General features: G+C 44.2%; 3 protein-coding genes, 1 long non-coding RNA gene and 1 other non-coding gene across 9 annotated transcripts; 1 reads left to right on the top strand and 4 right to left on the bottom strand.

Moving 5' to 3' along the window:
* Positions 1 to 12,656: 12,656 nt before the first annotated feature.
* Positions 12,657 to 22,416, bottom strand: ZNF706 (zinc finger protein 706). The gene is made up of 4 exons (XM_028736372.2): positions 22,236 to 22,416; positions 15,184 to 15,320; positions 13,353 to 13,458; positions 12,657 to 12,952 (listed from the first exon to the last, which is right to left on the bottom strand). Exons 2-3 carry the CDS (start codon positions 15,316 to 15,318, stop codon positions 13,363 to 13,365), a joined length of 231 nt encoding a protein of 76 aa, XP_028592205.1. The 5' UTR covers positions 15,319 to 15,320; positions 22,236 to 22,416; the 3' UTR covers positions 12,657 to 12,952; positions 13,353 to 13,362.
* A 43,640-nt stretch (positions 22,417 to 66,056) lies between these two features.
* LOC144328674 (uncharacterized) lies at positions 66,057 to 84,483 on the bottom strand. The gene is made up of 2 exons (XR_013393867.1): positions 84,387 to 84,483; positions 66,057 to 70,971 (listed from the first exon to the last, which is right to left on the bottom strand). It is a non-coding gene; the product is annotated as an uncharacterized LOC144328674 (long non-coding RNA).
* Positions 84,484 to 84,644: 161 nt separating this feature from the next.
* On the top strand, positions 84,645 to 157,352 carry GRHL2 (grainyhead like transcription factor 2). 2 transcript variants are annotated; one of them, XM_028736371.2, is made up of 16 exons: positions 84,645 to 84,886; positions 99,524 to 99,713; positions 101,488 to 101,555; positions 102,414 to 102,810; positions 104,340 to 104,395; positions 107,905 to 108,058; positions 109,948 to 110,059; positions 112,010 to 112,104; positions 128,584 to 128,742; positions 139,825 to 139,912; positions 140,118 to 140,254; positions 143,493 to 143,524; positions 144,662 to 144,753; positions 146,864 to 146,949; positions 151,514 to 151,578; positions 152,473 to 157,352. In XM_028736371.2, the coding sequence occupies exons 1-16, from the start codon at positions 84,867 to 84,869 to the stop codon at positions 152,585 to 152,587; spliced, it is 1,866 nt and encodes a 621-aa protein (XP_028592204.2). In that variant the 5' UTR covers positions 84,645 to 84,866; the 3' UTR covers positions 152,588 to 157,352. The 2 variants fall into 2 exon arrangements, with proteins under 2 accessions (XP_028592204.2, XP_028592203.2); XM_028736370.2 differs by having other exon boundaries at positions 107,902 to 108,058.
* A 13,030-nt stretch (positions 157,353 to 170,382) lies between these two features.
* Positions 170,383 to 229,159, bottom strand: NCALD (neurocalcin delta). Of its 4 annotated transcripts, none has more exons than XM_077932811.1 (4): positions 228,984 to 229,159; positions 179,082 to 179,478; positions 172,833 to 172,938; positions 170,383 to 171,692 (listed from the first exon to the last, which is right to left on the bottom strand). In XM_077932811.1, exons 2-4 carry the CDS (start codon positions 179,457 to 179,459, stop codon positions 171,595 to 171,597), a joined length of 582 nt encoding a protein of 193 aa, XP_077788937.1. In that variant the 5' UTR covers positions 179,460 to 179,478; positions 228,984 to 229,159; the 3' UTR covers positions 170,383 to 171,594. The 4 variants fall into 4 exon arrangements, with proteins under 4 accessions (XP_077788937.1, XP_028592199.1, XP_028592201.1 ...); XM_028736366.2 differs by having other exon boundaries at positions 228,979 to 229,157; XM_028736368.2 differs by lacking the exon at positions 228,984 to 229,159 and adding an exon at positions 228,322 to 228,665.
* An 18,146-nt stretch (positions 229,160 to 247,305) lies between these two features.
* LOC114601441 (U6 spliceosomal RNA) lies at positions 247,306 to 247,412 on the bottom strand. Its single transcript, XR_003707763.2, has one exon. It is a non-coding gene; the product is annotated as a U6 spliceosomal RNA (small nuclear RNA).
* Between the last annotated feature and the right edge of the window lie 40,946 nt (positions 247,413 to 288,358).

Genomic DNA, 288,358 nt, shown 5'->3' with positions numbered 1-288,358 from the left:
CCCCGCGGGTTTTTTTCGCTCCCCCCCCCCTTTTCCTAAGGCACTAAGCCACTTATCAGCTGTTCCGCTGATAAGCCGCTTAACAGCTGATCGCGAAAAGCCGCTAGACCGCTGTAGCGCTAATCCGCTAAGCTGTCAATGGGCTTGCTTCGCAAGTCGAAAAAACCGCTAGACGAAGAGAATCGCGGAACGGATTCTTTTCGTCTTGCGAGGCACCACTGTATTAGGCTCCATCTTGGTTGTCTTTTCAGCCCCTGCTGAAGACCTTTCTCTTTCAGCAAGTCTTGTAAGTTGGGCTCTTTCCCGGCCTGCATCTGTACGTATTAGATGATGATGATGATGATTTGCAATTTTTTATTCCTTGTTTTTTGCTGCCCTGAGCTCCATTGGGAGGAAGGGGAGAGGAATATAATTTTTTATAGATGGACCAGTGATCTGATTCGGGATATGGCAGCTTTCCTTGGAGCAATGCCCCTTACTGAAGCAAATGAACTCAGGAACACAGCCTTAGAAGTACCTCTCTTCCCCCCTTCAAAATCATACCATGCCATAATCAGAAAGCTGCTCTATTAATAGCCTTTCCAAATGATTATTGGGGTATGGTAACTTTGCACAGGCTCTCTTGCCGGTTAGTCAAAAGAACAGTCCCTGGCAACCAGAGACTGGAAGTTTGTTGCTCTTCATCTTTGCGCAGCCAAGTCAGAAGCAAACTCAATGACCTTATGCCTCTTCAGAGCCGTAACAGTATGGGAAAGGTAAGCTCATTAGCACTATCAATTCAAAGATAAAATAATTCTCACAATGCAACACAACTATTTTGAGCCATTTCTTTTGAAGCCTTAATTAAACAATAAAACAGGGTGTGTGTTCACAGGCTCGCTGAGCAACGCTGTTATGGCAACGTGTGTGTGTGTGTGTGTCATACCAGGTCCAGGAAGCCGCCAGCTGTTGCATTGCCTGGCAGCATCCTGTTGGCTGTTGTTGTTTAAAAAAAGTCTCAGTGTAGGCTTATGCTGTTGCGCACCATCAACGGTGGCGAAGGGGAAGGAAACCTGCCAAGCGACTTTTGCAGCCTCATAAAAGGGTGTGGTTTAACGAAGCCTTCGCACAGGGGAAGCCAGCTGTAAGATGGAAAGTCCTGAATGAATCATTCGCTTGCAATAACTTCATTAGCTGGGGCAAGTTTCTGCAGGTGTAGCAGGGTGGACTTGCAACAGTAACAATAAAAAAAATACAGGCCTTGCAGTTTTCCGAATGCTCGTTCTGTTGCAAAATCTGTCATTCATATTGTTCTGTCAAATGGCTGGGGTGGCTGGGTTAGGAACCGCCCCACTGTCTGGATCCTGTTTTCCAGCCCTGGTCTAGTACGTATGTATTATCCCCCATAGTTTTTAGTCAAAATAGATTTCACTGGTCAATTCTAGTCAATGGACTTGCTTATTCTGCTGTCGCTGGGCAATGGTTCTAGCCAACCTTATTCCTCTGGAAGTACAGAAGCTTGCTGTTGGTGTGGGAGATTCTCACAGGTCAGCCCTCACCCTTGAAGAGTTTTCAGTTCAGGCAGGCAAAGAGGTCAGAACTTAGGTGCGAAATAAGAGGGGCAGAAATCACAGGTGATGAGTAAAAATTGTTTGAGAGGCACCGGGAAGGGGGAAATATATCTTAGGTGCACGGTGGTTGGATTTCTGGTGGACAACTTTTGAAAGTACCAAAGAACCTTCAGGGAAAAAGAGAGAGAGAAGTAATGAGATTTCGTGGGCAATTATTTATTTATTTATTCATTGAATATATATATATATATATAGACACACACACACACACACACACACACACACACACACACACAGACACACACACACACACACACACCACCCTATACCTGGAGGTCTCAGGGCGGTTCACAAAATAAAATCAAAATACAGTGGTACCTCGGCTTAAGTATTTAATTCGTTCCAGAGGTCCGTTCTTAACCTGAAACTGTTCTTAACCTGAAGCACCACTTTAGCTAATGGGGCCTCCTGCTGCCGCCGCGCTGCCAAAGCACGATTTCTGTTCTCATCCTGAAGTAAAGTTCTTAACCCGAGGTACTATTTCTGGGTAAGCGGAGTCTGTAACCTGAAGCGCATGTAACCTGAAGCGTATGTAACCTGAGGTACCACTGTATAAAACCACATAATCAAAATAAAAACAACAATTCCATATGTTCTAGATTCAGGTTGGTAGCCGTGTAGGTCTGACTCAGTCAAAATAAATATAAAAATTTAAAAAATGTCCAGTAGCACCTTAGAGACCAACTAAGTTTGTTCTGGGTATAGCTTATCCCCAGAACAAACTTAGTTGGTCTCTAAGGTGCTACTGGACAATTTTTTAATTTTATTTATTTATTTCAATTCCATATGCGTTATCTGCTGTTTTCCATTGCAACCTTTAAAGGCTAGATTTGCTAATTAACCTGAACGCCCCATTCCAGCTGGGGGCCTTCAGCTGGCTTGCGCTTTCGCCAATGACACAATGTGTAGAAATCACAATGTGTACATTATGGGAATCAACATGACTCTGTGTTAATGTCACCTAATGAGCAATTTGTTATAGGCAGAGAAGCAGCAGCAAGCAGTAAATGTTGTCAACCCCATTAAAGATGCACAAGAGCCTGGTTAGGAAAATAAGTTGCAGCGCTTCTTTGGTTTAATAAATTAGGCACATAATAGGCATAAGGTATGTTGCACATGAATTCTTACCCTTCAAAATAGAGTGTGCTTTCTTAATAAGGAGGATATTCCTTCCTTCCTTTTTCCCACTGAGTTTCCTATTTCCAACTTCAAGTTTGCCTGATTAGAGAGTTGGAGGTATCGCCGTCTCAAAACATAAACCTTTTGGTTTAACAGGCAAGTCTGGGATTTAGGTCTACCAGACAGCTCCAAGATAGTGGTGAAGCTGGAACGAACCACAGGATAAGACACCATACTTGGTATCAACTGGTTGGGCAGGAAAGACTTCGGTCTGAAACTCTGAAGAGATGCATTTGGTCACTCTAGAAATTTGGTCACGGGGTCTCCCAAGCTTGGGTCTCCAGCTGTTTTTGGACTATAGTTCCTATCATCCCTGATTACCGGTCCTGCTAGCTAGGGATGATAGGAGTTGTAGCCCAAAAACAGCTGGAGACCCAAGTCTGGGAGACCCTGGTCTAGACAACAAGGTAGATGGACCAATGGCCTGAGTTGGTGTAAAACAATTTCTCACGTTCCTGCTTATTCTCGCAGATCAGAGCCATTCCACTAAACATTGCTTCACCACAATTCAAGTCTAACACAATGGAATAAGTCCTTAAAGCCCTAGATCACAGGTATGGGTTGCAGCACATAGACGAGGTTTGGTGGACACATAAATGAGAGCTGAAATATGATACCTTTTCCATTCGTTTTCAGATATCCCCCTGTATTCCATTAGCACAATATTTTGCCTCCCTGAAGACTGTAATTTGAAGTTAAGGAATGAAAATAACATACCAACAGCAAGCAATTGAAAGGAACATAATACATCTGGAAGGAAATATTTTGAAAACTGCATCTCAGGATGCCACTGAGTAGCACTGAGGGTTCCAATCAGCTGTAAGCAACAGGATAGAAATAAGGATAGGTATAAGTATAGGTATAAGTACAGATGCTGGCAGCCAATGTTTTATTTTAGTTAGAGCAGAGGAATGAATTGTTACATGCAGCTTGAAAGAAGAGCCTTGCTGGATTTTGCTAGTTCAACATCCCTTTATTTTCAGTGGCCAGTAGCCAGGTGTCTCAAGGAAGCCTGAAGGCAGGATAAGACTCTGTTCCCGAGACATGTCGCCTCAGCTTCTGAAGGTAGCATGTAGCCATCATGGTGGAGTCTGGGCAGAGGTGCCAACTTGAATAAAAGTCCTGGCAGAGGTGCCAACTTGAATAAAATATTGGGGGGGGGGGAGGTAAGCCCTGCCACTCTAATCAGTCACATGATGTGGCACATTTACACCACTGAATGGCAATGCCCATCAAATTTGGAGGGGCCTGGCCTCCTCAAATATTTTATTGAGAGGGCCAAATGGATCTTGGTCCCTAGGAATTGGTGCCTATGGCTGCTGGACTTATTCCTAACCAAGATGACTTCTCTTTGGCACTGTTTTCAACCATTCTCCCTATCCACACTTCTGATCGGGGCAGAACCTTGTGCCCAAACATCAGTTCAGGACTGTTCTGGGCAAAGAGATCAAACTGTGGTTGAACCGTACTACTTCAGACTTCAAGGGAATGGGGTAGGCGGGTTATGAACAACAACATTCAACGATCTGGAAAACCAGCATGTCAGGGAGGTCAAAAGACAACAACACTTTTCCCTAACCTTCTGAAGAGTTTTGTTGCTGTTGCTTCATCAAGAGCTTCAGTCTAGTAATATTTCACCATGTGCTGTTTGTCTAGACCAACTTGTGGCCTGTGCTGGGCTGCAGCTAACAGGAGCTGACGTCCAAAATACCTTGAGGGCACCAAGTTGCGAAAGGTCGGTCTAGAACAGTGTTTCCCAAACTTGTGTCTCCACCTGTTTTTGGACTACAACTCCCATCATCCCTAGCTAGCAGAACCAATGGCCAAGGATGATGGGAATTGTAATCCCAAAACAGCTGGAGACCCAAGTTTGGAAGACCCTGGTCTAGGCCTAGCTTAAGCTCCATACATAAGCAAGCCCTGTGACGTTTCCTGTACCTTCTCGTCTTGTATATTTACACCCAGGTATGCCATGTGGCAGGGACGCAGGTGGCACTGTGGGTTAAACCACAGAGCCTAGGACTTGCTGATCAGAAGGTCGGTGGTTCAAATCCCCACGACGGGGTGAGCTCCCGTTGCTTGGTCCCAGCTCCTGCCAACCTAGCAGTTAAATAGGTAGATAAATAGGTACCGCTCCGGCAGGAAGGTAAACGGTGTTTCCGTGCGCTGCTCTGGTTTGCCAGAAGCGGCTTAGTCATGCTGGCCACATGACCCGGAAGCTGTACGCCGGCTCCCTCGGCCAATAAAGAGAGATGAGCGCCGCAACCCCAGAGTCGGTCACGACTAGACCTAATGGTCAGGGGTCCCTTTACCTTTACCTTTTTATGCCATGTGGCAATTCATTTATTAGCAATTTGACAATAGCAGATGGCCCAGTGGGGCTGTGCCCTTCCTAACCTCCTGTTGGCCAAGTTGCTGCTGCATACAGGATGAGGCAGTGAGGTGAGGCTGGCTTGGTGCAAACACTCCAGTGGAGCCAATCCCCTTCCCTCCATGACTCAAGAGGCTGTCTGGGTGGAGCGAGGAGCCTTCTGTATTCATGGAAGCTTCCTGTGCATTTGGGAATCCTGACGCTCCAGCTACTGCACAGGAGCTCCCAGAAATACAGGACGCTTCTTGCTTCAGATAGTAGGCCTCTAACTCAGTCAGGATGTCTGAAGGGGACTTAAATGGAATTTCCACGTTCAGGGGTGCAATACCTCTGAGTACAGGGTGGTTTTAGGAAAGGACTCTTGGCTTTTCAGACCTGCTAGTGAGCGCTCAAAAGCATCTGGGGGCTAGTTCTGGAGGGGGCTGGTCTCTCTTTAATCACCCATCTGATGGCTGGAGCCCAAGGCTCACTCTGCCTTAGACTGCACAGCGGCAAGACTGCTGAAGAAAAGGTGGTGATGAGCAATGTGTTTATTGGGCGAGAGGCCCGAGATCTCAGAATGACTCAAAGTCAAATCTCCCATTAACGAAGGAATCTAGGGCCACCTGCTGCAATGCTGGCATAGGAAGGCAGAGCCTGAGAGGCAAAAGGATTAAGACACGGGTTTCTACCTGTCCAAGCCACACACCCAAGCAGTCATCCTTCAGAAAACAGCAAATGACTATTACCACCCTTGACAAAGCATAGGGGAGAATTCCCATTCCCAGGCAAGTTGAAGTTTAATCCAGATTTGATATAAATCAAAGTTAAAACCAGAGTTTTGAATCCTCTGTCAACAGGTACAACTTTCATTGTCATTAAATATTCTGGAATATTTGGCACAGGAGGTTTTTTGTTTTTGTATCCTTTTTATTCAACATTCAACATGATATTTAGAGCATGCAGTAAGATTTGTTTTAAAACTAGAAGAAATAGATTTATTTATTTTTGACAGATCATATGAATTCTTCCAAGCATGTGAGGTGTTAGCAGAACAATGGCATTAGACAGATTTATGATCCCACTTCCTGGCAAGGATAAGGTGGGAAAGTGATGTAAGAAGATGCTATTAGGAATCCGCACTGGCTCTTTGAACTACGGATCGGAATGTACTTTCATGACTACAGTTTGTTTCATTAAACTTTGGTTCCCTACCTGTTCACTGCAGGGTGTTTCATTCCATCTCACTGAAAAGGGTACAGTCTGGCTGAGGCTATTCCCTTTCCTTTAATTCAAATATGTACCTCCATCGCAACCAGGATGGGTAAAGAAAAGCAATTCTAATTCCGAAATCTTAAGGTCACTTTCTGTGTTAAAAATACTTTGTATACTGATTTAGCACTTCGAGATTAACAAAAGAATCAACAGTAGGTAGGAAGGCGACCGGGAGCTTTATGGCAATAAGGAGGAAGATTTATAGCTCTACCTTGAGAGATATCGTAGAGCTGTACAAAAAGAAAAGAGAAAGGATGCGGGAACAGACAAGCAAAATGATCACAGGACTGGAGCATCTTAAGTAAGAGGAAAGGTTATATTTGGGGCTTTGTAGGCAAGGTGGGACAAGTTAGAGGGATACAGAATTATGCACGATGTGGAGAAAATAAGACTTTCCTCCTTTCATAATACCAGAATCTGGAGTCATCCCATGAAACTGTTTAGAACAGACAAAAGATAGCACTTCTTCACACAAGTGCATAAGGAAGCGATGGCATCCCCTTGCAAAAGCTTAAACACCTTGGAAAGGGGATTAGATAAATGAATGAAGGGCACGGCTGCTAGTCCTCATGATGGCTGAATAGGGTATCTCTAAGGTCAGAGGCAATGACAAACCTAGACAGCATCTTAAAAAGCAGAGACATCACCTTGCCAACAAAGGTCCGTATAGTTAAGGCTATGGTTTTCCCAGTAGTGATGTATGGAAGTGAGAGCTGGACCATAAAGAAGGCTGATCGCCGAAGAATTGATGCTTTTGAATTGTGGTGCTGGAGGACTCTTGAGAGTCCCGTGGACTGCAAGAAGATCAAACCTCTCCATTCTTAAGGAAATCAGCCCTGAGTGCTCACTGGAAGGACAGATTGTGAAGCTGAGGCTCCAATACTTTGGCCACCTCATGAGAAGAGAAGACTCCCTGGAAAAGACCCTGGTGTTGGGAAAGATGGAGGGCACAAGGAGAAGGGGACGACAGAGGATGAGATGGTTGGACAGTGTTCTCGAAGCTACCAGCATGAGTTTGACCAAGCTGTGGGAGGCAGTGGAAGACAGGAGTGCCTGGCGTGCTCTGGTCCATGAGGTCACCAAGAGTCGTACACGACTAAACGACTAAACAACAAAAAGGTCAGAGGCACTATATGCCTCAGAATGCCAGTTTATTTGTATTTATTTCATAAAATTTACATACAGCAGCAGCAGTGGAGAACCTCCACCAGGGGTCCTAATTGGGACTGCTAGGGCTGTTTTTCCCAAGCCACCCGCACCTGACCTCATATGCCAACCTGGCATCAGGTTTGGCACAGGCAAAGATGCAGCTGCAGAGGAACAACCACGAACCTTAAAAGGCACTCTTGGTTGTTCCTTGGCAAGCGGGGCTTGCATTCAGCTCCATGGTGAGAGGACCTGATCTCTGCTGAATGCAGTGCTAGAATGATAGTGGCGCTCGGTGCCCTTTAAGTACCTGGCAACACACCTGCAGGAGAGGAAGCAGCTGACTGAATGAGGGAAGGGTCTCATGTAGGAGTGTTAGCATTGTCAGACTCTACATGCATTTATATTAAACAATACAAAAGGAACTCTGGGTGAGGCATGGGGGAAATGTTTGCACCCAACAGGGGACAGTGACAGTATTATATGCTGACCCCCTTCTCGAAATGACTATTTCAGGCTATCTAATGGGAAATTTCCTTACATTGTACCATTAACGTGCTCTGAAAGCAAGCAAGCAGATTATTTTTTATAACTCCAATACAGAACATTAAGAAAACAACCAAATACAATCCAATTTAGTTAGGATGCACAGAATACAGCAACACAGAAATCTTCAAACTGCAGCTATGCTTACATCAGCAAAATCTTAAGTCTTGGGTGTGCAATTATCATAATCACAAAAAATTGGTTACATATTGCAGAGTGGTCAGATGACACTTGGAACAGCAGTTCTGTTTATTCGTGGCATACATTATTGGACGCACTATTCACTCCTGGAGAACAGAACACTAATCTGAGTGCTATCCCTTATTGCGCCAATATGGTCAGCTGCTTTATGAAATTACTGTGACCCCCAATTATGTTTGCCAGAATTTCCTGTGTATTATGCATACATACTCCAATCATACAGTAAGTTACAAATACAAACCCTGTGAAGCAGTCTTAGAAAAACATCTTTATCGAGCTAAAGGAAGATCTTCAAGGTCAGAACCAGTCTATCACGTGCTCTTGGGCAGGGAGAGCTGCCTTCATAAGCTGTTTATGTGCTTGCTGAAGACATCTTCTTTAAATATAATCCTGGACTAGATGGACTCTCAAACTGATGCTGCAGGGTTTAAACCACAGTTTAAACAGTGAAGGTTTTACATAGAATTCCAAGGAACCTCAAAGTCTGCCCAGTCCAGTGATTCCCACTTTCCCCTCCTGATTTTTCTGGCTGTTGTAGCAACTGTAATGTGCAGTGCAATATGCTGTCTGATCTTTGTATTGCTTTTTTCCCTTACTGTCTTATAGGTTTTATTTCATTTCATAGAATTCAAGTTGCATTGCAATACAAAGACAATATAAGAAATGAAAAAAAAAGTTTTGAAAAAATCTTTATGAATATTTAACACTGACGTGCTGCAGACTATCTGAATAAAACTCATGGGCCACAAGAAGTCCAGAGACCATTTGGGGAACACCTGATCCTTCCAACCACATACACTCCACTCCTATAGCAGCCCCAAGAGGTGGCATCCCCAAAAAGGATGTCAGCATTCTGCTTAGAGGCCAATCAGATGCCTGTGGGAATCCTGCAAGCGGAATGCGAACACAAGAACCCTCTGCCCATCTTGTGGCTTCCAGCAACTGGTATTCAAGAGCATTACTCCCTCCAGTAGCAGAGGTGCAGCAGAGCCATCATGGCTAGTTGGCCTTGATAATCCTCTATTCATTTATTGAATCCCCTTTTAAAGCCATCTAGGTTGGTGGTCATCACTGCTTCCTCTAGTTAAACCCAGCCTCTTCGCTTAAGGACCTGTAATGGAGAAGAGCCCACCATCTCCCAAAGCAGTCTGTTCCACTGTTTTAACCGTCTGTACCATCAGGAGGCTCTTCCTAATATTTATCGTGATGGTGTACTTGTGCAACATACAGCCCTCAAGGCAGCCAGTCCCCATCCACTGATTTAATCCAGACTCGATTCCTCGTAATCTGAAGTCGTTGGTTCAAATTCTCCCCTCCAGAGCAACAGAAAACAATGAGCTCTATCAACTTTGTAATAGTCCTCCCAAATAGATTCCAACACCTGGCAGCTTTCAGCCCTTTTGAAGAATATAAATGTTAGATTTTACCTTTGCAAATGTTATAAACTGCCGTGCATTAAGGAAGTCATAACCTGGTTGATGTGCAAATCGCTACCAGAATAACTCGAGCCACCCAATGAATGAGTGCATTAAGTCTGTATCTTCCAAGCTTGCTGTGTAGTCAACCCCTGAAGATCTCTGCAGCGAGACATGCAATTTCATCTGAGTACTGCAGCTGTACTGTTCTCCTAGCAAGGCAAAAAAGAACCTAGATAGCACGTAGCTGGAGTCGAGAAAGAACCCAGTACTTGATATGACCTATAAAGCTCAGCTGGCCTGTTAAGAGACAAAACCTGCCTGACAGTGCAGTATTTGACACTATACATGTAAGTTTCACAAGGGTTCTTGCTAATGCCCAGAGTTCAAGGTTAGGCAGCATTCCAGAGACTAGGTATTCACACTCTTTCACAAGAGAATGCTGTTTCAGCAAATCTACATGCAAATAGTCCTAGAATCTTTGGTATGACTATGAGCAATTTTGTATGATGTGACTGAGTGACGGCAATAGCACATTTCCCCCAAGATTATGGGTTTGCCTCAAGTGCTACATGCGTAGAGTGACCTTGTGCAATGGAACCTGCTCTTCTCCTCTCTACGCACCCCGCAAATCTGTACCATAAGGTCCCCAAAACTTCTAGAACAGATTTTGGGGGTGTGCAGGGGATTGTATGGCAGGGGAGAGGGAAGTTCCATAGTGCGTGCAGTAGTCTACTGCATAAGCATAATGGCAGTGCTGGATACAACCCTGTATCCTGTTTATTTCAAGTGTGACTTAACCAATAGACAAACATCTGTTCATCACAGCCAAGCACTTTTGGCAATTCACCAGGACCTTTGCTGAGATGTTTCTTTACCTTATCTTGGTGTTTCCAAACCCAAGTTACTCGTGCTTAGAGAGTTGAGTGAAGTGCTTGCTGTCCTTTCCATTCCCTGTACTAAACAAATTGCTAAAGCTGCCCAGCTAGCATCAAAGCTTTAATAAAATGACACTTGCTTTAAGTAGGCAGGAAATATCACATTTTACACTTTTGCTTTTTAAAAGATTTTAATCAGACACATTACACTGCACAATTGTGTCTTTATCCAGGATTAACAGGGTACCATCCACAAGATTTGGAAAGAATATTTTTTTCCACATTTATCCCCATCTCTTTAACTCAGCACAGAGAATTCAAGGTTCCTACCACCTCAGTTTTCTCTCCCCCCACCCCGCATGTTAGCTCCCATGTGTGTTGACCTTCCAAGATTCTGTGGTGGCTTTTAACTGATTAGAAAACAAATTATCTGCTGGTAACAGCATTAGTATAGTGTACAAAATCAAGATCTAACTTACTCAGTGCATAAACACAATGCTACTGATGACAACCATTTTTTTAAAAAAAATGCAAATTCTGCATATAAATGGGTCAGTTGTCCTACAGCTAGTAGGAAACTTATGCTTAATTGTTCCCAAATAATTTAGAAGAAAACCCTCTTTTATTTACTGCTCTGAGGTCTGAAATAATACATGACAAGTATCAGCTTTAGGAATGAACTTATTTAAAGGTGGTGTTTTTTTTTTAATTCCCCCCAAAAACAGACTACTAAAAGTAAAAATTAGTGAACAAGTGTCTTTCAGTTTAAAAAGCACTCAGTTTCAACATTTAAGCATACCACAGCAGTTTGGAAGGCAGATTTCTTGCCTAGTGGGACCTAGCTATCATATGATGAACAGGCTGTAATTATCAAGTGAGGAAACAAAACGAACCAAAAGGCTACATTCTAATGTCAGGGGTACAATGCAATGACAGCTACAAAACTGTGAAGATTCATTGCAGAATGACTATAGTAAAGGCAGATGAACTTAAATGGCATAGATCAGACGGGTTAACAAATGCACAAACTGCTATTTACCTTTCCGTATCAAATGTGCAACCTGCATGGGCATGCTTAAGTAAAGAATTAACTGTTTAAAACATTAAATGACCCAGGCACAAAGCAAAGAGAAGCTGGTCAATATTTCCTTCCAAATATCCAATCAATGGGAAAGCAATAATGCCCAAGTCAGTCATCTGCTACCAACATAAAATGGATTTGCAGTTCTTTTCAGTAAAAAGCAAGTAAGACAGAGCTCCAAAACATGGGCACTCTGCATCTGACATTAGAATCTAGTTCAAAATGAAATTTGGGTAGTCCAGACATAAACCAATGCTGCAAGATAGGAAAAAGGTAACACCTATCCTGCTACCATTCATCGGTTCCAACTAATCAAAGCTCAGCTAGTTTTTCTTTCCATTTCGTTAGTTATTATCTCCATTTTGTGTGCCATCCTGTTCTTTGAAACAGATTTATTTAACATTTGCTTTCATACAAGGAAACCATTACAGTAGTCATTTTTTACACACTAATGTAGCCAGTGTGGCTGACTTCTCATAGGTGCATTTAGGAGTTTCCACAGTGGAACTTCACAACAGAGATAAATTATTTTAACTTGCTATAGCAAATATGATCATTCAGATCACACCAAAACAAAACTTCAGTTCTACTTTACTTCCACCAGCCTGCCACCTAGCATGAGGATTCACTGGTACTGCACTTGTCTCCAGTGCATAAATGTAAGGTAAAAGCTCATTTATATACAAGAATGAAATTTCATAAGGGTCAGTAGAGCAGGCACTCCAAACTAAACAGAGTTGAAAGAAAACACTACTTCGGTCAAAGACATTAAGTGTTTTAGAAAATAACCAGGCTCAAAGCAATATCGAATGGAGAAAGAATTTTCTAGTTAATGTGGACTCAACAGTAATAAGTGTTAAAGAGCAAGTGACACCATTTAGTTTTTGGCTGTGGGAGAAGTCCACTTGTTAGGATTTCGTAAGGCAAATAAAACAGGTATTGAAAACAGAACTTCTACAAGTATTTTACCTGCGATATTGTAAAATCAAAGTACTATTTTATTAAATGAGTTATTTTACACAATATGAACATCAATATAATTACAACTGTAAAAAATTTAAGAATGAACCAATTTTCAGATTTCCAAGTAGGGCACAACTGTACAGTTACATAGATTCATCTTTACATGACGCCCAAGAGGAACAGCATAAAAATATGAATGTTTCTATAGCCCCTTCATTTTTGCTGATCAACAGTTTGTTAGAAAAGCAGCTGCAGGTTTGTTATGCAATGTCTGACAGTAGAAGAGTCAATAGGTTCCATGAATTCACCTGCAACACAAGAGTAATATTGTTAAATACAATCTTATTGTCTCATTTAGTAACTAGCATCTAATGATTCAATGTAATGTCATTTCATAATTAAATGAACCAAACCTCCCTGAACCCTTGCAACAGATAAACACAACAAAATTAGAAGATTACACACATTTATCTTCTCACAAACTTGTTGCCAATTTTGGCAACTCTCCAAGTTGCTATGTAATGCCCTGGCTATATCAAAATAAAGTTCTAAATATTACAAGCAACAAAACCAAAATCCTCGTTTATGCTTCAGGTTAGCTCCCAATTTTCATAAAACCTATATTGTAAATGAAATCCATTTGATGCAGTTTTACTTATGATATATACTAAATTTCTTTAACTCAAAACTTAAATGCTAAGTATTCACCTGTGAACTTTTACGCCTGAACATCTGCCAGTTCTGGAGGGAGCGGAGTCTTCGGATGCTTGCTCTCAAAGTGCTGTTTGAAGGTCTTGGGATCTGGCATCTGTGTCTGATTAAGGAGAGAATGGAGCTTTATGCAAGGCAAAATCCCAAACAGATTCAAATACAGCTTCTTCTCCCTGAATCCTAAAGGACTGCGTTAGGGTTTTTGGCTCAAGAACAGCCAAATTTTGGAGGCACTGTTCCTCGTTCTTTGCCACCTCCTAACTTCCCTGCTTTGTTCTACCTACTCATTCCTACTCAATTCTTACCCTTTTCACAAATTGTACATAAAATTGTGCTCCCTCCCTCCCTATTTGGCTAGTATTTCATGGGTACTCCTTCCTGAAACCAGTGAATTCAGTTTTAACTTTAGTTTTTTGCCTGTTGGGAAGTACAAAATTATTATTTATTAAATTTATATACTGCCCTTCATCTGTCCTGATCACAGGACAGTTTACAATATAAAAACACAACATGCATAATATAATAATAAAAAATAATCCTCCCTCAACACATTTCAAAGGCCATAGACTGTTTAACAGCAAAGAGCCTGGTTGAAGAGAAATGTTTTCCCTTTGTGCCTAAAAATCTGTAATAAATGTGCCAGGAGAGCCTCCCTGGGGAGAGCATTCCACAAACGGGGAGCCATCATTTTAAAAATAGCCGGTTGGGTATTAAAGGGAAGAGGTATCAAGAACCGACTTTTGGTGATGGGCATACAGAAGGAGGCTCACCTTCTCTAACAGCTCACCTGGGTTTTACAGTAGGTGCAGATGAGGGAGAATTCATACCACCCCTGCCAGCCCACTCCCATATCAGCATGCAATTCCTGGTCACCAAAGGTTACTAGACTAGTGCTTAAATATAAGGCTAAACTTACAAGCAAGACACTCACCAAATGCTGGCAATGTATAGAAACATAGGCAGGTCCCTATGTAACAAGCAGTCTCCCCCCAGTATTTGACCAAAATCCCTGCTTCACCAAGTCCTGCACTGTTATTCAGTTGTGTATCCAAACTGTGCCTGTTCCATTTTTTACTCCTCGTTGCACACATCTGTCTGTCCATCCTGCCCATTTTTATCATATCCTGTTCTGCAGGATATTTTATTGCTATTGTTTATCAATTATGTTATTATATCTGCTTTCAACTGTATGCTGCCTTGAGTCTCTCACACTAAAGGGAAGCCTGTTGTTAAACTGCCCAAGGACACACTGTTATTTGGGTAGCATATAAATAAATAAAAATCAGAAATCTCTTGCCCAGGAACCCACAAAGTGAGGATGTTCCCATTTCCTTCTCCCTCACCTCTTAACCTACTGATTTACTACACTGCATGTGCATGCTGTCACACCCTCCAACTCTTCAAAGCAAAGCGCATGCAATTCCCAAAGTGTGGCAGAAATGACAGGCACTACCGATAACATACACCTTCATCTCATACAAGATCCAAGTGTTTGCCATGTAACCTTTTTGACTTGCTAGCACAGGATACCCAACAACTGAAATCAGTAGCAGGAGACTGAACTCATACAAAGAGGCACAAGTGGATATAATAGCCGGTGACAATGCAAAGGGTGTGTTAAAACTTTATGTAGGTTCTTCTGTACTGCCTATGGAGAAGAGAAAAAGAGCATAGGGAATCCAGAGTCAAATCAATTCCCCACCTTGAGTGCGTATGTAGCACACAACACACATAGATGTTATTTGTCTGTTCCATAGCTTCATTCCCTACAAGTCAAACTTGGGGCCTGGAAAGATTGCCACAATGCTTCATTTTCAAAGCCTCTTACCCTACAGACAGTGCAGGTGTATATTAGAGCAGCTTTAGCTGCAGCCTTCTGATCATGGCCTTGTTTCTTCTTTGCCCCAGCTTGCTTTTTGGCATTCTTCTGCTGTGACTGGATCTTCTGTTGTCCACGAGCCATATCTAAAAATAAGTGCAAAAGGCATTATAGCAGATTGAACTGTATGAGCAATCTAAGGCATATTTGCTCAGAAATAAATGGCTTCAAGTTAAAAGAATTTGCTCACTACTGTGTTTAGGATTGCAGCCATAGCATTTAAGCACTTCTTAAGAGCCAGCCTCCATCTAGAAAAAGCACAAGCTGCTTTCAGATATGGACCAACTATCCTCCCCAAACAAATTATTTTTGTAATTACTTGCCCAGGTACTTTCCTCACAACTAGCATAGGTGCCCCATCATTTATTCCCATAAATGAGACAAGAGTGGTTCCACAGATTACAACTAAGGGAATATTTATTCTGTTACAAGGAGGAGGAATTTGGAGGAAAGAATTCAGGCTCAAACCCCTCCATTTAGTTAGAGCAATTGAAGGTGGTGCTATATTTGAGAAGAAACACATGGCTGCTACTGAAACTGGTAGTCTTGGGTCAAATTACAAAACTATCCTGTGTCCTGACATAATTACTGCTGTGCGTTTCCCTGCTCCTGACAGCCAATGATTTGGTGACAGCCCAATTACAGCCCTATACTGTTTCAAGGTACTCTTAGATTAAGTACACATTGTTCCATTCACACGGATATAAATCAGTCACAGAACACAAGGAATTCAACACCTTTATTACTCCAACCAGACTTGGGAGAACTCTAGCCTCTATGAAGTTATTTGTCAGCTATGCTAGGATAATAGTATTTCAGAACTCACTACCGTAGTTGAAAATAAAGGGACAAGAACTGACCAGCCACAAAAAGCCACACACACAAAAAAGGGGGGGTGCTTATTAAGAAAAATGTCTTACACCATCAATCCCCCCAGATGCTACTGGAAACAATGGGTTAAAATGGTCTGGAATATTTAAAAAAAAACTCCAATTCTCCCTTACAAATACATGCCTCTGCACCCACATTCATATCACAAGGCAAACAGAGAAGGGAACACATTTACCAAGGACACTTTGCTTACAAAGCAGGGAAACTTTCTTTTTTATATTTTACACCAAGAGATATTCTTGATTTGTACCCTACCCTTTCTTCAAGTACTCATAGATAGCAGGTACGATGTTATCCCTTCTTATTCATCAAACAACTCTATGGGGTAGGTTATGTTGAGCGTATCATTATGGTCCTGTATTATCGAGGGAGCTTTATGATTGAGCAAGATGTACATTAATGTCTAAGTTTGCCATCAAAAGTGACCTAGTAATTCTTTCCCACACTATAGCCAGTGCTCATTCCCCAGGTAACATATGAACTCAGAATAATTTCCACCCAGTTCTGGTTTACTTCTGATTGCTCCTTGTATCATTGTGCAAGTGTGTAACATGAAGCTAGAGTCTGTCACAATATGCTGTTTCAGAGCATTTACAGTGTTTTGTTGCAAGAGACCAAGAAGACTGAAGAGTGACAGACAACCAGAGCCTGCCTACACTTCTCCAAGACATCTAGGTTATCCCTGTGTACTCTTGAAGGTGTGTGTAGGTGTGTGTGTGTGTGTGTGTGTGTGTGTGTGTGTGTGTGTGTAAATGTATGTATATGTATATAGTCCTAGCAGCTTGATAATTTTAACTATTCCCCTGTAAATCAGCTGCAAGCCTCATCAAGTTGTGATACTAACACAAAACAAACCCCCCCAAATGGAAAGCTGCATATAACTGCTTAATTTTTAAAAGATATGCATCCTACTGAGGCTCACGTGACTGCTTAGTATACATAGCATCCAATTTTTTAAAAAAAGTCAACTTCTCATATGAATTTTAGCTGATTAGTTAATAGTTTGCAGTCAAGTACAAATAGTTCTGAAGCAAAATACACACTTTGTGATCGTATGGCACAGACATGAGAGAAAATCCTGTGTGTGTGTATACACACACACACACACACACACACACACAGAGAGAGAGAGAGAGAGAGAGAGAGAGAGAGAGAGAGAGAGAGAGATATGAGGGATATTCTTAAGATTGTGTTTGTCACTGTACTTTTCAAATACAGCTGTATTAAAAATGCTTTTAAAATCGGGTATCCTTTTTAGTCACTGAAAATATTTTATCATTGATTAACTACGTAAGAGATTTTCTTATAAACCACTTAAGAGGTTTTCTTACAATCAAGCAGTATATAAATTCTGGCATTAAAAGAAGCTGGTATGGCCACTGCTAAAGAAGTCCACACTGGTCTCCATGGTTTGTGATAGTTACCAACAAGTTGTAAATGAAGATGGCATGGGTAGTGGCAGAACAGGAGACATTCTTGGAAGACATTAATTATCTAGAACCACTGCAGTCTGAATTCAGGCATGGTTTTGGGACGAATTGGCCTGTTACCCTGATAGATTAATTGAGAGAGACAAGGAGAGTGAGACCTTGCCTATTTTCAATCTCTCTGCAGGTTTCTGTACCACTGACCATGGCATCCTCCAGGATAGGCTATGTCTGGCTTTAGTGTGGTGGCACCTGCCCTTTGGCTTGTGTTTCCAGTGATTATCAGGCAGCCCCCTAGAGTACCGGCATTTTGGCGCCTGCTTACAGCTCACCTGTTCACTCTGGCTTCCCCCAAGTAGTGATTCAGTAAAGTTGATATATTCATTTTATTTGATTTGTGATGTTTTGTATTTCTTTTATGACTATAATTTTATTCTATGCTGTTCACAGCCATGATATTTTTCTTAAAGTCAGCGGCGTAGTACCTGCATTTCTCCTGATATTGTTGCACTCCCAACAGCCCCAGTCGGCAATGCCAGTGTTCAGGGGCGATGAGAGTTGTAGTTCAACAAGATCTGGAGAGCTACAGATTCCCTATTCCTGATATAGAATTAGATATGCAATGGAATGACAGCCTGTACTTTTTTGGGCTTGCTCCTAGGTTTATTATTTATTCCAAAAACAGTGGTACCTCGGGATGCAAACAGGATCCGTTCCAGAGCCCCATTCGCATCCTGAGCAGAACGTAAGATGCAACAGCATGTCCGTGGGTCACGTTTCATCGCTTCTGCGCATGACATCATTTTGACCGTCTGCACATGCGCGAGCGGCGCAACCCGGAAGTAACACACTCTGTTACTTCCAGGTCGCCGCGGAGCGCAACCTGAAAATACTTATCCTGAAGCGTATTTATCCCGAGGTATGACTGTATAACCTGGCCATTATCAAAATATGCACCTCAAGAGGTTGAACGCCTGTTTTGCATGCAAAAAATCCCAAACTCAACTTGTGATGTCTCCACAAACTCTGGAGAGCTGCTGCTGCCAAACAGTGCTGACAATACCAAGCTAAATAGACTGATTTTTAGAAGGCTGCTCCGAATAAAGGGATGTTCATGCAAACAGGAAAATGGTACAATAATGCCATTATTAACTTTTGATAAAAGGAGCAGTAGCAAGTAACAATGGCCAGTTTCAAAATAACCCGAAAGCCCAGGTGAATAAGCATGTATTGAGTTACTGACAAAAACTCCACACCAGGCATGTCCAAAATCCGTTTTGGGGGTATAACCCGGCCTGGCGGTTGACTTAACCCAGTCCCTGTGTCAGTTTATTTTCTGGGATAAAATCCTAAAAAAACCTCAACAACTTCAATCCTAAAAAAAGGTCAAAAACTTTGGTTGGCCCTCACGGCCTTCACTTCGTCAAATCTGGCCCTCTTTGAAAAAAGTTTGAACACCACTGCTCCACACTGAAGATGGCTTGAATTCAGAACAAGACAGAACTCTCCTGCAAATTTCAGTGACTGGGTCAGCAGAAAAAGGGAGACATACTCCTTCCAAGTCTGAGTTCCTCAAACAGTTTATCTTCCTGTATCATTTTCCTCAGAGCATTCCATCCACATGCCAGCAAAGTGATTCACGAGGAAAAGGCAGAGAGACCTATATTCATGTGGGTCATACCTTCAACCGAAGTATTAGGCAATGATCCTCTAAGCTGTTGTTGGACTCCAACTCCTATGAACCATCCCCAGCATGGCCAACCATCAGAGATTATAGGAGTTGTCATCCAGCAATTGGAGGGCCACAGGTTAGCTACCTCTGCTGTACAATGTGTGTGTTCTGACCACAAAGCAGCTCTATAGAAAAGGTCACATATTCTCAGACTACAGATGGGTAACTTTATTGTTATTTATTCAATTTATATCCCTCCCTTCCTCCCAAAGCAGCCCAGTGAGAACAGTGACAGGGAAGTGAGAATGACCTCACATATGCTGAACCCACATACACTGAATCCATAAAACCAGTGTGACCAGATAAAAGCTTAGAGTTTTGCTATAATTGAAAAGCAAAGTTCTCTCATTTTATTAGCATTGGGGATTATTTTTAAGGCTGCAAATATGGTTCTGAATCTTCTGCCTTGCATATTCACATTTCCTATGTTTTAATACAGTTGTACCTCGGCTCCCAAACAATCAAAAACCAGAAGTAAGTGTTCCGGTTTTTGAACATTCTTTCAGAAGCCGAAATCATAAGCGATGCTTTGGAGGTCAAACGTTTCGAAGTTGAACAGACTTCCGGAATGAATTCTGTTCCGACTTCTGATGTACCACTGTACTGTACATGGGTTCCTCCCCCATCTGCTATCTACATGATCAAAAGTATTTTTGGGTGAGATCTCTAGATCTTCTAATTCCAAACAAAAAACCCAACTTCTTCTGCATCAAGCCTTGTCTGCACTGTTGCTGTGGCTGGTTATTATTGTTTTTAATACTGAACTGCTGCTAGTGAAGGATAGTTGTGTATGTGTGTGTATTATATTGCTACTTCACAGGGCAAACGACAAGATAAAATAGAGAGAACCATCTATACCACCTTGAGTTCCTTGGAAGATATAAATGCAATGTAATTAATAATATGAGAGAAGAACAGTTTCTATTCACTTTCTCCACACCATATGTAATTCTACTTACAGTGCATGCATAATAATAAGTTATTACCCTGGCAAGATTAATAAAGTAGGGATCAACTGGTTTGCATACTTGTTGCCGATTTCCCAAGATGGTTTCCTCCCCAAATAAAACTCATGCAACTGTTTTGTCATGCCTTGGTGGGTATACTTATGGGTATCTTGGTTGGGACAGCTGAGAATTTAAAAAGGAGGCTGGCCAGGATGTTCATTGTAAAGGCACGTCCATGAGACTTCAACCATATCCAATCTGCTAAGTCCTAAAAGAATTTCACTGTCATAACAGCAGGCAGCAATTTCTCCTCTGGAACTGCACACAGCCAACATATGTTATCAGATCCTTCCTTGTTTTCAACCAGATTCCGATTTCCAGAACAAAACATGTGCATCTAATCTTGCTGTGGTAACCTTCTAACTGTGTATGTCAGGAATATCAGTATTAAATACCTTCTTCATCAATATTCCTATATTTGGGGTACGGGGCATACAACATGCAGTTTCCCCAAACTCATGAGACTGCAAACTAGTTTCCACTTCTTAACTTAATCAGACAAACAAGGGTAGAAAATGAACAGGCCTTTGCAGCTGAATGTACAAAAAGGTAAAGAAACAAAAATAGAGTAGTAAGATTCTGATTAAGCTGTCAAGCATATCACTTGCATAAGAACTTGCTTTCTAGAAGGAAATGTCCAAGTCGGAAAACAACCAGTGCATGTGACCAAGTAACAAATGGTAATGAGGTTTCATATCTCAGGTCTGACACTAGCAGCTGCCTTTTACACACGTAGCACAACACAGGTTAATTTACCATTCAGCTTCAATCAAACTCTCATGATATATAATTTTTAATCCTTACTGTACCAAGGAACACACGCAGAGACAGCATTCCAACCTGATTTTAAGCTGTTTCAAGTGTTGATGTGAACAGCAGACTCAGTTCCAACACGTGATGGCAAGGAAAGAAATGAAACAACAAAGAGTAAAGTGTGCCAAGAATGGTGTTTGGCATGAAAGCGTATGAGGCCAAGAGTGGCCAACGCAATACAAATCCTCTTGTTTTGCACAGTCAAGTGCAAGAAGAACCCTAACTGGAGGAAGGAAGGGGGAGCTCACCACCTTCATGCCTGGTATCCCACTCTGTCCAGCTATCCTTGATACAGCTGGCTAGAAACTTATTTCCAAGAGAGATCATCATGATTTCAATGAAGGCGAACATCATATCATTTACCAACTTCACCCTTTCAAGGTGAATTTGGTGCTGCCAGTAAACCTGTTACATGGATAACTAGGGGAAGCCGGGGATAATCTAAAGAGAGGAAACACTGCAAAACTGGTCAGGGCTTTTTTTAAGGTGGAAAAGCCCATTTCAAAAACCTCACAGCACCATGTAAGAAAGTGCAACTTTCTAACAGGCAAACCCAGACAGCCAACCCCCATAGCCATTATTCTACTTGATTTATATGTGCAGTGTTCCATCATGCTACTATTATTTATAAGCCGCTTTGGGATTCATTTGAAAGAAAAGCGGCATAGAAATATAATAAACCAACCCAATCCCATCATACCCAGCACCTTCCGGCGGGGGCCTAACAGTAACCCCCCCCCCAGACCCTTCCCTCACCCTAAACGTGTTTGGGGTTTTTTAAGGCGAGGGAAACAAATAAATGGGAAATGCCACCACAGGGCAAAACCATAAGGAAACCACCATGTTCCCGAATCCCTCCCCCCCCCAAAAAAAACTTCCTGTCCGTGAAAGAAGCGGCCATGTGTCCAGCCCCGCAAGAAACACGAGGGGTCTCTTCTACCTTTCTCAGCCCCCCACCCGGGACGGGGAAACTTGTCCACGAGAGGGAGTGAAAAATAAAGCCCTCCAGCCGCCGCCCGGCTCGGGTGGAAGAGACTTAACCCGCCCCGAGCAGGCTGCCGGCCTCTCTCTCCTTCGCCCCCGAGGCCTGGCGGCGGCGCCCAAGCCCCTGCCCTCGCCCCCCGCGTTTACCCGGGCTGTGGGGGTCCCGCCTGCCAGGCGTCCGTCGACAGCTACGGAAGGCTCCGCGCGGCCCAGCAGCAGCAGCTGCCGCCGCCTGCCCGTGAGGATGGAGGAGCCCGTGTGTGTGTGTGTGTGTGTGCGAGGGACGGAGTCTCTCTCGCCGTCCGTCTCCCTGCCCGTCCGTCGGCGGCGGCGGCGGCGGCGAAGTGCGCACGCGCCGCCCCTCCCCGCCGCCGCCGCCGAGAGCCGAGAGTCAGGCCAAGCCAGGCCAGGCCGCTCCCGCCAACGCCTCATCCGGCGGCAGCGGCGGTTGCTGCTGCTGTTGCGCCCGGACCGGGCCAATGGCGGCGCCTCCCTATTACATAACGCGGAGGAAAGGCCTCTCGCTTGGCCTGAGCAGGAAGCCGAGGTGGCGGCGGGGCCTGTCGGAGTTCCCTCCAAAGCACCATTTCCCTCCGCTTTCCTGTCTGTCAGGGTCACAGCGACGGTTTTCCCGCCCGTTGGGGCATCATGGCGGGTTGAAGGGAAGCCGCCCGGCAAGGGAGGGGAAGTCGGTTCCTCACAACAAGCCGTGGCATAAGAAGAAGAAGGCCGGCAGAAGGGACTCGAAATGCCGGTCTTTTATAATGCATTCATTCTTTGTGAAGCTTTAGTCAGCCGCAATAATAAACGAAGTTCTGCTGCTTTTAATATCTCTCTTTCGCCTCCCCCCTCCCCCATCGCGCAAGTGTAAAGATCCTTCTCTTGGTTTTTATGGTGTTGGCTTTTGTGTTCAGTTTTCCTTGATGTTTATCATCAGGTCAGCATGACTCTTCCCCTGACAATAGCTGCTGCTGCGTGCGGCACATAGTGTGCGGGAATCAAAGAAAGCCAAACTCTTCGGTTCATAGAATTGCAGAGTTGGAAGGGACCCCAAGGGTTCATCTAGTCCAACCTCCTGCAATACAGGGATCTCCACTAGATCGTGGCAGGTGGCTCTCCCGCCTCTGGTTAGAAACCGCCAAGGAAGGAGAGTCCACCTCCTCCAGAGGGGATCTGTTCCTCTGTTAAACAGATCTTACTGTCCAAGCTCTTACGGGTCAAGTAAGGAAATGTCTGACAAATTTATGTCACACAATGAAAAGCCCTGGTGAATCAGACCAGTGATCTGCCCAGCATCCTTTTCCTCATGGGGGTCAACTAGATGCCTCTGGGAAGCCCACAAGCGCAATAATGCCTCATCCCTGTAGCCCCACAACATTATAGAAGCATTGGGCCTGGAGGAAATAAATAAGTCATCGTGAATTTGCCTATTCCCCTTCCCAAACTTAAAAGTTTGTAGCCATCAAGAGGAAGTAAATGCTACAGTATAACTGTGCTGTGTGAAGAAGTAGTAAAATAAGTACAGTACTAAAAACAGTTAAACATTTAAAAAACAAAGCAGTCAACTAAAAAGAAATCAAAATGTGTCAACATATACATTTCAGGATAGACATGCCTAAACAAAATTGTTTGCAATCCATTTTTGTTTTTACCACGCGGAATAATTGGGTGTTTTCCACTTGGCCATGGCTCACCTTTGTCTCCAGACCATTAATAAACAAGTTAAAAAGCACTGATCCTAGTGCGGCTCTTCAGGTAGACCCCGCTTCTTTCTTCCATTATGAACACTGCCTCTTTATTCCTCCTTTCTGCTTCCTGTTATTCAGCCAGTTACCAATCCATAAGATTAACAAATCCTCAGTTGCTCTTTTCCTATTGCTGTCCTTGTTTACAGAGGTAAAAAAGAAAGGACAATTTCTTCCTCATGTAACCATTGCCTATAATATATAGGGATAAGAGCTGACTTTAGGATGGGCATAAGGACACAACCACATTACCATGGCCTATTTGGACAGTTCCAGGTCACTCAGTGAAGATACCAAATGGGTAGTTCTCTTCAAAGGCAGGGCCTCACAGGACTGAATATGATAAACTCTCTCAGTGCGAAGAGTTTTAGGATTTTATTCAAAGTTCCGCTCAGAGAAGACCCACTGAAATTAATTGACATAGTTAACCATGGATAACAGTTGGATTTCTCCAAACTCTTGACGTCAGAAAATTGCCACTTTGGGGTAATGCCATCATTTATCTCAGTCCTTCATGCATTTTAGCATGACATAGTTCCGTCTAATGTCCCATTTGAAATAACAATTAATTATGATGCCAGAGGAAGAATATTATTAATAAGTGGATATCCTTAAAAATCTTAAGATTTCTCCCCCTGGCCTCCATTCATGACAATTGAAGCAAAATAACAGATTACAAGCAGCTAATTGTGGCATAGGCCATATCATAAATTCCACAGAAATATGACCAAATAAAAATGCATTTGGCAAGCTATATAACAGAGAAGGAACATTTCCAATACCCCTTTCATGTGATTTTTGAGGAGAGATTAAAATGACAGACAATATGCTTAGATATTGGAAGCAAATTTTCTAGTCAGAAATAATTGGAAGAAGCAAATGATACAGCTGCAAGTATTAAAATCTAACCCCACTTACTTGGGAGAAAGCCCAGTTGAATTTAATAGGACTTCTCAGTAGACGTGGTTAGGATTGTGCTGCTGCACAAGAGCACTATGAAGGCACGCCTATGACAAAATTTGCTGGGATAGGCAGCTTAGGGTACAGCAGTTCAGCTGGCTGATTCCCAGTTCAGCTGGCATTAAGTCCCCAACCCCAGCTCAGCCAAAGATACATCGGCGTAACTTGCTCATCCCAGTTCAGCTGAATGAGCTGAGACTGGTGAAAGGCATTCCTGGGCTATGGTGGGACTAGGACTAGAAAGGTAGGACTTAGGCTGGATCCGAAGCCTATTCAGCTTGGTCACATAATCTGGCACCCAACACTGTTTTTTTAAAGGCTTGCTTTCCTTCTGCCAGGTAGCAGCAGCCCCACTGATGAACCGAGTCTGCTGTAACATTAAGCTGGCTTAATTTATGATTCACACTAGCTTCCATAGGAACGCTCCCTAGACTAGCTACTATAGCCCAGTTTAACATAGGCAGTAGAATTATGAATGCTTACTATGGGACAGATGGCAGTGCATTCCAGCATGTTCTTGGGTACCATGGTTAGCTTTTGTAAACGTGCTGTCTGTGGCCATTCCTGAAATAGCTTTTGCTTCCTTGCGTCCGATAGCTGTGACACAATCGTGCCATTGTATCTAATTACGCAAGAGCTTTGTTTATCATAGTGTAAAATTTAACATTCCATTTGACTCTTCTGAAAAGAGAGGGAACTTAACAGACTTCTAGCAGCAGTGAAGAGAGTAGCTGCCCAAAATGGACAACAATGGGAATAAGAGAGTGTGGTTAGCTAGGATAAGTGCTCAAAGTAGTAAACTGAGGAACCGACAAAGGCCATAATTTATGGAATTCAAGTACAGTGGTACCTCGAGTTATAAACACCTTGGGTTGCAAACACTTCGGGTTACAGACTCCGCTAACCCAGAAGTAGTACCTCAGGTTAAGAACTTTACCTCAGGATGAGAACAGAAATTGCATTGCGACGGCAGCGGAAGGCCCCATTAGCTAAAGTGGTACCTCAGGTTAAGAACAGTTTGAGGTTAAGAATGGACCTCCAGAACGAATTAAATTTGTAACCAGAGGTACCACTGTATAGCAGAGAAGCGAAACAACTGAGGGCAGATACCAATTTTATGGCCTAGAGAAGAAGGAAAGAAGAGTTTTAAAACTGGCTCCAAGGTTGCACGGCTAGAAGACAGGTGAGACAACTCTTTCCCTAACATTAAGAAAGTAATGTGGGAAGCTTTGGAAGGAAAGACTGTCGATTGTGTGGGTCAAATGTTGGCATGCAGATAAACCACATCCTTTGTTTGGTTTGCTTCAAGGACGCGCACATACTTCTTCCCTGCCTAACCATTGCATTAGCAACTTGTCCCACTTGGCAACTGTCTCACACATTCCTTCGTTCACGTTTTCAGCATTACACGGTCAGGGATGGTTCCAGTTTTTCACTTCATCCAATCTCATTCTCTGCACACATGTCACACAAACACATATAGGAGACATGCACACTTTTTCATGCCTGTGCATGGCACAAAAAGCTTGCAGAGACAAACTCACATTCACACAAAGGACAAGTTCTCCCTGCCCCCTGGCAGACACACACGAGAATGGGACTTAATATCTGGCACTAGGCCAAATAAACTAATAGATGAAAATGCTGATTCTAGAGGATGAGCAGGCAGGTGCAGAAATTGCAGAGGTCAGGGAAGCCTGACGGAGCCTGCTCTGCCTGCCATGACCCACATTACCAGAGAGCATGGCGGCTGTGGTTGGGAAGGCGGGCTCAGAGCTTAGACCTTCACAGCAGCACCTAGGCCAAGTTAAGCCTCAATGCTGTGGCCTGGCTGGGCTCCATGGCTGGCTTACTTAATGGGATGTAGGGGAGCAAGCAAACTAAGTGTGACCAGCAAGCAAATTAAGTGGCCAAGTGGCTGGCTGTTCAAATAACAGGACTGAAGCCTGAGTTGTAGCAGTGAACATGTCTTGCTTGCCTATGTGTGTGCACTCCTAAAATATTTAATTATAAATTGGGGTGCTGCAATTGTTGAGTAAGGCCACTTGTCAGGTGAAGGCCTCCAGTGACAGGCCTACATCCTGTTCCTACTGAACCACTGCTTCTTCCGACATGCTTATTCGTATCTGTGTTTATAGCTAAAACTGTTGTCTGTACTGCAGCCATTTCTCCTTTAAGCTGCTGCAGTGCCTTCTTTGTAAGTCTTCTCCTGCTGGCTCTCTCCGCCATTCGGAGTTGTCTCATTATTGAGATCCTCATGGCAGCGGATATTGGAGGAAGTGTAAAATAACAATTTTAGTTTTGATTATCTGTTATAACAACACATGAGAATAATAATGGACTCAAAAACGTGAGCAGGTTTGCTCTTCTTGCAGACCTACAAATTAAAATTGGCTCACACAGATTAATCAATTACATATTTGGTTGATTGATCTTCCAAGTAAAGCTTCCAGCTCTCTTTTATTAGATCTCCATCTGGCTTCTCCCTGACTTGCAATCAAGCATATAGTGTATAAAGCGTATCAGGTAGGGGTTGCCAACTTTTTCAGGGCTTCAGATGCATGCAGATTTTTTAGTGAGTGTTCTGGCCGCTTCTCTCCCCTCTCCTGCTGATCAACCTCCCCACCACCAAGAGACAGAAAGAGAGAAAGCACAGAGCCAGTAGAATTAATCTGAGTCTTGAAAAGAAATAAGAGCTGAAAGAGGAAGTGGGAAAGAGCTTCACTCTTCCAACTTCCTGCTTCAGGTCTATCTAGTTTTCAAGGAGGAAAAAGGTAATCACTGACCCTACTTCATCAGTGAGTTGGGGATCTGAGTGTCTTCATGGGTTATAGAACAGAATGCAAGTACCAAATGCAGTGAGATGCTTCAACTTTTTTTGTATTGTTGCTGTATTGTTTTTAACGCTCGATTGGAAGCTGCCCAGAGTGGCTGGGGAAACTCAGCCAGATGGGCGGGGTATAAATAATAAATTATTGTTGTTGTTGTTGTTCTTTACTTTGGTGTACTTAGTCATCATTGACTGAAGGAAATTATTTACAGGAGAAAACTGCAGCTTAGTTCTTAAACTGGTTAGTACAGTTTTAAGAGGAGGGCCATCGTTCTCAGTAATCTACCCACATACCTTTCTGTGTAATCACGTAATTATTAATTGGCTTTAATTGAGGAAGGCATGTATTTCCTGTTCACACTTCTCATTGTTTGTGAAATATTGCAGCTGCCTTTCTGGTGACTGTTGTGTTCAACCCAAATCAAGGATGAAATGAATATACTCGTACTAACAAGAGGCTTATTTTTTTACTTAGGCTTGGGATTGCTTGATTAAAATTTCAAAAGGGGTCATTTTTAAGTGGTGGTGTCTGAAGAAACAGAACATCCCACCTATATATTAATAGGAAACTCATTTTTGGCATGAATATACGGTACTTGAATCAGGACGTGGTTGGCGCTGTGGGTTAAACCACAGAGCCTAGGACTTGCTGATCAGAAGGTCGGTGGTTCGAATCCCTGCGACGGGGTGAGCTCCCGTTGCTCGGTCCCTGCTCCTGCCAACCTAGCAGTTCGAAAGCACGTCAAAGTGCAAGTAGATAAATAGGTACCGCTCCGGCGGGAAGGTAAACGGCATTTCTGTGCGCTGTTCTGGTTTGCCAGAAGCGGCTTAGTCATGCTGGCCACATGACTTGGAAGCTGTACGCCGGCTCCCTCAGCGAATAAAGCGAGATGAGCGCCGCAACCCCAGAGTCGGCCACGACTGGACCAAAAGGTCAGGGGTCCCTTGACCTTTTATACTTGAATCAGAAATGGCACCCTCATTGTACAAGGGGGAGTTATCAGCAGGCTTGGGAAAACACCAAGATTTGTAAAAGTGGTGGTAAGGGGAGCCTGAAAAGCACTTTCCCAGTACTACTGTCTGCAACCCCATCCCTCTGAGCCAGTCCAGAAGGACATCATGGTCAATGGTATCAAGAGCCACAAAGAGATCAAGGAGAAGGAGCAAGGTAGCCCTTCCCTCTCCTGTACTTGACTATGGTAATTCATCAGAGTCATCAAGTCCAATTCATGTCTATGGCCAGGCCTGAACCCTGATAGGGATGGATTCAGATATAATCTGTATCATCCAATAATGCCTGCAGTTAGTAATTAGTTCAAACCAATGAGTCCAGGGCTGGCTTGTTTACAGTAGGTGTGGCCATACCCCTGCTTCTTTCAAGGCAACTGGGCCCATTCACTTGCATACTGAAGCATTAACCACACTCCAGACCCATCCAGTCAAACCTCCTCTGCTAGATTTAATAAACTTGCATTACGTCGCAGAGCAACGGACACTTGCTTTGGAGCATTTCCCATCAAAACCCATATGGCTTACTTGAGTAAACCTACTTATGACTGGGCTGTTTCTTATTCCTTTCCTTTTCAATGTTTATTTCCTTCTCCTTCTTTTGGGAAAAAAAATTGAAGGAAAACAATGTCAGGTGTGAAAGCAACAATTGCATCATGTGCGAGAATGCCTGAGGGCACGTACACTGTTTAGGGTGTGCACCCCACTTGCCTGTGGAACATTATGTGCACAGGTGGTGTGAACGTCACTCTTAATGGTGGCTGCATTTTGCTGATGACTGTCAGACATGGAGATTGGCTCCAGTCCCATTCCTTGGCATTCCTCCCCTCCTAACAAGTTTTTTGAACTAATGAGAATGTCATCAGCAAGGAAGCTAATTATGAAACATATTTGAAACCAAGTGCTGTCCTGGTAGGGACGCGGGTGGCGCTGTGGGTAAAACCTCAGCGCCTAGGGCTTGCCGATCGCATGGTCGGCAGTTCGAATCCCCACGGCGGGGTGAGCTCCCGTCTTTCGGTCCCAGCTCCTGCCCACCTAGCAGTTTGAAAGCACCCCTAAGTGCAAGTAGATAAATAGGTACCGCTTACTAGCGGGAAGGTAAACGATGTTTCCGTGTGCTGCGCTGGTGCTGGCTCGCCAGCTGCAGCTGCATCACGCTGGCCACGTGACCCGGAAGTGTCTCCGGACAGCGCTGGCCCCCGGCCTCTTAAGTGAGATGGGCGCACAACCCTAGAGTCGACACGACTGGCCCGAAAGGGCAGGGGTACCTTTACCTTTACTTGCAGTCCTGATGCCAGTTGCCTGAATCTTTAACACAATTGCTTCTATTTAACAGTTACAATATTTTATTTAAAAAAATATAAAAATAAAGATTTACTGCCCTGTCCTAAACTTTGTGGAGTTTAAAGTAAACAGGAACAGAAGATGGGTGGAGTGCCAGAAAACCATGTCAGGGACATCTAGGGCTGGGTGTGAAAGAGGAAGCAGGTAATACCTGCAAGGCCCATGAGGTGGACTGAAGCAGCTTCCCTGCCTGCCTCTGCCACTGCAATGGCTTCTGGCAAGATCATGGCAGGCACCTTCCTATTTTACCTCAGGCAGCAAAATGAGACCAGCCACCTCTGAATACTTGGGTCACATTCACACTGTACATTCAGGGCACTGTTATGAACAGTCATTGCTTCCCCCCAAGAATCCTGGTAATTGTCATTTGTTAGGGATACTGAGGGTTGTTAGGAGACCCCTATTCCCCTCACAGAGGTACGATTCCCAGAGTGGTTTAAAAAATCAAGCCTTCTTTCCAGGCAACTCTGGGAACTGCAGTTCTATGAGGCGGACAGGGGTCTCCTGACAACAGCATTTCCCAGAATTCTTTGGGGGAAGCCATGACTGACCAAGTGATATAATAATAATTTAAATGTATGTTGTGAGTGTAACATTCCTGAAATTCCTTCTTCTTTGCAACTGTGAAAAGTTCAGGGGCCTTGTCCTCTTTTTCATCTGGCTGCCCTCGGTATGATTCTCATTCCTGCCCCAAGCTTTTTTTTTTTTATAAAAAAAAATTTATTAAAGTTTCAAACAAAATTACAATAATACAAGAAAAAGAAAAAAAAGAAAAAAGAAAATACAAAAAACAGAAAAAATAAAATAACAATTAAAAACAAATCAGTCTTTCCATATCTTGTCTTTCATTCACTTGTTTCCCTGACCTCCTCACACCTCCCTTTTTTGCATTCCAGTTCAGTTAATTAATTCAGCAAATCCTTTCCCTCTTTGTTCTTATCTTAATCCTTTATCTTAGTATATTATTACTTCAAATTCCCATCTATTAACAATCCATTTTACATAAACCTTAATAACATTGCTGCTAAAACCACTTAACTTCATTCCAACATCATTCTAACATTCATTAATTTTGCAGTATTTCTGTAAATAGTCTTTAAATTTCTTCCAATCTTCTTCCACCGACTCTTCTCCCTGGTCTCGGATTCTGCCGGTCATCTCCGCCAGTTCCATATAGTCCATCACCTTCATCTGCCATTCTTCCAGTGTGGGTAGATCTTGTGTCTTCCAATACTTTGCAATAAGTATTCTCGCTGCTGTTGTAGCATACATAAAGAAAGTTCTATCCTTCTTTGGCACCAATTGGCCGACAATGCCCAGGAGAAAGGCCTCTGGTTTCTTCAGGAAGGTATATTTAAATACCTTTTTCATTTCATTATATATCATCTCCCAGAAAGCCTTAATCCTTGGGCACGTCCACCAAAGGTGAAAGAATGTACCTTCAGTTTCTTTACATTTCCAACACTTATTATCGGGCAAATGATAGATTTTTGCAAGCTTGACTGGTGTCATGTACCACTTGTATATCATTTTCATAATATTCTCTCTTAAGGCATTACATGACGTAAACTTCATACCTGTGATCCATAACTGTTCCCAGTCAGCCATCATAATGTTATGTCCAACATCTTGTGCCCATTTAATCATAGCAGATTTCACCGTTTCATCCTGAGTATTCCATTTCAACAGCAAGTTATACATTCTTGACAAAGTCTTAGTTTTGGGATCTAACAGTTCTGTTTCCAATTTTGATTTTTCCACCTGGAAGCCAATTTTATTATCCGCATTGTATGCCTCCATTATTTGATAATAATGAAGCCAATCTCGCACTTTATCCCAAGCTTATCTAGGGTTACCATATTTGACATTACCCAGACGTCAACCTTCGAAATCCTGGTAATGTCCAGGAAAATCCGGATGTCTGGCAGCCCCAGCTTTTCCTCACAACTCTGTGTTTGGTAGGTAGCCAAGTTCACCTAGTATAGCTCATGAGTGAGGAGTAGGCTTTACCACACCCCTATTTCTGGCAGAGGGAGGTGGGCCTGGTTCTCTCAATAAGAGCCAATATCATACCTCTTCCTGCCACTTTTCCTTGCCGTCCACCCTGAGAAGGGATGCAAGATCCTTTCCATCGGCTACATCCCTGCTCTGCTGCCTGAGGTGCAGAAATGTACCCTGCCTCATGCAAGATACTAAAATCACTTAACTGCGCCATTGAAACAGTGGGCTCTGCACTCTTGCGAATCAGTAGGCTGCCAGTTGCTAAAGCTCTGAGCTTTGTCAGACATTTATCAGCCACATGCTATGAATCCATTCGTCACCCCAAAGCTTTGACACTGGGCAAGACATCTTCATGGAGTGGGATCACCTTGAAACTCAGCAGCTGCGAGCATGAATATAATAACAAACCACCTACACTATGCTGTGTTTAGTGTTTCGCTGTGGGTTTTGTAGGCAGCACTCAGCAGCTTTTGCTCCCTGATTAATTTGTCTGTTGGGATCAAAGATGCCATTATTCACTGGGTTTGCAACTATACAGTTTGAGAGCTCCTCAGCCTCTCTGAACCTGCCCCATCCTATTCGGGATTTGAACAATTAAATAGCACTCAGCAGAACGGGAGACATTTTCTTCAAGCTCACGTCCTTATGCCATCTGGTGGGCTCAACAATAAATGCAGCAACAGCGGTCCATGATCTCTGCAGTTGCATGATGTCTGGTGGTTTTTTTGTCTTTTTCCTGTATCACATGCTTTGCTGAGAGATTTCGCGACCATGAGCAAAATAACAGGGTAGCATGGAGGCAAAGGGTGGGCTGGAGGTGGAAGATAGAGAAATTTATCTTTCCTTAACAGAGCACATATTTTTAACGGTATCCCATTCTTCCTGGTGTGAGTCAGGACCTCCTCTGCAAAAAGAAAAAGGGGGGGAGGAGGGGGAGGCACAATATTTTTTAAAAGCCCATTGCAGTCAATCATGCACAGTTTAACATCATTACCCTAAAAATCCGATGTGATTTTGGCCTGTGTCGTCCGATGCGCTGATTAAAAACAAAAACCTTCCCACCCCCGGACGAATCACATTCAGGTTTGAAGCTTTATTGGTGCTGTAAGGGCAAAAAGAGTGGGGAGCTGCAGCTGAAAACAGCCTGAGAGCTTTATTGTCCAAATTAATGATAAAATGCAGTGTACATCAAGCTGTCAGAGCCAATATGCACATTATACGCAACAAGAAGGTAGAATATTGCAATGTTCCACCTCAGTGTGTGTGTGTGTGAAATATCATATTTTTAAATGCCACCCACACACTCACACACCCTTGAATGTAGTAAATTAACATAACAGAGAGAAGGATGGGGTTGTTTTCTACATACAGAAAGCTGTTTGCATGGGGAGCATTCAAAAATACGAACCACATACTAGAGCGAACCCAGCTGTTTAGTTTTCTCTCAGTTTCTCAATGTCCAATTTTAAATTCAGTTCTCTACATTTCTGCATCAGTTCGTGATTTATTTATTTTTTTATAAAAAGCTTCTCATTGAAAAATTTCACTGCCTGAGTGCAAATTTCTCCTAACAGAAACATTTTGGTATGCAGTTTTGCCTAATATAATGCATTTTAATGCTGTTTTCACTAATATATTCATTTTTGTGCACACTTCCCCCTAATGAACAAATCACTGCACATGTTAGATAGCTGCAATGCAAAATTTGAAAAAATATATGCAAATTTCAAAAGCAAGCTGCAAATATTTCATTCCACATATTTTTTGGGGAACTGCCAAACAGGTAGGTTCACATTAAAATGCAAACTGATTGGAATTCCTTCCCCACTACCTCCATAAACACTTGCTCCCTGAAGCGGTGCCATCAGGAATTCCATCACTTCAGTCTACTGCTGCTCCTGAGCAATGTGTCCATTGGCTTTGTGTCCCCTTTGCCATGTCACCCTGTCATGGCAATCTCTTGATCCCAGTTCCCCATGACAGTGTTGCCCTTCATGGAAACCATGCATGGGCACGGGAGGAACTGTGACTCTCTTGCCATATGGATTCTCTCCAATGTTGTGGGGTGACAGGAACGGGTGACAGGTCAACAATAACTCACACAGATCCAGTGAAGTTAACTCTTTCTTCAAAGAAACAAGACAGCTCAGGACGCCAGGCCTAGTGAACACAGCAACTCTTCCTGGTAGAACTTGACTGTGGGACTTCCCACAGCTCCCCTGCCCCAGTTCCTTCCCAAGCTATCAGAGGCTCCTTTGTCTTGCCTGTCTTTAATCCGCCCTCTTCATACCTTTTTGGATTCTGGGAGACCAGTTTGCAGTGTTCCATTTCCAAGTTGTTCATAAACTAAGCTGTTCTAAAACCAAGGTGCCACTGCATCTCCATGCCAGGTAAAAAAATCCACAGCCAAATTTATTTTTGCTGTACAGCTAGGTTCTCCCACTTCCTAGGTTCTCCCACTTCCTCTCTCTCTCTCCCAGGCAAGTCCTATTGTAGGGCCTTGTAAAGGAGGCAGCTCACCCCTCCCCTTTCCAGCTGCAATTAAGGGAGGGGTGAAAGGTCTGCTTAGGTAAGGGCAAGCCCAGAAGCACACTTTCTCTTGTCTGAGAGCTGACAGTGCCGCAGGAGTAGCCCAGGATGCGTGGTCGTGAAATAGACTCGGAGTCAAGTGGAGCCGTGCTAGGAGGGAAATTCAGTCCTAAGTGTAAAACCTGTTCATGGAACTTTCAGAATCTTGGGATTTGAGCTTGTAGAAGCTAAGCAAAACTACTTAGAAGTAACTTCCACTGAAGTGAATGGTGCTTACTTCCAAATGTGTGCACAGAATTACAGCCTTGAGGCTGGATATTCAGCTCTGCTTACTTGCTCCATTGGCCACAGTCTGAAAAAGCCATAGCATCCATTTGTGCTTTGAGAGGGTCGGAGCCTTACGCTGCAGCTGTTTGCACATCTGCTCAGATGTAAGTCCCCCATCACTTACTTCTGAGTAAGGATGCATAGGACCGAGCTGTTCATTTGCTAGTGCTCTAGCATAAAATGTGGTTCAATGGCACCTCAAGCATGAGAGCAGGTTAAGACTTGTTCAGCGGGGGTGTGAGAAGAATGGGCACGGATGCATTGTTGGCTGAATGCATCCCTCAGCAATTGCCTTAATTAATTGGCTTTGCTTCAGGATTACCACATTATGATGGCTGGAAAGGATGGCCCCAAATATCTAGAGTGGAGATCTTGTGCATAAGTGGATATACAGAACCAAGGAAGAAGACAGAATCTTCTTCCCAACACCTCTGCTTTCCCTCCAGCAGCTGATGCCAGCTTCTTTCTGTAGCCTTCTCTAGAGAGCCGCCTTTCAGAAGACACTTTACCTTTCAATCATTGAGGGCAGAAGAATAGGAAGCAAGCCATACATATTCATGAGGCATAATCATCAACATTCCAAAAGCGTCTCGAGACACTGGCTTAAAGGAACAAGACCCACTCCAGAAGGGTGAGCGTTGCTCAGAGAGGATGCTTTTAACACCGGGATTAAAATAACCACACGGAAACATCTTTTGCTACATGCCTTGTAAGGTGGTAGGGTTTCCCCATGTCCTTTTATTAAGATGAACCCCACCCCGCAAAAAAATAAAAAGCCGGGCATCCTATCCTTGCACGCCACATATGCTGAAGCAAACCAAAATATAGCTATCCCTAAAAATTCACACTGGCCCCAATGCTGTGATGCAGTTCTCCAGCAAAACAATGCACACATTAGTGAAAATGATCCATATATATACATGGGCTGGAAGGAGCTCTGGCGCAGCCCTGCAGATGAGCACCAGAAGAATGGACCAAAACAAACGGGGTACTGTATTCTGGGATCCAAACAGAAGCCTGGATTCTCAGTATCCCTAATACTGAGTCAGACCAGTTGGTCCCTGTAGCTCAGTGTTGTCTATACTGACAGAGTTTCGGAACAGAGACTCTCCTAGCCCTGCCAGGAAAGCCATTGCTCCTGAAACTTGAGATGAAAGAAAGGAAGGGCCATTGGCCCTGGTCCAACAGGCTCCTCTTATGTTCGAATAATAATAATAATAATAATAATAATAATAATAATAATAATAATATATTTATATCCCACCCTCCCCAGCTGAAGCCGGGCTCAGAGCGGCTAACAACAGTTTACATAAAATCACAATCAATTAATTGTAATACATTCTAAAATCAATTCATTCTAAAATCAATTCAGAGTCAAATTAATGGCAACCATTGGGCTAGAGTTCTATGAGGATTACAGAAGGAGGAGGTCAGACTGTGCCTTGGCCGAAGGCCTGGTGGAACAGCTCTGTCTTGCAGGCCCTGCGGAAAGATGTCAAGTCCCGCATATGTGGAAGAGGTGACCTTTATAGTCCTCTTCTCAGCCTACCAAGTGTTTCGCTATCACTGATTTTGCTGCTGCTGCTCCTCTGAGCAGATGGTGTCTAGAACTTTCTGGGACAGTGGTTTTTGGTGGCACTGAGGAGAGAATACTGTTGCTGGCCCTCTCCCTATAACTCTTGTTGCCGGTGCAAGAAATGGCATAAGGGAGGTCCTGGGGAGCATCTGTTCCTTAGGATCATTATCAAATCACTTACCCATTACACTCTTGGCATTTCCTGCATATAAAGTAAAGGTAAAGGGACCCCTGACCACTAGGTCCAGTCGTGGCCGACTCTGGGGTTGCGGCGCTCATCTCGCTTTATTGGCCGAGGGAGCCGGCGTACAGCCTCCAGGTCATGTGGCCAGCATGACTAAGCCGCTTCTGGCAAACCAGAGCAGCACATGGAAACACCGTTTACCTTCCCTCCGGAGTGGTACCTATTTATCTACTTGCACTTTGACGTGCTTCCGAACTGTTAGGTTGGCAAGAGCAGGGACCAAGCAACGGGAGCTCACCCCGTCGTGGGGATTCAAACCGCCGACCTTCTGATCGGCAAGTCCTAGGCTCTGTGGTTTAACCCACAGCGCAGATAGCTGTATGTTATATATCACTAATGATAAGCAGGCAAGAGAAAGCTATCCCATGTAACCTTGCTGGTAATCTGATGTTAGTGCAGGGCTATGGAATTTTGTGGTTCAGACTGCTGCTAAAATATGCTTTCTATTATTACTCTTCTATTAAGTTTTAAGAAGCATAGCTGCACTATCTGTTATTTGTTACGAAACATTGCATCTGCTATCTGAAGTCCTGGGATCCGGGAAAGGACACTGAGAGCTCCAAGTATCTTTGAAATTTAGCATCTGTACTCAGATTTCGACAAGGAGATTAAAGACCAGGATCTTGTCAGAATTGCTCATGTTGACAAAAAGCATGCGGAGAACTTGAAACAGCTTTTGCAGGGCTGTTTTGGGCTTAGGGACCCACCAAATCCCTAAGCATGTATGCCTAGTCAGAAATGTCTTACTGCTCAAGCTTTTCCCTCTTAACTCAGTCTAGCTTTTTCCCAGGGTGGTTTCGAAATAAAAACTTTGTTCTGACTTTGTACGTGCAAACAGAGTAGTCCTAAACCTGTTTACTTGGAAGTAAGGCCGTCTGATTTCAATGGGACTGACCCACTTGTAGTTATACAGGGAACTGAAGCTTGAGTTATACAAAGTGTTAAGTGAATCAGGCTCTAGGAACTGTCTTCTATGCTTTTGAGTCTTTTTCTTACTAGTTAAGATGCAAGAAGTTGCTGACCTGGAGAGAAAACGTGGAAATTGCAATGATAGGTTAATAGCTACTTTCAGAAGAATTATAATATCTAATTTGTTTGGCTTCTGATTGTTTAAATAAAGATTAACCACCAGAAAATATACTGAGGTAGATTTTTTACAAACATGGTTATGCAAGTCCCATGAATTCATCTTGATGTGGTTGCACAAAGCTTACACCAAGATTAGACTATGCCTGATCTTTATTCAATATCCATTCTCATTTGGTTGGGGTAAGGTCATACAGCAATCAGCATTTAACTTGCATTTATCCTGATTTGTTTACAAGGTATTTTTATGCCTCCCCTGTGAATTGTTCATTTGTTCTACTCTTTTCAATACATTTCCCCCTCACTTTCCTAAACGCAAAAAGTCAATTTCTTGTTTGAAGATCGCCAAAACAATCCCAGAAGGTATCCTGGCTCGTGCCAGGGTGCCAGTCTTTAAAGAGGACGTTCTGGGATCCAAACAGAAGCTGGGATTGGCTTCTATGATCTGGGGTGTCCCGCTTAAAATGGGACAGTCAGGGGTGTGTGGAATCCCCTCTTCTGCACAATTATTGAAGAAGCCCCATCTTCATTTTTCTCCCGATCACCTACACTTCCTGTTACATAATTTGCTGTTGCTGTAGCAGAAGTGTTCTTTGCAAGATCTTCTTTCACCGGCTCTGTGACTTCTTGGAAATGAGTCCAGATTGTCCACTGCCTCTAAATGTCGCAGATGGCAAATCTAACACTTCTGAGAAAACGACAGCATGATCTCATGTTGAGACGAGGTACTTGGATATTCTTCTTCTTCCAAGGGTCAAATGTGAAATTCAAATCTTACATTTTGTGCTTGGGGAGCCATATTGGTGAGAATTAGATATTAATAGGGCAAGAAATGCATCTTCTTAAACCAGCTTTTGAAAGAAAAACCACCGAACTAACAGCTTCGTAAGCTCCTATGAAAGCTTACTTGGCAATGAGTTCGTTGGACGCAGTGGGGCTTACTCTCCTGTAAAGCACAGGATTGCGCTTCTGTTTTCTGCACTGGGTGCCAAAGGTGATCTCTCCCAAGCTCTGCTACTGTTTCTAGTCAGGAGTGTGAAATTGAAGAATTAATTGAATACCGTTCCTGCATGCATAAAACAGAAGTTTAAATATCAGCATACTTGCTGGAATTTCATGCATAACTGATCCAGATTATACACTCCAACATTTATGAGACTGAAATGGGTGCACTCGTATTAAATTAGCAACTCCCAACATCTGGGATTTGATATATATCCCCCTACCTACCCCATGACTGTTAATTTCAAAACATGCAGCTTACAGGAATCAACATCTTTGCCATATTTAGACTGCAATTCTAAACAGAGTTATTAGGTTGTAAGTCCCACTTGACATAGCGGAGCTCACCTCTAAGTCAGGGGCGGGGGACCTTGGCTTCTGCACCTCTCTATCCAATTTCCCCCTTGATGCTCCCATGGACTGAAATTCCACTTTCTTACCATCTGCAACACCCCTAGCCACCTGAGATGCTTTCCCCCTTCCCTCTGTCTCCTCCTCCCCTGTCCTTGATTAAGATCAGCAAACATATAGGCACTTTCTAACTTCACTCAGCAGTCCATAGGGTCCTTCCTCAGACTGAGGCATTGGGGCAAACCGACCTCAGAGAGCCACCGGCTGCTTCATTTAAGCAGTCTTTGCGGCAGTAGCACTGCAGGCCCTCTCCCACAACCCTTCACCCTGAAGAAAGGCCTTTCCCCAGAGTAAGGCATTGGGGGGCAAGAACAGACAGGCTGGGGGAGGCAAAGCTGTGCATGGCTGTGTAGTAGGTCAGGAGGTTGGCTCTGAGGTAGGCTGAGAGCCAGTCCACTCCTCCTGAGACAAACGTCTCCATTTGCCTAATGGGAGCACTGGCCCTGCTCATCTGCCGTGGCGGCATCGAAGCAGAGTAGGCAAAGCAGCCCCCTTCTCTGGTGACATGGAGAGCAAGGGTCCTGGATCGTGGACCTCTTTTGAGACCTGCCCTTGACAGGTGCCAAATGTTTCTGGTGAGAACAGCAGCCCTGCTGCTTCAAATCTGTATATATTTCGTGCCTCTCCTAGCCTTAGTCATAGAACACTATAACCAAGCAGCCCTCTTTTCTTGTAGCCCCGACACTAAAGCTCTTTGCCAGCAGCTTCCCTGGAGCTCGGTGCATTGTGTGGGCACAATAGATGAGAGATGAAAGTCCGCAGGAATCCTCTTGAGAGGGAAACATTAAGGATATGACTTTTACAAACATCAAGGTGGTTTAGGCTGTTTGACAAGGATGATATTTCTATATTGCTTTTCAGCACTGGCACCTAGAAGACACCAAGCTTAAATTTTTATCATTTTGGTGTCCTTTCCCACAGAAAAAACGTTGTGTCTGATAAATCTGAATCTGCAGAACTAGTTCTCCTGCACAATAAGGGTATCCAATTATTATTATTTCCCCCTATAGCCAACTTCCATTTCTTGAAAGATTATGCTATTCTCCAGACAGAGGTTTTGGGGACAAGATTGAATTTCCCCTTCAACACCTTTACACGTATCCCTTACAACAGGCACAGGGGATATTTGGCCCTCCAGATGTTGGTGAACTACAACTCCCATAAGCCCCAGCAAGCATGGCCAATGACAAAAGGTTGAAGGAGTTGGGTTAGAGAATTAAGAGGCAATAAGAGAGCTGTCTTCAAATATTTTAAGGGCTTTCACATAGGTCAAGGACAGCCATCATGGTAGCTCTAGATGTTGTTAGACTATAATTCCCAGGAGCTTCAGCCAATGGCCAGAGAAGGTTGTGTAAGCAGGGCATGAAGGACAGACAGCATTTTTCATTCCTGCTTTGCCACCTGAGTATATATGGGAAGCCAGTCAAATGGTTGCCAACAAAATGCACATCCTGGTGTTGGGCTAATATGGCTGCCTGGATCAGATGTTTTCAATGTTTTCAGACCCAGGACCCACTTTTAATCCAAACATGCATTTGCATTTCTTAAAGGTGGTGGTGGGGCTGTTGTTGTGACCCACTTTGGATCAGGTGATGGCTATGAATATGTGGGACAGGCAGAAGGTGAAGAGAGGACACCAATCACCTCTTTTATGAACAGTTATCTTGCTGCGAGCATCTGTAAATATACAACCGTTTGATCTGTCTATAATTTGTCTGCAGATTACGTTGGCGAAAGGAGCTACTCTAAGGATTACCGTTTGATAACTTAATTAGCCGTTCTTCCAAGTCAAGTACAGGGGCTTGAAAACCCCTTTTTCTCATCAGGCAACATGGATATATCCTTAGAAGCGTTGGCACGGGGCTGGAATAAAGCTAATGCGTAAAAGTTGCTTTTATTCCATTCTCATGTGTATGCAGTGCCTTTTTCCCTAGGAAAAATAGGTGCCCGTACTCACCGTGGAGTTGTTACAGTAAGTAAAAAGACGTAGGGCTACTGGTACTGCGGATCCTTGAGTACCCTCTGGAAAAAAGCACCGTGCCTATGCAAATGCAGAGATGCCCAAGGGACTTAATTAGGGCAGGGGGAAGGATTTGCTTTCTCACCTTACACAGCAGGTGGGTGACCAGTATATCTGTAAGAGGTGCCAGCTGCAGAAGGTTGTATTTTTCTGGGTGGCTTTTAATCTTAGCTGGCCTTGAAAGGCTGGCCTAACTGTGCTGCATAACAAACAGACAGGGTTTTTTTTTTCTTTTTCCTAAACCAAGAGACTTCTCCTCAGTGCTTAAAAAGGGAAGTCATGTTCAGGGATGATCTTGCCACTAGGTATGAATGAGCTGTTACACAACTCCCTGGCAGCATGAATAGAGGAATTGTGTGGTTTTCCTGTACTGTGAAGCCAAGCTTGTTAAAACTGTTTGGAGAATGGACCCTTCTTCCTACTGTTTCCATGCTTCTGTTTAACACTCACATTAAGTTATTTCTGTTTTTCTGACTCCGATTAATTTTGATACTGGCAAACTCTTATTAATAATATCAGCTCACTACTGTTTTGCTTCATCAAAGCTGTTTCCCTCTTATTACCTCCCACCTTGGTTCAACCACACCAGCAGTTTTTGGGGTGTGTTTTATACCACAATGATATTCCCAGTGTATGGTGTGATAGAATGTAGACTTCAGATAATATTTGTGGCTCTGGCATCAGGTGAAGTGTGCTTGACAACATCCAAACACCCAGAGTCAGAAAACAGTAATTCAGAGAAGGTAAAAAAATTCTCTGCAAGAAATATATGCCCTTGCATGTTGAGTAAACAACACAAGTTATGTCCCTTGAATAAATTATGATTTTTATTTTCAATTGCAAACCATGAGAAACTTATAGTTTAAAGTAAAAATGTCCAGAAAATACTGCAAACTCTCTAGAATAAAACTGAGAACCAACACGGACAGTTTTGCAAGGTGTTTTTCCATTAAGAAACCCAACTTTGGTTCATGCCCCCAAAGGACGCTATATGGGTTGTGCCAACCTACACACTTCTGACACCCCACAAACTTCTTGACAGGTTTCACTTATAATTTTTTTCCATGGGAAAAAAATGGGATATTTTTACAACCCCAATCTGCTTACAATGGCTGGGGTAAATAACTATACCCCAATGGCAAAGCTCAGTGCATTTCTGGGACATTTTACGATATAGGTGGGTGTTTTTTTGTTTGCAGAAGAAAAACAGTAAATGGTAACGGGCTGAAACCTGGGGATGTTGTACAGGTGACAAATTTGTAACAGTGCCCTAGAAAGACTACCCTGTAGCTCTACTTATGCATACACGCCACAATTAAAAGTGCATCTGGGGTACGTTTCTTGCCCACAAAATTGGACGAAGGTTAAACTTCTACCCCTTCACCCTGGCAGCCTCAATCCATCCTGAGTGTCTCTACAGGTTTCTCTTTCTTTCTTAAATGGCAGGAGCCATTCTGATCACGAGCCTCTCACGGTGTCATGTCCAGTTGCACCCTTAACCGGTGCCTAGAAGAACCCATATTTGGGGGAGTTAATGGGAGCCAGTTTGTCTTGGCAAAAGGAGTGAAAAGTCCCTGCGAGCCTCTTCGGTTTGGTCCGTTGGCTCCAGCGTTGGGCAGATCAGTAAGCAGCAACGTCTCGGTACTGCGATTTGCCTCGAGACAAGGAAAGGACAGATTTCCAGATAATTAAGCCAAGAGTCCACGCCAGACTGTTCTTTCCGAGCCATTTGCTTCCTCTTCGCCACCAGACTGCCTTTCAAGGCGCTTTCTTTCTTCTGTAAACATCCACTGCTGGGACAAACCCAGCACCCTTCAGAGATAGCCCTGAAGGAGGGCTGTGTGTGGTCTAGCGGAGCTCCCTGCAAGTTTAACAGGAGCTGCTGCTGCTGCTGCTGCTTCGGATATGGAGTTCCCCTGACACTGCTGTTATTATCCCTCTGCAGAAGACAGATCCTGTGCAGGACCAGCAACTGGAGCTGTAGGACAGATCTGGGGGACCTGAAGCACCAAGGCCAAATGCGGCCTCCAGACCTCTCTGCCTGGCCCTCGGAACCCTCTCCAGACCACCCACTCCATCTCCCCTGGTCACACCAGCCTGGCATTGCAATCTCCTTGCATGCTGTTTGCCAAGCTGGAATGTGTGCTTGAACTCTGATCGTGCTTCTTGCTTGCCTGGACAGAGGATAGAGAGGGAAGAGTGAGCATGTAGGAGCTAGTCTGCAAAGATAAAATTCACATTTGTTGCCCTGCCCAAGCTTGCCACTTGCCACTCAACTGCCACTGGCATGCGGTCCCTGGAAGGTTACCCAGAGGAGAATGTGGCCCTCAAGCTGAAAAGGGCTCCCTGCCAGGAGGGAGCCAGCAGTAAATCACACTAAGAGAGGCGGAGTTAACTCTTTATTAGCAAAACAGGAGTCTCAGGCCTGATGAGCACAGCAACTCCCAGCAGGTCTTGCTCCCCCATGAAGCAGTTGCTGAGACTGAAGGACACCGCCTTCCCACAGTTATCTAATCCCCTCCTCTCCAGGGTTGCCCCCAAGCAATCTGAGACTGCACCTCTGCCCTTTTCATGCCTCTTCTGGTTCTGGGAGAGCAGGGGAAAGATAAGCTTGTCACAGCAGGAGGGGGAGGCACCATGACTTCTTCACCAGACTAATTCATCTGTGCCTCTTGGCCTCCTTCCTCTCCTGCTTCTGATTCTGGACTTCCATCTGCCACAGACTCCCCCAGCTCACTAAGCCCTGTTACCTCTTCAGCTGCGGACACCTCCTCCTCCCAGTCTTCTCCATCTGACCACTCACAATCATCTCACCACCACTTCCCTGGCTCTGAGCCTTTTTCCCTTGGTGCCTTCCACCACTCCTCTGCATCTAGCCAGTCCATGACACTCCCCTTCCCTGCTGTAGGGCAAACTGTTCAAGCAGAATAGCAGATGGTGAGGAATTCTTCCTGGTGCCCCTGCATTTGAACACCCAGTTCATTGTTTGCTCTGGGTGGAGGCCTCTCAACTCCCATTGCCCCTCGACAGAGAGTGACTCAGCGCAGAATACTTCTGCCTTTGATTTCCAGGACAATGGATCTTGTCGCCTTTTATGCGTTTCAGGGATGATGTTCCAGGCAGAGGTTTCCCCTCCTCTTGGCTTTGCTTATTCAGTCTGTCAGACTGCAAAAGAGGATTGATTTCTGTGTTCCTCACTGCTTGGCCAAAGAGGGGGAAAACAAGGCGCTGGAAGGAATAGGGCAGTTGATTCCATTCAGACAGACAGCCATTGCACAAAGTCCCCTCCTGGACCAGGCAACTTCGTACCCCCATTTTCTGGGATGTTATCCTACTTTAATGTTGCATGAGGAAGTCTGCTGCTACCTGGAGCAGACAGGAGAGGACAGGTTGGCGACATGCAGCCCTGCCCAGTTTTGAAAGCCCTCTGATGGTGATCGGTTCAAATTTCTATCACGAGATATTTGGGCACCTGAGGCGAACCACACACACCCTGCAGGGGAAGGAGGAGGAAACACAGATCTACTTTGGGAACAAGGCGGGGAATCAATTCATCTTACCTGATGGTTGAAATGGGAATCAAAGGCTGTCATTCCCCCCCCCCCTCTGAATCTCGCTGGGTGTGGGCAGAACCCAGAAGACCCCAGAGGGCACTTTCTCCATGGGGAGATAGGAAACCTGCGGCTGAGAGGCTGCTGTAGAGGCAGCATTGGAAGGAAGATGCTGAGGAGGCGGCAGATCTGGAATGTGTGGCAGTGGCAGCAGGCGATGCATTCTTTGGCAGCCTCTTTTGATCCTGCCGCCCAAGGCAGTCGGCTCACCTTGCCTCATTGGAGGCCCAGCTCTGAAAAGCAGTATGTCCTTCTTTCAGCATTCTGCTGGGCAGGCAGGAAGAAGAGGCAGGGTGGAGACACTTACAAGTGTTCTATGTGCTTTACCTCACTTGTTGTTGTTTAGTTGTTCAGTCGTGTCTGACTCTTCGTGACCCCCTGGACCAGAGCACGCCAGGCACTCCTGTCTTCCACCGCCTCCCGCAGTTTGGTCAGACTCATGCTGGTAGCTTCGAGAACACTGTCCTACCATCTCGTCCTCTGTCGTCCCCTTCTCCTTGTGCCCTCAATCTTTCCCAACCTCAGGGTCTTTTCCAGGGAGTCTTCTCTTCTCATGAGGTGGCCAAAGTACTGGAGCCTCAGCTTCAGGATCTGTCCTTCCAGTGAGCACTCAGGGCTGATTTCCTTAAGAATGGAAAGGTTTAATCTTCTTGCAGTCTCAAGAGTCTCCTCCAGCACCATAATTCAAAAGCATCAATTCTTCGGTGATCAGCGCATTCCAAATCCATTAAAATCTTTGCTCTCCAGTGAATCCTGAGTTTACTTGTCATTCTGGCACGATATTAACCCAAACAATACTCCGGCTGAGGCCTTGTCTGATCTGGGTAGAGCCCAATACATAGTGCAGTATTATCTTAGTGCAACCTAAAAATTGCTGGAAAAAAGTGAAGAATTTCTGCTCCAGGAATGTAGGCGTCAATCACTGCTGGATGGAAAATTGTGGATTAGCCTTTTGCTCAACCGTCCCAATGCAGCAGCCGAAGTGTGTTTTATCCCTCTATCCAGAAGATGGCGCCATTGTGCCACCAGGAACCATCGGCTCCATTGTTTTCACTGTCTGCCGGAGGTAAAAGGATTTGTTTCCATAACAATGCCTCTGTTTGTGGACATATTACTGCTGGAAAAGACATCGTCTTGGACTGCGATAGTCTACAAAGTACTGAACTGCAAAGGCCAACAGCCCTGAGGTGATAAATCAGAATCATTGTTGAGGAAACAGTCGTCGTGCTTTTCCCCACCCTTATAATTAATCGATCTAGCGCTATTTGCATGGTTCTGGAGGATGTTGGTGCATCATAGAACAAGATGCAGAAAGCAAGTGGGGCAGTCTCTTTAATGGGGGCCAGTTCGAGTTTACGATGCAAATAGCAAGCTGCCGAATCACACAGAACTCTTCTTCAAGGGCACAACTCCCATCAGCCCTGACCATTGCCCATGCTGGCACCTCTGGTTAATAGAGAGGGGAGGGTAGTCACCTCCTTGGTGTTTATTCATTAGCCGTCCCTCTGTCCAGCTAATTAGTTTTACACACCGGCTATTACAATATAAACATCAGTATGGGGTTATGTGTAATACTTATGTATGCCAATGGAAGGAAACCCTTTACATGCAAAGTGTATGTGTGTTTAAGAGAGAGAGAGACAGAGAGCACTCTAAGGTAATGCACATTATTCTGTCCTCATTTTTCCACATCAGCCCTGTGAGGTAGGTTAGGCTGAGAGAGTAGTGACTAGACTAAGGTTTCCCACTGAACTCCCTGGCTGAGTGGGAATTTGAACTTGGGTCTTCCCCTGGTTTTAGTCTAACAGCTTAAAACAGGGGTGGGAAGACTCCAACTTCTGTCTGCAATAGCCAGTCCAGACAATGGTCAGGTCTTTATTTATTTATTTGATTTATTTGTTAGAGCCCTTCATCACAAGAGCACAAGTTAAAAATACACAGTAAAAGCACAAATAAATAGTTAAAACAAAAGCAACAAAACAGTACCCCGCTTTGCAAAGACACATTTAAAAGGCTGTAGAATATTAATTAGCCCAAGGCCTGGTTGAAGAGGAACGTTTTCGCCTGATGCCTAAAAATCTATACTGAAGGCTCCAGGGAACCTCCCTGGGGAGAGCATTCTACAAATGGGGAGCCACTGCAGAGAAGGCCCCGTTCTTGTGTTGCCACTCTCCAGACTTCTCGTGGAGGAGACACATGAAGAAGGGCCTCAGAGGATGATCTCAGGTCTAGGTTAGTTTATATGGGGAGAGGCGGGCCTAAGCCATTTAAGGTTTTCTAGGTCAAAACCAGCACTTTGAATTGAGCCCAGAATAGCTAATTGGCAGCCAGTGCAGTCAGACCAGGATCAGTGTAATAGGCTCAAACTGTCTTGCCCTTGCCGCCAAATTCTGCACCGGCTCAAACTCCCAAACCATCTTAAGAGGCAGCCCTGTGCATAACATATGTAGAGAGTTTTAGTCCAGCAACATCTGGTGCTCCTGCTCAATTTCCCTGTGGGGTGGTGAGCTAGAAAAGGCCATTGGCTGGCCTGCTCCTGAGCACCCTCTCTGGCCATGGGGAGTCTTGGTCCAAGCAATGAAGCAGGTCGGACGTCTGCAGTTGGAAAAAGTCCCAGTGCAAAACTGCAGAAGCAGAGGCACAAGTGTGGAGCTGCTCCTACCATATGGAAGGTGGTAGCAAAGAGAGCATATCTCTCTGCCTCTGCTACCTTGTCTGCTCAGAAGGAAGTTATGCTGAGTTCAGAGGAGCCTTGATCCCAGACAAGGCAGAATAAGATTGCAGACGTTGTTCTTGCAGGACTGAGCCGTGTGTTTCTGAGCAGAAAGGGAAATGATGGAAGAAGAAAGGAAGCTGGAGCGTGGCCATCCTCTTCTGCAAATCTAAAGGGCAATCACCGTATAATCCAGGAGGGAGCTGGAGCCAGCTGCTCTTGAAATCTCCACAGTTCCCTGCAAATAGGGTGTGTTGTGTCTTGTGTGTTTTTGCTCATGAAAAGGGAAGAATCAGAGTTGTGGTTTCCAGCTTCATTATAACAGGACAAAGAGATTTGTTTTGAGCCCACCTGTGGCATGAGATACTGCAAGCGTGATCAGGTTGTTGGTGGTGTTTTTCTTTTGTGTGTGTGTGTTTTTGGTTGATTCTCCCCCACATTGTTGTTGAAAAATCTTCACATTTGCTTTCATGAGCTTATAGCTAATAGATTCCTTTCTTGGGCTTGGACAGCTTGTTCCCAACCTAGTGCCCCCTGGATGTTCTTGGACTCAAACTCCTATCAGCCCCAGCCAGCATGGGTAATGTTTAGGGGTGTCTGGGAGTCAGTCTAGCAATTTCTGGGGGAACCACATTAGCTACTTCAGTTCTATCAAATGGTCCCTTTCCACAGAAAAGCGACTTACCCATTTTAGAAACAACCAAATACGCTCACCGCAAATGGCCGTGATCCCTCCCACTGCTGCTTCCATTAGCTGGCGCAATTAAACACCTCTCCAGATGACCTGCTCCTTAATAATAATGCCCAGGCAGCGGAGGGAATGAGGAGAAAGAAGCCTGACTCATTCATCAAGCAGAGAGCGAGGAGCAAAAGGGAGAGTTGGGAACCGGGAGCCCCAGAGAGGCATGAAGGAAGAATGAAAAGGAGTGGGAAGATAAACATGTACTGGAGACGCCGGGATGCTTTTTCCAATATACTAATTATTTTCTCAGACAAAACTCGCTTGGAACAGAGCCATCTTTAGCCTGTAGGGGAAAGAGGTGCAAATTTAAACACAGACCCATAGCAGAGAAGGAAAGCAACAACGTCAGAGGCACCATGAAGGATGAATTTCTCCCACAGTTTTCATCCTGGGAGCACCCTGCTTTTGCTCCCTGCCTATTACTACCCTAACAGAGCACTGAACGTTTCACTTTCTCAGCAGGCAGCATCCTGCGGGCCAAGGAACCATATCCAGCCCTATAGCCCTCTCTGTCTGGCCCCTGAGACTCTCCCCAGGCAGGCCACATCACCTCCCTGCAGGCCACATCTCTCAACAACCTTCCCTCACCCCCTGAGGGGTTTTTTGGGGGGGAGGGCCTGACTGCAATATGTGACTGGACTCTGATGGTGTCCAGATACTTTCCTGGATGGTAATTAGAGGGATGTGTGTGTGGAAACTTGCCTATTGTATACAAATGCACTGTTGACATTCATTGCTCTGCCCACTTTTGACCTCTGAATCCACTTGTTACTGGTGTGTGGCCCACAGAAATTTCCCAGAAGGAAGTGCAGCCCTCAGAACTAAAATAATCGCCTATCTCTTATATAGGGCTTCATGGGTCTATGAGGTTTCCAAGTGTGCGGAGATGACATGTGATGGAGATGTGGGACTGTACTTCCCAGCCATATGTGGTGGTTGTTTAAGCCCTGTTTCCACACCTGTCATGGACTGGTAGGAGAGGAGGGAGGCCAAGAGGCAGAGATGAGTCAGGCTGGTGAAGAAGCCAAGGTATCTCCCCCTCCTGCTGAGATAAGCTGCCCTCTTCTCTTGTCTTTCAGGACCAGGAGAGGTATGAAGTGGGGGGAGCAAAGGAAGGCACCCTGGGGCAGTCTCAGATTTCTTGGGGAAACCCTGGTCAGGAGGACACTTAGACAGCTGAGGAAAGGCAGGAACCTTCAGTCTCCACAACTGCCGCATAGGGACGAGACCTATCGGAGCCGAGTCGCTGTGCTCCTTAGGCCTGACACTCTTGTGCATATCCTGGTTGTTTCTAATAAAGAGTTAACTTCACCTACTCTGTGTGATTTACTGCTGGCTCACTTCTGACACCAGATACCCCTGTGCTGGGCATCCTGTTTGCAGAGTTGTTATGTGCATTGGAACTAACACACATAGGCCCAAAGTGCATAGCCACTTCTTATATAGGACTGGCCTTAGCCTCTACACACTGAGAAAGAGGTAAGGCTTGCTGATCTGTGACAGAGGGAGTGTAAACCATTTTTTTGTCCAGATCTTAGGTCCTGTCTCTAGCATCTACAGGTAGAGCTGGAAAAGACTCTCATAAGAACGCAGTAAGAACCTGCCAACAATCACGCTGCAGCATTCTACACTAATAGAAGCTGGCAACAGTACCTCCAATTACTCTGTACTACAAGGCAGCGTTCTTATGAAGCATCTGGTTCTTAGCCAATACATGGCGAAATATCTGTCGGTTGCAGTCAGGGCCTGCTGGGGCTAGAGCTGGAAGCTGCTAAATTTGGGTCATTGTGCGGTTGCAGGTTGGAGCACCTCCTTGGGCAGCAAATGGATCCCAGGTACAGGAATGCTCTGCCCACTCAGGTTGGCTACTCCCCAGGAAGGGTTAAAAAGGTTTCCCTGCTCAGGCTGAAACTTGGCCTGCGAATGGATAAATTCCATTGGCTCTGACTCTTGCCTTGTTTTGCCTTCCCAGTTCTTACTCCTCGCTTGGTCCCAGGAGGCAAATAGCAGCTGGGCAGGGGGTGGGTATTTTTATTTTAGCATGAATATTCTCTTGTAGGGACACGGGTGGCACTGTGTGTTAAACCACAGAGCCTAGGGCTTGCCGATCAGAAGGTCGGTGGTTCGAATCCCCACGACGGGGTGAGCTCCCATTGCTTGTTCCCTGCTCCTGCCAACCTAGCAGTTCAAAAGCATGTCAAAGTGCAAGTAGATAAATAGATACCGCTCCAGCGGGAAGGTAAACAGCGTTTCCATGTGCTGCTCTGGTTCACCAGAAGCGGCTTAGTCATGCTGGCCACATGACCCGGAAGCTGTACGCCGGCTCCCTCGGCCAGTAAAGCGAGATGAGCGCTGCAACCCCAGAGTCGGCCACGACTGGACCTAATGGTCAGGGGTCCCTTTACCTTTACCTATTCTCTTGTAATCCTGAATGGGCCAGAGGGAGAGACCCCATACGGTTGGCCTGTATTTTATTCCTATGTTACAGACAGTTGATGTGAGGTTGAGGCAGTATGAAAGCAGCTTCCTGAACTCCTGGCTATAAGAAGATGCAAATGGGGGACTTTCTGGTTCATAGGTGCTGCTTTATACCACCTCTCACAGCCCTTTTGTTGATCAGTGGGGATCAGGTTGGGGATGGAAGTAATACACATGCTTGTTTATATTTGCACTATCAATATTCTGATATGTTAATGGAATTGGAAAATAATGAAGATGGCCACAATTAAATATGGCCTTCACTAGTAGCTTTTGTTTGATACTTCCTGTAATATCTCAACCAGTTAGTCATTAGACTCTTTGGACCTTAGGCAGCCTTTTATTATGGCTGAAAATACACACACACACCCCTTCTGCATGCATTGATCTCAGCACCATGCAAGTGCACATCCATCCTTCAATGTGTCACAAGCGAAGGGATGGCACCCTGCCCTTTGGAGAGGGAGCTGTACTGTAACAGCTTCCGAGGACCCTTGATGAGCATTAAGTGGGCCTTAATTTGCCCCTGGGCTCTCTGGGACTCTGTTCTGAAGGTCTGAAATATGGGAAGTCATAAATAAACCTGAAGGCTTTGGAAAATGGTGCGGAGCAGACAGAGGAGAGGCTTGGGGGTGCATCAACCAACAGGCAAGGCTATTTGTGCTATATATTCCAACTGTCCTAAAAAATCCCTATTATCTGTTTCTGTCCTGAGTAAATCATTGTCCCTGGTTTTGCCTTTTGGAGAGAAGTAAATAAAATGCTTTCAGTGGGATTGAATTCTGCAGCAAGCTCAGTTGTGTGTGGCCTGAATAAATTGTGCAAATTTAAATATGATTTCTTATTTTGCATAATTTATCCTGTTTTGCGACTGATGGGGAAGGACTCAGACACTGAAACTCCACACCCAGCCACCAGACTATCTTGATTAGCCATCATCTGGCCTCTGAGATGTCAGCAAACATTGCCCAGCGTCTTTCTAGTATATCCAGAGCCTACAGTGGAATACTCTACCAACTGCCACACATGAAGCAGCCATCATCAGTTGCTTCAGACATACCTTGTGTGCGTAAGACTTATTTTTCATCCAGATTCTTGTGTGAAGGTTTAAGTGCTGGAAGAATATGAGTTATTCCTAGGGCAATGCCATTCTGGCTCGTTCAGTTGCACTTGCAACATCCTCTCCAGAAATTCGGAGTCTCTAAGAAGGGCAATGTGTGTTATACTTCCTTTGTTCCAGCATTTCAGAGGCATTTGGGTCTCATGCATCCCATTGTTGCTGAACTGACTCCGTTGCTGCCCCATGGCAGATTGCGGTCTGTTTGCCACACCTTGCTTGGTGTATCTTTGGGGCCAGTTGTTATGAAATGAAGGACAGGGAGGGGAAACTGAATGCAAACAAGACATTTGCTTCAGGATATTGGCTCAGGTTGAATAGAGGGTGTTTGCAATCTCTCAGTCCTGCTCAGCTTACGATACTTAACCACTGTACATATTAAACTAGAGGCCTAAACACAACTGTTTGCTTAGTGCCACTATTTATATTGCATTTAAGGATCATGGCCTTTATTGGTCACAAAAGAACCATCTTTTCTCAGTGGTAAGTAAGCTTATATCACCATCACTGAGTCTGTGTAGAGCTGGTTCTGTAGACAACTTGCTCAATATCTGTGTTTGCTTCCGACACGTAAGACTATGGATGAACCCTCCGATCAGAAGGTTGGGAGTTCAAATCCCCGCAACGGAGTGAGCTCCCGTTGCTCAGTCCTAGCTTCTGCCAACCTAGCAGTTCGAAAGCACGTCAAAGTGCAAGTAGATAAATAGGTACCACTGCAGCAGGAAGGCAAATGGCATTTCCATGCACTCTGATTTCCGTCATGGTGTTCCGTTGCGCCAGAAGCAGTTTAGTCATGCTGGCCACATGACCTGGAAAGCTGTCTGTGGACAAACGCCGGCTCCCTTGGCCTGAAAGTGAGATGAGCGCCGCAACCCCATAGTTGCCTTTGACTGGACTTAACCATCCAGGGGTCCTTTACCTTTACCTTTTTTTTTATGATACTAGGATTTGGGAACACACAATGAAGGTGAACATTGGAAGATTCAGGAAAGACTAAAAGAAGTCCTTTTTGCCCAGTGCATAGGTAAACAATGGAATTTGCTCCTGGAAGATGTAGTGATGGCCGCCAACTTGGTTGACTTTAAAAGGAGATTATACAATTTAATGGAGGATAAGGATAACCACAGAGCCTAGGGTTTGTTGATCAGAAGGTCAGTAGTTCGAATCCCTGCGATGGGGTGAGCTCCCATTGCTCGGTCCCTGCTCCTGCCAACCTAGCAGTTCAAAAGCACATCAGGGCAAGTAGATAAATAGGTACCGCTCCAGCAGGAAGGTAAATGGTGTTTCTGTGCACTGCTCTGGTTCACCAGAAGTGGCTTAATCATGCTGTACACCGGCTCCCTTGGCCAGTAAAGCGAGATGACCTAATGGTCAGGGGTCCCTTTACCTTTACCTAAGGGTAGCCATGATGGCTAAGCACTACCTCCAGTATCAAGAGGCTATATGCCTCTTAATCCCAGTCTCTGTGAATCACCTTTGGGGAGAGCACTGTGATACTCATGTCCTGCTTTTGGCCCACAGTCCTAAGGCTCTCCACCCCCACCGTAACCCAAGGGAACCATCTGCCTTCAGATCCAGTGGAAGAGGCTGCCTCATTGCCAGTGTTTAAGATTCAGCTGAATTTTCAGTACATGGGACAGAAGGGAAAGGTGTCACCCTGCCTTTTACCTCAGGCAGCAAAAAGTCTTGGGCTGGCCCTGAGTATGGTGTCCATGTGCTGTAAAACTCCAGTGAGAGGCAGCCCAATTGTTCCTGTTAGTGGAGAAAAAACCCAACAGTGGCTGAGGAGCAGTGGGAGAGTCCATGTCATGGAATTCCTCTGCATCACTTTCATCCTGCAGCTCGTTTGTTGTCAGTAAAACAGTTGTGACACATGGGATACCTGAGTTGTTTACATGAAACCTGTGCTGTTTACTGATGCTACAAGTGGCTAATCAGAGCCAAGGCTAGGAATGACCCACTGTAATCTTCTTGTGGCTAGTTACTTAAACAAACCTCACTGAACATAGATTGGGCACGACAGAATCTCAAGGTAAGTGTTAAATGAGATGATGGAGAGCCAAAGAAGCAGCTAAAAAGTAGTTGTTGATGATCCTTTCTATAAATGGGACTCCTTTATACCTCAGGGCAATTCTCCATCTTACAGAAGTTCACCATTTTCACTAGTGGCTCATTCCTATCCCAACCGATTGAACTGTCTGTCTCCATGGTTATCACTAATAAAGCTTTTATTCATGGATGGAGGAATATAAGAAGAACATTGCTGGATCAGGCCAAATACTCGAAAATAATAATACTGTATTAATAATTTTAAAACCAGATGGGAAATTTAGGTAGCACATTCAGTGCCTGAAATTACTCTCATTTTATCTTAATTGAAGATGGAAAGATATTTAGCTAAAGAATTCAAGCACACTCTTTTACCTCAGAATCGTGTGGAATAAAAGGAGGCCTTGACCTCCAGGTGACCATCCGGTTACCCATTACACCTTGTAATGTATGACATCGATATCTGTGAAGGACACGGGCCATAGAAACTCTTTATTGTGACTCTGTCTCAGCAGAATAACGGCTGGCAGAAACAAATGTCGCTCAGCTGAAGGTCAGTCCATCCATGGAGCTTAAGAAGTTAATCGCCAGTGGTGTAAAACGCACCCACCAATGTGAAACTCAAACAACCCTTTTGTGGTCCAGAGTTTCCTCCAGGCCCAACACACCTGGAACAGAAACTGCCTTCCAATCAGGCAAGAAGAGTCCCGGTTCTTGTCAGTTTCCCCTTCAACAGTCCTGGTTAGAATGGTGTGTAAAAGAGAAGTCAAATATCAGAAAGGGTGGTGGTGGCGGCGATGGCTGAAGTTAGCTGTATCTTAAATGTACAAATTAATCCACAATGCCTCAGCTCCTCCATTAAATATAAATTCTGTGTAAGCTGTTTTCGAATGACAAAGCTTTCTTTCTCCCTAAAACAATAGGGAGGCAGCTGCATTTGGCAGTGCCTGGTAGCTGCCAGCTGGGCCTCTCAGCATCGAGGAATCTGAAGTAGAGCTTCCAATGGCAAACAGATAATGTAGGACGATACATATGGGTGTTGGGCAGAGTGTTGGACTGAGACCTGGGAGACTGGGGTTCAAATCCCCGCTCAGCCTTGGAGCTCCCTGGGTGGCCTTGGGCCAGTCACTGTTTCTCAGCTTAACCAGCCTCACAGGGTTGCTGTGAGGCTAAAATGGGGAGCAGGTGAACCATGTACGCCACCTTGACTTCCTTGGAAGAACAGGTGGGATATAAGTGTACTAAATCAATAATAAATGTTAAAAAGGCCATCTTACTTTGGGTTGATGGTATGACTTTTTATAAGGGGCTGTCTAGATTGTGGTCACACCCACACCATCCATTTAAAATACACTTAAAGCACATGGCTTCCTGCAAAGAACCATGGGGACTGTAGTTTACCCCTCACTGAGCTACAGTTCCCAGCATTCTTAGCAAACTACGGCTCCCAGGATTCTTTGGGGGGAAGCCATGTGCTTTAAATGCACAGTTTGGGTGTGACAGTGTCTTGCTTAGCAGGGGCTTCAAAAATCTGCGTCATGGCAGACAATGCACACATTCTTTCAGTGACATGAAGCCAAACAACGATATATTCCAAGTATTTTAATTGACATTTGTTTCTGTGAAAGTTAGGGCTGGCTCAAGATATTTTGCTGCCTGAGGCAGAGCAGCTGTTGCCCCCTCTTGCAAGTCAAGGGGCACAGAACCCTAGGCAGGGAAAGCTATTTTGGCACCTGGGGTTAAAAATCCCACATGTGCCTCCCTGGCAGGATAAATGCATGAGATAACTAACCATTCATGACCCTGGTAAGCAAGGCTTTGGTGGGGGGAGGTGGTGACACCTTCCAGTTTTGGAATAATAATAATTTTATTAATTATATGTCACCCATCTGATTGGGTTTCCCCAACTACTCTGAACGGCTCCCAACAAAATATTAAAAACACAATAAAGCACCAAACATTAAAAACTTCCCTATACAGGGGCGGCCTTCAGATGTCTTCTAAAAGTCAAAGCCACCCCTGCTCATGAAGGACAGAAGATGAGTCTGCTAGATCTGGCCAATGACCCACCTAGTCCCATGTCCTGTTCTCACTGTGGTCCACTACAAGCCTGACATGAGCACATTCCCAGCAGCTGGTATTCAGAAGCATCATGGCTCTGGCCGTGGAGGAAGAAAAGAGAACCCAGGACCTCCAAGATAAGGGAGTGGGGCTTAGCAGCTGAAACATACTCAGTCCATGACAGAGGCAAGCCTTCCTAAATTTACACAGGGAATTTCAAGAGAGTCTCTGGCTGCAATATGATGCACATTCAATCGGATGTAAGCCTTGTTGAATTGACTTACCTGTCAGACAACAGACACGAGTTGTATGGGCATTTTGGCAAATAATTATGCTCCTGGGTTATGGTGAATCAGGAGCAGATAATAAAGTAATATAGTTTATTTGCCTATCTCCATATGCATTGCTGGGTTCTCAGTGAAACGAAATGGTTGCTCTGGTTACGCTGAGACTCATGATTCTCAAGTTAGTTTGCACTGGAACTGCTGCTGCTGTTGGAACTGCGATAGCACATTTGGGTCCGTGTGAGCTTGTGGCTACTCTGCAGGACGTGTGTGTGCTTGAACAAAATGACTCTTACTTGGTGATTTGCATAGTAATAGTCTTGGAAAGCTGTTTGGTTCAGGATTGGGCAATCTGTTGTCCCTGACTCATTTGAGATTCTCTTTCAGTGCTTCAGTTGTTTGAACAGTCAACTCTGCACATTAAAAACTCTGACATGTTGATGATTACCAGAACCTATACAATTTTCATTAGCACTACAAAGCACCCGAAAAATGCATTGGAGGCATGAGTACCTACTTGCATTTTCTTTCCAGGGCCTGACGTAACTTTCCTTTGGATCTACCCTTCTCAATTCTAGAGGGTATGCAGGTCATTCAAATCTTTCTTCCCTTCTTCCTTTTTTGATTAGATTTCAGGCTGCTTTTTGGTGATGGGGGCCCTGAAAGACTTCTAAAATAATATAGCATCACAATAATATTCTTTTGCAACATACACTATGTACAAAAGGCACGAATGCCACCAGTTGATAATTTCATGTTACTATTTCAATCTTAGTTCTCCCAAAGCCTGGTGGAATAAAAACATACTCAGATCTCCTAATGATTGCGGTACCGCAGGTCCAGTTAATCTTCACAGGAGGGCAATATCTGTTTTATGTGTAAAATGTATGCCCTTGCTGGACTACAATTCCCAGTATCCTTGACCATTGGCCATTTGGGCCAGGACTGATAGCAGTTGGAGTCCAGCAGTCTGGAAGGCGACAGATTCCCCCATCCCTGTGATACAACAGCCACAAATGTAACCAACCGGATCTCATTTTGACCTAAACAGCCTGGACTGAGCTGCTTAAGGAACTGCCTTAAATGTTGTGAAAGAAATGAGAAACCGATGTGCTTCCCACACATACAATGTATTAATCTATTCTCAGTAAAGGCCCACAGAAGTGTAGTGTACATGCACAAATTTCTACCTTCTCCATTCTGAACAGGTTTCAGCAGCAAAATGTATGAGGAAGATCCTGGGTTTTCCTTCAACGATTTCATGCTTAAGTAAAGAATGTGATTTTTGAGTTCATCTGGAAAAGAACTCACAGAAATACAGCAAAAATGGGCTTAGCCATCATGATACGACATGCACAGTTCAGGTATGCATAATGAGAGGCGAGGGAAATTGGCAAAGCAGGATGGGGCACAAGTTAAAAATGCCTCTGGGAGTTAAAACAACTTTTGGAAGCATTGTGCAATCACCAAATATTTACTATGGAAGATTCTACAGGTCTTGATATTTACCAGAGCGGCTGAGAATTCGCTTCCAAACCATAGTGAGTCACCTGTCCTGTAATTCTCTACCCCGGCTTCTTTTCTCATGGACAAATTTTGGAAGGAACATTTCTTGGCAAAGTAATTGTGCAACAGAAATTGAGGGTCCTGTTTGTGTATCCATCCCTGTTTGTGTATCCATCCAGGAAACGTTAAATGAATTCCCATGTATATGATTGGGGGGAAAGTCTATCAGTCTAAGAAAACATTATGTTGAAAGGAGATCTAAGACAGGGGTATTCAACATGATGTTTTGGACCTCAACTCCCATAATCCCTGACCGTTGGCCAAGCTGGTTGGAGCTGATGGGAGTTGGAGTTCAAGAATATCTGGGCCATAGCAAGACTGTTTAGGAATCAATTTGGCTGAGTGGTGCAGGGAGCTGATTGGCCAGAAAATGGGGGAGTGAGTTTAAGTATGTTTGGGGCAGGGAATACTTTGGAGAATACTTTTTTTTAATTTAAAAAAACTGCTTGAAATTTCATTTGGCAGGGCAATACCCCAGTAGACTACATTGATCAGCCTCCAGTGGTATAGCAAGAGGAACCTACGAAAACAGTGCCGAAATAAATCTCCAAAAATTCTCCCCTAAAACTAAGAAATAATCTTATCTCCTAAAACTAAGATAACTTGATTGTAATTTTCTTTCAAGATCAAATCAGTATTATTTTGATCCATTGTCGCTGGGCCCCTAAAAGGCGTGGACGTCGGGACCAGGGACAAGATGGCGGGGTGGGAGCAGGAACGAAATAGGCCAGTGCCTGCTCTGCCTATTTGGCAACCCAGCACTGTACAATAAACTGTTGCAGTTTGGAGCTCTCTGTTCAGGAACCCAGCCATTCTATGCCACACCTGCTCTCTCTTGGTTTTCCACCTACCCCACAATCAGCATTTCATGCCACTGAACATGCACAGCCCTCTCTGGTCTATTTGAGGGTTTGCTTTGTAACCACTGAAGTTTTCTTTTTCTAAATGTTTTCATAATTCTGCAAACCTTGGGGTTATTCCAAGCCTGCTGATACCTCCCTCTTATGCCTGGGGTTTGTGTGTGTTTGCATGTGCGATGCCTTTTCCGACTGCATAAGGACTGACACTCAGAATGGGCATCGCTGTTAGCATAAGCGCAATGCAAGGGTGGGGAATCTCAGGCTCACGGACTGCAGGAAGACCTCTCAGGCCACAACCTTCCTACCCTGGCCACATCCCTCACCAGACCTGCTCCGTGCCCTCCTCAAATGTTTTTGCCTGGATGAAATATGCCTCTGAACTGTAATAATACCTCTTGCTGATTTGGATGAAAGATGGAGAGTCAAGTGGATATGTAGAAACCTTTGGCTTTTGCGTGGCTAGAATGTAGCCTACTTCTAATGTTAAGAGTGACATGCATTACTCCTCCCCTGGTGTAAACTAATATGCCCTGGCTGAATGGGTATTGCGCTTTTTGTATTATCACTTATTCCATATTATTGGCTGCTCTGCAGATATAAGTCCATGTGAAGGATACAATCCTTGGACATGGTTTTCTCGTTTTTCCTCGTTAGCAGAGAATCCACCCTCTGACAATGAATGGGATGTGGCAATGAAACACCAGTGAATCATAGTCGTCTCACCTGGATTTTACAAGTCTCAAAGGAGGCTTATGCACATACTTTCAGCTTAGTTTGGCAGTTTTCCCTAATGTGTGTGTAACTGAATTTAATTCAAGATGGTAACCACATTGGATTGGAATAATAATAATAATAATAATAATAATAATAATAATAACCCACCCATCTGACTGAGTTGCTCCAGCCACTCCAGGCGGCTTCCAGCATATTTCAAAACATACAACATTAAACATTAAAAAAATTCCCTATATAATATCACAACCTAGGAAGCAAACCATTTCACCCCCACCTCTGCATAAAGCAGGTGTGAACAAAGTTTTTGTTTCACCCTGATACTCACCCCACCCTGCCCGCTTGCTCTGGTTTTTGTGTGTAAGAGTGTATTTACTTACACTATCAATAACTGTTTTACATGAAAAAGCCATTATCCTGGATCTTCTAGGCTGATGCCAGATCAAAGTGATATACATAAACTTTTCCAGAATACCTGAAGCTGCCTTTGTTGTAACTCACCCCCAAGGAATACGGACTTGGTTATCTGACCTTTACTTCTGCTGCTCTAGGCATAAGAAAGGAAGCGACGAGGGAGTCACCATCCCCAACTATCTATGGCCTAATTGCATCACGGAGTCTAATCTCCGAAGATCTTTTGTTTTAGTGCCTTTGTTAGCAAGGATGATGAGACTGAAACCAGTGGGATCTTCATTTGCAAAATAAAAGGAAAACCAACTAAATGAAACCAGGTGCCTGTGGCTCTGGTGTCCACAGTAAAGTTGATGATTTCATCAGCGAAAAAGGTGGCAAAACGGGTCAAGATTTTCAGCGGCTATCAAACAAGCCAACTGTAATAGTAAGCATCTAGACAGACTGAGGAATATTATTTTTTAATTTAAGCACTTTATCCTAAGCAGTAGACATTAAAAGTATGTGCTCCTAAGGAATGAAACCAGTAAAACACAATTTTCCCTGCACTGGATCACATTTGCCATTGTGATGCCCATTTACCCAGTTTGCAGGGATCCTTTGGGAATGCCTCACAATCCCTTTTCTGCTTGCCAGAATTATGGAACTGGAAGGGACAAGGGTCATCTAATCCAACCCCCTGCAGGTATCTTTTTGCCAAAGTGGGGCTCAAACATACAACCCTGAGATTAAGAGTCTCATGCTCAGTACAGCCTGAGCTATCCCAGTTTCAGGCAAAACTCATTTAATATTCCCAGGCCTTTTAGGGACTCTAGAACTTAGTCTGCTATTCTCAAATAGTGTCTTGTTCCATTTGATTTTAGGCCATTGTAGGTTTTTTGACACACTTATGCAAACTGCTTAGAGATCTTTTGTGATGAAAGCCGGTCTCTAAATAAAATAAATATTTTTTTGTGGGGAATTCAATTTTTTAATATTAAAAATTACGTTAGTAAATTACTAAGTTTTCCTTGTTGCACATGAGACCATGGTCCACCGTTTGGTAGCTGTGCTTAACAGACTGCCTCATTTTCCAAATCAAAGCCTTGCCACCCTTTTACCTTAAGCTACTGAGTCATTTCAAAGGACTCTGCTAATAAAATCTGCTGCCAGAAGGGCTGGCTCCTCTCCTCCTCCTCCTCCTCCTCCCTCGTAGCAACGAACATGTTCTAGCTGCTAGCCTAACCTTTGCATTCCTCTGGAACGAGATGAATGATTAAATGGAATCAGTTTTTATTTTCTATTTTTACTTCCAGTCTATTTTGAGGCACTAGCCTTTCTTTTAAGGAATAAAGGCACATCCTAAGAGTTCTAATGAGGCGACAGCAGGCATTTGAGAATTAAGATGTTTAACAGAAGATTCCGTTCTGGACAGAGTGTCTGACTTCTTTTTGCAACTTGAGGAATATTAGATGCATGATTTTCCTTTGCATCTGGGGAAGATATAATAATAATAATAATAATAATAATAATAATAATAATAATAATAATAATTTATTATTTGTACCCCGCCCACCTGGCTGGGTTTCCCCAGCCACTCTGGGCGGCTTCCATAGAAACCAAAAAACACTAAAATATCACACATTAAAAACTTCCCTAACAGGGCTGCCTTAAGATGTCTTCTGAATGTCAGGTAGTTGTTTATCTCTGACATCTGATGGGAGGGCGTTCCACAGGGCGGGCGCCACTACTGAGAAGACCCTCTGCCTGGTTCCCTGTAGCTTTGCTTCTCGCAATGAGGGAACCGCCAGAAGGCCCTTGGCACTGGACCTCAGTCGAAGGCAATAATGCTCCTGAATATCAGTTGCTGGAAACTGCAGGAAGGGACACTGCTGCTGTGCTCAGGTTCAGCTTGTGAGCTACCTATGGGCATTTGGTTGTCCACTGTGAGAACAGGATGCTGGACTTTTTGGCCCACTGGCCTGATGCAGCAGGACTATTTTGATGTTCTTATAGGTACATAAATTTGTAAATCTTACTTGTGTTGTGGAAAGCCTTTCGCTGCGTCCAAGGTAGCCACCATATTGCCCTCCAGAAGTTGGACTACAGCTCCCATAATCTCCGATGATTGTTTAGATTACAGTCCAACAACATTCCCACCCTTGTCTTTTGATCTTACCTTCCCAATCCTGCTCCTGCCAATTTGATTTTACTTACAGCAAACGTTCAAAACATTAAAACAGAGAATATATATATATATAACACAGAACATGTCAGTAAATTCCAAACAACCAAAAATCAACAGCAAACACAAAATAAATTCAATATTACCAAAGAAAAAAACAACAATCTAAGCTTGAGTACATAAATATAAAGCAATAAAGTTTCTGGTATGGGTCTTGCTGCCCTTCAAGGAACCTGGCTTTAATACAGTTCAGAGCAGAGAAGTAGACAATATACAGCTGTCTCCCACATCTCTCCTCCAGATGCTGACAGCATCAAAATGCAAATGTTGGGGAGAGCAATGATGGGAAGTCTCTTCCCCAGCCTCCTAGAAGTACCAACTGCTGGTGCAGGTCTTAGTGCACTCCATCATTTCTTTAATAAGGCTTCTACAGATGTTTCACTGGGCTGGTTATACCTTAGATCATAAGAATAAAATTAAAGGAGCTGCAAGAACTTTTCATTGACCCAACCATAATTTTTTGCATTGTTTATGGTTTTCCTTCCAGCTGCTACAACTATGGTGCCCAACATAAATCAACCATAAGGATTATCATTGTTCATTGCAGATAGCTCTAGACATCCGACTAGGTCAAGGATGGGGAAGTTGTGACTCTTCAGGTACAGTTGGACTCCCAACTCCTACCAGCCCCAGTCAGCATCACCTAGGGGCAGGGAGGATGGGAGTGGTAGTCCAACAACATCTGGTCGCCTATCCCTGGATAAGGTGAAGCAACTTAACACTGCTCCATGTCTAGAACATGTGCCCTGAAGAAGCATATTCCAGATAGGTCCAAGGGACATTTAGTACAGTATTCCATTTCCCACACTGGCCAAGTAAATGCCTTTGGGAAGTCTATAAGCAGGACATGAAGGTGACAGGGCCATAGTTTACATGTATGTGCATGTACGTGGTTCCAGGTTCAGTTAAATTCCTGACATCTCCAGGTAGAGCAGAGAATGTCCTAAATGAAAGTGCAGAGCTGTTGCTAGTCAATGTAGGTAATAGGATGGACCAACCGTGTGACTCGGTCTCTCCCAGTAACTGATATTTGGAGGTACAGTTTCTAACTATGGAAGATCCATTTAGCTATCATGACAAAAAGCTAATGCTAATAGACCTGTCCTCTGTGAATTTGTCCAAAGCAGGGATATGGAACTGGTGGCTCTCCAGATATTGCTGGACTACATCTACCATCATCCTATCCAACAATGTCTGGAAAGCTGCAAGTTCCCTTGCCCTGGTCTAAAGCCACATACAAGTATACCGTCTAGAACAGTAACATTTATAACATTACATCCTGAAAACATTTATGATGTTTACGAATGGAAGCGATTATGCTTTTATTTTTGTTGGAAACCATCCAGAGTGGCTGGGGCAACCCAGTCAGATGGTTGGGGTACAAATAATAAAATTATTATTATTATTATTGTTAGTCACTTTCACATCCTATGAAAGCTAATTCTGCAAGTCAAATACTGTATGTGCTACATTGCTTTATTTTGTCTATCCTGTGGGCACTAGGGGAAGAGGGAGAGGAAATAATGACCTCCTTTCTCTCTGAAGTAATATATTGTATATTTTAAACAGACAAGTTGATTAAAAATCAAAGATCAGATAGAATAATGGGGCTGAATACATCACATCTGCATTTGAGAACAGACTTCATCAAGGCCGTGTCACATATTTTTTCGCATTGGTGCCACTGTGATTAGCTTTGCTTTGGAAAGGAGAATGTTTACATTATGATTCTACCTCTGTGTGTCTCAGGCATTGAGGGCTACATGTTGGAGCATGCAGAAGGATTCTTTTTGCATCCTAGACCCTGCTTCATTGGGATAACCATGAAAGCACTGGTTAATAAAACTTCACGGCCTTTCTTGGAGGATGTTTGCAAGCTTGCAAATGGCCATTCACCTAGTTCAGGCATGTCCAACAGGTAGATTGTGATCACTGGACGTCTGTGGTAGATCACTGGCTCTCCCCAAAGAAGCTGAACAACTGTGGCTCCCCTAAAAAAAGCTCATCATTTTACCTCCTCCCTGAAAAAACTCAACAACTTTGACCCAAACCCAAAAAAAGGGGGTAGATCACTGCCAGTTTTTAACTCTGTGAGTAGATCGCAGTCTCTTGGGAGTTGGCCACCCCTGTTAGTTGTTCCTCCCGACAAGAAAGGATCCCTGCCAGGTGACCAGCTGGAGATGTTAATTCATTTTTTACTGACTGCGTTTATAGACAGCCTCTCCGCCACAATGACTCCCATGTTGGCTAGCAATAAAAACCAACCAAGACAACCCACGATGAAAACAACACAGGTCTGAAAATAAATCTAAAGCTGATTGGATAGCTCATTTAAATATTTTATTTAAAGTATTTATACATCGTATTTTTGTACAAACACACATCAGTGGCTGACAATAAATTTACCAAATGCATTATCTTATGAAATAATAAAAAAGCATACAGTAAATATTTTGAGGGACAGCTACAGAAATAGAATAAACCAGTGCTTTTTCTCTGGGGGTACACATACCCCTAAACATTTTGTGAATCTAAGTTTGGCCTCATTGAGGCGCAGTATTTCAATATGAGTAGGAAAATGAGAGTACCCCTAAACATTTTTTTAGAAAAAAAACACTGGAATAAACAAAGAGATAAATAAATATGCAGGCCAGCCCCTCACCTGGTTTTTACTTTTTACTAATAGCAGCAGCAGTAGAGCTGTGAGCCATCCACCAATTACTATAAATTTCCCACAATGCTCTGGTGCTTGGGGCACTGTGGGCCATTAAAATAGCAGGCAGCTTGGAACTGCTGGCACAGCCTGAACTACTGTTATCAACTGCCAGAAAGCCCTCTGCCCCTCTCTCATTCTTACCAGTGGGCAGTTATGGGACTCTTGGCAGACTTTGCCAGGGGAGCCCTCAAACTTGGACCCCTCAAAATAGCCAGCCCTATTTATAGGCGTGAAGACAGTTATTCAATAAGTCTTTCCCCCTTCTTTCTGAACTGTCCATGTGACACAAATAGCCCACACAAACATGTGCGTGGGCAGGAGGACTAATAGACATGTCTGTGGTCTAATAACTCACATGGATTTTATTGTCAGGTTGGATCAGATTAAAGACTGCCAGCTTACTTGTCAAGGTTCTGGGCACAGATTTAAGGCACCATTTTGTGCAATGCCTTCAACAAGTGGCGGAATCCAAGAGGCCGGAAGCAATCATAGGAGATCAATATACGCACTGCCACCACTATTTCAGCCAACGACATTTCTGCAGAATTCCTACACAACTGTGGAAACAACTGGAGCGGTGTTCACTGAAGATGGGATCCCTTCAAACAACCTTGTTGCCATGGAATCCCAGCGCTTGGTGATTATGCAAAAGGATCTCAGCACACTGGGAATATATTGATTGTCTGTCCCTTGGGGCCCGCCATCGATACGGCAGCATCCCACAATCAACAGGAATAATGGAAAGCAGAGAAGGTACTTTTCTCCCCTCTTTGAAAGATAAGTGGAGAGGCACTCATACGGTCTGCATATCCTTCCCTGATACTGTCTGCAACTTGAGCATTTCTGTGCGGGTATATTGCATGCAAACCCTTTCAAAGCATCTGTGCACTTGTGAAGGTTCCTTCATAGGTTTTGGCTTTGGTCTCTCACTTATAATTCATACACACACACACACACACACACACACACACAACAAAAAACAATTCAAAATCCAAATATTGAGATAATTCTGAATCTCGACTTCCCTCCACCCCTTCCATGGGTCCTAATGGTAATATTTACAACTGCATATCAATACAGTACTTATCCATTGATAAGTATTAATATGCAGTTGTAAATTCTAAATCATCCATACTCTCCATTACTTCACAAGTGTGGTTAAAACCCTGCTAATGTTTAAACGAAGATCATGGCCACTGGTCCCATCACCTCCTGGCAAATAGAAGGGGAAGAAATGGAGGCAGTGAGAGATTTTACTTTCTTGGGCTCCATGATCACTGCAGATGGTGACAGCAGCCACAAAATTAAAAGACGCCTGCTTCTTGGGAGAAGGGCAATGACAGGCCTAGACAGCATCTTGAGAAGTAGAGACGTCACCTTGCCAACAAAGGTCTGTATAGTTAAAGCCATGGTTTTCCCAGTAGTGATGTATGGAAGTGAGAGCTGGACCATAAAGAAGGCAGATCGCCGAAGAATTGATGCTTTTGAATTATGGTGCTGGAGAAGACTCTTGAGAGTCCCAGGGACTGCAAAAAGATCAAACGCATCCATTCTTAAGGAAATCAGCCCTGAGTGCTCACTGGAAGGACAGATCGTGAAGCTGAGGCTCCAGTACTTTGGCCACCTCATGAGAAGAGAAGACTCCCTGGAGAAGACACTGATGCTGGGAAAGATGGAGGGCACAAGGAGAAGGGGGCGGCAGAGGACGAGATGGTTGGATAGTGTTTTCGAGGTTACCAGCATGAGTTTGACCAAACTGCAGGAAGTAGTGGAGGACAGAGGTGCCTGGCATGCTCTGGTCCATGGGGTCACGAAGAGTCGGACACGACTAAACGACTAAACAACACAACAATGTTTTAACCTGTTTACAGTGGTCTCGTAAATAAATTATAAACTTTTCTCATTCTTTTTTTAAAGTTCTTGTCTTCTTGATTTCTGAGCTTCCCATTTTGGCATAGTCCATCAACTTGGTTCGCCATTCTTCTCTGGTCAGGATTGTCTCTTCCTTCCATCTCCAGTCAGCTAACATTCTGACATGGCGGCTGTCTGTCACTAGCAATCTTTAATTGATTTCGCAGGCAGTAAGTCTCACTATGTAAGGATACTAGGTTTTTATTTACTACACCCAGCATTCACACCTAGCAGAGCTTTCCTCCAGGCTCAATTTTGGTGCTTTTTTTTTTTTATTTAGGTAGGATTTTGGTGTTTTTTTTATTATTTAGGTTGGATACTCTAGGTATGGGGACGTGGGTGGCGCTGTGGGTTAAACCACAGAGCCTAGGACTTGCTGATCAGAAGGTTGGCGGTTCAAATCCCCGCGACGGGCTGAGCTCCCGCTCCTCGGTCCCTGCTCCTGCCAGCCTAGCAGTTCGAAAGCACGTCAAAGTGCAAGTAGATAAATAGGTACCGCTCCGGTGGGAAGGTAAACGGCGTTTCCATGCGCTGCTCTGGTTCGCCAGAAGCGGCTTAGTCATGCTGGCCACGTGACCCGGAAGCTGTACACTGGCTCCCTCAGCCAATAGAGCGAGATGAGAACCGCAACCCCAGAGTCAGCCACAACTGGACCTAATGGTCAGGGGTCCCTTTACCTTTTACCTTACTCTAGGTATGGAAAGATGGATTTAGTGACACCAATATTTGCTTTATATTATTCCAGTCATCTTTCCATAATGGCACCTGTGCCCCCCCCACCCCCCTTAAAGAACTGTAGCTTTGCAGGCAATACAAAAAGACTGTGGGTTGCAAGAAATGCTGACATGAAACTATTTTATTCGTTCTCCCTCTTTTGTGAATGAATGCAGGGACGCCATTCTTTTTCCTGAAGTGTCAGGATTTAAGCCCAGGTGAAACCCTATGGATTACAGGTCTGACATGGTGGAAATGGGCTGATTTTAGGGGCAGCAAGAAGAAAAAAGGATTAAAAAAGAAAAGAAAATGCGATCAATGCTCTTTGCTACAGGTACGGTAACTGCATCAGATAAGCTCAGGCTTGTTCAATTGATGTCTCTCAGACTAAAGAAGGGATTTATTAAGCAAGACATAGACAGCATTATGTGCATGCGGAGCCCAGAGATCACAGGTCAAATTGAGGTAATCCTGGACACATATGTCAAAATGAAAGCAAAGCCTCAGTAGCCAAAAAAGAACTCTTTTCCTGTGTAAAATGGATCCTGCAACTATTTTCACTTAGAACTTAGGCCTGTCCTTTTAGCAGTCACCTTCTAATAGGATGTGAGCTGATGGCATTTCTCTTCTTTGCAGGAACTTGATTTGCCTCAGTCATACCATATTGACTCAAATCAGATTTATTTTTTGCATTTATATCCCACCCTTTTCTCCAAGGCGCAGCAGGTGGCGTACATGGTTCTTCTTCCCTTCCTGATTTAATCGCCACAGCAACAACCTTGCGGTGTTGGTTGGGCTGAGAGGCAGTGACTGGCCCAAGGTCACTCAGTGAGCTTCATGGCTAAGTTGGCTTTTGAACTCTGATCTCTTAGGGTCCTAGTCTGAAACTGCTACACCATACTGTCTCTCTAAGGCTGTGGTCTTCCTAAGCATGCTCACTTGGAAACAAGTTTCATTAAAAAAAAGTTGAGATGCAATAATATGCCAGCGGAGGCATGCCTTTTGCTGAGTTAGCATTTACAAAGCATTCTAACGAGTTGTTTCCTTTTGAGTTTGGGCTTTATGCACAACGTAGTCACATGATTTAAAGCCCCCCAATTGCCTAGGTGTGTCCCCAGAACAGGCATAAAACTAGACTAGCTCTGGTGTAGTCAAAATTATTTCCCCTTACACTGGAACCAAGAAAAAAGGAAATAAAAAACTGGTGAGTAAAAATGAAGAAAAAGTTAACAATCTGACCCGTATCTCCCATCTTGGCCAGTCTTGAGACCAGTAGGAGTTAGAAGCTGTGATTCCACCATCAATTAAAACATTTGATTTAATTGACTAAGATTTCTTTAATCGGGTGACAGTGCCAGTTCATAATGGTATTTTATAAGAGTCTATCTAAGATAAGAATCTGCTTTTTGATTTAGCCACTGGGGATTGAGTATGGACAGGGTGGCAAAATTTTAATGAATCTGATTAATCTATTATGATGGAATGCATGTGTGTTATTAAATTACGGTAGTATACTTCAACTCTGCCCTCCATCATAGCTGATCTCAGGTTGGAGCACAATTGTAATTAAAACACAAGTCAATTAAAAAAAAAAACTCAGTTAAAGAGTCCACTGAATTGTAATATTTTTAATGTTTGATGTGTTTTTATATCTTATTGGAAGCTCTCCAGAATGGCTGCAGCAACCCAGCCAGATTGGTGGGGTACAAATAATAAAAATTATTATTATTATTATTATTAGTAGTAGTAGTAGTAGTAGTACAGTAGTAGTAGTAGTAACCAGAACAGATAAAACAAGCACAATGAAAACCATAAAGACAACATTTAAGTCACAAAGCAGTCTACAACTTCCAGGCATTAACTGACTTGAATTGATATCCTACAAATTCCTTGGCAAACAAATGGGCTTTCACTTGGTGCTAAAATGAAAGAAAAGTGGGTACCCAACATAGTTCTGAGGGGAGGAGGCTCCACAACCAGGAGGCCATCACTGAGAAGACCTTTTCTTGTATCTCCACATAGAAGATGTATCTTCCAATGGTGAAACTATGAGGAGGACCTCCTCTGAAGACCTTAGGGCTGGTTTTCATAGCCAACTTGAGCCTTCAGTCTGGGTTGATCAATAAATTACAACATGTGAACAACTGATCTATGAAGACCATGAAGTTTGCGGTTTCACACTTACGTAATTTGTTGCTGGGGAAGGATTGTGCTCTTTCTTTGGAAGGGATATGTTCCAAATTAGACATTTATGTGCTTTTCATAACTGAGCCAGGCAATAGCTTTGACTACTTTGAAGTAACGTAAGTACAAAAAGTATCGTATGAAGCAAGCCTTAAAAGCATTCTTTTTCGAAAGCATTTTTGGAAGAAGAAAAACACCCGAGCAATTGAACATTGTCTCTTCTCCAGTTGCTGTAGTGAAATAAAGCAAACAGTTGCTCTTGTGGTTTCTTCTAGGGCAATTAAAAGGCGAAGCCAAGTCTCAAGTAGCTTTGGAGAGGCAATATTAAATGCACTGGTGGTTCATTTCACTTCTAAAATGTCAATTTATAAAACATAACAGGATTCCTCCCTCCCTCCCTGTGTAACTGTGTTATATAGTTCAACCCAGGCTCTAAGAGCTAGGCTACACTCCTACATACTTGGGATTAGGAGTAATGCCTATTGAACTCATGTTTACTTTTCAGCAAACATGTACATGGCTCAAACAACACATTACAGGGCAGATCCATAATAGTTCCGCCGATGTTAATGCACACATTGAAAATGCAGTTGCATTTGTTTGGAGGAACAGCTGGTGCAAAAGGATTTTTAACATTTCCCTGGCAAATTTGCACCCAACTGCAAGCTGCTGTTTGCCCCAAAATGTTCTCCCAAATTGCAAACATCAGCTTGCAGTGGTGACAATTTTGATCAGGAAAGCCATGTGGTGGGGGTGTCTCATAACTCCTCTCTACTCCAAAACAAGCTGGCAGCACCTCGCCGTGACATTTCGGTTGAAACAAAATCTCCCAGGTAGTAGGGACTTTGGCTCTTTCACTCCAGCTAGGGTGTTGCGGTACAGAAAGCAGCAGTGTAAGGCAAGTGCATTCCTACACAAACTGATAGTCCTCAACACCTGCAATGTCTCTTGGAGATTCTAGGGTGGACTGTCAGCTCCCACAGGGAGCAGGCGTCAAAATGCACTGACCCAACATACTACCTCTTGCCTGACAGTATGGTTGGGTCAACCATCTTGCTAACAGAATGTGGATTCTCTAGCATGTTATATGCCACTGAATCCAAACAGTTCCAAAAAAATGCCTGCTTAGAATTCCAGTTGGAGAATCTGCACGGAAAAAACGAAAGCCTCATTTGCTTAGTTTGTTTACACCAGGAATGGGAAACCTGTGGCCTTTCCAGAACCTGTTAGACTCTCACCATCTCTAACCATTAGCTATGTTGGCTGTGACTGATGGGCCTTGAAGTCCACCAGTATTTGAAGGGCCATTAGTATCTCACCATTGGCTTACACTGACTGTGCAGCTTCTCCAGTCTTTGAAGTTGAAAATGGGGTATTCCAGCCACCATCTGGACTTGTTCTGAACTTCTTCTGTCATTCTATCCTCACTGAAAGAAAATGTGAATTTTCAGTAGCAGAAAACAATTGGAAAGGCATCTTCCCTTGCAAATAATATGTCCTTCTAATCTATTTGTATTTTGCTCTTCATAGCATTGAGATGTGTGTGTGACCAACATAATGCCTTCGCCATGTTACTTTTTCTGAGACAGGAGCAAATACCTTCTCCCTGCTGCAGCTACCATGTGCATATTAAAGAACCCCAAATTTAGCTTTTGTGCATGATTTGGATTTCTAGATGAACCTGATTTCAACAATAGCTGCCACAGAATTCCACATCTGGAAGAGTTTCAGTATTCAAACTTCACACATCTTCAGATTTTCCTTTTGATATTCAACTTGGATTTTTTGTGGCACATGAAATAGTGATAGATCCGTTGTAAGACAAGATGTCTTACTTCATCAGCAGTGATGAGGCAGTGTGGTGTAGTGGCTAGAGGGCTGGACCAAGGTTCAGATCTCCACTCAGCCATAATGACCAAGGGCTGGTCACTCTCAGTCCAACCTTCCACACAGCTATGTTATGCGGATAAAATGAAAAGAGCAAAAACATGTTTGTTCCCTTGGAAAGAAAATGGGATAAAAATGTTATCAAAATAGTAGAAAGGGGATACTTTAAAAACAACCACCACCTTAACTCTTGCTCATAAACTTGCATTAGAAACATTTTGAAATTTAACTCTCGCCATCAATGCTATTTCAACTGCTCAATTTTGTGACCTTGTCCTCAGAAGGACAAGATCACAACACCCCTGCAAAACTCCACTCAGGGAAGATGTTCACAGATCCGTGAAGGATGGGGAGAAGAAAGTTCCATGTAAATCCTATGCGTAGGACATGAAAAGTGCCCCGAGATTTCCATTTGTTCCATTCACTATACAAACATTTGTTTTTCTTGCCAGACAAGAAGAAAAAGGAGGAAGAGAGAAAAGAGCCTTGTGCTGCCGTCAAGTCTTTTGCCTTTGCTTATATTCTGTGCCACTATTTATTTTGCTTCTTTGCCGTGCAAATAACCAACCATCTTCCAGTGGGAGTTAGCCCAGCCCTTTTGTGCCCTGCAGTCATGGCTGTGTCTTTTAAGAGAAAATTGATTCTCTGGAATGCTGTGTGTGCACATACTTCTCTGAGCCCTACAGCCCACACCTGCTGAACAGGTAAACCAGATCCTCAGCAAAGGGCCTCAGCAGTGACATTCCAGCTTGGCAAGCTATTACTCTCTAATTGCTACCTGTCAAACAGGTAAACTAAGCTCTTGGGCCAAGTCCAAACAAGGGCATGTTCCCATGAAACCCTAAACCTCCCAACCTTTGACCTCATTGCAGGGCCACAAATGAATTTAACCAGGGCTGGTTTTTTGGGTGGTTTTTTTTTTTTAAAGACAACTGCACTCTTGAGTGGTAGCAAGAGAAGGCTTGGTTTCCACCTGTGGCAAAAATGGAATTGCCCACAATCATTCCTACAGCGAAGCGTGGCATGACCACAGCCTGCCAGAAAGGAGCAGCCAGTTGCTAAGGATGATAATAACAGTCCTCTCTGAAACCAAAGCTCATTGTCTGTATGGCTGCGGCTAGAACGACCAGCATCTGATTCCTCCGTCTGATTCACTGACACTGCGGTGCAAATCTGTCAGGTTTCCTGCGGCTGAACAAGTTCTGCTACAAAGCAGCATTTAGGAAAGGTGGAACAGGCACTTCTTGTTCTTTCCTTTCTTCCAGTTCAGGCTTGTCCGACGGAAAGCAACAGAACAACAGGATCGACTTGCTCAGAAGAAGTGGGTTTCCAAACGGAGACTTACGCAATAGGTGTGCTATTGTGCAGTTGGTTTTCTGTTCCATTTTAAAAAACAGGAATGCAACGTGGTACCTGGCAGTTAAGGGGAAGTAAAGGGGGCCCGTTTGTATGAAGGTCTGCATACACTTCTGAATGCAGGTGCATCAAAAAATAAGGGCAACAATTCCTTTAGCGTCAAATAAAGCAGCACGTATATGAGATCTAAGGGACGCGGGTGGCGCTGTGGGTAAAAGCCTCAGCGCCTAGGGCTTGCCGATCGAAAGGTCGGCGGTTCGAATCCCCGCGGCGGGGTGCGCTCCCGTTGCTCGGTCCCAGCGCCTGCCAACCTAGCAGTTCGAAAGCACCTCCGAGTGCAAGTAGATAAATAGGGACCGCTTACTAGCGGGAAGGTAAACGGCGTTTCCGTGTGCGGCTCTGGCTCGCCAGAGCAGCGATGTCACGCTGGCCACGTGACCCGGAAGTGTCTGCGGACAGCGCTGGCCCCCGGCCTATAGAGTGAGATGGGCGCACAACCCCAGAGTCTGTCAAGACTGGCCTGTACGGGCAGGGGTACCTTTACCTTTACCTTTATATGAGATCTAAGTGCAAGCTAGTGGTATTTGTTAAGCAATGAATGAAATACTGGACAGAATGAGACCTAATTGCCACTCTAGCTAGTATTAGTTGCAAGGACTGGCAGTGGTTTTCCAGGGTTTCAAACAGGAGTCCTTCTTAGCTCCGCTTGGAAAGGCCAGGGACTGAACTTGTGACTTACATGCAAAGCACATGCTGTACCACTGGGTTATTGCCCTTCCCTTATTCTGCCTCACTGGGTTTATTTCTTAAACGATGAGTGCAGAACTCTTTAGATCACACTTGTGTCTCCAGCTGTTTTTGGACTACAACTCCCATCATCCCTAGCTAGCAGGGATGATGGGAATTGTAGTCCAAAAACAGATGCGAGACACAAATGTGGGAAACCTTACTTTAGCTTGTCTCCTAGCTATTTGAAAGCCACTTATCTGTAAGCAGGGGCATACCAAGGAGGTGGCCCCTTCCCTCCTTTCTTAAAAGAAAACTACACACACACACACACACACACACACACACACACACACACACACAGCTTACTGTGGGGCTGGACATACTGCAAAGCACAGTGCTTGGGAGACCAGTCACCCACCGTCTTAATTCACTCCAAAGTGTAAATCTGTATCTATAGCTATAAATTAGCACATGCAAATTTTATGCAAATTTGCACCATGGGCCTCTAAATAGCTCACAATGCCACCTGCATGGCTGGGAGAATACTCAATGACTCTGTGATGTGGGCAGGACTTCAACTACATGACATTTCCCCATGTAATCAGCACCAGATCTGAAGGAATGGATGCCAATTCCATCAGAGATGCCATGGCCAGCTTCAATCTGTGTAAGTTATTTAAATGGCGTCCTAGATGTGCAGGAGCTGCTTGGGCTTAAGGAACCTCTATAATGCTTTAGTTGGGTCCTGTTTTATCCCAATATGAGATTAGTAGAGTGCGTTTTACAAGGTGCAGGAGGACTAAATTAAGACCGTGAAAAGCAGACAAGACTGTAAAACATCAGACGTGATGGAAAGCACCTAATGCTGGCACAATTATGCTTACTCAGGTATTACACAACAACATCTCTTCTATATTTTTTTCACCCTCATTTTACTGAGGATCCAGGTGATTGCTTTGCTTCATTCAAACAAAGAGCACTCTATAACATTTTAGATCATCTTTGCTGACATAGCAATAGCCATACCTAGAGAGGCTGACACATGAATTGTTTCATGCAGAGTTTTGAAAAACAAAGCAAGTTTTTGGATTTTGTATAGTGCTAAGACATGGCTGTACCATCCTTCCTTGATCCACGAATGCTTATGCTGGTATTTGTACATCATGAGAAGACTGAATTAGTCATGTGTTTGTTTAACTGTGTTTATCCAACGGATCTTGAGGCAGTGCAAATAGTCAGATACAGTACCACCATCCTTGGATAATCAAGAGTTCGGTTAAATTAGTATTGTTGAAATAGGATCTAAAGGGGCCATGTAGCCTACTTTTAAAAAGGACAGTTCTTTGTTTGAAGGACTGCCTGGTTCAAGTCTAGTTTAAAGATAACAACAACAAAACCCACAAAGCAGGTACCTTGATGTTGCCCATGAAGTTAGCACCTGAGCAGCAGACTGAGCTGGCAAAGAGATCACCCAGTCACAATCTTCCTCACTCCTGTGAGAAATATTGTATTTCTGTGTAAGTTACAGTAAAAAGGTAAAGGTAAAGGTACCCCTGCCCGTACGGGCCAGTCTTGACAGACTCTAGGGTTGTGCGCCCATCTCACTCAAGAGGCCGGGGGCCAGCGCTGTCCGCAGACACTTCCGGGTCACGTGGCCAGCGTGACAAGCTGCATCTGGCGAGCCAGCGCAGCACACGGAAACGCCGTTTACCTTCCCGCCAGTAAGCGGTCCCTATTTATCTACTTGCACCCGGGGGTGCTTTCGAACTGCTAGGTTGGCAGGCACTGGGACCGAGCAACAGGAGCGCACCCCGCCGCGGGGATTCAAACCGCTAACCTTTCGATCGGCAAGCCCTAGGCGCTGAGGCTTTTACCCACAGCGCCACCCGCGTCCCAAGTTTTTTACAGTAAACTTCTTTAAATTGGCACCTATATATATAAATCTATATATAAATCTATAAATAAAGCTATGGTTTTCCCAGTAGTGATGTATGGAAGTGAGAGCTGGACCATAAAGAAAGCTGATTGCCGAAGAATTGATGCTTTTGAATTATGGTGCTGGAGGAGACTCTTGAGAGTCCCATGGACTGCAAGAAGATCAAACCTATTCATTCTGAAGGAAATCAGCCCTGAGTGCTCACTGGAAGGACAAATCCTGAAGCTGAGACTCCAATACTTTGGCCACCTCACGAGAAGAGAAGACTCCCTGGAAAAGACCCTGATGTTGGGAAAGACGGAGGGCACAAGGAGAAGGGGATGACAGAGGACGAGATGGTTGGATAGTGTTCTTGAAGCTACCAGCATGAGTTTGACCAAACTGCGGGAGGCAGTGGAAGACAGGAGTGCCTGGCGTGCTCTGGTCCATGGGGTCATGAAGAGTCGGACATGACTAAACGACTAAACAACAACAAATATATAAATCAAAATATTTATGCAAATCTGTGTCCTACTCTGTCCTCATTTTGGGGTGATACATTTCCTCTTTTTGTGACGCTTCAGTGGCCACCCTAAGAGGTCATTCTGATAGGGTTTTATATGTGGGTATGGAAATGTAGATGCTCAGCTTCTGCTGAGCAAACAAATGTAGAATTAAGTTGCCTGGATTTCTTCAAATTCCCCGTTTCTCCAGGTGAATCCCATAATAAGCCTTGATTTTACAAGCACTACTGGGCATGCAGAAAAGAAGATCTGGCATGGAGTGTCAGTATCAGGGGTGGGGAACCTGCTGCTCTCTGATGTTCTTGGACAGCAATTCCCATCATCCCTGACTATTAGCCAAATTGGCCGGGGTTGGTGAGAGATGGTGTCCAACAATATCTGGAGGGCCAGAGGTTCCCCATCCAGGCCTACAGGCTGGTGCCATATTTAACAATTATCATCCCATATCTGCACACTTTTTGCACATCAAAAAGGCATGTCCCCAGGGCATGTCCCCTCAAATAGTAGCATGCACAAGGGACTGCCGATCTGATTAAAATGAGAGGGATAGGGAATCCTGAGCTTGCAGATCATTTCTGCAGACCCAATGACCCATTTAAATGAGGCCACACACCAGTTTCCATGTACACTAGAGGTCAATCACTCAAGCATGAGTAATTCTACTGCAGACAGGGGTTCTACTCATATTTAACAAATTTTATATGCTGCCTGATTTTACAAAAAACTCTAAGTGGCTTACAATAATATTAAAATTGTCAATAAAACATTTAAAAGTAATTAAAAGCAAAAGAGATGAAAGCATATAAATATCTGTGTGTCTGGATAGGCTTGCCTAAACAAAAATGCTTTAAGCAGGTGCTGAAAATTATGATCGTGTGTTCTTTTCTTATTCTGGATAAAATCCAGTTTTAGATTTAGATTCTTCTTATGTGTATTATATATTCTACTTCATTCTAAAGCTACAAAACAGGGAGAGAAGGAAGAATTGTTTGGATTTGCAGACAAACAGGCTTCTTTGCTACTGCAGAACATTCCCCATGGTTTTGAAGTTGCAAAATGTCTGTGTAAACATTTAGCACCATATCTAATTATATAGTTCATTGTTCTGCGACTTGGGCACTGCAACCCACTTTTAATATTCACACAATCACACTATAGTTTTCTGTTGCCAAAATGCATTTGCTTAATTGCTCTTAGCAACGGTAATATTGGATCACATGGGGCCTCTCTGAGTGTGCTAAGCTTGGTTTAGGTGGGGACTGGGAGAGGTACAGTCAACTGTCAGCCACTAATTAGTGACTAATCCCACAGAATGAAATTCCCACACATCAGCAGGGCATCATTTTGTGACTTCCCAATTAGCATCACAACACTTGTTCAGCTACTGATTGGTTGGTTGGCTGATTGTGTGACTGTGGAAATGGGTAAAAGCCCCCCCATCCAAACAATGACTATCATCAGTGCAGGTAAGAATTTTTTTTTTAATCATCTACAGTACTGTCTTATTTATTTTATAGTACAATACTTTGATTATTGTTTTCATTTTATGGATCAATGGTCTCGTTAGATAGTAAAGTTCATGTTAAATTGCTGTTTTAGGGGTTGTTTTTAAAAGTCTGGAACAGATTAATCTGTTTTGCGTTACTTTCTATGGGAAAGTACATCTTGGTTTTGAAACGCTTTGGTTTTGGAACAGACTTCCGGAATGGATTAAGTTTGAGAACCAAGGTACCACTGTATTAACAATAACAATAACAACAACAACAACAATAACAATAATAATTTTATTATACCCCAGCCACTCTGGGTGACTTACAACATATCTAAAAACATAATAAAAACATCAATCCTTCAAATACAATTTCATCTTACTGATTTTCAGAGGAAAACAGTAAACACTGTTTACTCCTTAGCAATTCCAGAGTATGCCAATGACTTCAATTGCCATACTCTAGTGGTCACTTGAAGGCAGTAGGAATAATATGCTCCTAAAGTGCATTTGCATAGCATATGAAACAGGGAGCTATGTCTTTAAAACTACTAAGCAGACACCTCAATATGAAGTACACTTACCTGAGAGACAGACTTCAGAATTTATCTTCAACAAAAGTAATATAAAAACAGAGGAGAAATTGACTGTCTCTGGATGACAGCCAGAAGGCAATGTTATGTAAATAGTGAAGGAACACATCTTGTTCATGCATGGAAATTCCAAGAAGAGATTGATCCAAGCACAGTTGAAAGTAGAAACAAATATGCACATGTTTTCCACACACACGGCCTTTACAGCGAATGAGGCCATTCACGTTTCCACTTGTCCTGCCCCTTTCCCCTGGGAAAAGCCGCTCTTTGCCACTGAATCGGAGTAAACATCAACTGGGTTTTCTGCGAATTGATGTTTGTGGGATTTCCAGGAGAAAGCAGTGGGGAAAACAGAAAACCTCTTGGACCTGTGCCTATAAAGTATGGACAAAAATGAAAACCTCTTGATTCCATGCTTTCCAGACACAGGACAAGTGAAGTGTGGACAAGACTAAAGACACAGCCATGGACATTCTCAACAGACTGCAGTGCAGAACACCCTAATGCTAGATGATGGTGTAATTTGCTAACAGTCTAATATAAGGAGTTCACCTCTGCCCAACCAACCACAGTCACATGGTGCATCTATCACAATGTTTACCAAGGACCCCATGTTCCTACGGTGCGGTCTTATCTACGTCATCTCTTCCAGCATAGCTTCATTTCCCATTTGTATACCATCCAGGCAGCTTATCTTTCCAGATGGCTGAAACAATATTCAACTGAGGCCAGAGGCACTTTGACTTCTAAACTTAGTGTCAGGCTATTGTTAACTATAGCTGCAAAGCAATTTCCAAGAAAATTATGACCAAGCCCTTTTAAGTGTTGTCTTAAAAAAGAATCAAGCAGTTTTTCTCATCATCTTTCATGTGGTTTGAGCACACCCCCTTTAATTTTGCCTAAAAGTTTCAGAGTATTTCCCATCGGAAATCATCCCCCCCCCCACAAAAAGGCAAATAAGAATCTGTATAGTTTACATCAGCTACTCAGAATTTCTTTCCCGCCATCACTTTCGAGCTGAGATGGAACTATAGGAATTTTTATCTTCTTTTCGTAAACTGCCCTGGAAGCTTTGCTGAAGTCTTATGAATAAATTAAATAAGCCCCCATTATTTAAATAGAAAAATAGGTTTGTATGCAGAAGCTAACATAGAGCAGGATGCAAATTTAGGCTAGAAACCTTCTAACTGTCCATTTTAATGGAGACTTTTGACATGCAAGTGCTTTCAAACAAAGAACTCCCCCAACTGCATCCCAAAGCTACACAGTTGGTTAGCCTAACCTTCTCCAAAGGAATACTGTGAAGATGAAGCTTGGGGGCAGGTGAGTTAAGAAACCCATGTGTAACCTTTAAGCTCTATGGCAAAAGAGTGAGATGGAAATGAAGTAAATAATAAAAGAGAAGATGCAAGCTTGAGTCACCACAAACACTCTTGGCCACTGCAAATATTACCCACACAGACACAAATAAAGAACTGAACAATTCATCAAGCACTTGGCAATGTTGTAAGCTCAAAGCTGGACAAGTATGCTTCTTTGTCTGTTATCTAGCTAGAGAAAATAATTCTAAAACTCATGGGTATGACATACTTGACAGCAGACAAATTATGTCTTGCCAGCGCTTGCTGTCTCACACATGGGCTGTTGCAGTGGCAAACAAGTTTTGCCAAATTTGTACAACTTGCAGCAGCTCATTCCAGATTGAAAGGTTATTGAAATCATTGTGGTGCACAGATTTATATGCACATCAACTGCATTATGAGACTTGAAGCATTAAGAACCTCGCCCACATACCTTCTGTCCTAGTCAGTGTGACTGTAAGGGATTCAAATGCGTGGTGCTGGGATTGCTCCCCTACTTAAATAAATGTGATGGATGGGAGTACTAAGACTATCTAGATTAGGCAGTTCTCTGGTAGGATCCAGCAAATACAGTGGTACCTCGGGTAAAGAACTTAATTCGTTCTGGAGGTCAGTTCTTAACCTGAAACTGTTCTTAACCTGAAGCACCACTTTAGCTAATGGGGCCTCCTGCTGTCGCTGCGCCGCTGGAGCATGATTCCTGTTCTCATCCTGAAGCAAATTTCTTAACCCGAGGTAATATTTCTGGGTTAGTGGAGTCTGTAACCTGAAGCGTATGTAACCTGAAGCATATGTAACCTGAGGTACCACTGTAACTGGCTGCCCTGGCATATTTAGGGGCCTTCTACTGGCTGGTGGCCTGTCAACAGGCTGTGCTGTTAGTGGTTGCAGTGGGGGTGTCTACAGCAGAAGAAACCTCTGCTGCATCCTAGTACCCTCCAGCAGTGTAGACTGGGGGTTAGGATTGCTTTGCCCACCTGTTTAATTACGGTACCGTAAGTAGACTAAAAACATATGTGTAGAATATCTGTAGGTTAGAAATGTATCAAACTAATTTTATGTGTTGGAAAAACAAAGCATTTACATGAATTAAGCAAGAAATCCTGGGAAATTAAAATGTATAAAAGAATGTAGAGGCAGAAGAATTGTGGAAAGTGTAAACATAAGCATGTTTATTCTGAGGTGTTTGCTTTCTTTACTGGAATAAGGAAGCAAATCCTTCAATAGCGTCATTGTTTATTGACAAAGCATTTAAAGGATTTACTCAGTTAAAAAAGAAGAAGCTTGAAAAATTCAGATTGTGTCGAGAGTGCATTTAAAGAGCATCCACCATGGTGTCTGTTGGGAGGGAGATGGGAGGGACGGTCTGACTAGAGGAGGCCTGATGCTTTCTATGCCTTCCTCCCTTTTAGCATATTTTTTAGTATGATTTTTTTTAGCCTTCCTGATACCTCTGCTCATATCTATGACCAAAATGCATTTCCACTTTTTAGTCTTCACATTCTATATACAGCTGCTTTCATTAAACAAATGCAGGTAGCAATTTGCCATAAAGGGCAATCTTTAATGCTAATGCTTATATGGTCTACTTCTTACACTGAGGAAGCCAATCTCATCCAATATAAAAGCAGAAGAAACCAACAATAATGGTAGTGTTTCCACTGCAATAGAGTGGTTCTTCCTGAACTAAAAAAAATATTGGCTACGTTCCCTTGATACTTGACTGTATTTGATTAGGCATATGGGGACAACAAAAGTCAACAGAGCATCACTGTAGTCATAAATCCATTTACTAGGAAATGCTCAATGGGGTTTTATTTCTGTGTAAACGTTTTAGGATGAGACAGAAAGTCAGTAATATCTAAACCAATTATGTAAATATGCTTTGATCAAATCCTAAAATGTGACATTTTGCCCTTCCCCAAGTCAGAAGCAGCTACATAATTCTCCCATCCCCCAGGTTAATTTATGAGTGCCACAACGCCTAGGCAGGAGTTACCAAGGATCATATAACTGGAGAAACTAAGTCAAGCTTACATAGAATCATAGGATTGGAAGGGACTCAGAGGGTCATCTAGTCCAACTCCCTGCAATGCATCAAAGAAAGAAAGAAAGAAAGAAAGAAAGAAAGAAAGAAAGAAAGAAAGCCCTTCTTGGACATAATGAGTCACAGAAGTCCCTAATAATAAAGAAAGACGGTTGCTAAGTTTTAAGATGTAGGAAGGATTAACAGTAAGTGCTACCTGTTGCAAAATTAGCAGCTGGCTTTGTGTCTGGTGCTCCTAACTGAAATCTGGCACAAAAGCTATCATACGTGCAAACACATGATAAGCCTCCCCCAGCACTAAGACAATGCAACATCAAACATCTGCTCTTTTGCATCGAACTTGTTAACAGCATTGCTTTGATACAAGCACAAGCCATTAGCACCTGTTATCCCATAGATTTGTTTTAGCAGTTTTCATAACACATAATTTTAGGTGCTTATAATTATAAGTATAATCTGTAACCTTAGTTAAACCTTATTTGAATACCTGATTCTCTGTCCTCAACTGGCAAGTCCAAACAATACCATTACTAAATGGAGCAAAATATGCACACATAAAGTAGGCTGATGTGTAAAGACAGTTGCCTTTTAACTTGTTTCCTTTCAGCAAAGCAATGTGACAGCAGAGCTACAGATGTTCGTCGAAGAAACTAGCCAAAGTGAAAGTATGAGAAATGATTGTGAACCGGAAAGAGTAAATAAAATTTGTGCAACCTGTTCCTAAGCAAGTCCTGCTCTCTTTATTGATGCTTATTCCCACCTGAAGCATGCACAGGACTGCAGACTTACTCTACTAGTTTGATCTCTTGCAGCACTCACTCCGGTGAGAAAAATGTTTACTTTACTGAGCAGCAGGTTCAGTGGCAGATAAAAAAAACAACCAGAAGTTACAGAGATGTATGTGGTAGACTTCTGGAAAGGAAAGTTGCACTGTACGGCTTTTCTTGATTTACAACTTGAAGCATGAATTAACAAGTATTTAAAGTCAAGCAGCAGATGGAACCTAAATTTCAATGGGACTTTCATCCACATGTGTTTAAGATTAGGATGTTAGGCTGTGATCCTAAACTCACATTATTTGGAAACCTGTTTTACTGAGTTCAACAGATCTCACTTCCAAATAAAACATGTTTGGAATTAAAGTTTAATTTTATTTAAAAACACATTAACATTTTCTAGATCAGGCCAAAAAGCCACCCAAATTAGTATGATGAATGGGAGCCAATGCTAGTCCTGGTCACAGCAGACACATTGAAGTTAATGGGCATGAGTTAGGTTTACCAATTTCAATTGGTCTACTTTGAGTAGGACTAGCATGTAATCCTTTGTCCCCATTTGTTTGGCCCCAGTGGTAAATTGTCTCTATAAACTGAAGTTCCATTAGTTTCCATTTAACCCCCAAATTACAAGGCTATTCCCACTATGTTGTCTAATCCTTTAAAAAAAAAAAAAAAATCCAACCAGTGACCACTAGCAAATTTTGGGGTGGTAAATTTCATAATTACTTCTGCTTTGCAAGCCGGACCATAAAAGTTAACAGTCCACATTTTTACAAGCCCACCTAATAAAGAATACCTGTTTGTGTCATTTGTGGCACATCAGCAAACAGTCTGGAAAAAAACCCTCTTTCTCATTAAGTTTACAATGCCTTCCCTATCTTGGTTGCCTATCTTTATGCACCACAGATCAGTGAGCTAGTTAGTGACTATTTACAATAAATGCACCCTAAATCTATCCATGTTTTCCTGAAAGGCAAGTCTCACTGCATTCAAATTGGCTTAATCCCAAATAAGCAGGCACAGAATTGCAGGCTGAATTGCTGACTGCCAAGCCTCTGCCTGAAGAGAAGGCCAATAGAGCCAGAACAAAATTGCCTCCCTTGGAGAAAAAAAAATGTGGGGGAACTCTGTATTTCATTGGCAGGTCATGAAAACATTTACAAATAAGAGATGCGCACTTAGTGAATACTCTTGAAGGCAGACAGGTGCAGAGCCTTGGGAAGTGGGCATTTTCCTTCATATGTCAACACTACCTTTAAAGTCGTGTTGTGCATTGATTTTTCACTTATTGTCTGCCACACTGGAAGCCTGTTGTCCGGCAGTAAGGCAGGATATAGACGTTTCAAATAATATTTCCGCCACATATCCATAACCTCGGAGCTTAGTGAGTACCAACTAAAACGTTACTGAAATTGCGAGAGGAAGAGAGAGAGAGATGCAATAAATTCAATTCTCTCTTTGGGAGAAACTCAAGAATAGGGGGAAATGAGATTGGCTTCCTTTTCTCTTCCCTGGCTTTAGCAGCCCAAAGCATGCCACTCCATACAAAATGAGATTTAGAGCTGAGCAGAAGTATTCATTGGAGCCTTTTATGGCCCTGGGCAGGCCTGCAAATCCTTCTAAGTCCCAAATTACAAGGAGGTAACGACTTGTGGAAGAAAGGCGCTTTAGGCCCGGCCGTTTCAATCCCACAACCCCTCTTGCATAGGTCCATGATAAGCGAGATGGTGGTCAGCTGTGGTCTTCTCGGTAGACTCCATGTTGGTCGGCAATTTTCCTCCCTCCCCGTTGCTGGGCGAGGGTGGCGGAGGCGGCCGCTGGGCCCCGAGAAAACGGGCCCAAGCCAAGGCAGAGTTCGCGAGGGCCTCTAAGCCCCGCTCTTTCCCTCACGCTCATAAGGGCTTTCTTCGCATAGGTATCTCAAAGGCGCCCTTGCGCCCCTTTATTCCCCTCCCACCGCCACCACGGCCTCCCCTCGAGCGTCGTCAAGCACCCAGCGCGGCCCCGAGCGTGTCCTCCAGCCGGCCATGCCTCGCGTGCCCCGGCATGGCTCCCGCACGAAGCCCGCCTCTGGGCCTGCAGCTAGCACTCTCCCTCAACCATTCCGGCGCCGCTTTCCCAACGAGGCGGCTTCGCTCGGCGTTCTAAGCGAAGGGCCTTACCTGAGCGCGCCTCTTCCAATGGCTGCTCACCTGAGGCCCGGCTCGGCCCAATCAGCTCGCAGCTCGTCCCTCTTACCTTGTATCCTTCAGTGAAAGAATCCAAGTCCTCTTGGGAAAGTTTACCTGTAGGCGCCTTTGGGTTTTTGTTGCTTCCCGGCGCGGTGCCCTAAACGGCAGAGGGAGGGAGGGCGGGCAGGCGAGCCTAGCCAGTCTCCTTTTCACATGCGAGGGGCGGGCAGAAGGGGGCTTTACCTGTCCCACTCCTACCTCCGCGGCTGGCTGAGGGAGAAGTAAGAGGGGGGGAAGAAAAGCAGAATTACCAGTAGCTCTGGTTCTGCCGTCCCGGGCGCTCGCTTGCTCTCGCTCGCTCGCTCGCTCACGCGCGCACACACACACCTTTACCTGCACAGACTTGAAAGTCCAGTTTCACCAGAGAGACTGAGGCATCTGGAAAAGGGGAGAGAGTTCATTGGATCAAACATGTCACAAGAGACGGACAAGTAAGTGATCACAGCCAGCTTGCTACTTTTGCTGCTCCTGAACGGATCAACTGGTTGGTTGTGTTTTCTTTTTTTAACCCCCCTTAAAAAGAAAGGGGAAGGAGGAAAAAAAAAAGCAATCTCGGTGGTGGACCTACTGGGATCACATTTCCTCTTTTATACAAGGCATAAAAGAGGTTGAATAGCACCCACAGGAGAACTGCTGGATTTCACCTTGCTTTCTCCATTCCTTTTCCAATCTTTTTTATTTATTGATTGTTGTTCGTTTTGAACTCCCAATGTCCCTTCACAAACTTTTGGGAGAACTTTGCTGCTTCTTTTTGCAATTTCTTCCCTTTCCTTCAGGGCCTAGAGATGAAAAGCGATTCTTGGCTTTTGTGTGTGAATGCAACAAAAGAGCTTTTATATACCGGATCAGAAACACGGCCATCTTCTTCCCGTTCTCTTGGCACTTCTGTACCTGTGTTGTGGGACAGAAAGAAGTAGAAGATGGAGCTCATGGAAATCATTTTATTCCAAGCCACTCTTTTTTTGTGTGTGTGTGTGAAAAGATCATAAAATAACTGCATTGTTGAAGGGTGCATAGGAAAAACGACCGTGTGTTTTGTTCTCCCATACGCAGTAAGAGGAAGTGATTTCATGCAAAAGTTTTGTCTCCGTTTTTCAACAGATTGCTTGTCATTTAAAAAAGGGAAAAAATCCCAATCAGCATGACATTGAGGGTTTCTACACCAGATGAAAACTTCTGTAAAGTTCTCTTCCTTAAAAGCCAGCACACTTGTGATTCGTACATAGTGGGTCTTGATTAAAGAAGTTGAAATGGTTAGGGAAATCATAATATAAGGACACCTTGAAATAAGCATGGCAGCCTAGTGCTTAAGGAAGTTTAAAACAACTCCAAGTAGCGTTAGCATAAAAGCTTCCTTGAACTTTAACATAGCAACTGTGAAGGACATCCTGGGACTAGAGTGTGCATGTGTGTGTGTACACACTGTAGATTGGCTTCATCTAGTTACTTCTCCTTTAGCCACTTGCCTGTTCCTGCTTACCTGCATGTGCAAAGTGAGGAAAGATAGGAAGTTTTTCACAGGCTGCTTCTCCTCCTCCACCCCAATTGTATTATTTTTTCCTTTTCAGCGGACATTGCTGGCTCCTTTCTTACTGGTGACTTCAGATCAGATCATGCTCTTGATGCAAAGGAGAGGCCAGCACCTTGCAGTGGGCTGGAACTTAAGATCTGGAGTAGTATAGATATATATTTACCTTGAATTGTTCTTCTGAGCTTGTTCACCTCCCTGCTACACACACACACACACGTACAGAGGGAAGAAAGTCCCTCACTGGAGCTGTGGCCTAGGCTGACCTACAACATACATCTGGAAAGGGGGAGGAAGAAAAGAGGGAGGGTGTTATTAAGCAAAGTGGTGGTTCTGACCACAGACAGAGGGTGCGGTATCTGACAAATCTCTAACATGAGAAGGTTGTTAGGTGGGGGGAGACTGGCTGGGTTGAGAGCCGAGGCACATGAAGTTTTGTAACCAGAAAATAACTGTATTGTACCCCCTCTGCCCAATGTTTGTGTAGGGGAATTTACTTGTGTATGGTCAACGTTTCAAAATAAATGGGTGTATTACGACCACTCAACTGCATTTTGTTGCACTGTCAGTTTTTAAAGAACTCCATAAGAAGGTTGTTCAAGTGTGCATTTCAATACATGGTCGAGACTAAATTGTGTTAGAGATTGTGAGCTGAAAGGTGATGGTAATTTTGGTTTCATAATCCAGAATGAAGGGGTATACAGTTTCATCACCCCTTGGGACAACTGGAAGTTGATGGTTTTGGTCTGTGGTACTTTTTGTGTTACAAAATAAGCTGTGTCCATTATGTTCTGGTATGAGGGACAATAATTTAAAATAAGGATTTTGATCAGTATCTGAAACGTGCATATCTGAAATGTGCTCAAATGTGAGTCAGTCAAAATGTATTGAGAGTTTTGAACATTCTCCTCTTTTTGGTAGAAGGGAAGAAACAGGTGTAGGCTGGTTTGCTTTTTGAAATACAGTACAGTGCATTTCACTCTCTGTGACTATGGCTATAGAGATTCATATATTCATCATAGAACATTTTGGTCTAGTGCCAAAACTTAATTTGTGTAGCATTTAGGCTGCATTCTCCTTGATTACATAACTTGGTACTATGACCCACTGCGTTTGTGGGACTTTCTGAATAATTGAGCGCAGGATTGGTCTGCCAGACATATATTACCGTTAAGGAGTTGTCATTTACTTGATGTAAGAATTGATACAAAGATTTGAATGCTTCTTTATTAGAGAAATGTTGTTGTTTTTTTAACTTCATGAAAGTGCTAAATGTTTTCAGTTAGGCCATCAAGTATTTATAATTATTTGCATATTTGCACGTGCGTAAAGACACATAGAACTCTTTGCATATTACTATACTGACCAAAGTGGTAAAAATCAAAATCCCATGTGATGATTTTTACATCCTTTTGCTTGAGATCACTATGCTCACTGTCACCTATTGCAGGTTGGTTGTACCAGTAGAGATTCTTAGTCTTTGTATGATAGATACCACATTTTCTTCCATCATCTTATTCACCGGAAGCATCTTGAAAGGCTTCTGAATTAAATATCAGCTTCTTTTGCACTCTGGTACAGCTACATTGAACTTGTAAGGATGCAGGGAAATGAAGTTAGGTGGAGTATAGACATGGCTATGTCTGCACTCAGCAGATCCTGAAGCCATATGTCAAGGCACAACTAATTAAGCGGTGGATTCATGGCTGTAGCCAGGAGTTTTGTTGGGGGGGGGGCAGAACCTCAGATTTGTATTGATTTTGATTGATTTATGGGGCAGCTGCCTCCCTGCCCTCCCTTGTCTATGCCTATGGGTAGTTTGGATGGGAAATTTTTTTAGTTCAATTATCATATGTATTTGTCTCTTGAAAAGGTCTTCAGAATTTGCTTGTTAATTCTCTTGTCTTATGCGCTACTTGAAAAGCCACAGTCTAAGAATATAATATGCATTATTTTGTGATATCTTTCAAAGTGATTGCACCCATTAGTTTTGTGAAAGCTATTTTTTCTGCACTGCTCCCCCCCCCCCCATTCCCATGATGTTTATTGGCCTGTTTCACCTCTTGGAAAATATACAGAAAGAACTGCTAGAGAGCTGAGGAACAGAGGGATGAGAACAAAGGCTGATTTACACAACTCTTTTCATGTAGATAGACTGCTTGAGTGGATCATTCAATCTGACTGCATGAAGAGGTGGCTTTCTGATGTCACTGTTCAGTTTGCCCATCCCTACATGCTGATGCAAGGTAAAGGTGTATAAACCTTATTGAGTGCTGATGAGTGAACGCCAGTTGCTACTGGACAATTTCACCACACGGGTTGAATACCATCAAATACATTTAGGTGTGCATTGAGTTGCAATGGAATTGCCAACTTATTTTCTAGGGAAAGCTTCAAACCTTAACACCTGCATGACAGGTGAATTTCCCATTGCTGCATCAAAGGGGCTACCTATGTTAGTCTGTTGCAGCAAAAAACCTACAAGGAACACTGTGGCACTTTAAGGTATATGTCAGATTTATTTTAAAGTTTTGAATGTTCTGCAGGACATCTGCATGTGCTTTACATCTGTATGCTGCTGGAAGAAGCTTCACTTGCTGAATTTCTGCTTCTCATACCTCTGTGAAAGGCAAAGAGCCCTGCCAGAAAAAAATAAATTGTACAAATTGGCCCAAAGTGACAATCTGAGAAGATGGCTTCGCCATCTTTCTTGTTCTGAGTAGACTGTGAGAATGGAAGAGAATGGATATATTCAATAGAAAGATAATGTATCAACATATTTTGTCAAAGGTTGCAAGACAAGGGAGTGGGTATCTTTTATCCTGAACGTGGACAGATCCTGCAGTTGTAGAAAAGAGTGGGAGAAATGATCAGTGTGCTGGCGCAACTCTCCTATAAGGAAGGGTTGCAAGATTTGGGGGTCTTTAGTTTAGAAAAACGGTGGGGGGATGATGACTAAAACAGTGCTGTTTTTCTAGAAAAAGAGGCGCCAGAACTCAGCATGAACGCTTCCATTGTTCGCTTTGGATGGCAACGGCACCCACCTGAGAGGTGCCGGAACTGAGTTCTGGTGAGTTCCGGCTGAAAAAAAGCCCCGTTGAAATCCCTTCTCAAAACCCACCTTTTCCACGAAGCTTTTGGCATATCCCATAATGCCCGTGGAACTAAATCTCGTCACATGCAGCTGAAGCAGCTGCATACTCATTCGCCCTCCTCTGTTGATTTCTCTGTGTTGAATTTTCGATTGTGAGCTCCTTGGGGCAGGGACCTGCTCTCATACTTTGCAAAGCACCATGTGCATTGCTGGCACCAAACAAATAATATGAACACCATTATTTTTATAAGCGAGCATGTCATAGTTGTATATAGGGTATAGTGGAAACCATTACATTGTGTTAGGACCCGAGGGGTGCACATTTTGTACCAAGCAGTTGTGATATCCTGGACAGAGGGGCAATCATCTCAAGAAGGGGTTTCATTTATTTGGGGTTGGGAGCAGGGCCAGCCTGCCCATGAGGCAAGGGGAAGGGTCCCACCAGAGCAGCAGTTCCTGATGTCAAACCTTCTTTCCCCCTTGTTCCTGGTGCAGATCTTCTCTGACCCCTTCTTAGCTGACGGGTAGCTATTTGGGGGTCTGTGTCAGGTGCCAAGATGTCTTTGGCCAGTCCAGGGTGGGAGGAGTATTGTTTGTTAAAAGACTGCTTGAAGGTATATATGATAAGACTGGCTGGAGGTTTCTGAATTTGCGTCTCCTAGTGGCTTGATTGTTTTGAACTGAAAGCCAAATTAAAACTAGGAAAGTCAATAGAATTTGGTGACCTCATGGATGAAAAGCATGAAAGAAAAACAGAATGAGGGTGGGTCTGTAATGGGCTCTTCTACTGACTTGTTTGCTCTTAAATCAGCATTAGGATGGAAGCCTTTGTGCAGCATTTTCTTCTTTCTGGATTTTCTTCCCCCCTTCTTCTGTACTTCATTCCACAAGTTTAACCTCACAGTCAATGTCTCTTTAAAACATGCACAGTTAAACTTAAAGTAAGCAAACTTTTAAAGAAATTAGAAGTTAAGCATGTACTTAATTCTCTTCCATTGAATGAGATTTACAAGTGCTTAACTTTAGCGGCACTGTGCCCAAATTCAAGTTCAGATTTTGATCCAATAGATCACACTTGCTCTCTTGATAAGTGCAAGGGAGTAGAAGACTGTGTTGGAATTTTAATTCACGTGGAATTACTGCAGTGGGGAAGAATCCAATACCAGAAGCTCGTGGGAATTGAATATCTTGCTTGGGAATCTTTCCTGCAAGGCTACCAAGGTTTTCCAAATCAGTTTGAATGTTTCCATAACACTGTAATAGTAATTCCTCCATGAGAATTATTCGTTAAATTCTCCCATGAAGGGAAAATGTTATGTACATTTGAATTGCCCTTGAGAGAGATAAATACATACTGCAGGGGAGCAATTATAGTGCTATGTGGTATATATGTTTAATTACCTCTAAGTGGGAAAAACTGGATAGGTTTGGTGCTGTGGTGTGCTTCCATATAGAGGAAAGTATTTTGTTTCTTGTTGGTAACCGTCTTGTTATAATGTATCATGCACAAAACATATCTTTGTTTGCATCCAAATAATAGCATTTTCTTTATAGCGTTTATTTGGGGCGGGGAAAGGAGTGGAATCCTGAATGTTTAAAGAGAGAGAGAGTAGTAGCTTACCGTCATGTCAGTTCACGTCCGTTTAATTGAGGTTGTCTTTGTATATTATGAAATACTCCAGGCGTCAGTGTTGATGGTTGAGGGCAGCAGGAAACAGACTGGAAGACATGAATGCAGGGTAAAAAAAGAGCCCAGCACTGAGGTCAGAAAAAGGTTTTGCAGAGCAAGATTTAGATCAGCATTTCAGAATGTTATACTCTCTTTCATGTAATATTTTTAGAAATTCAAACAGCAAAAATTGTATATACCTCCTGTGTTCTAGGGCAAATAAAGGTAGTATTTTGCAGATATCTGGAAACTTCTTACAGCTTTTGCGGGGAACTTAACACTGAAATTTCAATATGGGGAAACCAGTGGAGGAAGGGCAGGGTTATGGAAGAAGGAATCGGCTATAGAAGTATATGAGTTTCTTTCTTCTGCTTGCATGCCCTCCAACATTTATCTGATGAAAATAGGGACATCCTATTCAATAATAATAATAATAATAATAATAATAATAATAATAATAGTAATAATTTTTCTGTTTATACCCCACCCATCTGACTGGGTTGCCGCAGCCACTCTGGGCAGCTTCCAACATATATAAAAACATTAAACATTTTAAAAAACCCTTCCCGATACAGGGCTGCCTTCAGATGGCTTAGGGGTCGGATAACTTCATGCACTCCAACATTTCTCCGATGAAACATTTATCCAATGATCATTTATCTGATGAAAATAGGGATGTCCTAAGGAAAATCAGGACTTTCTGGGATCAATTCAGAAACTGGAATGGCTTCTGTAAATCTGGGACTGTCCCTGGAAAAGAGGGACACTTGATATCTTCAGACACGCTTACTAGGTAGTCGGCCCCACTGAACACAGTGGAACCCCTGACCAAACTTCTATAGTTTTGTGTTGCTAGTTGGAGCCAGTGTGGTGTAGTGTTTAGGGTGTTGGGCTGGTCAACCATGAAACCATTAAATCCCTGATCAACCATGAAACTTACTGGGTGACCTTGGGCCAGTCACACACTCTCAGTCTAACCTATCTCAAGATGTTGTCGGGAGAATGAAATGTGGAGGAGAACCAATTACTCCACCTTGAGCTTTTTCGATATAAATGTAATCAATAAATAGTGATGATAGGATATGGGGATGAGGATGATGGTTTGGGTTAGGATACTGGTGCAACTGAAATTGCAAGCCCTGCTTTATTCAGATCCCAGTTTTGCCCAAAATACCAGAGAAAGGTGCATGAATGGAAGGCTGCTTAAAGAATCGCAACAAACAAAATACTTGAAACCAGGGCATTTTGAAACGCATCATCTGTCTGTACATATTTTAAGTAGGAGGGTCCAACTTTTCCTTACGTGCTTCTAGTTCTTATGTGTATTCAGTTTGAGTGGAATTTAAACTACTACAACAAAGCTTGTCTTGCTTGGGTCTCACAACTTTACTGGGGTTCACTGAAGATGATTGCTTGAAATTGCTTGTATTTGGGTGGCTTCCCCACTATATTTAATCTCCAATAAATATTTATAGCCCCACTTCTTTGTGTGAAGAAGTACATTTCTGGCCCAGAGGTTTTAAAACAAGGAACATAATCCCTGCCCCCACGCACACAGAAACAAAAATAGTTCAAACTTTAAAACAGTGCATTCTAGATGTTTCCCAATTTCCCAAGCTTAAGAGACAAGCCTGGAAAGCACAGAGAAACCTTCTAACCCTCAAGAAAGGATTTCTATTCTGTCACTATTCGGATAAGGAAACATGGCTTTGTCCCTGGAGCTATTTTGACGGTATCTCCTTCATCGGAGCCCTGCAGTCTAAAAGCTGTCTCGCCTGAATTCCTTTTGCAGTTTTAAACAATTTAAACCTGACTCCAGCGGGGTGAGCTAAGTTAGTGCTAAAGCAGGGGTGAGAAGGGAGCAGAGATGATTCCTGCACTTTGGCCACTTCTAGGCAAAGAGATTTGCAGGTGTCATTCACACTTTATAATGTGTGACACTTGCAAGGCTTGCTGCTAGGCTACAGAGACTTGCTGCTGGGTAGCCCAATACAAACCATCATCTAAACCAGGGTCAGCAAACCTTTTCAGCAGGGGGCTGGTCTACTGTTCCCTCAGACCTGGGGGGGGGGGGCGGACTATACAGTGGTACCTCAGGTTACATAAGCTTCAGGTTACAGACTCCGCTAACCCAGAAATAATACCTCAGGTTAAGAACTTTGCTTCAGGATGAGAACAGAAATCGAGTGGTGGCGGCGCAGCAGCAGCAGGAGGCCCCATTAGCTAAAGTGCTGCTTCAGGTTAAGAACAGTTTCAGGTTAAGAACGGACCTCTGGAATGAATTAAGTACGTCACCAGAGGTACCACTGTATTTTGAAAAATAAATATGAACGAATTCCTATGCCCTACAAATAACCCAGAGATGCATTTTAAATAAAAGGACACATTCTACTCATGTAAAAACATGCTGATTCCCGGACTGTCTGCGGGCCGGATTTAGAAGGCGATTGGGCCAGATCCGGCCCCCGGGCCCCCATTGCCTACCAATGAACTAAACTCAAAGTACTGTTTTCCCTGCCTCCTAAGCATTGCTGTGATTCCTGGGGGAAGCTGGAGTCTTGCCACAGCCTCAAGTGTAGCATGTGATCCATGTACTAATATACCGCAGAGCGCTATTCTCCATTCTTAGGTGTTGTTGGAGTACACCTGGCTTAGTTGACTGGGGCTGCAGTCCAACAACACAGGTGGACTAAATGCTGGAGAACGCTGTTGCACAGAAGTGCTTGGCAACCTGGCACTTGGCAACCTGGTGCCCTCCAAATGTTTTGGACAGCCATTCCCATCAGTCCAGCAAGCCCAGCACTGTTTTTTCTCAAAATCCCAAGAAATCATTTTAAAAATCTTTGTCACTTTACACAGTGATTTACCGAGTAACACAAGGGGGGGGGATGGATCCCTGCCTAGAGGAACTTATAATTTAGCAGGGCTAGAGGTAAGCAGGCAACAAAGCCAGGGTGGGGAAAGAATTTGGAAATGCGAGGTTAGCAAGGTGTTGTGGTTAATTCTGAAGTGCAGGCACTCTTTATTCCAATCCCCACAGTCATGTCCCCATAGCCTGCCTTTTCTAAGACTGCAACATAAAAACGAACTTTTGAGTAAAGCAGATACAGTGATACCTCAGGTTAAGAACTTAATTCGTTCTGGAGGTCCGTTCTTAACCTGAAACTGTTTTTAACCTGAGGTACCACTTTAGCTAATGGGGCTTCCTGCCGCCGCCACGCTATTTCTGTTCTCATCCTGAGGTAAAGTTCTTAATCCGAGGTACTATTTCTGGGTTAGCAGAGTCTGTAACCTGAAGCATCTGTAGCACCCAAGGTACCACTGTGCTGTGGAACCAATATCAAGCCAGCTCTTTTCTTTCATGGAGGTTCAGGTGAATTCTGTGTCCAGGGCAGCTGTCTTCCAGCTCCATCTGGTATGCAGGCTGAGACCCTACCTGCCCGCGGACTGTCTTGCCAGAGTGGTACATGCTCTGGTTATCTCCCGCTTGGACTACTGCAATGTGCTCTATGTGGGGCTACCTTTGAAGGTGACCTGGAAACTACAACTAATCCAGAATGCGGCAACTAGACTGGTGACTGGGAGTGGCTGCCAGGACCATATAACATTGGTCCTAAAGGATCTTCACTGGCTCCCAGAATGTTTCCGAGAACGTTTCAAAGTGTTAGTGCTGACCTTTAAACCCCTAAATGGCCTCAGCCCAGTGTCTCCACACACATCGCTCAGCCCGGACACTGAAGTCCAGCTCTGAGGGCCTTCTGCTGGTTCCCTCACTGTGAGAAGTGAAGTTACAAGGAACCAGGCAGAGGGCCTTTTTGGTAGTGGCGCACGCCCTGTGGAATGCCCTCCCTTCAGATGTCAAGGAAGTAAACAACTATCTGACTTTTAGAAAACATCTGAAGGCAGCCCTTTTTAGGGAAGTTTTTAAGAATTGATGTTTTTAGATATGTCCTAAGCCGCCCTGAGTGGATGGGGAAACCCAGCCAGATGGGTGGGGTATAATAATAATAATAATAATAATAACAACAACAACAACAACAACAACAACAACAACTATTACTATTCCTCTCCCTTCTGCTTCTCCCCCCCCCCATACTTTGCTCAGAGTTCAGGTTGATGAAGTGCTCTAATCAACTCAAAAGATTGCTTACTGTTCTGTGGCATTTTTGGTTCGTCGTAATCAGTAGCATAGTGGCAAATTCAGAAATGTGTGGTTCCCTCATGATAGTCACAGCCGCACGCTTCCTAAGACTATAAACTTTCCAAGATTATATAATAATCTTATAATTGTACAATAATAATAATTAGGGATGCATTGATCGTGGCAGACTAGCATTCGAAATTTGCCAGGCTGCAGACCCATTTTGCACTTGTGACCAAGTGAAGATGCCCGGGCACCAGGATCTAGAAGTGCATGCCTGGAGATCCTTGGATCTTGACTGTTTTCACATGCTAGCAACACATCCTGTGGAATTCTATCCGTTGTGTTTTATCTGCACAATCAGAATACATGTGACTGTATTGACGACGGTTTAAGGAGCTATTCGGTGCCTCGATTATATATATGAGTAGTAGTAGAAGAAGAAGAGTTTGGATTTGATATCCCGCCTTTCACTCCCTTTAAGGAGTCTCAAAGCGGCTAACATTCTCCTTTCCCTTCCTCCCCCACAACAAACACTCGGTGAGGTGAGTGGGGCTGAGAGACTTCAGAGAAGTGTGACTAGCCCAAGGTCACCCAGCAGCTGCATGTGGAGGAGCGGAGACGCAAACCCGGTTCCCCAGCTTACGAGACTACCGCTCTTAACCACTACACCACACTGGCTCTCTTACTACACCACACTGGCTCTGGTTTGTAATACTAGCAGTAGAGCCAGTGATATAAATGACTTTAAGTCAAGTGTGTTCTGACCATCACTAGTTTTTATTCTGTGAAATGGATACATTGTGCTGCTCACAACGTTTTCTTAGATTTCCAAATGTGCCTAGAATTTTGGGTAGGATCTCTCTCAGCCCTGCCTAGAGATACTTGAGACTGAACCTTAGATCTTTTGCAGGCAATGTGTATGCTCTGACCCTGAGCCATGGCCCTTTCCCACATCGTCTGCTGTTCATAGATGTGAGAGCATCACCAAGACAGAGATGTAACCAACGTCAACTCAGTGGGCCTGCACCACTTACCTGACCTCCCTCCCTCCAGCCTTGACTTGTCAGAGGGAGGTCAGGTAAGCAGCAAGGCCCCCCTGCGTCATCCACAAATGCTCACTCCTGATGATGGTGAATAGAAGAAAGGCAACCCCAGAAAACCTTGAGAAAGCAGGCAGAGGAGATAGGGGTTTCTATCAGTGATCAAACCAGACTTAGACTGTTTTCTGAAAGAGGATGGAGCCCATCTGCCTTTTCTCCCTGTGCCAAGTCTAGAAACAGCATAACAATGAAGTGACCTGTTCGCATTTTCCCTGGTGGAAACGTATTGGTGCCTTTTCTTACAGCTTATTATTTATGAGACTTATTTAAACACTTTCCTCCTCCTGTTTGTCTGGCATCATCTTGCCACGAAACAAACAAGCAGCCCAAATAAAATAATTAATTTTTTCAGAAGTTTGTTTCGTAATTTATTGAATTGCTCTATCTCTAATTAATCTTGGCAGGCAGGGAGTGATTTCTTGGTAATGACGCCAGGCTCAGAAACGTATAGAAGTTAGCAGTGAAGTTCTTTCTCCAACGTATCTCTGCAGAATAATGATCTGTCTCGCCCACATACCTGCCTAATTCCCCTGCCCCACCTCCCAATACAAGGTGTAGGAGGATCAGTGTTAGACCTTGGCATCCTCAGGCAGTTGCTGATGTCTCGGCGCTTTGAGAAGACCACTACCTACCCTTGACTCCCTGATCCTTGCTTCCATTGTCTGTTTATTTGCATGGTTGCTTGCCAGTGGCTCTGTGCAAGCAAGCAGATGGTGCTGAGGATCACTAAGGATCTCTTGAGACCTGTAGCCCTTCCTGGCAGGCTGTGAAGCACAGACGAGGAACCTGTGGCTTTCCAGGTGTTGTTGGACTTCCAAGTCCCATCAACCCAAGCCAACATGGCCAGTGGGTCAGGGATGATGGGGTCTGGAGCTCAACAAGCCACAGGTTCCCCATCTCTGCTGCAAAACAAAACTAGGATAGATATTTAAATAGGTAGTGCCCTGAATATAAAAGTAAAGAAACTGTGTTCAAAGGATAGCATGCTATGACTGAGTTTCTAAGGATGCCCTGTCCAGCGCTCTAAGAATATTCTCTCAAGTGGTCTGAAAATGTCTGATTCTGTGGTGATTTGAGAAGAATTAATATGGTGCTTCTCAAACTCTTTTAAACTTGCTCTTCCTTCTGAGCTCACCACAATCAAGTGTTTGATGGGTGTGTAAGAATTATCCAGTGCCTCCATGGGCAATCCTAAGAACCTGCAGAGCAAACTAATATTAAAAATGTTGGCATTTATTTATTTTAATTTATTGACTGATTTAGTTATTTGAATTTGTATATCGCCCTTCATCCATAGATCTCAGGGCAGTTCGCAAGATAAAAATACAAGATGAGAAATACAAAATGCATAATAAAAACAAGAATGAAAAGCAAACCAATAACCCCCGTCCCCCAACACATTGAAAAGGGTACCGGATGTTAATCAGCCAAAGGCCTGGTCAAAGAGGAGCACAACAAACAGAGCAGATCTTTTCTCCAGAAGACTCTTAGTTGCTTTTCCTGCAATAGCATCTCCTGAGTACCCCACCAGAGGTGGTTGGTTTCTCCAGCTTTCAGATTTCCCCCTTGGAATTTCAGGTGGAGAGACCAAGAGAGACGCCCCCAGCCACAACTTGTCTTGTGGGTCACTCTCAAAATTCTACCGCTCTCGAACTCCTTGCCAGTTTCACACTCAGCTTTTACACACCTGCTGAAAACCTGTTCAGGCTTATGCAGGCACCTAAGAACACGTATTTCCATAATAGTGAACTGGTTTCTGCTCTTAACTTCTTTATTGCATGAATTATTTGTTTATTTTAATTTTTTTGTATTATCATGGTGAGCTACGCTGATATTTTTTATGAATAGTGATATAGAAATCTTTTTTCTAAATAACAACAAGCCTTTGGATTAGTCTCGTCTGTTTTTGTGTGTGTGTGTGCTGTGTTTGAAGGTGGTTTTGACTTGCTTAATTTATAGATTGGCATCTACCTCCGGGGTCATTCTCAATTAGCTGCTACATCAAAGCCCACGAAGCCTAGCCCTAGGGGAAGGGTCAAGGCTAGGTTGAGGTTGGCTGCATCAAGATCTCTGGCCTTCTTAAGAGGCCTTTGCTATGGAGCAGGCAGGAGCTGTTGGAAGAGGGAGGGCGAGGAGAAAAGGCGCAGCAGCGCCTTCTCTGCACTTGGCAGAGCTGCTGCAATGTGCCGTTGGAGAGCGCCATTGAAAATGTAATCATTGGGCTCTCCCCCACGTTTTTATCATCTCCTCCCGCGTCTTATCTTCCTCCCCCATGTTCCTTCTGCCACTCACTCTCAGGAAATGGTACCTATAAAAAGTTATTTCAATGAAGCGTGGTGAGATAAGCAGCAAGGAACTCTTTTTCAAACGTCCAGGGGAGAGCGTCAATACTCGGGAGTTACAGGGAGAAAAATGACAGTACAGTGTTGTTGTTTTTTGGGGGGGCGGGCGGGCAGGGGGAGGCAGAAGCACTGTGTGAAATTGTTGACCGGTGTGTCCTCTGTATTCAACACTAAACGAAAGAAAAAGCACATTTCACTAAAGTAATCTAGGGAAGCTCAGTTCCGCACACTATGAATTATGTCGCTGCAGCAAGGGCACATGATTTATATCATGCATTTTGCTATGCATTCCCTAGTCATAGGGAGGGCCAGAAACGAACGTGGTTGTGTCTGTACCATACATTTAAAGTGTACTCTTGTACCACTTGTAACAGCTATGATTTCTCCTAAAGAGTCTTGGGAACTGTAGTTTGTTAAGAGTGTTGAGACTAATTAGGAGACTCCCTAACAGAGCTACAATTCCCAGCACTCTTAGCATACTACAGCTCCCAGGATTATTTGAGAGAAGGGGAGCCAAATGTCTTTTGAAAACCTTTTTACTTAGATCTTTACGCCACAATTTTTCTTTTTCTGTATTAATTTATTTTTAATGAGGTTATTATGGGTCTTCTGTTGCTTTTCATATTTATACGTTGTACTCTTCCTTGCTATAGTTTTTTGTTAACGTGCAGATTATGAATTTGTAAATAATTAAATATATATGGAAGCCGCTGGGAGAGGTCACTGGGAGTGTCAGTAGTAGGCTGATGATACCCATCTCTATTTTTTGTTATCTTAAGAATGAATCTCAGGAACCAAAATGCTTTTTCTGTGCAGCCTGAGCAGGAGAAGTGAACAACGTTATAGTTGACTGTTGTAGCTTGTCTTCTTTTACCCAACCACACTGCCCTGCTCACAGTTGTGAAGAATATTCTCACGTTATGAATGGTCTGTGTCACCATTACGAAAAAGAGGGAGGAATAGGTCAATATATAGGTGGATCAAGTGACTTTTCCTCAAGTTCTTAACGTAGCTCAATGCCCCCTTAAAAAAAAAAAGGTTGCCTCTTTTGGGTGATCAAAAAGCCACATGTTTTCTTCTTCTGTCTAGGATGAATTGTGCTACTGAAATTTGCCTGCCTCTGCAGAACTGCAATGAGAGGTCTCTTTGGGTACCACTGCCTGTGTTTATGTTTGCCTGTTCCTTCTGCAGTAAAAACCGGCTTGTGACTGTGGTGCCAAGTGATGCTCCATTCAATACCAGGAGGGCTTACACGAGTGAAGATGAAGCCTGGAAATCTTATCTGGAAAACCCCTTAACAGCAGCTACAAAGGCTATGATGAGCATCAATGGGGACGAGGACAGTGCAGCTGCTCTTGGATTACTGTACGATTATTACAAGGTAGGGAGTTCAAACGAGGGTTAATCAAGCTGCACTGACTTCTTGCTAAATTCAGCTTGTGTTTTATGACCTATAAAGCCCTCGGTGTCCTGGGGCCAGCTTATTTGAAGAACTGCCTCCTGCATGAATCTGCTCACTCTCTATAGTGGTCATCTGAGGTGTTGCTGTCTATCTTTCGACCTCTGGAAGTTTGCTTCGCTGCGACACAGAACAGGGCCTTTCTGGTAGTGGCACCGAGGTTGTGAATGTCCTTCTTATGGAGGCCTGGCTAACTGCCTCTCATTTAGCCTTTAAGTCCAGGAGTTGCTACCCTGTGGCCCTCCAGATGTTGTTGGACCATAACTCCCAGCATCCCTGACCATTGGCTTCACTGTTTGAGACCAAAGGGAGTTGAAGTTCAGCACCATTTGAAGGGACACAAGTTAGTCCACCCCTGCTTTAGATGAATAGCTGAGATTTTAAAACTTCTGCCAGGGGCTTTGGTTGTATTTCTTTTGCCTTGATGCTCTGGATGGTTTTTAGTGTTGCTTTGCTTTCATGTTTTGTTTTGGTTTTGCTGTCTTGTCATTCTTTGATTTTATTGTATGCCAAGTGTAAATTGCAAAGTGCCTCAAAAGCTGTGATATCTAAATTCCTAAATACATAAATAATAATAAAGTTTGGGCTTTTTGCTTACAACTGGAAAAATTCCCCCCCTTTTCTTTTTTGAAACTGCTCTGGTTCGCCAGAAGTGGCTTAGTTATGCTGACCACATGACCTGGAAGCTGTACGCCGGCTCCCTCGGCCAATAAAGCGAGATGAGCGCCGCAACCCCAGAGTCGTCCATGACTGGACCTAATGGTCAGGGGTCCCTTTACCTTACTCTTGAGTAAAATGACAGTCACATCTAATCTGGACCCCCAGTGATTGGAACATAACGTTACGTAACGTAACGTAACAACGTAAGAATAGCCTGCTGTATCAGGTCAACAGCGCATCAAATCCAGCATTCCTTTCTCATAGTGGCCACTCAGATGCCTTTGGGAAACCGTCAAGCAGGATTCAAGCATACAAGCACTCTCCTTTCCTGTGGATTCTAGCAACTGGCATCTGGAAGCGTTGCTGTCTCCAACTGTGGTGGAAAAGTACAGCCATCATGTCTAGGAGCCATAGGCAGCCCTCTCCTCCATCTTTTAAAGTATAAGAGAGAGAAACACATAACACTAACAGATGTGCCCAGTGCTGTATGTTACTTTCCCCTGAAAGTGTGGGGAAACTTCTTGTGACACCTTGCTTTTTAAATTTAGCAGGTCGTCAGGGAACAGGGACGCGGGTGGTGCTGTGGTCTAAACCACTGAGCCTAGGCCTTGCCGATCGGAAGGTCGGTGGTTCGAATCCCCGCAACAGGGTGAGCTCCCGTTGCTCGGTCCCAGCTCCTGCCAACCTAGCAGTTTGAAAGAACGTCAAAGTGCAAGTAGATAAATAGGTACCGCTCTGGCGGGAAGGTAAACGGTGTTTCTGTGCGTTGCTCTGGTTTCGCCAGAAGCGGCTTAGTCATGCTGGCCACATGACCTGGAAAAACTGTCTGTGGACAAACGTCGGCTCCCTCGGCCAGTAAAATGAGATGAGCTCTGCAACCCCAGAGTCGTTCACAACTGAACTTAATGGTCAGGGTACCTTTACCTTTTACAGGGAGCAGATAAGATTGCTTTCAGAGTCAAATTTGGCCCAGCTGGCTAATCTTATCCCCTGCCGTCACTATCATAGTCGCATAATGTGAATCCTGTTGTTTCAGGTTCCTAGAGATAAAAGGGTGTTGTCTCTTAACAAAGTGAGTGATAATCAAGAAGACCAAGATAAAAGGTACAGTATTATATTATTATTTTAAAAACACATCAATAGGCTGCATCTAAGCGGGGTGGGGTGGAATACTTGCTGGAGTACAAATTTTAAAAAGTAGCAAGATGGCTTATGATCATGGCTGGGGTCAAGATTCACCATGGTAGGGCACCCACATAGGGGTCCACTAACAAGAGCCTCCTGGATCTGCTCCTGTTCACCATACAGTATAAATACTGTTTATTTCATTTATGAATTGCTTCCTGTGAAGTATCTCAAAGCAATTTCGCAACACAACAAAAAACATTTATAAAATAGTTGCATGTATAAAAGCAATGAAAACAATTGCATCTTAGGGATCCAAGCCAATCAGCTTAAACAGTATGAAACGTTATGTGTTAATAACTATTACAGTTCAGATTACGTGTTTGTTTGTTTTTTCATTTTTTATTTATTTGCATATGCCTTTTATTCAACTTATCTCAGGGTGGGTAACAGTGCAATTAAAAGCAATAATGCTCCAATATAAAGCCATAACAATATAAACATTAAGCCAGAAAAGTGGAATCTTATTTATTTATAGCCCATCTTTTTTCCAAGCAGCAGAGGTTGGTCCATGGTTCTCCCTGTGCATGTGTCCACACACACATATACACACAGAGAGAGCAAGAGAGAGAGCAGCTAATACTTCCCTCAGAACTGCCCTATAAAGCTGAGAAAAGAGTAAGACTGACTCAAGGCCACACAACAAGCTTGATGGCCAAGTGGGGATTTGAACCCAGGGCCTCCTAGTACTAGTCCAGCACTAACCACTGCACCACACCGGTTAACCGTAGTTACGAAACTTAGCCCATGACCTTTTATTCACATTTCTTTCCCCAGAAGTTGCCTTTCCACCAGTGAAGCTCAGAGCAACTTGGCCAGCGGTGGGGAAAACAGAGTCCAGGTTTTGAAAACAGTGCCGGTGAACCTTTCTCTGAATCAGGAGCAGCTGGAGACTTCGAAAAGGGAGCAGTTCAGTTCCAGCGTATCCGGAAGCCCTACTTCCATTTCTGTGACGGGGGTGATGGTGGTGAAAGCAGAAGAGTACACCCCTGTTTACGTGGCTCCATCAGCGCATTACGCAAGGGGAGAAAATGAGGAGCACCGGAGCGTTATATTTGAGCATGCGCATTACGAGGTGCCCAGCATCATGCCCCCTTCAGCCTACCTGAAAGATGACCAGCGGAGCACTCCCGATAGCACTTACAGTGAAACTTTCAAAGATGGAGGGGCAGAGGTATGTCTTTCGGTTGGGCTGCTGTGGGTATGGCAGTTCTGACCAACAGCACAATCCTAACCAGGCCTATTCAGCAGAGGAAAAGCCCTATTGAATTCAGTGGGGTTTCGTAAAGGTAAAGGGACCCCTGACCATTAGGTCCAGTCGTGGACGACTCTAGGGTTGCGGCGCTCATTTCACTTTACTGGCTGAGGGAGCTGGCATATAGCTTCCGGGTCATGTGGCCAGCATGACTAAGCCGCTTCTGGCGAATCAGAGCAGCGCACGGAAACGCCGTTTACCTTCCCGTCAGTGTGGTACCTATTTATCTACTTGCACTTCGTGCTTTTGAACCGCTAGGTTGGCAGGAGCTGGGACCTCACCCTGTCGTGGGATTCGAACCACCTACCTTCTGATCAGCAAATCCTAGGCTCTGTGGTTTAACCCACAGCACCCAGGTAAATAGGATTAGGATTGCAGCCTTTCTTATTCTTTTGTCAGCTGCATAGATGGACAGCAGATTTTTTAATATATACCTTGTTTAGATCCATAGAAAAATAGTTGAGCTTGGGTGTTCTCAAAATCATAAGCGACTCATGAATCTTAGTCCCACTGTTTTCAGCTAACAGGCTGGAGCCAACTTGTTATTTTTATAAGAACTGCAAATGCCAAGCTTAAAAGAGGCATTCCCTCTTTTCTGCCACAAAGAAGGGATACATCTCCTGCCACAAAGAAGGGAATACCTCTTCTGAGATAATGTCCTATTCTTGGGCTTCACATGGAAAACAAAGCCTATTTCTGGCATTCAAAAATATTGGCCATGTTTATATCTTAGCATGCCTTCCAGAAGCCAGCTCACTTCTGCTTTGCTCTTCCCCAGGCTTTCAACTCCCGTGCGGCATGTCACCCAAACCAGGGAATCGCGATTAAGGTCCTTCTTCCTTAATCGTGATCTGTAAGCAAGGTTTGTCCTATGGCTACAGATTGTAGATCTGGTGGAGAAAACCAGCTTGGACGACACAGTCAGCCAAAACTTGGCTTAGCTGCTGCACTGCGATGGGGTTAAAAGCCCAGGGAGCGAAGCAGAGGCAAGTTTGTCTCAAGAATCCTGGACATTTGCATGGTCACAGTAGTAAGCCCCCCTTTGGCTTACTGTGGTGTGCAAACGAGACCCTTGTTTTAGCCATATGCAAATGTAATTAATAAAGTACCTGATTAACCGTATCAGTAATCCTTTGACTTTTAAAACGCGAGCAATTTGATTTGAAGAGATTGGATTTGATATCCCAGTTTATCACTACCCGAAGGAGTCTCAAAGCGGCTAACATTCTCCTTTCCCTTCCTCCACCACAACAAACACTCTGTGAGGTGAGTGGGGCTGAGAGACTTCAGAGAAGTGTGACTAGCCCAAGGTCACCCAGCAGCTGCATGTGGAGGAGCGGAGACGCGAACCCGGTTCCCCAGATTACGAGTCTACTGTTCTTAACCAATACATCACACTGGCTCTCACATTTGACTCTTTTGATGCACATTTCCTGTTTGTTTTCCAGAAATACCGCAGTGGATCTGTGGGGCCTGAGGAATACATTTACGAACAAACAGCCAAGTAAGTAACAGCAGCGCACTGGACTCTCGTGGCTTGCATCAGGTGTAAACAGAGGGCATGCAGGGCCCATCCTTGGTGGCTACTCCATCATCCAGGAAAGTGTGATGGTCTCCTTTCAGCATTCCTTCTTTTTTCCTTGTGCCTCTCTCACCAGCTGGTGGAGGTATCAAAATTGTTAAGGCACTTTCTCAACGAATAGGAGGCTGAAATTTGGTACACTTGTCCTTCAAGGCACAGTTAGTATAAATAATGCTGAAAATGTGGCGCTATTCAAGCTCTTGGTCTTTCATTTCTCAAGTCTGTGTTGTGACAGTGGCCATCACTGGTGCACTTAATATTTATTTATTTAAAATACAGTGGTACCTCGGGTTACATACGCGTCAGGTTACATACGCTTCAGGTTACAGACTCCGCTAACCCAGAAATAATGCTTCAGGTTAAGAACTTTGCTTCAGGATAAGAACAGAAATTGTGCTCTGGTGGCGCGGCGGCAGCGGGAGGCCCCATTAGCTAAAGTGGTGCTTCAGGTTAAGAACAGTTTCAGGTTAAGAACGGACCTCCGGAATGAATTAAGTACTTAACCCGAGGTACCACTGTATCTACATCTCTTCTTTCTGCAGTCTAGACTGCAGTGCAAGGTACAGCTTAAAATATGCAACCGACGTGTAGATGAACAACCATAAGATGAGCTCATCGACAACAGAGGCAGTTTAAAAGTGGGCAAAAACAATAATGAAGGATGCTTAAAATGCCTAAGCAAAATAAATGCCAAAATAAGAACAGTGGATGCATTATTCACAGGTGTGTATCCTGCAAAGCTCTTTCACAGCCAGATGCCACCCCATCAGGGAGAAGGGTGATGATCAGACAGGACAGACCTTTGTGATTGGCTCTATTTCCGTGATTGCGTTATTCACACTCAGGCCTTTGGCTAGAACAATAAACTTTTAAAAAGGGTGTGTGTGAAATGTGCCTTAGGAAAGCATTCTGGTTGGCCATGCTAACATGAGAGATAGCAATGTAAGGATAACCTTTCATACCTCACCAACGCAACATGAAGCTGATTATGAGGAAATGATCCCCCCCCCCATTGGCCAAAAAACCTTCCTCTTCAAAGAACCCTAACACAGCAAGGCAAAAGGTTTAAAGCCTTACAGTTTTAGTACTTTCCTAGACAAAAATGAATTATTCAATTTAAAAAAGGAGCCAAGTTTGAATCCAACACCCACTAAGATTAGAGGGAGCATTTCTGCTGCTTTTGAATAACACTGGCTTCTTAGACCTTACAGCCAGGTAAGAGTAAAATAATATAAATTTGGAATTGCTCTCTGTATAACTCCTCCTACTCTAGGGCACTTCCATCACTTCCATCAATGGGATGGAAGAAATTTCCCTTGTGCTTTAGGAAAGAGATTACAATTTTGGTCAGGTATATTCTGAGTTTTAAGAACATTGTCAGGAAAGTCTGTTCACAAATAGCAGCCGAATTTGCTGCTGCCTAACCCTGCCCTGGCTTATGCTCCAAACACTACGAATGAAGCTCTTACGTTTAAATAGAAAAAGGTTTTAGGAATTTGTGCTCCAAACCTTCCTGAATTATTGTTTCCTTTAAAGCATTAAAACTGAAGACTTTTATTTGAGAAAGGCAAGGCCTCACAAAAAGCAAGTGAAGATCAAGTGTCAGTTTTCAGCAAATCAATTGTGTTACTTTTAAGAGCTGGCTTGTTGGTTTGCTTGAAAGTATTTCTCACCCGCTGTTCATCACCACACAGCTATCCAAGGGCGGGGCCCAAAAATAGGTAAAACCACATCAATAAGTCTCATAAAACAGGGCGGCTAAAACATCAAACATTGCCAAATATAATACAGATTAATACAGATTAAAGCTGCTTGCCAACTGACTAAACCCCTACAAAGGCCTGGGCAAATCAGTAGCCCTTAGACTGCTGGTGAGTTCAGAAAAGTTGGCACCTGCTGCATCTCTTGAGGGGAGGGCATTGCGTAGGTGGGGCGCCGCTACAGAGAACGCCTTTCCCCGAATTAGCAGATCTGCATTGGCTGCGGCATAAGCACCAGAGCCTCCCGTGATGATCTTAATACATGGTTATTTTAGTATGGTTGGAGACATTCCTATAGGTATTTACGTCCCAAGGCTTAAATAAAGACACCCCAGTCTCAGTTCCAAAAGGAAACACAAACCCTGGGATCTCGCACCTCTTGCCACTATATGTCACCTTAGCTCTGGGCCTGCCACAAACCCTTGTAGCATCAGCAGGCTGCTTATTACCTTTTCACCTCTCTGACGCCTTGGGGTAGCAGCTTTTGCGTGCTCCTTTTCCTGTAGCTGCAGCATTTGTTCAAAGCTCAATTTTTGTCCTAGCGGGAGCGACAGCAAGTCACTGTGGGGGAGAATAGTTAGGGGTCACCTCCCGTGGCTTGCGGCCGCCGTTTCTTGTTCCTCTCCAGCCAGTAGCGGCATGTTGCCTGTTGGTGATCAAACGTCACGCAAGCTGGTTTCTAGGAAATGCAGTACTAAAAAGAGAGAAAGTTTTGATTCAGTTGTGTAATATTCTGCATTCATTGGACTCCTGCAGCCCTTTTCTAACATCTGCTGTGCCAGGGCATTGATGCTCAGAAAGGGGTAGGTCAGCAGTTGGATAGATTAGGCTGTATTTTATATATATATATGCCCACTTTGGCTTCTGTAAAAGAGACAACGCAGTAGAACGGCAAGAAGCCCAGGCGTTCCTGTTGAAAACAGGAGTGTAAATAAATTATCCATAGTAAATAATTTTTCCTTGAAACCATAGGAATATAGGAATCTGCCTTATTCTGAGTCAGGCCATTGGACCATTTTGCTCCATACTGTCTACACTGAACGCCAGCAACTCTCAATGCTTCTTAAATTATATATATATATAATTTGCTATGTGTGTGTTTAGTGGTGCGCTGCTTCGGAAACATTTGTTGGGAAGCAGCTTATAAATCTGCGAACAAACAAACAACACCCCCCCCGCCTTTTTTTATAAAATAAAATAAACACATCTATCTATGTAAAAATATGGAATGCAATAATAAATCACCCTAGGGATGGGTGTGTGCTGTGTTTGCTTTGTGGCCAATAAATTCCATTATGACAACATTACAGGCTCTGACGTAAATACCATGGCAGTTACCTAGACCTTTTGTTTATTTTTGTTTCACTTTTATTCTGCCCACACCTCTCCTTCCTCCAAGGCGCTTGGAATTGTTCTTCTTAAACTTGCATCCCTTTGTGGTAAGTTAGGCTGAGAGGGAATGGCGGCTGGTTCAAGGCCACCAGCTGAGCTTCATACCTGATGGCAGAGCTGAATCTGTATTTCCCATTTCCAGGCTAGCTGTGCCAGGCTAGTTCTTGAACTGCGGCCATTTATATGACTCCATAAAAGCCTAATATCTGTGTTTTAGAACTTAATGGCTTTTGTTATTAATTCTGTTGGTGTTGTGTTCTAACTTTCTTCACATAGCAGCACATTCCGTTATACTTTGGAAGCGACCAAATCCCTGCGTCAAAAGCAAGGAGAAGGACCGATGACGTACTTAAACAAAGGGCAGTTCTATGCCATAACTCTGAGCGAGACTGGAGACAACAAATGCTTCAGACATCCCATCAGCAAAGTCAGGGTACGGCTGGTCTTTATGAGATTGGTAATAGTGATAAACTAATGGCGCTCTGTGTGTGTGTGTGTGTGTGTGTGTGTGTGTGTGTGTGTGTTTGTGTTCACCCTGCCTCCAAACACACTTTGTTGACACGGCCAATCATTTCTGCCAACAGACTTACGAAGCAGTCAGCTGAAACAGGTTCGATCTGCTTTTTTCTTTAAAAAAAACAACAGAACTCCTCTAGCAATGTTTAATGGACTACTAAGTTATCTTCGTTCCCATTTGTTTATTTATTGGAACGAGATCATCCTTCAGTTTAAAAAAGCTCCTAGGGCAGCATACAGTGGTATCTCGGGTTACAGAGACTTCAGGTTACAGACTCCGCTAACCCAAAAATATTACCTCAGGTTAAGAACTTTGCTTCAGGATAAGAACAGAAATTGTGCTCCGATGGCGTGGTGGCAGCAGCGGAAGGCCCGATTAGCTAAAGTGGTGCTTCAGGTTAAGAACAGTTTCAGGTTAAGAACGGACCTCCGGAACGAATTAAGTACTTAACCCGAGGTACCACTGTATAGTCCTGAACAGTAAAACAACAACGAGACAAAACATTTAAAAGTCCACAGAAAGCCACAAAGTCAGCACAAGGGCATTGGTTACAATCAGTTTTGATGGTGTGCTGCATCAAAACCTGCCTCAGGCAGAAAGTGTAACAGTGCCCAGGGAGATTTCTGCACCTCCATGCTGCAGCAGCTTGGATATGGCCAATCCTTAGTGCTTTGAGCATACAAATGCGAAGTAATGATAAAAGCATCTTGACTTTAAAAAGAACTTTCAAGGGCAAGGCGTGGGAGGCAAACTAGATGTGACCAGAGAGATATGTGCATAGGATTCCCTGTTTCATTTTTAAAATGGATTTTGAGAGCTTGGTGCTTCAGCACTGGATGAGAGGGTTTTAGTCTTTGCCCTCCCACACGCTGTTTCCCCCGTGAAAACATGAAATTGTTAGTTGCCGAATGGGACAAAACATAAAGACACCATATAGGGCATTTTTCACTGGGAAAACAGTGTGGAGGAGGGAATTAACCTCTCTTCACCCAGCGCCTGAACCCCCAAGCTGAATTCAAACTACCCCACTGATATATTTATTTCAAGAAGTAAATCATGGATGATTGTATTCAAGGGTGACACACAACATGTCTAGTTGGGCTGTAAGACCTTTTCAAGAAGCCTTCAATAGCTGAAATCCTGTTTAGGAAACTTTTAATGTCTGATAGGTTATTGTATTTTAGTGTTTTGTTGGAAGCCGCCCAAAGTGGCTGGGGAAACCCAGCCAAATGGGCGGGGCATAAATAAATAAATAAATAAATAAATAAATAAATAAAAATAATTATTTTATTTTCTGCTCTTTTTAAAAATGTCAGTTTTGATAGTATTGGTGGGTCACCCCCCGTCCCTGGTATGCCTTTTTGAAACTTGTTTTGAAAAGAGAAATATAATGTTTTAAAATAAGTGAATACAGGAGGCAAGAGGCAGCCTATGGAAGATCTCTGTGCTTGCCAATGTCACAAATATGTGACATTTTAGTGTATTTTTCATCTTTGTTGGAAGCCGCCCAGAGTGGCTGGGGAAACCCAGGCAGATGGGCGGGGTACAAATAATAAATTATTATTATTACAAATGCCATGACAGTTGTGTGTGGTTTCATTAAGATTTGCAAGTCCCTCCCTGGCACATCTGTGGATACGAGAGTCCAGCTATTTATTTATTTCCCTATCAGAAAAATAGGAGCAAAATGTACTCCAGGCAGGTACAAATGGCAAGACAAAAAATGTTTAACGATTTATCTTGCTTAGCATTCATGCTTGGTCAACCCCATCAACCATCCTAAGGTTTTTCTGTGGTCTTTCCAGAGTGTGATCATGGTTGTGTTCAGCGAGGATAAAAACCGCGACGAACAGCTGAAGCATTGGAAGTACTGGCATTCTCGGCAGCACACAGCAAAGCAAAGGGTCCTTGACATTGGTGAGTGAGAAAGCAGTCCTGTGAGCATCCATGCTCACTGGTGCCTTCTTGTAACATTGGAGGTTTCTGGTAGGGGAATAAGTGCAGGCACCAGGAAGTTGTTTTTGTTGTAGAGCAGGGATGGCCAATTAGTGACCCATCAGTTTGCTATTGGATCACCCCAGTCTGGTCACTGAATGCAAGTTTGGTATTGGACTTCCCTGGTCCAGTCGTTGCATTTAGCAGTGCTGTACTGAATTCATTTCTAACTTTATTGCTGACTTACATCATAGAACCCACTTGACTTTTGTCAAGCTTACATGTACATTTTCTCTTTTCTTGTTGCCTCTTGTTTCTCATTTTCCTCTCCATTCTCCTTCTTTTTAGAAATGTAAACAAAAGATAAGGAGATAGTAGCATTGCCATTATGACCTGCTTTAGATCATGTTGTAACTCACTTGTAAGTCCCGCCTCGTCAACTGAAAACCCGCCTCAGTAGGCTTGCATTTCTCAGAAGCTTTTCCTGTTATTTGGCTCATGTTATATCTTACTCCCACATTGGTTTTTATCCCTTGTTCTGGCTTCAGGGCAATGAACTATCAGCCCATCTCTATTATTATTATTATTATTATTATTATTATTATTATTATTATTATTATTATTCCCCCCCGAAATAGGCTCAGAATTTGGGAGTAACCGGGGCATTGGGCCATCAGCCATTTTCTCTCACCCATTCTCTTTCCTCACCATGACCTCTCCCTCGCCATTCGAGCAGAATTGTACCCATTTTTGCTTTTCAGAGCAGAGATGCCCCATGGCTATTCAGCTTGCCTAGCTTTTGGCACTAGTCATGGCTCTTCCCCTTATTTATGGCAATCTTAACATATTTAAAAGATACTGTCATACTGTACCCTCCCTTTCCCCTAGGCTATATTTGTATCAGTTGTAATCAGCCTTTCTCATAAACCTTTTGTCACATTTTAACTCTCAGTTGGAGTGACCTAAACTGAACAGATCTTGCTGTCCTGTGTGAGTCAGAGCAGCACAACCTAACTATATATGTTGTCCTGGATATCATTTTCCTATTTAATGTCGTGCAAAATGCTTCCACCCAAGAGCTATTAAGTGGGTCTTTTGTGCTTTTGCATACAATATTGCCTGTGATATTTACGCATGAATTTTGGGTGTGCAAAATGAGATAAAGATAAGGCACTTGAGGACTCGGGGCTTATCTGTACCACAGCTGTAAACTCTTTTTGGCTGCAATCTTGCACACTCTTAGTTGGCAATTCCCAGTGACCACAATTGGCCTTATTTCTGAGGCGATGCAATCATGTTAATTGTTATTCCCCCTTCCCAGGGAATCATGGGGAAATGTAGTTCTGTGAGGAGGCGTCAGGGCATCTTCAGTAAAACAAAAGGAATTAAACAGAGGTTACACCTGGATCGTGATCAACTAAGTGACACATACGTATAGATACAGTGGTGCCCCGCAAGACGAATGCCTCGCAAGACGAAAAACCCGCAAGACGAAAGGGTTTTCCGTCGCGGAGGCGCTTCGCAAGACGAAGTTCCCTGTGGGCTTGCTTCGCAAGACGAAAACATCTTGCGAGTCTCGCCATTTCCCCCCCCCGCTTCCCCCCCTTTTTCTAAGCCGCTAAGCCGTTAATAGCCTTTTAACAGCTTAGCCGCTAAGCCCGCTAAGCCGCTAATAGCGCTAAATCGCTAATAGCGCTAATCCGCTTAGCCGCTAATGGGGTTGTTTCGCAAGACGAAAAAACCGCTAGACGAAGAGAATCACGGAACGGATTCTTTTCGTCTTGCGAGGCACCACTGTAGTGTAACATATTGTAGTCACCATGAACATATTGTAGTCACCATGAAAGTGATGTGGAATGTGAAAACATGCCTGAGTAAAAACACAAAAATCTAAATTTTACAAAATAATCTGTGATCTGCTCTTTTTTGCAGCTGACTACAAGGAGAGCTTTAACACAATCGGGAATATAGAAGAAATCGCTTATAATGCCATATCTTTTACTTGGGATGTCAATGAAGAAGCAAAGGTAAGGCATCATCCCCCAGCAAACTTAACTGAAATGTAATTGTACTTATTAGGGCTGCTCAGAAAATAGGATTTGTAGTCATGCTTGATTTAAAGCTTAGAAATATCTGGTTTTGATATTTTACTGAAATTCGAGGGAATTCTGACTTGGGAACTATTTTATAAAATGTTACTTTGAAGGGCTGCTGAAATGTTCTCTTCCACTAAGGGTCCAGGAAACCAGCTGGTATAGAATCATAGAGTCAGAAGCGACCCGCAGTGCAGGAATCCTGCCTACAGCTGTCCCTGGGTGGACTTGAACCACTAACCTTCTGGTTAACAGCCAGATGCATTGCCCCATTGCGCCACTTGAGGTACTAGGTCAGATGGGCAGCTGTTCTTCAGAGTGTCAGACAGAGCTTTTCCCCCAGCCCTAATGCAAATAGCAAGGACAAAAGTAGAAATTGTGTGAACAGCTATTCAGCTCCTATGGAGAAATAAATTTAAACCTTTTCATACAAAAATGGATGTTGATAATATATCAGTTTGGTAAACAAACCATCAGCAGCTGATAGTTGTAAAAGGAATTCTGGAAGATTCCTCAAATCTTGTGATTGGGCACTACCACAACAAGAACTGCATTGGTATTAGTGGGGGGAGACATACAAAAATGCATTATATTAAGGAACATTCCTTGCAAAACTATGTACATTAGTCAAAACTTATATAAAAATGTTTGTGAGGACTGTAAAAGTGATTTTTACTTTATTTTTGGCTCCTTTTATCCAAGAAAGTGTTGTAATTATTGATACAAATTGTGAGGATTCAGTGAAGGCCCATTTAACAGAAAGGAAAGGTGAACTGGTGCTGCTGCATTCTGTTTTGTTAGAGTAAATAAAAGCAGCTGAAAACAGTTTGGAACCAGAGGGAAAACCCAGTGACAATGTAATGCTTTGACCTTTCAGTAAGAGTAGCCATGACTGCATATAAGGAAGATAAACGTGATCCTTGCATTTCTGCATGGGATTTCCTGGGCTTAGGGTTGAAGACAGCCCATTGTGACACTAGGAGCAGAAGGACCGTCTTAATACTGAGCAAAGGAAGTCCATTTGCAGAAGAGTTCAGAAAAGCTTTCATTGATGGCCTGAGTGATTTTGGGCTATTGATGTTTGCTGATGAAAGAGTACATCCTGCTGTGCTTAGTGAGACAAATCTCCCATTGTGCGTGAGTCCTTTGCCTGCAGAAGAATGTTAGCATTTTATTGAAAAGATGTTAATAACATAGGAGGGAACCTTTAAAAGTGCTGAGCATAAAAGATAAAGGTAAAGGGACCCCTGACCGTTAGGTCCATTGCACCAAATAATAATAATAATAATAAATTAAACTATTACCCACTTCCTACAAAACGAATGGACAAACAAAATAGCCCTTAGCATGTGTGCATAACTTGCCTTCTTCCATCCTTCTGTAAAGCAAAAGGAAACATTACAAGAAACAGAGGGGTGCTCTACTCTCACTGAAGCATCTAAGCCTGACATAGCACACAGCCTGACATCATTACTCTGTCCATTTCCTCTCCCTGGATAACTCTAGTTTCACAGCATCCTCGGCCTGCCTCGGCGTTGTCAGTGTTTGTCCGCAGGGTTGCAGTTCAGATCGTTCCTACCTGCAGATAAATGCTGGCTAATAGTCTTAACCAGAAATTGCAAGCCTGCCGTTGAAACGCCTTTCACTTCAATCAGCGCTATTAAGTTGCAGCCCAGGTCGGCCTGACCCTGGTCTCCATGGTATGAAGCAAATATCCTGCGGGAACCTAAGTCTTAGTAACCTATTGCCGCTCACAAAACAAAAATAGCAGTTGCCATTACGGTTTTTTTATTGGTTGAAAATGAAGTATTATCCTGGTTCGAGAAACACTGGTGGGATTTTACTCTTAACTGTCCCACAGTCCTTTCCAGCAGAGTTTAGGCTACTATGAAGCATTGTCTGTGGGGCTGCCTTTGAAGACTGGCCAGAAGCCACAGTTAGTCCAAAACCCTGCTAGGCTGGGTTAGTCCAAAAACAAGCTAGTCCAAAAACAGGTAAAGATAAAGGTAAAGGTACCCCTGACCATTAGGTCCAGTCGCGGACGACTCTGGGGTTGCGGCACTCATCTTGCTCTGTAGGCCGAGAGAGCCGGCGTTTGTTCGCATACAGCTTCCGGGTCATGTGGCTAGCATGACAAAGCTGCTTCTGGCAAACCAGAGCAGCGCACGGAAACGCCGTTTACCTTCCCACCAGAGCGGTTCTTATTTATCTACTTGCGCTTTGACATGCTTTCGAACCGCTAGGTGGGCAGGAGCTGGGACCGAACAACGGGAGCTCACCCCGTCACGGGGATTCGAACCGCCGACCTTCTGATCGGCAAGCCCTAGGCTCTGTGGTTTAGACCACAGCGCAACCCAGTTACGGTAGTCCAAAAACAAGCTAGGCTGCTAACAAACCAGGCAATGGGCGGGTGGGGGGGGGAGATATTTTTCCAGTGGTTCAACAGTCTCACTGGCTCCTTGTCCATTTATAGAGCACAAATAAAGGTAATAGTGCTTGCCATTAATGCTCTATATGATTTGGGACCTGAGTCCCCAAGGATCACCCAGGCCACATTAGCCTGCCCATTACTAAGGTCATTGCAGAGATCATCCTCTGGGTGGCCTCACCCTCTCAAGTGAGGGAGCCAAAGGTGGGGGAAGAGAGTGCTTCCATTGGTGGCATCTCACCTTTGGAAAGCTTTTCCCATGGAGCCACCTGATTGTTCCGCTATCATCACCTGACATCACAAGTGAAGAGGATTATGGAGTGCTGTCTGAAAGTTTCAGCAGGAACTCCCTGTAGTTCCACCCTCTAACCAGCAGGGAACCAGTGCATGATCTGCCAAGGTCCTAGTACAAGCCCTGTAGCACATCGCCAAGAGGCCCTATTGGTTTGGGAATTGATGTGAGGCTGGGCATTGTCTTTTTTAAAAAAAATAAAAATATTAATTTTCAACATTTATAACAAATATAACATATAAGAAACACAAAACGAAACTACAATACTAAAAGGAAAAAGGAAAAAATAAATAAAAACAATTAATACTTCTAAAATCCAAATTAACTTTCCAACACAACACAGTTAGTTAATTTGGATTTTAGAAGTATTATTTGTTTTTATTTATTTTTTCCTTTTTCCTTTTAGTATATGTGTTGGAGGATAAATGTTTAGAAAATTTTGAATAATTTTTTTTAAAAAATAAAAAATAAAATCCAAATTAACTTTCAGTGTTATCTGACTTCCTCTAATCCCCCCTAACTGAATTTCATTGTCACACCTTTGTAACAGTTCTCCAAGATCATCTTTCTAATACAGTTAACTCCTCCAATTTACTATCTTCATCTCTTTTCTTATTGGCTTAAATACATATTACTATACAACATTCTTATTCTAATCCTAGGCCTATTTGATACTTTCAAGTACCTTCTAATTATCTTATACTACAATATTTACCTAGATAATCTTTAAATTTCTTCCAATCTTCTTAATATTCCTCTTCTTTCTGATCGCGGATTCTTCCAGTCAGGTCAGCCAACTCCAAAATCTCCAACATCTTCATCTGCCATTCTTCTACCGTTGGTATTTCTTGAGATTTCCAATTTTTAGCTAATAGCAGTCTTGCTGCTGTAGTGGCATACAAAAATAATCTAACATCTTTTCTGGGCAATTCCAATCCTAATAATCCTATTATTCTGGGCCTCATCAATAGGAGTATAGCATCTAGATCAAGGGAAGTAATAGTGCCACTGTATTCTGCTCTGGTCAGACCTCACCTGGAGTACTGTGTCCAGTTCTGGGCACCACAGTTCAAGAAGGACACTGACAAACTCGAACGTGTCCAGAGGAGGGCAACCAAAATGGTCAAAGGCCTGGAAACGATGCCTTATGAGGAACGGCTAAGGGAGCTGGGCATGTTTAGCCTGGAGAAGAGGAGGTTACGGGGTGATATGATAGCCATGTACAAATATATAAAAGGATGTCACATAGAGGAGGGAGAAAGGCTGTTTTCTGCTGCTCCAGAGAAGCGGACACGGAGCAATGGATCCAAACTACAAGAAAGAAGATTCCACCTAAACATTAGGAAGAACTTCCTGACAGTAAGAGCTGTTCGACAGTGGAATTTGCTGCCAAGGAGTGTGGTGGAGTCTCCGTCTTTGGAGGTCTTTAAGCAGAGGCTTGACAACCATATGTCAGGAGTGCTCTGATGGTGTTTCCTGCTTGGCAGGGGGTTGGACTCGATGGCCCTTGTGGTCTCTTCCAACTCTATGATTCTATGATTCTATGATTCTATGATTCCAAGTAAAAAGATTCTGGTTTCTTAACAAATGTATTTTTCAACAACTTTTTCAACTCATTATAAATCTTTCCCCAGAAGTCCTTAACTTTAGGACACGTCCAACACATATGATAAAAGGTGCCTTCTTTTTCTTTACATTTCCAACATGAATTATCATTCGTATGATAAATCTTTGCTAATTGTCGACCTACTGCAGCAAATAGGCAGAGCTTGCTAAAGGTAAATTCAGATGGAAGAGCATACATAGGTGGCAGTTTATGTAAGGGCACTGAACACGCATTGCCAAGGGATGTGACTACAGATTTGTCCCTCCTAGTATTCTTTGACATGTTTTGCAAGCAAGGGTGGGGGTGGCAAGCAGATGTTGCAGCCATGGGACTGGGTTTGTGGAGAACTCAGTGCACCTTTCCAGGCCTGGAGGAGATTGAATGAGGAGGGACCAGAGGCTCTGAGGGAAGGAGGTACCTCATTTTAACACATGCCCTAACACCAGTCCTGTTTCCTTCATCACTTTTCTCCCTTGTTAGCAGCATAGAGTGTCTCTTTATTTTTGAGCTATTGCTGAGGCATTTAAAATGTGTTTTACTTAAGTGCTCAGGCTATTTTGCGGCTAATGTATGGAGGAGCATCTGCTTTGCAGTCGAAAGGTCTCGGTGTGGTGTAGTGGTTAAGAGCGGTAGACTCGTAATCTGGGGAACCGGGTTTGCGTCCCCGCTCCTCCACATGCAGCTGCTGGGTGACCTTGGGCCAGTCACACTTCTTTGAAGTCTCTTAGCCCCACTCACCTCACAGAGTGTTTGTTGTGGGGGAGGAAGGGAAAGGAAAATGTTAGCTGCTTTGAGACTCCTTTGGGTAGTGATAAAGCGGGATATCAAACCCAAACTCCTCCTCCCCCTTGGCTTCTCCAGGTAGGGCTGGAGAAAATCTGAAATTGGAGGGAGCTGCTGACAAATCAGTGTTGGCGATCCTGAGCTAGATGGACCCTATGAGACAGCTTCTGACATTCCTACCCTTTGGTCAGCCTGACACCAGCAGATGTGGCGGTCGAGGTGCCTGCCATTTCTGCTGTAGCATCTTCTTGTGGTGTTTCGTGAACATTATTTTTATAGGTATCAACTATCTCTGACTACAGGTGTGCACTGATAACCCAGGTATTTTGACAAGAATTAGCTTGTAATAATAATAATTCGGGGTTGCAGGTCTGGGGGGGGAGGGGAGGAAATGCCCACTGATTTGTGTTCCTCACCCTTCACTGCAATACTATTCCTACCTCCCATAGGTTCATGTGAGGCATAATGCTAGAAAGATCACATGGTGAGCAGTTTCCATATCTGGGCATTAACTCGTTCTCGCTCACCTAGTCATTTGCAGATAGGATTCCCTCCTGTGGAGGAGGCTCCCCACCCCCACCCCACTCCACAATTACCTCACTCCAGAGAGCTGGAAGCTCTAATTATAGCCTCCCTTAAGGATAGTTTTTTCAACTGGCTCCATTGTTCCAGGGCCATTTCCCTCTTTTCCCACAATTTTGAGATTAAAATGAATTTCACCCATACAAAGGCCTCTCTTACGGAAATTAAGATTCAAGGCTCAGTGTACCAGAGCACCGCCTGGAGTTGAATGTGGAAAAAAAGCACTTTCTTAAAGCGGAATACATTTTATCCTAGCGACTTTTGAAGGAGAAGGGATCTTCATAGTGATACCATCATATTCACTGTGTTCAGTGACACTCCTAGCGACATGGAAGCCTATATAGTGCAGTCTCAAGAGTGCTGAGGCATGTGCGAATGTGTCATCCACACGAGCCAGACTGATAACACAGGACATGGACTTTTCTGTGTTGTGGTTGTTAAGAGTCTTGGGCCAGCACTGGGAAGACCCAGGTTCAAATTCCCACTCACCTGTGAAGCTGACGGGGTGCTCTTGAGCCAGGCACTGCCTCTCAGCTGAACCTACCTCGTAGGGCAGGCATCCCCAAACTCGGCCCTCCAGCTGTTTTGAACTACAACTCCCATCATCCCTTGCTAACAGGACCACTGGTCAGGGATGATGGGAATTGTAGTCCCAAAACAGCTGGAAGGCAGAGTTTGGGGATGCCTGTTGTAGGGTTACTCTGTAAAATAGGGAGGGGAGGACCTAGTATGACACCTTGAGCTCTTTGGAGGAAAAATGTTATATAAAGATAATGAGTAAATACAAAATCCAACCAGCTGGGACTCATCCATACCATAGGGAAGCTACTTCCATGTGGGCAGAGTTGCTTGTTTAGATCTTGAGATTGCTGTGGATCTTTTTAAGCACTATACCACGTGACCCATACTGTGAACTATCACAAGCTGAGAAGCACTGCTTTAGAATATTTTAGTGCAACATGCACCAGATTAGGCGTGTGTCCCTCATCCTTGATAAAAAGCTTGTTTCCATAGTTGACCTTGGCCCTATTATATATAACCCATGAAAAATCATAGGGAGGGGGAGAATTGGCCTTCGAATAGCCTTCCCTATCCTGGTGCCTCCAGATGTTTTGGATTACACGACACCTTCCATCAGCCCAAGACATCTGGAGGCACCAGATTGGGAAAGACGGCCTTAGAGGAACTGTATCCTTTTCCTTTCCCTTTCCACCCACAAAACTCGTACCCTCTTGTCACAAGATTAGCACATCTGTGCTGCCTCCTGGTAGCAGACTAGTTTGCTGGTGGCACCAGAGAAGCCTGCATATGCAACCCTTGCAAGGGGCAATATTTGGAAGGGACATAATTGTTCTTATTTTGGTTTTTAGTGCACCATTCATCTTGTTTTGTTGGGAGTCGATAACTCTTATTCTGATGGGCTCTTTTGAATGGAGAGTTGTGACACAATTCTTGCACCCTTAATATTGGCGGGCCTTTGGCCTTCGCTTTATAATAACATCTTCTCTTTGCCTGGTACCTGTGTATGCGTGTATAAACCCATCATACACCTGAGAAGTCTTTAATTTTTAAGATCAGGTCTGGCCAAATATATTTTGCTGCCTGAGGCAAAGGATAACATGGAGCATATGAGCATGCACATACATACACACTTCCACATACAGGGAATGACCATTTTATGTGCGTTCAAAGCTTGTGCACACCTGTGCTTTTTGCAGACCCAGAAGAGGGTGTAATGGGAGCAGGGCAGAGGCGCTGAATTGAATTTCAACACCAGTGTCCTCCGCCACATGTCAAGGCAGTAGACTAACTTAGAGGGGGTCAGGACAGGCAATGTGGCACATAGAGTTCCCCCCTCCAACCTCTCACTGCTTTTTCCTGCCCCCCAGCAGCTGCCATCTGATGCAGCTGCCTCATTCTGCCTAACGGTATGATCAACCCTGCTAAAGCGTGTCCTGACCCTGTAGTTTTGCAAGGGTAAGCAGCCTCTAATATGAGTAGAGATCCCTACCAAACCTGCAGAACCTCATAATTTCTAACCTTTGGTTTGTGCGGCTATGCATGTGTGTGTATTTAATTTTTTCTTGTTAACACGTACAAAAACGTATAATTTCTGTTAACATTCAGTACTTTAAAAATTAGAAAAGAAGAAACGGTGTGTAAACACCACTACCAAAACTAGTGTAGTATTTGGCTGAGAGCCAGGGTTCTTTAAATCGCACATAAAGCAGGGTGTTTTAAATAAAACGCTGTGGTTGCAATGCATCTAGCAACTGCAGTGTATACGAATAGCCGAACAGGTGTGCACCTACCATTTGCAGCAAACCGAGTTTTTATGTAGTTGCTGGGGTGTGGTGCAGGGTAAAGGAAGCTTCTTAAAGGGAAAGGTAAACATTTGCTGGAGACATTGGTATTGAGCTAGAACAAAGGCGTTGACTTTGCATGAATTTATAAGGTAACGGATGTCAAAAGAAACTATAAAAGCTGCACTTACTCTGCACAAAGGAGTTTTGTTTATTTAAAGCTCTACTGTGCCCAGTGTTTAGGGCTTGGGACTGGCAGCAAGATTCTAAAAACCAGAAACAAAAACAAATGATTAAAATATAATGGGTTGATAGTTTTGTTTAAAATTTAAAGTGTTAGCAATGGATCTCTTAATTTATTTTATGGCATGAAGATAGAACTCCCTAGAGTTGAATATACAGTTCTTTGCCCAAACAAACAAAAGGATGCTTGTTTTTAACATACAAAAGTTGCTAGGAACATGGGAAGCTTCCTTATGCCACATCAGACTATTTGTCCGTCTATCTTTGAATTATATTTTCTGCCTGACAGTGGTTCTCCGAATTACAAGGTTGAAGCCTTTTACACCACCTGCTAGCTGATCATCATCATCATAATTTTATTTCAAGAAAGAAGTTGTAAAAAACAAACGCAAAGAATTCCCTGATAAGAACAGTTAAATAAATATCACGACCTGCCAAATCCTCCTTTTCCACCCCCTCATCCTGAAAAACAACTCCAGTAGGATAGCTTACTACAGATGAAATATACAGCATCAACACATTTCTGTAAACCTAGTTTGAGGAGGAGGAGGCTACTTCAGTTTCACAGCAATTCTGCCCAACATCCATCTTAGTCTGTTTTAGTCCTTGTCCAGAACCTCAGAAATGGCCCAGTCGTTGATTCAAGACCAAGACAAATCCAGCTAATTGTTTCAAACTGGTAATGTCAGGAAAATGCAACATGTGTCTGTGTGAAATGGAATGCCCTGCTTAGAGGCAATGGCCGACCTGAACTCTGAACAGAGTCATTCTTTTTAGGAGAAAAGATATTTAAAGCATCTTGTGAGTGCCTGACCATGCAATCCTATGCAATTGTACTTTTGGAGCTGATCAGATGCCCTGTAACAATAAATAATTGTTATACAGGTGATACCGCTTCTCCTTTAAAACAACAACAACGTTGGAACAGGTGATGGGCTATCCAATTCCTTGCTGTTTTAAGCATGAAGAAGGTCCCAGGTTCATGAAGTGTGCTGAAGGTCCCAGATGAAATGGTTAGGAGTATCTTGCCTGTAGTGGCAACCTGCTGGCAGGGGCACCATTGCTACTTGCGGGAGGAGGGTGGTTCGGCAGAATATTATTATTATTATTATTATTATTATTATTATTATTATTATTATTAATGCCCCACCCATCTGGGCAGCTCCCAACAGAATTAAAAGCACAATAAAACATCTAACATTAAAAACTTCCCTAAACAGGGCTGCCTTCAAATGTCTTCTAAAAGTCAGATAGTTGTTTATTTCCTTGACATCTGATAGGAAGGCGTTCCACAGGGCAGGTGCCACTACCAAAAAGGCCCTCTGCCTGGTTCCCTACAACCTCACTTCTCGCAGGTAGGGAACTGCCAGAAGGCCCTCGGAGCTAGACCTTAGAAGCAGATCAAGTGCTCCTACCGGCACACTCACACAGCCACCCTCCGTGTTTCCCATGTCATCCCAGTAAGTGGCAGCAACGCCCCTGCTGGGAGACTATGGTTTTGGCTTGGGAGACATGAGCTCCTGCAGACAGCAAGCGATGTGCCACTGGAAGCCAGAGAATAAAATATTGTGCTAGATGGATAAATGGCCGCCTTCGGTAAACAGCAGATTCCTGTGTTTCCAAACCATAGGTACTAGAAACCTAGTCTCCAATTTATCTCAGGAATTTACTACACCAGACCATTTAGGCCTTCTGTATTTTCTTCATTATTTAAGCAGCTGATTGTTGATTTAAGAAAATAAGCAAAAAGGTTGTATTTAAGGTGTTTTTTATTATCATTATAACTGAAGGCCTATAAAAAAAGTTTTTTAAGACTGTTGTAGGAGACACTCTGGCTGGAAAAATTATGAAAGCAGGGAAAAACCGCTTTCAGTTCAGAGTTTTTATATTTATTGTTAAACGTGGCATGCTGTCAGAAATGTAGTCCTCTGAACAGCATCTATGACTGTAATAAATCAAACACAAAACAGTATGAGAGCCAGTGTGGTGTAGTGGTTAAGAGCGGTAGTCTCGTAATCTGGGGAACCAGGTTCGCTTCCCCGCTCCTCCACATGCAGCTGCTGGGTGACCTTGGGCCAATCACACTTCTTTGAAGTCTCTCAGCCTCACCTCACAGAGTGTTCGTTGTAGGGGAGGAAGGGAAAAGGAGATTGTTAGCTGCTTTGAGACTCCTTAGGGTAGTGATATAGTGGGATATCAAATCCAAACTACTACTACTACTACTCTTCTTCTTCTTCTTCTTCTTCTTCTTCTTCTTCTTCTTCTTCTACTATGTGTGTTGTAATATTTCTGTCCATATTTCTGATGCTACCTTCCATAGGTTTCAGCTTGTAATAAATGAACGTGGGAACACTGAAATTTTCTGAATGAGAAAGCAAAGCAAGTCTGTCAAAACAATTTCCTAGCTATATTTTTTACTTCTGACAGTGGCTTCCACATCAGTTTTGGTATGTGAGTTGTTCCTCGCTAAGCTAACATCTGGAAACAAAACATCTGGAAGGCACTATGAAGCCTGCTGTACAGCCAGCGACTACACTGTATATATTGTGCAAAATCAAATGTTAATTCTCATTTTACACATGTATCTATCTCCCACATGGAGACTTGTAGCGGTTGCCTGGATAATGTAGTAAACTAAATACTTGTGCTGCGCTATACACCTATGAAACATCAAATTCACCAAAGAGTCTCTTCCTGCCCCCACAGTTTCTGTTTAGTCCTCTCCCCTCAGCCTTTGATTGTTTTGAACAATCAAGACCTTTTTTCAATTTCAGCAAAACTTTTTATCAGTTTTGAGTCTTCCAAGGGTGGTGATCAGAGTAGAACCACTGAGATGAATAAACATGACTTAAGTTTGGCACATTCATTTGAATGGGTATGCTGTGAGTAATATCGCCCTAAATCTCCATTAATATTACCCTGATTCATGTCACATACAGCCTCTGTGGAGAGCAGATAAAAACCAGTATATTAAAGTGTCTCAAATACAAAAAAATACAATTATTAAATAACGTGTGGCTACTCTAGCCTCTACCTGCTCTTTCTGTCAGCAAGTTATGCACGGCACAGATTGGGGAAGTGCCACATTTCGACTGATAAGGTGTTGCTGCTGATAATATGAATTTTCAGGGACCTTTTTATATTTAATAATTGCAAATGAGGGTGGGAGATTGCCTAAGCAAACCTAAGGCCTATTGCTATTTTCCTGCCATTTAAATCTTAAGACTTTTATACAGTTTAGATTCTAAATAGAGCTGACTGTATTTTCACACACAAGAGATAAGTATATGTGGATCTCTCTCCTACTCCGCCCTGTGATCATATATCTGCAGTGCCCTGAGCCAAAATCCAACCTATCTCTTCTCCCATCTGTACACCTTGTCTCTGTTTTCTTGGTGTGTTTTTTTCCTTTTTCAAATGCCAGCAAACTTGCTGCCTACCTTTATCTCTCAAATTAGTGCCAAGCCCTGAGGCAATGGCGCTTGGGTATTGACGTTTGAGAGTCGAAATTACCCGCATACATTTTTCGACTATCTCTCTTCTGCAGATTAGATACCAACACTTGTCATCATGCTGCCTTGTAGTATCTGCTTTCGAAGGAAAAGAGAAGCTGTGCAGTGTAACCTTAAAGCTTGCAACTTGCAGCAGGTTTGCCTTTAGGGGAAAGTCCTCTGGGAGTCCCCTTCTTCTGCCACTGCATGGGATGGAGAACCTGTGGTCCCTCAAATGATGCTTCTCCATGTAGAAGCCCTCAGCTATTCACCTTTGAGCCTGAGCATGTATGACTACTTCAGGCCAGAGTTTTGGACCCAGAAATTGAAGTTTGGGTGGAGCAGGAAGTCCCTTGGTTCAATCCCTGATATCTCTAAGGTAAAGGTAAAGGTACCCCTGCCCGTACGGGCCAGTCTTGACAGACTCTAGGGTTGTGCGCCCATCTCACTCAAGAGGCCGGGGGCCAGCGCTGTCCGGAGACACTTCCGGGTCACGTGGCCAGCGTGACATCGCTGCTCTGGCGAGCCAGAGCCGCACATGGAAACGCCGTTTACCTTCCCGCTAGTAAGCGGTCCCTATTTATCTACTTGCACCCGGGAGTGCTTTCGAACTGCTAGGTTGGCAGGCGCTCGGACCGAACAATGGGAGCGCACCCCGCCACGGGGATTCGAACCGCCGACCTTTCGATCGGCAAGCCCTAGGCGCTGAGGCTTTTACCCACAGCGCCACCCGCGTCCCATCTGATATCTCTAGGTAGGGATGAAATCCTGTAGAGCAGCTACAATGCTAACTGGACAAAATTAAGTAGATGGACCAATGGTCAGACTGTACAGTACAACTTCCTAGGTTCCTAATGCCTATGTTCTATTATAATCTATACTTGACCCAACCCAGTGATGACAGCCATAGCAAAAGTATTGCAGATGGGTGTCCATTTCTGTACCAATATGCCCTCAGTGCCCCATATTGTTTTCTTTCCTCATATAGTAGGAAGGAGTCCATGCATTTTCCTGCAGAGGAAAATTCTGGTGAGAACATGTCTGCATTCTCTACTATGGCTGCTGGGTAGACTACTTCTCTCTCTCTGCCCATTGTGGACCATTCCCAACAACCACTGTGTTGTTATTCCACGGATCATAAGTGTTCCCTAGAACATGCACAATTTGCTGTGGAATAGTGGGGGAAAGAATTTTATCAAAGGCACGTAATTATTCACTAGCTGTACAGTCATACCTCGGGATAAATACACTTCAGGATAAGCAATTTTGGTTGCGCTCCACAGCGACCTGGAAGTAACGGAGCACATTACTTCCCGGTTTCGCCACATGCCAGATGGTCAAAATGACGTCACGTGCATGCGCAAAAGTGGTGAGACGCGTAGTTGCATCTTACGTTCTGTTCAGGATGCGAATGGGGCTCTGGAACAGATCCCGTTCGCATCCCAAGGTACCGCTGTATTTTGCAATCAGAGGTACATCTTTCTCTGTTGACTAGTGTGATGTTTGGTTGTTGTAATCTCTGCCACCTTCCCTCCAGCCTTCCTTATTCCAGAGCATCTGTGACTGTGGCATCAAAATGCCCTTCTACCTAGAGCAGATTTCTGAAGCTTGAGAATAAATGATGCTCTGAGACATCCCTGAAAGGCTCCTGAGAATCTAGATAATTGAGCATCAGTCATATTTCAGAAGGAAAGGTGATAGAGCATTGATGTCATCTTGGCCATGAAGCTAAATTAAAACTAAAAGCACACTCAAAGCATATTTTATAGCTTCAGTGTCACATTCTTGTGAATGGCCTTTTCAAGTTAAAAGCCCCCTCCCTCCCCACTGTTTCTAAAGGAGGCTAGTAGGGCAATGTACCGAGGCATAAAACCTTGCAAAAGTCACTGGTCTCCCTTAATTCTAGTCCAGTTCCTATAATGCAAAATAACACAGCATTAATACTGATACAACAGCTTTTGCCCCCCGCCCCTCTGTGTGTAGGGGCTTGCCATAAGTTTAAAATTATTGATTGTTAAAGAGACTTGATCTATTAAGGTGTCAGGAGGATGATATTCCATCTTCTAAAATGATGGCCTTTTGTAGTCATCAATTACCATCACTCAGCTATCTCCGCTTCTCCATCAATATAATTTTGCTGCAGCTGAATTTATTTGTCTAACTGGTTTGTATCCTGCTTTTCCAAGCTCAGGGCAGCTATCTGAAAGTTTCTTGCTTGAATTTTCCTCTTGTTAGCGCTCCTGTATTTGAGATTCAGGCATTTTGACCAAATGCACAGTATCCTTGCATATGTAGGATGTATTCTTTGGTAGTCAGAGATGGTTGGAATTATACTAAGCTGTTCTCATAATGTGTAGGGCACAGATGGGGAGACCCTCCAGATGTTGTTGGATTCCATGTCCCGTCAACCCCAGCCAGCATGGCCAGGGATGTTGAGGTTATAGAGCAACATCTGGAGAGCCTCAAGTTCTCCATCCCTGGTTAAACAGACATCGTGTTTAAACCTCTGGCTTTGACATGTAGAAATGTAGTCTGCTGTAGAAAGGTAGACGTCATAGTCCTTGCTCTGCTCAGCTTTGCATTCTAGCCACCTGAAAGTTTCCCTCTGGATGGAATGTGGTCCTTGGACTGGGGGAAGAAAAATCCCCACCTCCATATAGCCCCATTCAGGTATTCTGCATGAATGCAACCCTATGTGTGGAGAGGAGGGCAGCAGGAATGTGCTGGCCCAACATCCCTTGGGGCACTGGCCACGCCCACTGGATGACCTCACAGTATTCCAGCCACTTGAAGGCTGCTCCTTCATTTTCCCTATGCAGATAACCAGAGGGCATGCTCAGTGCAATGCAGGATGTGGGGAGGGGACAGTCTTGCTGCCCCACTTCTTCAAAAGTGCATCATCCGTGCAGAAAATCCCTGGACGAGGCTTACGTTAAGACAGGAAAGGCAGTCCATTTTGCACGTCCCACTAAAGCAGATTTCTCCCAGACCACTTCCCTCACATCAGTTAAAGTTCAACTGCATTGTTTGCAAGCACAGCGTTGTGATACCATCAGGTACAGAAATGCCGCTGTGCTATTAGCTCGGCCGAGCAAACATGCTGAGACGGCTGCACCATAAAAAACCGGACAGTAATATCGACTTCTGTAATAAGATGAATGCTGTTAAATTCTCCCTGTAAGGCACATTAGCTATATCTCCCTGTGGTCTGTCTTCTTTTTTCTTTAGTCTTCCTTTCCCCACATCTTTTCCAATCTTTTCCACATCTTTCATTTTCTGAACAAATGTCATTGCATAGGGAAAAATTATAAGTGGGTTTTCTTAAGCCTTTGCATAATTCTGTGTTTTGCTAGTATTCTTAGCCATCGGCAGTGCCACCATAAGGCCCACTGGAAAGTAGGAAGCCATCCTACACTGAATCTGACCATTGAGTCTTCTATATCAGTATTGTAGACTGGCAGCTCCAGGGCTATTCAGACAGTTACTTTTGGATGGCCCCGCGAAGCCTCCGCAGGGCACGGGGATGAAGGCTTCCTGTGCCCTGCGGAGGCTTCACACAGCTAAGCCAGAAGCCAGGACAGCCAGTGGGGTCTCAGCGCACGATCCCACTGGCTGTCCTGGCTCCTTGCTTGGCCGCGCACAGCCTCTCTCGGGCAAGGGGAGCCTTCATCCCCTGCCCGCGAGAGGCTGCGTGCGGCTAAGGCTCCCCCAAGAGCCACACTCCCTTTAAAGAGCGTGCGGAATGTGTGTGCGGCTCTTTAAAGGAAGCGCTCAGCAGAGCCTCCCGTCTGCATTCGCTTCATAAGACGCACACACATTTCCCCTTACGTTTTAGGAGGGGAAAAGTGTGTCTTATAGAGCGAAAAATACAGTAGCCAAAATGCTATGGAGCTTAGAGTTTGGGCCTTTTAAAAAGTTGCACCTTTCAATAACTGCACAGAAAAAGACTGCATGTGGTGACTATTCCCATAGTGCTGAGTCATCAGGAAATAGTTGTGGAAAAAGGTGGGGATTTCACATATTGATTAGAATGAGTCAGCCAATTCTTATAGTAATATTCTTTTATTGATTCTAATGTATCACAAGTATGAACAGGTGAGTTGAGCTGAATAGCTGAGTTGGCTTCGTCAAAATCACTTCACTGTTGGAAAAACCCTTAAAACAATAATTCCAAACCTCTATTGAGCAGGGATCGATTTCTCAAATGGTGCTGCAAGTGGAAGTTTAAATATTAAATAGAGGCAGGACTTTATTGAATTCTCAACTAGAGCCAGGGCTTTCTCAGCTGCGGCTCCGATCTGGTGGAACACTCTGTCACAAGAGACTAGGGCCCTGCGGGACCTGACATCTTTCCGCAGGGCCTGCAAGACAGAGCTGTTCCACCAGGCCTTTGGTCAGGGCACAGCCTGACTCCCTCCTCTGGCAATCTGCACAGAATTTTGCTTAACGGTTGCCATCAATTTGATTTTAATTAATTTTTATAATGAAATGTTTTTAGAATGTTGGATTATTTGATTGTTGTTGGCCGCCCTGAGCCCGGCTTCGGCTGGGGAGGGCGGGATATAAATAAAATTTATTATTATTATTATTATTATTATTATTATTATTATTATTATTATTATTTTCATGGATAGCAACCACTTCTGTACCAGTTTAACTTTAAACTTTCTTCTTCTCCAAATCAGATTTTCATCACGGTGAACTGCCTGAGCACAGACTTCTCTTCTCAGAAAGGAGTCAAGGGGCTTCCATTGATGATTCAGATTGACACGTACAGCTACAATAATCGCAGCAATAAACCCATCCATCGTGCCTTCTGCCAGATCAAGGTTTTCTGTGACAAGGTAAGATGATACGTTACTCAGTGCTGAAAAGAGGAGAGGGGTGAGCAAGAATTTTTTTGTTTGTTAGCAATTATTTTAGTCATCAAAGACCTCATTTGTTCATTTATTTGTACATTTGTTTCATTGCATTCATTTTCCTTTACTTTTTTTGCTGTTTCCTTCTACTTTTTTAGTTTGGCCGCCATTTTAACTTCCTAGAATGTCTTGGGAAGCTGCTTTATTCCTGGCTTCCTTTGGCGTCCGCGATTATAAAAATATAACAAAATCATTGCAAAACCGGGGGGTGGGAAATAGATGAAGAAAGCCATAAAATCTAAAACAGCCTCAGGCCTGGGAGTAGGCCTCTCTGTGTTTTCCTCTGGACACGACCTCTTTGGCTCTGGTCTGGTATTGATGTTTAATACCCAAGTCCTCTAACCTCAATATATTAGTGGGAACAGGCAAAAAAAAAGTGTGCTGTGCAAACATCCAGATCTTTCTTCCTTCCTTCCTTATCAGCCAAGATTAGCAACCTTTAAAAATATATATTGAAGCAATGAATTTTAAGTGCTATATTTTAATTATCATTTGTAAAGGTCAGATATTTGCAGTAATCTGAAGATACAGCTGCCTGCTCAAAAGCTCAGTAAATTTCAAAGGCGTGAGTAGGGGCTCCCCCCCCCCCCCAGTTTGCCAGTTTTTGAAAAGTAATGAGGGGAAGGCGGGTAAGGAAGATCTTAAGAGCATGGGCCCCATCAGGAGTGACCTACAGACGACAAGGAGCTGAGCCCTTTGAATTATACATATTCATCGCTTTGACTATCTATCCGTTTAATTGATACTTCACATTTCATGGTTGGGGAGAAGGAAATGAGTGTTGACAGATCTAATCAAAGCCATCTTAAAAGTAGGAGAAAAGAGCACAGGGGTAGTTAAAATGTTACCCTTATCAAACCTGGAGCCTGGATAGCTCACTGAGTCTTAAAATAGGATATATGTGGTCACCCATGCAAACACTGGCCTGAGGCAGCAAGTGGCTAAGGATTGCTTCTACCTGTAACATTCTGCAGCCTGTTGTTATTGGTTTATTTTTATCCATAGCCTAGTGATCGGGAGCTGATAACTTTTCTGGGCAGTATTGCCTTAAAGAACATGGCAATAAAATATAGTTTGTAACTGGAATAGGGAACCTGTGGCCTCGCAGATTTTGTTGACTCCAACTCCCATCAACCCCAGCCAGCATGGCTAATGGACAAAGATGACAGGAAAATTAACTATGAACCCCACAATTTGGGATCCTCTCCAAACCTGTGCCAAAGTTTTGAAGGGTTTTTGAGGGGTTTTTTTGGTGGTGATTTGCAGCAAAAACTCTGTGTTTTGCAGTGCCCCACTAACAGAGCAATTGCTACTCAAACCTAGAGCCATGGTTATTAGCTCAAAACCCAACGTTGTCCAATTCACTCCAAACCAGTACCAAAGTCTGGCAAGAGTTTTTGCAGAATTTTGCAGCAAAAACACCACGATTTGAAGCACCGCACCAACTGAGCAAGTAATGATGGATTTGTAGTCCAACAACATCTGTCAGTCCCAGTGAAGTGGTCCCTGAGAGCAAACAGTCATGAACAACAATTGAAACTCAACTCTTATCTGCAATGGGGCTGTGTAAATCAGGGCCAATGGTGAAACAGAGTATCATCAGATATTTACTACTATTTACCACCATGTCTAGCATAACAGATGGGAACTCAGATTCTCAGGCCTCTTCTCCAGGCCTGTTGCTTACCTGGATGGAAGGGGTGTGTGTGTGTGTAAAAACCTGGATTGCACCTGCTGCACAAAGGTAAAAGGTCACTTGCCCCACCCACTTTGCCTCTGGCCACACCCACCATTGACATACAAGCACTGGAAGGTTGCCCATGAGTTTAATTCGGCCTTTGGGCTCCTGAAGGGGAGTGAAAGGCGGGATATCAAATCCAAATAGGTTTCCACACCTGCCCATGGGCTCCTGTGCTAGACAAAGTTCATAGGAAGTAAATTCCAATGAATTCAGTCTGGCTTATTTCTCAGTAAAAATGGTAAAGATCAGATTGGAAGTTGTGTAAGACACAGAATTGATGTGATGCTCTTTGTCCAAAAGGGCTTTCGGTTCATAAAGTGTTCCATTGAAGTCTCCGGTTACCTGCTGCTGTCACAACCTCCACCAACTTCCCACCTGTTCCTCTGAGCCAAGCATCACTAGAAGGGTCATACAAATTTGTGGAGGAGACAGCTATCAATGGCCACTAGCCATGCTTTTAAATATTAGCTGCTGGAAACCACAGGAGGGGAGAGTGCTCTGGTCGCTGTGAGGACTAAATGGGCCATTGGTCTGATCCAGCAGTCTTATTCTTGCATTCTTATAGTCATTAAGCTGAGAGGCCAGGACAGCAAACAGCTGTGAATTTACACAGAAAGCATCCTAGAATGTCCTACGTTTCCTCCCCCCCTAATGTGCAGTTATAGTCTCACTCACATTAGCAGCCTTAGGCTGAGAGTTTTCAGGCCAAATCCTTAAGTGCACAAGACAGCGGGTGTTCCAGGAGACCAGATGCTCTTAAAACGTGACTCAGGACTTGTGGCAGAGAGACGGGGAAATGTCTCCTCTTCCTCTGGACAGTGTTTCCTCCGAAGTATCAAGTGTGCAGTGTGGGAGTCCTTCTCAAGTCCTCTGGCTCCCGGATGCTCAGCTGTCCCTTTGCGCAATTTCAGCTGGTGCCCCAACTGCTCCCTTTTCTTGGGAAGGCAGATCTGCCCCCTGTCCCACGTGCTCTGGTATGTCCATGTTGCAGCATGCAGACTTTGAGGAGCGTTTGTAAACTGCAACTGGCTGCAGAATGCTGTTGCCTTGGCAGAATCGGTCCGTTTTGGAGCATGTTAATCTGATGCTTTTCCAACTGCATTGACAACCAGTTCACAGGAATTGTTGTGACCTTGGATCCATGGGATCTCCATTTCTCTAGGAGTCAGCGTAGTGGATAGTGGAGCCTGTGGTAGGCCAGGGGCCCAATTTTGAATGCACCTGTTTTACCTCCATAAGTCTGTTTATGCCATCTAGTGGCATTGTATGAGAATGCTCTTTGTTTTGATAAACAAAGACCAACTTTTAAAGATTTCTTTCTTTCTTTAGATCATTTTGGTATACTTCTTAACCATTCTGAGCGCAGGGTGTTAACTCTAAACAGTTCACAACATCTCTTTAGACACATAAATGTTGCAAAATATCAAAATAAAACATTACAAATGAAATGCAAGGTACAGCAAAGACCCGTATTTGAAGCAGCATGTTTAGCAAGGAAGCAAAATATTATCTTAGAAGGGGAGGGGAAATGACAAGCAGGATTCAAATGCAAAAAAATACACACACACAAATCAAAACACCCGAGGAAATAGAAGCTGCTCCCATATGTCCTGCCACCAGCACATCTGCCAAACCCATCCTTAGCACTTTCCCGCATGCTCTCAGCTGTTCCTACCAGTCATACCCAAAACAAAGCCGATTCCCAGGCAGTCATTTGTCACAAAGTGTACATCTGGTCTAAAAACAAAATCCATGCCAACTTTATTTCTATGTAAGACTCCTTACCCGTCGTTCACCATAAGGGTCCCAGCGTGGGTTACTTACAATAAGAAATACAAATTACAACCAGCCCTTTCACTCACCTCCATCAAGAGCAATAAAGGGCTGCATAAGCTGCAACATGTGAATAAGGGACATTTATTTTAATTATTACCCTCACAATCCTGTCTTTCTCCCAAGCATCTCAAGGAGAGAGGAAGAGAGAATGAATGGTGGATCCAGTTTGCTTGCTTATTTTGTTGAAAGCATTTCAACAAAATATTGGTTGTTGGTTATTGTTTTTGTTTTATTATGTATTTTGTGTTGCCATTTTGTATTTTTATGTTGTGGACCGCCCTGTGATCTTTGGATGAAGGGCGGCATACGAGTTTAATAAATAAATAAAATTCATATCTTGCTCTTGCAGCAAGGCTTCAGAGCAGCTCGCAGTGCGCACACACAGAGAAATTAAAATTACCAAAAAATAAAATAAATCAAAGCATTATAAAACAATTCAGAAATATATCAGCCTGCCAGAAAAGCTGCTGTAGGGAGAAACCAGAAAACCCTAATGAAAAAGAAAGGTCTTTTTCTATGGAATTCCATACTCTGGTAGCCATGACTGTAAAGGCCCTCCTTTCTGGCTGCAGGTGTTTGTCCGGAACAACTGAAATGTAGTCTGGTGTGATTAAGTAAGTGGGAGATCTGATGTAAGAGAGAAATCTTTGTACGTGTGGGTCCCTAGCCACAGAGAACTTAGAACCAGCCAGGTTGCCGATGGTGGGCAAAGATGCAATCACACCTGTACCTGCTGCTTCCCCTGCCCCATCCCAGTCCTCCTGAGTGGCATCGCTGCTGCAGCCAAGACAACAGTGTGGCAACAATGCCTCACCTCAACACCTGTTCCCCATCATGATATTTAGCAGCAGGCCTGCTATAACGTTTTGTGCTAGCCCATGCTTCCAAGTGGCCTTCAAGCATGTTGCCGTAGCCAAGCCCAGAGCCTGTAGGAGCATGCCTCATAATATACATTGTGATCACAGGCTCTCTTTTTAAAAGGGCAGTCATATGCGCACAATCTATTTGCAAAACAAATGCCTCCCTGTGTTTGACTCTGCCTCATTAGGCAGGTGCGGTTCTGAGATTTGCTTCCTCTCCGTGTTATTCCTGCTGCCCTCGATGCCCTTGCACTTTCTGGAGAACAGTTATTTCTTATTATCTTAAGATGATAGGCTGTTTCGTAATGCTTTAAATAGCGTTAAGTAGGTTGTCAAGGAAACATCAGCCACAACACTGAGTCAGTTTAACATAAATCTATTGCAAGGGAGTAGGGTAGAATTAATAGTGGGGGTGGGGTGTGTTTTTTTTGGTCACTTATTATGGTCTTTTTAAAAAAGATCTGATCTATTCTACTCATAAAAACTATTGCAATCCTTCATCTCTATTTATCTCCAGTATCTTAACTACTGTGCCTTCTGTCCTTCTGTCATGTGGACAGATTAAAAAAGAGGATTTTTAGCACTCAGGGATGCCCTTTATCAGAACTTTATCAGAATGAGCACACCTGCAAATTTACTCATGGGTAGGAAAAATGCTTTCAGCAGGTTTCACCCTCTTGTAACTTAAGACCCGTGAACCTCTGAAGGTTCTGACTAGGGCTGGAGCAATATCTGGTTTTCAACATCCCAATATCACCAGGTAATCCTTGCGATATACTGATATATCACAGTGTCTGAAATAAGAATGGAGCTATGTAGATGTACTGGCCGGCTTCACGGTTTCCCCCACTTTGTGATTTTTGCATCACCCCCTGCCTGCCCCCAATATATTGCTAGGTCAAATAATATAAAACCAATATCATGAAATGGACTTGAAACCAGTTTTGGACGATATATCGTCCTGCCCTAACACACATCATGATTCGCAATATATTGCCATTTCAAAAACTATGAAACTAATATCACAATATTATCAAACTGGTTTCGGACAATATACAGTGGACGCTTGTTGTTGCGAACGTGATCTGTGTGGGAGGCACATTCGCAACCCGCAGTGCTGCGTCTGCGCACGCGTGGGTTGCGATTCAGCGCTTCTGCACATTCGCGAATGCCCGAACTCGGAAGTAACCTGTTCCGGTACTTCCGGGTTTCTATGCATCCATAACCCGAAAAAACGCAACCTGAAGCGTCTGTAACCCAAGGTATGACTGTACATTGGTACCTTGGGTTACAGATGCTTCAGGTTACAGACTCTGCTATCCCAGAAATAGTACCTTGGGTTAAGAACTTTGCTTCAGGAGGAGAACAGAAATCGTGCTCCGACAGCGCAGCGGCAGCAGGAGGCCCTATTAGCTAAAATGGTGCTTCAGGTTAAGAACAGTTTCAGGTTAAGAACGGACCTACGGAATGAATTAAGTACTTAACCCGAGGTACCACTGTACTGATAAACTGCCCAGCCCTAGTTCTGACTGCCAGCTAAGAACAAAACAAAGAGTCCTTTTGGATCAGGCCAAAGGCCCATCTAGTCCAGCATCCTATTCTCACAGTGGCCACCCATATTCCTATGGGAACCAAGACCTGAGCACAACAGCACTTGCCTCTCCTGTGGTTCCGGCAACTGGAATTCGGAAGCATACTGCCTCCAGGAACGGTACCAGTAGTGCTTTGCCACAGTACCAGGTGGAGCTAAAATATTTCACTTCTGACTATGAAGCACATATTGAAGGTGGTTCTAAAAGACGACTGTACAAATTGATGGAGGAGGAGGAGGCCATTGACGGCTACAAGCCATGATGGCGATGCTGGAGACCACAGGAAGGGAGAACGCGTGTGTGCTTGGATGTGGCTTGAGGGTTCCCCACAGGTGTGTCTGGCTGGGCACTGTGGGGACAGGATACTGGACTAGATGGGCCATTGGCCTGATCCAGCCAATGTTCTTAAGATGCATCTGTATCTAATTTTGCAAATCATCTGGGAGACTCTCTCCAAAGGCTATTCAGAGATCACGGCATTGCAAGATTTGGCTCCATGTGAATTTTGAAAGATGGATGAGTTCCGGTTCTCACACTGTTTCAGGAAGCGCAAATGTGCTGAATTCAGCTTTCAATGCAAACTGAATTGATTTTATCCTCCTTCCTTACAACTCTAAAATCCTGTGATTCTATGGGCTCCTGATTACAAACAGATTTGATTTTGACACAGTTGATGTAAATAATAGCCTCCAAGCCTAGTCCCAGGTGCATTACACTGTCAAGTAATGGGGAAAAAAGAAAGAAGGAAAGCTGCTGTGAGCAGCATGTGCGCTTATGAGATTCCTGCAAAAATTACTTCCAACATTAGCGTGCTCGGGACTTGGAATGATTAAGATAATACGCAGATGACTAACGGAGCATGACAAATATTAGCATTCAAAGGTTCAGCCATTCAAAACTCAGCAGGGAAGAGCTTCTGTTATGCAGAATTTGTGCTGTGACGCCGCCCGGACGCCACCTGCATTAGCATCTTAAATCCATAAGATCTTCACATGGTTCCCACCGGCTTACGCCCCACTTTCTGTACCTGCTAAGTGAGAATAAAATGCTACAGAAAGGGTAGCTTGTTTATTCGCAGATTTGGCACCAACTTAAATAGTAACGCAAAGTGCAAGGCAGCGGGATGCAGACCGGAATTACATGGCTGCGTAATAGAGGCTTTGGTGTCAAGCTGGGAGATCATCGCTACAGGGCGATGGGTGCCAAAATCCTTCATATCTTTGCAGTCTATGGTGATGAACAAAGGGCTTATTTAACACTGAATGCCTTAGTGTTGGGGACTTAGAACTGCCCAGCCCTGCCTCGAAGCAAAGAGTGGGATTAAATGGCTTGGGGTCCCTTCCAGCTACTATGGGCAAATGCACTTTTATACATTTGCTTCATTTTGGCAGGTTTTTATGGGGGAGAGACCCTGTAGCTCAGTAACAGGGCATCAGCTTTGCATGTGAAAGGTTGCAAGTTCAATCCCCAGCATCTCTGGTTAGAGCTGGGAGAGACCCCAGTCTGGAATTTTGAGACTTTCTGACAGCATAGACAATATTGAGCTAGATGGATCAGTGGTCTGGCTCAATAGTATCTTATTTTTAAGCTGAAACCATCAGAACAATTGGGTGCTATTCCTTTTGTTTCACTGAATTTCCAATATGCCCTGGTCTGAACAGCTGTACTGCAGGTTTCTACATCAGAAAACTGGAGGGAGCAGGAGAGAGAATCACATGTGAAGCTGATCTCATTTTACTCCTCGTAAATCCTCCATCCCATCAAGTGTCTGGCTCCCTGGACGTTAATTGCAATCAGGAACTTCAGAGTCTTGACATCCACACAGTGGCAAATGAGCCAGGTTCAGAAAATTTTTTTTTTTGTAAAAACCCGTGCTTAAAGTAGATTGCACCCTGGAATCATTTGGCGAGAATGAAGTGATTGGGTGAATAGTTTCTAAAATCACTCTTCTTCATCCAGCAAGGCTTGAAGTTGCAGCTTTGAAGGGGTTTGATATCGTTCCAATGCTTCCTAGCATTGTGGGACATGGGTGGCCCTGGGGTCTAAACCACTGAGCCTCTTGGGCTTGCCGATCAGAAGGTTGGCGGTTCGAATCCCCACGACGGAGTGAGCTCCCGTTGCTCTGTCCCTGCTCCTGCCAACCTAGCAGTTCGAAAGCACGTCAGTGCAAGTAGATAAATAGGTACCGCTGCGGTGAGAAGGTAAACAGTGTTTCTGTGCACTCTGGTTTCCGTCACGGTGTTCCCTTGCACCAGAAGCGGTTTAGTCATGCTGGCCACATGACCCGGAAAGCTGTCTGTGGACAAACGCCTGCTTCCTCGGCCTGAAAGTGAGATGAGCGCCACAGCCCCATACTCTCCTTTGCCTGGATTTAACTGTCCATGGTTTACACACATGAAACCGTCCTCCCATCTCCTGCCACAGTCTATGGAGATTTCTGCTTATGTTATTCCTTAATCATATTGCAGACTAGAGGTGACAGGTAGGAACACGGAGAGACCAGCCTGGGCTGTGTTGTCCCTCTGTTGACTGTAAACTGTTTTCTCAGGAAACATATTTTCCCCAGTTGTTATTTGCCCCCTAAGGTGCTGTTTACTGCACACAGATCATTGAGGTCATATAGTAGCCTTACAGTAGGAAACTGGTATGAGGACCCGATCCAACCAATAATATATTACAGACTGGGGACCTTGGAGTGCTTTTCTTCAAAATAAAAGCAGACAGGTTCAGCATGCTCACCCTCCCTTAAAAAGACATGTTGTTTGGCCATTCATCTTCAACAGGGTTGGCTGAACCCAAAGTCATACTAGGAGGGAGGAGATATTAATTGCTTTGGTCTAAATAATGGACTTTAGGTTAAGTGTTGAATTAAGTAATGAGTAAGTTATAGCTAAGGGATGTGGGTGGCACTGTCGTCTAAACCACTGAGCCCCTTGGGCTTGCCGATCAGAAGGTCGGCGGTTCAAATCCCTGCGATGGGGTGAGCTCCCGTTGCTCTGTCCCTGCTCCTGCCAACCTAGCAATTCGAAAGCACGTCAAAGTGCAAGTAGATAAATAGGTAACACTCTGTGGGAAGGTAAACGGTGTTTCCGTGCGCTGCTCTGGTTTTGCCAGAAGTGGCTTAGTCATGCTGGCCACATGACCCGGAAAAACTGTCTGCAGACAAATACCCGCTCCCTCGGCCTGTAAAGCGAGATGAGCACCACAACCCCAGAGTCGTCTGCGACTGGACTTAACTGTCAGGGGCCCTTTACCTTTTAAAGTTACAGCTATTTTTGTCTAATTTACATCCATTCAGTTTTGTTGTTTTCCATTTTGTTGATGTTTGGCTTTGCCCCTTTCCTCCCTTCTCCCTCCCTTTTATCCTGTCCTATCAGCTCATATTATTCTCTTTCCTGGATTTTCCCTGTTTCTACATCTGTCTGCCAATAGTCTTCGATTCAGCTGATGTCAGGTCTTCAGAAACCCCTTTCAGTGTGCTGTCTCTTTGAACTGGCATCACTGAGCAGCTGATTGGTAGTGCCTTTCAGTCACCCCACCCTACCCCACCCCACTTCCCACAGGTGTAGGTTGGGCAGTGAGTTGTGACTAGGCCAAAATTGTATCTGGGCCAATTGGGGAGGCCTGGTTAGACCTGTGGGCCAAAGGTTCCCCACCCATGTCTTAGAAGTATTAGCCCCAACAAGTAACTTTCTGAGCATTTTGATGTATGGAACAGGTCAGATTTCTGTTTCTTCACTGAACTATAGTTTAATTGCCAGCTAAATGCTCAGCTCCTTATCGTACACATAGCAGCATGGAATTCCTTCGTTATGTATTTACTTTATTGTAGAGCAGCGGCTGCAGAATGGCTCAGCAGGTCAACAGGGAGAGTGTTTAAATCCCACGGGACACATCTGCATTTTTTAATGTTTGTTTGTGAGCTTGGATGTACTTGTTTGCAGGCTCCCTTAATTGTCCTCATTATAGCTCTGACTATTTTTGTTGCTGGTATTAATACATTCGTCCTGTGCCTCCTGGGGGAAGGGGATTAAGGGCTGGATGCAGACAACCCCAGCGGGTGCCTCAGGACAGAGGGCATAATCTGATAGTGCGCCAGCATTGTCTCTCTGCAAAGTTATGCGCCCCGTTTCATTTATTTCCCTTATATACTTGCTTCACTGTGTGTCAGCTGCAAAATAAGGTGGCTATGAACCTTGAGGCTTGCGAGTTGGTGTTTAGTTCTGCCATGCTCTGGATGGTTTTCTAAATAGAAAATTGATCCACTTGATCAGGGAAATTGGAAGGGCTTGGAGGAGATGTAGCCGAAAGCATTGCTAAGTTGGACTGAATTAAGCGTTTTTAAACTCTTTTCTCATGGGGGGGAAAAAAGGATGTGGAGCAACGAAACAAGGTTCAGAGCAGCAGCAGAGGAGGGATGTCAATTTATTCTTATCCCACATTATACTATCAGTTTCCTTACCACGGAATGTGATTTTTTTAAGAAGTAGGAGCTTTAATTGCAGAAACCCAAATTTAATCCCTCCCACAGTGTGTGTGTGTTGGGGGGCGGGTAATCCAGGACTCTGGAATTCTGCTACCCTTGATAGATGTGAATGGCCTCCATGTTCTGGATTGTTAAACCATTTTTCAGAACCCAACTTTTTCGAACTGCCTTTTGCTAACGACCTTTTCTACAGAGCTGTGTTATATAATCCACCTCCATTTAGTTGTCCTCTTAGTCATAAGTGTTTTAACTGGCCTTTTTCAGATGTGCCAATGCTGTGGCCTTTGTTCATTTTGATTATTTTAGATCGCGCCGCGTATGGTGCCTTTCTGATATTGTGAGCTGCCTTGGGTGGGCTAGGCCCCCCGAAGCGGCACAGGAATAATGGGATGAATGAATTGGGCCGGCTATAACAGCAGTGAGCCAGTTATCCCTGTTGGAGGGAGGCACCATGCACAGTAGACTCATCAATATCTGTGTTTCTCACGACAGGGAGCCGAGAGGAAAATCCGGGATGAAGAAAGGAAGCAAAATAGGAAGAAAGCAAAAGGCCAGCTGTCGCAACCTCCGTGTAGTAATGGTGAGGGAGATATGCCCTTCCTTCAGCCTTGGCCAGACTGGTTCCCTCCAGGTGCTTGGGGCTGCAACTTCCATGGCTACGCAGCCAGGGGCTGCTGGGAGTTGTAGTCCAAAGCATCAGGACTGTAGTCTGGTTTGCATTGCTCTCAGTTGTACTTCCCAGGTTGCCCCACTCATGAACTTTTCCGCCCATCTCTTATGAACAGCTGAAGGGAAACTGAGCACCGTCCCACTCCAGAAGAAGAGCGACATCACCTACTTCAAAACCATGGCTGACTTGGACTCGCAGCCGGTTCTCTTCATACCAGACGTTCATTTTGGGAACCTGCAAAGAGCTGGGCAGGTAAGGAATGAGGGAAGGCACAACTGCCCGATTCTTTACAGAACTGCATAAAATCCTAGCGGGCCTCTTGGTCCATGCTCCTGGAGGAGGATATATTTTCACATCTGCAACACTGAGATGCTGTGGAGCAGGGACGGGGATCCTGTGTTCCTCCAGACACTGCAGCTCCCATCATGTCTGAACATTGACTGCTGGGACCTACAATCCAACAACATCTGGAGGGCTATAGGTTCTCCACCTTTGCTATCGAAAGTTCAGAACCGAATGGGCATGATCCAGCCAGTGTAGCCCCCTTTTTGTATTTTGTTGATTTCAGTTTGAGAGTTAGGAAGCCGCCTGAGAGTAGGTCTCCATTGTCCACTGTTATTTACTCTGACTGGCAGGGCCTTTCCTTGGGTACCACCGCCTGCTGCCTGATCCTACTAAGCATGCCGAAGATTGAACCAGAGACCTTCTTTGTACAGCAAACTTTTTCAGCAGGGGGCCGGTCAACTGTCCCTCAGACTTTGTGGGGGGCTGGACTATATTTTGAAGGTGGGGAAAAGAACGAATTCCTATGTCCCACAAATAACCCAGAGATGCATTTTAAATAAAAGGACACATTCTACTCATGTAAAAACATGCTGATTCCCGGACCATATGTGAGCCAGCTTTAGAAGGTGATTGGGCCAGATCCGGCCCCCGGGCCTTAGTTTGCATACCCATGGTACAGATCATCTGTTCTGGCATTGCTCAGCACAGTTGAAACAAATGGTTCTTAATAGCCTGTTAACAGTGAATAAGATCTATTTATTTTGATTTGTACAAGAAATTTTAAAAAAATCATAAAATTTTAAGCGTTGTAAGTTTACACGATCAAAAGCCACTTAATGTGCTCCCTTCTTCTTTGTGCAAATCAGGGGTGGGAAACCTGACTGGTTGGATTGTAATCTCCCTGTAAAGGGAGTTGGGGTTGCTTGTGCGTAAAGGGTGCTACTGTTCTAGGCAACGTAGCCTGGCTAAACCTTTCCCTGGCTGGACAGCCCTTTCTCCATGGCTGTGTCAGTCGCTGGCAGAGTCCGTCAGTGGGCGTTTCCTGAACTTCTTCCAACATAGAAACTCTGTGACGCCAAGTCTCCTCCTAGCCTCCCTGCGTGGAAGTCTCCTGCGCAGAGTGGGCGTGCCCAACGGAGGTCCTGGGCTCTCCCCGCTGGTCTCTGTGGAAGAGTCTTGGAGCCCTCTCTCCGCAGTTCCCCCTTGCTTCCTGGTGTCACTCCTATTTCCTTCCTCAAAGGAAGTGTTCTCTCTCCCCCTGCTGGTCCCTTCTCCTGCATCGTTGGGGAGCCTTACCTCCACTCTAGGCTCCGACGGCAGTTCCCTGACACTCCCCCACACCCTATGGACCAAGTATAACAGATGGGCAGAGCCAATGTATCTAGGAAGAGAGAATAATTAAAATAATGCTGAATACATAAACTGTATTCAAAGAACTCAGTGTGATGTCTATCCTAGGGAAAACAGAATTTACTTCCATAGTTTTCCCCCCTCTGTTTAATCGCGCTCTGTTAATATCTCTCAGAGTCCAAATAATATTAAGGCAGACAACATGATGAACAGAGCTATCAGATCTGCCTAGAATGCTCAGCATAACAAAGCTTAAATTGACAGGGGTGGGAGTTTACCATTAATTTCTTTTAATCAGCCATCATTTAGAAGGTATTAGCACCCTAGACACTGTGCTAATAGCTGTCAGCTAAAAATATTTTTTCCTGCACAGAAAGAGACTAGATGCAGTAGAAGATGTCAGCACAGTTTCAGCCAAAATCATGCTTTAACCTAAGAAAGATTGCATATAGCTTTCCGATGAAGCGATTTATGACTGCATGATGCACCATACATATATCTCTGTGCAGTGGGAAAATATATTTGCATTGCAACCTTTTCAGCCAGAATTATGTTTTAACCTAAGAAACACTGTATATAACTTTATGATGTAAAGATTTATAACTGCATGATAAAATACCATGTATAAGCTTCTATCTGACTTTCTTGGGGTGTATGGCATACCTTATTGGAAGAGCTTAGGGACAGGGGAGAAATCCTTTGCATTTTAATATGGACCTCCCATATTGGCACTTCCCAGAACAATACATGTACCAAAGCCCAGTTATCCGTTGAACTTGCCACTTTCCTGAATGTTGCAAGGCAGCTCTGTGGCCAAAAACATTATGTATTAGGGGAAAGTGTATATAAAGATGTGTGTACAGTGGTACCTCAGGTTACAGATGCTTCAGGTTACAGACATTTCAGGTTACAGACTCCGCTAGCCCAGAAATAGTACCTCGGGTTAAGAACTTTGCTTCAGGATGGGAACAGAAATTGTGCGGCGGCAGTGCGAGGCCCCACTAGCTAAAGTGGTAGCTCAGGTTAAGAACAGTTTCAGGTTAAAAACAGACCTCCAGAACAAATTAAGTTCTTAAGCCGAGGTACCTACCACTGTATAGGTGCAAACAATGTACAAAAAAGCAGGGTGCTAGAGCAAACAGTTTGCCAGAATGTAAGTTAGGCACAACTGTATACCAAAAATGTGTGTGAATTTTCATGATTATTTTTTTTGAAAAAAATCACAAACAAATGGAGAAATAGGATGAACTGAAGTCTGGAAAAACAACTGGGAGTAACAGAAATGGGCACATTTAATCTCTGGCATCTTGAAACGGTTCTTGTCTCAAGTTCCAGAGGACCACTGCTAGTCAACGTAGACCAGGGGTGGAGAACCAGATGCCCAAAGGCAGCCCTCTGGGCTTCTCCATTTGATCCCAGGCTACAAATTCTTCCCTAGGCCCACACATAGCTTGAATGCTTAGGCCTGATTGGAATGTGCCCTTGGACTGTAATAGTGACTCTTGCTGGTGTGGAGGGAAGATGGAGAAATATGCATGGTCTATGGCTGGAATGTAATTTTTGCACAAACGTGAGAGTCACATCCATTTGCTCCATCCACTTACGCATCTAGCCCTGCCACACCACTGGTATGAGGCTTCTGGGAAGTTGCCCATGAGGGAATGTGGACTTTGGGCAAAAAAACAGTTTCTTATCCTTGACGCAGGCAATACCAAACTGGATGGAGCAATAGTCTAACTCTGTACTAACCATCTGATTGGCATGTATGCAACCGCTCTGTCTCTCCATTAGCACTTCTGTGTCGCAACACCTGTGAAATGACAATAATGAATCTGTTCTTTGTCTGCTCTTACAGGCTTACTATAACACAGATGATGAGCGAGAAGGGTAAGTCATTTTTTTTGTCTTGTAAATTTTGCAGGCAGAATTTCAACCCCCTTGACAAAATAATAGTAGTAATAATCAAGTACTGAAGTTCCGATGCAGTTTAAATTCCAATGTTTTAACGTTTGTCATGGCAGAGGCAGATTTCTTTACTTTGTTCCTGTTCCTGTTGTCTTGCACTAGAAGTAAACTGTTGTCCTTTTAATCATGCACATAGTTGTGTGTCTTCATATAACAATAGTCTTGGTATTTATTTCAAGGCTGTGTGTGCTTGACAAAAAAGCATATATTTTTTTTGCAAAATGTAACCCAAATTTTGTAGTTGAGAAAGCTGAACTTTGTGATCTGTTTATACTGTATGAAAATTAAGACATATTGTATATATTATTTTATTTGTTATTTTATTTTTTGTGATCCATAATTGCTAGAAACAAGTTGTGTGTGCTTAGATTCTTAGGGTACTGGTTTCCGTTTGTAGAATACATGCAGCTTCTTGTATAGCTATAGTAGTAAATCAATATACCGTATTTTTCGCCCCATAGGGCACACCGGCCCATAGGGCGCACCTAGCTTGGGGGGGGGGGATAAAGAAAAAAAATTTTATTGCCCCCTCCAGGCGCAGGGCTGGGGCGGGGGAAGCCCGAGCTTCCCCCAACCCCAGCCCCCAGAACAGGCTGCTATCCGCAGGGATGCAGGCAGCTCTCCGCGAAGTCGCGCCGGGCTCCCACGGCTTGTGCAGAGCTGCGCGAAGCCCAGCACGCCCCAGGCTTTGGGATGCAGGTAGCTCTCCGCAAGCCTAGGGAGCCCGGCAGGAACTCCCGCGGGCTCCCAAGGCTTGCGGATAGCTTCCTGAAGCCTGCATTTGCCCCATAGGACTCACACACATTTCCCCTTCATTTTTGGAGGGGGAAAAGTGCGTCCTATAGGGCAAAAAATACGGTAATACACAGTCATGAAATTAAACTGTAACCTTGCTTTTTAGACTAGGCCTGTCAAAAGTACTAAGACAAAAGTCTTGGCCAGTGCAACCACAATGTAGCACAGCCTCCCAGCTACAATTAGGAGAACAAGTTATGGGTAACAATTCCACCCCCAGTACTATAAATCTGGTACATCTTTCTTATTTTTCTCCCACTACAGTAGCATCTTGGCTAAAAGGATATTCCGGCCAGTAGAAGAAGACTTCAGCTCACCACCGCTGAAGCAAATAAAAGAAGAGGGAACAAAAAGAGGTACCAGTTTATTCTCAGTTTTCCCTATTTCAGAATTCATGTGAAAGTCATTGGGCAGAGGGAAGGAAAAAATCAGAATGGAAATATGGTTCTGAATTATGCCGAAGTGTCAGCAATGTCTACGCTGCCTTGGTCGTGTGCACACAATGGAAGATAGCAGGATCCCCAAAGACATTCTGTACGAGTCGCTGGCTTCAGACACCAGGCCTGTTGGCGGACCAACTCCGAGTTACAAAGATGTCTGCAAATGTGATATGAAGGCTGACAACATGAACCCCAATGTGTGGGAATCCCTTGCAGACAGCCACAGCGCCTGGAGATAGACAGTCAGGTTGTGCATCCACAGTGCTGACCAGAGGAGAAATGACCGCTGGGAGGAACGCAGAAACGCCCTGGTGCATCTGCAGCATCACAACAACCAGATGCCTTCATCTGCCCCAGCTGCAACAAAACATGTCTCTCCCATATCAGGGTCTACAGCCACAGCAGGCATAACTCTCCAGCGACTTGACTACACCCGCAAAGGCACACTCCTTCATTGTCTCCCGAGACAGACGGGTGCCAACACGATCAACAACAAAGGCCACGATAAAGAGGCACATATGGCAAAAACTGCACAATGAAGGTGACAGGTGAAAATCTATGGAGAGGCAGCTTAGGGGCTGCCACAGAAAATGCCATCTTCTGTGCTGCCATACCCTGGAGTTCTGAGGGTGATGGAGCTACCAAGCAGGCCCCCCTCTGACAATCTTAACACCGGAGACATTTGACCCCCTTCTATAAGGCGGTTGACTGGTCATGCATTTTACCTCTGGACCAGCTACACCAGCAGGCACATGCTTGCATCTAAAACTACATGTTGCACATGTGCTATGTGCTGGCGCTGCTCTTTGAGCATCACAAAGGAAGTAGTGAAGGGGGTGTCCACCTCTATGAGAAAGACACGTGTCTTCCATCACATGAGAGGAGGGTGAGGGGTCTAGAAATGAAGTCCTACGAGGAACAGTTAAAAGAGCTAGATAAGATTATGGAGAGACATGATAGCTGTCTTTGAGTATCTGTAAAGGACCCCTAACCATGAGGTCCAGTCACGGACGACTCTGGGGTTGCGGCGCTCATCTCGCTTTACTGGCCGAGGGAGCCGGCATACAGCTTCCGGGTCATGTGGCCAGCATGACTAAGCCGCTTTTGGCGAACCAGAGCAGCGCACGGAAATGCTGTTTACCTTCACGCCAGTACCTATTTATCTACTTGCACTGATGTGCTTTCAAACTGCTAGGTTGGCAGGAGCAGGGACTGAGCAACAGGAGCTCACCCCATCGCGGGGATTCGAACTGCTGACCTTCTGATCGGCAAGCCCTAGGTTCTGTGGTTTAGACCACAGTGCCACCCACGTCCTTTGGGTATCTGAGGGGCTGTTAAATAAAAGGCTGAGCAGACTTCTTCTGTGTTTCCTAGAGGGCAGGCAGGATTAGAATTAATGTGTGGAAATAGCAAGGGCTAAACGTTACAGAAACCTCCTAATGGTTTGCACTGTTCAGCTGTGGAGCAGACTGCCTTGGAGGAAGGTGGCATGTCCTTCAAAGGAAGAGCTAAACAGACAGCTGTCAGGGATGCTGTACTTGCAAGATTCCTCCATTAAGCGAGAGACTGAAAAGACCTCCTTCCAACTGCAAAATTCTGGTTCTGCCAACAGCTGAACCCACCGCTTGAATTCCAGGAAATTCCGACTTTGGATGAGAATAGCTATTTTGCTTGTGGGGTTCCTTAGCGTGACAAGGAAATTAGTTCCACTTACTGGTCAGTATATTTCGCATAATCTCTGCCTATCACCCAACTGAAATGGAAAATGGGTGTGACTGTTTACAACTGCTTCCTGTGGGGGGTGGCGCGGTTTGTGGAAAGAACACATCATTTTCCTCTGGATATTTTGAAATCAGCACATGCTCCTCCTGCTCTGTGACATGGGATAGTTTTATTTTTAACACGAGTCTCTGGCCTTTTTCACTTGTCATTTGTTTGGGAGGAATAGTTTTCTGTCCAAGAGGGAGCAGTTTGCTTGTGGGAATGTTCTGTGTCTATTCCAAAAATTTGCTTCTCATCCTTTCAGTGCTGCTTTACGTGAGGAAAGAGGCTGACGAAGTGTTTGATGCTTTGATGTTAAAATCGCCCACTGTAAAGGGACTAATGGAAGCGGTAAGTATCTGTCATCTCAATTTCATTTATCGTGGGCAGTTGAAGAAAGCAACAACAGCACACGGTCTGCTTTAACTTCCTCGTAGAAAGGAAAACAATTTTGAATTTTGTATTTGTGCAAAACTGTGCTGAGCTTGTTGACAAGCAAACCGACATCTTTATGAGAAAAGGGTATTGGTGTGTGAAGAGGGAGAGCTTGGATGTTAACAAGGACTCCTTGGGATGGGGAACTTGTGGCCTGCTGGATATTTCTGGATTATTATTATTAAAATTTGTATGCCACCCTATACTCAAAGGTCTCAGGGCAGTTCGCAACATAAAAGCACAATATGAATGCACGAAATACATAATAAAAATAAGAATAACCCAACAATTCTCCCTCCCCAACAGATTTTTAAAAGGCAACACATTTAAAAGGACTACAACTCCTATCATCCCTGAACATTGGCCACACTGGGGCTGATGGGAGTTGGAGTCCAGCAGCACCTGGAGGGTCTCAGTTTCCCCATTCTTGATGTACAGGTTCACATCGCAGCTCTCTGCAAAATCCGCATTGCAAAGGTTTAGGCTTCCCAGAGTCGAGGAAAGAAGGAAGGCACCTTGGGAGGTGGTGTCTTTTCTGAATGCCAGGACTCACAAGTGGGGAGAGCGCTGTTGCCCTCAGGTCCTGCTTTCAGGCTCCTCATCGGTATCTGGTCACAGTAAGAACAGGATGCTGCACAGTCTTTCTGATCTGGCAGGCTCTTCCTGTGTTCTCCTGCAAAACCTTCTTTTCTTTTCAGGGCCCAGCACTGAAAGGACAAAAGTCAAAGGTGGGCGGCTACCACTTTCTTTCCTCCAAATGCCCCTAGCCTCCAATGTAGAGTTGCCACATCAGGAGTGGGGGTCCGGAGGGGGCATTCCCGGCCTGGAAACCATTCATTTACATGGGCTAGTAAAGAGCTGCACTTGGGACTCCATTGTGCAGTGCAGGCCATGGGAATGTTTGTCCTGCCAGTTGAGCAGGGCCCAGGCCGCGTTGCGTTGCAGTTGCTTTTGTTTTCAGCAAAAGTAAATGATCTCGTTTTGGAAAAAAGGAGGTCTGTAGATGAGAATACTGTATCCAGAATTCATCACGAATTTGGACTCTGGGTCCTGTGGTATACATTAGCACCCTAGGGCATGCAAGTCCTTCTTTTGAAAAAGCTTGTAGTGTAGGGTAGTGGCCAAGAGATTGCACCCATGCCACCTTAGCCCACAGACGCAGCTAGAATATTGTACTGGAGCTAAAGCAGCATAGAGAGATTGAGCTGTAAAGTACGAGGTCCTGGTTTAAATCTCACCTGTGCTGTGAACTCACGAGGTGGCCCTGGCAAGCCTCTTATCTCTCAGCCTTGGGGAAAACAACACAGACCCACCTTATCGTGCTGTCACCTCCCTGCCTGGGCAGGCCCACCTGACCAGGGCTTGTCATCCAATGAGACGGAGCCAACAGAGAGATCAAATCACAAGGAGGAGAATGTAGAACTACCAAGAACAAAAGCACTCTGAAGTTTCCAAAGGCCAAAAGATGTTGTCCCCATGATGCATTGCGCCTTTGCAAGATTCCGTGGATGTGGTCGCTTGCAATGCATTTGTAGAAAATGGGTGCAGTTTGTGAGCATGCTAGTGTGTGTGTGTTCCTAGCACCTTAAATTCTGGCATTGAGGTTTCTTTTCATCTCCATAGTTATTCACAAGGCAGCATATGCTAGAGAAGATAGCAGTCTAGTTCTAAGAGCAGGCAGCCCAATCTTCAGTTTCTTTGTACTGGCAAATCTCCCCTGGCTTCAGAGATAATGTGGTTCCCATTCTTCAGCTGAACACTTTATTCTATCATGTGTATTTGTTGGTTCCCTTCTCCCTGTAACAATATGTGCCCAATCAATACCCATGGGTTCCCGTTCACATCTAAAATCTTAAAAGACATTCACACTGGAATAAGGAGGAGATCCATGGAAAAACAGGCCCCATCACCATGCCTGCTGCTGGTTCACTCAGACTGTCCTGTTCCTTACCAGGTCAGCCATGGGAAGGGAGCATCAAGATTTTAAAGTTCTGCTCTCCTGTTTCCTCCTCCACCTCAAATATCTTTTCTTTTGATAGTTTCAAATTTCAAAGCGTATGGTTTTGTGGGAAGTGTTGCCTTTTATGAATGTTGTGAGCTGTTGTGGGGGACTCCAGTCAAAAAGGGTGCATCTCAAAATTTGTAGATATGAGGAGTGCTATAAGGAGACCCTCACCCTTGGCCAAGAATATGCTGACTGCGGGGTGGAGAGAGATCTCCACAGGCAATAGTGTAGCCAGCCCTGCCCTTTCAAGGACCCTTGGTATAGATTAGAAGATTTCTGCACACCTTGTTTGCACATCACTATTTTACATGTGCAAGCAGCCTTCTCCAGAAGGGCAGTGAGTGCATGGATTCTTCCTGCTAGATCAGGGTACCTGTATATGTGCTTGCCTGCCACAAAGGGACATGGTGGAGTTTAGAAAACAGAAATCTCTCACAGGAGAGGTTTTGAAGATGAACCCTTATGGAAAGAGCCAAGGTTTCTCACGTACACTCCCATGCTCTGCTACTGCAAACATTTGCACTGGAACCACCCTGACTTCCCTCACTCTTCATTGCGTATTAACCCAGGCATGATTTTGCCCTTGGCAAGATAAAAAATACATTGAAAATGTAATGCGTGCTAAACATGTTGCAGTTCACATAGAAGCACACACGCTTGTGTCTGGCAGTGCCGTGTACCTCATTTTAACAACGTTGTTTTCAAAAGCTTTCATCCCAGCAAGAGCATAACATATTAAAAGGAAGTTCCATTGTTTACAAGTTGCACATTTCCCCCTTGTTTATTTTCTCATATTTGGAATTTGCTTCATTCTTCTCCCATTTGCTATTATTTCCCAGAAGAGCAGGCAGTTTATCTTTGCAATTATGCTTCTTCTGGTGACAAGAAAGTACTACGGCACCTTAGAGAGCAACTGTTTAACGTGAGCTCTCAGTGACAATATCCTGCTTTGTCAAACATCTTAGAAGGACCAAGAGCATGGCTGCTGTACATAACACATTGTTTTTGAGGAATAAAGCATTTTTGACAAGTAAGGATCAGCAGAGGCAACTTTTGTTGGGACAGAACTTCCTCTAACCCTGATCCATGACCTGAAAAAGTGCGATCAGATTTGTTTATGTATTCCGATTCTCCGCTGCCCCATTCCAGATTTCTTTCTTTAAAAGATTTCTTTTAAAAGCCCTGACTGTGAAGTAAAAGAGACTAGTCCAAGCAAACTGAAATGTTCTAGAGGTGTATAAAAAGATGCTACATACTCAAGGGAGTATTGGGAGGATCAAGAGATTTCTACACCACTTAGACTGCAGTCCTACACATACTTATCTGACATACTTCTGAGCAGACATATATAAGATTGCATCGCTAGAAGGTAATAATAATAATAATAATAATAATAATAATAATAATAATTTATTAATTTAATTATTATTATTATTATTATTATTATTATTATTATTATTATTATTATTATTATTATTATTTATTACTTATACCCCTCTCACCTGGATGGTAAAACATCAAACATTAAAAACTTCCCTAAATAGGGAAGAACCACCCAGTGACTTAAACTGAGTATTTTTAGTATTGCTTTTAACATATTGCCTTGTTGCAATTGGTAACTGGAAATTGCCATCAGGTGACCAGGTGGTGACTCTGAGTCCTTATTTTCAACTAATTTCCCAGCAGCGCTGCTTCTTCGAAAATATCAATAAAACCTATTGGATGTTCTCCATTCAGAGCTGATTGAAATACTAGTTATTCAGCCAGTCCTTTTCATACCCAAAGCCTCCTGCTTTGTTTTGTAAAGACTTCTGTGGTTTGGAGTCTCCCCCCCCCCCCATTCAAGACCTTGTAAATTAAGATGACTTACTAGTCAGCTGCTTGCCAAGTGCCTTGTGAGTGTCTTTGGATGGGCCTAGATCTCTTTCTTTCCCCTGAGGCTGAGTCACAAGGAAAGGTGTGATGTGAACACTAATGAGATGTTTGCATCTCCAAAAAGAGAAGTGCTTTTGGAAATGACTTTTGTACAAAATTTAGTGGGGGTTGTGCAAGACTGTTTTTGGATGTGCTATGAGTAGCGATGGAAAGATCTGTCAATTTTGGTTGTCTCGGCTTCTCATTTTTCCAATCTTCAATTCAGTTCTCCGCATATAGGCATCGAACTGCACATGGTGGTTGTTGTTTTAATCGTCATGAACATTCTTCAGCATTGTACTGTGAATTTTTCCTGACACAGTTTTGACTAATGTGCACTTCTCCTAATATAATGCATTTTTACACTGTAGGTGCAAAGGTTTTTCAAAATGGCAGGAAGCTCTACATTTCTTGAGGTCATTAAGCCTGATTCTTAGAAGTGCTGAGAAGTTGGGTGCTTTTAAGACACACACTCACTCTCCACACTCTTTAACTGAAGCTGGTGGTAACGGTTTCTGCTTTTAATAATTGCTCATTCTTCTTTTTAAATTTTAAATTCAGATTTCTGAGAAATACGGTCTTCCAGCTGAAAAGATTACAAAGCTGTACAAGAAGAGCAAAAAGGGGTAAGTAAGGGAAACTAAATCTCACCTCGGCTCCGAGTCACTTTTTTTTTTTACAGTGTCTTGAGACCTCAGCTGCCCTAGATTCTGTCCTAGGTGAGCAACTCACAGACCCGTCCCAGACTCCTCAAGTCATGTGATATGCCCTGGGCTCAGGTGGGACTAGCCTGCATTGTGGCTCCTTCTCCCCTTCCCCTGTGGGGGGAGGGCAGGGGAGAAGCATTGACCCCGGGACATTTCGCACTGACTTTTGGACTTCTCACACTACCCACACAGCTTGGGAACAGACAACAATTCTGCAGCAGCTCTCTCAGCACTACTGCAACAATGAGAAGAGGTCGTCTGTGATAAGTACAATATAATTCAGTTGTGTTTCAAATTAAATAGAGGATAATTAGTATTTTAATTACCTCCGAGATTGAATGGCGGCAACAGGGGGGGAAATGAAGCCTCTGTAATCTGGAGTTTCAGTATTCCCCAAACAAGGGAGATGAGTAGGAAGAAAAGATAATAGGACTACAATGCTATCACATCAATGAATTTGTCTATGCTGCGGCATTAATTGGCTGCCCAGCACCTAATACCCCTCCACCTTTGCTATCTTGTTTCCCTGACTGCATACCCAGGAAAGGTTTAATTAGCCGGTCAAAGTCCTAGTTTTGACCTATAAAGCCTTGAACAGCTCCGGACCACAATACCTCAAGGATCGCCTCTCCCCATGAGCTGTGCTATGGCTTGTGTCAAAGCATTCACACAAATGGCAAATACACAGACAGACAGACAGACAGACAGACAGACAGACAGACACATCCCTTACCCCATGCCAGATTCGCCATCTGAATCTATCCTGATATGTGAAACTAGGGGGAATTTACTGACACTCCTTTCCGATTTCAGGATTTTGGTAAATATGGATGATAACATCATTGAACATTATTCCAATGAAGACACGTTCATCCTCAACATGGAGAGCCTGGGGGAAGGCTACAAGGTCACGTTGACGGAAATCTAGCCCAGATCAGAACGCAGCCTAGTGAAGTCATAGCATTTCACCCTCATCTTAAGGAAGGGGACCATTCTTCTAAAGCCCTGATGACTCACGGATGCCAAGAAGAGAGGCTGTTACAAAACTCCACTGGAAGCGAGGAAACAAGCCCAGTTGTCAATGACCAGTCCGTTCAAGATGAACTAACATACCTCTACAAAGTTCCTTATTTATTGCTCCTCACGCTGCAATCTGTACATAGCAGACTGCGGACATCGCCTCTCGCCCACCACAGGGGAGAAACGGTGACTTTTTAAAAAAGAGTTAATGTGGAAGAAAATGAAATTGTGGAATTGCATTAGTTCACCTGGGACTTAATAGTTAAAATTGAAACTTTCAAGAATAAGTTGCTTGAAGATTTGATCTTCTAATCCATGGCAAGGAAAGTGGCCGATCATGTTCACTGGTACAAAACTACCAGCAAACAAATGTGTAGGTGTAGGTTAGCCATATCCTTCCCAGCACAGGGCAATTGAGGACTGTCAGTAAGGGACTTGGATGGCGTGTCATTTGTAAGTAAAGCACCATCCATTTTTAACCTTTGTATATAATGTTTATAATATGTAATAATATATTTTTCCTACCTGTGTGGATGTGTTTACTGCCACTCTTGTTTCTAATCCTGGGATTAGAAGCTGTCAGGCAACTCTCGCTGAGGAGAGAGATTCTGCCATTAGCTATTCAGTGACGTTTCCATACATACCTTTTCTTGAGTGGCTTCTCCAGCATCCGTATTAGAACGTTAAAATTCTCCTTCCAGTGGCACACCCGACATTTGCACCACCAGCTTGTGGGTCTCGTTCACCCTCCCGTGCCCATTTCTGTTCAAGGATACCACATTGTCTTCCAGTTTCCGAATGATTTGTCTTCTGGTTTCTGAAATATTTATGCTTTCTTTGCACCCTTGGATTTCATCCTTTGGTCTTCTGCATCCTTGTTGGATGAGACCCTCCATTTTCTGCAGGCAGCGAGAACTGAGGCAGTGCCAGTACCACCAACACTCTCCTCCCTCCATGCCTGCTTCCGATTCTGAGTTTGGGCTTTCAGAAGATATATCTCCATTCAGCTCACCTCTTCCTTGGGAGCCTCTGGCAAACTGGAGCCAAGCCTAAACTGAGCCAGAAGGTCTTTATTATTATTATTATTATTATTTATAGCAAGTCATAAAAACATGAAACCGTAGAGCTGGAGGTCATCGAGTCTGGCCTGTTGCTCATTGCAGGATCTGCATGCAGCTTGCTAGGTGCAACTACAACATCTGCAACAGATGGACATCTTTGCTTCTATCCTCCAGCAAAGGAGAACCCACCACTTCCTGAGGCAGCCTGTTCTGCAGCTTGTCCTATTAGGAAGCTTCTTCGAATGTTCAGCTGAAATCCAGTTCCCTGCAATTCCCACCTGTTGCTCCTAATCCTGCCGTCCGGAGCAGCAACAGAGTTCAACTCTGCTCCCTCTTCTTCATCACAGCCCTTCAGGTATTTGAAGACAGCCATCGTGTCCCCCCCTTAATAGGTGGGTGGATTTGGTTCAGCAAACACTGTTTGAGACCAGCTGAGCAGGTGCTTGCTGGTTTATCTTTTCTTTTTTAAATGAAATCAATGAATAGCCAAGATCCCCATTCGCACAGTGTACAAATTTCAGGCACAGATTTGGGGATGCAATCCGCATGCATGTGCACAGCGTAAATGGTGCCAAGAAAGGGAATCTGGACACCTCTGGTCATGATGGGGATGGGTGACATGTGCCTGAAGAGGCATCGTTCTATCCCTCCCATCCTCAGAAGAGCTGGTCTAGGGAACTGCAGTTTGTTGCAGTTGAAAAAGGATGCAGCCTACGCTCCCATGCCCTGGTGACTCACCTCAGCTTCCCTGCCCCTTGTTCAGCTCCTTTAATCTCTGCTGTCTCCTTTCCCTGCCCTTCTGACACTCCCCCAACCCACCTCATCCCTGGTTGCCATTCCCTTGCCCATTCAACTTCCCAGGAGTTGTGGCAGGAAGGGAACAAATATCTTGGATGAATGGATCCTCTGCTCATTTTGATGAATGTCCTTGTGCCCCCTGATGGGTCTCGCTGTAAATGTAAAAATGTACATACGCCTCCCTTGACTTTGGTCTGAATGTACATATCAAGTCCTGACTCTATAGACTTTGTTTTTGTATGATCATATTACTCAGCCTGTCTTAATCGGTATGTAGTAGACATTTTTTTCATTGCACTTCCATCCATGGGGCTGCTGGGAATGTCCAGAGATTGGTAGCAAAACGTGGTTTGCTTGCATAAGGTCAAAGAGTTGATTGCCACTATTTCCAGCAGTGCTTCTGGCTGAAATCCTGGAGACTTGCTGTGAGCCTTCTTCAACTAGTAGTTGGACTACAATTCTCATCAACCCTAAGCCAGCTAGGAATGATAGCACTTGCAATCCAACAACACCTGGGGGCCTGAGATTGAGGAACTGTAGATACTGAGCAGCCGGACTCTGTTTAAGGCTTTTTTAAGGCAACCCTGAGATTATGAAATAGGAATCTGAGATGAAACCCTGTAATTCGTTTAATAACTTTGGAAAGCAAATGTAGTTCAAGCACTCCTTTGATTGGGATAGTCAGAGCTTCAAAGAGTGAGGTTCCTTGCTCAAGCAAAATGGTGCTATGGAGATGAATGTTTCTTAAAAGGTTTCTGGTATGTTAATTAACTTGACCTAAATTTCAGGAGTGTTTGCTTCTGCCGATACTCTCTTAGCAGCTTAGTCCTTTTCTATTTCTTCAAAGTTTCAAATGTTACAGGAAAAATGCCAAACGCTGCATTATGAGATGCATGCATTTTTTTAAAAAAACTTTTGTTCAATGGTTTTAAGGTCAATTTATTTTGGTCACAATCTTGCATTTCTGAGTTCCACCAATATTGATTCTTAAAGGGGGAGAGGAGCCAGAACAGTTGTCCTAAATCTGCACTGTATGCAAAATGCATGAGAGAATAAACACCCTCTTCATTTGTGTATACTTGCATAAGCATGTATGTCCCTTGTAGTCATGTAAAGCTATGCTGACTGATATATCTGAAGTGAATAACATGCTGATTTAGCATCGCTTCAGAATTGATTGAGCTTACAGAGTCATTTTTACAGCAAACTGATAATTCACTGCCAAACTGCCTGGCAGAGTGAAAATCAAGAATTGCATTCTTCTTCTTCTTCTTTATGCCCATCATGGAGTGATAGGTAAAATTGCACCTGTTGAACATTTCTTGGTGGCTGGCAAAGGCACAGCTCCCAGTGTTCTATGTAACCATGGCGTTGCCATGCAACCCAGAAAGAAATGATAACTTACCCCTTCTGTTCTGTGGTTTAGCACTTAAGCATAATGATCATTCCAAAGCAATGATAAAAGTGGGCATTCAGACTTTGTTTTGGGGAGCCAGTGGGATCCCTTAGAAGCTTGGGTATCTTCAAGCAGTCCCCAAGGGCCAATTGGGTAGCTGTCCTTCCACTACTGACCTCAAACAATGGGTAGCCTTAGAGGAAGATCAGGTATGCACAAGGGTTCGCTCTCAGATCACTGGCCTCAGAACCATTTACTGGTGTTGAGGGATAAATCTTCATGAGTACCTTGGCATGCCAGACATTTTAGAAAGGTGAAAAGTTTGAAGAAAGCCACATAACAAAAATGACCCTTACTGCTGTCTTCTGAAATAAAGCTCTACACTGTGAACTCTGCCTATTTTTTGAGACTGGCTGCTGCCCCCTTTATCTATCCAGAAATGGTAAATATTGTTGTATTTAATGAGTTTAGCCCTCTGTGCCTTTCTAGTCAATAAGGGCTAGAAACTTAGGTGTTTGTTTGTTTTTAGAGAGGAAAGAAAACTCCCTAGTTCTATATAAGCTGCATTTGTATAAGAATTGCAGAGTGATAACACTCCATCACAGGCTGCAATTACATGTAGATGTTCTGCTTGTCCATCCACTGATATGTAACTAATATTGACATGGCTATAACAATTACTAGGGTATTAAGGCCTGCTTCAGTCCTCTTTCTATACACACATTTTAAATAAATCACATAGAGTCTACCTAGCCTACCAATTTTTTAAAAATCATATTTTACTTTTGATGGGCATAAAAGAAGAGGGAGCTTTTACCATCTTTCATTGTTGCTAACAAATGTCTGTTCCTAAACATAAATGACTTAGATATGTACACAGAACCATGTGATTTGTGAATTAAGCCATTTCCCCCAGCGCTTGGTCCTGTTGTTCTGCTCTCTGTAGACCAGTTGGAAGGTTGCAAAATTAACATAGCTGCTTGAGTTTTTATTATTATTAGAGAGGAAACTGAAAAGCGGTTGTTATGGATTCAATCAGCATCATCATGCAGAACTGGAAATGAATAGACTTGTTTAAAGTTTTTAAAAGTGTGCAGCCATGTAAAATGTTTGTTTTTCTTGTAACCCTTCCCCTTCCCTGCCTCCCCTCAATGTTTCTCCCAGATTAGGGTGACATGATGCAAACAGGAGGATTTGTTTGTGCCAAAAAAGAAATAAATCTGTGCATAGTTCCCATTAGCTGGAAAGCTAGAAAACTCCATGTATAAACACTGTGTGCTATTTTATTCTAAGAAAACTAGTTTGTGTAACTTAATAGTTTTTTTGTAAATGGGAGAGGGAAATCTATAAACATACAGGTTTATTTTATTTTTTGTACATTTTTAAGAGGGAAATAAATAAATATTCCTAAGATATAACCACCTTTTCTTTTCTTTCTTTTCTTACTGGTGTTTGATAGATTATTCGGCTCCACACTGAAGCATTTTGAATATTGACTCATATTTGCTTGAACAGGCTTGCACTTTTGTGATGGGGAACTTACTGAATTTGCCACATGGTCTTTTATTAAGTAAATGAAAGCTAATCCACCAGTGCACAGTTGGGGGGCGTGTTGGGCCAGCCTTGGACATGTTTGGTCCTGAAACACAAAAGTTAAGATTACGTGTGTGTGTGTGCACACAGAATACACCCACACACCCCTGAGTATAGGTGCTGGAGTGGAAGATTGGAGGCGAGAGAAAATGTCCCTTCATGACTATGTATCAAGCAAGTGCTTCACTTTACAGTGGTACCTCGGGTTGCATACGCTTCAGGTTACATACGTTTCAGGTTACAGACTCCGCTAACCCAGAAATAGTACCTCAGGTTAAGAACTTTGCTTCAGGATGAGAACAGAAATTGTGCTCCAGCGGCACGGCAGCAGTGGGAGGCCCCATTAGCTAAAGTGGTGCTTCAGGTTAAGAACAGTTTCAGGTTAAGAACGGACCTCCGGAACGAATTAAGTACTTAACCCGAGGTACCACTGTAGTTAATGCTTGCACCACTACCTGGAAAGAGAGGTGGTTGTACCTTCTCCTTTTCTTTTCGCTCTTCTTGTGCTCGAAGAAGAGGCAGCAAAAGCAAGGAGGAGGCATGTAAGTGAGTTCTCATATTCCAACTCCCATTTCTCCTTTTCCTCTTACGGAGCAATTGCATATTGGCACGGGACTGAAATTTCTACAGATGACCCGGATTTGAACCTGCTCATGTGGGTGATATTGATCCAGCCCTCCTCTCTCTCTTCCTAATCTATGTCACAGGGTTGTTGAAAGGATTTTATTCTATTTTTAAGAGGTAGAGGTAAGAACCATGTCCGTTGCCCTGAGTTCTTTGGAGGAAGAGTGGGATAAAAATGTTAATGAATACTAAATCAATAAATGTTGGTGCTGACCTTTAAAGCCCTAAATGGTCTCAACCAGTGTACCTGAAGGAGCGTCTCCACCCCATCATTCAGCCCGGACACTGAGGTCCAGCGCTGAGGGCCTTCTGGCGGTTCCCTCACTGCAAGAAGCAAAGCTACAGGGAACCAGGCAGAGGGCCTTCTCGGTAGTGGCGCCCGCCCTGTGGAATGCCCTCCCATCAGATGTCAAGAAGATAAATAACTTCGACTTTTAGATGACATCTGAAGGCAGTCCTGTATAGGAAAGCTTTTGATGTTTGATGTTTTATTATGCTTTTATATTTGTTGGAAGCCGCCCAGAGTGATCGGGGCAACCCAGTCAGATGGATGGGGTACAATTATTATTATTATTATTATTATTATTATTATTATTATTATTATTATTATTATTATTATTATATCCTCCAAGAAGAGGGGGCTTCACTGGCATTGGCGGGGTCAGAATCATGGGAGTTATGAAGCTGTTTCCTCACAAATGGCTACTATATTCTTTGCCTGTCTCCTCCCTCCCCCAGAGAAATGCAGTGGAACTTTCCAGAAAGCCTGGCTGCAGCAGAATATTTATTAGAGGCAATAACATTTAGGGGCTTTATGGAGGACTTTATATTTGCAAACTTCAGGTCTCAGCCATACACTGGTTTTCATAAAGATTTGTTTGAGGTTATGTATTCATATAAGAAAACAGAATAATTATAGTCAGGTGCAATCAGTAATTCCAGTATGAAAAAGCACCATGTCACAAAACAAGTTTACAATACAAAATTATTCAAAATCTAACATTTAAAAACAATATTTGTTCAATAATACAGTAAAAAAAGTCTTAACTTCCTTCAAAACAATACTGTTCATATGTTTGGCACTGTAAAAGACATTGTCACAAATGCATCTCCCTCCTCTTTTTTTAAACCAACACACTTTGCTGCTTTTAAAATATTTATGGGCTATACTTGGCTACAATTTTCACATTTGAAAACAACAACAACAACAGACATTATGCCTGACCGTCGCATGCAGTCCATAAGGGATTCCATCCAAGTGTGGAAACAGGTGAATTAAACAATAGGCCCACTCCCAAAAGTCTGGATCCAAACTCCCCATAGGTTGAGTATGTGAGTGCTTGGGAGGCCCCCACCTCACAGTCCCCCCACCAGCTGATACCTTCGCCACTCCATAATATGCATTTCCATTGAAGCAAGTCCCACTGAATAAGTGTGCATAGGATTGTAGCCTTAAAGGTCCTTCATTTTGATTTGGCTCCTGCCCATTGTAAATACTGCCTCTTGTCTGATAAGGATGATGGATTAAAAATACTTAATTTAGGAACCTGGGATGATTAAAAAATAACCGTGTATGGCAACTTTACATGTCAAAAGTTAACATGGTGATAACCGAGCAAACATCTCAGAAATGTTACACTGGGCAAAACAGCCTTTTTAATGGGTTGGATTCATACTTAGTCATACTTAGAGTAGGCTTATGGTTTTCAGGGGGTCTATGATTAAGGCTGCAAGCCTAGTCTCACCTGGGAGCAAGTCCCATTGAATTCAGTAGAGCTTGGTTGGGGCAGCACAGTAAGTCTGCATTCAATTCTTTAAAATATGTCCTTTTTTTAACCACAGAAGTTAAGCAAGGGGGAACAAAAGCTCCAGCTCTAATCTATAGCCTTCCTAAGAATGAGGAGACCGGAAAGAGCTGAGCAAGCGACTGAGTGGCTGGTGATGGAATATTTGTGTGTGAGATCTTGTAGGTGTCCCATGAAAGGGATGGGGGCTTTGGGTACCCTGCTTATGGTTTCCCCATGGGCATCTGATTGGCCACTGTCTGATCAGGATACTGAACTACAAGGGCCTGATCCAACAGACTCCTATGTTCTTATGGGGGGTGCTGTTGAATGAAGCTAGGCTTGGCGCCATTACATGAGATCCCTCAGGCAGCTGCTGAGATCCCCACCCTTGTTCCACGAACCTGCCTGCCAGTTCAAGTAGTCCACAGTGCCCTAGAGCAGTGTTCCCCAACCTTGGGCCTCCAGCTGTTTTTGGACTACAATTCCCATCATCCTTGACCACTGGTCTTGCTAGCGAGGGATGATGGGAGTTGTAGTCCAAAAACAGCTGGAGGCCCAAGGTTGGGGAACACTGCCCTAGAGCATGCTGGCTGGGGCTGATGGGAGTTGAGGTCCAACAACACCCAAGGACCCAGGGTCAGAAAAGGCTATCCCAAAGCATTGTGGGAAATTGACAAGGGTGGCTGGTTCCCAGTCTCAGCTACTGCCACAAGGGAAACCTAGAACCAAAGCTCCATGGCCAGGGACCTCCTCTAACTTTGAGCAAAGCAGTGGTGTCACCCTACCATGCAAGATGGGAGTCCATGAAAATCACCATGTTTGGGGAACAAAATGTTCTCCTGGCAGCAACCCCTGAGCAGCAAAGAGCAGGTGTGGTTTAAAAAAAACACACACAAACGCAATCAAACAGATTATTAAAAAAAATTAGATTGTAACAAATCCCCATTTTAAAACAAACAAGCAAACAAACAAGGAATGCAAGTTTCCTATACAACTGAAAACAATTGCATAACTGTGCAACAACTAGCAATGAGGAGGGGAAATAATCGGTACAATAGCTTTCGCCAACTTGGGATTCTCCAGATGTTTTGGACTACAAAACCCATCAGCGCATGCGCTGGCAAGGGGTGATGGGTTTTGTAGTCCAAAACATTTGGAGGGCCTCAGGATGGCGAAGGCTGCAATATCATGAACATGCAAGTCTCAGTACTGTTTCTACAAGCCAAACACGAACACAAGAATTCAGTTTTAAGTTTCTTCCCCCCGCTTACATTTTACAACAAAGTTGCCGCTACCGACACACAGTAGGATCACACAGAAGTACTGTCTTAAATATGCAACCGATACTGGTAAGACTGGCACAGAATCTGCATATTATATGTATAGGGAGGGATGGGTTGGGGAGTCTCAACTGATAGGAAACTATAATGGGTACAGATCAAAGTCATTCTCTGAACAATAAATACAAGTGCATTTGTCGGTATATAAGAAAAAAAAAGTTCGTTCCTTCCACACACACACAGAACTCTAGAAAAGGACGCATAAAACAGTGGCCATGCTTGGGAACACAGAATTTACTACCATTCACCAAATCTGCTCTATTCTTTGACTGACTATATCGTGCTTGTTCTACAGGTTGGCTTTAACCCATCATGCTGAACATTTAAAAACGACATATACTTCAACCTGACCCAAGAAGGGAGACACACCAACAGAAGCAATGTCCACAGGTGGTTTTCCAGGCCTTGCTAGCTCTGGAAGCATGCTATGCAGATGGGGTATATTGATGAGCAAATGGATGCATGGCTAATTTGCAACATGCAAATTGAGGCATGGCAGATGCACATTCAAATTTCAGGCGTGAGATGCAGTCCCCCATTTGCATTGCCCTTGTGCCCCGATCCAGATCAGGTGATCCAAGTCACGACTAATTTGCTCCCTTCAGTGAAACTTAATCCCGATCAGGTGTCGCTGGGTTGAGGCCAGCGTGGGTCTAAGTGCACGTTTCTGTCTTCACTGAAATGGAAATCTGGTAACCCGTGAAGCAGCCTGACTTATATCCTGAGTTTGTTCCCAAGTCTGCCTGGTGCAGCTCTGTGATTTTGTGGTTTGTGTTCATAAAACATGAGAATGGAGGAAGCGTACGGCCCCACAATAAAAATGACATCCCTACTACCTAGCTCGGCACCAGCAATTCCAAAAGGCTTTAATAAAATGCTACAGAGAAAACTGGAAGTCTATTCACCATCAGCGTTATAGATTTAATAATTGTTTAAAGAATGCTAAATGCCTTTGTAGTGTGCCTTTGTGTGGACGTGCCTGTGTGCGCATGCATGTGTCAAAACTGCTGAAGACTTGACCTGAAAGTGCTTGTTCTCACTGGACTGGCACAGAAGGAAGGAAGGAAGGAAGGAAGGAAGGAAGGAAGGAAGGAAGGAAGGAGAGGAAATACTATTACATCTCAGCCTTTGTCACCACCACAGCCAATTTATCTAAGCAAAGAGCTATGGATCAAAAGCCAACTGTGTCTCTGATGGCACATCAGCTAGGATGATTTATTAGACAATTAACCATGGGTCTGCACAAGGCCTAAGTGTTCATCTGATGGCTTGCCTTTAGGCTGCATAAGAAAAAAGGAGGCACAATGGGAAAGTCAGTAGGCACCTGCAATTTATTCCCACTGGATTCTCAGCAGCTATCTCTTTTATTGGAACAAGGTCAGAGTGAGTATTCAAGCTTTCAAGTTAGACAGGGCTCTTTGTCGGTCTTGGAAACAACCCAGTAGCTGCTAAAATGCTTTCTCCAGCTCTTCTACCAGTGTGACAAGAGATGGAACCAAATGCAGTCTGATGCTTCCCCCTTTGGAACTGCTGATAGGTGCTACTGCTACCTTGGGTGATGGGTTGAACCAAGGCAGGTGAGTGCTGCACCATTACACACAGACTTCCTCATCTAGCAAGGTGTATATGTGCCTTTCTGTACTGGGGCCATGAACTCTTAAAAAAGCAGGAATTGGGATCTTCATATAGTCTGTAGATTTTCACATGAGAACGAGGGGGAGAAGCAAAAGTGAGAGAATGGTTTGGATCCCACGACGCTAGCAGAAACCACTTTTTATGCAAGCAGTATGCATCCATTTTCCCTTCCATGGCATTCCAGAGGGTCACCCACCTCAAAAGTAGCTGGGGGGTATGCAACAGGAAGGAGAAGTGTCACTCCACGATTCTAGGGATTTTTTTTGCTGCAAGGAAGGCATGACTTGCAGGGTGCTTCCATATGGGGGCTTAATTTACAAGCTGATCATTGGGCTATTGCAAATTGTTGCCATTGACAACAGTCCTCCCCCCCCCCCATGGAAAGGAGTCCTGAACCCACTATAAACCACCATCTAGAAACAGCATTGACTTTAAATCAACTTTTTTTTTTGCCACATCTGGCCAGGTGACAAGCAGGTTCTGTGTCCATCAGTTGAGGAACATTTTGGAACTCGAACGCTGTAAGCCCGGAAGTAAATGTTTCGGTTTTCGAACGTACCTCAGAAGTCGAACATGAAACACAGCTTCCATATTGAGTTTTCCGTATTGAGTTTTTGGTTTTCGAACGTTTCTGAACTCGAACGGTCTTCCAGAATGGATTACGTTCGAAAACCGAAGTACCACTGTAATTGTGTATAGGCCTGGGCTGCAAGATGTGTGTAAAAAACAACTCCACCTATTTCTGTTCTGTGCAGCTGTTTCTGGCCTTCCGCCTTTGGCCTGTTTTCACATATGAATATCAAAATCGACTCTATTCTGGTTTTAACATAGCAGAGAAGGAACCACATGCCGTGTCCCTAAAGTCGACAACAAGGCCCTGAGCCAAAAGGTTCTCTGAGCGTTGCAGCAAATGGGTGAGCACAGCTGCTTAGGCGAAAAGCAACATTTTGAGAAGACATCCGCTTGCCTTTTAGAAGCAACGCCTTGTGGCCACGGCCTTTTGTGATTTCAACTAAAGGTCTGTTAGCTTTACTTTGTATCTTCCAAGTCTGCACTGATGGCCTAGGGTTGAAACTAATAATTGTATATGATTCTTGATGATGGACAGACAAATCTGTTAATTTTAGTTTCTCTTAGTTTCTCATTTTCCCAGTCTCAAGTGCAGCTCTCCACATTTCCACAACATTTCACAATTCCCACCCCCCAAAAGAGTCCTCATGAAATATTTGCCAGCATTTTAATGTGAATTTCTCCTAATACACACATTTCTGTATGCAGTTTAGTCAAATATACACATTCCTCTATGTCATTTTCACTAATATATGCACTTTCCCCCTAATATATACATCTTTTGTATTTGGCTGGGGAACTGCATTGCAAAATTCAAAGGAGTGCAAATCTTGAAGGACAGCTGTGTATCAGTTTGTGCGTTGCTTCAGGAAGTGCAAATTACACAGGCCTGTGTTTAAATGAGAACCGAACTGAATTTCCCCCCAGCTCAAGTCTTAAGCCTCCTTACAAACAGAGCTCTTTCTCCATGCTCCAGCGATGATAGCGGTTTAATACACATCATGACAGGGTTATGCTTCATGTTTTGAAAATTCCATCAGTGAAGATGTGGCTGGATCCCACCCTAAAGCATTTATGGGAGTTACGATAGGATGGAAGTAATTTAGACTTTGAGAGCTAACTTTGCCACCTTTGGAAAAGAGTGTGTGCTCCAAACACAACAGGCAATTGGATCAATTCGACGGTTGCCAGCCTGGTGCCAGTGTGCCCACAATTACCTCCTATGCCAGCTGTGAAGAATCTCAGTAATTATCCCCTCAAAAATCCACACTGCATGGCAGACTCTATGGTCTTGCTGTTCAATTCCTCTTTGCCCTGGTTTGGTTTCTCCCATACTGAATATGCTTCCTTCAACATGACATTTCATTCCCACCCTTCCTTCAGAACAGAGCAAAGAACTTCCTCTCTGTGAGCAAGCATGGAAGTAGGTGGCTGGTGTAAATGCTTTTTCTCATTGAGGGGAAACATGCCCACACCATTTTGTGTTCCTCTCCCCTCCCCGCTCTGTTCTGGCAGCCATTTTGTGTTATACCGCACACCACAGCAGCCATTTTGTGATGGCACTCGCAGCACATTTTCAAACAAGTTCCTTACTTGGCTTCCCAATGCAGAAGTCACTGCTGGCAACCAAGACGGAGAGGGGCAAGGGGCAGCCTCAGGAGTGTCAGATCGGCTCTGCCACATTGCCCACATGGACCTTCCTGCCGCCTCACCTCTTAGTTAGCAGCAGCTACCTCTGCATTGGGAAGCCAGGGAAGCAACTCTGCCCTGTTCCTGCTGATGATTGAAAGGAGGAGGATGTGTGGCATTTTGGGGGGGAAATGACCATAGGCTCTCCGTCAGAAACCTCCATCACAAGTTTTGCAGCTCTGCTGTAGCAGCCACCTCATCTAGTTGAATTACTATGCGTGTCAAAATCCTGTTTTCCAACAGGCAGCAGAAGAACTTGCCATGTGACAAACACCATTTACAACGTGGCTTAATAGCTAGGAGATTGGATGCAACTTCAAGATGGCCTTTTAGTCTAACTTGGAACCATGAAATTAACAAAATATTATCAGTTTTGTAACACAAACATGTGTATGGTGGGATCAATCAACTGCCACTCTGGTGGAATTGACAAAACACATGGGAAGACACTGGCGGAAGGTTCAGAGGCAATCACTCTCTGTATACTAAGCAATATGCCCGAACTCAGGCCTTTGCAGTCAGGAACATCTCTCAAGATTTTATCAAACAGGATGGGCCAAACTTTTACTATTTCATAACAGTCGTACAAGTTTTCAAGACATAAAAATAATGAAGAGTGTGTTTCTAGCCCTACGTTATATGAAATGGCTATCTATGCTCAAGTCAAACCCTGTGGTACCATCCAAGTAACAGTTGCCTAATAGGTTACCATTGCTGCATGCAAGCTATGCGAGGCAGTGGGAATTTCAAACAGAGAATTTCCCAGCGACTACAGTAACGGCTAAAAAAACCAAAACCAAACAAACAAAAAACCGTAACTGCAATGATATCTATACATATATACGCTAATGCCTCGCTTATTGCTCCATGCAAACTATTCCTTTAGAATTATACCAGTGTCAATTTGTGTGTGGCCACTAAAAATGACTTTACAAGCCAGTTAGCTATTGGAAGCAATGACGTGTGCTTCATGACACGTCTGGGGGCTCATTCAGACTTCTGTTCGTGCCATAATTTATAGGCACAGGGCAGTGGCTGGGGTCTGAGCAGTTTTGCTTTTTTGTCTCATTCCTTTCCCCTGGTAAACCCTCCATTTACTGCTGAATCGGAAGCACTGTCAATCTGTCTAAAACCCAATTTACCTTTGTTTCGATTCAGGGGGAAACAGTGGGTTTTCTCAGGGAAAATGACGGGACCAAAGAAAAACCACCTGGATCCATGCCTTCCCTACAGTAGCAGAGGGGGGCATGTGGAGAAGAACCCTAACGTGGCCAAGAAAGAGGGAGAGGCGGGGGAGGGGGGAAGATCCCCAACTTGACCAAGGGAGTGAAAGCAAAAGAGCACAACAGAACAGAAATAGAGGAAATACAGGGCAAATTGTGTCTTGTATTGAATCAACATAGGACATAGCATTTTACACTGAAATACAGGATGATCCTGTATTATACAGGACAGGTGGCAACCCTATTCTGGAGTCACATGGCCACAAGCTGCTGGCAAAAGAATGATTTGGAACCAGCAAGGCAGAGGATTATATCATGTGGATGTATCTGTGATGGGTATTTGGGGAATGTCTCCTAGCTATACCGTTGAATAATTTTGACACGGCCCCTTAGGTTAGGGGCACAGCAGTTGCCTTAGTTTAGGATGACTTGATTATCACCTTGTTAGTTATTTCTAGACAGGAATCGTCGGGAGAAGCCTTGTTTTGGCTCTGATAAACAGCCAGTAGGCAGCTTGGATGGTAGAGAAGAACACATTGCACTGGGACATCTCTTTGGGGATTTGGTTGCTTTGGGAGTGAATATATGTTCTGCTACCCACATGGTACAAAGGATCACTGCCAGTCTCACTAAACATCTAGTCAACAATAGTTGCTGCTTATACTCCAAGTTAGACCATGTAATGTTAGGAGCAGCAGAACTAACCTTGCTTTGCATTAAGGCTCAGCTGCGCTCTGTCTCCACAAGGTCACTTTTGACAAATCCCAGGAAGCCCTTTCTCCTCCTCCTCTCAGTGCACAAGGCTAGTTCTATAGATATATAGCCTCAATAAGTGACAAACTATCTCAAAAGTCTGCCAGATTGGCATATGGGGAGGGGGGAAATGAAAGGCAGGTGCCCTGTTTTAGATCACATTAGACTATTCCTCAGGAGCACCTCTATCGGACCAGTTCACTGGCCTTTGTTATCACATCAATGAAATGGACCCATGGATTAGGTTTGCGAGTCAGAAGCAAAAAAAGAATCCCTCACTTAAGAAGGTAGGCAATGCCCACTTTGCTTTTGTTAATAACATAGCTGTGCTTCTCTTGCAAGGTACTCTGTGGCCGCAACAAATGTTCCTAAAACTCACTGCTTTCGTTTCTGCTGGGAATCTCTCCTCCACTGTCATGTGAAATGGCGCCACTGTGACCCAAGTAGTGCAGAGTTTAGGGTTCTGGTCTTCCTAGCTAAGCAACTGTGAGAGTCTGAAGGGAGAGGAGCCATTGCCAGCTTACACCCCCATTGTGCATACAGTTCTCAAAGGAGACCCCCGTCAGCCTGCAGACAGCACTCTGCTAGCTCCCCCATCACACCTGGAGATGCAACCCACCCTGGCATTCTTCCCTCTAGGTGCCAGAGCAAAAGATGTAGCCCTTGCAGATGCAAGCGCTCCCATGCAGCACCCGTGGAGCCCTGTGGATGTTCCCATCAACAAGCAGCTCTATTCCCTTGCCCTGCATCAGAACAGCTGGCCAGATGGCTCTGAGCTTGAGGCTTGATGGATCTATTTCATTTTTACTGGAACTTGGGAGGTCCATCCGCTGGCACAAAATGGAGCGTTGGCTAGGCTTCTGTATGCTTTGGGTTAAGGGCCAGGGACTGATCTCACAGCCCTTTCACACACAGAGGGATTCACAGCTGCCTTCTCTTTAAGCTTCATTCATCAAAACAGCCTAATTTCAGGTGGGGCTGCAGGAGAGGGTCATGCTGGCCTTTGCTATCGTTAAACAAACCGTTGGGAGAGAAGAAACACTTGCCAATCTCCTGCAAATCACCACAAGATCAACTGACAGTTCCTGATCTACCTTCTGCCAACCTTCATTCTGGTGCAATGTAGATGCTGATCAAGTGGCAACTCCCCTCATCCCTGACCATTGGCCATGCTGGCTGGGATGAACAGGACTTGGAATCTAACCAAAAAATGGGGGGAGGGCACAGGTTCCTCCAACCCTTTTCCAGAACAACTGGTGGGTTTCCGTATTCTTGTTTGTGAGCTTAAATTGTGCTTATTCTTTTGATTCTGCTTTTGCCCATCTAACTATCTGAGGTCTAAAGAAGAAGAAGAGGAAAAACAAAATAACCAATTGCCTTCAGGCAAAAGAAAGCAAAAAAAGAGAGATAAAAATCCAACATCTTTCTCCTATAGTTTTTTTTATATTTTAAAAAAATATTTTAATATATATTTAAGTATATATAAATATATCACAAATGGTACCATTTCCATGTTTCAGTACAGACCATGGTGGTGTACTGATGCATGAATCCTACAATTTAATATCTGAACAGTATGGGATGCTAGCATTTTCCCATGGTCCCAGGTGTGCCCTGCCTAAAAAAAAACCAACCAACCCAGGATATAGATAAGTTTTGAGGCTGATTCACACAGCCACTTCTGAGGTGTGATTCAGATGGTGTTGTGAAAGTGCAACCACATGGCGAGATCACGTGAAAACCAGAAACCAAAACAAACCTAGCCATTTCACAAGACCACTTTACAATGTGGACACCCAGGGAGAAAGAGACACCTGGTTGGTGAGTTTTCTCCCCTCTGCAATTGTGAAACCAAACCGCACCCAAATCAATATGCTTCCCTCCGTGTCAGCTGCTCAAATTGTGCTGTGATTTTGAGTGCTCAAGCTGAAGTGACTCCTCCACTGCTTTTCTTCCACATGCAAGTTTGTGGGGGGTTTTCCTGCTGCTTCTTCAGGACAGAACCACGTTACAAATCAAACACCAGGTTCCCAGTACTGAGTTTATCTCTGATGCAGGCGCAGGGCATTTGCAGGAGGGAAGTGGTGTGGGGGTGGGGAATTTAACCCTGCTGATTCTCCTCTGCAAATGCTGCCCTATTGATCCCACTGTTCTTCTGCCAATCTGGTTCCAAGACCAGAAGAAGGCATGGGGAAATGGAACAGCGGAACAGCCTGCCTCAGTAGGCAACAAGCTCTTCTTTGCTAGAGGTATTGATGCAGAGACTGGGTGAACATCTGGCAGAGATGATGAGCTGGACAATATGACCTCCAAGGTGCCTCCTCCTGACGCTATGATTTCTACAACCTTGGAGGAGCGTTTGTAGGGGAGAATTGGCAAGTGCAAGGAGAGTTAAGCTATTCTCCCCCTAAAAACTGCATCCTGCCTTCCCAAAGGTTGGCAGGCATATGTTTAGGAAACACATGTTTGCTGGCATATCACCTGACTCTTGTCAACTTTCTTCTGTCTATAAGGAGGAAGAGAAAAAGGACACCTTCTCCAAGATTTCTCTGTCTTCCAACCACCAAATCCTGCCATTTCCTTGTTGCTCTCTTCCCTGAAAGCGGCCTTTGAGTTGTAGGTGCTTCTTCTTTATCATCAGCCCACCAAAACTTTCACTTTCCCCCAAGGGTTGGATTTCCTCAATTCAAGTTTCCCACATACACAAGTTGCCTTCCCTGATCCCAAATGGTAACCAACAACCAGCATCACAACTGCTGTGTGGCATTTTCTTCTGCCCTCTCTCCAAATGCATGTCCTCCTTTTAAGAAGAAATGCAGTTGCATCACCCAGAGAAGGCAGCTGAACAACCTTTCTTCTCTCTCCCCCACCCACCGCACCTTCATCTTACAGAAGCATTCAGAGCTTCCCAGCGCTGTGAAGGCATCACCGATAGGCAAGATGCGCTGTCCTTTGTGTGTGTCATGGTAGCACTGGTGTCTATCGTTTCCCCCCCTGCCTTCTCCTCTAACTCGCACCTTGGCCGCTAAAAGGAATTGTCCATGGGTTAAATCTACACCCAATGTATCAAATGGTCCCCCTGATTGTGTTTATTGAGGCTGAATGATTAGAACAGCAAATTTCACACCTGCCAGGCACACATTACTTGTGATTTGTGCACAGAACTCATTTGGCTGCTGTACTAGGAACTAAGGGCTGTGTTTAACTCTAGAAACCTTCATGCTTACCTCTAAGCAGTGACCACAGGTAATTTTATTAGATAAGCAGGGACCTTACAGAGGTTTGTTGCAGCAGCCCACCTCTAGCATAACATGGAGACAGACGGTGGCATTCAACTACGCTTTACTCGGGGTAGACCCATGGAAAGGAATGAACATTAGTCATGTTAGGTGACCAAGATGATCAAGGGTCTAGAAACCAAGCCTTGTGAAGAATAGTTAAGCCTGGAGAAAAGGAGGCAATACGATAGCCATCTTCAAATATCTGAAGGGGATCACATGGAAGTTGGAAGCTTGTTTTCTCCTGCTCCAGAGGGCAAGACCTGAACCAATCAATTCAAATGACAAGAAAGGAGATTCTGACTAAATATTAGGAAGACCTTTCAGACGGCAAGAGCTATTTGATGTTGGTGTGGACCCCTTCGGAAGGTGGTGGACTCTCCCTTCACTGGAGGTTTTTAAGCAGAAGTTTGAGGGGCATCTCTGAGGGATGCTTTAGTTGTGATTCCTGCATTGCGGGGGCTTGGACTAGATGACCCTAGGGGTCTCTCCCAACTCTACAATTCTATGAATCTCAGTGGGTCCATTCTGATTAAAACGTAGCTGAATGCCGCCAGGAATGTTAAATTACTTGGTCTGACTGTGATCCAAACCCTGCCACTAGCATCACTGGTGCACACATGGAGCTCTGAAAGAGGCTTCTTCATTTGCTGCAATGCCAGAGAATGTTCTTCGGCATTCCCAGCACTGAAGGGAACACGGTAGACGTTTCTTGAGCACTACTCCATGTATGTCTCAGAACCCTACATACTTCTGGCAAAGGGCTCTCGTCCCTTCCACATTTCTCTTTTTTTAGCTTGGAATTGACGGACAAATCAAAACTTAAGGCTTCAATCCTAAGCATGCTTGGAAGGAAGTCCTGTTCAAACCCAGTGGGATTTGCTCCCAGGCAAACTGATTGAGGACCAGGCCGCGCAGATTGTGACAGCCATTTGAAAACTGACATAGTTGTGCGGGCAGCTCTCTCTGTATGCATTTGGGAGAGTGTTTTCCTAGCACAACTTCTACCTGATCTGCCACAACAAAAGCGAAAGGTGCCACAAAAGAAGGCATAGTTGGCCAGACAGAGGCAATGCCACCATGAATGTTGTTTTGGCAAAAAAAGAGAGAGAGAGAGAAAAGAAACCAAAAAAAACCCCAGAGACATGAAATAATCCAAGCAACTGTTTTAGAACTGCCCAGCGCTGCTGGGGTCACACTGAAGGAGACGGACGATGGATGGGTCACTCTTGGCTCCTCGAATAAACTCTTCCAGAGAAAGTTTTCCTAGAAAATAAATAGAGATGCTGTTTTGGAATTCTATAGTGGACAAAGCATCTTAAGAGCCGCTTCACACACAACATTCATTCCTGCACATTTCAGAAAAGACTGAAGACGCTGCCATAGGTAAATGCACCTGGGATGACTCCCATGCATACGAAAGCTTCTCGTTCACAAAATGCACTGTTTCTTTTTTGTTGAAACAGTTCTGATTGGGCAATTCTCACAGGCTGCGACTCAGCAAACCTAATAGTGGCTTGTGAGCCTGTTGCTGAACGCAAAGGTTTATCCCACCACTAAACCAATGAGCACTATCACCTGTAACCCAGTTTCAAAAGCCTTTCTGAAACTGATCTGCTGCATTAGGAATTATCTACAATACAGGAGAAAAATAATATTTTGAGTCAGCCAAGGCATGATAAAAACTCTTACACCAGGACTTTCTTTCTTTCTTTCTTTCTTTCTTTCTTTCTTTCTTTCTTTCTTTCTTTCTTTCTTTCTTTCTCTCTCTCTCCCTCCCTCCCTCCCTCCCTCCCTCCCCCAAGGACACCTACACTTTGCAAAGACTTTTAATATATTTCTGACTTCAGATCTCAACATCACCAGCGTTGTAAGATAAATATGTGGCCACCAGTCACTTTCCCAGAGTTTAGTGAAATGTGGTTCAGCTCTGAGTGACAGTCGACTTGGGATGCATTGGAGGAAGAAGGAAAAAACATTTAGAGTGGTTTCCTAGCACCTGACCTGGGAGCAGATCCAGGGTTCAAAGGACCAGGAAGGAGGTTTCTAGCACAATAACTCCCAAGACAGCCTCCTGTTGTGCCATCAGAGCCCTGATTTGTGACCTGTGCTTCCTGCAGGCTTCTATTCAGCTGTGATTGCTTCCAGAAATTATGGGCCAAACTGCTAGCCTGCAAAAGCTACCCAAAAAAGCATAGTTTGACCTTCTACGGCTTTCTCATAATAGTGTAAGCAGTCAGCACTGCACAGATCCTTGAGAGCCCAGTTGCTACATACATATCAGGGGCCTCATTAGCATGGACTTCCTTCTGTTTATTCAGTCACTCCAGCTGTTTGACAGGTGTTTGAGAGACCAGAACAAGCAGAGGCCAGCAAGCTAAAGAGAGAGCATAGAAAGATATTTACCATCCCGGTTGGTGTCCATCTGGCGGAAGATTTTCTCTGTTCTTTTCTCGGGTGTCGATTCGTCTTCTGGCATCTTCATAACCGAAGAAACCATCTTGTAGATTGCCTAAGAAGCGGGACACAAAGTAGTGATGATCACTGTTGTGATTCCAGAGACTACTCTAGGATGTGGGGGGTCCTTGCCCCCATTCCTTTATGCTGGATCCCAACTGCCTGTTCCTTTCCCATTTATTTATTCATCATTACATTGCTCCCAGGGCAGCAAGGCACATTACATTGCTGAGGGAGCCCCTGGCCTCTCCTCAATCTAATTTGCTCAAAGGCATCTATGAGTACCAATTAGCATATGCAAATTTTATGCCTGTTTGTGTCAAGGGTCAGCATCTCGAACCGCCTAAGTGCCTAGCAATGTCCTCCTCTTGGGTGGCTCACAGGCAAGGGTGGGACAAAGTTTCTCTCAGTTCCTGAGTTTTCCGATCTTAAATTCAGTCCTCCAAATTCCACATCAGTTTGTGCTGTGCTTTTAAAAAAAAAAAAAAGTTATCATGAAAATGAATCAGCATTCTAATGCAAATTTATCCTAATATGGCAATTTTGTATGCAGTGTTGCCATATCCAAAGCAATTTCCCCTAATATGATGTGTTTTCTGTAATGTGTGCATTTTTAAAATGTATACATTACCCTAGTACTGTATATGCATTTGCATTTGTTAGCTTATGCATTGCATAATTCAGAGAAGCACAAATTTCAAAGGGTGGCTGTTTTTCAGTTCACATATTGTTTTGGGAAGCGTGAATTAAACAGGTTTGCCTTTAAATGTGAACAGAATCAAATGTCTCCTCCATCTTTACTTACAGGCCAACAGAACCAGCCTTGGTGAAATTTTAGGAGTGAAGCAAGGCATTAATAAAATCAAGTTTAACTGTGACCATCTTACCTCTTTCATTATACCCCAAGTGAACAAGGTTTCCTTGGTACCCAAGATGATGAATAAAACCTTTCTTTCTTAGTTTCCCAATGATGCTGTTTACAAAAACCCTCCAATTATTTGTTTGGTTTGATTGTTAATTTGTTTTGCATTTTATACTGCAAATCATTTGAATACAGTACAGAAAGCCATGCATTTATAAATAAATATGCACATGTTTGTTTCATTTGAACTGGCTGCAGAATTCAAACTCTGGTGCAATATGTGACTTCACTTGAAACAGAATTTTTAAAAGCCTTTTAGCACAGGAAATATCTGCCCCTAGTTATTGATTTAAAATACATTTTGTTCTCCTTTTCAATAACATATTTTCAAACTGGCACAACAGCCGAGCCACGGTTTTCTATGTTCTGATTACATTCCGATCAAAGTACTGCATTGTATTGTGGGGTAGGGACTGCCTTTGAAGACCTCTTGAGAATTTCAATAAGTCCAGAAAGCTGCTACTTGGAACCAGCCGAACGGAAACTCTGAAGTTTTGTTCAAGCAAGATTCTCCAAATTAGCCTGAAGTTCTCATTTATGCAAAATTTAATCCAAAATAGCGTTGCCTCAATAAAATATTGTCTTCATCAAACGACAGAATGTCACTGCTCCAGTCTACCTTATTAAATCATATTTTCCGGAAGATGCAGAACAGCAAGTTAAGTGACATGACGGAAGGCAATGTTAATCAGGGGCTGTTGGTGCAGCACTGGGGAGCAAGTGCAGGGCAATGCGATGCATGTTTACTCAGAAGCAGGTCCTATTGAGTTCAATGGGGCTTACTCCCAAATAAAAGTGCATAGGATTGCAAGCCTTAATTCCCACCAAGCTCACAACTACCCCAGATTTCTAGCTCTTTTACTTCTGCTTACCAACCCAGTACACCTTCCAGCCCTGTTATACTTTAAACAGAGAGGACCAATATGTGCGCAGAAAGGCATTTATCAGTTTGATGGAATATTAATGCTTGGTTAATATAATCAAGTATTTCTCCCTTGCCTCCATCAACAGCTGGCATTGTAACAACAGTTTTCCTTCAGTCACCCCAAAGTTATGAAAAATAGTGTGGGATGAGCAAATGAAATATTGGCATTCATTACCAGAAGCCAGGTGCAGAAAGAACGGGCATATTCTGCAATTAAAATTATCATTATTTGTTGGAGGGAACAGCATTTATATAGTTAAGGATTTGTTCTATCCTGCCATTAAATTAATATTTTCAAGGCAGCTTACAAAATATGTTAATTAAAAGCAACCATAAAACAAAGAAAACCTTATCTGATTTGTGTGTTTTTTTAATCATTTTTTTAAAATCATTTTTATGAAGACTCCTAAGCATGTTAAAATTGTACCAGCTTGAACAACTGCTATCCCTTACAGATTCCAGAGGCTCTGATGACTACACAGAGCTCCCCAACCTATGAGGAGTTCTGTTCTTTTCCATTAAGGAACAAGGAAGATCCACCAGGATGAGTGCTAAGTTGTGGGTGAACATATCAGACAACACAGCGATTCTTCAAACAGCTCTTGTTTATTCACAGGCCAGAACAGAACTGAACTGAAGGGTTCAGCCAGCCTGCTTATACAGAGCTCCAGTACAACGTAACTGCAACAACTTTCTGTAACTATCCAATCACTGAACGTCACTTTCGATCCCTTATTTGCATATGTGGACCTGAACTATCTACAGAATCCCCCTGCTGGCCCAGGGTGAGAACTTCAATACATAACAATGAGCAACTTTGGATGCAACTGATCTCTGATACAATGGGCTGGATCCTACCTCAGCTGGTGTTAAGTCTCCAACCCTGGCTCAGCCAAAAATACCTCTGTGTACCTTGCTCATCCCAGCTCAGCTGGGGCTCAGCTGGCTGAGCCAAGGCCAATGTAGGTTCCCCCCAAAGGGTTATAGAACTCTATTTTAAAGGCTTGTTTCCCCTCTGCCACGCTTAGGCATAGCAGCAGCAGCAGCAGCAGTAGAGACACCACTAAGCAGTGTTTGGGACTGGTGTAACTTTATACTGGCTTAACTTACAATGGCTTGTTTTATGCCAGCTTCTTATGCATAGGATTGCCCCTTAAATCCGCTGTACTATCCTTTAAATCTACTGTAAAATGTGGTCTACCGTGCCTCTTCAGGAGCACATATCTATCTGTCGGTCGATCTATTGGATTTATACACTGCCCTTCATCAAAAGATCTCAGGCCAGTTCACAAGATAAAAACACGAGATAAAAGCATAAATAAATAGTTAAAAAGGAACAAACCAACAAAAATAACCCCGCCTCCTACAAATGCATTTAAATGATGTTATGTATTGAAGTTCTCACCCTGGCCACCAGGGGTATTGTGTATATAGTTTCCACTCAGGTCCACGTAAGTTAATTTAGGCGGGAAAGCCCATAAAAGCAGGCCGGCTGAGCTGTTGAGTTCAGTTCAGTTCCAGCTTACTATAAAGAACCACGTGGAGAAATCTCTGTGTCGACTGCTATGTCCACCCACAACTTAATAAAGGAGGCACAGCAAAAGGGCCTCAGATGATGAACACAGAGTCCCAGTGTGTTTATATGGGGAGAAGCAGTCATTGAGGTCCTGCGGTCCTGAGCTGTTTTAAGTTTCTTCCCATTGCACACATACATTCTTTATTACGGCCCGAAACCCACAAAAACAGTTTCAAAAGCAGAATGCAGCAGAGATACAGGGGGGGGGGGGGGAGATTCCAAGGCAGTCACTATGTTTTATCCAGAGGATGTTGATTTCTATTTCTTCCCCTTGCGATTTATTAGGGTGGCCAATCTGAAGGCATCCTTTATTTGAAGGGCTCTTCTGTCCAGTATTCCCCACCATGGCAAGAGGTATTGCATTTCTATCTAAATTATAGCACTCTTTTCTAAATTGGCACAAACACACACATATGCATATTTCATAAATCGTGACCCTGCAACCTATGACTGCTATGCAAACTTACCCAAATAGGCAAACTTGCTCCAGAGAGTTTAGAGCAAGGTGGAGCAGGTGAAAGATTGGTGAGTGCTATGCTCTGCTCCAGTGCTCCTCTAGCTCCTGCCATTACCTTGGGAAAATTTAAACCCAACATGGCACGGACTGTCAAAAGTAATGAAACTCAAGACAAACTCCGTTGTGGGCATGAGAACAAGCTGGAGAGGCTTGCTATCTACAGCGGATGAGCTGCACAGCAGTCTTCACTCCAAATGGTGTTCAGGATATAGTGGTACCTCGGGTTAAGAACTTAATTCGTTCTGGAGGTCCGTTCTTAACCTGAAACTGTTCTTAACCTGAAGCACCACTTTAGCTAATGGGGCCTCCCGCTGCTGCCACGCCGCCAGAGCACGATTTCTGTTCTCGTCCTGAAGCAAAGTTCTTAAGCCAAGGTACTATTTCTCGGTTAGCGGAGTCTGTAACCTGAAGCATCTGTAACCTGAGGTACCACTATTCTGGATAGAATCAGCTACATAAGAATGTTAGAAAGATCCCCGCTGGATCCGACTAACACCCATCTAGTTCAGCATCCTGTGGATTCCAAAATGGACCACTGATGCAACCTGGGTCATGGTGCATCTGGATGAGATTGGGTGAATCCACTTTGGAATCTGAGCAGAGTAGATTCCTCCTCCCCTTCTACATACAGATCAGGGTTCCAGGCACACCCAGGAACACACCAGTATAAACAGCCATCCATTGGCTCTCACACTTTGAAAGGGTAGCAAGAGTTTTATGGCTGCTTTCCACTATAGTTTTTTTCTGATTAAACTCCCATTTGGAAACAAGAACGACAACCTATTTTTCTAACTAAGGGTAACACGGCTTTCTCTGAATCAGATCAAGTGTATTTTGTTTTATTTATTTTTCAAATCAATAAGCTGCTCCACAGCCTGAGGCCATCAAAGCAGTCAAAAATAAAGGATCATGATAAAAAAAGATAAAGATAAAATACAAAAAAAATACACTTTCTAAACTCAAGAAAATCATTTCTACAGATGTGCAATTAATATTCCATCAACAACTAAGGATTGGGGAGGGAGGGTAAATTACTTAAATATTCCTTTAATAGTGCAAATTATATTAGAGGAAATTGCTTGCAATGATTGAGCACGAAGGAGAAACACACACACACACAATGCATATAAATTTTGCACATGGTCTTTCAAAATAAAAATTAGGAAACTAATGTGGAAATGGGGAGAGCTGAATTTAAGATTGAGAAAATGAGAAGTGGAAAGAAACCAAAATGGACAGATTTGTCCATCTCTATTCATGAAACAGACAAGAGATCTGTCCTGCGGTCACAGAGATAGGAATTCTAGCTGACAAAGAGCCTTACAATTTATTAGCTTGATGTGTTGAACCAGAGGAAGGAAGCTGTTAGGTAAGACAAGGCTTATTCCAAGAGTCTATTTGCAGTGACAGGTACAACTCCAGGGAGGTTCATATTCAAAGATCTAGGCAGGTCTGGGTGTTTTACTTTTCAGGTATGGGGAAACCTGTGGTCATCCAGACTGTTGGACTTCAGATCCCATCACCCCTAAACAATGGTCATGCTGGCTACAATTGAAGGGAGTTGGGAGCTCAACACTCTCTGGCGGGCCACGGATTCTCCAGCCCTGCAGTTGTTAAAGATGAGCAATGACAAACCTAGACAGCATCTTAAAAAGTAGAGACATCACCTTGCCAACAAAGGTCCGTATAGTAAAAGCTATGGTTTTCCCAGTAGTGATGTATGGAAGTGAGAGCTGGACCATAAAGAAGGCTGATCGCCGAAGAATTGATGCTTTTGAATTATGGTGCTGGAAGAGACTCTTGAGAGTCCCATGGACTGCAAGAAGATCAAACCCATCCATTCTTAAGGAAATCAGCCCTGAGTGCTCACTGGAAGGACAGATCGTGAAGCTGAGGCTCCAATACTTTGGCCACCTCGTGAGAAGAGAAGACTCCCTGGAAAAGACCCTGATGTTGGGAAAGATGGAGGGCACAAGGAGAAGGGGACGACAGAGGACGAGATGGTTGGATGGTGTTCTCAAAGCTACCAGCATGAGTTTGACCAAACTGCGGGAGGCAGTGGGCAGAAGTGCCTGGCGTGCTCTGGTCCATGGGGTCACGAAGAGTCGGACACAACTAAACGACTAAACAACAACATAAACCTATGGAAGACCAAGCATACTGAAGGCTTTATTGCTCAATCATTGTTCATTAAACGGTATTCTTTCTTTCTTTTTCTTTTTGAAGGAAAGAACAAACATCTTGGAAGTAACACCTACCTGAACTATTTCCAACATCTCCGCCTTGCTGATGTAGCCGTTTCCATCCAGGTCATACATGCTGAATGCCCACTTCAGCTTCTGCTCCAGTTTCCCTCGGGATGTTACGCTCAAGGCAATGATAAATTCTCTGAAGTCTATCGTTCCGTCGCCGTTCGCATCAAACGTGCGGAAGACGTGTTCGGCAAATTTAGAAGCGTCCCCGTAAGGGAAAAAATTCCCATAGATTTTCTTAAACTCCTCCATGGACAAATGTCCGCTTGGACAGTCTCTCAGAAAGCCTTTGTACCATTCCTGGATTTCGTGTTCTGTAAAATCTGTGCTTTCTAGCAAATCCTGCATGACTTCGGGGCGCAACTTGCTGTTCTGTTTCCCCATGTTGGAGTCGGGATCTTATCTGAGGAAGGGAGGTGGAGGGAAAAGCAAGTTAATGAATTGCTTACAAAACGGGAGGCCAGTGATGAACGTTGTGGGCCTTCAAAAGGTCTGATAAAGGGTTGATTTGCTGTTGTGAATTAACAGTTTTGTTGAACCAGCTCAGGGTGCCCCATGGTGTAGCATTTCAAGCCAGGATCTCAAAGACACCTGTGTCTGAAAATGAAGACAAGCCGACCTTCATTGCTGACTATTTCCCCTCAAAAGCCACTTCAGGAGACTTGGGTGGGGGCATGAGAGGTTGCAGTAGGGAGTAGCTGGGGATCTCCTGATGCTTACAAGGAAAGCACTATGTATTGCAAGGGGACCACACTTCAATTAATGATTGATTGCAAAATATGGCACATTGCAAGTTCCTGTATAATACAATGATATAGGAGGCTTTCAATAAAATACTAGCTTTAAAAACTGAATAAACTCAGGCCTGCCACTAAGATTTCCCCACTGGTCATTTGAATCAATGCGCAAAATTCTGCCTCTCAGTCTCTCTGGCCAAATAGCTGTGCCCCGCCCCCCTTTCAAGAAGATGAAATTTCTTGAGGCGAGGGCCTGGGCAAGTCAGGATCAGCCCAACTATCAAGGCCTTGAAGTTGCCCATCAACAGCTAGACCCTAGACAGCAAACTGAGTTGTCAGCCGGTGAGATTTCCTCACTACAATGGAACGTTGTATTTCTGTTTAAACTACAGTGGTACCTCGGGTTAAGAACTCAATTTGTTCTGGAGGTCCTTTCTTAACCTGAAACTGTTCTTAACCTGAAACTGTTCTTAACCTGAGGTACCACTTTAGCTAATGGGGCCTCCCGCTGCCACCGCTGCACGATTTCTGTTCTCATCCTGAAGCAAGTTCTTAACCCGAGGTAATATTTCTGCGTTAGCGGAGTCTGTAACCTGAAGCGTCTGTAACCCGAGGTACCACTGTACTGCGCTTATTTCCAAGTTTGCATTTGTACATATAAATCAGCACACACCTTTTATGCAAATCTGAGTCTTCTGTCGTCCTCCATTTTTGGAGTTTCAAAAGTGGCTGAATGTCATGCTGAGATCCCTGTATTGCAGGGGGTTGGACTAGATGACCTTTGGGTCCCTTCCACCCCCTCAATTCTATGATTTAGTGGTAGAACATGGCCTTTGCATGCAAGAGGTTCTTTGTTGAATCTGCAGCAACTCCAAGCAGAAGTGGGGAAGATTTCCACTGGAAATATTGGAGGGCCACTGCCAGTCACTGCAAAGTTTGTAAATAATGCTGAGCTGGGTGGTGGAGCAGTCGTCTGACTCAGAATTTAAGCAGCTTCTTCCTATGCTCTTTTGACAGCTATATAAATTATTGCAAAATCATACTAAGCACCAATTGGTCTAGCAATACTAATCTGCTGTAAAAATTACATTTCCACTGTAGAATGTGGAATGTTATTTCAAATACCAATACCAAGATTATGTTCTTCATCAGGCTCCTATAAATATTACAGTCAGAAGCTCATGAGATTACTTTTTTCTTATGCATAATTCTTTTAAGGTAGAAATCAAAGTTATGGGATGTCATTAGGGCAGAAGATTAAGGATTAAACATGAAATGTATTTTTCATTCCCTGCATATCCCTCATGGGTCAGGTTTCAAAACCAATTAGTAGCTATAAATTGGTTTAGGCAAGATTCTTTAAAAATCTCTTTTTTTAAAAGCCCAGCCAATAAGAAGTATAGCATTGATAAAACTGGAAAGCCTTTTCTCCTTAAATTAACCATTAAATACCCAAATGCAGCTCTAATATCCAATTTTTTCAATTAAATTATCAGAGCTACTTCCATCGAAAGAAAATTGCTACACCCACGTTGCAAAATGGAGCCATTAAACATTGTTTCAGAAGCCAAACTCTTCGCATTAAAGGGCAGTTTAATTAATTTTCCAAAGAGCTCCAAAAACAGGACAGTTAGAAAGGGCCTGTCGATTCCATTGTTGTTGTTGTTGTTGTTGTTGTTGTTGTTGTTGTTGTTGTTGTTGTTTAAAAAAGCACAACATTCTTTTGGGTACTGATTATTCCCCAGTAATTAGGTTTGCCATCTCCCAGGACATAACTACCTTATGGAATACAGTGGTACCTCGGTTAAGAACTTAATTCGTTCTGGAGGTCCGTTCTTAACCTGAAACTGTTCTTAACCTGAGGTACCATTTTAGCTAATAGGGCCTCCCACTGCCGCCGCACTGCCACTGCATTTCTGTTCTCATCCTGAAGCAAAGTTCTTAACCGGAGGTACTATTTCTGGGTTAGCAGAGTCTGTAACCTGAAGCGTCTGTAACCCGAGGTACCAGTGTACATATTTTTTTTTCTGTGATCAGAAAAAAAAAGGAATGCCACAAAGATTCTGTCTTTATTGGCCTTCCCTGCTTGCAGCAAAACTCTCACATCTGTCTAACTTTTCTATCTCCACTTGAGCACTTGGTCACCACCAAGGGGGGTCTCACTCAGCAACACTTCCTTACAACAACTGGATTGACTCTCAAAGCAGCTCTTGTCATAGCCTCTGGCCTCAATCCCCCCCTTTGGCTCAGAGGAAGACTCAGAGGGGAGGAGGCATCACCCATACCCCCCCTGCCCTCATTCTAGGATTCTAGGTCAGAGGACAAACTTCACCTAGGGCTGACACATACGTCTGGGATTTCCCAGATATATCTGGGATTCATCCTTCGGAAAAACCCAGACGTATTGGAACCCATGTTGGAAGTGTTGATATTTTGGCGAATTTCCTTAAAAATAGCTCAAAAACTTCATTTTGGGGGGAGATTTAAAGCTCAACAACTTTTGCATCAGGGTTTTCACTTTTTGAAATATGGCAACCCTACTTCACACTTGAGTCTTCAGATCAGAGGACACCCAACCCAATGCAATCCTCATTGCTCCCACACTGTCTGAGCCAACAGCTAGAGAATCGGGCAATGGACCTTTAAGAAACAGAAAGCTCCTCAGAAGGGGTGCAGTTGACATCAGGTCCAGACCAGCTGACACTGGCAAGGCCTCTCCATGCTACTGAGGTATCAGTTCTCAGTGGGTGAGTTTCAGCCAAAGTGACCTACATAGGATCTGGACAGATAGAGCTCTGCTGGTTGTGATCTGGCACAGCCTACCTTGGCTTGACTCTGTTCTCCTGGATGTGACCTGCTTGCCGTTCCAGTAAGTGCCACAGCTTCAATCGAGGCTCTCCTGGATGCCTTAAGCTAAGCTAGGACAGGGCAGGTGTGCCTACTATGCAGTGCATTTCTCCAACCAAGAAAACTCAGCAGCAAAGGAAGGAAACACGAGGAAACCAAATGCCAAGTTTCAGCAGAACCTACCTCACAGGGACAGCTCAGGTAACCCACTACAAAAGGCAAGAAGGAAAACAATGGGCGTAGACATAAACCTAAAGTAACCTGCTACCTCCGATTGTGCATCCCTCCAATGCTGTGCTTAATCAGGACGAGAGCCCAAAGACCAAGGGCCGGCCCTCTCATAAGGCAGAGTCAGGGGGTTGCTTCAGGCGGCAGATCCTGCGGGACAGGGAGGGGCAATGTGGGAAGATAGCCTTTCTCTGCCCCCTGAGCTGCCGTGTTACTCTCAGAAAGAGAATGGCCCACAACCAGTGTCAAAATCAGATTCAACAGCCAACGCAACAATCTTCTGTATCTGAAATAAGGGTGCTGTCTCATTCTGCGTCTCAGGCAGAGGGCTTTTGAAGATAGAACCATATTCTGCCAAAGTGTTTCTCAAACGTGGGTCTCCAGCTGTTGTTGGACTACAACTCCCATCATCCCCAGCTAGAAAGGCTAGTAGTCAGGGATGATGGGAGTTGTAGTCCAACAACAGCTGGGGACCCAAGTTTGAGAAACACTGCCTAGGATCAGATTGCCTGCTTGAAAAGGCAAATTGCTCAGCCGATCTGACCCCTCCTTCCAGGAGCTCATGGCCACACTGAACACAAGCCTCTCACCACAGCCACTTACGACACATTTGCACTAAGGTGTTCTCGTTAACTTTAGCTCCAGATATCATCACAGCTAGTGCACCAGGCATTTGGAGACAGGCATAGTTCTCTGACTGAGCTCCACAGCCGACAATCAAGAACCATATTTAGTTATCACAAGGGTAGTCAATGTGGCGCCTTCCCAGGTATTGTTGAATGGCAGTTCCCATCATCCCAACCCACTAGCCATGCTGGCTGTGGCTGATGGGAGTTGTAGTCCACAAAATCTGGAGAGAACCAGATACTGAGTCACTGTGTGAGCAAAGTCATCAGGAAAAAGGCACAGGCAGGAATCCAGCAAATCACTGTCCTTGCATCACCTCTTAAGAGTGGATTGATCCTCTGAAGCATTTTGCTCTGTGGTGACAACTGCACATCTCCTTTGGACCCCAACAGTTTGTTGGGTGAGTGTGTGTAGGATATTCCCCTTCTACTTCCCCTTCCAAAATACTTGCAGTTCCCTTGTAGAACTAGACTAGGCAATGCTGTACATAATGAGGCGGTAGCATTCACTGCTTTGTACTTAATTGCCTTGAGCTGCTTAATGATGCTCAACATGGCTTCCCTGTTCAAACGATGCACCTAGCGACATCAATATATTTCCCTCTCAAACAGCTTCTTCCGTTCTCTCCCAATAGCTTCTAATTCTGATGTCTCCGGGACTTGATCGTTAATGCAGACTCACTCCAACAGCACACAGTCAATGCTCTCTGCATCTCATCATGGACTGTACATTGAGCCACTGCACACCACAAACACTCGCTCTCCGAGGTAGGAAGGTGCATTTGACAATTAACACTGCGAACCAATCCAAAAGAATGTGTGTCAATAATTCACAACAGGCTATCGGAGTAAATTTCAAGCTCTCCAGTTTCCTCTCTCATTCTCTATCTTGTCGCTGTTCATACGCTCAGGGTATTATTACCTTTAGCAGCTGCTCACTCCTGTTTCGGGGAGGGGCGCTCAACCAAAGCACAGCTAACAAACTGGAAACGATGTCTGGCGAGGCTTCCCAGGACTTAATGTTTCAGTCCATTACAAGCACTTCAGATCCACTCCAGAATTTCCACTGGAGTTTAAGGGGGTCTGCTTAATTTTCCAGCCTGGTGTTTTCAGAGGAGAATTTAGCTTGCTTATGGAAAAAGTGCTTTTAACAAAGGCAAAATCTCATAATATATTGAAAGCCTTTACTTTAAATGTTCTACTTCTAACATGGGGCACGGGTGGCGCTGTGGTCTAAACCCCTGAGCCTCTCAGGCTTCCCAATCAGGAGGTCAGCAGTTCGAATCCCCACGACGGGGTGAGCTCCTGTTGCTCTGTCCCAGCTCCTGTTAACCTAGCAGTTCAAAAGCACCCCCAAAAAGTGCAAGTAGATAAATTGGTACTGCTCCGGTGGGAAGGTAAAGGGCGTTTCTGTGCGCTGCTCTGGTTTCAGTGTTCTGTTGTGCCAGAAGCGGCTTAGTCATGCTGGCCACATGACCCGGAAAAACTGTCTGCTGAGCGGACAAACAATGGCTCCCTCGGCCTGTAAAGCGAGATGAGCGCCGCAACCCCCGAGTTGTTTGCGATTGGACTTAACTGTCAGGGGTCCTTTACCTTTTTACTTCTAGCACTGCTTTTATTACACTAGTAATGCCCATGCATTCCTAGTGGCAAGTCTTTCTCCCACCACAAGTGGCAAACAAGAAGCATTTGCTATGGATGAAAAACAAGCAGATTGACAACAACACCAGAAGAAAGAAACACCAGAAGAAAGAAAAAACACACATTTGGGACTCCAACCCCCATGGTGGCCGGCAACATGGGAGATATAAGGCAGGCTACCTACTCGCGGTGGTCCCATTGGAATCAACCAACATGACTTAACGTAGGTCCATTAATTTCAGTAGCTCTGCTCTGAGCAAAGTTTAGGAGGATTTATGAATTGTACCCAACTAGCGTTTTTGTTCCTATCAGCCTATAGTGAAGGCATTATCGTCCTCATAATTGCAATGCTTTGAGTATTATTTGTGCCAGCATAGCAGCAACTTGCCTCACTGCACATAACCCCAACAAAAGAAATCCATCATCTGAAGCTTCCTGCCATATGTTGTATGGAATGTTACCGTCATTCCCCATCTTATTCCAATACAGGAATATTGTATTACACGTGCTATACTTGTGCATGGCCGATTTTAAGAGGGTTGCTGCTAAATAAATAAATAGATGGGAGACTGCACACCTTCCCTTGATGGGCCTGCTGCCTAGAAGTTGCTCTCAGCTGCTCACTTGCTGTGATGGGAGGAACTGGAAGGGAAGTTCAGGGCCCAGCTGCCTCAAAAAATATATTCAGGGGCTCAAAACTGCCTCTGCCCCTAGGAGTCGACAGCCCTGCATGAGCATTACTTCTGAGCAGGGTCCCTGTTTTCCAGATTTCTGAACTGGTGTAGGATTTCCTCTCTTGGTGCTTGGTAGGACAATACAATGGCTGAGCTTGCCAAGTAGTAATCAAATATTGTCTGTGTTTTCCCAATATTTCCTACCCTAGACATTTAGGTAACGGCACAATATGAACCAAGCGTGCGGGCAGCTACACTGCCAGAAGAGCAAGAAATGCCACACTGTGGGTGAACTACATTTTAAAAAAGCTAAAATGTGTTCCTAAAATTAAGACTTGAAAAACAAACAAAACTCTAGCAGTAATTCACATCATGCAAAGAATTCCCCCCTTATAGCTCCAATGAAATGCTAGGAAGTAAGACAGTAACATCATATAAAGGAAGAAAGATTCTCCACTCAGTAAAAGTGTGCATGTTTACCGTTCCTCTGGGCAGGGACTGTGTTGCTACTATGAAATTGCACATTGTTATTTGCTCATGTTGGCTCACGCTGCGCACAACCTAAAAGCAAACCTTCCCCCCACCCTCGGCTCCCAAGTCTTTGTCCTTTAAAAAAGAAGGGAAAAAAGAGGATAGTTCAAACAGGAGCAGCTGCACACATCCATCTTCTTTTTTTAACCAGCTTAGGGATGTTTATGGATTCCAACATCAAAAGAGAAGCCTTTGTCCCTTTAGATTTACTCTGGCATGGATGCGCTACAGCTGCTCTATGCTGTCTCTTACTTCTCCTTATCATTCTTTTGTGCTCTCCTGGCAGGAGGCTGGGGAACAGCAGCACCAGCAGTGCTTTCATCAGCGGGGAGGATGCAACTTTAGAATCAGGATATATCACCTGAGTACTGTGTAGCAAAGAGTTTTCAGACTTCACGGATGCAGGTACACAGGGTGGTATTTAATGCTAGCCCTACTCAGAACAGTTAATGGACCTGACTAACTTACGCTCATTAATTTCGGTGGGTCAGCTCTGAATACAACCCACAGCTTGCTTCCAGATGAAACACATATTGATTGGTTTTGCACAAAATCTGCAGAGGGTTATACAGTGGTACCCCGGGTTAAGTACTTAATTCGTTCCGGAGATCCGTTCTTAACCTGAAGCTGTTCTTTACCTGAAGCACCACTTTAGCTAATGGGACCTCCTGCTGCTGCCGCACCACCGGAGCACGATTTTTGTTCTTATCCTGAAGCAAAGTTCTTAACCTGAGGTAATATTTCTGGGTTAGCAGAGTCTGTAATCTGAAGCGTATGTAACCCGGGGTACCACTGTACCATGTTTGCACTCAAGCATAGGCGCTGGCTCCTAGGGGCTGAGGCAGTTTCATGCCCCCCCCCCCATATTTTTTAGGGATCCAGGCTCCATCAATATTCAGAGGATGTTGCGTCACGACGCATCAGCCCCCGCTGGTCCTCTGGAGAAGCTGGTGCCCCTGCCCTCAGGTGGCTGTCATCTTGCACTTTCCATTGTAGTCCCCGCCCCCCCCTTTACTTTTCTTTCCCCCCTGAAAATCTTTTTGCAATCGAGGATTTCTTGCTTTCTATTGCAATTCAATTTATAGAAGATATTTCTTAATAGTCTCAATCAGTTTGGTGACCTATTTATTATTATTTACCGGTATTTGATTTCTTACCTGTCCCTCACCATAAGGTCCTGGGATAGGCTACAGCAATTTAAAAATACAATATTAAACATTGGGAGGTATTAAGCTAAGGTTTACTCAGGAGCCCACTGAAATTAATGGAGCTAACCTCTTCATGTCTGCTCATTTTAGTGGGTCTACTCTGATTAAAACTTAGGAACACCCATTATTTCAGTTGCTCACTATATTATTTCATTCGTGTCTATAATATTACAGTTGGATATGGCAGAATGGCAATACTCTGCAACTTAGACATCCACCAGCTCATTTCAACTCATTGTAAATCCCATTCATGCATTGCTGGTACTGATGCACCAAGCACTAGCAAAACAGGCCACCTCACAATGTAAGTTTAAAAAGGTAAAAAAGGTAAAGGTACCCCTGCCCGTACGGGCCAGTCTTGACAGACTCTAGGGTTGTGCGCCCATCTCACTCAAGAGGCCGGGGGCCAGCGCTGTCCGGAGACACTTCCGGGTCACGTGGCCAGCGTGACAAAGCTGCATCTGGCGAGCCAGCGCAGCACACGGAAACGCCGTTTACCTTCCCGCTAGTAAGCGGTCCCTATTTATCTACTTGCACCCGGGGGTGCTTTCGAACTGCTAGGTTGGCAGGCGCTGGGACCGAGCAACGGGAGCACACCCCGCCACGGGGATTCGAACTGCCAACCTTTCGATCAGCAAGCCCTAGGCGCTGAGGCTTTTACCCACAGCGCCACCCGTGTCCCAATGTAAGTTTATTGCCCACTAAATTTGTTAAAGCCTAACATGCACATTGATTTCTTGCTGTTGTAGATATTACCACAGCCTTGCTGAAATGGTCTCATGAAATACTCTAGAAATGATTGGGGGTAGGAATCAAAATGAATTTCTGCAGGGAGAGGGGAAGTTCTCCCAGCAGCAGTGGCATAAGTTTCCCCCCTCCCTTTTGATGTAGGTTGTCATTCTTTCTTTACAGCAAATGCATTGTCACCATGTCCTCTATTTTGCATCATCCGAAAGGGCCAAAACCAAGCATCGTTCTGGGGTATTGGAGGGGAGGTGAATAGCAACCACCACACAAAAAAATGGCGTGGAATTTTCAAAGGAATATTCTGTATAGCGTGGCTTTTCTTTTTCAAGCAGGTAAGCAATTTTCTCAGAAGAATGTCGTCTTCTGAGCAATTTCAGATCCTCCTTAATCTCCACATAATTTTAACAGTGTTTTCATTTTTCTTAGATGAAAATCTAGACTCTGCAGCTAACTCTGATGGAGATTGAATCCATTTTCGAGATTTCAAAGTAAATATAAGAAACAGTCTCTAAAGGACTGCCAGCGTAAAAGACACATAGTAGAGTCAACTTTTGTGGGCTAGATGAAATTTCCTTGAATGCATGAAGTGTTATAGACAGATAGATACACACACACACACACACACACACACACACACACGTGTGTGTGTGTGTGTGTGTGTGTGTGTGTGTGTGTGTGTGTGTCAGGGAGCTGTAAACAGTGAGACCCAAAGGCTTGAGGATAACAGCTTCACATAATACATGCCACAATAAATCTGCTAGTTTTTTAAGGTGCCACTGTGTGTGTGTGTTTCATAACAGATGAATACAGTACAGCTACCCTTCCGGCATTCAGCAAATATGGTACTTTTTGGAGATTGAACTAACATTCTTGAGCATGCAGACTCAAAATTCTCCAGTGGGAATAAAGCTAATGTAGAGAAAACCCCAACATATTGTCATAATCAGAGTTCAATCTTGACAAGCTTAGCTTGATTCCCCCAAACAGTGCTTGGGCAGATTTCATGAAAATCTGTTCTACTCTCTCAAACATATGGGATAAAAACTGAGTTGTGGTCCTTCAGACATAATTTTGCTCTCTAATTTCCTCACCATGAAAATAGCAGAGAAGCAGGAATGCACACTGTTATAAAATACTCTTGTCAACCAACTGAGAATCACCCATGTTCCCACAGCCCATCACCATTGGGGTACATCTAACATACCCATTTTGTATCTCTTTTGATACCACTATGTTATGGTTTCTTCCAAAGAATCTTGGGAGGCTGTAGTTTGGTGAGTGTGCTGAGAATTCTCTGTTAGAGATCCCCAGTCCTCCACCATAGAACTATCTTTTCCCAACATCACCAACCCAAGTGTAGATTAGCAAATTCTTCCTGTTGCCTGCAGATCTTATGTGTTGATTGGCCCAGGTTGCACAGGAACGACTCTATGAAGCCCGGCTTTAACTTGCTAAGAGCAATCAAGTGCTAACAATAGAGCAAGGTGCCCTTCCGATATCACAGCTGGGCTGTGGAAGCTGCTTTTCTGTGGGATCATCCTATGCACCTGCTGAAAAGTTGAAATGCAGGACCTTAAGGTTACTCAAACCATTTTTTATTTTTTGTAAATTCCAATGGGAATCGGCCTGAGCTATACCTCCTGGACTCCTAACCCGTGGATCAGAATACAGCTGCTACCCTGTAGACTCTGCGCTTCTCTGAATTTTGTTATGCAATTCTCGGCTCAGAATAAATGTTCCAAAACGCATATAAAATGTATATAAGGATTACATTACATTTAGAAATGCTTACTTTGTGAGAACAGTTATTTAAACAATAATGACAGTACTGTAGTAATAATAATATTCAAATTACGTATTTCCACAGATTATACGAATAAATCAAACTTACGTATGAAAAAACATGGATCAGAAATTGTCATCCTGCCAGCATGTGTGTGTGTGTGTGATCTCAAATGATATACAGTGGACGCTCGGGTTGTAAACGTGATCCGTGCAGGAAGCACGCCCGCAACCCGCAGCGCCACGTCTGCGCACACACGGATCGCAATTCGGCGCTTCTGCACATGCGCAAAGCACGATTTAGCACTTCTGCGCAAGTGCCAAAACCTGGATGTAACCCGTTCCAGTACTTCCGGGTTTGGCGCGTTGCGCGACCCGAAATCGCGCAACCCAAAGCGTCTGTAACCTGAGGTATGACTGGCCCTATCCATAGAATGAGGAGCTGTTCATTGTTGCCGGAGTTCCATGGGATAAACTTAGCAAAATATTGATATGCCTCTTTTTCAACTGTGCAATCTTCAAAGCACAGACAGTTTAATTATTTTTCAACCATAACTTTTAATGTTTTTAGCCATGTGCGTTTTAATTTTTGTGAGCTGCCTTGAGTCCTGGTTATGGGGAGAAAGGTGGGATATATTCAAAATAAAAAACCCCAAAGACTCCAGTCATAAAAAACACAACAAATTTAGCAGCAGCTAAATTAGTGCTGTGGCATTAAAACAAAGTTGAACCCCGCCCCCCTCTAAAAACAGAATTTAAGACCCAAGCAGCAAGAACATTGCAATGTCTAAAGGAAATCTATGTGGTCATGTGAATAAACAGAAAATGCTTTTCTGTCTCCCGGAGAGCTGGGCTTTAAGATACTAGAAAGTCAGCTGTTTTTATAGACTCTGTTGCTACAGGCTGATCATTACAGGGAACAAAGTGATTGCCGAACCATACTACTATATGATGGGAACTCTGATGGGAACGCGCACAACTTTTGTACCTTCATCTCTTTCGCTAAAGCGCAGGAAAGGCAGGAGAGTTAAGATCACAGCAGGGGAGCTGGCAAAATCCCTCTCCTCATTCCAGCTGGCCATGACTTGTGCCATTCTTTCAAAAGAAGGCTGTGTATCATGGCCACACTGACAGGTGCTTTTAAAAAAAAGAAGAAAAAGTGATTCCTTCTGGCTTCTGTGATGGGAAAAACCTAGGAACCTGAATGGCTTTAGACAATTAATTTAGAAAACTCTTCCAAATGACCAAGGATCACACTCCCAAGGGCTCAGGATCCAATACCAGAGGTTCGGCTAAGTAATTGTAGATTCTGGACTTAACGGACTTACAGGGCACATCACCCTCCACCCCTTCAGATGTTAAATGTGTGCTGCTTCACTTGCTTCAAACTGTAGTAAGCTAGCCCCACTGCCCCCAAATCCTGCCCTGATTGGGTTGCCTGAGAAGCCTTTGTCTGACACAGACATACAATCAAAGGCCATTACTCAAAACTTCCTCCCCAATGTAAAAGGAAAAAATTGTAAGGCACTCTAGGCTTACTGATATTCTGATCTTCATTTTTCCTTCCGGTGCTTAATGATGTCTCGGTTCCTTTGCAGGAGCTGTTGGGTATCAACTGATGCCAACATGTAGCATGTAATCTGCACCGAACCATTAGTTCCTTGCATCAGCCAACCTGGGAAACTCTCAAGAAACCTTCAGGAGAACTGTGCAAGTTCATCTCATAGCACACAAGCCCACAGTTCCATGGTATTCGGAGCCTCTCCATACCTATTCAGTGGCAAGACCAAGCCTACTTAATCATTTCATCTTCTATTTTGCCTGGCTGCAAATCTTAATTTTCATGTGAGTTCACTGTTTCCATTTAACAAAATAAATAAGAGCAAAAGGAGAAGAATAAATAGGTAGACTTCTTTCTTTCGTTCTTTTGTTGCTTTTTCTTCTTTATTGAATTTTAGTTTCAACTTACGCAAAATGAGAGTTTAGGCAGAGTTAAATTTGCTGGTGGAAGGTAAGCATAAATACTCTGTATATGCCAACTTGATGTTTAATAAATACATTTTTAAAAAATCAAATATTACAAAACAAAATGGCAAGTAATCATAACAGATCAGGTTTGCTTGTAAGATTTCCATTATTGACTGGGGCAAACATGTGAATTACAGGGATTTCCATTTCTGACACAATTCTCTGACATCCGCCGATAGGACAGCGAGAGGCAAACTTGTCATGCAAGCTACACCTGCTGAAATTCCATCTTCTATACAACCATCCAAGACACAGGAGCCCTGTCCTCGTATGTCTCTGACCACCTTACATGCGTCTGACAAAACATGCATAGGAGTGCCCCATTAGATTTAAAGATACCTGAGGACACTCTTGGTTTTGCTACAACAGATTAATGTGTATGTTGTCCTTTGCAAATCGCTAGTATATGAGAGGACTCCTTCAGGAAATGTCCTGTGTTCTAGCCATGAGCCGACACTGGCTCAAAGGGTGTGTTTTTATATATAAAAAAATGTAAAAAGACTGAATTAGAAAATCAGCCCGGAACTCTTAACAAATGCACAGCATCGCTGAAGTAAAATTATTGGTGCGTTGACAATAACAGTTCATTTGCATGAGCTAAAGCAACAATTTGCACTTTGTGGATGACAATGACGGATTGTCTAGTCACTGCCCTTAAGCTCTTATTAGTGTTGGTAAAGGGTACACAATTCAGATGACTCTGAAGGCCAATTCTGTGTTTGTGCTAACACAACTGCATTAACCATGGGTGCGGGGAGGCATTTTGTTAAATTTTAATCCATTTTTTTAATTTATTTTAACCATCTCTCATCCTGAGGGCCCTCTGCTTTCTATACCACTACAGATCTCTTTGAACCTCTCGCTGTGTTGTTGTTGTTCTTGTTGTTGTTGTTGCTTTGCCTCGCTCTACTCTGTAGCACTGTATCTTCTTCTCCCTGAACCCCACAGGGACCCCACTGTCTCTTCTGTTCTCAGATACCGCTCCCACAACTGGCATTCAACCAATGGCTCTGGACATTTAGCTATCATGGCTAGTGGCTTCTGGAAGCTTTTTCCTCTATTAAAGCTCTCTGAGGCAGCAGCCATCACCACCACATCTTGGCCCTCTCAAAGGTGTTCACAATCTGTGAAGTAATCACACAAGGGACAACCATAGGGATGAGCATGCTGGCTCCACCTCACCCCATCTCATCATCTTGGTTGTCCCCCACAAGTTGGTGGGTGACCTTCTGAAGCATGGAAAAGAAGGAGCCTTCCAACCATCTTGGCTCCCTGTGAGTTCCAGAATGTTCCAAGAGCAAGAACATTGCCCTCCAACTTGCGGAAGGCAGTGAAAACAGCAAGGAGACCTGCTAGAGAACATTACTTCCCCTCACGTCATTCTTCTTCACAGATTCTGGATGCCAGATCTGGGCTTTTGCGACAGCAAATTTCACAAATTATCTACATACTGTGTGAAGAACATTTCTTTTTTTTCTTCAGCCTCTCTCTGGTACTGTGAGAGAGGAAGAGCGAAGGTTGTGTCTATCAATTTTCTCCACACTATCTATAATTTTATAAATGATATGCCTACTTGACTGCTTCAATCTGTAAAACTAAAACTTGGTGTTTATTCAGCACTTGCAATAAATTGATTTTTTTTGTGTGTGTGTGGCAGCTCCTACTCTTTTTAAAAACTAGGCAGGCATCTTTGCTATGTGGTTTTTGAAGCCTGCTAAAATCCCTTTTGTCACATGCTTAGACATGTAATTTTGCTGTGTATGTTTCTGGGCTTTTTAAAAAAATTGATCTTGTCTCTTTCCAGGGGCAAGAGTCTTGTTAGAATAAGGTGGATAATAAGTGGAATTTGCTGCCAAGGAGTGTGGTGGAGTCTCCGTCTTTGGAGGTCTTTAAGCAGAGGCTTGACAACCATATGTCAGGAGTGCTCTGATGGTGTTTCCTGCTTGGCAGGGGGTTGGACTCGATGGCCCTTGTGGTCTATTCCAACTCTATGATTCTATGATTCTAAGGTTATAAACTCAAACAAAAAAAGCAGCCAGTGTACCTGGCTGCCCGCCTCTCTCTGCATGGGCCTGTCCACAGGAATGAACAACTTAGGGTGCAGTGGATCTCCAACACATTCAGCTGATTCATGGGTCAGCTGGGCTCAGGTGCCATTAAGTCCCCGACCAAAGCTCAGTTAAAGACACACTGGGTTAACTTGAGCCAAAGCTGGCTGAGTCAAGTCTGGTGTAAGTCCCCCCAAAATGGGTGTTCCAGGGGTGTGATAGGGGCAGGATCAGAGGGAAAGGGACTTAGGTTGGACCCTAAGCCGATTCACCATGGTCATGTGACCTGGCAACCCAACACAAAACACTATTTTAAAGGCTTGTTTTCCTTCTAACAGGCTTAGGCAAAGCAGCAGCTGCAGCCTGGATATTGAATGTGGTTTAGCTCTAGTGTAACACCAAGCATAGGGACGTGGGTGGCGCTGTGGATTAAACCACAGAGCCTCGCGCTTGCCAATCAGAAGGTCGGCGGTTCGAATCCCCGCGACGGGGTGAGCTCCCGTTGCTCGGTCCCAGCTCCTGCCCACCTAGCAGTTCGAAAGCACATCAAAGTGCAAGTAGATAAATAGGTACCGCTCTGGCGGGAAGGTAAACGGCGTTTCCGTGCGCTGCTCTGGTTCGCCAGAAGCAGCTTAGTCATGCTGACCACATGGCCCAGAAGCTATACACTGGCTCCCTCGGCCAATAAAGTGAGATGAGCAGTCACGACTGGACCTAATGGTCAGGGGTCCCTTTACCTTTACCACCAAGCTTAATTTACACTGGCTTGCTTTTCGTCAGCTCCTAAACCTCTGCTGCCCATCCTCCCTTCATTTGTCTTTTTGTCATCGTTTTGGTTTCTCTTTCCTTGCACCTCTTCCTGTCCCATGCTAACTAGAGAGAGAGAGAGAGAGAGAGAGAGAGAGAAGCACAAGTACAGGAAATGAAAACACGTAACACAGAGAAAGGAAGAGGTGGGACGCAACAGCGGTAGGTTGGTGAAGGCTGCTCCAGAGATAGGAAAGGCAAACTTGCCTAAATCACACTATCCAAAGCAATGCCATCCTTTGATATTTGCCCTTCTCTGAATTTTGCAAAGCTGTTCTCCAGCCAAGTAATGTGTGCACAAATGCATACGTAGTAGAGAAAATAGTGCATATAAATGCATATGATAGTGAAAATAAGATGCACCAATGCATTATACAGTGGTACCTTGGGTTAAGAACTTAATTTGTTCTGGAGGTCCATTCTTAACCTGAAACTGTTCTTAACCTGAAGCACCACTTTAGCTAATGGGGCCTCCCGCTGCTGCTGCCGCACCACCACCAGAGCACGATTTCTGTTCTCAACCTGAAGCAAAGTTCTTAACCCGAGGTACTATTTCCGGTTTGGCGGAGTCTGTAACCTGAAGCGTCTGTAACCTGAAGCGTATGTAACCCGAGGTACCACTGTATTAGGGATGACAGCTTGGCAAAAATGCATTATATTAGGCAAAACTGCACACAGAAATGGAAATGTTAGAAGACATTTGCACAAAAATGCTGATGAGTTTTCACGAGGACTAAAAAATCAAAAAATAAATAGATCACAAACTGATGCTGACATTATGAGAAGTGAAGATTGGGGAAATGAGAAACTGAAAGCAACATATTTTCCCATCCCTACTTAGAGGACACGGGAACTTGAATAATAGAGGTCAAAATTCATCCTGTAGCACTGGTGCCTCCTGACTGGGCACTGCCAAGTCCTGGCAGTAATGCATTGCCAGCGTGAGAGGAGAGGCACACGAGGCTTTTGCAAATCTCCTGGAGGAGGCCAGGTCTGAGGTTAACTGCCAAAGCTGCTTTCTCAAGAGCTGAGTGAGCCTTGACATGACCTTCAAGCCGCAGATCCGCCGAGCTTCTGCCGAGCTGTTGCCCTCGTAATGTCAGGCGGGAGCAAATAAATAAACCCATTACAGCTACCCAGTGAAATCATTTGCTCTGAATGAGAGGTGAATTCAAGTTAAGACTGGGCTGATCTCCAATCAGACCGGTCAACAAAATGGTGAGGCAGAATGCAAATGAAAACAGAGTTCCGGTGCCTTTCAGAACTGCAGTCTTAAAACATTTCAGCTTTTTGAAATGATTTTTGCAGTTTTCCTCATCATACTGCAGGATGAGCTGTGCTTACCCAATTTCCTTCTTCGTCTGTACAACTATTTAAGAGCCCCAGAATCCTTCATATTCAGTCACCTGGTTGAAAACGGAGCATATCTAGTTTGGGCTGTTGTTTTGACTGGGGAAGTGACAAGTCAGTTCAGTTATGCATTCTGAAAAGAGACCAAGGCTGCAATCCTAATTTTGAAAGGTCAGGGTTTGTACACCTTTAATAGTATACTGTTTATGTATTTATCACAACAAGCTACAACTGCTGAAATGCCTTCTTCCAAAAAACTATTAATGGTGCAAGAGCCCTGCCCTCATTTGCACCTGGTCACCCCACCAATTACAAGAATAAATTAAGTAACTCCACGACAAAAGAGCTCAGAGAGCCAAGCTAACAAATAGCATTCCTGGGATTCCTCAGCTGCCAAAATTCCCTCTTCTACACAGGTTTGAAATGGGCAGGTGCCCTGTCCCTCTCTGCATCTAGTCACCCTACAAGAAAAGCCCACTGCATTCACTGCTGCTGCTGCTTCCCAAGTCCTATGGAGCATGTCTGTGTATCTCCATTTTAGCCACTCCAAAAATAGTAAAGTCAGGATTTTTGCGCCCTGATCCTCAGTACATTAATCCATTTAGTTTTTGTTGGCATGCTTTTTCTTAAAATGCTTGAAGCAGTATTATACTATTATAACTTAAAACATCTAAAATCACATCATCAATAGAGCAGTATGTACACAACAACATAAAAATACTGTTTCCGAACAGGGTACCAGAATTCTTTCACAACTGCACCACCACTGAGAAGTCCCTGCCCTTGTGGGATTTGGAACTTAACAGGTTAAGTTTTTCCCATGATGCCACAGCATTCTGACATCAGCTTTTAGAAGCTGGGAGGAGCTGGGAGGAGTTTCGTTCTGTTCCTCTCTGTGCTGCGAGGGGGAAAGACGTAGTCTGTAATGGCTGCTGTGAGTCCTGGAAATTTCTGAGAAATGTCGGAATAAACAACTGTAAATAGACAAACCTGACTGTGTGTGTTTGTCAAAGGACGTGATAGCCTTCCCGCTGTGTTCAACTCTGCTGGGCGTGACTGGACGACGGAGCTAAGTGGCGCAGCTGAGGGAAGCGCGCCGGACGGCAGTAACGGCAGTAAAGAGCTAAAAGCTAATTGTGGGTCGTAAATCAATTAGCTGGGGTCACGCCAAACAATCAATAAAGTAATCAGAGGTTATGGATCCTTAATCACCGATTGTAAAGCTATCACGGGAGCTTTGAAGTTGCGGTTTGGAGCAACGGAGCACGGCAGGAGACGGAGGCCGGAATCTGAGGCAAGCGGCTAGCTGAAAGGTCTGCCTGTGCTGAGAGGCATGAGAGCTGCTGAGACACAGAGCTAAAAGCTAAGAAGCAGCTCGGAGCTGAAGAGCAGCTGGAAAAATCGTTTCTCCGGACGGGTGCTGGATAAGTTGTGAGTACAGCTTGGGGCCCCTTGGGAGAACGGGAAAAGATGGCGGACGGCCATGATTCATTCTCCGTGCCTTTTGAAAAACTAAACGGCAAAAATTGGGCAGAATGGAGTCGAAAGCTGAAGGCCTGGCTGGTAGCCAAGGGTCTGTGGGAGGCGGTCTTAGGGCCTCCACTGCCTCCACCAGCCGCCGGAGCTTCGGCTGCAGACATTGCAAATGCGCATGCCTCGCAGAGAAAAAATCAGAAAGCCCTGGGAGCTATAGTGCTCAGTTTGGAGGGCTCACAGTTGCCCCATGTGGAGGGTTTGGACACTGCGCATGAAGCTTATACTGCTTTGGAAAGAGTGCACCACAGGACCACGGCTGGTGCAAAAATCCACACCACCAGGCGTTTGTTTGAGATGAAGCTGCGTCCAGGTGGGGACATAAGACAGCATGTTACAGAGATGCTCTCTGTGTTTAATGAGCTGCGGCTGTTGCAGGTTAACTTCACAGATGAGCTGAAGGTTTATATTTTGCTCAGCTCTCTGGACAAAAGTTATGACAATCTATGTCTAACTTTGGAGTCTATGAGTCCGCAGGATTTGACTCTGGCGTACGTCACGGGACGCTTGACTGACGAACAGGAGAGACGCCTAAGGGAGGGCAAGTCTGGCGCAGGCAGCTCCACCGGAAGCAAGGGGGGGGCCAGGCCAGATGAGAGCTCTGTTCAGGCTTTTTCCACTCGTCGATGCTATACGTGTGGGTCCAACAGCCATTTCAAAAGAGACTGCCCACAAAGAGCGAGGGCAGCTGCACAGGAAGGCTTCAAGGTCAACCAGCTGAACTCTCATGGGAACCAGTCGGGTTTCCATGGCAACAGGCCTGGGAAGACAGGCAGGCGTGGAACTGAGTCTGGTGGACGTGACAGACACCAGGAGGAGACTTATCAACTCGCAGCTAGTCTGGCTTTGTCTGGGGACAGCTCAACCAGCTGTGGGACAGGCTCAGAGCTTTGTTTTGTAATTGACTCTGCAGCAAATTGCAATTTGATTCCAGATACCCCTGCTGTCGAGATGTGGAATTGCAAGGCAATTCCGGCTGGGAAAACTGTACTTTTTGCAAATGGACAGAAAAAGAATGTAACTAATGCTGGCAAAATGTATGTTTCTATTTTACAGGAGAAGTTGGACTTTTGTACCGTTCCTGGGATGCACCACTGTCTTTTATCTGTGCCTTATTTGTTGAAAAAGGGGTTTAAGGTTTGTTTCGAAGATGCTGTCTGCACAATCTCCAAAGGAGGGAGGATATTTGCCAAGGTTGAAAAGGGGCAAAATGATCTCTTTGTTCTTAAAACACCTCTGGAGGGTGAGGGGAAGGTTGGGAAAGCACAGGCTTTACGTGCAAAAATCAACAACCACGAGCAATGTGCTCATGCGTGGCATACAAAAACAGCTCATGGTTCTCTAGAAGAACTGCAGGTGCTGCTTGAGGTTTCCAATGGTTGTAAAATTACAGAATGTGGATATGCTGTAAGTTGTAAAACCTGCAGGCTGGCAAAGGTAAAAGGATGCAGTTATCCAAAAGTGAAGAGGGTAACCGCAAAACCTTTTGAACTGGTCCACATAGATTTGTGGGGTCCTGTAAGGGAAGCAAGTCTGGGAGGTGCAAGGTTTCTCCTGACGGTGCAGGATAATTTTACACAGAACACTTGGACCCATGGTCTCAAATCCAAAGATGATGCAGCACAGCTGATCAAAAGATGGATTGAGGAGGTGGAACAAAGATTTTCCACCAGAGTGCAAGCGGTGACCAGTGATAGAGGAGCTCAATTTACAGGGTCTGCTTTGCAGAAATTCTTTCACAAGAAAGGGATACGTCACACAGTGACTTCACCCAATCAGAGAGGGGTGGCAGAGCTGAGAAGTGAGGCTCTGGTTCAGGCTGCACAGGTGATGCTGGCAGATGCTGGGTTACCTCCATGGTTTTTGCTGGAGGCAATCAAGTATGTGGGCTTCACCTGGAATCGTACCTACAATTCACTGATAGGTGACACACCTTTTGGGTTGTTGCATGGCAGGAAACCCCAGATCCATTTTTTGCGAATGTTTGGTGCAAGTGCGTCTGTGCCGGTACCTTCTGCTTTGCAGGGGCCAGATGGATCCAAGTTCCAGAAAATGATCTTCTGCGGGTATGAGCCAGCAGCACGTGCATGGAGGTTTGCATATTCATCAGGTGATCAGAGTAAGGTGCTGATCAGTAAACACGCTGAGTTCTATGAGCAGGATAAAAGGTCAAAAACTGCTGTCCAGCGTGATCTGCTCTCAGAATGCCTATCTGATTCTGAGGAGTAAAGGGAAGCAGAGGCTGATCCCAGTGATGAGGACCAGGTCCAGGATCAGGGTTCAGAATCCGATGATGACGATCAGGTCACTGAACAAAGTCAGGAGCAGGATGAGGTTTCGGTAGCTTCTCCACAAGATGTTAAGAGAGCACCCAAAAGCGAGCCTAGTTCTCCTGTGAGTGTAATGGAGAGGATTCGAAAACGCTTTAAGTCAGAGGGGGAATCCCGTGATGCTGAGGACACACCTTCTGGTGGCGGTGAGTCAGAAGTAACATCTGAGTTTGTGCCTAGGAGGTCCAGTCGCACAACAAAGGGTGTTCCACCTGAAAGATATCAGGCCACAAGTGCGTGGATAAGTTTCGCACAGTGTGATTCTGAGAGTGTTGAAGGGGTTCAACAGGTGCCTGGGAAAAATGCTGGAAAGAGGCACAAGGCAAAGGGAAAGGTGTTGAACTCAAAAGGGTCTTGTCAGAATGCGCAGCAAAGGGGGGTGTGGGATTTGGAACTTAACAGGTTAAGTTTTTCCCATGATGCCACAGCATTCTGACATCAGCTTTTAGAAGCTGGGAGGAGCTGGGAGGAGTTTCGTTCTGTTCCTCTCTGTGCTGCGAGGGGGAAAGACGTAGTCTGTAATGGCTGCTGTGAGTCCTGGAAATTTCTGAGAAATGTCGGAATAAACAACTGTAAATAGACAAACCTGACTGTGTGTGTTTGTCAAAGGACGTGATAGCCTTCCCGCTGTGTTCAACTCTGCTGGGCGTGACTGGACGACGGAGCTAAGTGGCGCAGCTGAGGGAAGCGCGCCGGACGGCAGTAACGGCAGTAAAGAGCTAAAAGCTAATTGTGGGTCGTAAATCAATTAGCTGGGGTCACGCCAAACAATCAATAAACTTCAGAGCCCTTACACACATAGAGACCACAGCTTGGTGGTAGTGCAACTGTTCTACTGATCTTAGAGACCTGCTGGCAATAGGGGTTAATACTACTAGGCTAGATGGTTTAATGACCTGACCTGATACATTTCCTAACATTCCCGAGTCACTCCTGAGCATTAGGGAGGCACAGATATGTGAGAAAGCTTTCATCTACTGTAATGGTGGTTGCTTTCAAATACCGTATTTTTTGCTCTATAAGACTCACCTTTTCCCTCCTAAAAAGTAAGGGGAAATGTGTGTGCATCTTATGGAGCGAATGCAGGCAGCGCAGCTATCACAGAAGCCAGAACAGCAAGAGGGATTGCTGCTTTCACTGCGCAGCGATCCCTCTTGCTGTTCTGGCTTCTGAGATTCAGAATATTTTTTTTCTTGTTTTCCTCCTCCAAAAACTAGGTGCGTCATGTGGTCTGGTGCGTCTTATAGAGCGAAAAATACGGTATATGTTTAGTAGCACAGCCTTAGGTTCAGAGATGTGAGAGAAGGAAGTAAGAGTTACAGCAATAACCCAAATGGCAGGCTTTGCTCCGCATCTTTAATTTTAATAAGGATCAGAATCTTTCAGTCTGAAATTAGCAGTCATCTCATTCTGCCTACTGCTTAGACTAATAATAGGATATATCATTATAGTTGCCCAATTACTAGTGAATAAAGATGCATTCAGTTGGAAGCTCACGTTTCTGCCCGGCTGAGAATCTTGCCTAACTTCCATTGTTCTGTTCTGTTGTTGAATAAGCACTAAATGGATGACTTCTCCATTTCGTTTCCAGTTTGGAATTCATCAGTTGCACACCAAGAACCTCTCACATCACTGCAACTTCAGTCACAGATGATGCTTTATGTAACGTCTCCCTTCTATGTGTTATGGATAATTGTATGGACCTCCATGAGGCTTTAGGTTCATGCTTTAGTTAAATCAGAACCATAGCATAGCAAGACAGAAATAAGTAAAGCCAACTTATTCACAAAATCTTCTGGATTTTGCTCACAGAAGAAGCAAATGTCCACCAGAGATGCCCTGCCGTGTGTGTGTGTGTGTGTGTGTGTACAGAGCAAATTATCTTTGGTGAGGTATCTATGTGCAACCAAGACTCCTCTACATGGTCGGCAGTGAAACCCAGACAAAAAATAAACCCAGATGGTACATGTGAAGTCACCCCTAAGAAAGCAAGGACTCTGGCTGGCCCATCAGTTGTTTCCTCATCATGTCACCACTAGACATTATGACACAGAGCTACACATCCCAGAGTTTCCTGGGAAGAGGGATTGATTGTTAATCTACCCTGGGAATTGCCTTTCTATGTGAGGAATAGGGGTGTCATATCAACTCTCATGATATGGGGACGCGGGTGGCACTGTGGGTAAAAGCCTCAGTGCCTAGGGCTTGCCGATCAAAAGGTTGGTGGTTCGAATCCCCGCAGCGGGGTGCGCTCCCGCTGCTCGGTCCTAGCGCCTGCCAACCTAGCAGTTCGAAAGCACCTCCGAGTGCGAGTAGATAAATAGGGACCGCTTACTAGCGGGAAGGTAAACGGCGTTTCCGTGTGCGGCTCTGGCTCCCCAGAGCAGCGATGTCACGCTGGCCATGTGACCCGGAAGTGTCTCCGGACAGCGCTGGCCCCCGGCCTCTTGAGTGAGATGGGCGCACAACCCTAGAGTCTGTCAAGACTGGCCCGTACGGGCAGGGGTACCTTTACCTTTACCTTATCAACTCTCAGCTCCTTTAACAGACAACAGGATTCTTAGGGGGAAGTTATGAGTGTTTAAAGTGGTATTATACTTCTTTTAATTTATAGTGCAGATGGGTCCAGATTTAGGCAATGAATGCATGCAAAACTAATACTCACTGGAAATAAACTGATTCTTCCCTAGCAGTCACAGTGCAAAACCTGGAAAGAGAATTATTTTTAAGGCTTTGTTTTCTTTTTGCGGGGTGGGGTTTGGGGGGGATATTAAGCAGATTATGCTGCATGTTCCTCTCACGTTTACGTCGTACGTAGAAATCTCTCTACAAGTGCTTCTGGAGTTAAGTGAAGCATCTGTCAGTACAGAATTACTTAATAAAAATAAAAAAATACAACTCCAAAAATGAATTCTTTTAAATGGAAAGGTTTTTATAATGCCATCTGCAATCTAATGGATTAAATAAGAACAGCATAATTATACATCTGCTCTTTTACTCTTATTAATGACTGTAAAACAAGCACAATATGGTGAAGGTTGTAGTCATGGTAACAGACACACTAGCCTAAGCAACATGGAGAAAAATGCAATGGCTATTCAAGGTAAAAAATCTCGGTTTTTTCCCAGGTAGGAAAAAAACACCCCAACATGGAAGAATAAATGCCTTTCCTTTTAATACAACACCAAAAAATAAATAAACATTATTTGCATTTTTAGATGATGCTGGTAATGCTAAGGATTTTGAAAGAATAGGAATGTAAAGAAAATATGTAAACAGATATAGGACTCTTTAGGTGAGGGCTGGGGAACTTGTGGGCCATTGACCTAACCCAGCAGCCTCTCTGTATGTTCTTACATTGTTGGACTCCAACTCCCATCAACCCCAGCCAACATAGCCAATGGTTGAGGATGATGGGCGCTACAGTCCAGTTCCCTGCCTTAGGTGGTGCAAAACAATGCTACGTAAGAGGAGTTCCACTGGATCCCAAAGGACCACCTAGTCCAGCATTCTGTTCTCATAGTTGCCAACCAAATGCCTCTGGGAAGCCCACAAGCAGGACATGGGCACGAGCACACACGTTCCCATTTATGATTAGGGCTGAGTGATATATTGATATATCGTCCAAAACCGGTTTCAAATCCATTTCGTGATATCGGTTTCATAATTTTTGAGCTGGCAATATATCGCAAATCTTGATATGTGTCCGTGTGGTATGAAAAAAAATCAAAAAGTGGGGAAAACCATGAAGCCAACCAATGCTTCTACAGAGCTCCATCCTTATGTCAGAAGAAGAAGAAAAAGAGTTTGGATTTGATATCCCACTTTATCATTACCCTAAGGAGTCTCAAAGCGCCTAACATTCTTCTTTCCCTTCCTCCCCCACAACAAACACTCTGTGAGGTGAGTGGGGCTGAGAGACTTCAAAGAAATGTGACTGGCCCAAGGTCACCCAGCAGCTGCATGTGGAGGAGCGGAGACGCGAACCCGGTTCCCCAGATTACAAGACTACCGCTCTTAACCACTACACCACACTGGTCAGACATTGTGATGTATCAGTATATCACAATGTTTAGCTGGTGATATATCACAATGCTGAAAACCAGGTATCGCCCAGCCCTACTGTTCGCTACGTAGTTCCATCCTTATTCCAGACATCCTGGTGTATCAATATGTCATGATGTTGAAAACCAAGTATCACCTAGACCTGTTTATGATCCCCAGCAACTGGTATTTAGAGGCACACAAAAAATGTTTATGTAAGTACTATATCATTAAATACATACATATATGTATGAATTTCTACACTTTTTATCCTAAAATATGAATTTTAATGCAGTTCAGTATTCTAAGCCAAGAACTATGACAAAATTTGGGGCAGTGCAAAATCCGAACGACATATGCTCTCATCTGCATCTTTGTCCAGGAGGTAGATACCGATCAGGTAGGCATGCATCAAAATAGGCAGGTATCCACTTCCTTGAGTATCCCTAATGCTATGTATGAATTCAACAGCAGGAGGCGATGGCAAGCCTGATGCAATTAGCTACTGGGGGTGGCAGCACTCTAGATATGGTGACTGGCATCTTTTGGGACCACACTCTCATGGAAGCCAAAATGGGACATTCCGGGATCCAATCAGAAGCCAGGATGGCTTCTGTAATTCTGAAATGTCCCAGTCAAATCAGGACGGTTGAGGGGTATGTTATCCAGCTATACTTTGGCCATCAGAGCCTCGTTTGCATAAACAAGGTATACTGAGTCCAATGTGGACTGTAGGTGAGTCTGACATTTGAGTAAGAGAGCCTATATATTGTGCTTCGGCATCCCATTAATATGGCATCTTCCCAGTCAGAGGATCTCAGCTTAGCCTAGCAAAGGGAGACCTTTGTCTGACGAGATCCATGAAATGCTGCTGCCACTCAAAGCAGACTAATATCGGACCAATGGCCTGAGTTCAGCACATTCCTAGGTTGGAAATGAAGGTGAAGACAAGAGAAGTGTTTGTGTTCTGAACCTTAAAAAACCCACATTATTGCTTCAGTTATCTTGAATGGAGAGAAGCCTGGGATGACTTTTATCCACAGGGAACCACCACTACTGTTCCTCTGCTTTGCATTTTACTCTCATATCTGAGCTGTCAAAAAGTTAGAGCAGATGCTAAGGTGCAAAGGGAGGGGGCTTTTTATTGCTGCTCTATTTACTTTCTCCTGCGAGACAGACTTATGTTTCCCCCTCGTTGCAACAAAGAGGACATTCTAGCGGCTACCTGGGGGAAGCCTGGGTTTACTGCTCCTCTGAAGCATTATGAATAGGGGGAAATTGGAGGCTGTGAGCCCCCCCCCCCCCGCCCACTGCTTAACTGAAGCATTTGTGATTCTCAGAATTAGGTCAGCAAATGTATTGGCTTAGCAGCTGAATCTCCTAGCAATGCCTATAATGGATGGAAACATGAACTCATTCTGTCAATAAGGTGAGGGCAGGTTTTGTTTTGGGGGTGCTGGTGCACCTCATTCCTTCTCCTTTTAACCCTAGATTCCATTCACTCACCACCACCCCTTTTTATGCATGTTGAAAAAGTATTTCCACATTCTGGCAACAGAAAAGCCAGTTGCCGCTTTCAGTTCTTCTCAAGTCAGTCTGGGGCTGAGGGAGTTAAGAAAGGGAACCAAGAAAGTTTGCACAGCCTTCAGAGTGCCTCAGTCTAGCCTAGGGCTCAGGAGCTTTGGGAAGCCCCACGGCTTTGTTTTATTCACTGGATGGGACCAAGCACCAATGGAGAGCTGGTGTGAGCGAAGAGAACTGGGACTAGGGCAGTGCACACGCCATACCTTTAAAAGCACACTCAAAGCACATCATTCCCCTCCAAGAATTCTATGCACTGTAGTTTGTTAAGAGTAGTTTGCTGGGAATTGTAACTCTGTGAGAGGTAAACTACTGGTGGATCTTCATTCTAAAAATAGAGGGCAGTTTGGAACTGCCAGGCCTGTTGTAAAGTTATTAGGCTGCGCCTGCCTTTTCCTTTTCTGCTGTTCCAGCACGGCAAGAAGTGCAAGGACCAGCTGTGTTTGCATTTGGAAAACCACAGAGATAGAAAAAGACTACTCAACATACAGCATCAATGTTGTGGACTGCCTAGCACAGCCTTTGCCAACCTGGCGCCCTCCAGATCATTTTGGACTGCAACTCCCATCAGCCCCATCTAGCAGGGCTGTGCTGATTGCACAGGCAATTCCCAGCTGATTGGTAGTGAGAGTAAGCCAGCTAAGTTTGGCTGCGCTACTGAGTTGCCCATGGGGAACCCTGTCGTGCAGCCAATCCCAGGGAGCTTGCAGTGAGCACCAATCAGCTCACTTCAAGCTTCATTTTTCTACAGGTACCAGCTGGCTACCAAGTTCCCCATGGGGAAACTCAGCAGCACAGCCAATCCTAGCTGCCTTGCTGACACCACCAATCAGCTGATTGGGGCTGAGAACAAGCCTTCCTTGCCAATGCACAAGAGGGAGCACATTGGCAGCCCTGTCTCCACCTGTTTGATGTTATATATGACATCATTTGTGGGGCAGGTGGCTGTGGTTTGGGGAAACAGCCTTATGGGCCAAACTGGGATCCATGTTGCACCTCATTAAGCCCAGGGGCCAGAGGTTCCCCACCTTTGCATGACACCAGGCTGGATCTCATAGAATAGCTTCTGATACAGTTTCTCTTATTTGGATGAGATGGAGAACTGCATCTTCCTACAAATCGTGACCAAAGGCTTTACATTTCCTCCTCTCTTGCAGAAAGGGCTTGAGCCCAGGACTCACAGAGACCCATTCTCATAATGCTATGAGTGTAGCAGTACATCTGATTTGGGCCACAGAATCATTAGGGACCCCTGGGCCCACCTTACGTCTTCCTGGAGAAGATCGGCAACAGATCTATTCAGCTTTGTCTTAACAGCCTTTTCTGAAGTAGGGAAGAAAATGACAGAGTGAAACAACAGATGTTTGAATAAGAAAAGCACAACAAATTGGGCAAATTATGAACAAAGCTCCCTGTACTAAATGAAAATTTTCTATTAGCAATAATGAATGTAAAGCATCAACTGCTAGAATTTCAAACAGAATAAGCACACCAGAAAAATGGTTCATCATTTTTCTTCATTCCAGTCCATAAACTAGAAGCGACTCGCAAACATGGAGCCACTTCTGCAATGTTTCCACAACTGCAACTCAACAGCCTATCCCAGCACCAGTAACGCGTCTTAAATTATTTTTATTTTGGTTTCTTCATGATACCCTATTCCGCCAATGGACAGGCTTCTAATCATTATAAGCCAACAAACACAGCATTGCACTGGAAGTGCACAAGCAGCATTACGTAAGGGGAGGGTTGCATGCCAAAGCGAAGTGGAAAGGTCAAAAGAGTCGGCATGTTGTGTCAGTTCAAGCATTAGAGAGCATTAGACGTGGCAATGCCATTAGTACAAAATTTAATTGAAATTAGGATTTAAAGTAATCTCAAACAAAAACACAGCCGGACAGCCTTAACCCTTGGCACCAACGTGGCATTTTACAATGCACTGTCCAAGTTTGCAAAACCGATGGACGCAATCCAGCCCAAGGGAAGTGCTTCTGAGTCCCGTTGACTACAAAGGCAGAGAACTATCACAAAAGCTTGATTCTCTCATTGAAAGCAAGAAGACTTTCAAGGGCTTAATTCTGGCAGGATTGTGCCCAATCTGCCTTTAATTATAAAACCAAATCTTTGCTTGGTGTTTTTTTTTTTGGGGGGGGGGGGGTTTACACTTAACACTAGGGCCCAGTCAAAATGCGCCACCAAGTGGCACCATTCCATTAACAGGCAGTGAAATGGGGAGGACATTTTGCCTGATTTATCAGAGTAGCACTACAGCATCCTGCACTATCATTCACTGGGGCTTGGGGGAGAAACTAGGACTGGCCACAAGCCAACAGAAGGAGGGACCCAGGCGGAGGGTGGCGAGTTTGCCCTTCCCAAAATTTTTCAAACACACACACAAACTGCAATTTGCTAGGGGTTCAATCCTCCCAACCTACCCCTGTACCTCCTGGAAACGCCAAAAGTTCCAGATATGCAGAAGCTGTCTCGGTTTCTGATTAGCTCCTGGAAAATCCAACTTTTCCTTAGGACATCCCTATTTTCATGGGAGAAAAGTTGGAGGGTATGAAGTTAGGTGACCCCCCCCCCAAGCCAAGTAGATAAGTAGCTTTACAACCATTATAAAACATCTGAAGGGAAGTTGTTTAATGTTTTATTATGCTTTTATATATGTTGTAAGCCACCCAGAGTGGCTGCAGCAACCCAGTCAGATGGGCATGGAATACAAATTATTATTATTATTATTATTATTATTATTATTATTATGAAATAGGATGTTCCTATCTTCATCAGAGAAATGTTGGGGGGTATGTTCTAGTCCAAACACACAAAGCAGGTTACTATTTCACAGGGATATGGGGCCAACACAATACAGCTTACTGAATTCTTTTTTAAAAACAAAAAAATCAGCTGCAAAGTACTAGGACTTAAGCTGGTTTAGGGTCATTGATTTAAATGGACACTAATCAATGTCAATTCCTGAAATTGAACTTGGTTGAACCAAGGAGTAAGGTAGCAGCTGAACATTATGCATTCCTGTTGGCAAAGTAACACTGCCCAAATTAATTAATTTCTCCAAGGCGGGAGGTGGCGGGGGGGGGGGGGCGGTGTACTGTTGGCAACTATTAATCCATTCAGTAGCAAGCCATTATCAAGCAAACTAAAAAGTAAACGAGCCCAACTGATGCCAATGTCTTACAGGGAGAGTGTAATTGAATTATCCAGTGTTCCCATTAGATAGCCAAAACCCAATTAGTTTAAGCACGCTTTATGGACAAGGTTCCTCTGTTGTTCAACAGGCAATTTTACTACTGTCTGTCTGAGACAATGGTATTTGGAATCGAACTTCGGCGGGCTGCAACACAGAGATTAAGGGTCATGTTTCAACGTTCTTCTTCTTCTTCTTCAGCCTGAGGGTGTCATTCCCTGGTGGGCAATCTCCCAGGGGCTCCATGCCAATGGTGGATTGGGCCAGAGGCAGAAGTGGGTGGGGCAACCAATGCAGATTTTACCTTTGCACAGTTGCACTCCAGCCATTCAAAAGTCACAGGTTTCTAAATCCACGCATGACTCTCCATCCATCCATCCATCCATCCATCCATCCATCCATCCATCCAAGGAGGCATTATTACCGTTTGAAGGACACAATCCAGCCAGGCTAAAGCACTAGAAGGGGGTGCAGAGCAGCACCAGTGAGGGCTGTCATTGAGGAGAGTCCCAAGGGCCAGGAAGAGAGGTCTGGAGGTCTGTATTTGGCCCCCAGGCCCAAATAGCCACACTCCGGGCTTTTAAAAATTGGGCTTTATTCACGGTTTTGTTTTCGTACTGATTGGGGAGTTAGATTTCCTCTGTTTCTGCTTGTTGAGGCCAAATATCCCATTATTATTATGATGTAAGCAGCTAGTGCAGAATGCTGCTGTATACTTTTAGATGTTTGCAGATCAGTATGATGGTTTGACAGCAACTGCACAGGCCAACAGTTGGCTTCCAGGTCCAATTCAAGGTGCTCCCTTTGGTCATCAAATGCCAATCACAACCTGGGATCTAGATATCTTAGAACAAGAATGGCTAATCTTTTCAGGCCATGTGGCTACATTGTGCCAGTGAAACACCTGAGGGTGGCAGTGAATGTGCCTTGCTCCCTTTCTTTTCTTTTTTCTCTCTCTCTCTCTCTCTCTCTCTCTCTTTCTCTTGCACCCCCCCCCCAAAAGAGGAGCTAGATCAAGGGCATGCGAGAACAAGGTGTCCTCTGTCCTGGTCTTTGACTATGAGAGACCAAGGACTCAGCTATACAGCTGCAAATAAAACGTTTAAAGTGTGTTTTAAGCGTAATATGCAATGTAACACTAGGTGGTGGTGGTGAGCCAATGTTTTTTTAAAAAAACACTTTAAAAAAAAAGCACTTTCAGAACGTTTTTAATGTGTGTGTAGATTCCACCCCAGAACAAGTCTGAGCACATAATAGCGCTGCCTCTTTGCTGCCAGCTGTTTATGGCTGCTGGACGTAGCTTCGTGAGTAATGTTCTCCAGCACTGTTTTGTCATATAGATTTGTTTGAGCAGTTGGTTTTATTGTTTCATTGTGGTTTCATTCCAGGGTTGGAAGCTGTTATGGAAAGGTGGTGTCGAAATGTTTTAAATAAATGAAACCTGCCCATTTTGACAATAAAATCATAGCCAATGAGTACTCCCCCCCCCTCAAGCCAATGAGTACTTTCCCTGCCCCAGAGCCTATTATGGAAATCTCTAATATTTACCTCCCAAGGTGTCACTGCTTAGCCTTAGAAGAAGTACTGAAAGAAGAAGCAAACTATCACCATACTGAGGCAGGGAGAGAGAGCACACAATCATTTTGTTAACATTTGTGAATTAGGACCAGTATGATATAAACAACAACAACAACAACAACAACAACAACAATGTCCACCTGCAAAAGCAGGCACACTTAATTAAGAAGGAATAGTGAATGATGGACAGTGAATCATTTGCAAGTTGGTTAATACTGTCAGCTTAACAGAAAGGCCTCAGCTAAATTTAATTTGCGAAGAACAATGTGTACTAACACACCAATGAAACAGAAGGGCAGATGACTAGGTTTTATTATCAAATGTATCACTGTCATGTATTGTTTCCAAAATTGCCATCATTCCCAGGGCAGCTACTGCAAACAACTTAATTTTAAAGGGGAGGGGGGCAAATTTAATATTTTTAAAGCTTGGGTTTCAGAACATGGCTGGAATTTGTGCCCTCTGGGTCTGGCAGTGGCATCTGGTGCCCACTGGCACTCATAAGGCAGAAGGTAGGAAGCCCAGCCACAGATGCAGTCAGTGTCAACGCATCATGGACTGGTTGGATGCAGAGGGATAGTAGGAGGAACCAGCTGGGGAAGCCTCAGAAGGAGGAGGCTCAGGGCCTGGGGAGTGGTGGTGGGACAATGATGAGTGGTCAGAGGGAGAAGACTGGAAGGAGGCAGTGTTGGAAGCTAAAGAGGTAACGGGGCTTAGAGAGCAGGGAAGAGTATGTGGCAGAGAGAAGTCCAGAATCAGAGGCAGAAGCTGAAGCTGAAGCAGGAGATTGGGAGGCCAAGAGGCAGACATGAGTTTGGCTGGTGAAGAGTCATGAGTGTCTCCCCCTCCTGCTGTGACAAGGTGCCTTCACTACTGGTTTCCCATACCAGAAGAGGCATGAAAAGGGCAGAGCAGAGGCTACACACAGGCATGGTTTCCAATTGTTTGGAAAAGGCCTTGAGAGGAAAGGATTTACACAGCTGTGAGGAGGAAGATTTTCAGTCTATGCAACTGATTTTCATGGAGGACCACCACTGGGAATGATCTGCTCTGCTCATTAGGCCTGACACTCAACCAAGTCTATGGAGATTGTGGTTTTGCTAATAAAAAGTTAACTCCATCTTTCAACTGTGTGATTACTGATCCACACGCCCCCATGACACAATGACAGGCAGAGCCAACTAATTCTGAATTGGTTCCCAACCTCCTTCCTATTCAGTTCTACCACTGCAACACTTAGACTAAGGAGAAAGAAATAACCGGCAGTGCCACTCTCTGTTCTGGTTGTAAATAGGAAGGCAGGCAGGCAGAGGCTGGCTGAAGGGAGACTGAGCTTGGTGGTGAGCCCACTCTCCCTACATACCATTATCTTGGGCTCTCATTGTTTAACCTTTTGTTATGATTAGAGAAGACCATATTTTTCCAGGAATGTAGATGGGGCAGCTACGTACTGGTGCGACTACTTTGGCAAATAACATCATGCACCTCACTGTGAACTCAAATACTGATTTATTAGAGAGAGACATGCAAGCGCTGCCAAAACAGAACAGCAGATTACGCATTGGCCCTGTCATTTGTTGTAATATATGTTAGACCAAGTTGCGCACAAAGTAGTGCGAGTCTATATGACATCAATAGAATGGACAATGAGGAACTGGGTCCTTGTCTTTACGGAATAAAACACACCTATCACGGCAACAAGTTTAAAAATAGTCTTCTGTAGAACAACTACAAAGTACAAAAGGGTGTGATACTATTTAATTGCCTTTGCTCATGTTTCTGTATTTGCTTCCTCCTTAAAGTGGATCCTTAGAACAATAAAGAAGAACACCTGAAGAGTGCCCTTTACCACAACAGAGGGAAATAAGATTAAGTGATCTTCAAACAAAACTAATAAAACTCCTCTGTATACGCCTGCATTGAAACCACAGGTAGAAACATGTTTGGGAAAAGAGCCAACCATGATACATGATAAATGTCTCCATTAAGTATGCTAATTATATGTAAATGAATGTGCTGGTGCTATCTTTTACATCCCCCATTTCTAAGATGTTTTAGCACCACCACCCAGTCCTAGAATGACCTGAAGCTACAAGGTAAAGGTAAGAACAAAAACAAAAGAAAGAGGGCCGTGGCTTTTTTCATAGGAGGTACAATCAGATTTAAGTCCCATGGGCTTTGAAGGAGTTTTAATCCCAGCCAAACTGACAACTTCTCCTCACAGAATCCAAACACAAACATTCCGATAACACTGAGAAGCAGGAATATTCATGAAGGTTCTGTGACATTACAGCAGGTACCAGGTCAAGCCATCAGTCACAGGTTTCGCCACCACAAAAACAATACAATTCAATATAGGTAAGACAGCTGCTCTGCAGGAGGTTGCCTCCAAGAACAAGCCCTCTCCTGTGACTATTGTAACTGCCATCAAGTCAGCTGTCAGAGGGAAGAACTATGGGGCAGGAGCTGCCCTGTTGTCACCAACAATGCTCCTGGATCTGCTCTGTGGGGGCAAGTGCTTCGGGGAGGGACTGCTCTTTATCAAGGGCAGGACAGTCGGAACTGCAATTGACTTTGCCCATAACATTAAGCACTGCCACTTTAAACTGTGCTTGAGCCTGGTTTTCCCTTCTCCCTCCTGTTCCTTTTTCCTCATGTGTCATTTCTCTTAAGATTGTGAGCCTGGGTAAGGACCACCTTAGAACAGTTTTTTTAAGGCTACTCTGAGAGTCTTTTTGGCTAGAGGGTGGGGGTCATAAATGCTGTAAACAAATAAATACCACACCCACACCAAAGAGTAAGAAGAAACAGAAAACTAGGTAAAGCATTTCACAAAGGGTCTAAGTTTGGGCATGAAAGAAAATCTGATACTGATCTGAAGGAAAACACACTCTGGCTCCATCCCTGTGTCATAGATCTAATGTCCACTGGGAGACTGAACCACTGGCCTCCCAGAAAGAACATCAAGGCAAGGAGAAGACCGGCCAGACCCTATTCATCAGCTAGAGACAGAGCAGCTGTGGGGAGCTTGACTTCCCTTTTCTCTGCCAGAAATTCCACCTTGATAGCTCAGTTGGTAGAACATGAGACTCTTAAATCTCCAGGTCATGGATTCGAGCCCCATGTTGGGCAAAATATTCCTGCATTGCAGGGAGCTCATCCCTTCCAACTCTACAATTCTATGATTCTATGAATATTCTCCTCCAACTGCCCGTTGCCCTGGGACCAAAGAGCTGAAGGGAGGCAGGTCACATCCACGTATACAATTAAAGCACATGCCTTCCTCCAAAGAATCCTGGGAACTGTAGGTTTCTTCAGGGGGCTGGGATATGTAGCTTTGTGCTTTAAATGTACGGTGGGAAAGATGCTGGGCTGCATATCCATTTCTAATTGTTTGCTTTGTATTGTTGAGAGTCGCCTGATCTAAAGATGGGTATAAACCATCAATAGATAAAGAAACAAGACAGTCCTTAATGAAACCATGGTGCTTGTAGTTCAATCTCATAGAACAAAGGAAAGGTTGGCAAAGAATATATCCAGCAAGGTGTGAAAATGCGCCCTGGAGCCTCCGTATATCCCATATTGAGGCAGAAGGCGATCAGCTATAGAGATTTTACAGATTTTTACATCAGTGCTCAGGTGCTCTTGGAAAACCCAATAGTGATTTAATGCACCATGGAACACTATCCCACCCCCACTTGCAAATAAAACTATTTTCAGCCTTGCAAGGCAGAAGCGGCTATGAGAGAGGGTGTGTCAACCATAGTGTTGCTGCTGTTTGCCACGAGGGGAAGAGGGGAGGTGGTGGAGAGGTCAGGGTGGGCAGATCAGCTGAGCCAATCCAATCCGCGCCGTTCTCCCTGCAATTTCAACCTGTCCCCTCCCAGTAAAGAGCTGCTGAGAAGCTAACACACTGGCTCCACCTGCACAGTCAAGATGCTTCTGGCTGCATCCCAGTCTGATGGGAAGAACATTCTGGACAGAGGACCAAGGACACCAGGTATGGCTCATGCTTCCATACAAGCAAAAACAACCAGCAAGGGAATATCAGCCAGGTCCCAAGAGGCTACAAGCCAAATGTCTATATACAACTCACTACTTCATCCAGGCACTGCCAAACTGATCATCTTCACCTACCTTTCCCCTTTACTCCCCCCCCTTCCCTTTCTGTTTTCTGCCTTCTTCTTAGTTCACAAACCTGAGGGCTGAGCCTTTGCCTCCCTTATTGCTTTGGGAGGCAAATATAACAAACTTTTATTCATGCAACCAATCGCTATGAACCAGTTCGAGCCTAGCTGACAAACCAAAACCCAAGTGGTTTGGAATAAAGTCAAGCATTGCATGAGCCGGCTTTCAGTAGGAGACTTTTCATCAAAGGATGTGGTCATAGGGGGGGCATAGAGTTGGGAAGGGAAGTGGGCCTATCTCTGTGCACGATCAGTAGCAGCCTGGATGATGAGACAGAGCCACCTTCCCAACACCGGCATTGTTACAGGTTGCCTGGTTGGTGCTGGGGATGGTGGCAGGTTTGGGGATGCCTGGGTGCCCTGGCAGGAGTGGTAGACTGGCTTTATCACAGTGCCAATCAAGGATCTTTGATCTCACTGCCACCCTGTCCCATCTCAGCTTCATCCAGGTAAGTTGCATCGACACCAGTGTCAGGTACAGCTCTGCCCTCACCACACAAGCTCCTACTGCCCCCCAGGGACTCTGTCCTCACTGGCGCCACCCTGAACGTCCCACAGTGAGTGGAAAGATGAAGGGGGATTCTTTGTGGATTTGGCTGGATGTGCTAAGAATCCTCCATGTGACTGGGAACCCATACAATGTAGGGTTTCCGATTATAGGGGGAGGACTGCAAGCATGTCCACCCAAACAAAGGAAACCCTCCTTCAGACATTCCTGTTCAATGCATGAAGGTCATAGGCACCATCGGTGAAGATGGAGATCTTGGGAGCAAGGCTGGCACATGAAGCATCACATCCCCTTCAAACTTTATACTTCCACACAGTCCTATTTCTCTAGAAAAAGAGGTGCAGGAACTCACAATGAATGCCTCCCTTGTTCTCTCATAATGACAATGATGCCTACCTGAGGGGTGTCAGAACTGAGCTCTGGCACGTTCTAGCTGGGGGGGGAAAGTCCCGCTTACACACATTCTTCAAACAAATGAACAGGGCTCAGGTTTCTTACAAAAGGCCAACCATTTTTCTTCCTTGAAGAAGACCTTGGCCATAAGAGACCATGTATAAAAAACACAAACCAGCTTGTCAATGAGAATATATCAACGAGGTCAAAATGGTTTCTCAGTGACCCGTCAAACAACTGTGATGAGGGCGGGGAAGGCCTTGACAGAAGGCAGAGTCTAGCTTCACTGCCGAAATATAATTGCGCTAATTGGACTTGCATTAACCCAAACGGCAAAGCCAGTGATTGAGAGAACCCTGTTACGCAGCTGTTGCTCCACACAAAAGAACAGAGGAATGGATGGTGCACAAATGAGTTGGAGAACGCATCAACAACCTCAGCTTCCATTTCTCCAACAACATGGAACTGGCAATGTGAATTTATTACGCAACACACAGTGTTAGAAACCGAGATATGAAAGCTAGGAGCTAAACAGCACCTTAAACTTAGGTTATGGGCACAACAACGGAATGTCTAGGTGCGCTTTTTTATAAGAAGAATACAAAGCTGAAAATGAATGAACTGCAGCTTAAATATTATGTTCATTTTTCACATGGTCTAGTCCTTCCCCTGCCCACCCCACTAATATTCTTAAGGGAGTCTCTTCTCCAGCCTTCAGAGAGTAGCTGGAAGTGGGGAGGCAGAAAAAGGTCCTCCTTTCCTTCCACTCTGCAGTTTTAATCTGAAATCTTAGGTGCAGCACTGCACTCAGAACTCAGAAACTGCTCGAGCGAATGAAATTCCGTGTCACAAAATGAGCCTAGAACAATGGGAGTTTCGAACACTGGAAACACAAGCTCAGGAGGGATTTCTTTATTCGAAAGGAAATATTTCAAGGGCTCAACTTCCTGGGGAGTATTTGAAAATTCTAAAACTCTTTTTTTTATTATTAAAACAAAAACAAAAAACACCTGCCAGTTGGTTCAGAACATTTGTTTCCATGACTCTGCCTTTGCTAGTAGAAAGAATCCTAAATTCCAAAAATTCAGCGATGATCTAGATTCAACATTTCCATCTTCTACTCAGCAACAGAAGGGCTGGCAACTGGAATTGTTTTACATCCTTGCCTAATTATATAATATAATTGATACCTATAATTAATGGTGTCATTTCAGATTCCCACTGTTAAAAAAAAATATCACGTAGGCCATGAAGCAAATACTTAGTTCCTCAGCAGCACCTGCTAGAGCTATTATGTTTGGAGTTCACCACTGTTTTTTGAGCTCTGGAATAAATAGAATGTTTCTATTTTAAACATTCCCAGGAAGAAAGCATTGAGCTATTTGTACATTTGCAACTCACTGAAAAGCTATAGAAGTTTGGGCTGCTTTCTTGTGTATTTCAGTTAGCTTTACGTTTCATGTCGGATTTCAGCCCAGAAAAGTAATATAGCACAACTGCAGAAAAGATAAAATGCCATTCTGTGCAAGCATACCAATTGCAACATCAGGTTTTCACATCCATCGGCCCATAGCCCTCCCATGTTTACTCAAGGCAGGGTTTTCCAAGGAGTCCAAACTGGCAGATAACTTTATGCATCTGCTATCCCAGGCCCACCCAGCTCTTGACCCAAAAGTCTGTACATAGCTCAGCAGCCATGTATGGGGCTTGGTAATCTTACAGTGTTATCAGCCCAGCACTTGGAGCAAGCATGAGCATAAGCATAGAGGAGTTGTAAAATCATAGAGAAGGCACATAGCAGATGGGCTGAATTCAGGACTGGAGGTCAGAAGTTGGGCAGGGCTGCTCTATATTTATTTCATGCAAATTGTTCTCTCTGCCTGATGCAGCAACTGTATACATTTGGGCGATATATCATCCAAAATCGATTTGAAGTCCCTATTGTGAAATCGGTTTCATAATTTTTGACCTGGCAATATATTGTGAATCATGATGTGTGTGTGTGCTGTGCAAAAAACACAATGTGGGGAAAGCCGTGAAGCCAGCCAGTGCCTCTATATAGCATCCTTATGTCAGACACTGCGATATATTGGTATATCGCGATGTTTAGCTGGTGATATATCACAATGTTGACAACCAGATATTGCCCAGCCCTAATATACATATGACCAGGCATGCACAAATCCACTTTCCAGCTTGCCCAGGGCAACATTACATGTATCAGCTGGCGCAGACCCATGGCACTAATGCAGCAACTTCCAAACTACTTCTGTACTTCCTGAGTTCTGAGAGCTCCTTCTCCCACTTGCAATGTATCCACAAACTGAGTGTCTTCTGGAAGCTGTTGAGCTACAACTCTCATCGGCCTCAGTCAACATGGCCAATGGTCAGAAATGGTGGGATTTGTAGGCCATCAATATCTTGAAGGAACCACGTTGCCCCCGCTCCCGGTCTAGATAATGCACAAGTGAGTAACCACTGCACCAAAGCAAAATCTGGGAAAGATTGTAATAGTTCAGTTGTATTCAGACAGCTGCTAAAATCAGGCTGCTAGTCAAACTCCTAACAATCTCCAACACAAAATAAAAAAAATTTCGTGTGGAAAGCTCATACCAATAACAAACTTAGTTGGTCTCTAAGGTGCTACTGGAAGGAATTTTTTTATTTTGTTTTGACTACGGCAGACCAACATGGCTACCTACCTGTATATAGCGACAACTGAAATCCTGTCACAAACATCAAGGTGAATGCCACTATGGGAAGGGGGATCTTGAATGTTATATAAATGATTTTGTGGATGTAAAGTTTACCCAAAGAATGAAGATAAGCCAGCCAAAAGAAACAGGGAGATCACATAAAAGAAAGGAATACCATAAGAGCACATTCCTTTCCTCTAACTATAGAATTTCAGCCCGTATTATGATGAGAGATGCTTCTCCACAAGGCTTCCTCTGGGAAATGCTACATTCCATCATCCTTGAGCTCCGGTTTCTAATTATATTTCCATAACATATCTCTGTCTGAAATGCAAATCTGACTACATAAAATTATTGGATGGGTATAAAATGATTGCAAAATTGCTGATCTTCTAACGTCAGTTTTTATTCCCTACTGTTTAGGGAGATGAAACGCTATACTCAAGACCCACCAGCTGAGGTGGATTTGGCAGAAGCAGATACCAAACTTCTTGGCCATTGCCAAGACAGCTCATCAGCAGAACACTTCAGTCATGCTGGTGGGACTCACCACTGGTGGTTGGGCTGGCCTGTTAGGCGAAACAGCGAGTGGTTACATGGATGGCCAGGGCGGAGGGGCTGCAAGGGGAGCCAGGTTAGAGATTCATGGTGTCGTCCTGTCGATAGGCTTTAGTGTGGCATTGAAGGGGGACTTCCTCCTCTCTTGCTGCAGGGAGACTCAAAATAGGAGTCTCCAGCACGTTAATCTTCTTGGCCAAGTTCAAGGTTCTTGAATTAATTTACAAGGTCCTAAACAACTTGGGCCTGGGATACTGCTTTATTCCTTGTATGCCTGACCAGTCACTGAGGTCTTCGGGAGAGTCACAGTCAGTGACTTGGCTCAGATGTACAGAGCCAGGATGCTGTGCAATTCTGTCTTGTGGTTTCAGTTCTGTGGAACTCCCACCCAGCTGAAATGAGAGAGACACCTCCTCCCAACTAAACTTCTAGGCACTTGGTGAAGACTTAAAAAAAAAAAATTAAAAATCGGCAGGCATCTTAAGCAAGCTTTTCTGATTTTGTGGTTAGTTTTAACTGATCTTATATTTTGAAATCCATTGTGTATTGCTTAGAGAGCAGAGTGTTAAGCATTATATAGAAGGAAGGAAGGAAGGAAGGAAGGAAGGAAGGAAGGAAGGAAGGAAGGAAAGAAGGAAGGAAGGAAGGAAGGAAGGAAGGAAGGAAGGAAGGAAGGAAGGAAGGAAGGAGTTAACTGATTCCCACTATGTGTGACCTCATTGCCAGCATAACTCCTGATTGGTGGGCACTGGTGAAGTTTCCAGGGATGGCAGATGGTTGTTTTGGTCTTTTCTAGTTTTCCCCTGGGCATGTATGGGATATGGCAGCCCTTTCATCAATGTACTAACAATGCAATTCCCTCCTGCCTTGGCATAATGGTATTGCTCTGTTAAACTGCAGCCAAGAATACAGCTCAAACAGACACTTTTCCTAATAATCTGTTGCAGCAATCAACTGTCACAGCAGAGACTTCTGCAGAACAGTCTCCTGAGGAGATGAAAACCAAAAATATTCTGGGGTTCAATTTTTGTACTTGGGGTTCCAAGAGACCATGAGGTAATGACTGAATGCCAAATGAATTACATCTGGGATTGATTTATAAAGTGAGTCTTGATTGTTGCAAACTCCACAGAGGTCCGGTTGTGGTTAAAACTGGTTGGTGAAGGGCGTCAAATATCTGCTCATTTTTTAAAACTCCAAAAAAGTATTAGATTCCTTTCATTCTCCTGGTATGCTAAGTTACACTTGTTAAAATTATGTTTCCTTATAACAGTCTAGTTACACACTTATTAGAAAAAGCAATAAATGAAACAGGTGCAACTAAGTACGGAACCGACTGCCTTTGCAAGCTCAACAAAAATATTATCGAAAGGCTTCTTCTTAAAATATATATAAAACTACATAGATGATTTCCTTAAAACAAGGAAATCAGCCCTGAGTGCTCATTCGAAGGACAGATCCTGAAGCTGAGGCTCCAATAATTTTGCCACCTCATGAGAAGAGAAGACTCCCTGGAAAAGACCCTGATGTTGGGAAAGATGGAGGGCACAAGAAGAAGGGGACGACAGAGGATGAGATGGTTGGATGGTGTTCTTGAAGCTACAAACATGAGTTTGACCAAACTGCGGGAGGCAGTGGAAGACAGAAGTGCCTGGCGTGCTCTGGTCCATGGGGTCACGAAGAGTCGGACACGACTGAACGACTAAACAACAACACATAGATGATACATTGTGTACACATGGTTGCAGATCCCCACAGGGCCCTATTGAGCCATTTGAAACTCTTAACTCACACCGCCTTTCACCCCTTAATTCAGGCCAAGCACACTGAATGTGAGACCTTTCTATACATCACATGGTGGTACTTTGAAGTCCTGCTCCATACCGGTGCACAAATGTGCGGGTTACTTGTGCTATTTGCAGAAAGGCTGAAGCTGCAGAAGCCCCTGGATTCAATCCCTGAATCTCCAGGCAAGGCTGGGAAATACTCCTGTCTGAAATCCAACGAAAGCCACTGCTATACAGTACCAATGGTCTGACTTCGTATAAAGACAGCTTCCTATGTAGCTGAGAAACCAGACTGACGTTTTATTTATTGCCACTGACCTCCCCCATCAAAGGTCATCACACGCATACAGGTATTAAACAAAGCACAGTAATAACCAGCTCGACTACGTTCAGAATTTGAGCCTGTTTGCAAATTCTATCTGGTTTTAATGTATGAGAGCAGGTGAGATTTCATGATGGGGTTTTTTTGTTTTGTTGGCCGATATTTTATTTAAGGGAAAGCACTATAAACCATGCTCCGTGTCTCTTATAATGATGACTAAGACTCTGTCATCTCCATGGATAAAAAGAGGTGATATGTGAAGCAGGCAGATTCATCCCAGAGTGCGTGCAAAGGATTGGCACGTGCACCTCGAATTAAGACTAATGGGAGGGACACGTGCCAAATCCTTGTGTAACCTGTGGAATAAATAATGCCAAGAAAGCCACATAGAAAGGTGGGGGAGGACCGTGTTTTTATCTGGGGAATGCAGAGACAGCCGTGATGGTCCATAGAAGGGGGCAACCCAGAATCCTCAATAGTGTAACCCCTTTGGTAGGACCAACCAATATGTCACAGAATAGTGACCAAGTGAAATTCAACGTCACGCTATTGCAGACATTCTGCATGTGCAAGCATATCAGCTTGCCAGAGGGAAGAATTCTTCCTCCTCTCTCCCCACACACTGATATGGGGGTCCCCCTGCCAATTTTGGAGGTGTGGGGGGAAGGGGAGAATCCTGCCCCAAGTAATGTTTGCTGGTGCACTAAGTCAATGCACGAGGGGTTTTTTGCATTCAAGAAATAAATAAATAAATTTAATCCTTTTGTTATGCCAGAGTTCCTTGGGGTGAGGGATTGACTATTAACCTACTTTGGGAATTGTGGCTCGGGGGAGGGGGGGGAAAGGGGTCTCCTAACAACTCTCAGCACTCTTAACAATCCACAGTTCCCAGGATTCTTCGAGGGAAGACATGGCTGTTTATAGTTGTATGATGTTGCTTTAACAGTGTAGTGCAAAAGGAGCCAGATTTACCGGTAGTCTGTTGCCACAGAGTGGGGCCCTGTTAATGTGAGAGGCAGAGGGGAAGTGAGTGGGCTGCCGTGAGGGGAAAACAGGGTGGGAACTGCTGCTAAGAGTGCCAGATGCTTAATCCGCTTGAATCGTGTGTGTGTGTCTGTGTGTGTGTGTGTGTGTGTGTTCTCACCTAGGTATCTGAACTGGGAATTTTAATGCTTGTTGTCGTGGTTTTGCTTGTTTATCTTAGGACAAAACTGCTAATATGTTATTTATTGGACCTGCTTATATGATTTGGTAATTTTTGTATCTTTTTTTGTATCTTGGTTTATTTTTATTACTTTGCTTTCCCACTCTGGGACAGGAAATGTTCAATGAAGACTGGGCTACAAATACAGTATCGTAAATAAGTAAGTAATGAATTAAAAATTGGATACAAATTCCTCCTCCTCACTTGCTATTTCATAATGTTCAGAACCACTCTCGGTGAAGAGGCCTAAAGCACTCTGGTGAGTTGCACAGCCCTGTGGCAGAGAGCATGATATACAGCTGACCACCTCAGAGGTCTGGAGTATGGGCTTTGGCAAGCTAACAGGTCTTTGCCATGGACTCTCAGCAGCACAGCTTCCTCCCCAAAATGCGCAGAAACATGCGGACATAAAAAATCATTAAATATAACATTATTTTGTGACTCCACTGATGCGAATGATTATGCAGTTGAAGGCAAAAATTAAAAGCAGGGTTAACAAGGATATATAGCTTTCACCATATGTGTGAGAAGTGTGCCCACACTTCAGAACCCTGTTAGATAAGACCAGGGGGCTGCAGTTCTGTGGAGAAGCAAATATTTTCCCTCAAAATATTTTCAACCCCAGACATTTCAAGGGAAGGCTGGGGTGGGAGGAACCCCTGTACGAAATGCTGGAAAGCTATTGTCAATCAGTGCAGACAACACTGAGCTAAATGGTCCAATAGCCAGCTTCCTTAAGTACTCAATATTTTGCCAAAACAGCAAGCCCTGGTATTTATAAAATAAACTGGGGGGGGGGGGGGGAGTCTATCCCACTGAAGAACTACAAGAAACTCTACAGTATCCAGCCTTAATTGCAAATCAGGCTATAAAATCATGGTGAGCCACAAGTGGGTTGACTTCTACAATATGTCCCCACACAGGGATGCACAGTAGGCAAATGGGTACATACTTGCATAATTGCCAGGTGGTGTCTGCACCAGAAGGGAGACCGCAACGTGGTATTCTTCTCCCAAGACATGCCACCCCTGAGAAGTACAGTTTATCCCATGGCCATTCCCTCCTGGACTAAATCTGCAGGAACCAGTGCTGTACTTGCAGACAAACTTGGTTTCTCTATATGATAAGCAATCTGATTGCCAGGAGTCATTTCTGTCCTGTGCAATGGTGGTGCTTATTATACCTGGGAAGCAGCTGGTGGTCAACAAAAGAGGTTTACAGACTGTCTCAAGGCAAATCTAAAAAAAAGTAGTATAAACACTGACAACTGGGAAACACTGCCCTGCTAGCGCTCCAGTTGGAGAACAGCCTTTCCCAAAGGTGTCATGGGCTTTGAAGACACTCGAACTCAGGACGCAAGGGAGAAACGTGCTAAGAGGAAGGCATGCTTGGCAAATCCACACCGTGATCAGCTCCTGCCCGGAAACCAATGTCACCACTGTGGAAGGACATGTGGATCCAGAATTGGCCTCCACAGTCACTTACAGACTCATTGTTAAAACCGTGTTTACGGAAGACAATCTTACTCGGCTACGAGTGATCTCCAAAGAAGAAGAATAATTTTTGGGTTATTCCGTACTGAAGTCTTTTGAGAACCACCCACCAGCCCAGCCCACTTTGAACACAGATGTAGACACCTAGGAGCCACCATTGCATTGGAGCAGAGGGGGATAGCTTTATCCACAGTTGAACTAACTGGTCAAATGCTAAGGCAACAGCTTCAAATAATTAGATGCTGGGCAGCCATGTGCCTGGTTTGTTCCAGCTCTCTCTATCCCTGCTGGATGACCACTGCTCGTTTCGTACGATCATAGCAGCAATAAGAAGCCACAGTAACAAAGCCCCATAACTAGCTGGAATTATGCAGAAATTGATAACACATATGGTGCTGGCAGAGGTGAACAGTGCTCAGCAGAACCCCACAGGCACATTCAAATTTAAAAGCACAGCCTACAAGTCCAATCCATTTAACACTGCAAATGTGCAGCCTCCCATTTTAATGGGATTTTAGGCCCATGGAAGTGAATGAAGGTTGCATAACATTTGGTTGGTTGCGCTCTCTTATCTCTAGTCTATGCAATGGTTCACACATCATATCAAAGTTTAACATTTTATGTTTAGCTATGGTTCAACATGAACAAGCGGCGAGCTGGCACACAGTGTTATAATATCCCCATTTCTCTTCTCCCCCAATCTTGGTCACACCATGAACGACAAATGACGAGTCTTTGTTATCTGAACTTGGGCTCATGGTTTATGTCTCTCCAAGGTGGTAGCCATAGTTTGTTGTTGGCTTACTGCTCATCATTTATTTGGGGAAAACAAACCCTGAGCTCAGTTTCAAGCGGCGTGACAGGCCAAAAGTTGTGGTTTGTTCTCCCAGTGCAGCACAGCCGAGGAGCTGGAGAGGAATGAGGTAGGGACACTGCTCATTTTATTGGGACACAGTTAAACATAATTAAACATTAACTATGGTTTAACGTTATGTGTGAACACAGCCAAAAGAAACGACTAGTTTTGCTTTCAAATCACTTGCAAGTAGGACAACACAATGGCTGTTTTTCCACACACAAAAAAAAGAGCACCTACTTTGTTAGTACAAACCAAACATGTTTAATCCTACTTAATCATGCTTAATCATGCTTTGATCAGCTTATTAATTTAGTTAGCTAACAGATATCAAGAAGTATAGCTCAAGTCAGCAGCTTACATTCGACTCATACAACTTTCATTGAAATTCAAGCTGCGGCTGCTATGACGACAATTAATTTTGGTTGACACTTCCGTTGCCCTTCATAACAATCTGTAAAATATGGATTTTGTTAAAATGTTATGCATTGCGTTTTTGCATTTCTATTATAGCCGGTGGCCAATATGGAAATGAAACCAAACTGAATTATACATGAATAATAATCACGAGTGGCATCGTTAGGTTTTTGAAATATACTGAAATGATCTCATCTAGTCCTGCCAACAAGAATTTAAGGAGGATCAAGCTCACTGGAACATGTCTGACCAAGTGACAGACAGTCTATTATTCTCCAATGATGTCTCACAAACAGACCCCATCTAGATACAAGGGGCAAAACCCTATCAAACTCTATTGAACCCAGAGCTGATGGGAGTTGAAATCAAAAACAACTTGAGGGCACCAGGTTGGTGAAAGCTGGCTTGGTCCATTTTATGGAAGCTGCAATGTGGACACTGCAATATAGTTAATGGTTTTGCCCATCTGGATTGCCCTGCCTCATGCACAGGCTCCATGCCACCACCAATAGTCCAGGTTTGGCTTAACTACGCAAGCGGGCGAATTCACACGAGACGTGGATGGCATGCATGGTGCCCCCCAGACAGGGTTCCCACTATTCAGAAGTTTTTGAATTAAATTTGAAACTGGGCATAGTAGAACAAAAATAGATGTTTCAAGCAAGCATGCCATGCTGCATGATAAAGAAGGAGGTGTGGTTAACATAATGGGACGTGGGTGGTGCTGTGGGTTAAAGCACAGAGCCTAGGACTTGCCGATCAGAAGGTCGGCGGTTCTAATCACTGCGACAGGCTGAGCTCCCATTGCTCTGTCCCGGCTCCTGCCAACCTAGCAGTTCAAAAGCACGTCAAAGTGCAAGTAGATAAATAGGTACCACTCCGGCGGGAAGGTAAATGGCATTTCCGTGCACTGCTCTGGTTCGCCAGAAGCGGCTTAGTCATGCTGGCCACATGACCCAGAAGCTGTACGCCGGCTCCCTCGGCCAGTAAAGCGAGATGAGCGCCGCAACCCCAGAGTCGGCCACGACTGGACCTAATGGTCAGGGGTCCCTTTACCTTTACCATTAACATGGTCCCCCACCCCTCCCTAGCTTCTTCACTAGGGCATGACTGGTTGACATGCAACAGGTTTGACGTCCCCATCACGACATCCCCCATTCCAGGGAGACAGCACTCCATCGCTTTCTGATGTCGTAACCCTGAAAAAAATCACAAACTCATCCCATGTCCCCTGCATAACATCCATTGGAACTTGGGGTTATTATACAACAGGAGCTGGCAGTGTGGAAGAACTCTGGTGTCTGAATACTTTTTGGATTTAGAACAGGGTTTCCAAAACTTGGGTCTCTAGCTGCTTTTTTGGACTACAACTCCCATCACCCCTAGCTAGCAGGACCAGTGGTCAGGGATGATGGGAACTGTAGTCCAAAAACAGCTGGAGACCCAGGTTTGTGAAACCCTGATTGAGAACATAAGCGCCCACAGTTACTTCTGTTTCCAACCAGCAAATCTAACACTTGGTGAGCAACTACTACAACATTTGTCCTCTAATAAAGGGACCAATCTGGGATTAGGTGTGGGTTGTGATAAACAGCCACTTCAGTTTCAAGAATGGGGAAACTATGGCCCTCCAGAGGTTGTTGCATGACAGCTCCTGTCTTAGCAATGTCCATACTGGTCAGGGCTGGTGGGTGTTGAACTCCCAACCAGGTTCCCCATCCTTGTTTCAGGGGAACCCTTTTTGTGGACTTCAGATATTCTATAAATCTACAATATACATGTGCACTAGCCACAAAAAGGATTTCAATAATAAACCAAATAACTCATCTGCTCAACTGAACTTCAGATGCAGAGTGTGGTTGTATTCAAAAGTGTGAGTTTACAAGGTCTGGCCGCAAGCCCAGAAGTCTGAGGTTTAATAAATGTTGAGCTAGTTGCTACAACTCCTACATTCATTCCAGTTCCACAACTCACTGCTTTGGAGCAGGGCTACTTCAGAGTAAATACAGCGCTGAGGATGCAACCCAGCAGGGCTATTCTGAAGCAATAAAGGACTGTGGATTTCAAGTACTGTGCAGCAATTCAGGAAGTCAAAGGGCTAGACTACTGTATAAAGTTTCTACACTTGAAAGCAATTATTCAAAGCAATATTTCCCTACAACCGAACAACTGGTCTACTGTTTGTAGGCAAAAGGGGCTCACAGTCCTGCCTTCAAGTCTAGGAACTGATTAATACACACAGTGGGGCATTTAAAAGGCTTTGTTTGTCCCCGGAGGGACTCCATGTAGAATTTTAATAGATCAGTAAAATTACATTCCCTGTGGTACTTTGAAACAGCTGCAATCATTGAGATTGCTTAGCTACGTTTTACCTAAGCAGGGAAGCTGGGCAGCAACCCTCAATGTTCACAAATGAGCCAAACACAAGAAAATGGAGTTTTAAAAAAGAACATCATTCACACGTTAATATAAAACAACAACTTGAGTAAGTTTCAGCATAAGCATGTTGAGAAAGACGGTGCATTTATTTCTCCAAAAATCAAATCTACAATTGCTTTCTCACTTAAATCTTCACGCCAAAGCAAGATAACTTGCAATAATTTTTTCAAAGCTGCTTTCATTCATATCCCTGAAAAGTTTAACCGCATTACTTTCACGCCTTTAACTAGTGCATGCATGCACACTTAAATTGCCAGCTATGTTTCAAATGCAGTGTAGAGATACACAAGACTTTTCAAAGAAATGTGGTTTCTTTTATTGCTAGTAATAATAAAGCCCTACACTTTTGGTTAGAAAGAGACAAGCAGTGCATTGTATCTTTGTTCTAATTCATGAGCCTTCCTACGTTCTGAAGGTGGAAAACATCGGCAAACACCCATATCCAATCGTAGCCATATCCTCCGCTATCAAATAATATTTCTGCACAAATAATATTTCTGCACACAATACAACCATCTTCCCCCACCCTTCCCTTAACAAAGGGGACTGGAGGAAGCAGCCTTCTACTTATTCAAAGAAGAAGAAAATAATGTTCCACTGAGGTATCCTTTTTTTAGCTCTTGCAACTTACTTTTCCGCCGCAGAAGAACTTGAAAGGCGAAGCTACAAGTGGGATTGGCAGAGTGGGAAAAGAGCCACATAGTTCACTACTTTTCATCTAGTATCTCAGCAGCACACATTTCAGATTACGCTGTCAGGCTGCTCCTGAGACCCCCTTCCCTGCTCCTTACAGCCTGTTTACCACCCTTTCCCCTTGCAAATATAAGATGCTTCTGCAAACTGAAACAAAATCTCGCCTACCGGAGAAGGGGAGAGAATGCAGCTCTCAGCGTTTGTTGTGCTAACCTCCTTCCTTTCCCCATCAGCCGGTGGTGCCTCCTTACACTTGCGCGCCCTGAGAAGTTCCCTCCCAGGGCATTCAACGGGACTTCCTCCCGAGGAACCCCCTGCTCAGGTTGCAGTCCAGCCCGTAACCTGGGAGAGGAAGCCGAGGATCGGGGCCCCCTTCGGGCAAGCGCCGCCAAGGCGCTGCGTAAAAAGAGAGCCCTCGGCCAAAGCAGGCTCTTTAATCGGATCAGGAAGGCAATTTCATGAGCGCGCACTGAAAGCCTCGACCTAAAGCCTTGGAGAAGCTGGGCGGAAGCGTGGCTCCAGACACAACTCGTGTTTCCCCCACCCAGACATACACACGCGCTTTATCCCGGGAGGCTGGAGAAGTGTCCCGCCTGGGATCCCTCCGCTTCATTTCCCTCCGCCGCCGCCGCCGCCGGTTCAAGTCCGTGGAGGGAGAAGTCGAAGCGCCTCTTCCGCGGCTCCTCTAGCGGGAAACTCGCCAAGCGGCCGAAACAAGCGCAATAGTGGCGGGCAGGAAAGCGAGGCGTGGAATTGCCCTGGCGCGCGGGGAGAGAACAATGCCAATAATAATACTAATACTAATAATATTAATGCTTTCTTTACCTCACCGTGCAGAAAGGCAGCTCTTCAGTGCTCCATGCTCCGGCAGCCCCAGGCAGGCAGGCAGGCAGGCAGGCGGCGGCGAGCGCGCACAAGAGCGAGCGAGATAAGCCCGGCAGCCTCCACCGCCAGCGGAGAGATTCTCACTCTCCCCCGGCTCGCCAAGCTCCCACCACATCGCCTGCCTCCGGCTGACGTCAAAGTCGCTGTCACATGGCCCGATGCAAAACCAAAAGAGCATTGGTTGTCGTGGCAACCGCAGCACGGCGCGCGGAAGCCATTTCAATAGGTCGTTTGTCACACACACACACACACATACACACGCGTGTGTGTGCACGTTGGAACCCGTCCCGGGATCTGGTCGGGCTCCTCCACGGCAAGGGACCAGAAATGTTGTCCAGGAGGAAGTCTTCCAACAGGCAGGCAGACCAAAGCCCACCGCCGGGAACCTACAAGCCAGATTTTATTTTTTATGTTGCATCTGTTTAATTGGGTGTGTGGGGTTCTTTTTAATCCCATTTCGTTTCGTTATGCTGCTGCATCTTGCTTTGCACTTTTCGGGAGATGGGGAAAGCAGCTTATAAATGTTAATCTAAAAAGAATGGGAAAAGCAGCTTATAAATGTTAATCTAAAGAGAAATGAATGAAAAGCGTCAGATAGAAAAGCAAGGTATAAAATCTCAGAAATACGTCCATTGATAGAATGTCCCACAGCCTGATCAGATGAAACTAGGAAGAACTAAAGGTGGTTAGTGCTTTGTGATTAGTGATGTGTGTTACCTTTCGTTTCCAGGAAGGTATGCAGAGCCTAAAATTAAATAATCAGCCTCAGATGTGTTTAAAACAACGACAGAAGGCCTTTATTCAGTTGACAGAATTTAAACGGACGTGTGCCGCACATACATTATGAGATGTGCTTTTGTGTGGGTATCTGTACCAGGAGTACAGAACATGAAATGATGGGCAGCCCTCAGAAAAATGCTATTCCAGGCACCTGAGATTTGAGATAAATGTCAACAAACTAGCTTGCATCTTACTTTCCAAAAGTATTATGCTGTATTATCATGATCAGTGCTTTTTTTCTAGAAAAAGAGGTGAAGGAACTCCCACTTTTTCTCTTTTTTTTGACAGACAACCCGCTGCGGCCACATTAAAGTGTTGCCTCCGCCTCGCTGCCCCACAACCTCTGACACAAAGCCATGAAAGGCATGCAGCCCGAAGCCTCTGACACGCAGCCCTGGGCGCCGTGCCGCTATACAGCTGCTGGTACGCTACAAAGAGGTGCCGGAACTCAGTTCCAGGGGGTTTCAGATGAAAAAGGCCCTGATCGCGATCAAGCAATCTGGACGTACAGTGGTACCTCAGGTTAAGTACTTAATTCGTTCCAGAGGTCCATACTTAACCTGAAACTGTTCTTAACCTGAAGCACCACTTTAGCTAATGGCGCCTCCTGCTGCTGCCACGCTGCCGGAGCACGATTTCTGTTCTCATCCTGAAGCAAAGTTCTTAATCTGAAGCACTATTTCTTGGTTAGCGGAGTCTGTAACCTGAAGCGTATGTAACCTGAAGCATATGTAACCTGAGGTACCACTGTATGTGTAACGGCTAGAGTCAGACTCAGGTCAGCAATAAAGGAAGCAGATCTGCATTGATAGTGAAGTTAACTATTCAAGGAATGAACATACAACTCAGCCTAGTGGTCTCAACAACAATTCCCAGTAGGTTTTGCCCATATGGAGCAGTTGCCAGGACTGAAAGTCCACTCTTCCACCCTCTCTAAGGTTCCTCCTCTCCTGGATGTTTTCCAAGCAGTCTCAAACTGTATCTGTCTGCCTCTGGTCTGTACTCCTCATTATTCTGTGCTTTCATGGAGACCAGGGGAGAGGGGAGCTTGTTGCAGTGGGAGAAAGAGACTCCCTAGATTCTTCAGCAGCCTCTTGACCCCCTTCCTCTGCTTCATCCTCAGAGTCTGAACTGCCCCCTGTCACCGACTCTCCCTGCTCACTAAACCCTGTTGCCCCTTCAGCATCCAGCCCCTCCTCCCAATCTTCTCCCTCTGACCTCTCCTAAGTGTTCCACCACCAATCCGCTGGCTCTAACCCTTCCTCCTTGGGGATATGAAGGTTATGTTTCAGAATGTAGTTGGTGCCATTTGATAACCTGATTGGATTCATTGGATCCACTCTTTTCCAATGAATTTTCTGGTCCAACAGTCTTTCCGCCTAGAACCAGATACTGTCCTTATTCATGTTTAGGGGTGTTAAATTCCAATTTAGTGGAAATTCAAGAACAGAATCTGACAAAGAGACAGGTATTCCCTACTAGAAGGGTTCCTTCTATTTCATGGGTAGGCAAGCTAAGGCCCGGGGCCCGAATCCGGCCCAATTGCCTTCTAAATCCGGCGCACGGACTGTCCAGGAATCAGCGTGTTTTTACATGAGTAGACTGTGTGCTTTTATTAAAAATGCATCTCTGGGTTATTTGTGGGGCATAGGAATTCCTTCATTCCCCCCCCCCCAAAAATATAGTCTGCCCCCCCCCAAGGTCTGAGGGACAGTAGACTAGCCCCCTGCTGAAAAAGTTTGCTGACCCCTGGGTCAGACGATGTGCACAAATCCAGCATGCGCCCTCTGTATTTTGGGAAATTTTACTTACAAAATTTTACTTACAAATCTCCAATAGAAATTCTCCTCCCATAGTGTAAGTGGTCCATTATATATCCGTTTTATTTTCTTCATCTTGGGATGCCATATTAAGGAATTTGTAGGTGGGGGAGGGTACATCTACTTGCCTCCTGGATCATTGTCATTTGTTTATTTATTTCACACACACAAATTTACATCGCTTGATTGGAAAGAGGATAAGATGCCGACAAAAACGGACTGGCAGATGAAAATACTAGATTATGCAGAGATGGCGAGACTGACTGGAAAAATCAGAAATCGGGAGGATCAAAACTTCAATAGAGAATGGGACAAATACAGATTGTATTTAAAAGAACACTGTAATCATTTGAGCTCTTTGGCAGGCTTTCAATAACTCTTGCAATGTTACATAGACTTTGGATATTTTGGAGGACTATAATGCAGATGAATTATAATATGCAGTTGATTTAGATATACAAAGGACCCACGGAGGGGAGGAGGGAAGTCTGAAGAGTCTTGCTTGATTTTAAAACTTAAATGTGCTAACTGTGAGATTTATTTTGTAAAACCAATAAAAATCATTTCCAAAATTTTTTTGCTCCCCCTTGCCTCTCACTTCGGGGGGGGGGGTGCTAGGTGTGGCAACCTGGCTTTTAATTTTGCGCATAACCAAGTTATAGCAGGTTGAGCCATTCTTAACACAATAAGAAGTTTCCTTTGCATCCACCCTCTTTACTCTTAACTATTATTTATTGAGTAGGGCGTTCTTTTAGCTAATGGGGCCTCCTGCTGCCGCCGCGCCACCGGAACACAATTTCTGTTCTTATCCTGAAGCAAAGTTCTTAACCCAAGGTAATATTTCTGGGTTAGTAGAGTCTGTAACCTGAAGCGGTTGTAACCCGAGGTACCATTGTATTTCCCACTTCCCTCAAAAAAGGGAAGAATTCTCATTTTCCCGTGCTGTGTCATACTAACAAGCGCCATCTTGTTTCTTCTTTTATCTTTATCAAGTCTAAGTAAAGCTGCGCAGCTGAATACTTAATCATAAATAGAAGTCCATATGTACTCTGTTTTTTTTAAAGGTTTCTTAATGAGGCTTGGCATAGAAAACCAATTGTAGTTGTTAAGAAGAAACAAAAGACACCCCAAACACCTCCGTAATCCACTCGCCATGATGAGAATCTCTTTGAAGTCTGAGCTTAAACTTAAACACCAGGGACTGTACAGTTCAGCAGGTTTTTCCTTAGTCTTCTTCGGTCTAGACTATGTCTGTTTATTGCCCAAATCCAATCATTTTATCAAAGAGATATTTCCGGCTATGAGAATGACATCGGTGAGTGCCAGCCATGTCGTGCTCTGGGACCCAGGGTCCTGCCGCTTGCACCTTGATGCCAGCTGACAATCTCGGACGATCTGCGGGTCTATGAGACAGTCCTCCCCCATCCTGGTGAGTCTGCCAGGGCTAATTACCCCCATATCAACCCTGAATTACCGGCACGGTTGAGGTCCGATCATGTGGGAGTCAGCCATTTCTCACCACCGGAAACAGGAAGCCCCGAACCTCTGCTTCTGGCTTGCCCTTTTCCGGGTCAGGCAAGCGTGCAGTGTTCCCTCAGTGTCCAGCGCTATCTTCTTCTGGCTCCCGCCTTTTCCGGTCAGGGGAGCTGGTGGAGCTCCTCTTCGACCTGACAGGCAGAGAGAAATTCCTCATCAATACTCAAATTGTTTTACTCACCCTTCCTCAAGGCCAGGCAGCAGAGGCAGATTTAGGGAAGCATGAGCAATTTGGTCGCACTGGGTGCTGGGTAGGCCTGGGAAGATATCAGCTTTTCAACACTGCAGTGTTGGCAATACACCGCAAAGTTGAAAAAATAAGATGCATTGGCCTCTGCCTGTGAGACAGCGGGTGAAACTGCCCCAGCTCTCACCTCGAGAGCAGAGTCGGTTTCACCCAGGCTTGCAAGCTGGGACAACACAGCTTGTTTGTGCTGTTCAGCTGTGGGGAGGGAATGTCCCCCCCCCCCCAGCTGAGACAGCCCTAGTGCTCTTGCTGGGAGGCATGTTTGCAACCCGCAGAGTTCGCAACCCACAGCGCCATGTCTGCACACGCGCGGGTTGCGATTTGGCGCTTCTGCACATGCGCGACCACCGAAACCCAGAAGTAACCCATTCTGGTACTTCCGGGTTTTGGCGTGTCCATAACCCGAAAAAACGCAACCTGAATTGTCTGTAACCCGAGGTATGACTGTACGGCTGAGTGAAACCGATATCGCGGTCTGCTTCTCATACATTGATACATATCATCATACAGCATACATATGCTTCTCATATATTGATATATCGCCCAGGCCTAGTGCTGAGCCTCAGGGGCACCACAACTATGATGTAGAATGGAAGGTGAGAGGTAGGAGGGCACCAAATTTTGGTGTCACACAGGTTGCTGCTGAAATTTGAGACCCCAAGGCTTGCTGAAGGCAGAGAGCTGGGCAGATCACGCCTGATACCTCAAGCTGTCTTACTCCCCCTTACAAGGTGTTTTGACTTTATCTATTTCCTGCTGGTCTGGCAGGCAGGACGTGTGGTCTTTACTCTTTGTTCATGTCTGAAGCAGGCATTCCCTGCAAGATTGCCTTGAAACGGAAGTTGTGCTTACAACCACTTGTTACAGAGTCAACACAACCTGGGTGGCAGCGAGATAATTCACAGTCCCAGTGATTAAATTTGACCTTCACCGATGAATCAGTTAAAATTGCCATTGATTAAACAACTGATTCCAATCATTCTTGCAGCCCTCATTTGAATCATCTCTTTTCTCTACAAATATGTGGGAATTGGGCCCCAAGATCATCCTGGCTGCTGCTTCTGTATATTTTTACTTAAAAGGTAAAGGTAAAGGTACCCCTGCCCGTACGGGCCAGTCTTGACAGACTCTAGGGTTGTGCGCTCATCTCACTCAAGAGGCCGGGGGCCAGCGCTGTCCGGAGACACTTCCAGGTCACGTGGCCAGCGTGACAAAGCTGCATCTGGCGAGCCAGCGCAGCACATGGAAACGCCGTTTACCTTCCCGCTAGTAAGCGGTCCCTATTTATCTACTTGCACCTGAAGGTGCTTTCGAACTGCTAGGTTGGCAGGCGCTAGGACCGAGCAGCGGGAGCGCACCCCGCTGCGGGGATTCGAACCGCCGACCTTTCGATCGGCAAGCCCTAGGCGCTGAGGCTTTTACCCACAGCGCCACCCGCGTCCCATATTTTTACTTACTTACCGTACTTACAAATGGCTGTGATTTTAAACAGGTGGGAGACCACATGGCTGATTTCCCCCCATTTGTTAAAAATATTCCTGAAAGGTTTTAGATAGATAGGACCCCTCCAGACTGATTTTTTTCCCCTTTTGCAAGTGAATTCTGCAGCATGCAATTGATGCAATAATAGTGTACTTGTGGTGGATTTGTACTGGATAGTCCACATATCCTTCTGTGGTGCTTCTCCAGTGTTACTGCATTATTGCCAACTGGAGGGGGGCTCTTGCACTATAGCACAACAAAAGTGGAACACCCCCCCCAAAAAAACCCCACCACAACCCACCCTGGAAAATCTGTAGAATGAACAGTTCCAAGATTTCAGCAGGAAGGTATAAATCATGCCCTGATTGCAAACGAAGCAGGATGTCTGCCCTGATACGTTTTCAGGTACAAATATTATTGAAAGCAGGATTGCTTATAACAACCTCAATATCATTGTGAGCACAAATAATCATGAACGTATAAAAGAAAGGATGCTTGGAGGGTCCCATAGATATCTAGATAAGATATTATGGAGAATAGTTCTAAACCTACTGCTCCCCATTCTTTTTAGTCTTCCATGTGAATAATAATAATAATAATAATAATAATAATAATAATAATAATTTGCTTGGGAGAACATTCAGACATGTGTCTTCCACTCCTCCTGTTCTACATTCTGAACTGATACAACCAAAGGACAATTTTACCATCTGCACAGCTGAGCAGCCCACTCCTCACTTTCTCCTTCCTTGTGCCCTTAACCTAAAGATAGGAGCTTGGCTACTTCTATATGCAAAGCACAAAACTTGTAGGTGTGTATTTCACTTTATAAAATAACCATGCCTCTCAAATACTAAAAGTAACTGACGGGGCAAATATTATAAAAAAAACCACAACCACTATTAAGAATAACTTTTTGGTATGCACAGTGAACAAAGTGTTCTGTACCCAAAGCCAATGCGTTCTTATCAGTAGCATTGTGTCTAAAATGGCATAACTGGATTTGTTGCAATAAAGAGATTGGAAAGAGATTGGATAGAGATTTTATACCGTCACAATACAGTGGTACCTTGGGTTAAGAACTTACTTAAGTGGTACCTTGGGTTAAGAACTTAATTCATTCTGGAGGTCCGTTCTTCACCTGAAACTGTTCTTAGCCTGAGGTACCACTTTAGCTAATGGGGCCTCCCGCTGCCGCCGCGCGATTTCTGTTCTCATCCTGAAGCAAAGTTCTTAACCTGAGGTACTATTTCTGGCTTAGCGGAGTCTGTAACCTGAAGCGTCTGTAACCCGAGGTACCACTGTATTGGAACACCCTTGCTAAGAAAATGCATTCTATTTTATCAAACAGCTAAGAAGGCGTTTCAAGCCATGAAAGCTTTGAAACAAAAGCTATTTTAAAAATCGTGGTTTTTCATCTGCTGTATATTTTCTGATAAAGGAATGACTGTTTGAGTCAACTCAGGTGGAAGGTAATCCCCCATGAATACAGCACTTTAAGGAAAGTCCCAAGCTAACCATTTTGGTTCCTGCCTATAGTACTGCTGCTTTCAGTTACCAGGGAGCTATTCTCAGATGAGCCATCATTTGTACTTACAGTTATGGACCAGCTGTATTGCGGGAGAGTTGTAGCTGGAAATCTTTCTTGGAAAAGATGAGAACTGCCCTGTTTTAAGGTGTTACTGTGATAGGAGAAACAAGTTGCAACAAAATGTTGCAATATCTTCCTCACTCTTTAGCAGGTGTGCTCCTGTTCATTCCCTTCTCCGGGGTAATATAAGCTGTAAGGAGCTCAGATAAGATGTATCATTCTCCACCCACTTTTCTTTTCTCTCTCATTCCCCCCCCCCCCCCCATAATATTCCATGTTTATGATAACTATGCACAAACCTCATGGTTCTGTTGGGTTATTCCATTACGACCAGGGAAGGGAACCATATGAAGGGGACTTTCCTATGGCCAAGGGCCATATAACTTTGTAAGCTATAAACCTGCTTGGCAAACCATCACTGTGACCAACTCCTGCCTGGAAACCTATGTCCCCACTGTGGAAGGACATGTGGATCCAGAACTGGCCTCCACAGTCACTGTTAAGATTGTGCTCATGGAAGATAATCTTATTCAGCTATGAGTGATCACCAAAGAAGAAGAAGAACTTTGTAAGCAACCTTCTGGGGACCACATGCCAAAAGCAAAATGGATTAAAAAGTGTTGTGATTAATCGGACAGCATAGTTGTTTAATACAAGTGCTTATAAAAAAGTGAAGGTAGGAAGAACAATCTTAGAGAAGAAGAAGAGTTTGGATTTGATAGCCCGCTTTATCACTACCCGAAGGAGTCTCAAGCGGCTAACATTCTCCTTTCGCTTCCTCCCCCACAACAAACACTCTGTGAGGTGAGCGGGGTTGAGAGACTTCAGAAAAGCATGACTAGCCCAAGGTCACCCAGCAGCTGCATGTGGAGGAGCGGAGACGCGAACCCGGTTCCCCAGCTTACGAGACTACCGCTCTTAACCACCACACCATGCTGGCACTCTCCCCTGCTCCCCCCTCTTTCTTGGGGTGTTGCTTTAAATCAAGCAAGACCAAAGTGTTGGGTTACAGCCTGGGAGACCAGGATTCAAATTTTGAAGCTCACCTTGGGCCAGTCACTACTTCTTAGCCTAACCTACTTTACAGAGTTGTTGTGGGGATTGAATGAGGAGGGGGAGAACTGTAGGTGCCACTTTGAGTTCATTGGAGGAAAAGGTGGGCTGCAAATGCAATATAATACAGTGGTACTTCGGGTTAAGTACTTAATTCGTTCCGGAGGTCCGTTCTTAACCTGAAACTGTTCTTAACCTCAAGCACCACTTTTGGTAATGGGGCCTCCCGCTGCTGCTGCTGCTGCGCTGCCAGAGCACGATTTCTGTTCTCATCCTGAAGCAAAGTTCTTAACCTGAGGTACTATTTTCTGGGCTAGCGGAGTCTGTAACCTGAAGCGTATGTAACCTGAAGTGTATGCAACCCAAGGTACCACTGTAATAATAATAATAATAATAATAATAATAATAATAATAATAATTAATAGTGGCAACCACAAGGTGGTCTTCTGGAAAATCGTTTGCCTAAACCTGTAATTGCCTATTGTGTATATATGTGTATTAGTATACTTATACATGTATATGGATCATATTTAAACAGCAAGTATTACTTAACATTTATGAATTTTCCTAATGCTCACATTCTGTTTTGCATCGCACAGCGTGCTTACATAAACTGGCCCACTAATCGCCTGTTTTTATTTTAAGAAAGCAAGTTAGCAGCCTTTTTTAGCTGCTATGCTTAATTGACCACATCCAGACCCAAGCATGTTATGCTATGTTTCCTTTCTCGCTTCTGGCACAGGACTTTCCATTACTCTAAAGCACTTAAAGACAGATTAGCTCTTGGCAATGAGAAACATTTTAAAATCCTCTGCAGAAATGTTGCAACCAGCTCATGGGTGGTCAGCACCAGCGCTTAAGCTTTACGGCTGGTCAAAGAGTCACAAACGGCAGGCTGCTGTCCACAAGCCACTCAGGAGCACTTTATTCCCACTGTCTCTAATGTGGCAATATGTTTGTATTTGCTTCTGAGATTTGTGGCTCACAGTAAGGTTGTTGCAAAGAGAAAGAAGTTATTAATAGCAATGTGTATGTGTGTGTGCGTGCACGTAGAATGATAGACAGCTACACAATCTATTTTTTTGCTTTTACTTATATATTAAACTATTTATATACCACTATTCATAAAAAAATCAGAGTGGTTTGCAACAATAGCACACCAAACCATGCAATAAAAGCCATATGGAAAGTTGAAATCAGAAATCACCTATGTATTGTGGAGTTATTCTTAACTGCCTGCAAAAGCCCAATGGAATAGACAAGTTTTCAGCATGCATTTAAAACTTGAAGACACCTGCTGAATCTCTGTTGGCAGAGTGTTCCACAATGCTGGCTCAATGACACGAAGGCTTGGTTTCTTGTTGTTGTCAAATGAGCCTCGCCAACACAGGGAATGACCAACTTTCACTTGAATCCCCGCTCCAAAATACTGACAGTATGGAGCTGCCTTCAGACGGCTTTTCTCTACCTAGTATAATGGGTTTGCAGGGTACAAGGATCTCCTAAGATTCCTGGTTGCCAGGTTCTCCCCATAATTTCTGAAATTAGTCAATGTATTTCACAAGGCCTAAAAAATAAGTCAAACCAGCTTCCTCAGGAGATCGGCTGAGAGAGGTACCATCAAAGAACAAAAGAGGTGATGGCAGAGTCATTACCCTGACAAAAAGTGAACCATTGAGACAAGATGGAGTCCCTCCCCCAGTTATGTGTTAGTTAGCAAAATACAACAACAGAGTCGGGAGAGGGAGGTTGCCAGGGTCACAGGGGGCGTCATGTCACCACAGAAAGTCTTCTTTGTTTTCAGGAGGCTTGGGTTGCATTTTAGCAAGGGGATATGAGAAAAAGAAGGGTGTAGCCGTATGGCATGCGAGCCGATGGACGTACAAACCATGTGGAGGAGACACAGAGATGGTGTTTTGGGTGCCTTTGAATCCAATGTTGCTCCACTGCGGGGAGCAAGCCCCTCTGGAGTTGGGATGCTCAGAACTCTCTCTCCATCCAAACTCAGGTGTAAATATGTGCAAAAAATTTTTTCATAAGGACACTACAGTCTCCGCTGTGCCTCATTTTCCATTGGAAACACAAACCATGGTTAAGTGCCAAAATCTCTGTAATCTTGCACCTCTTGGCAGAGACTGAAGGAGCCAGTAACTCTAAATTCAAATTGCCAGAATTGCTGTTCACACCCAGGCAGGTAAGCTATGATTCTGAATGCCCCACTGGCCCTCAAAGGGCATTGATCAGGAGTTAGCTTCCCACATAAAGCATATTCAACAAGGTTTTTCCCTTTACGCAGGATATTTTTCACACTTTGCTTTCTGTATGTTCCATTGTGAGAAACATTTGGCCATGTTGAGCCATTTCCATCACAGCGAGGCCAGCACCTAGCCAATTATCTGGAATCACTTCAAACGAGTGTGTACAGATGTGTGAGCAAGCTATCAATGGAATCCCTATTATGAGAAAATGGAGTAACTGCTGTCTCTCTCGATTACATCTATCCTGACCTTTCACTCTGTCTCCTAAGGCATTCTTTAGCTAAGGCAGACAAATATCATCTGTATTGAATTTGGACACCCCAACCAACTGAGGCTGTTTTCTCCTTCCCTGTGCTGATCACAACATTGCTGTGTTTTTCTTCGCTTTGACTTATGCTCTTCTTCACTAAAAGCAGCAATATTTTCCCCCTCTCCGTTGGCTGGATAAGTACATTCCAGCTGTCAGAGTAAATCATAAATGTTTCTCAATTTTCTCCCTTCTCATTTCACAATCACCACCGTTCAAATTAGCCTGAAAAGCACAGTTGTGCATCTCAGCACTTGAGAAACAGTGTTTCCTAGTTGTGCACGGGGTTCTGTTAATCAGCTCCCTCGTTTTCTTCCCCCATGCCTGGAAAGATAACAGATAAAATGTCACATCATGTAGAATCCACAGAGGAAACAATAATGGAAGAAGAAGAAGCATGAGGCATCTGGTTCGGAGTGTCAATTGAATAGCCATCCACCTTCCTGTCTGGCAAAAGGATATTTTTACATATAATGTTCAAAAGCTAACAGGTTCATTGCAGAAACGGTGCTAAGTAAAAGTTTGAAAAGGCTCTAAAAACCGTGATCCACAGCCACCCATTCACTATCCTGAGATAACTAATTCTCTTTTCCAGAGTGGTGGCTGAACAAAAACAAGAGTGTGGGGGCTCCTTCAATAAAAACACATTTTTAGAAGGTAAAATTCACTTTGAGCCAAAAGCCTCTATGGACTGTCTATTTTGACAGATGCATGAAGTGGCTACCTGTAGGTAGGTATCCCCCTAAAAGCTATCTAAGTGGACAGGTATTTCTTGAAGGTTTTTCAAAAGCCAAGCAAGAGAATAAATAACTGTTGGTGCTTCGTTGTACCAGGCACAACACAAGCAATGTGGAATCCAATCAAATGGATATTAGCTTTAAGGCTGGGGTAGCCAACATGGTCTGCTCCAGATGTTTTAGATGACAACTATTAGCATCCCCAGCCATTGGCCATGCTGAATGGGGCTGGAGGCAGTTGTAGTCCATAACATCTGCAGGAAATCAGGTTGGCTACCCATGGTTTAAGTATTAATTTTGACTCATAAGGCCCTAAACACCTTGGGAACAGGTAATTTGAATGATTGCCTTCTCCTATACAGGCTGCCCAGCTCACTGTGATCTGCGGTAGAGGCCGTTCTGTGATGTACAGTGGGAAGCCTGATGCTCTTGAGTAAGCTCCCCACGTGATTTAGAGCCCTGAACTTCCAGAGTTCTCCATGAGTTGTTTATTTATTACATCTACATCCCACCTATCCTCCAAGAAGCTCCAGATTGCATACATGGTTTTCTACCCTGATCTCCATTTTATCACTGTGACAACCCTGTGAGGTAGCTTAGGACAGTCCAAGACACCCAGTGAGCTTCAAGGCTGAGTGAGGATTTGAACATTGTTCTCCTGCATCCTATTCCAGCATTCTAACCACTATGTGTTGGCTGGAGAATGTGCAAAATTCAGCCAAAATATGCACATTTCCCATGCCTGCTGGAGATTATGTATATTGACCAGGAAATGCGCACAAGTCCCTCTTCATGAAAGGATTATGTGCACATTCTCCACGAGGCCTCATGGGTGTGCACAATGGCCAGTTGTTGTGCACATTAGCTGCTCCACTTACATTCCCCTTAACATCTATCAGCAAGAACTTCTCTTTGCAACTGCATTTCCTTCATTATCTTGTTATGTTTACAGTCTCCCTCCATTCCCTAAAACTGCAAGGATGAAATCCATTTCCCCTCCCAACCTTGATTTAGGATATGAATATCCGCACCAGCTTTTTTGCTTGTTCTTTCATTTTGTAGCAGAAAATTACCTGAATGATTATTGCAACCTGCATCCCATGATGAAGATTTCGAGGCTTTGTTTTGTTTTGAAACAGGGATGGATGCAGAGCAGAGGATGAGTTAGCAGAGCAGTAGTATGTCCATGTAAACAGCACATAAACTGCAGATTGCTATCTTAAAGAGACATTTGTTTGATTTCATTTAATTTTTAAATAATATTTTAATTTTTGAGGGATTGGCCTTTTTAAAGATAGAATGTAAAATATGTGCACAATAGTGCTTCTAAATTTTATTTTCTGCCCTTTCTTAACCTTCCTAGCACTGTGCATAGCACACTCTTTCCAAATCTCACACAGCCTCAGATTCCCTTTCCCCATATTTGGCACTTCAGTAAAGCTGGCATGCACAGATGCCTGTGAGTCTATTTATTAAAGAAAAAACTACCTGACATGTGCACAAAATCAGCCTAAAATCTAGATAGGGTATCCAAAGAAGGATATCCAAAACAAACAGGGGAACTGGTTTGGCATACTGGATTAAGGGCAGGTGCTGTGAAGGAGTTGATAAAATATTGGCGGAAGGGAAATGCAACCAGGACTGGCCAGAATTTGAACAGCTCAATGCATTTTCCATGGAAAATGTGGTGTTGGGCCGGGGGAGGGGTGGGGGAATGGAATTGCAGCTGGCATTTCTCTTGCAGGTGTGGCACACAACTACTTGAGGAACTAGAGGTGACAGAAGTCAAGATAAACATAGGAGAGGACAAAAAGAGTTGAGGGAGAGAGGGAGAGATTATAAAGGTAGGTTGGAGACAATGTAGGAGCTATGAACAAGAGAGCTGAGGGCCAAATCTAGTCCTTTTTAAGTCTCTCTAGGCGCTGTGGGTTACACCACAGAGCCTAGGGCTTGCCAATCAGAAGGTCGGCGGTTCGAATCCCCGCAACAGGGTGAGCTCCCGTTGCTCGGTCCCTGCTCCTGCCAACCTAGCAGTTTGAAAGTATGTCAAAGTGCAAGTAGATAAATAGGTACCGCTCCGGCGGGAAGGTAAACGGTGTTTCTGTGCGCTGCTCTGGTTCACCAGAAGCAGCTTGGTCATGCTGGTAACATGACCTGGAAGCTGTACGCCAGCTCCCTCGGCCAATAAAGCGAGTTGAGCGCCGCAACCCCAGAGTCGGTCACGACTGGATCTAATCGTCAGGGGTCCCTTTACCTTTATTTAGCCCTCAAGATCCCCCCCCCAGGCCAGGCCTCCTTGGCCCTGCTCTGCTGCTGCCTCCAGTGCTTCTGCAAGGCTTGTGTTATAGGAGTTCTATAACATTTATATATAAAATAAATGTTCATAAATGTACAAGGCAAACACATACATAAGTATATAAGCCACGTGTCTGTAATAGTACAGGAGAACAATCCTGAAGCCATTTTGCTCTCCCAAATTGACCTCAAATATTTCTTTGCAAGGAGGGAAATGGGAAAAGCTTTCCAATTGTGTAACCCAAGACCACCACCCCACAAACATCATACCTACATCACAGAAAAGGTGGTCTAAAACAGAAATTTGAATGTTGTTTTTCCTGTCTGCTAGGTTATCTGTTTAATGGTCACTTGATTGGATTGCCTGGGGAGCCTGGCTAGTCTTTTGTAATGATAAATACTTAGTTTCTGAGCCAGGTCAGGCTCACACCCTATTCATATCTTAAATGTGCCCTTAAGACAGGATTTGTGAGGAACGAGACAATGGGGAGGTTTCCCACTTTGACCTTGCAGAGAAATTCTTGAGGTCTGTTTGGGAATCAAAAATGGTTTCAGGTCGGTCTTCCTGTGCTGATCAATGTACGTGCTTGGTTGGTTATGAACATTTAGCATATATCTAAGACCTCAAAATTCCTATCACAGAAAGGAGACTGAAGAATGCTAGTAAGCAGAAGAGGGCCAAGCTTCACGTGGCCTCAGTCACGTGTAGGGATGCCAGCAATCTCCACTGGAAATGGGAGTGGAAATTGCCAAATGATTTGTCCAATGTCCAGAACAGAAACCAACCAACCCAGGGAATACCGACCAGTATTCACTCTTGCTTTCATTCTGCCAATGACATACAGCTGATGAAGTCCCACCCCCACCCCAATTTGCATTGTGTTTCCTTTGCGGACAGTTTCCTCACAGCAAGCAGTGAGATGAATAATGTAGTTTTTGCTGCAAGCCGAACTGCAGTGGCATGGAAACATTGCATGAAATGAACATGTGTCGGAACAGAAAGCAATGTCTTCTTACATTGCTAGTCATGCATTCAAACGGGTGTGCTTATCCTGGGTGGATTTATTTTGAAAAAAGCCACCTCCTTCTTCTTTGGTGATCACTGGTAGCTGAGTAAGATTGTCTTCCATAAACACAGTTTTAACAATGAGTCCGTAAGTGACTGTGGAAGCCAATTCTGGCTCCACACATCCTTCCACAGTGGGGACACTGGTTTCCGGGCAGGAGTTGATCATGGTGTGGATTTGCCAAGTGTGCCTTCCTCTTAGCACATTTCTCCCTTGCGTCCTGAGTTCGAGTGTCTTCAAAGTCCATGATACCTTTGGTAAAGGCCATTCTCAGCCCTCATCCTGAAAATGCTCCCAATCTAGATCAGAGCCCCACAAGAATTTTCTACCGTTTTCGCCCCATTCTTTCTGACTGCTGTTTACCTTCAAGGTGCTGCTTGCAGTAAACATCATTTGGGAAAGCAAAAAGCATTTAGTCAGAGGACACTTTTTAGTATGTTTCAGATTGGGGGGTGGTGCACAACCTCTCTCCCTGTAAAATAAAAAAGAAACGGGTTGCGCATGCTTGTTTTAAACATGTGACTGACATGATGTGTACTTTGGCCCTGAGAAGCTGAGTTGGAAGAACTTGGGAGCAAAGTGTGAGAGTGCTTGAAGGAAGTGAGACACGAGGAAGCAGAGGCTTGTAGAAACAATGGCTGGAAGAAGCAGGGTTAGAAAAAGAAGAGGTCAAGAAGAAAATGGAGTTGAACTGAGGACAGTGGAAGGGAAACAGAAACAGGAGTGGAAACTGCACTTATTCGCTGCTGCTATTTTCTGCACTGTTTTAAACTGATGCATTCTGTACATCACCTTGAGATATGCGTGGAAGCTATAAATAAACAAGCTGTCCTGTGTCTGAATGGAAATCAATCCATAGAAGATCTGTTTTCACTACTGTTGCAGCTTTCAGTCCATAAATGTGATGTAATTGATTATGTCTCCCCCATTTGCGTTGTGTGTCCTTTGCATTGAAATGAATGGGGTGCAATAATGTAATGATGATGTAATTTCCATAATTAATTACAAAAATTATGTAAGTTTCACATCAGGGGACACAAATAATGTAGTTATGAACAGTAAAAGCAAACTATAGTGGCATGGTAAAAGTACTGCATGCAGTGAGTACAAGGGTGGAGTGGAAGTAAGATGGACCACTGAGCTGATTTTGAATAAGGCAGCTTCCTGTCTCTCTCTCTCCATGGGATAGTGTGAATGATGAGGGGCAGGTTATAAGAAAGTAAATAAAAATATTTCATCTGTATCCCAGCTTTTCTCCAAGGAACTCAAGACACCGCACATGGTTCCCATTTAGGCTGAGGACTCAGTTATACAGCTGCAAATAAAATGTTGTAAGTGTGTTGTAAAGTGCAATATACAAATGTGACACTAGATGGCGAGAGTGAGCTATGGCAAATTCAATATATTTTTCAAAACTTTTTTTAAAAAAGCATTTTCACAGCATTTTTATATGCGTGTAGATTCCATTTGAGAGATAGTGTGTTTCATGGCTGAGAGAGCATTTGAACATTGAACTCCCAGTCCTCCTCTGATGACCTAACCACCAATATCACACTAGCTCTTTACTAGGAACAGAAGATCAGACAAGCCAGCTTTGGAGTCTGAGAGGCTCACACATTGATTTAAATTGTCCATTGAAATCTTTGGCCACAGGTCTGCATTGTGTAAACTTCCTTTTTTAAGTGTTTGGCCACAAGCCCCAGACCCCCACATTTAGAGCCTGCCATATACTTGTTCACTTGATTAAATGTTTTTATTTTTCGTCTGCGCATAGATCTAGCTGTAAGCCCAGCCTTTTTGCTTAATAACATCTCATTCCTTGCTGGAGAGTTTGTGAAGGCTCAGAAGCACATTTAAGGAAGCCAGAAAAAACAAATACGTACATAAAAGGTACAAAAAGAGTTGCCTGATGGGCAGTTATTTCACTCTCTGCAATACAGGTTTTAAGAACCACACAATGGAAAAACAAAGAAAAGATCCAAAATTCAACCTGCTGGGGGGGGGGGGGGAATTAACTGAGGACAAATGTCTGCATGCATATGCCTGTGAGTTTCATGCTGCCAGGAGGCCAGTTTTATTGAATTACTGGCCTCTTTGTCGATTAGCACCAATAACACAGGAAGCATAGGAGCAAAACTGAAAATGAGGGCCTAAATAGTGAAGGGAATTAAAATGAGTCACAAGTTACCCCAGAAAGGAAGAGACTCTTTAGATAGATATTTCTAGCTAGATACATGGTCTGCTATAAAAGAGAAGTCAATGTTCACACTTTTATGAACACGATGGTGTTATAAGTATTCCTATAACAATGGTTATCTTTGATCCTGACAATAGCTAATTAAACATAAAAGAGCTATGAGAAACACTCCAAAGCTGAAAATAGGAGAGGCAATGTTGTCTCAGCTAGTCATTTAAGACTAATAAAGGCAATTTCTTTTACTTATTGTCAGAGAGCTTATCTGGCTCCTGTCAATTAGAATCTACCAAATGGAACCCAGAGGCAAATCTGCCATGACTTAATGAATTTTCCTTCATTAAAATTACTTTAAAATACAAATAATTATATTTACAGAGCAGGGGAAAGCAAAATTATATCTGATTTTGGGAGATTGGGGGTGGCGATTGGGAATGCCCAGTAGTGTTCAAAGAACAGAACGATGCTAACATGTTTATTGTTCATTTTCTCTTATTTATACTCAATTTCCTGGCTAAGCCGTACAATAATAACACAGGATGTGTTTATTTATTTAATTGAAGCTCTCCTTTTAAAATCTCGACCTTCAGCCAAAAGAGGCTCCCAGAGCGGCTTACAGGTATTAATGATAATTCTATCTCTGCCTGGAAGTTTCCCCAAGTCCCCCCTATCTGATTTTCATTTTACCTCATCTTTAGTAGTTTACATATATCATCATTTCTAACCGTTTTTTAAAATCACGCTTACTTGTACCATAAAAATCTTCACATTTCATCACTTACAAATAATACTGTTTTAAAATACACTATCTTCTACTTCTAACCCTACAGCCTATATTCACTTCCAAAGCCATTCTAAGATTTAAATATTAACATACTTTTTCAAATATTCTTTAAACTTAAAAATATGGAACGCTTCACGAATTTGCGTGTCATCCTTGCACAGGGGCCATGCTAAATTTCTCTGTATTGTTCCAGTTTTAGTATATGTGCTGCCGAAGTGAGCACACAAAGGTTTCTGGTCTCTCGACAAAGCCAGTTGAGCGGCTCTGTTTCCCTTCTCTCCCTCGTCCGCACAGCCTCATGGTATGCCTGTTGCTAGGCGACAGTTGCGGGATGAGGCTGATGGAATTGGACTCTCAGCAGAACCAATTGAGAGGCTTTGCAGTCCCATCTCTCACTCTGCTATAGTCTGATTGAGGCATCAGGCATAAGCCTGCATTTTATTAATGTTTGATCAGGACTTGTATATTAAAGAGGGCTTAGATTTTCAAAAGTTTCATGCCAGGCAGACCAGCTGCTTAAGAAAACACTGGCAATGTTTTCCTCCTAGACAAGGGGCCCCCTTGATTTATAGCAGGAAAATAACTTTCAAAGTCGTAAAAGCTGAAATTACAGGCTGAGAACGGACACTGACCCTACATGTTACAGAAGATAACAAAGGCAGAGATAAATATAATTAGGAATGAGTAAATAGTAAAATAATACCAATGTGCCTCCCAGTAAAATGAGCTAGATCTTCTTTCCAAGGTTAAAGACCAAATGGAGAAGCATCTGGCTGGCAGAAAGAAAGCATTTTTGGGAAGTCTTTTTTAAAGCTGTTTTCTTTCTTAAACTGAGAGAGTTTAAGGGTAATAAATGTTGGGAAGATCTAATGGGAAGAGCAGATGGCTGAAGGGGGGGTAAACTGAAGGGGTTCCTTTTAAAACCTGTTTTTTACTGAGTTCCTTCCTTTCTATTTTGAGAAGCTTTATTCTTTTAAAAGGTTACCTATGATAATGTATGAAATATATTAGCTTAAATATATTGGTTTAAATGTAACTATGCAAAGGATTTAGAAAGTAACAAATTTAGATGTTAGATTCTTATTTCATAGAGTCCTAGAGTTGGAATAGACCACAGGGGCCATTGAGCCCAGCCCCCTGCCGGACAGGAAGACGCCATCTGGGCAGTCCTGATATATAGTTGTCAGACATTTGTTTAGAAACCTTCAAAATGAAGGAGATCTTTCAATGTTGATGTGAAATTCAAGATCCTTGACATATGTTTAAGATAAAAATTTAAGATTAACCATTTGTTTTAGAAGGCAATAGGGCAAAGAGGGCAAGAGGTGAGCTGGTAATTAAGATTCCATGTAAGATATATTATTACTTATTTGTCATTTATAGATGTAACAATATATAGCTCTTTGTCTCCCTTATAAGGACAGGAGGATATGGGTGTATCTTTTGTGATTGGATATAGCAGGCAGCCAATAGGAATTTCAACCAGGCTGATTGGATAGATGCAGCCCAAGGAGGAGCAAAGGGGGCTGGATTAAGGGAATATAAGTGCTGGCCATAATGGCAGGAGGGCAGGCCAGAGCTTGGTAACCATATACCACTGTGCCTCTCATTTATTTGTCTGACAAATAAATTATTATTTTAATTTCTCTATTGCTGCGTTGAATATTTCATTCCAGCTAAGCGTTAACCACAAGCAGGGTGCTACATTTTATGGTGCTCCTGTGACTCGGATAAGTGGTCTGCTGGAACGCAGCCCCTTCGCTCTACTGAGCAGGGTACAAGAGAGAGGATCTCTAAACTGCCTACCCAGCGCGCATGGAAAAAATTTTTCCAGGGGAACGCAGCAGTCTCGTCTGTCTGATACCCTGCTCACTGGCGGCGACGGACCGGGGGGAAACGGAACCAACCAAGGGGTAAGTGCACAAAGGGATTTTTGGCCCTCCAATTAATTGGGAGGAAGAGAAGTCTTGATCAAACTTCTGCGTCTCAGTAAGTGGGAACTGAGTACGCTAGGTGGTTGGGTATATCAGATGGTGGTCTGGTGGGGGGAAAGGGAAGAATGGGAGGTAGAGTGTGGTGAAGTATCTTGCGCATTGTATGCGTGAGAAAGTACAGAGCAATCTGTAGCTGACCTGAGTGTGGAGTGGGTAGTACTTCGGTTCCCAGTGAGGCGACTCCATCTGGGCAAGGAAACCCACGAAGCGTGTGTGTGAGTGACTGAGTGGATACTTCACAGGGCCATACAATGGGAGTTGGGGGTTCAAAGGGGGGAAATACACCTCTTGAATGTATGTTAAATAATTTTAAGAAAGCCTTCTCAGGGGCATATGGAGTCAAAATGACGCCAGAGCGCTTGAGAACGTTATGTGAATTAGAGTGGCCAAAACAAAATACTGGATGGCCATCTCAGGGAACTTTTGATATAAATTTAGTAAGCAAACTTTGGTCTAACATCACCAAAGAAACTGGAGGGTGCCCAGAACAATTTTCATATATAGATTCCTGGCTGAGCACATTAAATAAAAATCCTCCATGGATAAGAGAATGCAAAGTCCAACGATGCAAATTATTGGCTGTAAAAGCCGAAGCTAGGAAAGGAATCTTGCCAAATAAACTCAAACCCATTTTTGAGGGACCAGAGGAAGAGGTGCTTCCACCTCCACCCTATGCTCCACATCGAAGGGAGCCTAATCCAAACCCTCCACCAGTTGTAACCCCAAGACAAGAAAGTGGAACGAATAATGGGGGTAGAGACACAGAACTTGACTCCTTGATAGATTATGATAAATATCTTCAGGAGGCATTGGAGTCCTATAATGAAGCCCAAGCAGAAGTGGTTATTCCATCTGTGAGTCCCAGTAGAACTCCATCTACAGTCTCTTTTAGTGGAACAACTGATTGCCTACCCCAAACCCCTGTACATCCAAGTCCTAGAGAATTATTACAGAAGTTACAGGGAGACCTTAATCGGTCAGCAAGCAATACAGCCAGGCGTATTAAGCTGCTAAAAGAACGCCTTGGGACAAATACCATCCCCTATGATTTGAGGCCCCTAGAGCAAAGTGAAGAAAAAGATCACGTAGTAGCCCCTCTCAGAAGAGTATTTGATGCACTTGAGGAGCCTGTGCTGGTTAACGGGCAACTCGGACCAAGGCCACCTCGAACTTCGACCCTTCAGTACATTCCATTCACAACTACGGATCTGATGAATTGGAAAACACACACCCCATCTTTTGCAGAAAAACCTCAGGCTATGATGGACTTGGTGACTTCAATAGTAAATACTCATAGTCCTACTTGGACAGATTGTCGCCAGCTTCTGAATACTCTGTTCACCACTGAGGAAAGAAGAGACATAATTGAAAAGGCACAGATATATTTGCGTGAGCAGGCCAGAGTGGGAAATATTTTTAATATTGACCGTCATCTCTAAGATAACTTTCCCTTGGAAGATCCTAATTGGGATCCAAACAATGCAATTCATCTGGCCAGACTTACCACTTACCGCCAGACGCTTGTGCAAGGTATTCGCAGGGCATGCCAGAAGCCCACTAATATGTCTAAAGTCTCAGAAGTAGAACAGAAACCAAATGAGAGTCCGGGAGACTTTTTAGAGAGGCTGCAGGAAGCCTATCGTATATGGACTCCTTTTGACCCTGAAGCCCCTGAAAACAGTAGAATGATTACTGCTACATTTGTGGCCCAGTGCGCTTCTGACATTCGTAAGAAAATTCAGAAATCAGAAGGATGGGAAGGGATGCTGATGAGCCAAATTATGGCCATTGCACGCCGAGTTTATCGGAATAGGGATGAGGCTGAGAAGCAAGAGAAGAAGAAGTGGCAGAAGGAAAAGATGGTAATGCTAGCCACAGCAGTGAAGCAAGACTACCGCCCCTTAAATGGAGGAAGAGGGCGGGGAAGGAATCCACCACTGGGAAGGAATCAATGTGCGAATTGCAAGAAGGAGGGTCATTGGAAGCGGGAGTGTCCTGAACCCCTGAGGTTGGAAGAAGTACGCCCAGGCCCAGGCCCAGGCCCAGGCCCAGGCTCCGGCCCAAGAAACCAGGGACGGGGACGGGGAATGATCCGAAATGGAAGATATCAGAGACCTGGACAAGGACAGAGTAGAGACAATTTCATTGGACTGGCAGAGGAGGATTTTACCCAAGACTAGGAACGACCGGACTCCATAAAGTTAGGCTTCCAGGAGCCCACGGTCACGATTCAATTAGGGAGCCATTTAATAGACTTTATGATTGATACTGGGGCTGAATACTCAGTACTCCCAGAACTATTGCAGAAAAAGGCATCCAAAAGTGTAGTCATTAAAAGTGCCACTGGTCAGTCAGCTAAGAGGTCTTTCCTCCAACCTTTGGAATGCCAGATTGGGGGACATCGTTTAACCCATCAGTTTTTGTATATACCTGAGTGTCCAATACCTCTCTTAGGTAGAGATATGCTGTCCAAACTGCAGGCCCAAATCACCTTCACTCCTCGAGGTCCAGAAATGAAACTGCCATCAAAGGCAGCAGGAATAATTACCCTCTCAGTACCTAAGGAACAATCATGGCGCCTAATGTCAGCCTTGCAAGTCCAACCCACATTGGATACAGAATTAAACAAGCTCCTCCGAACCCTACAGGTGCCACCAGGAGTATGGGCCGAAAATAGCCCACCAGGAATGGCCAAGAATATAGCTCCAATTGTAGTAACCTTAAAACCTATGGCTACCCCTGTATCTGTAAAGCAATATCCTTTACCCCGGCGAGCAGCAGAGGGCATCCAGAAACATTTGGACCGCCTATTAAAATATGGTCTGCTTAAGCCCTGCCAATCAGAATGGAACACACCCCTTTTGCCTGTTCGGAAACCTGGGACAGATGAATACAGGCCAGTGCAGGACTTGAGGCTCGTAAACCAGGCTATCGAGACCTTGCACCCAAATGTACCAAACCCATATACCCTGCTGAGTTTGATCCCACCAGAAGCAACATTTTTTACTGTATTGGACTTGAAAGATGCATTCTTCTGTTGCCGGCTGGCACCACAGAGCCAACCTATATTTGCCTTCCAGTGGGAAGACCCTTTAACAGGAACAAAAGGCCAGCTAACCTGGACAAGATTGCCCCAGGGATTCAAAAATTCCCCAACTTTATTTGGCACTGCCTTGGCGAAGAATCTAACAAGTTACCCCTCAATACCTGGAGAAAAGGTGGTTCTGCAATATGTAGATGACCTTATACTAGCAGCAAAGGATTTTGATACCTGTAAAGAAGGGACAGAGGAACTGCTCCACTTGCTCTGGCAAGCTGGCTACCGAGTTTCCCAGAAAAAGGCACAGTTATGTTTGGAAAAGGTCAAATATTTGGGCTTTGACATCTCACACCAACAACGAGCATTGAGACCAGAGAGGAAAGAAGCTATTTGCCTTATCAAGGAACCTACCACAAGGAAACAACTTAGAGGATTCCTGGGAACAGCAGGGTTTTGTAGACTATGGATACCTGATTTCAGCAGTCTGGCCAAGCCCTTACATGAAAGCACTCGAGGTGCAGAGAAGGACCCATTCGTATGGGGACCTGAGCAGCAACAAGCCTTTTTAGTTATCAAACAACGACTTATGGAGGCCCCAGCCCTTGGACTGCCTAATTCAGAAAAACCCTTTCAGCTGTATGTACATGAACAGAATGGGATTGCAGCGGCAGTCCTGACCCAGAGATTAGGAAGTTGGAACCGTCCAGTAGCTTATTTGTCAAAACAATTGGACTCAGTAGCAAAAGGATGGCCTCCATGCCTAAGGGCAGTAGCGGCCACTGCAAGCCTTGTCAAAGAAGCTGATAAATTTACCTTCGGCCAGACGATGTATGTGAATGTACCTCATGCTGTTCTGACACTCATGGAATATAAGGGTAGTTATTGGCTAACGAACCCAAGGATGGCTAGATACCAAGGCCTATTGTGTGAAAATCCCAGGATTCATCTACGAGTAGTGAATATGCTCAATCCAGCGACTTTGCTGCCCCTACCAGAGGTAGATGATGAGGAATCACATGATTGTCTCCAAGTAATGGATGAAGTTTATTCCAGTAGACCCGATCTGAAAGATGAACCATTGAAAAATCCAGATGTTGTATATTATACTGATGGTAGCAGTTACCTGCATGAAGGTGCCAGACGAGCAGGATATGCTGTGGTCACCAATGAGGAAGTTGTGGAAGCTGAAGCTTTGCCTGCCGGCACCTCAGCACAAAAAGCTGAACTTATAGGTTTAACTAGAGCTCTGCAATTGGCAGCCGGATGTAAGGCAAACATCTATACTGATTCTAAATATGCCTTCTTAACCCTGCATGCACATGGAGCTCTATGGAAAGAAAGAGGTCTAATAGGAGCCCACGGGAAGGCCTTGAAATATGGACCTGAAGTAGAAATCCTGTTAGAAGCAGTATGGGCTCCAGAACAGATTGCTGTAATGCATTGCAAAGGTCATGGACGAGGAAGGGATCCAATAACCAGAGGAAATCATGCGGCTGACAAAGCAGCCCGAGAGGCAGCCCAAAAGCCTGTGGGAGGATTTATAGCAGCCCTCATACCAGAGGTAGCTCCAGAAGAAGTTAAACCTCACTATACCCCAGAAGAGAGGAAGTGGGCTGAACAGGAAGGAGCAGTTGTGAAGGACGGTTGGATGATCCTGCCGGACAATAGGATTTATGTACCTCATCATCTAGCAGGCACAATTGTAAGAAATTATCATGAATCTACTCACCTTGGCGGTACTGCAACCAGAGAGAGTCTCAGTCGGAAGTTGTATATTATTAACCTATCACAATTAGCAACTTGCATTTCACAGAAATGTGTTCTTTGTGCTAAAAACAATCCCAGGCAGGGACCGGTACAACCTCCTGGAATCCAACATGTGGGATATGTCCCCATGGAAAGCCTAATTGTGGACTTCACAGAGCTGGTCCCTTCTAAAGGATTCAAGTATCTCCTTGTGTTTGTAGACACTCTTACCGGATGGGTTGAAGCTTTTCCCACCCGAACTGAAAAGGCACGAGAGGTAACTAAGAGACTCCTCACTGAATTGATCCCGAGGTTTGGATTACCTAGATGCATTGGAAGTGATAATGGGCCAGCGTTCATTGATCAAGTAGTACAAGAAGTATGTCGAGTCCTACAAGTGAAATGGAGACTGCATGCAGCATATAGGCCTCAGAGTTCAGGGAAAACTGAAAGAATGAATCGGACTCTGAAAACCCAATTGGCAAAATTAACCCAGGAAACGGGATTGGGATGGGTAGATGTGTTACCCATAACACTGTTTCGTGTTCGGTGTGCACCCACAAAAAGACTTAAGTTGTCACCTTTTGAGCTCCTGTATGGGAGACCGCCCTCCTTTGTTCAGGATATTCCAGCTGACCTTAAACAAATAGGAGACTATGTGACACAGGGACAAGTGCAATCTCTCTCCCGTGTTTTTGTTTCTCTTAACAGGTGGGTCCTCGAGCGCACGCCGTGCAGCATTGCCGAGCCGATTCATCAGTTCCAGGCTGGCGATAGCGTATGGGTGAAAGAGTGGAAACGTGATCCACTTGCACCTAAGTGGCGTGGACCTTACACCGTCTTGCTCTCTACTCCAACAGCGGTGAAGGTAGCTGAGGTGACCCCCTGGATTCATCACTCTCGTTTGAAGAAGTCCGAAGGCAGTTGGACGTGCAAAGGTGACCCCTCTAATCCTTTAAAACTGACTCTCTCCAAAAACCCCTGTATCTAGCCCTACCGGGAACGGGCTAGGTCACGGGCAACATTAGACGACCGGCCTGCTGCAGCCACAACCTGGAAGCTGGCTGACCTGCGCACGCCTGAAGCTTGAGGAGCGTCTGAACCAGCGACTGTGAACGGGAAGATTCTCTAATACAATTAATTGACTGGCCCCCCCCCTTGTGGAACAATTATCAGAGATATTACTCACTGGGGATCCTCGGGATATATGTTTTGGTCTTGGTGGTTCCCCATTTCTGTCACTGGGGGAATTATATTGGGACTAATAGTTTTATGCTATCACAATAAGGTAATCTTTTGTGGAAGGAATGCATATGCTAGACATCAACATGATTTTATTATTAATCCTGATCCCTTGGGAAGGGGAAGGGTCCTTGAATCTGACCAAATTTGCTAAATATGGATTCAGCCATGACCACAATATGTGGGTAGGTTTAGCTGAAATGGTAGCCAATGTTGCAAATAGGACCAATTGCCTTGTTTGCTCTCTTGGGCCAGATGATTCAGAGGGAGGTATGCCCTTATTACCGATACCATTAGATGCCATTGGTATGGTAAGCGAAATGCCACACCAAACAGAAATACAGAATTTCCCCGGATGGAACTCAACTAAACCATTACGAGTTATACCTGTACAAGGGGAATTCTGTGTACATAAATCATCAGATGCAGCTGATTCTATCATGATAGGCTCTTCTCATTGTCACTATACTTGGGATTATTTTAAGAATAGTCATACCTGGGCACACGGTACTACCTATCGAACTCGGAATACCTTGCCCTGTGCACCTCCTTTTATTCATGCATGGAAAGCGGTATGGAACATAACTGTGACAGAAAAAGGCAATCTAACATACTGCACTGTGAACTCTCTACCTCTTTTGATATTTCGCCTTCTGTACTCCACGTACCAAAAACCTCAGACCCGATGGTTGTGGTGGATATGTGGAGAATGGGCATACAAGAAACTCCCTTCCAAATGGAGTGGGACTTGTTTCCTGGGATGGGTATTACCACCAATGTGGATTATGCCCACTAGTTCGGCCAAGCGAACACGAAGGAATGCTGATATTTCTCGTATAGCAGGAGGAAGTACCCAAAGTTGGAGCGGTACTGATGATTGGCCACCAGAGCGCATTATAGCTTATTATGATCCTGCCTCCTGGAATCCTGGTGAGCTCATACAAGGGGCACGGGATCCTATTTATAATCTAAACAGAATAATTCGATTGCAAGCAGTAGTGGAATTGGTAACCAATGCAACGGCCCAGAGTTTGAGACTTATTGCACAACAGTTGGATGAAAGTAGAGCCGCCATTTTGCAGCTGAAAATGGGAATGGATTATGTACTTGCCAGGCAGGGAGGCCTATGTGGAGTCTTGAACTTGACAGGGAATGCCTGTTGCTTTAACATTTCTGATAATGGTGAGGCAATCCGTGTGTTGGCTACAAAGATGGAGAATATAGCACATGTCCCAGTACAAACATGGGAAGGATGGGATATGGGATGGCTCACCAATTGGTTACCTAATGTCACAGGACTCAAAGGGATACTATTGTCTTGCTTGTTTTTCTTGACAGTAGTGGTAATGGTTTTATGTATGATGCCATGTATCATTTCATGTTTTAGAAGTACAATTAGCAAGATGGTTCCAAATGAAACTCTACCTCATATCATGGCCCTATACAGAGCTTTACCTCAGGAATATGATGAAGGTCAAGCTATCAAGGACACTTGGGACGAAGGTCCTTGAGCTTGAAAGGGGGGAATGAGGCATCAGGCATAAGCCTGCATTTTATTAATGTTTGATCAGGACTTGTATATTAAAGAGGGCTTAGATTTTCAAAAGTTTCATGCCAGGCAGACCAGCTGCTTAAGAAAACACTGGCAATGTTTTCCTCCTAGACAAGGGGCCCCCTTGATTTATAGCAGGAAAATAACTTTCAAAGTCGTAAAAGCTGAAATTACAGGCTGAGAACGGACACTGACCCTACATGTTACAGAAGATAACAAAGGCAGAGATAAATATAATTAGGAATGAGTAAATAGTAAAATAATACCAATGTGCCTCCCAGTAAAATGAGCTAGATCTTCTTTCCAAGGTTAAAGACCAAATGGAGAAGCATCTGGCTGGCAGAAAGAAAGCATTTTTGGGAAGTCTTTTTTAAAGCTGTTTTCTTTCTTAAACTGAGAGAGTTTAAGGGTAATAAATGTTGGGAAGATCTAATGGGAAGAGCAGATGGCTGAAGGGGGGGTAAACTGAAGGGGTTCCTTTTAAAACCTGTTTTTTACTGAGTTCCTTCCTTTCTATTTTGAGAAGCTTTATTCTTTTAAAAGGTTACCTATGATAATGTATGAAATATATTAGCTTAAATATATTGGTTTAAATGTAACTATGCAAAGGATTTAGAAAGTAACAAATTTAGATGTTAGATTCTTATTTCATAGAGTCCTAGAGTTGGAATAGACCACAGGGGCCATTGAGCCCAGCCCCCTGCCGGACAGGAAGACGCCATCTGGGCAGTCCTGATATATAGTTGTCAGACATTTGTTTAGAAACCTTCAAAATGAAGGAGATCTTTCAATGTTGATGTGAAATTCAAGATCCTTGACATATGTTTAAGATAAAAATTTAAGATTAACCATTTGTTTTAGAAGGCAATAGGGCAAAGAGGGCAAGAGGTGAGCTGGTAATTAAGATTCCATGTAAGATATATTATTACTTATTTGTCATTTATAGATGTAACAATATATAGCTCTTTGTCTCCCTTATAAGGACAGGAGGATATGGGTGTATCTTTTGTGATTGGATATAGCAGGCAGCCAATAGGAATTTCAACCAGGCTGATTGGATAGATGCAGCCCAAGGAGGAGCAAAGGGGGCTGGATTAAGGGAATATAAGTGCTGGCCATAATGGCAGGAGGGCAGGCCAGAGCTTGGTAACCATATACCACTGTGCCTCTCATTTATTTGTCTGACAAATAAATTATTATTTTAATTTCTCTATTGCTGCGTTGAATATTTCATTCCAGCTAAGCGTTAACCACAAGCAGGGTGCTACATGATAGAAGAGCAAGAGATTGGGACCACAAGGCCTCGCCATTGGCTCTGCTGAGAGTCTAGACTCATCAGGCTCATCCCGTAACTGTCACCTAGCAGCAGTGTAATGTGAACAATAAAATAAAGGAAGTAAAAAATATCAGTTAAAAACAGCAAGAAGAATGAAACACCACCATCCGTTATTAAAACAGGCAAGCACTAAATCTTGGTAGCTAAATAATAAGACAGCTTATTTAAAGGGAAGGTCTTTACCCAAGGGTCTTACTACACACAAAGTAGTTCTTAAGTCTGGCAACCACCTGCAAGGCCTCCCAACAGATTTTTAGCCCTAGGAGGGAGAACACAGGATAATTAAATTACTCCTGAATTTATTTCCCATCAGCCAGCACTGGGTTGACTCTGCCGAGAGACTACATTTGACATCTTCTCTCTCTGGAACTGTAGCTATTTCAACTGGTCAATATAAGAACCACATCACTTTAGAAACTGGTGATTGAGTTTGCTTTCCCCCACCCCCTTGGGGGTTGTAGCCTTTAGGTTGTAAGCCTGTAAGGAGACACTGTTTTAACTGACTTTATGTAAGTCACTCAGGCTGAAAAGAGGGATAATGTTCTTTATTTTTTTAAAAAAAATTTATGATGAATTTGTGCATCTACAGTCGTACCTCGGAAGTCAAACGGAATCCGTTCTGGAAGTCTGTTCGACTTCCAAAACATTCGGAAACCAAGGTGCAGCTTCCGATTGGCAGCAAAAAGCTCCTGAAACCAATCGGAACCCACGGAACGGCGTTAGACGTTTGGGTTCCAAAGAACGTTCACAAACTGGAACACTCACTTCTGGGTTTGTGGCGTTTGGGAGCCAAAACGGTTGACTTGCAAGGCATTCGACTTCCGAGGTATGACTGTAATTTCAAATAATGTAACCCTGCCAGTATGCAAACCTCATCCTTTGCAAAGGCATAATTCAGCAAAAGATGGTCACAAGTAAGTCCTACTGAGATAGGATTTTGTCATACCCAATTTCGTGCTGGAGTGGGCACCTAGCTTGTGGCTTGTTTGTTTTTTAGTATACGTGTGTGCATGTATGTGTGTGTATGTATGTGTACACCATACCATGAAGTCTTGAGTAAGTGGACAAATACAAGTTTGAAAAGTGGTGGAGATTCTCCATCAACACAGATACTTCTGAAACACGATGGGGGTGGGGTAGATGGTAAGACTGACAGCTGAAGAAGTATACACTTCATGCGTAAGCACATCTGTCATATGAATGTGGGCTGTTGCCTCAGGAAAGGAACCTGGTATGACTCCTTTCTTTGCATTGTATCCACTTCAGATAATTTTTCCTTACCACACTGCTGAACTTAGATTCTAGTGCCATTGCAGTCATTTACAGTATTTGTAACCTTGGTCTTTCCTTCTTTTCAACATGTTCACGATAAAACATAATCAGAAGGCTCAACTGCATGTGTGTACAATAGAGTGGGGATTTGTTTACAGGGAAGGTAATTTTAAATCAAAAATTAATGCAAATATGCTCACCATAGGGGTTTGACATATTGTAACTTTGCTACAGGGCCTGCAGGATGTTGTCATGTGAAGATTTTTGTTGGCGCTGTTCCTTCGAACTCTTTTGGAGGATACTGTCATTCTGCTCACGAGGGACACAGCTTTGCAAATGTGCATCCACCCCCCTCCCTGACCTTGTCAGCCTATATAAATAATGAAACTCTAGCAGACAATTGAATGGGCAATGCCATTGACCAAAAAGTGAAGTGGCAGCTCTCAAAATTTAAAAGATCAGCTTCATCATCCACAGAAGAGAAAGAACAACAATATGTTTGATGTGAGATTTGTTTAAAAAAATGTTTACTGGTCATGTGCATGTGTGTGAATGCACATTATTTGCACAGAGATTGCTCTTAGAGATTGCTGTTACAGAAATCCCCAAAAGTGAGGTCTAAACTGGATTACTGGCCCTCTCCTGAGGCTCAGGCACTTCTTGGATCCCAATTTCATCTGCCCCGTACCACTAGGATCCCTGCCCCCAGGGTCATTCAGCTCTTCCAACTTCCTGAGATCCTCCCATTTTTCCTCAGGATCTGACCATCCCCTCCATGACATCTCCACCGGACACATGACGACCCTCACATTTCCCTGGCTGAAGCAAACATTGGGTTTTTATTTTCAAACATAGCCAGATGAGAAGTGTGGTTAGGCCTGACTGCAATACTGTAAAGACTATAAAATACTGTAAAAACTACTGCATAGTTTTGATAGTCCCTGTTCTGTAAGAACCTCCTCTTGAAAGATGCTTTCACTTCCATTGATGTTGACAGGAGGGCCCAGCGGTTTGGCAATTTTTAAAAAAGTATTTTTTAAATTAATTTTTCATTAATAGCAGTCCAATGGCGGCCACATTAATACAATACCAAATCATACCAAATCATAGTACAATCAAAAGAGCCAATTAATCAATTCTGAATTAAACATTTTTGGATGCCTCCCCGTGTTCCGGTTATCAGGAGTTAATGTTATTCCTTGGTCCTGCTCCAATTCTCTTAATTAGTCCAAATACAACAATTCCGATCTTAATCCTTTATTTCAGCAGCCACTGGCGTGAATACTTTCGTTCGTATTTTACAAATCCATATCCATTAACTTGCAAAGGGAATTTATATCTTGTAGTTTTCTGTGTGAAATATTTCTAACCTCACCCACTCACTCAAGCCCCACTGAGGATTAAACTGCCTGTGATGCCTGCCTCTCAGACGTATTTTGCATCCACACTACACATTTAAAACATTGTTACACTACTTTAATGTTCGTGGCTTCCCTTTACGAATCTCCTCGAAGCCCAAATATCGAAGGAGGCGCCAAGCTGGCCACAGGACAACCCATGTAATATAACTGAAGGCAAGAAAAGAAAGGCTTCTCTGACTGTCTACAGTTCAAACCCTTAATAATGGAAGAACCTAACATCTGCTTCTGTATTGAAATATAGACAGAAAAGGTCAGATAATGGGGGGGTGAGGAGGCCGACACCACAGTTGAATTTTGAGACACTGCAAGACAGAATGACTACAGTGGCAAGAGATCTTATGTGGGTGGCACTGATATAGCTAAAAATATGAAAATTCGTTAGCAGTTAATTTTTCAAAATTCAGACCCTTGGAGCTCTGATGCTTGGGGGCAGGTGACCTAGATTTGTTAATCAGGCTTGCCTGGGGCCCAGCTGCTGGGGATCTGCAATGCTCAAGCAGCCAAAACATTGATTCTTACTTGGCTGACCCAGAAAGAAACTAGATTGGTTCAAGCACAGAAAGTGGGATTTCAAGACCCTAGAAACCGGTGCCTCACTGAACGTTCACACCCTCAATTACACTTTGGTGGCTGGTGATTCTTCGGCAGTGTACAAATAAAAACTTACTCTGAGTAGCAGGGTTGGTCTGAAAATGTGTGCACTGTGTTCTTCTTGGAGAATTTTTTCCAAAGTTGGCATCCATTAAAAAAACCTATTTCTGCAAATTTGCTCCAAAAATTGGCTGTGCAGAGAGCCTAGTGGAGTGCCGCAGACTAAACTCCTTGCCTCTTCTCTGAAGAAAGTTTTGTAATTTGATTAGAATGGGCTGGGTCTTTTTTTAAGGTAACAAATGTTTCATCTGTTTAAGGCAGACATTCCAGCTGAAGCAATGGGGGAGGGTCAAGACTAAGGATGGGCGGGAAATCTCCTTTGGTTTTAATTTTAATGCAACACTGCCTAATTTGAACTTTCAGCCATGTCTGCATAAGTGTGCATTAACATGGCAGGGTGAAAATATAATGTTGAAAATGCATTTTTATGGGGAAATCGCTTGTGAAAATGTGCACCAAGAATCCCTATTCCTGCTCATTCAAGCAAAAGCACCACAGCACAGGTTTTCCTCTCGTTTTTTTCTTTTAAAAAAAGTTTTTTAGAGTCAATTTCTAGACAAACAGAAGATATACCGTTCCTGAACCAGAGCAGATCAGCCAGATGAGTGACGGAGAATGGGAAATATTAGCTGAAGTCACTTTACCTCCTCTTTGTTCCTGTAAGCTATTTTAAGAGCAGACAAATTCGCACAAATGCCTAGAAGTCTCCTAGCTGTCTGCCCTGAAAGCATTCTGCACTAATGGTTTTCAGCCATGAAATAAGTGGCATTTTTATTCTATCAAAATGCGTCATTATTTAATCACCCTGATCTGTTAGAGTCGCTGGTGTCCCCAAAGTCACAAAAAGGCTATCTCCTCTCTTGCAATTGCACCCCCCAGATTTTACTGCTGGGATGTATTCTTAAAGCTGAACAAAAGGGCACACGCTTTGTACAGATACAGACACACACAGAAAGAGAAAGAGAGGGGCAAGGTAGTTTTCCCCTCGGAATGTGCACTCAGTTCTGTTTCCAAGCAGTAAAGAAAAATGCTTGGGAAGGGAGAAGAAAAAACAGAGAGGAAATCTAGGTTCAGGAACCAGTAGAGATCTAGTAGGTTCTCACTGTCAACACTGGGGGTGCTTCAACTGCCCACTTTTTCTTTTCTTTTCTTTTTTGCTGTTGCTGTAATGTACTGAAGTTCTCACCCTGGGCCAGCAGGGAGATACTGTAGATAGTTTTCACTCAGGTCCACATATGCAAATAAGGGATTGAAAGTGACGCTCAGTGATTGGATAGTTACAGAAAATGGTTACTGTTGCGTTCTAGTGGAGCTTTAGATAAGCAGGCTGGCTGAACCGTTCAGCTCAGTTCTGTTCTGGCCTGTGAATAAACAAGAGCTGTTTGAAGAATCGCTGTGTCGTCTGATATGTTCGCCCACAACTTAACAATTGCCACTATTGCTGCTGCAGTTCCTGAGAAAAGAAGACTCTTCTAGCCAAAAGAAATGTTAAGTCAATGCACGGTGTTTGGTTTTGTTTCAACGTGGAATGGACAACCCCAGACTGCCCGCCCCCTTCAGTTACCAAATCAGGGGTGAGGAAACTGCGGCCCTCAAGATGTCAGACTATAAACCCTACCATTCCCAGCCAGCATTGCCAATGATCAGGGATGAGGGAACTGTACAATTGCCTGCAGAGACGGCAGCAAAAGCGAAAGAGGTGGCTCTCCACCTGCCTCACCACTTCCACCACCATGAGGGAGGTGTTCCTATGCAGTGCACCATTTTCTGCTTGGCTCCCCCCACCCCCTTCGGTTTGGCAAGAGCTGGGGTGCAGCAGTGGCAGCAGAAGTGGGGCACAGTGCAGCAGGTCAGGAGATGGCAATTCCTGTTTTGCCTCAGGTGGTGAAACGGGCTGGGCTACCCCTACTTACCTGGGAGTGAGCCCACTGAAGTCAATGCGATTTGAGCAGTTGTGTATAGGATTGCACTGCAAATCTCTGAGTGAGGATGGCAGTGTGTGCATCTTGTCCTGGCCAAATGTGAGTATAACAGTGCTATTTTTGTAGAAAAAGAGGTGCCGGAACTGAGTTCCAGCAAGTTTTGGCTGCAGGGAACCAGGCAGAGGGCCTTCTTGGTAGTGGCGCCCTCCCTGTGGAACACCCTCCCACCAGATGTCAAAGAGAACAACAACTACCAGACTTTTAGAAGACATCTGAAGGCAGCCCTGTTTAGGGAAGCTTTTAATGTTTGATGTATTATAGTATTTTAATATTTTTTTGGAAGCCACCCAGAGTGGCTGGGGAAGCCCAGCCAGATGGGCGGGGTATAAATAAATTATTATTATTATTATTATTATTATTATTATTATTATTATTATTATTATTATGGCTATGAAGCCCTGCGTATAAATGGCTACGAACACCCAAGCACTGTACATTATACAGCCTGCTATTACAGCTGCAGTTGCTGCTTCAACTTTTGAACAGATCTTGTTTTTCTAGTACATCTTTAACCAAAAGAACAAGCACTGCTTTGCCTTTTAAATTACCAGAGATCAGACTGTTGCAGGGTAAATGAATACAGTATACAAGAGATAGGGGAGGTTCAGCAATGTGTAACAGTGCTGGCTGTTTTGGTGGGTCAGACAGTGATGCTTAAAAGAGTTACAAGCAAGTCCCTGTTTTCATTTCTGAAATGTTGTGTCGTTCGTATGCAATCAGGACCCTGCTCACATCAAGGTTCTCTTTGAAATCTCTTAAGTCTTTGATGCAAAGCTCCAGAAGAGGAAAGTCAGCCCAGACCTTGTGCTAATTGGAGTCTCTGCAGAGTAATCACCTTGGATGTGGAAATAAAAACTAAGGATGTGATCAAGGTAGACAGGAATGAATGAATGAAAGAATGAATGAATGAATATTACCTGTCATTTCTTTATAGGTGGGTGACTGTCGATTCATATGCATATCTCTCTTAATTTGTATACAGGCAATATGCATAGGAATATAAACTGTATTATACATACATCACACCTCCTGTAGTTTTCCTATAAATATTATCCTGCCTCCAAAAACCTCTCTTGGGAACTGAGATAATTAGGAGAACATTTGTTTTACGTTGAGTAGATTAATGAGACAATTGTATTCTGAAGCCTATTCGGTTCTTCTACAAGCATGAAAACCTGTATTCATGCAAATAGCCTGTAATTAGGAATGAATAAAGCATGGAAATCAGTTGCAGCCAGAGCCAGCCTTAAGCAGCTCAATGGCCAAAGTGAAAATATTGGCACTGCACACATTACAGAGGTTTCACAGCAGATCCTGACCATCAACCACAACACAAACAATGAACAAGTATGTAATGTGTAAAGAAACTCTGGCTAATGGAAGTTCCTCACTGCATTGTAATTTGCAGCAGTAGAGAGCCACTGAACTCAGGACCATTTTGCAGTTCCTGGACCAGATTGCTTATATATTAGTCCTTTGGTCTAGAATTGTGCCTTTAAACAAAAACCTCCTTCTTGCAGGTTCAGCTCTTGCAATTGCTTCCTATTCCGTTCAACTGCAAGTGATGCCCTTTAAATCATCAGTTTCTACCCAAGGGAGGATTACTTGTTTGGTTGGTGAATTTCACCGTTTATTTTATATCAAAACAAGGAAACCAGCATTAAAGTCCTTTCCTGATAGACAGAAAATGAATACTTAAGAGTCAAGTCATCACAAATCCCCCAGCCATGCCAAACAGGACTGAACCTGAAAGAAGGAAACATTTAATCAACAATATAGAAGCCCTTTCCTGTAAATGACTTACTTGTGAGTAAACATGATACTTGGACATGGGAAAGAGCATTGCTAAATGATACAGCAGTATATTAAGTACTGGGAGGCAGTGCCATTTAATTCTGCTTCCAGCTAATTGTGGGAACGCAATGCTTTCACAGTGTGGAAGCACGAGAGCTCTTTAGTGGTACCCAGCCATTCTCTTTCAGATTGAAAATATTTCCACATGGAAAGGGCATCAAAGTAGAGCAGTGAGTCTTCTGGCATTTTCAACAATTGGAACTATAATGTATACCTTATGCATTATCATCAGGAAAACACCACACCTCTGAGAACAGGTAGCATGCCTAACTACCAGACTGTGGGAACCCCAACCCCCCCCAACCCCCTTCACCTTACCAGGATTCAGCCCCATTTTTTGGCCCCCACCCACCCCACCCCTCTTCCACGCAAGGCTCCAGCACCGTCACAACCTCCCCTGCTTGTGATGGATGGAATAGAGAGAGAGAGCTGGACCGTCACACCTAGTTGCCTGCTCCTTGGGAGGAGGCCAATATGCAAATAAAAACTTTCTCTTTTTTTCTGAAGAAAGGCCACATCCTTTCTTCTGGATTTTTCAGCGGGCTGCGTGGAAGAAAGGGGGAGAATCAAATAAATGTGAAAAGTCAGGCAGGATGCTGTTTCGACAAGCGGTATCGGGGGGGGGGGCAGCCCAGCATGGGAGTCTGGGGGTGAGTGCAAGTCAAGGAGGGGGAAGGGTGGAAGTAATGTTTTGTGACTGGAACAAAAATAGCAAGAGGCCCCCTTGGACCAAGGATATTGGCTGCACAACAGGCCAACCTATCCAGGAAAATGAAATAAAAGGTCAGCCAGCTGCTCAGTCAACGCCAAAAGAAGCAGGACAAAGGGAGGGAAGCTGCAAGTTACAAAGAAACTCGAGGAAGGAGGGGTGGGTGTGTGACATGTCACTATTTGGTGATCTCCTACTCTGCAACCCTCTGCACAGTTATCTGGGAGTAGGCTCCATTGTGCACAGCGACACTTACTTCTGAGTCAGACTAGCATGCATGAGAGCTAAGCTCAGCCTTGTTTTTTCAAGCAACATACATTGAGCCATGCCAGGAATCCAGAATTGCTCTCGTAGAAGAAAGGTTCCAGTCCTTTCTGCTCATCTGGGGGCAGGGGCACTGTGAGGCACTGAAAAGTTGTGGGCCACTGGCCCATGACAGAATTTCCAGTGGGCCACTGAAGATGGCAGGGGGCTAGGGAGGGTCTCACTTTGCAGGGCAGCCAACAAACCTGTAAGCAAAGTTTTAAAAGGGTGGGTAGGAGATCTGTGGTCCATTGCAGAAGAGGCAGGGCTTAGGCTCCCCGTTAGCTTTCACATATGCCCAGCAGGGAAGGGCAAATCTTCCCATTTCAGTTCATCGTTTTTAAGTACAGTTCTCCATATTTCCGCATCATTCTCTGGGTTGTTGTTTTTAAAAACTTATAATGAATATTCATCAGCATTTTAGTGTTAATGTCCCACCAAAATATATACATTTCTGTTCCACAATACAGTGGTACCTCGGGTTACAGACGCTTCAGGTTACAGACGCTTCAGGTTACAGACTCCGCTAACCCAGAAATAGTACCTCGGGTTAGGAACTTTGCTTCAGGATGAGAACAGAAATCGCGCGGCGGCAGCGGGAGGCCCCACTAGCGAAAGTGGTACCTCAGGTTAAGAACAGTTTCAGGTTAAGAACAGACCTCCAGAACGAATTAAGTTCTTAACCCGAGTTACCACTGTATACATATTTTTGCCAAGCAATTTCCCCTACTGTTATGCATATCTTTATGCTATTTTCCAGTAACATGCACACTTTAGCCTAGCATATACATTTTTGTATACACTACTTGGCAAATGCATTACTTGCAAAATTCAAAGAAGTGTGAATTTCAAAGCATGGCTGTGTTTCAGGTGATGAAGTGTCCTGACCCTCCACTTCAGAGCAAAGATCTGTCTTAAATGGAACCGTTGTTTTCTGTCCCATACTCTCTGCACGTTTTCTAAAAAGATGCTAATATGCAAAGATTCTGGGAAAGCGCGGCCACACTCTCATTCAGGAAGATATTAAGTCCTCCTGTTCAGTTCAGGTTGTCTATCCTTTTGAAATGCCAGAGGAAGCAAACCAGTCAACTCTGTCCAACCCAGTGACAAGTTTCTCTAATGCCCGTTGCTGAAATCACGATGATAATTAAATTTGACAAGAAACTGACGAAGTCCAGCCAAGTCCTAATAATAAATATAACAGAAAAGAACTGCATGCTGATGACATCACTGCTCAAGCACTCTATTAAAGCTCCAATTCTTAGGCTCTGCCTTGTCATTCATTCCCACCAGATCACGCTATGACAGCAGAGACACCAACAGTCAGCTCTTGACTGCAAGTGCCGCGGAAGGTTCTCACAACATGTTTACAGGGAAGGCTTCTGCACATGACAGCTCATATGTGTGCGACTTGGGAGCTTTGCAAGTGATTTTTAACTGCAACAATGGCACAGTTGTTACTGCATCTTCTTTCCAGGTTATGCTCTGTTTGGGTGTGGGTATGTGAAGGTATTTTCATAGCATATAGACTTCAAGCAACCTCGAGGCAGCATAACTGATTTTCTTTCCCTGTAATTACCTTCACAACAACCCTGTGAGGTAGGTTAGGCTGAGAGAGAGAGAGAGAGAGAGAGAGAGAGAGAGAGAGAGAGAGAGAGTTAGTTAGTTGCTGGCCAATGTCATCCCGTGAACTTCATGGCCAAGTGGGGATATGAAGTTGGGTGTTCATACCCTGAATCATAAAGAAACCATAAAGAAGGCTGATCACCAAAGAATTGATGCTTTTGAATTATGGTGCTGGAGGAGACTCTTGAGAGTCCCATGGACCGCAAGAAGATCAAACGCATCCATTCTTAAGGAAATCAGCCCTGAGTGCTCACTGGAAGGACAGATCCTGAAGCTGAGGCTCCAATACTTTGGCCACCTCATGAAAAGAGAAGACTCCCTGGAAAAGACCCTGATGTTGGGAAAGATTGAGGGCACAAGGAGAAGGGGACGACAGAGGATGACATGGTTGGATAGTGTTCTCAAAGCTACCAGCAAGAGTCTGACCAAACTGCGGGAGGCAGTGGAAGACAGGAGTGCCTGGCGTGCTCTGGTCCATGGGGTCACAAAGAGCCGGACACGACTAAACGACTGAACGACGACGACCCTGAATCAGCAATCCAATCGCTACACCATAGTGGATCTCACTACAATTCTCTGTCCTCTTCCAACTAATGTGCCTATTGCTCTTTCGGCTGCAAATGTTACGCAGAATACACATGTGTCCTACTGAAATGAATGCAAGCTAACATTCATAAATGTACTCACAAATGAAAGTGAGTACAACCGTACCATAACAACAATAACTCAGAAGAGCAATGTGTTGACTTCTACAATAGGACCCTAGCTGTGAAACACCCTACTTTGATCAATAGGCTGGGACTTAAGATCATGAGTTTTAGGCACCAGGTAAAAATGTTCACCTCCTGCCAACCTAGCAGTTCAAAAACACGTCATGTGCAAGTAGATAAATAGGAACCGCTCTGGCAGGAAGGTAAACGGCGTTTCCGTCCACTGCTCTGGTTTGCCAGAAGCAGCTTTGTCATGCTGGCCACATGACCTAGAAGCTGTCTGCGGACAAACGCCGGCTCCCTCGGCCTATAGAGCGAGATGAGCGTGCAACCCCAGAGTCGAGCACGACTGGACCTAATGGTCAGGGGTCCCTTTACCTTTTTAAAAATGTTCACATTTGCTCCTGCACTTTAATTCAGTTTTTTAAATTGTGTTTATTGATTGCTGCTTTTAGGAATTTAAAGTGTTATTTATTACTGCTACTATTTTCACCATTTTAATATGGCTTCTAGGTTGCATTTTGCTAATATTTTCTTTTCTTTTCCAAACCATCCTTTATGTTGTAAACTGCTTTGGATAATTTAAGTCAAAACGGTGGCTTATACGTACTTTAAATCAATTATGCTCTAACCCTATTATGCACACACACCTGAGAGTAACACCAACTGAACCCATTGGGACTTAATTCTGAGAAGACACACATAGGATTATACAGTTAATAAATAAATGGCTTTATGAAGTAAGCTGTATTGAAAAATTATGTTGATGACATGGGATAGGAATGAATTTTAAAATTGTATTTATATCATATATTTATATTGTATTTGTATCACAATATTTATATTGTGTTTATATCGCAGTATTTATATTAAATATATAAAAGAATGATTGAGGCAGTAAACAGGAATCTTGCAATATCCTTTTTAAAGAACATATCGTTGAACGTGGGATGTGTATGTGGCATAGAAATTAACAAAAACCTTTTGATTTTCCGGAACCCCTATTGTATACCGGCTCTTTCCAGAGAACAAAAAGTTTCATTAAAATGAAAGCATTGTGAATGTTTTAAGGCATACGTTAAGTGTGAAGTCATTTCTGGAAGACTAGTTACCTAGGCAACTTAACCATTTTTTCCCTACTCCTCTCGTTATGTAATGTCAACATACTTTGTTCCTCTTTTCCCTCTCCCACCTTTAAAGCACAATTGTAATCGTAACCTCATTTAGCAGCTCAGTAGTCCCTACCCAGACTTCTTTGTCCTCACCAACTCACGGCGCTGCTTGCAAAAGCCCCCCCCAAATTGCACCTGGAGTGATGGTTCCCTCAGCCCCACCCTCCACACCAATTCTACGCCACCGCAGCTAGCCCTGCCTGATATAGAATTATAAATTGTGGCATATTAGTCGGAAACAATCTTTTAAACTTACATATAAGCCATATGTCTTTCGTGGTCATTGTCCTTTGGAAAATCTGTCGGTAAGCAATGATAATATTAATAAACCTTCCTGCCCCACAGGGATATGTGCAAAACAGTGGGACCAAACTGTAAGTCTCACACTGTGCAATTTCTTAAATCAGTTCTACAAAACAGGCGAAGTTGCTGCTTGTCAAGGAAACTCCATCAGCAGCAAGCATTTAATTAAATGTTACCGACAATTAGTGCGTTCTGCAGCTAAGGTCACCCTGCCAACACAGCAACTTCCCAAACAGCAGTGACTATAAGAACCTGTCAAATGCTTTGTGTTGTTGTGTGTGGTTCCCCCCTTCCCCCCCAAAAAACACACACACACAAATTGGTCAATTTTGAGAAATACGTTTAAAAGGGGAAAGCAAAATGCAGCTTTTAAAAACTCAGAGAGGAATGGAAAATGTGTGCTGAAATCAGCAGCCCCACTGAGTTTATATATATGACCTTTTTATAGCCACACATCAAGAAGGAGGAAAGGAGCTGTTTTAGAAGGGGGACAGTAAACAAAGGCTACAGTCAGGAATGTTGTTTTCGCAGCCTTGGATCTGCTAAGTAAGTCCTGATTCCTGTTCTTTTAGCCCTCAATTTCCTAAAGTCCCCATACAAAGCATTACTCATCATGAGCGAAGCAGAGCCAAAGACATTTTTCCGTGTAAGGCCCAGTGATGGCTCGTTCTAATAGCTGTTTGTATTCTGTCTGCTTTGCCTGGTATTCTGAGGCTAAAGAGTGTTCAAGGCAATAGAAAGTATGAAGGCGTTTTAGCTGAATGGCAGAGCAAATCAGTTTCAGGCTGTTTAAAAGAAATGGAATCTATTTATTTTAGAATTAAAATGAATACTTGGGTGGTATCTTATTCCATGTGCACATAGCAGAGTAATGGGATCTTCTTACCCAGGGTTGGAGAGGATGTAAAGAATGGGGAACCATGTTTCTATGTGGTGTTATGTGAAGAAATTGCACCCTTCTGGAGGGCAACATTAGAGGAAATAAGCAAAAGAACCACATCCTGACATCACATGTATGACGTCTTGAGAAGCCAGGGGGACAAGCCCAGCACCCTCTGAACACTGAGCGGGGAAAGCCCCCTCAAAAAAACATTGGGGGTGAAATTGCCTTGGCCCGTAGGAGCCGGTGCAAATGATAATACAGTGGTACCTCGGGTTAAGAACTTAATTCATTATGGAGGTCTGTTCTTAACCTGAAACTGTTCTTAACCTGAGGTACCACTTTAGCTAATGGGGCCTCCTGCTGCCTCCGCGCCACCGCAGCATGATTTCTGTTCTCATCCTGAAGCAAAGTTCTTAACCCGAGGTACTATTTCTGGGTTAGCAGAGTCTGTAACCTGAAGCACCTGTTACCTGAAGCGTGTGTAACCCAAGGTACCACTGTATATGAATCTTATCTACACTTCTGTGGTGTTTTGTGACGATGGTGCACACGCAGCCATCTGGGTTATGACACGTAACAGGTGTAGACACTCCAGGGCAGTCTGGAATAAGTACAGCAGTGCGTTCAGAGAGCTGGTGAAACCGAGGTGCCTTTAAAACCACTGGTTTGATTACAGAACCTCAGTGCAGGCAAAAGGCGATTTTAACTTGGTTTCAGTACTTCCAGGCGAGAAGCAGATAAGTTGCACGGTTTTGTGGTATTGGGAAAACACAACCAACCGAATTTACTCCATATATGGCTTCAGTGAAGCAGAATCAATAGGAACTCTTTCCAGAAAGAAAGCAAAAACGCAACATAACATTTCAAGATTGCAGTTCAGGGAGATCTATAAAGTTCATTTCTCAGACCCGTCTTCCAGTCCCAGCGCAATCAATTGGCCTGAACACAAAAAGCCGTTTAAGAATTGAAGCCATAGAAAAGAAAAATGTATCTAGCTCTGAAACCAGGCAGAATTGGATTTCACACTTTGCAAGAAACCAATCAGGGCTCCAGTGCAGAGCACAACAATTCACCCAAGACAATGTAATGTTCAAGACCTAGTTGCACAAAGGGACCTGTCAAGTCTTGAGTATGAACAATGTAGGGTTTTCTTTGGCCCTGTGTAAACACCATATGCACAACTGGGTTTGTGAGATCTTCAGCGGCAACCGGGCCACAATGGAAACTCCAAGCGAAAAAGAAAGCCCCAAAGGCAGGGAACTTGACAGCTTGAGAAACGGACAAAGGAGGCCACAATTGTCCTGTGACAATGCATCACACCACATGGAACTAACTCCACGGGGACTTCACCAGTCAGCTGCCAAAGGAAAAGGGGCAGACAAAGAATTAACTGAGCCCTGCACAACAGCACATTGTAGGCAGCACACATTGCTCTGCCGTGAAGAGCAACACATTTGAATCGAGGAGATTCTATAGGTGAATAATGAGCTGAGAGTCGGATCCACACTGCAAAGAGTGGTTAACTCTGGAAGGGAAAATGCTGTGTTTTCAGATGTCTTCCTATCATTTTCAAAGGGATGGTAAAGGGGCACATGGAATGTAGGCACCTTTCACAGGAAAATTTTATTTATATAGCTATTAGCCTTCCTCCAAGATGTTCAAAGCAGCATATATGCAGGGGCATACAAAGTGAGGGGCGGAGGGAGCAGGTCGCCCCGGGTGCCACTCTGGGGGCGGTGACAAGATGGCCCCTGCCTTCCCCCAGCTGTAGAATGGCCGGGGGTGTGAGCAGTCAGTATGGGCACCGCTAGCACAGTGACTGTATGGGCTGCCGCTTGTGCACGCCGTCCATATGGGCGTCCGTATAGGCTGCCACGCATGCACACTCCATACGGGATGCTACACATGCGCACTCCGCCGGTCGCCCGTATGGATGACGTGCGCGAGTGGCAGCCCGTACGAATGCCACGCAAGTGGCATCCCGTATGGAGTGTGCATGTGCGGCATTCCGTACGGAGTGCGCACGGGATGCCACACGTGTGCAGTCCAAACAGACATCATGCATGCACCACCAGGCAGTTTGCCCCACCCCTCAGTGTCCTGCCCCGGGTGCCAGAGAGGATTCCTCCATCACTGCATATATGGCAACCCACAACACACACACACACATTTTAACCTTGCTCATGGGTGGCCCCAGAAGGGAGCAGGAGGGCAAGTGCCTCCCCAACAAGGAGCTCAACTCACACACCTAGAAATATAATTTGACCCTTCTGTGCTCTCCCCTTTTTCTGGTGCCACTACTCCTCATTACAGTCTTGGTAGATGGACTAGGCTAGAGATAGCAATTAGCCAAAGATCAGTGACTTTCATGGCATGGCTGAGCAGAGAATGAAACCTAGTCTCTCAAGCTGTCAAGTCCAGCAGTGAAAGCTGGTCCATCAGAGCAGATGTGGGGAACCTGTGGCTCTTCAGATGTTGTTGGACCACAGCTTGCATGATCCCTTGGCCATTGGCTATGTTGACTGAGGATGACTGGAGTTGGAGTCCAGCCACAGGTTCCACAGCCCTGCTATTTACTTTCCTAGGAGTCAGTTTCGTTCAACTCAGTGGGGTTTACGTCTAAATAGACATGTATAGGATTGCATTGTCAGTGTCTGGGTCAGTAGGGATATGTTCCACTATGCAAAAGTGTCTGTCCTGTTTGTTTTCACAATGTGTCCACTGTTTATTGCGCTTTCATTCTTTTATTCATTCATTCAGATTCTAGATGGCATTGTGTCAAGTTATTCTTGCCCTACGCTCTACAGGGAATTTCTCTGTCACTTTCCTTACTGCAAAAATATCATTTTTTTAAAAGGAGTTTGTAGCGCAAGAGTACCAAATCTACCTTTAATTGTGAAACTTAACATTGCCAGCATATAACTGAATCCCATATGATTGATTGAATGACAGCCTGGAAGTGGCCAGGGCGCATATCACATACAATGATAGCTCCATATCATACCACTTTCAATACTTTGTGGGATGGTGTTGCAGAATGATAATCCATTTCAAGTCTCAGACTGAGAAATCTCCTTGTGAACCTTGTCAGTATAGCTTGTCTGTGTATGGCCACATTGACCCATTGAGTGTGCTCTAGTTCTGACCCTGAGCAGGTGGTTGGGCTTAGTGGCCAACTCTTCCTTTACCTCCATAACTAAGAGTGTAAGGAGACTGCTGCTGGATCCGGCCACCATCCTGTCAGATGCCTATGGAAAACATGAAAGCTACGCTGCATTCACTTGGTCACATTATCTGATATTCATGAAGTTATGAAGGCAAGATGTTTTCCCGTGCCAAAATCACCTAACTGATTTAAAAAAAATGTTTTGGGACTACCAAAGGTGAAATTGTTCTGCTCCACAATTCATAAAATGCTCCACAAGAAAATAAATAAATCAGGCTTTCATCTAAAGTTTTCATCTATCAGCAAGGAACAGGCAAGCACACAGATGTTAATATTCCTTGAACCCGTGGCAGTTCAGCAGCTTGTGTTCTTTTTAAGTACTTTCAGGCATAATAAAACTGGTCCTTGATGAGCCTAGCACAGCACTTCCCATTGGAACAAGTACTGTTCAGTGATTCTTTGATAGCATTGAGTATTCTCACTTAAATATAAACATTGAATAACATTTCTCCAGAGATATACATGATCTAAAATTAGCCTATTCATTTTTTGCAGACAGTTGCTGCAGCTGTTCAACAAGGCCACTGAACTTGACAAAGGGAACTCTGGAATGCTATCGACCGAATGAAGACTCTAATGATTTGTCAAAATAAAAGAATTGCAGTCCTTAGTGGGTGTCTGAGAGTTCAAAATCTTTTCCAAAGCAAAAGCCAGCACTCTACCTAAGCAGCTGTGCAATCTGATCATATTTCCTCAGAAATAGTTCACCAAATGAACACAGCACAGAAAGGGCTTTACTTCCCCTACTCAGTGCACCATACTCAGTGCTGGGGATGCTCTCAAGAGATATCATGGGAAACCAGTTTGTCCTGCAAGGTTTTGTGTTGGCATCCCTAACAGTTCCAGAGCCAGCGCACTGAGTATGCCTTGCTTGAGAAGCAAGACCAAGAGCTTTTTACACAGGTTTCCCCAGGTGGACCCACACACAAACAAAATGTGCTTTTATGTGCTTGGCCTAGCTTCTGGGCAAGGCCTACTTGTGTCAGGAGCCGGAGACAGGAGTAGGTCAGCAATAAAAACATCAGTGTCAGTGAAGTTGTCTCTTTATTCAAAGAAACCAAACAGCTCAGGCCTAGTGATCCCAGTCACTCTTCCCATTATGTCTCATTCCAATGAGGCAGTTGCGGGAACTGAAGGCCTCGGCCTTCCCACCGCTCTCTATGGCTCCTCCCCTGGGTCCTTCCCCAGCAACCTGAGACTCCTTCGTCTTGTCTCTCTTTGCTCTGCCTTCTTCATTTCTCTCTGTGTTCTGGGAGACCAGTGGGAAGGGGAGCTGGTCACAGCAGGTGGAGAAGACTCCCTGGATTCTTCAGCAGCCTGCCTCATTGCTGCCTCTTGGTTCCCCTCTTTTTCAGCCTCTGCTTCTGTCTCTGAGCATGGAATGTTCTCTGCCACAGCCTATTCCTGCACACTAAATCCTGTTGCCTCTTCAGCTTCCATCATCTCCTCCTCCCAGTCTGCTCCCTCTTCTCCCTTTGACAACACAGCATTGTCCCACCACCAGTTCCCTGGCTCTGAGGCGTCTTCTGGTGCCTCCCTAGCTAGCTATGGGGTGGCTCCAAGAGTAACGTGATTTTGGCTATGCGTGATTTTCACATATACACGTTACCCTTTGAACCAAACACCCACCTAAGATGCAGGCCAGCTGTATATGCAGTTATATGCACATTTTACCCTAGTATATGCATATTTGTACACATTACTTGGCTGGAGAACTTCATTGTCAAATTCAGAGAAGTGTATATGGCTGTGTTTCTGTTCTCACAATGTTTTGAGAAACTGCAAATTAACTTTGAATGCAAACTGATTCAGATTTATCTATATATGACCGCTGCATGTAATTTTAAACTGTGTTTATTTTTCCAGATACATTTAATTTATTTATTTGGTTTGTGAACACTGTGAAACTGAAAATGTACAGTGTGCTTCTGACCTCCATTAAATTTGCCCATTAAGTTGTAACTGCTGCATCCCAATAAAGATATGAGCTGATTTAGAGAGAGAGAGAGAGAGAGAGAGAGAGAGAGAGAGAGAGAGAGAGAGAGGAATGACGGACATTTCAAAATATAAATAATCTAGTAATAGAATTATTAAGGAAATTCTTTTTAAAGGCCAAGAAAAGAACAGCAAGACAGCATTGGCTACACTGAATTATTATTAATCATATCTAAATCACCAGTGATTTTCAAAATACTTCATCGATTCTGGTAATGAACCAACACAGCTGAACTGCATTTAAGCCTCATTAATTTTAAAAGGGCAGATCTGAGTACATGTTGCTCTTCTTGACCCTAAGAACAATCAGATGAGATAAAAGAGTTCTAATTTTACAGATTAAAAACTTAGGCAGAAAGAGGTGACACATAGCTCAAGATCCCATAGCATGTCTATGGTTAAGACAAGGGTGCCATTTCCACTTTCAAATGGGAGAAGAAGAGATTTCAAAATGGCTGCCTTGGAACTAGGTTATGGGGGGCGGCAGCATTTTCTTACATATATGAGCCTGCCTGAGTGGTGAGGTCTACTGCAGAGACCATTCTCTCAGTCCCATCAGCAACTGAAGCTCATTTGGTAGAAATGGGAGAAACGGGCCTTTTCCCATGGCTGTAGCTGAGATTTGGAACCCCCTCTCCTTGTTGTTTTGAACCTAAGTTTTCAATGAGTTTACTCTGAGCAGACCTTAATTGGACGCAGCCCAGAGATTTATTTCAGGTATTGCCAGGTTTATCTTGTCTCTTTTATTGTTCCATATGAATAGGCCATGAAATCAGAAGTGGCGTAGGCTTAGGCGGAGTGGACACGAAAGGATTAATACAGCAACTCTGGCATATCCCTTTCATAGAATTGTACAGTTGGGAGGGACCTCGAGGGTCTTCTAGCACAACTGCCTGCAGTGCAGGAATCTCAGCTAAAGCATTCACAACAGGTGGCAAATATAGGTGGCGTGGGAGGTAAATAGTTAGCCAATTGCTTCTTGATGCAATATCATCTTTGGGGGATATTCTGAACGGAGGGAATGATCATAGAAAGGGCAAGATTCCATCCCAGTCAAGAATGTTGTGGTCCATGCATGAAAAGAAATGGCATAGTAATAAAATACATAGCTGAATTGGGATATTGTAGAAGCATCTTGGGATTCTGGGCATCTCTTTGGAGATCAGATGCACAAGCAGTGGACCTGGGCTGTCTGTTGGAGTGGTGTGCCTCCACCCAGGCTCAGCCTATATATTGACAAATACACAGAGGTGTATTAATCCTACTAATCCTTCAGTGACCTCTCTCCAAAGCAAAGCAAATCTACATAGGCCCTACATCCCTAAAACTTCTCACCATCCGTGAAGTGGTTTCCATGCAAGGTGTTATGTACTGAGTTGAATAGGATCCAAAAGGCAGCAGTCTGATTGGTCCTAGAACAATAGGATTCAGAATGCAGCAGTCTGATTGGTCCTAGAACAATTCGGTCCAGAATGCAGCAGTCTGATTGGTCCTAGAACAATGCAGCAGTATGATTGGTCTGCAGGAGCCACCCAACCCAGCTCCAGGTGGAAGTGAATCCACAACCTGATTGGCCTACAGGAGAATCCCAGAATTAGCCAATCATGTGCGGCCCATTGTGTAAATAATGTATATAAAGCAGATATTTTGGAGGAACTTTCATTCCTCACTACTATGAGCTGAATAAAGAGCATGAAATCCACACTCGATGCCGAGTATATTTCACAACAGTATACAATTGAACAAGAATCTGCATCCCACCACTGCTTGCAGTTAAAATCTACACATCTCCATGTGGCCAAACTATGCACTAAGATATGCATTTTTCTGGTGCACTCTGCCCATAATACACACCCTTTTGGGTTACAGAACTGCATTGCAAAATTCAGAGAACTGTGGGGGGTTTTCAAGAGATAGCTGCATTTCGGTTCATGCGTCGGCTTGGGAAGTGCAAATTAAGTGCAAATCACATCAAAATGTTAACAGAGCAAAATTTCTCCTCCTTCTCCAGTCTTCCCACAACTTAGCTACCAACACAATGTAGACCACAGAGCACCACCAGCAGAGAGCAGCAAGTACCGTATTTTTCGCCCTATAGGACGCACTTTTTCCCCTCCAAAAATGAAGGGGAAATCTGTGTGCGTCCTATGGGGCGAATACAGGCTTTCGCTGAAGCTTGGAGAGCGAGAGGGGTCGGTGTGCACCGACCCCTCTCGCTCTCCAGGCTTCAGGAAGCTATCAGCAAGCCTGGGGAGCCCTGCGGGAGTTCCCAGGCTGCGGATAGCAGCCTGCCGCCCGGCACGCAGCCTTGCGCCGGGCAGATATCCGCAGTGTGGGGAGCCCTGCGGAAGTTTCCGCAGGGCTCCCTAGGCTGTGGATAGCAGCCTGCTGCACGGAGCGCAGGGCGCACTGAAGCAGAGCACCCCGTGTTTCGGGCAGACATCGGCCAGCCCCACAAGCTCGGGGGACAGCGGGGAGGCCGAGCACCGCCATCCTGCTGTTCCCCGACCTGGTTTTTTTTTCCGGTGGGGGGATAAAGGGGGGGAAATTCCTTTATCCCCCCCCCAAAAAAAACTAGGTGCGACCTATGGGACGGAGCGTCCTATGGGACGAAAAATACGGTACATCGCAATAAGAAATGCTGATGACTCCAGGCACTTATAATGGAACAGAGGCGGGGAAACCAATGCATACTGAAGTGTAGGTGGGTTCCCATGAGGCAAGACACAGTAGTAACAGCAAGAACCTTTACTGAATAACAGAACTGGACAACAGGGGCAAAATAGCTGCTTATATCTGTTTCTGAAGGCCTGGGCTACTCCCACTCCCAACGTGATTGACTGTCTAAACTTCCAAGCTACGAATCATATCTCAGAGTTTAAGGGCCAATGGCAGAGACCCAGATCCTGAAAGGTTCTGTGATTGGATATCATGTATCGAATCAGAACACAGGCGCTCAGAATCCTTAGTCTAGACTCAAGCTCAGGCAAACACAGACCACTGGAAACATAACACATACCGTACTTTTCGCACCATAACACTCAGTTTTTTTACCCTAAAAGGTAAAGGGAAATGTGTGTGCGTGTTATGGAGCGAATGCAGGCAGGAGGAGCCGCTCTTGCTGGCTGTTCGGCAGCCTCTCTTCCTCCGCTTGGCTCGCTGAGAAGCCGGCAACAGCTGAGCAACAGCTGAGTGTCGGGGGACAGCCTCTCTCCCTCCTGTCTGCCTGCTCTATAGCTTTTTGGGGAGGTGGGAGAAAGGAGGCAGCTTGGAAGCCGGCAAGAGCTGCCTGCAGCCTGTAAAAGCCAAGGTGGGAGAAGGGAGACAGCCTCTCTCCCTCCTGTCTGCCCGCTCTATGGATTTTTGGGGAGGTGGGAGAAAGGAGGCAGCTTGGAAGCCGGCAAGAGCTGCCTGCAGCCTGTAAAAGCCAAGGTGGGAGAAGGGAGACAGCCTCTCTCCCTCCTGTCTGCCCGCTCTATGGCTTTTTGGGGAGGTGGGAGAAAGGAGGCAGCTTGGAAGCCGGCAAGAGCTGCCTGCAGCGTGTAAAAGCCAAGGTGGGAGAAGGGAGACAGCCTCTCTCCCTCCTGTCTGCCCGCTCTATGGCTTTTTGGGGAGGTGGGAGAAAGGAGGCAGCTTGGAAGCCGGCAAGAGCTGCCTGCAGCGTGTAAAAGCCAAGGTGGGAGAAGGGAGACAGCCTCTCTCCCTCCTGTCTGCCCGCTCTATGGCTTTTTGGGGAGGTGGGAGAAAGGAGGCAGCTTGGAAGCCGGCAAGAGCTGCCTGCAGCGTGTAAAAGCCAAGGTGGGAGAAGGGAGACAGCCTCTCTCCCTCCTGTCTGCCCGCTCTATGGCTTTTTGGGGAGGTGGGAGAAAGGAGGCAGCTTGGAAGCCGGCAAGAGCTGCCTGCAGCGTGTAAAAGCCAAGGTGGGAGAAGGGAGACAGCCTCTCTCCCTCCTGTCTGCCCGCTCTATGGCTTTTTGGGGAGGTGGGAGAAAGGAGGCAGCTTGGAAGCCGGCAAGAGCTGCCTGCAGCGTGTAAAAGCCAAGGTGGGAGAAGGGAGACAGCCTCTCTCCCTCCTGTCTGCCCGCTCTATGGCTTTTTGGGGAGGTGGGAGAAAGGAGGCAGCTTGGAAGCCGGCAAGAGCTGCCTGCAGCGTGTAAAAGCCAAGGTGGGAGAAGGGAGACAGCCTCTCTCCCTCCTGTCTGCCCGCTCTATGGCTTTTTGGGGAGGTGGGAGAAAGGAGGCAGCTTGGAAGCCGGCAAGAGCTGCCTGCAGCGTGTAAAAGCCAAGGTGGGAGAAGGGAGACAGCCTCTCTCCCTCCTGTCTGCCCGCTCTATGGCTTTTTGGGGAGGTGGGAGAAGGGAGGCAGCTTGGAAGCCGGCAAGAGCTGCCTGCAGCGTGTAAAAGCCAAGGTGGGAGAAGGGAGACAGCCTCTCTCCCTCCTGTCTGCCCGCTCTATGGCTTTTTGGGGAGGTGGGAGAAAGGAGGCAGCTTGGAAGCCGGCAAGAGCTGCCTGCAGCCTGTAAAAGCCAAGGTGGGAGAAGGGAGACAGCCTCTCTCCCTCCTGTCTGCCCGCTCTATGGCTTTTTGGGGAGGTGGGAGAAGGGAGGCAGCTTGGAAGCCGGTAAGAGCTGCCTGCAGCGTGTAAAAGCCAAGGTGGGAGAAGGGAGACAGCCTCTCTCCCTCCTGTCTGCCCGCTCTATGGCTTTTTGGGGAGGTGGGAGAAAGGAGGCAGCTTGGAAGCCGGCAAGAGCTGCCTGCAGCCTGTAAAAGCCAAGGTGGGAGAAGGGAGACAGCCTCTCTCCCTCCTGTCTGCCCGCTCTATGGCTTTTTGGGGAGGTGGGAGAAAGGAGGCAGCTTGGAAGCCGGCAAGAGCTGCCTGCAGCGTGTAAAAGCCAAGGTGGGAGAAGGGAGACAGCCTCTCTCCCTCCTGTCTGCCCGCTCTATGGCTTTTTGGGGAGGTGGGAGAAGGGAGGCAGCTTGGAAGCCGGCAAGAGCTGCCTGCAGCGTGTAAAAGCCAAGGTGGGAGAAGGGAGACAGCCTCTCTCCCTCCTGTCTGCCCGCTCTATGGCTTTTTGGGGAGGTGGGAGAAAGGAGGCAGCTTGGAAGCCGGCAAGAGCTGCCTGCAGCCTGTAAAAGCCAAGGTGGGAGAAGGGAGACAGCCTCTCTCCCTCCTGTCTGCCCGCTCTATGGCTTTTTGGGGAGGTGGGAGAAAGGAGGCAGCTTGGAAGCCGGCAAGAGCTGCCTGCAGCGTGTAAAAGCCAAGGTGGGAGAAGGGAGACAGCCTCTCTTCCTCCTGTCTGCCTGCTCTATGGCTCTCCCTTACACACATGTAAGTGGCTCTTACTCTGCTTTCTTTACAATGAGCTGGAAGGAGGGACAAAGAGGGCATCCCCTTCCGTCCCTCCCCCAGCACCTCACCGGTAAATTCAAACAAAGCTGCTTACAAGGCTCGTGTCCCTGCGTCTCCTCCTCTTTTTGCTTCGGTTCGAGGCAAGGCAGCTGCACAAATGTGAGCTCCCCCTCTCTCTTCCTTCCCTCCCTCCCTCCCTCTTCCAACTTCAAAAAATATTGGGGGGACAGCCAGGTAGGCCCCACTCACATACCACAATGGGGGGTGGGGGATGACTCCCTCAAATATTTAATGGGGGGGTGAAGGCACCTAGGCCCATAGGAGTTGGCTGCTTTGCCTAGGACAAATGTGAGCTCTCCCTCCCTCCCTCCCTCCCTCCCTCCCTCCCTCTTCCAATTTCAATAAAATATTGGGGGGGGGCAGGTACAGGTAAGCCCCATCTCACAGACTGCAATGATCTCAAGACAAAGTGCATGCACACTGGTACCTTATATGAATGGCAATGCCCATCAGCATGGGGGGAGGATGACTCCCTCAAATATTTAATGGAGGGGGTGAAGGCACCTAGGCCTATAGGAGTTGGCTGCTTTGCCTAGGACAAGTGTGAGCTCCCCCCCCCTTCTTCCTTCATCACTGTATTGGAGATACCATACATTACTGACAGTTCCTTCATTCACGTGGTTACAAAGCACGGATCCACATGGATCCTCAGAATTTTTGCACTGGGTCACCCCAAATTCACCATCAGATCACATAGCATCTCCATGGCTACAGCTTGCACCAAAAAAATCACGCACCCACTGTTGCCTGGGGCCGCAGTGGTGCAAAAACGTGGTTACAAAGCACGGATACACATGGATCCTCAGGATTTTTGCATTGGGCTACCCCAAACTCACCGTCAGATCACATGTCTGTGGCCACAGCATGAACCACAAAAATCATACATCCACTGTTTTGTTTAGAATATTTTTTTTCTTGTTTTCCTCCTCTAAAAACTATGTGCGTGTTATGGTTGGGAGCGTGTTATAGAGCGAAAAATACGGTACATGCCTCCATTTTATTTATTTATTTATTTATTTATTTATTTTATTTAATTATTATGTCATTTATAACCCACCTTTCCTCCAGGGAGCTAAAGGTAGTGTATGCAGTTCTCCCCTATTCCAATTTTATCCTCTCAACAACCCTGTGAGGTGGGCTAGGCTGAGAGGCAGTGACTAGCCCAAGCTCACTCAGGGAGTGTGAATTTGAACCTTGTTCTCCCAGGTCCTAGTCCAACTCTCTAACAACCACACCACATTGGCTCTCTGCACAGAGCTACATACCAAAATATATATCACACCAGGGATATTAGACAAGGAAAAGATCTACCAGATAATTGAAAGCAGCTGCCCTTTCATTAATGCCATGTTTTTATCTACTTATTTTAATGTCTGACTTCTTCTGACATTAGTAATAAAGAGAACCTCATTTTTGCTGTTGTGAAATGCAGCCACCCCCAAGTTTGTACTTCTGAACAAAGGTAGCTCAGTGGCCTGTTTTCCTATATTGGATATATTTTCCCCCTACCTCCTTGTACAATTCAGAAGCCAACAACCTTTCTTTCCCCCCAGCAAATATTTTTTTCCCCTGCTTGCAGATTATTTCCATTTCAATGTTCTGTTCCACACAGCTGCGAGCTGACTGTAATTTGCCACGGCCGTGTCATCATGATACGTAAAGAAAAGTGCAGTTGATCTAACAAAGGCTCAGCAGAGGAACCGCTGGAGTCTTTTAAGCAATATCACGGCTATGAAAAAGTAATCGACCTCCTTCCTCCAACAGCTGCAGACTAAAATAGGCTGTCTTTACCCCTGTGCACAGGTCAGGAACAAGGAGCTATTGCACCATTTCTGTAGTCCATATCAGAAACCAGGCCCAAGTTAAAAGATGCTGCAGCCATACTTGGATATGTAAATTTGTATTTATTTATATTTAATCCCAGGGCTTCGGACATCATGCATTCAAATCAGGTATTCTACCCGACTGGGTTACCAAATGTCCCCTGATATTTAGCCTGTATATCAGTCACCTAAATATCCAATATGCTTGGGTTATGACATTCCTACATCCATCTGGCTAGGCTTCTCCAGAATACCTAAACGCCAGGCTGGGTATGTGTGTGCGGGTGTTTGAAACCTACTGAAATCAAGAGCAGGAGCTCAGGCATGCGATCAGGTGAAAGCACAGATTAAGGCTGCAGTCCAGCAGCTACATCAATGCATCCAGTTTGCTCTTGGCATTACCTATGCACCTGTGTTGCACCTGTGGTTCCCAAGCATGTTTTAAGTGCCATTGATAACAATAGAAGAGGAAAGCACATGGTTTGTTCTCTCTCCCAACGAAATGAATGGGACTTGGAAGCACTCGATTGTGCCTCGATTGTGCCCCTTATTTGTTGGCTTACAGTTAGAAGAGAGGGGTGGGGAGAGAAGTTTGCTTCTTCATAAGCATCTTATCATTCTTTAAACCTCCGTGGGTGCAGTTTATGCAGGCTTCTTTTGTAATGGAAGACTAGCACATAACACAAAGCATCTTATCACTCCTTTCCGACATCCCTCCCCTTCAATGGGGTACTACCAACTCTCTTTTTTGGGGTTGCAATGAAAAGGTCTACCTTGATTGCTGGAGATACTTGATTTCTAAATCAACTACTGTTCTCGGCAACTTTGACACCATTCACAGGGAGAATTTGTGACGGTTTGATTTTGTTATTATTTTTTCATTATTTAAATATTTTTTAATTGAATTGTTGAACTACTTTGTTGTTTGCTGCCCTGAGTTCCTTTGAGAGGAAGGGCTGCAATAATAATAATAATAATAATAATAATAATAATAATAATAATAATAATAATTGTTCCTTACTTCATAAAATTTATACAGCACTTTTTTAAAAATCCCTCAAAGTAGTTTTATAACAATAATGTGCAGGATTTGGTATGAGGTAGCAGATCTGCTTCCTTGACTCCAGCTCTATTCTGCTTCGCGGGTTGGAGAACCTGTGGCCAGGGGTGGACCTTGATAATATGACGCCTTGTGTGTGGCCAAAAATTGACACCCTTTCCCCACCTGCAGCCCTTTCGCCACCTTCCCAAAGATAGGTAAGGGTGGCACTGGGTTTTGGGAAAGAGGAATAAGGCTCTGGCGGCATCCTAGAGCCCTTGTTTCCAAAGCTGGCCAAGCACTACCTAGGCTTTGAGAAGAAGGCCTGAAGGTGCCCCCTTGGCTCCCGTGCTTGGGGGGGAACGTCCTCTGCTGTGGCCCTTCAGACATCTTCTGTTTGAGGATTTGCAGGAGCCCATAGTATGCTATTGCCCCCTCTGCCAGTGGTAACTAAACCCTTCAGCATTTAGCACTGGCCATGTTGTAACATCACATGAGATTATGCATTGAATTCCATGGACGGTCTTGTGTTTTTTGGCATCTGTGTCGAGAGACAATGGAGGGTGCTTCCGGGGGTGAAGTCAAACTACTGCGTCAGCAGCACCAACCTCCCTGGAATGCAAGCCTGGGGAATGTGTAGGGAGGTCCTGGTCTACCCAGATGACAAGACCCCCCCCCCTCTCAGCCTCGCTGATGTGGTCCAAAGGAAAACAGAGCAATACATTTGGCACCAGCTTGGCTGCAGGAGTTGCCAGGAGGAGGAGTACAAAGCGCCATCCAGCCATCTTAGGGACCCCACTCCAGATTTGTGTAGGGTTTCCTCCTTAGCTTTTTCTTCTCCCAAAGGCATCCCACAACGTAGCTGAGGTTTAGGACCAGAGCTTTCCTCCTAAATGGGCTGCCTTCCCAGGTTGACAAGCTATTTGCCCCTTACTTCCCTCTACAGCACATGCAGAAGCTGCCTTCTTGACCTTTGGACTCACTATTGGTCTTGTCCACTCAACCTGCCAGAGTCTGTTTTCACACACAAGTGAAGTCGTTGACTCACCAAGGGTTTGAGACCTATCAGCTACCTTCACCTGGTTTAGCCTGCCAGGGATGTGGCCACTGCCACATGCTGACAGCTTCTAGGAGCCACAGGTGAGAGCTGGGTGCAGGGTGGGGACCAAAGATGGACAAACGACCCCAGAAGGAGCACGACATGTCCCTCACCAGAGGCACTACCAATGTGCTCAGCTTTGGGACTGTACCATGTGTGCCCTTTATAAAACAGTGAATTCGTGGGCTCCTGGTCAAGGTAGTGGAGGCAGAGAATAAAGAAAAGCTATCCTCGCATGATCCAACACAGCACAAAAGGCTGAAGCACGGAAACTGAAGGCCATGTTTTCAGTGTGCTTCTCTCCCTTGCCCAGAATACAGGAAGGCTGATGTGTTACAGACATTATGATTTGTACAAACAAATCCCTCACGTCTTCTCAGTTCATATTTATATATCTTTTTCATCTAACAGTTTACAGCAGTAAGCAGTAGATGTCCCCCAACCCTCCTCTATTTTGGCTTCCGTACCCAGAATAGTTTAAAGCCGGAAATTCTATCATTTTTTATAAGGCACTTTCCACATCCCTCGCTTGAAGGTCACGCTGATGATTATCTCCAGTATAACTGAAGAACCGTGTAATTACAGCGAAATGTCACCTAGAAGAATAATCGCTTCTAGTCAAACGTCTCAGCTAGAAATATGCTGCTGCCAGTCTCCACTTCTAGAATAAAGTTGGAAGCAACAGGGAAAGGGTGTGTGGAGAGATTGGACCTTTTCCTTCACAGCAGTTTTGTTTTCTTCCAAACAGCATAATCTGTTTTGGTTCCGAAATTGAATTACTTAAGTAGCTTGTCCCAAGATCCCTTATTTGTACAATGTTCCATCTCCTTGTGGTTGCTATAAAGTTATGTTCCGGCCCTCTCTGATTAGATTTCATAGCAAGCAAATTACAGCTTCTCCTTTCGAAAAAGCACTTTTGCATTAGTCACGAGGATTAGTAATACTCAGATCAAAGGATATCTTTGACAGAGATCCTCTAGACACGCAGAGAGCTAGCAACTTGGTGAGGAGATGCAGAATTAATCTGGGACATAAGGACTATAATCTTTATCTGCCCCACCAGGCGCTGACTCTCAAGTCCTTTTGTTTCCAAGCTGTCTTAAGCACATGCGTCTGTGGGGTAGTTTGTAGCCCAGGGTTATCAGCAGTAGCAGAACTTTTTATCTGAAACAGATCTCATATTATCTTTAATCCTTCTAGGATCCCAGAGAGCTATTTAAATTTGCTGTAGGAGAAGACAGCAGCATTTATACCAAAGGAAGCTTGTTGTGGTCTTTGGGCAGCATGCATCCAGCACATCAAATCCATACAATAATTTCTGATTCTGCAAAGGGACTGTCCCCCCCTCCTTCTGGCATTCATGCCCTGCATCCTCACCCAAATTGTTCTGAAGACACCAGCCAGAGCACCAAGGGGGCTCTACCCCCTACCTCACAGGGAGAACATCGTGGGAAGTAGGAGGTCAGTCTGACCCCATTGATTGGCCACTGGCCAGCAAAAGGGCAGCTCTGCTGGTGCTTGCTTTCCTCTGGGTCCCCAGCTTGAACTACAACTCCCTTTAACTCTGACAACTGGTCGTGGTAGCAAGGGATGATGGGAGTTGAGAAGGCTGCTCTAGACGTTGTTGGATTATAATTCTCATCATGCCTTGTGACTGGCAGTGTTGGCTGGGAATGATGGGATTTGGAGGCCTATGACATCTCAGGGGCCCAGCCCTGATTTAGACCACACGTAACAGAGTTTGGCCTTTCTACAGGCAGTTTGCTCCTTATTTTTAACCAAGCTATTGGAATTCCCTCCAGCCTTGGGGGGATTATAGCTATTACTTCTCTGGTCTTAATGGGCACTGAGACAGGGAAATAAGAGAATCACACATGAACAACACTGTACATGAAAAGCTACCATGTTATGATATAGTGATGAGAGAGGATCTTGTTTCTTTTTCTGTTTCCTCTTTCTTTCGTTGGAGAAGCTTCCATCCCTGCTTTGTGACTTCTCCTACTTCTTCTGGTCACGGGTGAAGGGTTCCAAAAAGGCAATTCAAACCTCTTAACTTTTTGTGCATTGTATGGAGCAGAATTTTCTCATGGGCTGCTGGTCCCAGGATGTCCTGTTTATAGTTTTCCGGGTTTGGCGCACACCAGCCTTTCCACATGATAAGCCAATCCTGCCCCGATCCTGCCTTTTCCTCTTTCCTTCACTTGCAAAGCTGCTTGAGCCTTCCAACGTTGAAACTCCGTCGTGAAGTGGGGGGGGGGTAGAAGAATTGCATCCTCAACAACGGCTCTGCGAGACCAGAAGGAAATTTGAGAGCGCACACTATAATTTGCCGGAGGAATCATGCTATTTACACGCGGCTGTAATAAAAGCCTGCCAATTTATTTATTTATTTTGCAAGTGGCTCGCCGGCAGCAACAGGGGCGTTAAGCAAAAAGTGCCTCCCACAAATTCCTTGGATGACCATGGAAATCGCTGGGTGTAAAGGCTCTCACGATGTATAATAAAGGGGGCGGGACAGAACTGGAGTACTTGATGTGCAGAAAAAGCTGCCCGTGCTGTCAGAGCCACCGCTGGGAAGCTACAGAATAGATATAATTACAACCATTTGTTAGCTCTTTGGGCAATAACCCGTACTTGCATAACAGCCCCAGCAACTCGTCTGTAAAGTCTGTTATGGCAACAAACAAAGCTTGCTAAGGAAGTGCTAACATTTCCTTTTCCCAAAGAGTGGAGCAAGTTGAAGTCAAGTTTGTTTTTAATCCAACCTGAGGCCCTTCAGATG

Source organism: Podarcis muralis, chromosome 8, assembly GCF_964188315.1.
Source record: "Podarcis muralis chromosome 8, rPodMur119.hap1.1, whole genome shotgun sequence".
NCBI classification, from domain to species: Eukaryota; Metazoa; Chordata; class Lepidosauria; order Squamata; family Lacertidae; genus Podarcis; species Podarcis muralis.
Note: the sequence above shows the minus strand (reverse complement) of the source record. Positions and strands in the feature narration are given on the sequence as shown.

Bases quoted from the DNA above. Each gene is read 5' to 3' on its own strand.
- ZNF706 (XM_028736372.2), bottom strand. From the start codon at position 15,318: ATGGCTCGTGGACAACAGAAGATCCAGTCACAGCAGAAGAATGCCAAA. The intron at 13,459-15,183 runs GTAAGAGGCTTT...CTCCTTAATCAG, and splicing joins ACACCTGCACTGTCTGTAGG to ACACAGATGCCAGATCCCAA.
- GRHL2 (XM_028736370.2), top strand. From the start codon at position 84,867: ATGTCACAAGAGACGGACAA. The intron at 99,714-101,487 runs GTAGGGAGTTCA...CTGTTGTTTCAG, and splicing joins TACTGTACGATTATTACAAG to GTTCCTAGAGATAAAAGGGT. The intron at 151,579-152,472 runs GTAAGTAAGGGA...TTCCGATTTCAG, and splicing joins TACAAGAAGAGCAAAAAGGG to GATTTTGGTAAATATGGATG.
- NCALD (XM_077932811.1), bottom strand. From the start codon at position 179,459: ATGGGGAAACAGAACAGCAAGTTGCGCCCCGAAGTCATGCAGGATTTG. The intron at 172,939-179,081 runs GTAGGTGTTACT...CCCGCTTCTTAG, and splicing joins AGATGTTGGAAATAGTTCAG to GCAATCTACAAGATGGTTTC. The intron at 171,693-172,832 runs GTAAATATCTTT...TTTATTTTCTAG, and splicing joins GATGGACACCAACCGGGATG to GAAAACTTTCTCTGGAAGAG.